Genomic DNA, 288358 nt, shown 5'->3' on the forward strand with positions numbered 1-288358 from the left:
TGAAAGCTTGTTTAATGTAACTCCTCCAAATGAGCAAACGCAGATTGAATTAGCTAAGTTACAACTAGCCCTGCAGGAGGCTCGTGTTAAGGAGGCTGAATTTCAGGCAAATGCTAAGGAGGCTGAGTTTCAGGCACATGCTAAGGAGGCTGAGTCTCAGGCTCGTATTCAGGAGACACAAATTGAAATTGCTAGGATTCAGGCAGACCATGAGTATCGCATGAAACAAGGTGGAACTGAATCATCTAGCTCTGATGATTTTGATGTGGCTAAAAATGTTAAACTTGTCCCTCCTTTTAATGAATCTGAATTAACAAAGTATTTTCAGTTGTTTGAGAGGGTAGCTACAGGTTTTAATTGGCCCAAAAAGTATTGGCCAGTACTCCTTCAAACTGTTCTCACCGGTAAAGCTCAAGTAACTTATGCATCTTTGCCTCAGGATCAATCTGATAATTATGATGTAGTTAAGAGCTTGATTCTTAAGGCCTATGAGCTCGTTCCTGAAGCCTATAGAGTAAAATTTAGGACAACTTATAAGCAAGATAAGCAATTACATGTTGTGTATGCAAAAATCAAAGAAGATCTTTTGGAGCAGTGGTTTAATTCTAAGAATGTGGATTCTGATTTTGACAAATTTAAGCAGATGATTTTGCTGGAGGACTTCAAAAGGTGTATTAGTAAAGATGTAAGCCTATATCTTGATGAGAGAAGAATAGATAATTTATCTGATGCTGCAGTTTTAGCTGATGAATATGTTTTCGCTCACAAGAGATATTCTAAAGAAAAAGGGAAAGCTGAGAGTAAGTACGTTGCCTCTACTCAGAGTACAGGTAACAGGAAAGAGAATAATGATGATGTTTCTCAGGAAGTAAATACCAGCTTCACCTCTAGATTTCAGAAAAGTAAATGTACTTATTGTAGTAAGCTTGGTCATACTACGGAGAAATGTTTCAGGAGACAGCGTGATGTGAACAAAAAGGAGTCTTTAAATATTCAGTCAATTGGTCTAGTGTCCACCCTTGAAAGTTCCCAGAATTCTTTAACTGAGTTAACTGAACCTGCTTTGAGGGGTAAATTAAATTCTCATGATTAAGCTCCTCTTTTGAGCAGTAACGTGGGTGACACTGTCAAGAGTTCATGTGCTAATTTCCTGTCTGATGGTTTTGTCAGTCCTCTGGATAGTAATGACAGGAAATCAGTTAAAATATATCGTGATACAGGTGCTTGCCAATCCCTTATGCTGACCAGTGTTCTAGGCTCTAATGTTAATTCCTCTGATGAAACTGTAATCTTACAAGGTGTAGGGAATAATTACTTCTCTGTCCCTCTGTGCAGAGTGAATTTAGAGTCTGGTTTTGTTAATGGTTCCGTTATGGTTGGGTTGGTTGAGACACTCCCAATGTCAGGTGTAACTTTCTTACTTGGAAATGATATTGGTGGAAGTCAAGTGTGTCCAGCTCCTCAGTTGTCCAGTGAGCCAGTGGCTGCGCTCCAGGATTGTGATGTCCCTGATGTGTTCCCTGCATGTGCTGTCACTAGGGCTAAGTCTAAAGTTACTGGTGACTTAGAGGATAATGATGATGATGATGTTATCCTAGCTGACACTTTTCTTGCTAATTTGGACCACTCACTAGATGAGGCAGTACCCCGTAGTGTTGATAATTTGTCTCGTCAAGAGTTGGTTGAGTTGCAGGTTGCTGACCCTGAGTTGAAAGGTCTAGCTAACTCTCCTTGCAGTGAGGAAGAGTCAGCTGGTGCTTCTACTTGTTATTATATAAAGTCAGGAGTACTTATGAGGAAGTGGAGACCCCCAACAGCATCAGCCGACTGTGAATGGGAGGTTGTACATCAAGTTGTCATCCCTCGTGTTTGTAGGCAGGATATCATTAGAGTGGCTCATGATTCCAGTTTGGCAGGACACCTTGGAGTGAGGAAGACTGTGGCACGCATTTTGAAACACTTCTACTGGCCAGGTATCTTCAGAGATGTTTCCTGGTATTGTAAATCTTGTCACACCTGTCAAGTTGTGGGGAAGTGTAATCAGACCGAAAAGGTTGCACCTCTAGTTCCCATTCCTCCTTTTGAGGCGCCTTTCACCCGTGTGTTCGTGGATATTGTGGGCCCTCTTCCTAAGACTTCTTCAGGATTTTCTTATGTGTTGACCCTGATTGATATGGCTACTCGTTATCCTGAAGCCATTCCACTTAGAAATATCTCAGCAAAGAACGTGGTTAAGGAAATGCTAGGGTTCTTCACAAAGTTTGGTCTACCCAAGGAGGTACAGTCAGACCGGGGAAGTAATTTCATGTCAAATGTTTTCAAGCAGTCTCTGAAAGAGTTGGGGATCACCCAGATCACGTCTTCAGCTTACCATCCCCAGACCCAAGGAGCTTTGGAGAGATATCATCAAACACTCAAATCGATGCTCAAGAAATACTTTTTGGAACATCAGAAAGACTGGGATAAAGGTCTTCCATTCTTTGTGTTTGCCGCAAGAGAATCTTCAAATGAATCACTGGGCTTCTCACCTTTTGAACTACTGTTTGGCCATGAAGTAAGAGGACCCCTTAAGCTACTCAAGGAATGCTGGCTGTCAGAGGAAGATGACGTCAACCTGCTGGAGAATGTGATGAAGTTCAAAGAACGGCTGTCCACTGCTTTACAGCTGGCGAGAGAGAATTTAGGAGCTGCTCAGGAGAAGATGAAGACTAGGTATGATAAGAAGTCCAGGTTACGCCACTTTCAGCCAGGAGATCAGGTTTTGATTGTGCTAACGATTCATGGGCAACCTCTTCAAGCCAAGTTTAGTGGTCCTTACTTCGTGGAGAAGAAACTCAGTGATGTCAACTATGTCATCGCCACACCAGATCGTAGAAAGAACAAGCAACTTTGTCACATCAACATGCTAAAGTTATATCACAGGCGGGACGAAAATAACCCAGTCTGCACTGTAGCTGTTCCACCCGAGTCTGCAAGTCAAGTTCTCCCATGCAGCATGAGCCTGAGTGATAGTTTGGGGAAGAATCCTGATATCATGAATGATCTCCAGACTAAGCTTTCTCATCAACCTCCCGAGGAAAGGCAGGAGTTTTCGGCATTACTGCAGGAGTACCTGCAAGTGTTCCGTGCTACTCCAGGAAGAACCACTGTGGTGATGCATGATGTCGATGTTGGAGACGCAAAGCCAATTAAACTGCCTCCTTACCGTGTGAACCCAGTGAAAGTTCCTCTCATCCAGAAGGAGCTTGGCTACCTGTTGGACCACAAGATGATTGAGCCCTGTCAGAGAGAGTGGAGTTCTCCTGTCACTCTAGTCCCTAAGCCAGGTGGGTCACAGCTGCTTTGCATTGACTACAGACGTGTTAATCGGATAACCAAAACAGACACTTACCCTCTCCCTCGTGTGGAAGATTGCATAGACAAGATCGGAAAGTCTAGGTACATAATTAAGTTTGATTTGTTAAAGGGATACTGGGAAGTACCTATGACTGAACGTGCTAGGGAGATATCATGTTATGTAACACTAGGAAAGACTTTTGCATGTTCTGTAATGCCATATGGTATGAAGAATGCACCAGCCACATTTCAGAAGCTCATGAATGTTGTAACAGATGATTTGGCAGGATGTGTTGTTTATATTGATGATGTATAAATCTTCAGTGACAACTGGAAAGATCACCTATGCCATGTCAGTAAATTTCTTGAGCGTTTGGTTCAGGCTAATCTTGTAGCTAATTTATCAAAGTGTGAGTTTGGTCAAGCTAAAGTTCAGTACCTTGGGTACGTAATTGGTGATGGACATGTTGCACCACCAGCAGCTAAGGTTCAGGTTATAAGTGATCTTCCCAGACCTAAAAGTAGGAAAGAGCTACAAAGATTTTTGGGAATGGTAGGTTATTACAGGAGATTTGTTCTTAACTTTTCAATTCTTGTATCACCACTTACAGACCTACTGAAAAAGGGAGTTAAATTTGTCTGGAACGATAACTGTGAATCCTTTTTCAGCAAACTTAAAGCTATCCTATTAAGTCAGCCAGTGCTCGCTATTCCAAATTTTGCTAAGCCTTTTAAGATGGCTGTTGACGCAAGTGATACAGGAGCTGGGGCTGTTTTGCTGCAAGAGGATGATCAGGGTATTGAACATCCTGTATCTTATTACAGTAAGAAGTTCACTCCACCTCAAAAGAACTACTCAACTATTGAGAAAGAGCTTTTGGCCTTGATTTTGGGTTTACAGCATTTTTCATTTTATTTGTGTTCTGGTTTTTACCCCATAGTCATTTATACCGATCATAACCCACCGAAATTCCTTAGTAAGTTTAAAGATAAAAATCAGAGATTGACAAGATGGGGTCTACTTCTTCAGGAGTATTCATTAGACATACAACATATCAAGGGGAAAGAAGATGTTATTGCAGATTGCTTATCTAGACTTTAGACAGATTGTTTTAGAGTAATAAGAAATTTCCTTTGTAAATTTCTTTTTTCTTTGTGGGGAGGTGTTACATAGCCTATGATTTCATCATCCTTTGTGTAATTCTAACGTACAGTATGCTGCATGTTTGATCACGAACGTGTTCTACCTCACTCCCCCCTTCTACCCTTATAGTCGAGTAAGTCGTTCTTTCTGTTGGTCAGAGCAAGATTGTCAACTCTTTGTCCCCTATAACTTCATTTGCGCGTCCCTCTTACAAGTTGTATCAAGCTCTGCCGGCCCCTATATAATAAGCTCAGTCTCTGCATTATTGCCACTTAGATCTACTCCTCATTTTGCTTACATCTCTGTCCTCCCCTGTACAGTTGTTATTATTGTGAGTGCTCGGGAAGTCTCCAGCCATCTAACTGTTGTGTAATTTGAGTATGAGTGTTATTACATTTTGTTCTTGTACTGTAAAGCATAAGGTGTTAATTTGTGGGCCTAGTGAGGTTTTTGTGATTAATGTGAAGTTTGGATATCAGTCATTATTTATAATATTTTGTATCTGTAATAATATATCTTGCATTCACTGAGTATTATCTGGTATTTTCATTTTATCAGGGCTGACTTAGATAAATTTACTCTTGCTAATTTCGTGTTAATAGAGGCTATTGCAGTTAACCATATATTTAACCTATTTTTTCCATTACATTATCCTTATGAGTCCTGAATGTTTTGTTGTTAGTTTGAGCATTAAACTTTAACTTGTAATTTTACCTAACTCTTTGTTTTGAACCTGGAACTTTGCGGGACAGTTTTCTCTGTTCCGTAACAATATCTATATCTATATCTATATATATATATATATATATATATATATATATATATATATATATATATATAATATGTGTGTGTGTGTGTATACGTAAATCTTTTAATTAACAGCCATAGTGTCCAGCCAAGCCAGCCCTTTCCCTCTCTTGGCTTAACAGTGTTCAGTACCGCCCGCCGGCCGGTACTGATCACATTGTGTCACGCAAACTATTCATGTATTATTTCTGAGTGCACTGACTAGTGGCAGGTGGGCTTGGTGGCTGCTCTAGCCACACTCCTTCCATCATGCACCACGAATAACTGCTTCCACGGGACCGGGAGCAGTTATTCGAGACAATGGCACTTAATCTAATATAGCAAGTTCTTGGTAAGATGACTACTTTTTTTTTCCATCTTTGTAAATTAGGTATTAGGTTGACTAAACATTTAAATCCCCTACTTAAAAGGCATCAGTATTTTGTGGGCACGTTTCTGAGCCTCTGATTCTCGCATGTATTAAAAAAAAAAAAATCATCCCTATACCATTTTTCTTCAATGTTACCACTTGTAATTTCATGGTATTTTTTTTAAATATTTGAAAATACGTCTATTGTTGAAAATAAGTAATGTAACTATTATTATTATTAATATTATTATTATTATATTACTACTACTACTACTCAGGCTATCTTAAGTCATTTTATACCATCCAGAGGCAGAGAAAATTTGTTGACTTAAAGTTTAACGGTTAAGATGTAGCATAACAGTTTAATGCCCGAAAGTTAGACCAACAATTTCACTTAACTTAAACTGTAAGCTAAAATATATATCTTTTTCTAAGCTCTAGAACATCAGTTTTGAACCTTTTTTGTGTAACTGACTCCTTTGACAAGTTCTCTCATCCAGATTTACGCCTTCCCTAAAATAGGTTAAGTGTTAACTCGGTTGAGCAAACGAACAGTCAATAACCAACTTTATTAACAAAATCAGCAAGCACTTAGTGTGATGGCTGAGTCCGTTTTTTGCAAACGAACTCATTAGTGTCAGGGGAAGTAGTAGAGAGCAGGCAACGAATTTTAGTTATCGGAATGTGTAGTTGCTACTTCATCCATGCCAAAATTTACCTCTTGGGGTAAATTTACCCCAGGTTAAGAAGTACTGTTCTAAAACCTCACCTCCTAAATTATCACCTATTAATTTATGCTGGTGCTAGTATTGGACATTTCCTTTGATTAAAATAGACCTGCAGATAGCGCTGTAATGCTAACTTTTTTCTTGGCCATATACGAATGTTCTCTCGCCTCTAGGCGGTGAATGAAGGGGATGGGGGGTGAGGGAGGGCCTTGCTTAATAGGATTATTAATTTTTGTACAGATCCATGTACACCACTTTTCAACAACAATATATATCCACGGTGCAATTCTGTGTCCAGTGTACTTAAATTCTAGACCATCTTCATTTTCTTCTTAATCCCAAGATACTCCTGTTTCTTGCATATTATTTTTTTACCGTTTATTATTCTTTTTCTACTTACTGCACTGGCCTTACTTTCATTTTTACTGTTATTTGTAACAGCTGATCGAGCTCTGGATGAAGCAACTTGATTTTATTTTATTTTTACGAACAGGCCACAGAACTTCTAGAATGTTATGTGACTTTGTGGTTGCGAAGGAAAAAAGTTTGATAAATGCCGCAGACTGACTGCAGTTTATCTTAAGAGACCGTTCCTTAACCACAGTAAAGTGTTGCCTAAGCTGAAAAATATCGTCTCCAATCAGCCAAAGTAAGTAGAGAAAATCGTCATTAGGCTGGGAAGATTAGGAGACAGTTTCTGAATTAGAACATTCTGTAATGTGCTCTTTTATACTATGATGTGCAGTTCTTCGGCATTTTGTAGAAAAAGGATATCTCATCCATATAGGAGATATATTTTCTTGGGCATACGGCATGCCTGGAACAAAAAAGTTAGCATACACCGAATGGCCGCGTCTACACCCCATTACAGCACTGCCTGAAGAGAGTAAGAAGTACTCTATTTACTGTACTATATGCATACTAACTACTGTAGGCCTACACTTGTGCACTGTATACATGTATACATGTGAGTGGCAGTGTTTATGTATGCACTATGCACACAATTACAGAATGTTTAATTAAAGGAGTTGCAATGAAGTGGAAGTCTGCAGGACAGCAATGGAGATTTATACACTACTCTACATGTGTTAAACGGGCATCACAGCGCACATGTTTCCATTGTCCTCAGGTGTACTGCTTGTCTGTTCTTGACTGTCTACCACCGTCAGCTAACTTGTGCCAAGTATGGTGAGGAAGTCTGAATATATAAGTTGCCATTTCTTCATTTTCACGAGAACTACTACAAAATGCTCACCATCATTATTCGTGTAAACCAAAAATAGGCTCTAATCTATGTAGTAAGCCCGTAATGGATCATCTGAAATGAATGCATAACGAGGAATATAAAAAAGTTAAGGAAGCAGAGCAGAGCACATCTCGAGGACGAAAGCGAGGGCAGATAACGAATTTCTTTAGTAATACCGATTCAGATTCTTCACGAAAAGTCCCTCGATTTCACAATATAACCTTTCATGCTAGCAAGGAGTATATTCAAGAGCTTGCAATAGAGGCTGTTACAGTGAATGCACTACCTCTGACGGTTTTTTAAAAATCTGCATTATCCAAGTTGATGGAACCTGTATTTTATAACCTTGGTATTTCACTTCATCGGAAGGCAACACGCTCACTACCTATACAAGCTGCTGAAAAGAAATAATCAGAATTTGAAGCATCATCTTCACTGTCGTACTGTATGCATCAAGACTGACTTTTGCACTCGTCAAGTACGACATTTCGTAAGGATAAATATTGAAACTGTGATTAATGGTGAACTAAAAATAATTACAGCTGCTGTAACTTAAATGGCAGAGAGAGCCATAGCTGCAGAGATACGTCAAGTCCTCCTTGGAAGTTTGCAGAAATTTGGAGTTAAGGAGACAAATGTGTACACACAGACCACTGATAATGGATCAAATGTTTTGAAAGCCGGTGAAATTGTGAGGCAACACTGATACAATAATTGACGATTCTGACGAAGCACAGGAAAACAGTGTGGATGAATTTCATGGGAAAAATGAAGAATCTGCTCGCACTGACATAGAACCGTTAGAAGAGGCTGTAAGTCATGTTACAACTGCAGCTGATGGCGTTGTTTCTGTTCGATGTGATGTTCATACATTACAACTGTGTATATGATATGAGGAACAAAAAACAAGACATAAAGTCTTTGTCAATTCAAATCCTGAAAATAGTCAACAGAATCCATACACAGAATATGAGACTAATATTTAGACAAAATAATAAGCCACTGCCAAAATTAGATCGCGAATTCGATGAGGTTCATCCTATGAAATGCAGCGGAGTGTCATGGCAAGACCTTTTTACGTCATATTGGATTTGCCAATGGATCTCTCTTTGCTACCTCAAGATGACTGAGAAACCATTGAAGACCTTTTATTGTGCCTCAAGCCTATATGTGACACCACAGTTACCATTCAGATCCGGAAACTGATATCTAGATTGTTCCTTGGCGAAAGGGTAAAAGGTAAAAATCTTCTGTCAAAATCCTCTGGGAAATTTTCATCAGAACTCTTTAATGCCATAGAGAAGCGAGAGTCTGCTCTACACAACAATGCAGCATTCTTGGCAGCCATTTATCTTTACTCTAGGTTTCACTGCCTTTTAACTGAACCACAAAAAGATCTTGCAAGCTACATCTCACTGAAAGGTAGAAAAGAATTATGGCATTGCAAAACTCTGATAATTTTCGGGATGATTCTCCAAACCAGGTTGAAGACAAAAACTTGGGCGATAGCCAGTATGAAGATGAAGACAGCTGAAAAGATACAACTGATCAAAGACTATCTGCTGATGTCAACAACTGAAACAGGGAAAGTGAGATAGTGGATAATGATGCTTTGCCACATACAAATAAAACAAACTCTTGCACATTTCTACAGCTGTGCTCGGACTGAAAGAAATGAAGAAATATTCAAGAGGTGGCACAAACATCCACACTAAGATATGAAGATCCTTGACGAGGTAGCCCTTGCACTTCCTGTCATGCAAATGAATGTGGAACACACATTTTCAAGGTTGAGGTACGTTTTGAGTGATAATTTTTAATGGACAATGAATGGAGGAAGGAAAAACAAAGAAAAAAAAAAAAAACAAGTCCATGTGCCTAAAGGCATCATCCATTCACAAAATATTTATAACACCTGGATTTAAATAAAAGTGGATTAAATGTATGTTGGAAACAATTCCCAGGAAGTGAATTCCAGAGAGTGGTAGTTCTAGAGATAAATGAATTTTGATAAGCAGAAGTTCTGCATTGTGCTCCTAGCTGCCTGAGTATTTCGGGAGAAAATGTGAAGGGGAGGCCTAATTGAAGCAAGTTCGTCAGAGCACTTACCATAAAAATATAGATAAAACAATGCTATGGATGTAACACCTCTATGTACTGATAATGGCTTTAATTTGAATTTTGTCCAACTGCCTCAATGCAACCACTCCACAGTGGCGAACAGTACTCAGTCTGAGAACGCACATTGCTTCTGTATTGGTAAGAAGCAAGATTTGCCAGTTAGATAGTCGAGGAGCATCTCGATGTTTCTCGATGTTTACCGTAGGTTTCGGTACGAGTCAGAGTTGCCAGTTTCCCTGCTGTTTGTGAGCGTAGTTATTTCGTAAGTTATGGATTAATTTTATGCTTTTTTTTCTCAATAATGTTTTATTTACGCGACTGCTTGTTAAATTATGTAATTGATATTAAGTTTGTATGGTAAATAATTTACAGTGTTACGTAATGTAAGAAAACTCTTGCATGTTTTGGTTGTCTCTAAGTTGGTAACTGTGCTTTCTCTCTAGAATACACAAGGACTGTGGAGAAGTAGATAATTCTAGTAATGCAAGCTTATATGAGGATGGATATGAGACTAGAACAAGTTCAGTAGGTTTTTGGTTCAGTTTGAGAGTAGTGCAGTGTCAGTGAAGATTGTTATATTTTCGGTACTTGTGAAAACATTGGCAAACAGTAACGTGTTACTGAAGTTTGTACATCATCGGTACTTGTGAAAAACTGTGAAGTGTTGTCAAGCACCAGGTGTAATTGTAGTTAGTAAAGTTTGTAGCACTCCAGTGCTTGTGAAAATAGCGAAGTTGGAAAGCATTAAGTGTAACTCTTTGGAAAATAAAGACATTGAGCTTTAAGAAGCCAGTGTTTATTTATGACGCCTCAGCTGATCCTGCGTACTGTACACCTAAAGGCTGACCATACGAATAACAACTCACTGGGCAACGTCCTTCCTGTACTGAACTACCACTGTTGGAGCCTGTGGCAGTGGGATGCAGACGTAACACTTGTGTCAGGAGTGGGATTATTATTTAGGGCTGCGGTGAGGCTAACCTTCGACATGGAAGCAGATGGTGTGCAGACAAGGCCTTAAGCTGGGCAGGAGGAGGAAATGTCCCTGGCAACAATTGTGAAGCTATTACAGGCACAGAGGAAAGAACTCAAAGAACAATTACAGGCAGAAATGAAAGAACTCAAAGAACAATTACAAGCACAAAGTGTCCAACTACAAGCACAGAATGAAGGACTACAGTCACAAAGTGACGAACAGAAAGGGCTCAGGAATGAAATAAAAGAACAATTGCAAGCACAGCGTGAACAACTTGAGAGACAACGTGAAGAACAAAAAAAACGATATGAACAACTTCCAGAGGCATTACAGGAGCAACTGAGGGATTTACAACTGAGGGTGCAAGAACAGCTAGATGCATTCATGGGAGAAATGAAAGACAAACAGCAACAGCTTAAGGAGGAAGTATATGCCAAGCTAGAGCTGCAGAAGTATGAGGTAAGCAACAGTGTGATGGAATGTAAACAACACGTAGACAACCAGGTGATGACAATGAGTGAGGAATAGTGATGGAGGGCAGACAGCATGTAGATAGCCAGTTGAAGCATGTAGTCGACCATGTGAAGATAATTAGTGATAAAATGGAGGCTGTAGAGAAATATTGCACTGCTGAGCCTCAGGTTTGTGTACAGGGAGCATATGAAAGAAAAGGACAGCATATGGTGAATCTTGAAGGAACCCAAGCATTTAAAGGTAGCATTACAGAGTTGAATAATCAGAATGTAGGAGACTTAAGCCCTGGCCTTAATTATGATGCCCCAGTTTTTAGGACCCAAACCAGTGAAGTGCATGGCTATAATGGGGGTCCAGTTAAAAAGAAATTTCAGGAATTTGATGGTAGAGTATATTGGGAAGTTTACCGTGCACAGTTTGAGTTACTTGAAAATCAGAATGGTTGGGATGATAGGCAGAGGTCAGTGCAGCTTGCTACTAGCCATAAGGGAGCCACAATGGAAATTCTGGGCCAGATGTCAGTGACAGAGAGGAACAGTTATCAGTCCCTAGTAGAAGTGCTGGAGTGCAGATATGGGACCATGTACCAGACTGAGGTTTACAAAGCAAGATTCTGGAGCTGTGTACGGGCTCGAGGAGAATCCCTACAACAGCTTGCTCATGACTTGGAGAGTATGGTATATAAGGCATACCCTGGAGCAGCACCTAACCTGTTGGCTATTCTTCTGAGGGATCAGTTCATCGATGCTCTTGACAGTGCAGAGTTGATAGTGCATGTGAAGCAGGCACAACCAAGAAGCACGCAAGAAGCACTAGCCAGGGCTTTAGAGTTTGAGTCGTATGTCAGGTCCAGTACGTCCACTTTTCAGACAGGTCGAAGTGCAGGATTCAAGGCAAGAATGGGGCAAGTATGCGAAACAAAAATTTGAGGGAAGTTGCTGGTACTGTGCAAAGCCAGAACACAGGAAAGAGGACTGCTACAAGTGGAAGAGGGAACAGGAGAAGACCAGTGGAGGTTGCTGGTTTTGCAGGAAGCCGGGACACAAGGAGGAGGATCGTCACAAATGGAAGAAGGAGCAAGAATGGAACAGCGCAAGGAAAATCACAATTGCAACAGACAGGTGTTGGACATGTGAAGAGATGGGACACTTCAGCCATAAGTGTCCATATGAGAGGGATGAGGGTAAATTTGCGAAGGCTGGTGATGAGATGCAACAACTAGCCAGTTTTTCCCAAGAAGACCCACCACTGAGGAAATGCAGGAGAACCTTGATGAATACTGTGCGAGAAGACGGAAGAACAGGCGACTGGCAGTGTAGTACTAGGGTGTGTCAACTTTGTAATTTATGGAAAAAGAAGAAGCTTGGGTGAAAAACTGGTGCGAATGGTTATACCATGAGGAAGGGTAGGAAAAAAAAACTGGTATCAAAATAATTTTAGCTAGTGGCCAGCCAAACTGAAAATTCTGGTATTGATTCCTTCATAAATATAGTGGTTTTACTGGCGTGGCAGCTTTGAGCAATATATCTTCATAAACCACGCAGAGCATTCATTGTGATCCGTGTTTACACAGTGCTGGAAGAGATTTTGAACATTTGACAGTATAGTTATTTTCTCAGATAACATCATCATATCTTAGAATTACATGAAAAAAGGTGTATGAAATAGGTTGTCATTAGTAAATGATACCTGGATGCTAATGAACCCTGTGATTCAGTAATCACGGCTTCCAATCTACTTCGAATCATCTGGATTTCACATAGTTTACTTAGTTTCAGAATGTTGTACTTGTGCTTATGTTATGTGCAGCTGTGTACTTTATATATGGTTGTTGTCTATTAGCTTGAGCACTCTATCCCAGGTCAGCTGTGTCCACATATCAGAAAAGTAATAATGTGACTGTGTGAGAGATTAGATGGTTACATAGGTTCTCTTTGGATAGCCTTTAATCGTGAAGTGCTTGCGTTATTTCATTGTCATTGTCTCATTTATCCATCATTATTCACACTGATATTGTTAAATTTGTAGTATGGTTTTATGTATGACTTGCTATCAATGTCCCCATGTTTTTGCATGGCATGGTGGTACTCCATTTTATGTTGATAATACAGATTTCAATAAGCCATCATTTCATTAATCGAGGTTATATGCACTTCATACATTACTGGCATATCAAGCTTTTGTATGTTAGTTCATGTTCAATTACTGTTTTTTAAATTATGGAAACATAGCACAAAACATATACTTTAGTGCTCATAGACATTGTGTCTATTCTTTACATAATTGTTCAGTGAATTGTTCAAGTGGATGGGTGGTGGTGCATGTGCATCCAGTATTTTGGCAATTGTTTGGTTATGGTTCCTTCATTGCTTTACCTTTCAGACTGACTTGTTGGCATGATCAACTAACTAGTCCTGCATATTGGTGGCTTTGCATTAACATGAGTCCAAAAGTTCTTAAAACTGGAGGTTCCGTTCACTGTCATCTGACTGATTTAGTGGGTGTTGGACGAGAACTGCCGCCTGCTGACCTTCCAACAGTAAGAGACATACTGTGGTATTGTCTGCTTCTGAAAGAAGTCAGACATGAAGATCCCAGGAACTACCCTGTTGGTCACCTTATCAGGAATGAATTGGTTCCTGCCTTGTTGGCTCAGTGGCAAAAGGAGAATGCTTTGTTCAAGCCACCTGTGATTATTTCTGAGGCCAGGGTTGTAGCATGGGTGAAAGATATTTGGGAAAATTCTCTCAAAGTGGCTCGTGGCAAGTGCGGGAAGTGTTTGTAACCATTTGTAATAATATGTAGTGTGTATGTATAGTATGTAAGTAGTTGTAAGGAGGATCCAAGCTCCACTGAGCGCTTACTAATGTCTGGCTTGATTCAAATTTTGCTTAACAATGAATTTGTAGTCACACCACCTCCTAGCCGGTGAGAGTCGAGCAGTTAGCAACGGTCTAGGTTTGGACACGGGTGGTTTCCACGGCTGCTGTGTGAAGATATAAGACAGTGCTTAATATATTATCAGAAAACTACTCGGAGACTTTGAATTCACCTACGACTGGCGTCAAGGGGGATTAACATACATTAACATTTGATGGAAAGCGAGTGGGATAATAGTGATTTCACGTATTCTGTGGGCAATCCTGGCTGTGTCTATTTTCCCACGCTGGTGTTCTTCCTACGACGACACAGTCTATCTCTGCTCCAGCCTCCAGCCCTTTTGGCAGTCATTGTATGGTTTTTCCGTGGTTATGGAATCATCCTTCCAGCTTTGGTGTGATTTTGGGACTTCCTCCACACCAACACCCCACCTACCACTACACCACCACAGCCACGTAAGCTTCCACCATTCCCCTCACTACCTACCTTTGCCTGCCAGTCCTGTGTTACCTGTTATATTATCACACTGCACGGGGTTAGTTTTAGCCCCACAAACTCCAACCCAGACCCCACTTCAGGAAGTAGCCCCCAACCGCCGCCCGACTCCGCTACGTCATCGTTCCCACACCTACCACACAGACCAACGTCACCCAGGGAGCGTGGCCACTCACACCCAGCTATGTCACAGTGTCCTACTCCTACCCAAGGATAAGAGAAAAAAAAGGATGGTCCGCGAAGCATTTGTTTTTCCCGCAATGACGTCACACCAGTAAACATTACTCATCTGGTGAGCAAGTACGTCGCCTCGAACTTTGTGCAGAACAATGGTGATTTGTGCTGTTTATGGCTGCTCAAGTGATGCTCAAAAACATACAGACCAACGCATTAAGTACTTCAGGTTTCCTAGAAATAAAGAAACATGTGAAAAGTGGATAAGAGCATGTAGACGGAAAGATAAGATAAACGTAAACTTTGCACGCATGTGCTCGCGCCATTTTAAGGACACTGATTACAGACTTGAGTATTTACTACGGAAAGAAGAGGCAAATGTTTCTTCAAAAAAATGCAGACCACTCCACCCATGGGCTGTTCCAAGTGTTGAACTTCCAACACAACGAAGTTCAGCTGAAGGTATGTAATATTTAACGTGCACTCGGGTAACACCTATAGGCTACTTAACTTAGCATTAACAGTAAAATGTAGGATATTGATTGGTTGCCTTTTCACCTAATGCAGTATTAACAGTAAAATGTGTTGAGTGATAAGAGACTGCTGAACAAAGCATTTAAAGTCTTTTACTGTACATGTTAGTACGAGAATTGAGTTGCATCATTTTAATGCAGTAAGTGCTGTTCACAGTTCAGTAGTTTTCTCCTTTCCTCCATAACCTACCTCTCTCCTCTCTTTCTCATCAACCTCACTCTCTCACCTGTCTCCTTCCCTCCCTAACCTATCACCACTCCACTTCCTCCCCTTTTCCTCCCAAGTGTTACTTCCCTCTTACCTTCATCTCTTTGTCTCCCATACCTCTCACCATTTCATTCCACACTCCACTTCGTCCCACACCTCCCTCCTTCCACTTTCTTCCTTACCTTTATCCTTCCCTCCCTCCCTCTACTTTCCTAATCCTTTTCCCCTGCTTCCCATCCCTTCATTTTCACTATCTATATTTTTTGTGTTTTTGTATCTCTCCCCCTTTCTCAACTTTATTCATGTCTTTTCCCATTCCTTTTGGCATGTCCCTGTTCTCTTCTTTCCTGCTTCCCTTCCTCTTCCCTCGCTTCCACCCTCCACCTTCTTATTGTCAGTTTTTTTTTTTTTTCCACTCCACACTCTCTCTCTCTCTCTCTCTCTCTCTCTCTCTCTCTCTCTCTCTCTCTCTCTCTCTCGTGAAGCAATAATCTAACCTATACAATGTTCATGTTCACTAATACTGTTCGGTGAGACTAATATGATATATGGAAAATTATAAATTAAATCATTAAATATTAATTTGATTGTCTGTGACCTACCTGGCTATGTTATAAAGCATAAAATATTAATTTGTCTTTAATCTCCTTGGTTATGTACTAACGTTTTCTGTATGTCTACTCGATAAGACTGAAAACGATCAGCATTTTAGTGGAAGTAGCATGCATGACTGGAAAGGAAATTGAACTAAGTTTTATGGATGAGAGTGATAAGGGAGAATATCTAGTGATGGATGAACAAAGGAGTGGTTGAGCGGAAATGCAGTGAGAAAATAAATGCAATTAGAGAGGCAAGGTACAATATATTATAGCAATGAGAATAGCTTTTGGAGTGATTCGTTAATGGCAAATAAAAGGGATATGATTGATAGGCCCATCTGGTGAGTGATGCGCGCCACTCACCAGATGACGAGAGCCTAGCTCGTGACGTCATGAATTTTGGGCGGAGCTTAATTTATGACGTTTCAGTGGACTATCCTTTTCTCTCTTATCCTTGCCCCTACCAGCTTCTCGCTCCGCCCACTGCTTAGCTGCCGCCCAGTGACGTCACGAACACCTCCGCCCAATCAACGCTGGTGGGGGGAGGAGACACTACGATACGAGAGCTTTATTCAACATCAAGCTATCACACGGAACACATCTTACTACAGGTATTTTTCTATCTGCATTTTCATGCATTTTCTCATTACATCACATTAATCAATTCCTTTCTACAGGGAAGCCAAGCTGTCTCTATAGATTGTGATATTTTCATCATTTACTCTTATCCATTCATTGCATTTTCGTCCCTCATTTTTCATTCAGAATATTTTTTTTTTTTTCACTCACTCCTGCTTCATCCCATTTTCTCCCAATTATACTCATACTCAGCTGTAAATAACGCATTCATTTTCACCCATATTCATTGTATATAAATCATTTCTTCATATATTATAAATATTTTCATTTATTCTATCATTTATTCATCAATTTGTTCTTTTATTTTCATTTACTTGCTTCCTATTCTGTTAAAGTCCTTTTTTAAAAGGGTAGATCTCTCCCCAGTTGAATCTGATAGTGAAACAGATGACCCTGTATGTAATGATAGTGTAACTCTTCGTAGTGGCAGATCTTATAGTAAACAAACCGTGAGTTCCCTACCTGTTTCTACTACGACCACTTTTGTTACTCCTTCCACACCTACAACCACCTGTATTAACCCTACTACCCCTACCCTAAATCCAGATATATCAACACCAGATACTCTATCATCTTCCCCAACTGATTCTCTTGAAGTCACTCTGCCTTCTCCACAGCCCTTGTCCTTACCTTCTACTACACATACCCCACCACTAACCATGACACACACCACTACCGCCACGACACTTCCTTCCCACACAGTCTCAGTTTACTACTGTGCCTACTTCCTCACCTTCGCAGTCTCACCCTCTTCCTACAATGTCGAATCAGAACCCTCCACCTCCCCAGTCCATATATTTGGTCGATGTTAACAAACCCAAATTTACAGGAGAGGATAGTACAGTTTCCATTTACGACTTCCTCAGAGAGGTCGAAAATGACATTTGTAATCGGCAAATCACAACTGAACCCTTGAAAGTTTCTTATCTAATGGGTCGACTCCTTCAGGGCAGGTCACTAATAGGAGCTGCTATTTGTGCGGGGCACTTCGAAGATTGCCAAACTTTTGACAAGTGTCGCCAACAGTTAATTCAACTTTGCTGCCAACATTCCAATGCTGCATCTCTTATGGGGTTGACCAATCTTCTCAGGCAAATGGAGGAGGACATGAAGGTACCTCCCAAATATGCAAAGGTAACTGAGGCAGCCACTACCATGAGGGCGATGAGGTCAGAGCTGCGCCAATTGCTCCGCGGTACTCAATGGGTAGCCGAAATTAATGGAGAGCTTATGGTTTCGCTAAATAATTTTTCAGATTTGTTCGGTTACTTTAGATTTCTTAACTGGCTTTCTGACAACCAAAAACAAATAGCACTACAACTTGGCTTTAACCCCAGAGACAAAATAGGTAACATCTCAAAGGTCATAATAGAAAGGTCAGGGTCAGACTTCACTTGCCAGGCCGGTTCTTACACCTCAGCCTCTCACTCTGCAGGTGGTACTGTGAGAATACTACACACCAGCATTACTTCATCTGATTCCTCTCTTTCACGGCCAACTACAAAAACCAAATCTAGTAATCAGTCTCACTCACATTATTGCTCACCATCTAGCAGTCATGACAAATCTACTGTGCGACGAAGCAAACAATCCTCGACTGTGTGCTGGCACTGCGGTACGTAGGTCATCGAGTGCATAGTTGTGCACGCAAACAAAGATGTTTCCGCTCATGGGAACGACAGCGCACACCCTCACGGCTCCGTCGTCTAACATGCAAATATCACAAGAATAGCACAACTCACTCCACTGACGAGTGTCGTTACCTTAAGAGCTGTCAGTCGGGGGAAGAGGAGCGCTCGGATCGGAAAACTGTAATCTAATAGCAGAAGATCCGCCGGTGTTTGAAAATAAGATAACAGAAAATCAACTCCCCATTCGCGAGGTAGGACATATAACATCTTTAGGCCTAGTCATTCTAGGATGGAGTGAAGGGGTACAAAGTTCTTTTTTTATGGACACCGGATCTATGGTAAACCTGATCTCAGATACCTCTTTAAACAACATTAGGGAAACAACTAAAAGAGTTGGGCTTCTCGAACCACCTGACATTCGCTTATGTGGCGTGGATGGCTCAGAATTTCAGGTCAAAGGAAAGATCACACTAGAAATACTACTTGATAAAGCCTTAAGACCTTTTGACGTGGAGTTTCATGTCACTGATGATCATAAATATCCAGCTGACACTCTCATTGGCTTTTCGACAATGGCTCAACAAGCTATTGCTCTCCTCCCTGCTTCTCGTACCATAGATATCAATGGATTCCCAATATCTAGCATGGAATATCCACATCCGGTACTTTCCCAAACAAACTCAGTTTTCACTCTCTCATGATTCCAACATTACTCGAGAGTAAACAGGTACACACACCGTTACCTGAACAGCCAAGTTCACTACCATCTAGTTTTACACCCTCTGAGCATTTACCGGTGGATACACCCTCTGAGCATTCAACTGTGGATCGTATCAACCCCTCTAACAGTGACACATTTGCCGACTCAAACACGTTTCATTTAACCCCTTTAGCGCGGGCATGTCGGAGGCGGTCCATGCACCTCACGCTGGGATATTTGCGCTCCGACTGACTTTTTAAAAATATTTGCCAAAAATCAGTTATTAGTCCTAGAATATTATGATTATATATGCATTTGGCACATACCTTCAGCTTTCTCCTGGGATGTTTGTTGAGCCTTTGTCGACTACGGTAGGACTTGTGGAGAGTTCTGAAGTCGGGTAATGAAGTCTCCACTTTACACTTCCTGACACCCCGCAATATGATTACCACAGCCTGATATTATCACTAGAAACACTATTCTATGATTTTCAAGTAGTTTGGAATGCATACACCAAAAAAAAAAAACACTGTGAAAGCAATGAAAATTATGAGTGCATACGAGCTTCCCACTTGCGCTCTTTCCCCGCTGGTATTCTGTCATTTACTATTCATAAACACACTCACACTTTATATTCCTATTACTTTATTACACTTATATATATATGCAGTATTTATGCTTAAGTTTCCTTCAGTAATTGTAGTTTATTTTTACTCCAGTCATTAACTTTCTCGTCCAGTAAACTAGCGCAGAGAGCAAAGCTTTCACTGTCATTACTCCAAGTATTTGTACTCATATTCTTGTATGAGTAATTATTTACATTTCTATTTTATTTAAACTATGTTATACAGTTACTTCCAGTAAGTAAGGGCTCCTTTCCCTTGGAGCCAGGATGAACTTAGGACATTGAAATACTCGTAGTTTATCACCATTTCCTCCAATGGCTCATCACACGATTCACTAGAAAGATATAGTCACTGTACATCATTATCATGGATAAATTAGCCAGTTCACGCTCCACAGCAGAGTCACTTAGTCATTTACCCCTTCCCACACGAGGTTTAGTAGGGGTAGAGGTCACAGAGACCTCTAGAATCGGTGGAAATAGAGGGGCGTGAGTGCTACTTGCTTTCATTTCAAGAGACAACACTAAACTGAATGACGAAGTGGATATGGGGCCGCCAAGGGTTGACAACGTCAGTGAGGTGACAGCTGCTAATTTATATGCTGTGAAATGATTGGCAGGAAATTAGGTAGTTCCAGGTGAATGTAAATATCACTTAGGCTTCTCCCTTCGTTTCTTATATATGTTTTTATTATGAGAACAGGTCATACAGCATATTTCAAGGGAAAATAAACAGGGCAAATTAGCGACCGAGTGCACATGGGGTGTTGCCAGATGATAATTATCCAATTCCAGGTGTATGGCACTATCAATTACCTTTTTTCTTTGTTAAATATATTATTATGTATGAGAATAAAGCATAGGGCTCATTCCAATGGATGACATGAGTGGAAAAATCCAGGCATGATTTGCCTAGTGCGATGCAGCTGGGGCAGGCAGGAGGAGATGGTAATGGAGGGGAGGTAGGGAGGGGAGTCAAGAACGGGGAGAAATGGCTAAATTGTCAACAATGGATGGGAGTACAGATGACAATAGCAGCACTGACTACTGTTAGACACTGGCAGTACTGACAGATGATACAAGCAACCACTTCAAAGCCCGGGCGAATTCAAAATAATACAGAATCGAAAAAGTGACGCCCCGTGGTATGATCCATTGCATCCGAGCATCACGAAAGTGACACCCCGTGGTTAAGGGGTTAACTACCTCACATACTGTGAATGATGTTTTACAACACACAGAGACAAGGCATGCAGTAAGAAATCAGTGCACAATTTTGTTGCCACATAAATTTACCAAAGTCTCTGTTCATGTTGTGGGTGCGCAAGCAGGAGTGGATGTACTAACCTTACCTGAGATGTGTTGTGTGAATGGCTTAGCTTATGAGTTGGCATTGTGTACGGTGCTGGAGGATGGTTTATGCTACTTGTACTTAGCCAACACGGCTAATGTCCCACTTAAATTATGAACGGGAACACAGATTGGTGACTTTTTGGTATACCCAGCGGCCTTACTTGTGTGCCAAGATTTCCCACTCTCTGTTGCAGATGTGTGCTCAGTTACTAAGTCCACCGACATTCCATCTGATCTTGAGTCTCATGTGAAACAGTGATTACCCAGAATACAGACTTCTGTATTCTGGGTAATCACTCTTGCGAGACTATTGTGAAGTTGTAGCCCTACCCAGTGAGAATATGGGCAAGACAGAATTAGTAAAGTGTCAATTTACATTACAGCCTGGAGCTCAGCCAGTATACTGTATATACCTGCTTACCGTTTACCTCAGCCAACGTCAACAAACTGATCGTCTTATTCAGGACATGTTGGATAACAAGATCATTGAACACTCTGATAGTCCGTGGAAGAACCCACTATGTCCCATTCCAAAGAAAAGCGGTGAGTTACGACCAGTGATAGATTACGGACGCGTGAATGCACTGACTGTCCCGGACAGATTTCCAATTCCTGTACTCGCTAATTTGCTTGAATCCCTAGGCGAAAACAATTGCGTTTTCTCCTCCCTAGATTTTTTGAGTGGCTACTGGCAAGTAGAAATGGAGGAATCATCTCATCCTATCACTGCCTTCAGTACTCCATCTAGGCATTACCAATTCCGTAGACTTCCATTCGGTTTGAGAAATGCACCATCGGCATTCATGCAGCTAATTCATGCAGTTTTTGCTGGCATGATAGGTCACTCAGTTTTTGCATATGTAGATGATGTCACAATTGCTAGTCACTCGGTAGAGGAACACTTAGAAAAATTGGCCAAAGTGTTCACTAGACTCAAACAAGCTGGACTTAAGATCAAACTATCAAAGTGTGACTTTTTACTCCAATTCCTAGGACGTGTTGTTGACATTCACGGAATTCATACATCAGATGACAAGGTCAAAGCCATGAAAAATTTTCCAGCTCCAACCAACACCGATGCTGTACACAGTTTCCTCGCTCTTGGTGGCTATTACCGCAGATTTATTAAAGGATACGCCCAGATAGCTGCGCCATTAACAACTGCTAAAGAAGGATGTGTGTTTTGTGTGGGCTGATGAACAGGAAACCGCACTGATGAACAGGAAACCGCATTTACAACACTGAAAAATGCCCTAGCACATTCACCGGTTTGGGCATTCCCTGATTATTCAAAACCATTTTTTCTCTGTACTGATGCTTCCGGAGTAGGCCTAGATGCCATTCTCATGCAAAATGACTCCGAAGGGAAGAAACGTGTCATTGCCTATGCCAGCCGTGTGTTAAACTCTGCAGAAGAGAATTACTGTGTAATTCACTGGGAAGCCCTTGCCATGGTCTGGTCTCTAAAACATTTCCGCAACATCATCTATGGTTATCCTGTTCACATCCAAACAGACCATCTTCCCTCATGTGACCTGTTTCGGGGACGTAACCTTACCAGTTGACTTGCACGTTGGGCAATCACTGTGAATGACTTCAATCCAACATTTGAATACGTTCCTGGGACGTCCAATGCCGTAGCCGATGCCCTCTCGCGTCATGTAGCCACAGTCTCAACCGGTTGCGATGTAAACTTGGCATTCAATTATGACACACTACATGGGTTCCAGTGTGTGGACCCCATATGGTCACAGGTTATATATTTTCTAGAGTCAGGCAATGATTCTTTCTTGGTAAAGTTACCATTCTCTATATCTGATTTCTTCCCTAACAATGAATTGCTCTATAAACACTCAGTACTAAAAAGTAACAACGTGCCTCATCGCGAAGTTAAGCAACTAGTCATTCCAACAGACTTATTTCCTGCTGCTCTTCATTTAATCCACGACTCCCCTCATGCATCACACTCTGGCAAAGACAGAAGCTTACGGCAAGCACGATTGTCATATTATTGGCCTACTATATGAAAGGATATAGAAGTGCACTGCGATGCATGTTTATCATGTGCCCATCATGAGGGGACAACCCGTCAACCTGCTCCTATACTGCAGTACCAAGTACCATCAAAACCTTGGCAAACTGTCTTTCTTGATCTTCTAAAGCTGCCTCAAACAGAATCTGGCTTCGTCTATCTATTAGTGGTAGTCGATCATTTCTCTAAATTTATTATCTTAGCTCCATTGCATGAAAAATCTACTAACGCAGTAGCATATGCCTTTATTAATTCAGTAATTTGCCCTTTCACAACACCAGAAGTAATTTTAACCGATAACAGGTCAGAGTTCAATAATTCAGTACTGGAAGAAATTTGTCTTCAATACGGAATTAAGAAATGCAATATAGTGGCCCATCATCCAGCCTCGAATGGCCTAATGGAGCGCCAGAATAGGAAGATATTGGAGTGTCTGCATCACATACTGGGAGATCAGACTTCTACTTGGGACGAGTGGATTCTGCAGGTAGCTGCTTCAATTAATTCATCCATCAATAAGTCAATTGGTGAAACACCATTCTTTGTCATCTATGGCTTTGACAAAAGACTGCCTTATTCATTGTTGCAGTCCAAACCTGGTCCGATCTACAACTACGATAACTACGTGCGAGTCCACTTATCCAACTTCCAGAAAATTCACAAATACCTTCAGGATACTCTGATCCATACAAATGCGGAGATGGTACGTAACCAACATGCTGCTGCCACAGATGTTACCATCCAAGTAGGTGACTTAGTTTTTGCCATAGATCATGACAGAGATTCAAAATTGAAGAGAAAATTCTTGGGTCCCATCCATTTCATATCTCGTAAAGGTAATAAATTCGAATTAAGAGATCCGTACAAGGCAGAGACGACATGGGTGCATGCAGATGGTCTCAGACATGCATCAAAATGCATAGTCTTGGAGGAGCCACTGAGAGCGACCACATCTTCTCCACAACAAACTCCTACTTAACCTTCTTCCTCTTCTCTAAGCTCTTCTTGTGACACTATTGCTCAACCTTCCCCTACTGTTAATAACTATCATGCCAAATTGCTTTCTGCCACTAAGTCTTGCATAATGCTATCATCTCACACTGCCGTTACCATCAGCATTAACATCACCTCTAACCTCAACTCATTTTATAGGAAAGATGCTATGGGTCTACGTGCTGCCAGTGCTGACTCTAGTCGGGTCTGGATCGGGTGTGGACGATGGTGTTGTACGGCCCGGGGTCTTGGTTGTTGCAGGAGGTGAGGTAATGGTGGTGAAGGATGTAGTCTTCTTGCGCTTCGACCTAGAGCCGATGGCCGCCGTGGTCATCGCCTTGCCTGACTTTGCACGTCAGCTAGAGGACCTGCAGGGACTCCTGTCAGATATTAAAAATCAACATCCCACAGACACATTTTGGTATCCACTCTACCTACCCATCTGCTGGAAGTTAGATTATATTCATTATCAGTTCAGCCATCTCCAAGATTCCTTCCCTAACCAAACGCCTGTGGGCCGCTCACGAGTGAAACGTGGACTCCTTGATCTTGGAGGAGAAATTCTGAGTGGATTATTTGGTGTAGCGACTACCCGTGACCTCTCTGGATTTAAGGAATTCTTATTTCAATTAGCAAATGCTGTAGAGTCCCAGGAAAAGGTGTTAAGTGTTCAATATTCTATGCTATAAGAGATCACACACCATTTAAATGATGTTACAAATACCTTAAATATTTTTACGTCAATTCTTACGTATGAAGTATCAAAGGTAATTATTGTATCAGAGTTGATGTATGTAAAATTACATGTAGATAATTTCCAGGTTTCTCTGGACTCTCTTGTCTCCCAAATTTCTAGCCTAATTCGTATTTTAGTCAATGCTGTTGATGGTCGTATCACCCTAGATTTAGTACCTCTCTCTGACCTTCGCTCTACCTTGGAATGGGCTCACTCAACCTTCGACTTGTCTCCTGTGATTTCATTTTCCTCTTTAGAACACTACTACCCAATCCTAGAGGCCACATGCCTTACTAAAGATATAACTGTTCATATCTCTCTTCTTTCTTCTATCACATTCGATCTCTTTCACATCATTCCTTTTCCCTTCTGGTACAATAACTCCCTGGTACAAGCCTCTGTCTTTTCAGAGTACTTTCTTCTCTCCCATGATCATCTCTATATTGCCTTCATCTCCTCATGTGAGCTCGACAGATGTGCCTTTCTCACACCTAACTCTCAAGTTTTTGCTGCGTATCTCCTAACAATCTTTCCTGGCAGCGTTGCTCCTTGCGAATCTGCCTTAGTCCGTAACTTCTCAGTATAACCTGTCTGTACCTTTCTTCCGGCCCCCAAAAGCCAAGTACACCATGCTCGTCTAAATCACATCCGCTATTTCTTTAGTGTCTCAACTCCTGTCAGTCTTATTTGTCCAGGAACCCCTGTCCGCTCACTATCCGCGGTTGGTTTATATAAGGCCCCTGATTACTGTACAGTAAAGTCTGAGTCTGTAATAGCCCATGCTACACATTATCACTTCGCACTTCGCTCCCACAAATATGACATCGTCAAACCTATTAATACTACCTTTCATCTACCAAGAGAAAAACTTTCCATCACATCAGACAACCTACGTATGTTGAACTTTCTGAATCAGTCTAATTTCATTATGAACCAGTTCTCTTCAGCTTTTAACCGCTCCTGGGTACATCCAGTCTTTGTATTTCCTCCAGTGGTCTTATGTCTTCTAGGTTTTATTGCAATAGTATGTATCCTGTACTGTTGTGTCGAGCGAATGGACAAAAGGTTGCATGAGATCCATGTAGCAACAAGGTTAGTGCGACAACCAAAAGACCTGGAAACTGGTAGTTCTAAGCAACACTCATTATGATTGGTGAAGATGTGAAGATCATACGGAAGAAAAAAGGAAAAAGGAAATCCCTGTCACAAAATTGAAAGTTAAACTACTTGAAAGTAATATCCCTATAAAATTACTACACAGTGAGTGAAGGACATGAAAGCTAGTGAAATAAAATTGAGATAAGGGAAGTGAATATCTGAGCACCCTTAGACAGTGCCTTCTATGTAAGATAAACTGGAATATATCAAGTGGTGCATTCCTTTACTATATTTCTCATATATATATATATTAAGACATCCATTTGTAAGTTGACCAAACCTATATGTATGCTATCACTACGCTTGTCATATACCTTGTGCCTAGTTAATTTGTAGCCTATACCACGATAGTGCATTATTTACATTCTACTTTTGCATTTATTATTACGTATAACTTCCCTAACTTTCCAACATGGCCATGTAATGTAAATATATTTCTCTCTCGTTACATTCAACTTCTTGAATTATATTATAATATCCCATTTATTATTATACTCCCATGTAGTCCCAGTTGACTATACTCTGTCAACTTGCATTCTTGCCACATTATGACTTAATGCCTCCACCATTGTGTCAGGAGACACACTTTTTGATGCGGGGGAAAATTGTTTGCAACCATTTATAATAATATGTAATGTGTAAGCATAGTATGTAAGTAGTTGTAAGTAGGATCCAAGTATGGCGCGACTGAGCTCTTACTAACGTCTGGCTTGTTTCAAATTTTGCTGAACCATGAGTTTGTGGCTGCACCACCTCCTGGCCGGTGAGAGTCGAGCAGTTAGCAACGGTCTGGGTTTGGACACGGGTGGTTTTCATGGCTGCTGTGTGAAGACGTAAGGCAGTGCTTAATATATTATCAGAAAACTACTCAGAGACTTTGAATTCACCTGCGACTGGCATCAAAGGGCATAAACATACATTAACTGAAGGCGTTCAAAGCGACATTCATCTCTAGGCTCGATACTCTTGTAGACCTTCTACAATGTCCAGTGACATCATGTAAAATGAGTGGTTGCTCCTCATCGTGTTCATCAGTGCATATTACTTGTACACATGTCCGAAAGACCACAAACTTCCGACTAACGAGCTCCTGTTCATTCAGAGCTAACGGAAAAAGGTTGGAAGCCATGGCTCCTAACAAATAGGCCTGAAAGATTCGGCTGAGACAAAAAAGCAGGTGAAGGTGGCAATGGGGCAAGCTTATGGGCGTCAGGAGCAGGAGAAGAGGAGACAGGCTTGGCAGCGTGAATATGATGCTTGCCAACGACAGGTGTCTGGTGCTGGAGCTTCTAGACTGTCAGAATTGGAGAGCGGTAGACATATGCAGTGAGAGCGTGAGCAGTGAGATGTTGGATGAGCAAGACGCCGACGTTCAGCCACACTTCCTGTGGTTTGTGCATCGTATCTGTTTCATATGCTTATGCTTTCACCTCGTCGTCAAACATTCAAGTCATTTTGAAACTTTTGCCTATCTTTCCATTTATTAAAAAAAATTTACTTCAATGTTTTGCTGCAGAATGATTAGAGTATTGACTACAAACACACTGATCACAATCATTTTCAAATCAATTTCAAGCTGTTGCTGTAGCAGTAGCTGTTCAATTTCCGCGCGTTCGGTGTCACTGGGCACAAGTAATTGATGACTTGACTTATCCAGATTTCCAAACCAGAGAGTGAAGTTAATCATGTATGGTGATGAGGTTCTGTGCTCACAATTCACCAGACACTTGGAATTTGGTGTGGAGGCTTGATGGAGCCTGCCACGGGACAATAATTTGCTCATAATAATATATAATTTTCCAAACATTATTATCAGTCTCTATAAGACTATTTGTCTTTTTATGTTCTCTTGAGTGAAACGTCATTCCATGCATTGAAAATTGCATTCCTTTAATTAATTTTGTCATGCAAGTGATTCCCATATAATTTCTGTGCTATGTATTCTTTCAGACTCACTTGCCGCTAGCTGAACATCATTTTATTCATATTTAAATGTCACAGTCAGAATCTGCACGTCAGTTAGCACCAATTTTCCACCCAAGCATTTTGATCTTTGGAATTTTTCTGTTTTGCCTAAGAAATTGACACATCCTAGTGTAGTAGGAATGGGAATCATAGGAAGAAATGCTGCTACACTGTAGTGACAGGGCCAACGTCAGATGAAGCAGACCTGAAGAAGATCCCTGCAAAATTGATGTTGGGCCATGAGTTCTTGCCTGTTGAACTGTGAATGGAAAGACCAACTGGTGAAGAGCTGCCCACAGACACAACTGGCTATGCGAAGCACCTTCAGGAAAGGCTGGCTGAGGTACATCGTCAAGTCCGAGGAGCCCTCAAGTTTTCAGATCTGATGAAGTGCAAGTATGATGCAAAAGCAAGTGAGGTGAGCTTCACGGATGGTGACCAAGTTTGGTTATACAATCCTCAGCAAAAGAAAGGACAGTCGCCGAAGCTGCAGACCCATGGGACAGGCCTTACACTGTGTTGGACCACCTATCAGACGTAACGTATCGGATTCGGGGAGGCAGGAAGTCTCACCCAAAGGTGGTACACATGAATCGTCTGTGGCAGTACCATGGACCAGGACAGTACAGCTGGGACGTCTCCTAAGAATCCTGCTTTCCTGCAGCCGAGCATGTTGAGCAGGACCAAGGAGCTGAAGTGCAAGAGGATGGTGACAGTTGCCCAAGAGAAGATGTGAATCATGAGGAGGACCAAGACCTTCCTGGAGGGGTGGACTGTTTGGAGGAGCAAGGATGTCGTTGGAAGTGACATAGAAAAAGACCTGATAAGTTGAAGGATTATTTTGAGTATAGTTAGATGTTCCATTAGGATTAAGGTTTATGTTTGTACGGTATATATTGTGTAGTTTTGTCAGGACAACAAAGGAATAGGGAGGGGGTAAAGTTAAGAATCGAGATTTACCAGTTATGTAGTCGAGGAGTATTTCGATGTTTCTCGATGTTTACCGTAGGTTTCGGTACGAGTCAGAGTTGCCAGTTTGCCTGCTGTTTGTGAGCGTAGTTATTTGGTAAGTTATGCATTAATTTTTATGTTTTTTTCTCAATAATTTTTTATTTATGTGATTGTCAAATTATATCATTGAATTTAAGTTTATATGGTAAATAATTTACAGTGTTATGTCTATCTATCTATATACCTAGGCTGCTTCCCCCAAGGAAAGGGAGGTAGCCGAGACAGGACGACACACTCCCCATTTACTCATCCATTCAAACACATTCATTCGCATCTTAGCCCCAATATAAGAAAACTCTTGCATGTTTTGGTTGTCTCCAAGTTCGTAACTGTGCTCTCTCTCTCTCTCTCTAAAATACACCAGGACTGTGGAGAAGTAGATAATTCTAGTAATGCAAGCTTGTATAGGGATGGATAAGAGACTAGAACAAGTTCAGTAGGTTTTTGGTTCAGTTTGAGTGTAGTGCAGTGTCAGTGAAGATTGCATATTTTCGGTACTTGTGAAAATATTGGTAAACAGTAATGTATTATTGAAGTTTGTACATCATCGGTACTTATGAATAACTGTGAAGTGTTGTCAAGCATTAAATGCAATTGCAGTTAGTAAAGTTTGTATAGTCCAGTGGTTGTGAAAATAGTGAAGTTGGAAAGCATTAAGTGTAACTATTTGGAATATAAAGACAGTGACCTTTAAGAAGCCAGTATTTATGATGCCCCAGCTGATCCTGTGTACTATACACCTAAAGGCTGACCATAGGAAGAACAACTCACTGGGCAACGTCCTTCCTGTACTGAGCTACTGCTGTCGGAGCCTGTGGCAGTGTGGGTTGCAGACGTAACAGTATATTGTGGCCAACTGCTCGTCGGTGAAGAGTTCACGAACTCTGTACAGAAATCTCAATTTTTAAAATGCATTTTTAGCAAGGGATTTAACATAAGCTGTCCGGCTTAGGTTGGTTTAGTGTGACACCTAGGATATCAGTTGTAGTGGATATGGGAATATTAACAATTATGTGGTAGGCTAAGGGATTCTTTCTGTTGGAGAAATTAATGTATTAAGTGTTCTGAGCACTGAATGAGACCAGATTTGTTTGTCCCCACTGATTAATTTTACAAAGGTCCTGGTTCAAAAAAGTTGCTATATTTATTTGGAAATTTATAATATCAGTCTGTGAAAGAACTATGAAGTGTCGAGTCATCAGCATAAGAGTGTATTGGGTTGTGAATGACAGATAGGAGGTCATTTACATGAATGAGAATGAGGGTTGGGGCCTAAACTGATCCCTGAGGTACCCCAGCATTTATGAAATGAAACTGGGAATAAATTCCATTTACCATGACTCATTTTTTTCTAATGTGAAGGTAAAAAGAAATCAGAGGAACCAGTGATGCATGGCCATAGTGTGACATTTTAGACAATATGGCCTGGTGCCATACTCTGTCAAATAATAAGTGCTATTGTAGGTTGGTGTTTAGTGTGACACCTAGGATATCAATTGTACTAGTGGATATGGGAATATTGACAATTATGTGGGACCCTAAGGGATTCTTTCTGTTGGAGAAATTAATGTATTTAGTTTTCTGAGCATTGAATGAAACCAGATTTGTTTGTCCCTGCTGATTGGTTTTAGAAAGGTGCTGGTTCAGAGAAATTGCTATGTTTATTTGGGAATTTATAATATCAGATTGTGTAAAGGAGGTACTAAATGTGAAAGAACTGCGAAGTGTCAAGCCATCAGCATAAGAGTGTACTGGGTTGTGAGTGACACATAAGAGGTCATTTATATGAGTGAGAGGGTTGGCGCCAAAATTGATCCCTGAGGTGCGCTAGCATTTATGGGATGAATTTGGGAATAAATTCCATCTACCATGACTCGTATTTTTCTATTATGAAGGTAAGAAGAAATTAGAGGAACCAGTGATGCAAGGCCATAGTGTGACATCTTAAACAATATGGCCTGGTACCCTACTCTGTCAAATGCTTTTGAAATATCAAGTGCTATTGTGTGTATTTCACCATGTTGGTCTTTTGTTTTGTTAATCTGATGGGTAAGAAGGCAAAGAATGTCTACAGTTGAACGTTCTTGTCTAAATTCATACTGCCGATCACTGATTAATTTATTGATTTCTAGGTGCTTGACTGTGTGGTTGTTTATTAATGTCTCAAAAACTTTACCAAGAATGGCAGTTATAGCGATAGGTCTGTAGTTTGCTGGATCAGAAGTGGTTCCCTTTTTAGGAACAGGATGGATATTTGCTTCTTTCCAAGAGGCTGGAAAACTTGAAGTACATCTCCATAAGCAGAAAAATTTTGCCAATACAAGGGCCAACACTAGGAAGCAATTTTTAAGTACTAATGAAGGAATTTCATCTGGACCAGGAGCTTTGTCTACTGAGAGATTCTGTAATAAAGCTTGTACGTATCTTGTGTGAATCTTGAAAGGGGGTATTTGAGGGAACTCAAAATCAATTACAGGAATACTGTGATTTTCTGTACTTAGGGTTGACTTCGTTGAAAAAATAAAACAAAAAGGTTGGCATTTCCACGTGGGTCACTTGCTAGATTTCCACTGGGGGACTGTTACGGTGGAATGGAGGAGGTGGTAGTGAAGTTAGTTTTGTATGAATTAAGGGTAGACCAGTATATTTTGTTATCATTTGGGTTGTTTAGTAGTTTGTTAGCTTGTCTATGAAGAAAGTTTTAGAAAGATTGATAATAGTTTTGGCACGGTTTCTGATATTTATATAATAGTTAAAGGCTTCTTTAGTTTTGGCCCTTGTATAAGTGTTATAGGCTATTGTTTTATGTTCTGTTACTCTAGCACAATTGTGGTCAAATAACTGAGGTGAATCACATCTTTTTCTGTAACTATGATGGGAAATGAATGTTTCCATGCCGACTTTAATGAAATCCTGTATGTGGCCCAATGTGGAGTTTGCATCTTGAGAGAAAAAGGAGGTCCAAGGAGCATCCATAAAAAATTTTTGAAGACCCTCCCATTCCGCCTGGTCGTAGAGCCATTTAGTCACCACGACAGGTTCAGAGCAGGAAGGTGTGGTAGGTGTTGAACTGGTGGCTTGTATCAGACAATGATCCGAGGATCCGAGGAGGGGACTTCACTTCGACATTATACGTATCTGAATTGGTTGTTAGAAACAAGTCCAATAGGTGGGGATTTTGATCGGGGTTGTCTGGTACATGGGCAGGTTGAATGACTAACTGGGTAAGATTAAATGAGTCTGCATGTAGCTCACATTCAAGACCAGAGTCACCAGTTCTGGCTGAATAAGTGAGCCGTTCAACATTATGGGCATTATAATCACCCAGGATAGTAATTTGTGATGCAGTATTAATGCTGAGGACATTCAGGTGTGAAGACAGAGAGTCAAATAAACTCGGCTCTGGAGGGGATTAGGGGAACAATAAACACAACAGAAATACTTAATTTTACCAAAAGATTTTAATTGGTATATAGAACAGTCGAAATGAAGACAATAAAAATTAGTAATCTCCTCCATGGCAATATCTGATTTAGCAAGGCAACATGCGCCTCCTTTGGGTCTGAAATTTTGAATCAAAATATAACCAGGAATATTAGTTAAATCAGAGGTGGAGCTTACTTGAGACTCTGTCAAAAATAGCAGATCTGGGGATTCAAACTGGAGGAAATTGTGAACTGAGTTGATGTTGGAGCGAAGTCCCCAAATATTGAAGAAGGAAATTTTACTGCACTGACGAGCAGTTTTTGGGCGCCGCAACACTGAAGGTGGCACAGTTGCTTGATGACGACAGGAAGGGCCCTGTGCAGATGACCCAGCCCTGCCGGTGGTGGTCATCCGAGAAACCACTGCACTACGTCTCAGTATAGCAGCAGCCATGTTTCTTTTTATTGGGGGAGGGGACCAGGGATATGTTGTGGAATGTGTATGGCATGTAATGGCAAGATTGGTGTTTTATGGAGAGAGGATAGCAGGTTTAAGGAAATGTGATATAATGTGGATGTGTGTGTTGTGTAAGGAGGGCAGCCTGATGCCCTCTAACGTGTGAGGCAGAAAGATGTGTAACCACTTACCAAAGCCAAGGAGAGAAAATGGAATCCAGGTTATTCCTTGAGTCTCCTGTTACCTTGGTGGTAGTACTTCCCTAGGCGGGGCTGCCTACCCCTACTACTAAAACTAGGTATGAATCATGATATAATAGAAGCAATTATGCATTAGATGTAATACGTAATTAACCTGTACTTGAAGGTTTGGACAGAAATAACTCATTAGAGGAAGGTTCACTTTTCCATACAAATAGTCATTAGAAATTCTGAGAATAGAGAAAGAGAATTTTTCATTTATAATATGAATTATATGGTAATGCAAGATATGGGGTTTAAGTATAGTGGATGGTTACACATGTATAATTTGTTTCTACTTACATAATATTTGCTTAAAACTGGAAGTCATATTCTACACAATTGCTAAGCATTATAATACTGGGAAGAATTGCTATATGATATTATTTATCTTTATATATAAATAGAATATTTCATTTTTAAGAAGCTATATTTGCAAATCACTACGATTGTATGATGGTCAGAATTAAATTTTTTACCTATTATTATTTAATCATTCATATATATCAAATTAATGTCCGTGTAATTTCAATGTAATGAGTTGAAATATGTATTGAGAGATTATTTTCCTGTATTGATAATAACAGTCAAAAGAGAATTGTTTCAAGTTTAATTTTCAAGTCCAGAACCAAACTCTATTGCTAGTAACATGGTATGAATATTTTTTTTCTTTATGGATAATAAGAAGTTTGTTCAATTAAAGTTTAAATATTTTTGCCCTTTTCTACGTAGAGAAATCGTCTTGCATGTGGCAAATTAATAAAATTCCCTGACAAAATATGTTTTATTAATCACAACAACTAACCATCTTAGCCCTATCGAGCAGAAAGAAAATAATAATAATTATTACTATGATTATATTTTAATAATTATGTTTATATTATTATTATTATTATTTTTATTAAAGCAACTGAAACATTTTCAGGTTATAAGCTAATTTTAATTATTTTTCCAGTTAACACTGCACGTTTACAGTACATCTACAGTCACTTCTAAAACCTTCCTTAGCAAATCCACTGATGTACTCTAATAAAATGTTCATACATAGAGGATTATACTATAAAGAGAGGAAGAATCAGGGAGAAAGACTGAAAGTCGAGAAGCTGAGGATCAAAGAAATGGCAGATGAATACAGGACACAAGTAGAGGAGGAGTTAGAATCAGTGAATTAGAATAAAATGGATCAGGACAGCCTGTGGAATGCATATAGAGACTGCTTAGTTAGGAATGCTAAAGGGGTGTGTGTGTATCGGTACACGGCTAGCACTAAATATCGTGCTACCGCTAGTACCAATAAAATGTATTGTCGCACTGCTGGCCAACAATTTAATGTAGCCGTTATGGAGTAGCAGTTGACTACTTATTAAGTGTTCTGCTGTTTTAGTATAACTAGACCACCGTGTTGGATCGACGACACTGTCTGTAGTACACGTCAGCTACTCGCCGTCACTGCCCGACACTTCCCACCAAAGGTCCTCTGCCACGAGAAGGTGGAAGCTGGTCTGTTATTAAGTGGTAGCGTAAGGTGACAGAAATGAGCAGATTAAATCTCTCTTTATTGGGTACAGAATAATATAACTGCGACCCGAGAGATATGCAAGAGCGATACAACCTCTCTTTATAACTGTAAAACGGCCTCTGACGCTGTACACTCACCAGCCAACTAGGGCGCGGTGCTGAGGTCAGCTAAAAAGTGAGGTGCCGAGCATTACATATACTCTGGGCTTATGCAAAAAGTAGAGATAAATGACAGCTCTACTAGCACATTATACACCTCTATAAAATGGTATTAAGTACATTCACATATACCAACATAATAAATGGTTCCCCAGGACTTTACACTTATGCACTATTCAGATATCTTTTCACTTCTCCTAACCTTCATTTTATAATTGAAACAGGGTGGCCCTTGTGGTCTGCCATCCACCTTCTTCCTATACCACAGCTAACAGCGAAATGATATTTGGTTGTTCATCATTCACACTTCATTACACACTGTTAATTATGACTAAACAGCTTTAAAAATTATTATGTAAAATGTGTGATACTACAACTTCATATGGAAAAAGATGTTGACACCAGAACATGTGGTGTGGCAAGAGTAACAACAAAGAAGAAAGGTATGGCATGGATGGATGAAAAGGTTAAAAGAACAGTGGAGAAAATAGGAAGTGGCTACAGTTATTACAGGACAAGGGTTCAACTTAAATAAGAAATGAATCTGCTTAGAGGTAGAGGAATGTAAAGAGACAAGAGAAGAGGAAAAGGAGGTAAATGATGATCTAAAAAGAAAAATGAATGCAAATGACTCTGAAAGTAAGAAGTTATTCTGTAAAGAGGTGCAGAAATGTATAAGTGACAGCAGAAATAAATGTGAAAGTGTGAAGAATGTAAGTGGTTGATTATTAGCCCATGGGGATGAAGTAAGGGCCAGATGGAAAAGTTATTTTGAAGGCCTGATGAATGGGAATAGTGAGAACAGAGCTGCTGTAAACATGATTGGTTTTGGGGGGGTGCAGAGAAGGAATGCGGTGCCAGGAAACGTGACACTCACACAGATAAAGAATGCTGTGAAGCGGCTGAAAAATGGGAAAGCAGCTGGGGTTGATGAGGTGTATGCAGAGATGGTTTAGTATAGAGAGTGGAATGAAGTACTTGTCGGAGATATGTAAGAGGGCATGGATGAAAGAAACTGTGCCAGCAGAGTAAAAAAAAAAAAAAAAACTATTTGTGCCATTGGAAAGAGGCATGCGGGCCTGGGTCTGGTCCTCCACCCAGACTCTCAACAGCCTCTCCATTTTCTCCATCACACAGTCATGGGCACGGGTCTTGGTAGTACTCAGAGACACACTGGGTAAAGCAGCCAAATCAATAAGTTTCTGCTTGTTCTTCAGGATGGTGCACACGGTCGAAGACGAGAGCTTGTAGGTAGAGCAAAGCTCCGCCACATGCACATCACTATTGTGCTTCCTAATTATCTCCAATTTCTGGGTGACAGAAATAGAAAACCTAGCACGCTTAGCCCTGGGAGCACTAGGGGTCACAATAGAATGCTTAGAATGTAGTGCCACACATTTGATATTCATGTATGTGTTTAGTAGTACTGTAATTTTAAGTTAGGGTGTAACCTGAATATTAGTTTATAAGTTCCTACCCTAAGTAGTAATTCATATATTAATAATTACTGTAGGGCTAACTCTATTTTTTATATGTATGTACCTCTGTATCTATGCAGTGGGTGATGTAATTGTAGATGTTGAGCTATGGGAATTCCCCGTCTCGTAGAGTAACGAATAACAGACAGATGCGCCAACTTTTCTTGTCGTTGTTGGGCGCCGAGTTTAAACGTTAAACAGAGTAATGATGAATATACAATTCTTTCCGTAACCTAGTTGTGAAATGCTTGCTAATGAAGCTGCTAGAACACAAGTATGTAAGATTAGCAGTCCAAAAGGGCCTAAATCATGTCATTTGTGAGGATTTAAAGTCCCGTTTACCTTGGCCGTCACTAGATGGCATGAGCTGTTCTCAGATTCAAATTGAAATAGTGATAGAATCAGTATCTAAATTAAGTAAGGAATAAATCCCCAAATTTTCCCCAATTCAATCAAAAGTCTTGTCGTCATGGGTGCGCTGCTGGGTAAATTGTAAAGAGGATTGAAACCCCCTATATTTCAAAAACACCACCTCGTTTGACTTGAGCAGTGGCGTCCTTAGTGCCCGACATACCCCACTTGCTGCCCAGACATCGTGTGTAACAGACGTTCGTTTAGGTGAGTCGTCCACATTTCTTCTTCCTCCCCCTCTTTTTCTTTGTTTAATCCATACTTATTATGAACTATGAGAAGTAATATTGTTGAGAGTTTAACGTAGTGACTTGCTGCCCAGACATCGTGTGTAACAGACGTTCGTTTAGTCCCCAGACACCGGCGGTGACGACCGTGGGAGCACGCCATTATTCCCAAGTATTGCCCATAGACTTTTACACTTACACTTGCACCACTCACGAGTTATTATTGCAAACCGAAGGTATTTGATGTGTTATTAATGATTCTATCAAGGGAATTCTTTTTTTTTGTAGATAAGGAATAGAAGTATAGAAGTGATATGTTCTGTAACGGAAAGGAGAATTCAAATTCATCAACTGTTCTCTTTCTTTAAAATTAGTTTATTAGAAAAAAAATTATAATCAGGAGCGTGGAAGGGAACTTACTGATTGTGAAAAATAATGTGATATTTAAGTTGTACCTCGAGGCTAAACAAGCCCGAGTGATTGAGGTGTTCCTAGTGATTGTATTTCTTTTTTTAATTATTCCTCGAGGCTAGACAGGCCCGAGAGATTATGTACTTCTAGTGATTATATAACATTGTCGATGGTGAAACGAGAAAAGCATTACTGATTTGATGTGAGAGCCGAGAAAATTATATGAGGAGAATAATTTTATATGGGTGAAAGATGAATACAAATAATCATTCTTATTGATACGAGGCTATGCCAGCCCGAACAGACAAATCATATCTGTAAAAGTGTCCCTGTCTTGAGGCCAATGTTGAGCCCAAGAGTAACGGCCAAAAAAAAAGAAAGTAAAGTACAACGACTCCATATCTCGAGTGTATCAAATTGTTTCGTCTGGTAATAATGTTAGAGGAATGATCACCCAAAAAGCCTTAGTAACATTTGCAATCTTCTCCCAAACTAAAAAGGGTCATGTAATAAAGAAATGATAGTTTTGTGGAAATTAACAGAATTATTAAAGTAGAGTAAAGTATATAGCATTTTCTTTTCTTTATTAGTATACCTAATCAAGGAAATTATGTCCTCAAGCCAAATTCACTCCCCTTCCAATTCAAGATTCCTTCGCTGAGGGAACGACAACCACCTGAGGTACCGACTAAAATCTAAACTCGGCCAAAAACTACAAACGCTACCACAATTCATTCTTTTCATAAATATTTACCATCCACTATACTAAGTCGAGTACCACTTGTATATCCATGGGTGAGTTGATCAATACCCACAACAGGTAAGAAAATACATTCAGGTATTACACTGGTGAATACCGGTGTTACAACACTTTTCAGTATTACAAGAAGACATGGTGATGCAGTTATCCTGGGCACAGAATAAAGTACGCTTCAAGATTGACCTTAACTGGGCAAGCTTGGCTGGAAGAATGTTTACGAAAAAAGGCGGGAAGAGGCTCGCAGAGCTAGCGTGTGACTCATTTCCTACCCGCTGAGGTAAACACAGTGGACAGCTGCAGCGCGACCCTCGTGGCCTCGTCTCGATACTCGTAATTGCGGATTTTTACTTGCTTGTTAAACAGACAGCAGTGCAACTTCCAAAACCTTGTATTAGCGAATTCTCGCTAAGCAATTGCTCGTTAACAGGGACTTGCCTGTACTATCACGATCCAAAGTTTCTTTACCCCCCCTGAGTGGAAGAAGGTCGAAGCCAAGGTTGTAGCAAGACCAGATGATCGGACACTGCCAGTATACAAGACTAATACTGGTTCATGGCACCGTGATTCATAAATAGGCTCGTGTGTTTCATCCGGGTGATTCTTATTATCCTAAGCTTCAGGTTAGTGAACCCCTCCATCATGAACTGGCCTGTGTTCGGTGGCCCGTCATTTCTTCAACCCTGGCTTCGACCTTCCTCCACTCAGGGGGGTAAAGAAACTTTGGATCGTGATACTACAATAATAAAGATTTAGCGTAGTGAGTGCAAGAATTAACGTGGCATAAGTCTATTGAGTGTTGGAGGTAAGGTATGTGGAAGAATTAGTATAAAGTAAGAGAGATATCAGGAGTCCTAGTGAGTGATGAAAAGGGTGGCTTTAGGAGTGGCAAAGGATGTGTAGATCAAATATTTACAGTGAGACAGATAGTGAAGACGGCTTGTAAGAATGACTGTTGGGTATTTATGGCATTAATGGATCTGGAAAAAGCATATGACAAAGTAGACAAAGAAGGATTGTGGAAGGTTTTTGCCCATGCACAGTGTAGATGGTAAGCTGCTAGGTGCCGTCATGTGTTTTTATGACGGTAGTGAGGCATGTGTAAGGGTTAATGGGTATCTAAGTGAATGATTCACGATCAATGTGGGTGTGTGACAAGGTTGTGTGATGTCACCATGGTTGTTCAATATATTTATGGATGGGGTGATGAGAGAAGTAAAAAACACGAGTAATGCAAACATGGATGGCGTTGATAATGAATGGCGATGGATAGAATATCTCAAGTTTGTTGTCCGGTGATGATGCAATACTACTTGCAAATACCTGACAAGAGCTTGACAGACTAACTCAGAGTTTTGTAGATATCTGTGGGCGTTGTACATTGAGTAAATATAGAAATGGGTAAAGTGATGGTAATCGAGATAAGGTGACTCCTTATGTGATGTTACAGTGAATGGAGAGAGACTGGAACTGGTGAGAGTTCAAATAAGTTGGCACAGTGATAGATAAAAGAGGAAAATGTGCAAAAGAAGTGGAAAGTAGAGTAACACGGGGAAGGAAAGTAGCTGATGCTATGAAGGCCTTGATAATAAACAGAGGCTTGAGTGTTGCAGCTGCACAAGGCTTACATGAAGCGTGTTAGAACCAACTTTAACATATGGGTGTGAGACTATGGTGTGGCATGAAAATGAAACGTCAAGAGTGAGAGAAGTGGAGATGTGACTGTTGAGGAACATACTCGTATGTAGAGTACAGAAAAATGGATAGGATACGAAATAATGTGATTCGTGAAAGGTGCAGAGTGAGGAAGTCTGTGGACACAAAGAGAGTGTACTTTCTTTGTGTCCACAGACTGTATGATCATGTGGAGAGAACAGATAATAAAATGATGAAAAAGGTATATCTAATAGAATTTGACGAAGGGAGGAGGTGTGGTAGGCCAAGGAGAAGGTGGAGGGATATGGTGGATGAGTGGAAGAGAGGTATGGAAGTAGGTGAGACTAGGGGACTGACGAGAGATCGAGCTAGCTAGATGAATATTGTGAGAAGAAACGTATGATCAGGGATTTGGCACCCTTTTTTAACATGACAGCATCATATGGACTGACTCTATCAAATATGTTTATGTGAAGCTACAGATTGTGGTGAAAATTTTTGGCGTATCAGATAAAGCCAGGATTCTGGGGTCTTGAATGATGAGTGAATGGAAGCGTGGCCCATTGGACTGGGCAAACTTGGGCTGTCTGGACGTTGCTACTCTTCACCCTGCCCTAGGGTGGAAAAAGAGGTCTGGATTATGATGACTATTATTATTAAAGTACGGCATTTCTTCCATACTGTCCTGTACCAAAAAATAATTGAGGGTACAGTACGAAATTATGGTACATTATTGCAGCCAGGTACGGAGTATTGAAAAACATTCCATACCACCAGCTTTCCTCATATGTGAGTCCTAAGATATGCTGTAAACATTGGATTTTAAATGACTCAAGCTGTTTGATGTGACGCTGATAAGTAGCCCAGGATTCAGCACCGTATACGAAGGTGGAGGGGCATACCGCTGTATATACTGATACGTTCATCTCTATTCTCAGGCTGATGTTTTCAAAGACTCTGGATCTGAGACACCTAAAAGAGGTAGGGCGCGATTGATTTGTGTAATTGCTTCTGTATCAATGTTATGTTTATCTGTGAGAAAACTTCCGAGGTAGGTAAAATTCTCCACTTGTTTTACATATTCGCCACTGATCTGAAATCCAAGAGGGTCTACTGAGATGTTTCTCTGAGATATTATATGTGTTTTATTGACATTTATTTGAAGCCCAATTGCATGATGTATGTTGAAAATTATGCTGAGAGATTGTAGTAGGGCTTTTGGCGTATGTTCAAGGACAGCATAGTCATCGGCATATTGTAGTTCTAGGGAATGAGCTATTTTGGTCTTTAGTTGTGTCTGCAGACGTCCGAGATTAAATAGGTTACTGTCTAGACAGAACTGGATTTTTTTTCCATCATCAGGGTTCAGTTGCTGGTGACATAAAAGGTTGACTGCAGTAGGATAGGTGTTGAGAATGGCAGGAGCAAGGACACATCCTTGTTTTATGCCCACATCCACATTGAAGGGTTAGGATTTGCATCCACCTGTGAACACATGAGCATTCATGCTGTCATGCAGGCTTATTAGGATGACAAGAAATTAGTTTGGAACTCCAAATTTTGAAAGATCATTCCATAAAAGTTCTCTGTTGAGAGTGTCAAAGGCATCTGCAAGATTGATGAATGCAATATATAAGTCACGGTTCTGGTCTTGGGATTTCTCTTGGATCTGTTGGGCAACAAAGATCGTATCATAGGTACTCCATTCCTTCTGAAATCCACATTGTGTTTCAGGAAATGTTGACTCAGTCAATTTTTTTTTTTTTTTTCAGTCTTGATAACATTATCTTGGCTAGTACTTTACTAGCATTCACAAGGAGGGAGATGCCTCTGAGGTTGTCACAATTTGAGCGGTCTCCTTTCTTCATGTAAATGGTCACAATATCAGAAGAAACCATTTGGATGGAATTTGTTCTTGATTCCAGATAGTCAGAATAAGATTATGGAGGCACTCATGTAATATCTGGCCACCCTCTTTGATCAGTTCAGATAGTATGTCATCAGGGCCCGGGTTCCATTATTTTTTAGAGATCGGATGGCCTGAACAGTATCTGAAAATGTAGGTGGGACATCGAGATCTGTCGCTTGAAGGGTATTTGAGACATTATGAAGGATATTGTTTCTTCAATTTAGTAAGGTAGTGAAGTATTGCTTCCATGTTTAAATTGCTTGCTTGTCTTTCAAAAGGTCCCCTTCAACTGATCAGACAGGGTTTATGCTGTAATTAGCTGGCCCATAGATGGCTTTAATGGACTTGTAGAACCCATGATAGTCGTTAATTTCAGCCATTCTTTGAAACTCTTTTGCTTGCTCAGTCCACCATTTGTTTTCCATGTCATGCAGTTTTCTCTGGGTTTTCACTTTTAAGATTCAGACCTTCAGTTTTAAGGGTTAATGAGCTAGGATGGGCCAACCAGTTGTATTATGCTCTATTCTTCATCACACCAGCCATTATGGCAGCAAATGGAGCAGCCTAGTGTTTCTTTTGCAGTGCTTTGGAGCAATGTCTTAATGCTCAACCACTCTGCATCTAGGTTTGTTACATTGTTGTTTGGATTAAGTGGTGAGCAATGAGAGAGCTTGTCTGTAATAGTGCTGCAGAAGGTTTTACAATTTGCCTCATCCTTTAAGCTACTACAGTGTTTTTTCTTGGTGGGTGGTCTGCAACGTATTTGTGGGTGAATGACTAACTGCAGTTTGGTGGCTATAATAAGGTTATGGTCTGTGGAGCACTCAGCACAATCCATAGATCGGGTTATAAGAAATCCTCCTCGATCTCAATGCCTTACAATGACATAGGCAATTTGGGACCAATGTGTAGATCGTGGGCACATCAGTGTGGGCTTTTGTATATTCTTAAGTTGAAAAGTGTTGCTGTTGATGACCCAACTGTGTTGTGAGCATAAGAAAAACAGTCTATGGCCTTTTTTGTTCATGTTACCAACATCATGGCAACCTATAATGCCTTACCAGAGGTGATTATCTTCTCCCACTCTGGCATTACAATCTCCATGCTAGATCAGTTTGTCAACAGGCAGTACTGAGTGATCGGTAGTATCCAGAGAGTCATAAAAGGAATATTTGATGGCGTCCTCAGAATCAAGCGCTGGCCATAGGCAATGATGAGTATTGCATATTGGACCTTAGAAACTGGGATGCACTAAGACATCAACCTCTCTGATATATCCAGAGGAGTTTCTTGGATATTCTATTGAAGGTTGCTTCAGATATCAAAGCCAATACCATGGTTTCTTCTTCCACTGTCTGGGTATCCCCTCCAGAAATAGGTACAGTATACCCTTCTCCTTTTGCCCATTCCTGAAAGGCAAGTCTCAGAGAAGGCAACAATGTCAATATTATATCTTTTCAGCCCATGGGCAATAAGGGCAGTCCTATGGCTTGGTCGTGTGTCACGGTCAGTACCAAGCAAGGTTCGTATATTCAAGGTAGGAAGAGTCAGAGGGATTATTTTGTTTTTTGACTGCAATGTAGGTTGCCTTGACAGATGCAGTTACCTGCCCAGGTGGTGCCCCCTCACCATCAGAGGCATGCAATTGGGCATCCGTTTCCAGCTGATTATTCACACTGGTTGCTGCCAAAGGCATGACCTGCTCCTATGTCATCAGACCAGCGACCACATGGCCAATGCTGCCAATATGCGGGACTTGAGCTAGTGACTTTTCAGCCGCATCCACGACCTGTCACTGTCACCCTACCCTTTTGCCGTAGGTCTTTTCCTTTGGTGAATGATGAGAAGGGAGGTGAGTATAGCAGTGGGAGGAGAGTATAGCAGGGAGGTGAGTATTGCAGTGGGAGGTGAGTATAGCAAGGAGGTGAGTATAGCAGTGGGAGGAGAGTATAGCAGGGAGGTGAGTATAGCAGTGGGGTGAGATGGTGAGGGTGCACATTTCTTATCACCACATGACGTAGTCCTTCACGGTCTCTAATGGTGACATGAAGATTTATGATGACCATCTACTGAGTAAGGTTGCAGGAGTCTGCTGGGACCTCTGTCTGTTGAACCCTACCTTCCGTTGGAATCCACTCGCGGATTTTATGGTCGAGGTTTACTTCCGTAGCCTTAACCCACCCAAGGCCAATCCACAAGGCAGTTGGTTTGGGAACACTTAGTCTGACCCCTCACTGATATCCCCTCCAGCATGGATAACTCTGTCTCCCTGCTCATCCAGGGAGAGTTCTTCCCCCAATGGTACGGCTCACCAGGTTTAGAGGGGCACACAAGCCCCCCACCACGACAAAGTGGTTGCCATGGACACGTACACACAAATGTTGAGCAAAACTACACGAACAGACTCCACATAGCTACTATATATTATCATATAAATCATAAAGACAAGAACGTTATTTAAAAATGCTGAAAGAAGCAGCGATATTATTACGCCATGCATAACTCTATATTGCATAAAATATACCATGATCCATAACAATTTTTGCACGTAACACATCACAACTTACTAGAAACATTAAACACCGCAAAATAGGGAAACCTTGCCCTCAAGCTTAACCTATGATATATCAGCTTACTTCATATGAGTCAATTTCACGGGAATGCGGCTTACCTAATAAGAGCGGGAATGCTACAAAGAGCCACGGTTTCTTAAAGGAGCAACGTCACACTGATTTTTATGGGATAAAAAGTTTTCAATCATCTCTCATCCCCACCCCGTATGATCAGCTCAGGAATAAAGTAAAAGTAGCTACTATAGCCCAAACGAAATCCATGCACTTTCTGATCCATTTACCGTGGCACTAGCACCCAAGGAAGGCTCAAAACTCTCTTTAAAAATTTATTTTTGTGATAAAATAAAATGCAAGACTGACAGTCGGTGAGGGAAGAAAGGGAAAGATAAATTATATTATCGAAAGCAACACGTCACGTCCAAGTTATGGGTCATTAGACTAATAGGCAACTCGCTGAGACTTTGACAAGAGTAATTCCAGCTTGTATTGTTCCCAGTTTTCTGATAACAGGAAAATTTCCGACCACACTAACTCTGTAACAATTCTGTGTTGTGCAGAAATATTTCATGAGTAGATGTGTCATACTAGTCCAGTAAAATAATCTAAGCCAGAAATATAGTCAACCCATAACAAATTGCAACATAAATAATTTTTTCATCATTGACACCATTCCTAAATAACTTATAAAATATCTAGTAATGTCTAAGTGCTGGAACACTGAAAAGTACTGTTCTTTGTAACCACCGTTTGGAGCTTGGTGTAGGCTTGTTGTAATGAGGTAAGGTAAATTATCTCAAGAACTCCTCTCTTCAGGAATGGAAAGTATTATAAAATATGTATCAGTGCAAATAATATGTGTTTCATGATTGAAATAGGGTATCTGTGATTATAAATAACTAGAAATCATTAAATAGGTTTATTTTTACATATATGATATGTAAGTAGAAAATTGTAAATCCTGTTAACAGACTCGCATATGAGATTGATCATACTTTTTTAATAATTAAATCTAACAGTATAAGTGACAGATATTTTTTTACGAGGAATCATCACGATACTAGTGCAGTCTTTACTGGGATACAATAATCAATGACCTCCATACTGCTGGCCTATGCTTTGCTGCTCTCGTAAGGTCAACAGTATCACTTTGGATAGGCACATTTCATACAGAGATGAAGAAGATAAAACTTTCCTTCCTGATAACAATGAGGATGATCATGACAGCCAATTCCACAAGTACGACGAAGTGTAGTCTAAAAGGGAATGTCATGAAGCAGCTCAGATATTTGATTCCTATGGAGAAAAAGATTACACTAAATGACATACAAGAGACTTAAGCAACAGAAAAAATAAAAGCTGATGTAGCAACGTGTAAGGAGAGAATAAATGAACAGAGGACATTGAGATTAAGGCTACAATATACAGATATGGTCACTGTTTTACAGCAGTTCATAAAGGCAGAATGAACAGAGTATTATTTACTGCACTTGCAATCTCTGTATGACCAGATGCCTTATCTTGCTGTTTCAGAACACACTTTATATCTTAAGTCCATTTAGCCATATTTGCAGTTCTTCAGTTTACAGTAAGATCACGCACATGTCTACTCAAGTTTTGCGCACAGAGGCCTCCAAGGCATCTGTCGTACTGATGCATATTGGGCAGGTCTGTCCCCTGATCTGTGACAGAACAAATTATGATGAGGAGCATGAAAGCAAGTGGGGGCGTTGACACTGGGAGATGTATCAGTATGACTGAAGCACAAAGGGCCCTGTGGTTACTTGGGATGCCAGCCTGCCCTGCTGTGAACTGTGTAGTACAAAATCTAACAAGTGCAGGAGATATCTCTAGTGAGCGGCACAAGCACCTCTCAGAATCATGTGTTCAATGAGACAAGCAGGATGTATACAAACCTCTAGGTTTCCTGACCAATCTTGATGTTTCCATCCAGACTGCAAGCTGTGCAACATTGCAACTGGAATGGTGGCAGCTAAAACTGCCGATGTAGACACTTCTAAGAAAATAGATTAGGATATTCATCAGCTGAGCTGCAAAAATGATGGAGAGTTCACCTTTAGGTGATGACACTGGCCTTCCACGAAAAGCAAATAAGCAAGTTCTTCGCTGAGACATTGTCGTCATTTGCAAAAGCAGAAGCACCTATGCCAGGTGGTAGCAACATGGAGAATGTCATTGATGGTGGATCACTAATAATGTGTAATCCATGTCCAAACAATGCTACTTATGACAAGATTGGAGATCTCTGTGTAGAAGTAGTGATGAAGAAGTATGGGAAAGCCATTGCTGTTTTTGATGGCTGTGAAGCTGAATTTGCTCTAAAAAACTGCGAACATCTGAGATACTGCAAAGGTGTCGCATCACCAACATTAAAGTTCACAGCAGACATGAAATGCAGTGTGTGAAAAAATGTTTCTTCTGATCACCTCCAACAAGCAGAGATTCATCATACTTCTGTCTGATAAATTAGATGATGGTATCCATACTTCCCAGTCCTAATATGCTATTACCTCATCGTGCAAAAAGCTATACAGACCTACTGACACTGGGGGCGGTACCTTACAGACAAAGGTCTGATGCCTAAAGATACCGACCTTCCACCAGCACCTTCAGCTCCTCTAAATGTGGTGAAATGTAACTTTAAAAGTAAAATACATCCCTGAGATGCTGCGGTCGAAAACATAACCTACAGAGTTCTCTTACATGTGGTGAATGTAAAAGTGTTAGTTATAGTAACTGCTCTCAGCCAGAATTGCCAGACATGTATGATGAAGATTAGTACAAAGAAAACCTTGTGAAACCTATGAACTCAATTTCAGTCCTAGAAATATACACAAGTGCATAAACATAACACTTGACCGAAAGTTATGTTTGTGACTGAAAATTAACATTGTCTCCGTGACTTGAATATTGTAAACTGTTGTCTTTTTTGTTGTAATATCCAATAAACATTTTTCAAAATATACAAATGCTTTCCTTTTATCCTTTGGCAGATTTAACATGACTTAGGTAGAAAAAGACATGCTTTTGGAATTACAGATTATTCATATTACGTTTAACTCACAAATACGTGGCTTCAGACCCTGCTGCAAGATGCAAAGTTTATCATGTTCAACCACATGGATTATTATTATTATATATATATATATATATATATATATATATATATATATATATATATATATATATATATATATATATATATATATTCGTAATGGTATCTGTATTTATGTAAAAATCTTTTCTGTTCCATTTTTTGGGGGGTAAAACCGTACGTCGATTGGACAGTGCTATTTCCAAGACGATAATGTACATTTAAAGTCATTTTGTAATATTGCTGCACTACACAGCCTGTTTTGCAACCCTGTCCTCCTCACCACAGTTCACACGTTAAGATAAATTCCACTTCAACTTCTCGATCAATAAACGTAGTGAACATTGAATTCTTTCCATTCATTGGAAGGAATATTAAAGTTCCATACGTACACACGATGTTATTTTTTGTGTGAATCTAACTGTGTAAACATGAATGTCCGATCCCTTAGATCTAGCACTCTCCGTACGTGTCACACACCTTCACATACGACTATCACCACCATGGTGCTAATATCCACCGTCTGTATTGGAAGAAAAGCTAAGTTTGGGTTGTTTCATTCAGTACTAGTTTAATTATATGAGTGTGATGTGTTTTTATGACTCTGTTCAGTCTTGCAAAAGGAGAGTCAGTCAGTTTCAGTGAAATATGGATACAAATTGTTCCCTATAAACAGCCTGGGATCAAAACCGCGATCATTCAGACTATACTTCTTTAATTCCTTGACTACCACGTCAATATCTGCTTCCAGTAATATTCTGTAACCAGGATCTGAGTAAAGAACAAAAATACTTGTGAGATGGTTGTTTTTACTAATGATCAACGCTTCACTTAATGAGCTTTATCGAGTGACCAAGCTCAACAGAGCGAAGACCTCTACCTCTTTTTTTTTTTTTTTTTTTTTGCCAGTTTTGTAGGCAATATTTCCCATATAATTCTGGCAAACAAGGTCTTCTTGAGTACCATGACAACAAATTTAAAAGGGTAATACAAGTTATGTAGGCTATCATTATTTCGTCTGGCATAAAAACTTATTTCTTTGGATAAACTATGTTACCAAGAGCAACATTGTCTTTTAGAAATATCACATTGGTGTCACTAAGTGCTTTAATGACGTTTGGACACAGACATGCAGGGTAGATTGCGTCTTTCAAAATAAAACGACCCGAGTATATTTTACCAGTATTTACCAGATTATCTCTTTTTATATTTTATTTCTGCTGCGGCTGACATACGATTATATCCAGTTTAAGAGAGAACCCTTGTAGTTAAGGAGTATCTGAAATTTGTAATTTAATTCCTCCTATACAAACAGGCTCTAAAGCTGAATAAAATTCTTTATCAGGAACAAAATTATAATTGAAAAGCACACACACACACACACACACAAACACACACACACACACACACACACACTAGCTGTTATCTAGAGCATGCCAAGTAATTACGTCCTTCTCATATGCTGACGTTAACATCGATACTTGTATTGACTTTTGCCTCACGTAAGTGGAGTCGACGGACAAGGCTTGTGGCTTCAGTTGTGTGATGTTCACCGTCCCACGAGGCTCACCAGCTGTTTCTCTTGACCTAAAATTCACAATTGACCCTGAGAACACCAAACAAAAGATGTGTTTAGTATATTATCTTGTGGCTCTACCAGTATATAACTTCAGAAACACTATTTGACAAGCACAAAAGGATTCTTAACCACCAACTTCTTCACTCCACGCACCATGCACAACTGGGCCTCTGGTCAACCTCTTGTGATTCTGCCACTAAAATGAAAAAGATGACGTCGTAGTAAGATGGTTAATTTGCAGTTAAGGAAAGATTGACTAGGATGAATTAATACTGTCTATTATCCAAGAAGTCGATATACAGAAAGTTGGGAGAGACCTCCCTCCTGCATAAACCAAGGAGAAGTGCCCCTGGAACAAGTATACTGACTTACCTGACAGATGCAAATTTCCTACACCCAATTCAAAACTCCATTCTCTGTTTACGATTTTCAGCATTCTGAGTTTGCAAGTTTCCTATGAATGATTATTGTTAAGATTTAACCTTAACCAAAAGCTTCCTTTGCTGAAATACTATACTCTGGTGGTAGCTACTGTTATCACCAATTGACATATCGTCCTTGTGTGGATGTATTAGCAGCAGCCTTTAGACAATGAGGTTTACAATGATGCGTTGCGTATATGTACTCATGTTCCTCGTGGGGGCTTTGAATGTTTTGGGATTATTTCCCTACCGTGTCGTCGTGGGCCAGAGTAATGCTGTACTCCACAAACCCCTTCTGCTGTACAGTCTGCTTCTAATAGCATCAGTATTGGTCATTGAAATCAACTTTTTCTCAAATTATCCCGGGTCTGAAATAGTGTCACCAGACATTTTTATCAATAAGATTGTGCGGGTGATCAACGCGACTTCTTTCTATATTTGTGTAATTATCATCGTGCTGTATTTATTCATCTTCGGAAAGAGGCTCGTTTGCATCCTTACTTCAGTGCTGGACGTCGCCTATAAGATGATAGATAGAGGAAACTTTGACTGGAAATCTTTGTGTTATCTTGTTTTGTTCCTGGTTTCAGATATTTACCTAATGACGAAGTCCTGATCGGCTGAATCCATAGTTGTTATAAGGATTCAATTTTTGATTGTCACACTATATATTTTTCCCATCATGTTCATCATGCCAGTCTTCTTTCATGGAACACTGCAGTTTCTTGAACAAGCACTAAATTCAAGTTTTGCTCTCTTCTTTGAAAACATTAAGGGAATGTGTTCCGGAAACTTAAATAATGGCAAACCGTACTCAGTATCCCCCAGAGGCCAGAAACAAATAACACCTCAGGATCAAGGAACATCCATACCCAAACCCTTCAGCCATCGTCAGACTGATAGCACTGGGGGAAACAAGCATAGGATGATCAGCCAAGTGTCTCCGGCTCCGTCTCCACTTTCCACCATGATGGATACCCTCCAATCTGTCCGTCAGCGCCTGTGCGTCATCGATCAGTTGACGGAGGACATCACCAGCCATTTGGGCCCCGTCATCTGTGTCCAGCTTGTCTGTGAGCTGCTGATGATTGTGACTTTCTTGGTTAGCATTAACCAGGTTACTGACATGTCTACAGACATCGCCATCCTCATCGCTTTTACGGCTTGTCTTAAAATCATCCTATTGCTCAATGCTCCTGAGGCTCTACGAATTAGGGTGAGATACTGGTCAGAAAATCAAATATTTTTTAATCATCAGCTCTAGGACTTTTTTTTTTCATTTTGTTTTAGTTAGCGATAGACCCTTCTCATCAGCTTCGAAGTTTCCCTCCTGCGATAATGAGAGAGAGTACATTGTGGAGGGGATGGGTTAGCCTGGAGACCAAACTTATTTGTTCTTTCCTAGCTAGCACCCCCACCTACCACAAATCCTTACTTAAACTAAATTTTAAAAAAAGACGCAGCTATTTTTACATGTTAGTAATTGCTATGACTCATGTTTCTATTTTTTGTCTTTTATGTCATTCTTCCAATCATTTCATTAAGAAGTTTTACCCATTGTGGATATTATATGACGAAAATTACAGGTAAATACTTAACCCGCCACATGCCAGAGCCATTTCAAAACTGTCTGACATAATTCCGCTGCCAGTGCCAGTGCCGTTTTAAAATTGTTTAAAATAAAAAAATTCACTGTGACCACAGTTTTCATGATTCGCAGGTAAAAATTGGCAGGCATGTATGGTAACTGTTCCTCCACCATACCCCAGGCTGTCAAGGCTATATGCTCACTTGCTCCCCCGCTCCTCACGCTGACTCTGCCTCACTCTGCCTGTGTGCCTCACCCAGTGCTTTACACAGTGAAGGCTTTTTTTTTTTTTTAACATTTTCGTGTAAGTGTAAGTTGTAAATATTTTCTTGTAACTGTAAGGACTATATAGTGAAGTCAAGTTGCAAATACCTTCTTGTAAGTGCCAGGACTGTACATAATGAAGTCAGGTTGTACCTATCTTCAGTTATGTGTAAGATAATGCATTCACAGTGAGAAAGACATGCAAATTTTGATAGATGCTGAAGTAATAAGTAATCAGAAAAGTGTACTGAACATTGCTATACCTTCCCAGCATAAATACCTGAGTATACCTTACATAGAAAACGACTTTCTCTCTCTACGTGGTGAGCATGAGAGACCGGCTATACATGTAAACGAGTATGCAGGACTCAATAAAACTCATTTCCGGGACTCGGTGAGCATTTTAATGGCGAAATTCGTTGTTTCCACATCACAATATATCATTTAAGCCAAAAAAAAAAAAAAAGTTGAAAAATGGCCGGCACTGGGGTAACCCATAGGGCTAAAAATAGCCAGCATGCGGCGGGTTAAATGTTGTCAGTGATGTCTCTACATAGTTTTAGTTTACTCGTATGTAATACATACAGTATCTAAGCGAGTGCCTTCATTGTTGAAAGTAATTAATGTGAGAGTTGGGAAAGTTTAGTACACTCTCATGTGGCCAGTGGAAAAGCAAAACTGAGACAGATTGAGTGAAAAACAAAACTGCACATTTGTCTGTCTAAACATGCCACATACCAATGGCCATCCCCACAAGTTCTTAAGGATTCAAACTTAGGCACGAAGCACTGATCAGTACACTGTTCTGATCTCAAGGCCCACTGGTAGACAACCAGGTTAGTATTTGTACAGATTCAAAAGATTCAGGGCTAATCTAGTGAAGCTCATAAAGTCATTGTACAATCTGGTGAAGGAAATATGACAGACTGGAATGTACAGTATTTACCATAGAAATTGCTGACAGAATGCAGGTATCTTTATGTTCAGTGTCAGAGGCACAGTGAAATTGTTATGTGCCTAACATAATGAAACTAATTTTTAACCTTTCCAGTTAGAAAACAAGTCTCTAAGTTGAATGAATTCTGTAAAGTATAGAAAAAAATCCCCAATGTAAAGCATTCATCGAAAATCTCATCCAGATATTGGTAAATACTCCGCTCTTATTATGGATGTTCTGGGAATACTTTCCGTCCAAACTGCCACCAAAACCAGATGTTACCTCAATTTTCATGACTATTTTGCACTTTACCTAGAAAATGTGTGACTGTTTCCTTCCCCTTTCCCAACTCCCTAAGATGGAAAAATGTCTACCTTTCAGAGATGCTTTAAATATTTCTAGATTATGGAGTTGTTCACCTCCATGTAATGTATCTTTTTGTATCTTTTTGCATCTAATGTCAAGAAGCCTACCGTATTATGGAGATTATTACAACGATTGGGAAAATTTTATAGCTTTTGTTGTCTTAAGAAGTATTATATTTATTTGGGGATCCAAGGACTGACCGTCCTCTTAAATAGCACAAATATCTAAAATTCATTAGACCAAAATTATATAAAATTTATAACCAATAACACTTCAGAAATGCTAAATTATGTCCTTATGTGTTTATTTCCCCCCCTGGAATGTCCACACTTCTCCCCAAGAATTTTTCTTCCTTTCCAGAACCCTTGGACTAAACAGACTATAGTGTAAGAAAATTAAAATATCTGTCTTATCCTACAATTATGAAGTGTGCACTGTATATAATTGTGGCATAATATAAGTATAGGTAATCCTTTAATAATTCCACAGAGAGGGGATATCCTACGACGCCTGCGGTGGTTCAGTTTGAATATGACGTCACCCATAGTCAAGGAGCAGGTTAGTTTCAACACGTCACGGACAAGTATCTGGATGGGAAACAGAGGCGTGTAGGCTATACTAGTATCGGTGTATGCTTTACATGAAATTATGTGATGCCACAAACGAGTGGTTTTGTAGAAGTCCTGCTGTATGTCATATGATTAAAGGCCTTCTTTCATGAAGATTTCATATAGTCATACAATGATATAAGTCAGCATTACATATTATATTCATATGCATACTCAGCCGATGATAAAATGTTTTTATGGGGGTATAATGAGGTATATTATAGATCATCTATTGCCACTGGATATTATTGAGCCTCTCATGCATGATACATTTTATTAAGTGTTTACTGCAATAGAACACGTTGTAGTGACAGAAAACTGACCCTAATGAATTATCCATTCATAACATCCAGTGGAAAGTTAGAGGGAAATTTCGTCCTGCAATGGACGTACACTTGGCCGCACCTGAATCTGGGACAGTGTTTGTGGTAAATGAAGGTCTAGCTACAATATTTCCAACGTCCATGCAACACAGTTACTAGGTCATTTCAACTAATATTGGACACATCCGTTCATTGATGTCGGTGCCATCAACAAAAGTGTGCTTAGGATAAGATTGTCAACTGTACGAAATGTTTGACCTCTGAGACACATTGATTCTGTCCCAGATTCATATGTTGTCAACAATTCAAAGGTTAATAGTAATAATAAGAGTAGTTACTTGTAAGTAATATTAGTTTATAATCGCAATTTGCACTGCTTTGCAAAATTTATTTTGGCATGCTTCAATTTTTGTGTGGTGAATATGCATATCAAGTAATCATGGGAAACTCTTCGACCATGATAAAGGTAGCATGCTTTACTTCTCAGTCATCAGAGGGTAATGCACTACATAGGGTAATCGTGATTGTGCTGCGGTGAAGAGAGCCTGAGGATTGAACAATTAAATATCATCATGGGAATAAAAGGGTCATGACTGCAGTTCGGCATGCATAACTTCACCGGTTCAGGTTAAGCTGAATGGACACTTTTGGTTTCTCTCTTCGTTTACCTCATACATGTAGGAATAAAAATCCTGTGATTACCTAATTCTTAAACAAAATCAGACAACAGGGAGCATACTTTGGTTGTATCACTGATTTTCACATTCTCTGGTATGTAAGAATTATATAATGTGTATGAAGGAATATGCTCGTAGATGATAAACGACTTTATCAACAGGTAACATTGCCAGAGAAGTGTTGTTGCTTGGAGAGTGAAGAAAGACGAAAATATGGGCACAGCTAAACTGCACTATAGATTCCCTTTTTTCGGTGCAGGTGATGGAGTTGATGGAGGAGTTGAGGGTGGGAGGACCTCAGTTTTCGGTGTTGGGTGCCTTCACACTGGGCCGCCATTGCATCATTTCGGTAAGTTTTAGGACTGTTAAAGTAATTTATTTTTGTACCGGGTGATATTGTTTTATATAATTTCCATTATGACCACTTCACTTTGATGATGTTCTTAACTTGTTTTTTTCCATTTTGAAAAGGACAGTTCAGCTTCGGGAAGACTTTACAAATTAGATGCTTTAGGTATAACCTTCAGGTACCCAGTCACTGTAGAGATCTACCTCGCACTGAATAATATCGTCTGGCGGTAGCAGTAACAAGCTAACGGTTAACGTCACTGGACTGAAGGGTTAAGGGATTACTGAAGTACTTAAAGGAATACTTCGGTCAATACGCTTGAACAGTATGTAGAAAAAAATGTCACTTCGTGTTCTTGTACATTAATATGAAAATAGCTTGTCATAATTTCATCTACTCTAAGTAATTATTCTCTCTTTATTTTCAGATGCTTAGTGCCATCCTTACCTACCTCGTGATCATCATTCAGTTCAGAATGCCGACCACCTCCACCTTATCCACATCTGCCGCCACACCTACCACCCCTGCACCTACCACCACATCTTAATCACATCTACCACTACAAAGGCTGCCACAGCCACCAGAATATCTGTTAGTACACCTGCCACCATAACTGCCACAAGAACTCTCGCTACACTTAACCACCAAATCTATCATAGCAGTTGCCGAGCGTTTCCAAAAATGTGTTAGATTGTAGGGATTACTTAGAAGGAGAGAATGTTCAAGTTGTTCTTGTCATGGATGGCATGAGAAAGATAAAGTTGAGTCTGGGGTTTATCTGCAGATTTATTCTCTAAAGTATCTCACAAGGCCAGTACTAAGGCGAGAGCGGTTTTATGTTTGCTAACTCCGTGCACTCTGTTCCTGCCTTTCCCTCCGTGCCTTTTCTCTCTCCTAACCCATTCTGCCCTGTCTCTCTCATTTCCCCAGAATATGACTGGTTGGGTCATTCGTGAGGGCACGTGTCAAGGGACTTTCCAAAACTGTGGGTTTCCCATCAGGCGTCATACTGTGCTGTGTGCGAAATTTCCACAGCTAGAATGTGCATCACTGTTTCGTCTAAATCTCTTGAGCCTAGGGATGACTTTCTTTCAGCTTCTATAATTATTACATATTAACAATATATATATATATATATATATATATATATATATATATATATATATATATATATATATATATATTTATGTGACCGACTCTGGGCATAGGCTTCACAGCCTGCTTTCAAGGCTCAGAAGTCCTACGTACCTCACACCTTTACATGTCACCATTTCGGCGCTAACACCCACCGTCCATACTGAGTTCATGCTAGGGCTGTCTCATACAGGACTGGTGTACTGGTATTAGCGTTTTTTTTTTTTTTTTTACGACATGTCGGCGGGTCTTCCGGTAGATCAGTAAAGTCTGATATTTATGAAATTCAAATAGTTAAACTGTTCCCTGCCCCAGCGGGATTTGAACCCGGGTCCTGGACTACAGGCCAACTCTCTACCGATTGAGCCACCGCCAGTATATATATGTTACTAGCTATTATGTAGTGTATTATGATAATACTGTCCTGACATTGTTCAGTCACGCCAAGCTGGTGTTCCTATGACAGCATGTAGTAAGCAATTACAATTTTTTTCATAACCTATTAATATATGGTATTCATTATAATATAGTATAGACAAAATAATACTGTAGAACCACATCACGTTGTATGGAGTAAGTACATGACAGGGCTACCACTACATCATCACTTGACTTACCACCACATCTACCATCACATCTACTAGTACACATCATTAAACATACCACAACACCTATGATTACACTTACGATTCTCTCAGTCACTACAGTTGCCACTACTTTCACAATGCCACCCAACCAAGCACACCCACAGAATACTTTCCGGAAACGACTGTTATTATTATTAATTTAAGCGCAGTTGAAGTATTGCTAAGGAAAATTTAAATCAGAACTAATGCGGAGACAAAAGAGGTGGGAAACCATACTGCAACATACCATGCATATATGTTCTGGTTCATGATTAAGTAATCCTGTCTAGATTAGAATCTCTTGAGATGTAGGGGACAATATTTATAAACTTGTGAATTAATGTCACACGAGATTTACTATTATCAATATTCAAATACACATGCAGCCTTGCACCAACGACTACTCTAGATTATTTTTCTTCTCTATATTATTAGAATCACTCTAACATGCTTTTAACACCTACTCACCAGTGGCAAGTGATATAAATGTTTAAATAAAATAGCCAATATGAGTGTTTTTTTTTTTTATATGATGATTCACCAGTGGGAAGTGTATTATATACATTATATATTTTTTCCTTCCGGTAACAGCCTTGAGTTTTTTATGATTACTCACCCGTGGCAAGTGTTAATCTAACTATAGCCACACGCCATAATCCTGTAAGGGATGGCCGTTTGTCTTTGAGTTAGTTGATTTACGGAGAGGGTCACTAAACCTCCACCAACCCACTTGTTGACACGTAGGGAAGTGTGGGTTGGTTATATGGTTGCCATCCTGCATTGTAAATGGTTTCTTGGCTTATAGGAAAGCATTAGGCTTGTCACTCAATGCAAACCCACCTGAAAAAGGAAATAAAAAGTGACAGGAAAATGGATGGAAGGCAGGCAATGGAAAGAGAACGAAAATGTTCAAGGAAGATGTAGGTAGCACAACGTCAAGTGACTAGAAGATGGTAGCCACCACTTTCTATCAAGTGTTATGCAGGTATATTTTATATATTATTTAGTATATTTCCTTTTTCCAATAAGAAACAGTCTGAATTATGTTATGGCTACTCAACAGTGGCAAGTATTATATATATATATATATATATATATATATATATATATATATATATATATATATATAGTTTATTTGTTCCATTTAATAATGGTGTCGCTTTGCTTTTTATGACTACACACTGGTACCACGTGTTATATATATTTCTTTCTTTCTACACTGATACAGTAAATCTGATTTTTTTTTTTCTTAATGGCAACTCACCACTGGGAAGTATTATAACCATCCAGAATTTGTCACTCGCCTCTCTCTCTCTCTCTCTCTCTCTCTCTCTCTCTCTCTCTCTCTCTCTCTCTCCTAAAACAGCCAACATCACCTCCTCACGATCACCATTATTTCTGCTCACCCGCTAATCTTCTTTCTGGCTGCCAGGAAGTCGTAGCTAAGGCTTCTCATCGTAAGAATAAATGTTGTCCAGCGTTAGGATCGTCGTTCTAAGCATTAACAGAGGACCTGAGGAACTGTTTGCGATGACACTGTTTACTGTTCTGTTTAACAAAGCTTACACACCCACCCACCCACACACACACACACAAAAGCATGGACACACGCGCCCGCGCAGTTGTTATCCAATGTGCAATCTTACTTATGTCTTTGCTCCATTCAGGGGTAGTTTTCATTAGACCTTGCGATCAGTTGGTGAACGAAAACTGGCTTGCGTGTGCAGTGTGACATTTGAAAAAGCCGAATCATACACTAATTAGGTGCAAGTCGTACAGTAGCTTACCAGTGGCAGGAAGACGTCCAATGAATCCATGACAATGTAGGTATTTGAGCTAGTGTACGTTTTTGAGGGTCAGGTGTAAACCTTTATTCACCTGTTTATGGCAAGTAACAATGTTACTCGTTGCCATACAGCTCCCGCAGCACCGGTGTTCCACCAACAAATAATCTGGGGTTTTGTGGCAATATGCTCTTACTCTCAACAACTATCCCGAGGGCCCATGTTTGAGACTTGTTAGTTTCACTTTTATGTCAACTGCTTACCATATGGATCTGAATGTAAATATGTTACGCCTAGCAGTATCGGCACAGATTGAAAACAGTGGGGTATCGTGACGTCACATGTAAGCCACGCCTTTCTGCACACAGACTGACTTGGTATATTTAGACTTTGGGCTGTAGAATTTAGCATTGTGTGTGTGATGAATGCTACAGCGTCGCGCTTTACACCAGCACTCGAGTACCATTGGAACCTATGTTTATCAAACGAACCCTGAGCTATAAGAAATTTGGTTTCCTTCGTTTCATAATACGTGCTCAACAAAACTCAGTGAGCGAATCTGAATTTAATCAGAAGCCAAAAATCATCCAGGAAAAAATCATCCAAGAGTACACTCTGTATCTTACTTTCATCCTGGATTGATAGCTGACAGTGTGCCATAGTTCGTTGAAATTACTTGGCCACTGTGGATAGTTCGTACGATGCGTTGCTATTATGATGCGGGAACAAAGCTGAAAACAGCACTTTTTTTTTTTTTTGTCGGGGGGGGGGGGGGGAAGTCGACGTGCCATTGAATATTCAAACCTCGTCGAAGTTACTATGGAAACGACATAACCAAAGTTCTTGACTCAACCTCGAGAAATAACAAACTTGACAATCCTCTCTCAGTATACCAAAGAGAAATTGTGATAACAGGGCGCTTTCTCACTGCCCTTGATCTTACCTGTTTCTCCGAATTTTACTCTTGCTTCCAACTAACGACTCATCTACGCAACCTTCCTGTACCAAACTCAAGAGGGTTGTTCTGGAGGTTTGATGTCTCTCTCGCTTTGACTAATTTCATTGTGAGAAAGCTACGTCAATGGGAAGGAGCAATGCATTAGGCCGGGTGAGAGTTACGGAAGAGAGACCTGGTTACCTCTCTCTCTGTCTGTCTGTCTGTCTGTCTGTCTGTCTGTCTCTCTCTCTCTCTCTCTCTCTCTCTCTCTCTCTCTCTCTCTCTCTCTCTCTTGTGTGAGAATTTTACTGCCAGGTTGAGGGCCAGGGCAACTTACAATTTCTGTTGTCTGTTTTCTGGACTACGTGTAATCTCCCCTAACTATTTGATTCCAAGAGTCCGACCTTTGTAAATGGTATGAAAAGTTAATTTGTACTGTACCTTGCTCTTTCTGTCACTCCTAGCGAGAAGTCAAAGTATGCTGCTCAGTTGGGTTTGCTCACGTGTGAGATCGTTCTGCCTGGAGTAGATGGTCAGTGTAACAGGCCAACGAGGGCAGGATTCTTAATAAAATGAAGACCACTGACAGCCAGGTGAATATGGATGGTGCAGGGAATAAAACGCCAACGCCCACCGTATGTTTTTTAAATGTTTATGCACTTGCTATTATATTGGTCACACAGGTTTTTAAATCTTTTGTAAACCTGTACTGTTATCTTGAAAAGTTTGAACTGAGTGAATTTTTCTCTTTGGAGGTTGGGTTGAAACAGGGATGTGTCATGTCTCCATGGTTGTTCAATCTGTACTTGGATGGGGTAATAAAAGAGGTACAAGGTAGGGCAGTGGATGTTGGAGAGGCCCTGCTGAGAGAGGGTAGTGTTTGGAAACTCCCTGTATTGTTGTTTGCAGATGATACTGTGTTGTTGAGTGAAGACGAAGGGGAGCTGCAAGGCTTGGTGGATGAGTTTGGGAGAGTGTGTAAGAAAAGGAATCTAAAGGTGAATGTAGGGAAGAGTAAAGTGATGGTCTTTGAGAGAGGTGAAGTCAGTGAATGTACAGCGAGGTTGGATGGTGAGGAATTGGAAAATGTGAGTACGTTTAAGTACTTGGGTAGTGTGATGAGTAAGGATGGAGGTTTGGAGGGTGGAGTGCTTGAAAGGGTACAGCAGGGAAGAAAGGTTGCTGGTTCCGTGAAAGCAGTGATAAGAAACAGGGAAGTGAGCATGGAAGTGAAAAAGATACTAGATGACAGTATTGTGATACCAACTCTAACGCATGGAAGTGAAGCTTGGACGTTGTTGGAAGGACACAAGTCAAGAGTGAGAGCAGTGGAAATGAGTTATTTAAGAGGAGCCTGTGGAGTCACATGGAGAGACAGGCAGACAAATGAAGATATAACGTTGTGGTGTGTATGTGGATGTGATAGGAAGCGTTAGGTGGAATACACTGAGGTAGTTTTACCATGTGGAGAGGATGGAGGGTGAATGACTGACGAAGAGAGTGTATGTGAGTGAGGTGGAGGGGCGGAAAGGGAGGGGGAGGCCGAGGATGAGATGGAGGGATGGGGTGGAGAGATATATGAGGGGGGTGTGAGTTGGGAGCAGGGCAGTGAAATGGCGAGGGACAGTGCGACGTGGAGGTGATTTGTTTGTGGCCACCTCGAACGGGATTGAGGCGTCTAGCAATAAATACATGGAGAGATAGTTATAACACACCCTTTATAGCTACTAAAATACCTAACAATGAGATTTAGCCCAATACAGAGATTACTCTGTTCAAACTGAAAAAAGGGAAATACAATATTCATAGAAAATCTAATCAGAGTCAGAGCTATTCTCAAAATCTTGGATGGTCTGAGTTCTGGAATAGCTCTCTGGAGATCCATGGCATCTGCAGGCAAGGTAACATGAAACATTCAGTTTGGCACATGAACAATTTCTTAAACATCCATCTCTGCAACCACAAGAACGGGATGTGGACATCCCTGATGGCTACGGATCTGCAGTCATCGGAACTGGCACAAGTGTTGCATTCTTTACTATCCATCTATATTCATCCAGTGAAGAAATGGAAGGTTTTTCAATGTGTGATGTCATGCCAATTATTATTGTCAAGGTAGAACGTTTCAGATGCTGCATAAAAGTATCCGCAGTAAGTGGAAGGATCTCGAGAACCGTGGTCTTATTGGTTAAAAGATTTTGAGTGCGAATCTCACTCAGAGACATCTGACATTTTTGACATTCTTAATTCAGACGATGCCAAGTAATTTCCTAGCCTGACTGATAACATACAGTATTCAGATATGATGGCATTGCCGTTACTGCTAAAGTCTTCCAAACCATCCACCTGAAATTTCTTACCTGCTGCTCACCATCCTTTTAGCTGGTAAAAAAGGGACTGCTGGTGGTATCCCTGCCACTTAGACGATGAAAAAAAGAAAGGTGAGAGGTATCTGCGTGGTTACAGTGCTTTGGCAATGTCATGTATGAGAAGGTAACTGTCAGTTGTTGTTGGACCCAATTTTCAGGAAGATCTTTCAACATGGTGAATGCTTAATATATACAGGCGACAATGACATCTGTATCACTTGAATGTGCAATAACCTGATGAACTCTGTCTACTTCAAAACCATACAAGGCATGCAAAAGAATGCGAGTGTCTGCCTCTTCATGTGTTGATTCAAATGAAGGGACTGCAGTTACCCTTGCACTTTGCAACGTAACTGACTTTGTTTCTTCACTGAGACCACCACCCAGATATATTTTGGTGCTACCAGGACTTGAGCCTGGAGATCATCTTGACATCATTTATCACACAAGTAGGAAAGTAACTGTGCTTTCTTTGTAGAACAGACAAAGAACGCTGAAGGATCTGGTGATTTTTACTGGGCTAACACATCAAATATATATATATATATATATATATATATATATATATATATATATATATATATATATATATATATATATATATATATATTTGCTTTTGGCTTACCAATCCTCATCTATCTCGCTTCCTTCATACTTTTTTTTTTATGCGAGGAAGAAGGAACCAAAGGCCATGAGCCCGCAGTAACAGTTCCCTCCAAGAGAAAAACAAAATACAATAGAGAGCCAAATTCAAGATCCGATCATTTTGAGATGCCTGGACACACTACGTTTGAAAGACTGGAAATCATAGGCAGCAGGAAATACAGACAGAGGGAGACAGTTCCAGAGCTGACCTGTTGCATAAATGAAAGACTGGGAGTAACGGTTAACTCTTGCATTAGAGAGTTGGACAGAAAAGGGATGAGAGTTTGCTGCCAGACGGGTGCTACGCGCCCGTCGTAGAGGTGGAGGAATGCAAGCAGACAGTTCAGAGGAGCAGTGACCATTAAAGTAGCGATAGAAAAGATATAAAGATGCAACAGTGCGGCGAAGAGACAGAGGTTGAAGGGAGTCAGTAAGAGGAGGAGAGTTAATGAGACGAAAAGCCTTTGACTCCACCCTATTGAGAAGAGCTGTATGTGGGAAGCTTCCCCACACATGAGAGTTTTACTCCACACAGGGGCGGATAAAACCCCTGTATAGAGTCAACAGTTGTGCAGGGGTAAAGAAAGAGCTGAGTCGGCTTAGCACACCCAATCTCTTTGAAGCAGATTTTACAAGAGAAGTAATATGATCTTTCCAAGATAAGTCCCGAGTAAATGAAACCCCAAGCATGTTCAAGGATGATGCAGGATTAAGCTGAATATTATTAAACATTAGTGGGTATACCTGTGGAAGATTTTGTCGGGTTGATAGGTGTAAGAACTGAGTCTTAGATGCATTAAAGACGATCATATTATTTTTACCCCAGTCAGAGATATGAGCCAAGTAAGACATTAGGTGTGCCATAGCCTCATCCCTTGTTTCTTGAAGTAACTGTTGAGATGGGCGTTGCGGGAACCGAATGGAAAGGTGAAGGGTGGAGTCATCAGCGTATGAGTGGATAGGGTTAGATGTACAGCTTAGCAGATCATTGATGAATAAAAGGAAGAGAGTTGGTGATAGGACAGAGCCCTGAGGAACACCACTGTTGATAGATCTAGGAGAAGAACGATGGCCGTCTACAACAGCGGCTATAGAACGACCAGAAAGGAAGCTAGCGATGAAGGCACAGATAGAAGGATAGAAACCGTAAAAGGGCAGTTTGGAAATTAAAGATTTATGCCAGACTCGATCGAAAGTCTTTGAGATGTCAAGTGCAATGGCAAAGCTTTCACCAAAGTTCCGAAAGGAGGATGACCAGGAGTCTGAAAGGTAGGTGAGAAGATCGCCAGTGGAGCGTCCCTGACGGAACCCATACTGACGATCGGAAAGAAGGCTGTGATAGGAAAGATGCCTTAAAATTTTTCTATTAAGAATTGACTCGAAAACTTTTGAAATACAGGACGTTAAAGCAATTGGACGATAGTTGGAGGGTTGGGAGTGGTCACCCTTCTTTGGGACTGGCTGAATGAGAGCAAAGTTCCAGCAAGAAGGAAAGGTACAAGTTGACAGACAAAGACGAAAGAGTTTGCCTAGGCAGGGTGTAAGCACAGAAGCACAGTTCTTGAGAACAACAGGAGGGACCCCATCAGGCTCATATGCCTTGTTAGTACTGAGGCCAGTGATGGCAGAAAATACATCAACTGAAGAAATTTTAATGTCAGCCATGAGGAAGTCAGAGGTGGGAAGTGATGGAGGAACAGCACCGGAATCGTCTAAGGTGGAATTGGAGGAGAAAGTCTGTGCGAAGAGATCTGCTTTATCAGTAGAAGAAATAGCTACAGAACCATCAGAGTAGAAAAGAGGAGGGAAGGATGATGAGGTAAAGTTGTTAGAAAGATTTTTGGCAAGGTGCCAGAAGGAGCGGGAAGAATTCGAGTTGGAAAGTTGAGAGCATTTAGTATGGATGAAATTATTTTTAGTAGAGCGAAGAACAGACTTAGCACGATTCCGGGCAGAAACGTAAAGATTATGTGATTCAGGGGTGGGTTGGCTCCGGTACCTTTTGTAGGCCTTCTCCTTGTTGCGGACAGCATTAGAACAAGCGTGATTAAACCAAGGTTTTCTTGTGTTAGTCAAAGGATATGAGAAAGGAATGTATGCTTCCATGCCCGAGAGAATAACCTCCGTAATGCGCAAGGCACACTCAGATGGCTCACGGCCATGGAAGCAATAATCATTCCAGGGAAAATCAAAGAAGTACTGCCTGAGGGCCACAAAGTCCGTGGCTCCAAAATGCCACAGACGACGTTTCCCTGGAGGGTCCACAGGCTGTACCGGAGTGATAGGACAGGTTAAGGTAATAAGGTTGTGATCGGAGGAGCCCAACGGAGAGAAAAGATTAACAGAGTAAGCAGAAGGATTAGTTGTAAGGAAGAGGTCAAGTATGTTGGAGCTTTCTCCAAGGCAGTCAGGGATATGGGTAGGGTGCTGTACAAGCTGCTCTAGGTCATTAAGGATAGAAAAGATGTAGGCTTGTTCACCAGGTGGATCCGTGAAAGGAGAGGAGAGCCAAAGGTGGTGGTGAACATTGAAATCTCCAAGAATGGAGATTTCAGAGAAAGGAGAAATGGCCAGAATGTGTTCCATCGTAGAAGTAAGATAGTCGAAGAATTTTTGATCATCAGTAGAATTAGGGAATAAGTTAACAGCACAGATATATTTAGTCAGAGAATGACAGGAAAGCCGAAGCCAGAGTGTGGAGAATTCAGAAGAATCAAGTTCAGGAACACGAGAGCAAGATAAGTCATTGCGTATGTATACACAACAGCCACCTTTGGCTTTGAAATGAGTATAGAGAAAGTAGGAGGATACAGAAAAGGGTTTGCTGTCAGTTGCCTCAGATAGCTGAGTCTCCGTTAGAAAAAGAAGGTGAGGTTTAGAGGAGGAGAGGTGGTGCTCAACAGAGCGAAAGTTAGATGAAAGGCCGCTAATGTTGCAGAAATGAAGAAGAAGAGAGTCAGACAGTGGTTCCAGGCACCACGAGTCGTCACCGGGAGAGGGGCAGATGGCGGGGGCATTTATGGTCCCCCCCCCTGGGGAGTCCGAGGCTGGGTGAATTTACGCAATTTTTGGTGAATTTTGAATAGGAAGTGTAATGTGTACTGTGCATGTAGTTTGGTGAAGATAGTTAGAGAAATTTGTACTGGAGAGCATGCTGGCCTACTCTCTGTGTAACTGAGACACTGAAAAAGTTCAGCAAAGGGGGATGGTCAGGAACTAGTCCTGAGGGCTGATGAAACGGGAGCTCCAGCACTCCCTGTCATCAGCTTTCCATCCACCTCGGGAGTACTGCCCTGCTTGACTGGTGCTACAGTCTACTCCTCCTGTAGCGATCAAAACACAGGTGAACAGCCACTGCATTAGATGGGAGTTCACTGAGAATTGCTTGTTTGTATCTAAGTGCAATGGCAGAGAGCTTCCCCTCTTTCACAACTGACAAACAATGAACCCGGTGCATGTCATCGATCACTGCATGAACTTCTTCTGTGATAATAATACTTTTAGATCATTATAGTAAAGTATAAATTATTCAGCAATAGTACTGATATGTAACATGCCAGCCACAAAAGAATGAGTTTATATGATATGACATCCGATAAAATCAGTTTCCATTTCAACTTCCATATGGAAATTACAGATAAAGGTGTGTCCAACTACTCTGAAATTATAAAATATGAATTCTTTGTCCCTGAAAGCCCCAGAAAACCTGTATTACGCTTGAATTGAAATTGCTGCAAATTATAACCAACTTTCGAACATTTATGGATACGGCAGCCATCTTGGACGCCATCTTGGATTCCTAGCTTATAATAGTTGGTTTCCAAAGTTGTACACCTGGATATTGTTCCTGGTGGTCCCAGGATTAAAATGATATGCCACAGCCTTTTATAACAACCCATGACTGCTGAACCCTACTTGCCGCCTGGATATTGTAGTTTATTCTTGTTACCCCATTTTCATTAGCCATATTATGGACCTTCTCTAACTGCAGGGTTGATATAGCATTCAGTAAGCCCCTTCAGAGTGATAAGATTTCCCGAAGCTGAATAAATTCGTCTGAAGGCGGCAGGAACTAGAATGGCACGCAGTAGAGTGCATACCTCCGCCAAGGCCCGACATGCAGTTCCTTTTAATTCAGTCAAGTCTAATCCAATATCAAACTCTTAACCCTATAAGTTGTAACACCATAATTTTAAACTACCCATAACTTTTAATCATAATTTTTTAACTCACTGTAACAGCCAACAAAACAGTGCATATCATTTCATAATCTGCATTATGGAAGAATAATAGGATGATTCAGTCTGTACACATTCGTAGATACCAACATCCTAAATATGCCTGATTTTTTTCAAGACCCATGCAATATTCACTGAAAAACTTACGAAAATGTCGAAAAACGCCCCATCTCGCAATGTTAAAGAAAGTGAAAAAATAAAAAATCCTGGATGTTTATCCGGATCCGCATCAAAATAAATGATGTCTTATTTTGGGCCAAGTCCCATTCTTCTACCAAGTTTCAGGGAAAACCGGCCAAACAAACAAACAAACGGACAGGGGTGAAAACATGACCTTGGCGGAGGTAATAACTAGGAATACACGTCGCAGGCTTGAAAGGGGTCAAGCGATAAATTCAGGTTATGAGAGACGTGTGTTAGGAGCGGGACTAACTCCAATGGCCCTCCTGTGAGTAGCCTATCCATATCAGGGAACTCAGTGAAGCTGCTGCTGGTGAGAGAGAGAATAAAATGAAATATAATCATCCAAAACAAAGAATATATTGGTAAACTCGACGGTTACGGAAATTACCAGCAGACTTTATTCTACGTCTCCGCGGAATTGCCGTTATTGGTAGTTCAACATCGTGTGTGTGTGTGTGTGTGTGTGTGTGTGTGTGTGTGTGTGTGTGTGTGTGTGTGAGAGAGAGAGAGAGAGAGAGAGAGAGAGAGTTAATGAATACTTCAAAGGAATGAGCAATGGAGTACGAAACCGAATAAGTGCAAATTATCTCACCCAATCCTATTTTCGGCCTTGGGGAAAGACAGACAGACATACACATACACATAGACAGACATACACTGAGACAGACAAGCATACAGACGGACAGTCAGACAGCTACACAGAAAAGAATGTGAAATGCCATGAAAAAGAGACAGCTACGAAGAGCAGAAACTTGTTAAAGTGAAATAAGGAGTAATGAATCGTCCCAACACCTACCCAAACAGATGCCAATTGGTCCAACAATAATCTGATTCGCCATATACAGCAACCCTAGCCATCCAGTGATCTAAATACTCCTTTGATCAGATGAACATAATGGAGAGAAAATTATGCAATGATTCCCGGCCCATCTCGGCACTACACTGGGACATTATGCAGATCAGAGCCATTTGTGTTTCCCAGGAGATGAGGGTGGTCTTATAATACACAGGCCTTGCCCATCTTCCTACCTGCCTCTTTACCCCTCCCGCCTACTCACAAACGCCTCGAGAAATTTCTGATTTATTCGTTTCTTTCTTCCTTACTCTTTTCAATTTACGTCCTTATTATTTTTTGTTTTTTCGTCGTTACTCTATTCTCTTTCTTCCTTACTTTTTTGTTTGTCCTTCTTACTTACCTTTTCTTATCTTTCTCCCTTGCCCTTTTGTTTTTCTGCCTAACTTTCTTCTATCTTGTTCTTTCTGTCCCTCATCATTATTATTCTGCATTACTTTCTTTTACCATCCTTCACACTTTTTTTTTTAATTTCTCCCTCCCTCACATCCTTCTAAAAATATTCTGATCTCTGTCTTTGGTCTGCCTTACAATCTCATGTGGTATTTTCTCACTCCTTTCTTCCCTGCCTTTTAAAGATTCTTTAATAATCTCTTCTCTTTCCTTCCCTCTTGAGTATCTCCCTCCCTCCTTAGTTTCTCCATATCTCTTGCCTCCCATCATCTTCATCTTCATTTCATCCCTTCTTTCCATCCCTTGTTCCATCCTCCTCTCTCCCTTCCCGCATTCTTTCTTGGTTCTGCACGCGCTTCTTATCTTAATTCTCCCTCACTGCCCACATTCTCCATCTCTTCCTTCCATTCCTATTCTTTATGTATTTTCCTCCCTCCCTTCCTCCTCCTCTCTTCCTCCCTTCTTACGTCATACTTCCTATAATACTCCCTACCCACATTCTCCCTCATTTTCACCGTAACTTCCTTATTTTCCTCTTTCTCTCCTTCCCTTCATTCTTTTCCTTCTTCTCTCCTTCCCGCCCACCTCCTCTATCCTATCTGGAGGTAGCATCGTTCGTCCTAGAAACAGTTAATGGCTTATTTCTTACAGTAACATGTAATTAGAGGGAGATATTTTTCACGCATTTGGCTGTAAAGTTTCTGTTTTGAGTCTTCTCCCGGGAAGAAAGAATGGGAACTTGTGTCTGAGTTTCACACACACACACACACACACACACACACACACACACACACACACACACACACACACACACACGCATACACACAAACAACCTGCATATGTAAAGAACACACTCCGATTACCCATATACAAAGACGAAAAAACATAGACACTCTAGCCAGCGAGAACGAGTAACACACACACACACACACACACACACACACACACACACACTGCGGTTCTCCCTCAAACACGGCACACACGAAAAGGCAAGCGAGGTGGGGGGGGGGGTAGAGGAAAGCGACCGGGGAGAGAGCCACAAAAGCATGCAAAGAAGCAACACATGTAAAGGAAAACACACAGGCTTTCTGATTCAAGCAGAGCACCGCGGGAAAACAGATGGCGAGACGTAAAGTTTGCCCGGACTTCTTGCCAGCCACGACGCACGGAAAAGAAGACGGTTTGTGAAGAGATAAAGAGGTGTTACTGAGAGAGAGAGAGAGAGAGAGAGAGAGAGAGAGTTTAACGAAGGGTTAAACGTAATGAATAAGGACGACCAAAGGTGAGCATAAACTGGGGAAAAATACCAAGACTTAGCGCTGTACCTGGTTATTACGAAAGAATCACGACTGGAAACACTGGGAATTAACTCCAGTATATAAGCCCTAGACTAAAAATTTCTGTGATACTTGCCTCTTCCTTCTTCCTTTCTCCTCATCCTCCTTGTTTCAGCTACCCTTCCCCTTCTTCCTGCATCCTTGTGTGTGTGTGTGTGTGTGTCTCGTACTAGACCACCATTTTATCTCTTCAGGTCAATGATGTGCTTCTTGTTCTTGCTGACTCCATGGGATCTTATTCAGACACTTTTTTAATACAGAAGAGAGAGAGAGAGAGAGAGAGAGAGAGAGAGAGAGAGAGAGAGAGAGAGAAACTGATGGAGAAGGAAGGAAACAGATAAGAGAAGAAAAGGGACAGGAAAAATGCGGATAAACGGTAACTCTGTAAATACTGAGGAGTAATAACTGAGTTTAATTTTGATAAAAAAGAATGATAAGTTACCCTCAAAACTTATGCCGTTTTTTTATTTATATTTACAGTCTATTTGTCGTCGCAATGTATATTTTTATCATCCTCTTAGGGCCCCCTGTGCCTCCTTCTCTTGACAGATAGCCCGGTCTCCTTCTCCTCCTCCCGCATCATCATCACCGCCTGTGTCTTCATCTTAATTAATAAATTACATTTTCTCTGTCTCCCTAAACTTACTTTCATTAAGCGTCTGCTGTCATTAGATCCCTTCAACAAAGGGTGTGGAAGCGGCTCTTTGTGTGCAGTACTCTTCCGCTGTGAGGAATTTAGATTATTTACATGTGGGTAGGAATGAGTACCCCGTTCCCTTCCTAATACATGCTTGCTACTGCATTTATTTATCAACTATGCATTATTAGCGTTATTTTTTTGCACATGATCATCAGTTTCCACATGCTTTCGAGTCCTAAATTAGAGTTCTTTCCTATGGTGATGAATCTGCGTATTTTTGCGTTTTTTTTATTTGAGTACTTTTGTGTGTTTGGTCATGAGTTTGCATGCGTTTTCATTCCTGAACTTAAATTCATTTTTGTGTATAGTCGTGAGATTGTGGATACTTTCGCGTCTTTTTTTTTTCTTTTCAGATGAGATAAGGAAGAGCAAATTAAATTAGAAAATGATCCATACACCAGATTACAGGCGTCCTATATGTATAAAAATGTAACAGTTGGACTTGAATTACTGTAGGTTGAAGTTTGGTGTCGTTTTTGTACACGTTTACGACCTGCGTATTTATTATTTTCGTGTGTGCAGAGTTCGTTTTTGTGAATGTTGTCGAGTTTGCCTAATTTTTCGTGTGTTCTGTGTGTGTTCATGAGTATGCGCTAACTACATAAGTACTGCACCGTTGATGTGACAAGTAGTTCCAGTACGTCAGTGGTTCCCAAACTGGGGGTAAATTACCCCCTGGGGGTAATTTAACGGTTTTCCGGGGGTAATGGAGAGGTGACAGAAAAAACGTTAAGAATCCTGAAAATCAGGCATTAGGATTAATGTTAACATAGTCTTAGTATGTAAAGTTGTAAAGTACACCAATTATAATTAATTAATAAAGTTAAACCGAATTACAATAAACATCAAACACTAATATACAGTACTAGGAAAGAAGAAATATGTATCTAAAAGTGTGGAAACTCAAAAGTATTTTGACAGGTATGCTTCAGGACACAAGTCACTCAGTAACCCTGATGACTCACCTACGTGTGCAGTACGCGTCACTCACTCCCTGAGGCTGCCTCTATTCAGCGTTGACAGACGTGCAGTAATTATCGCAAATACAATAATTTGGCCTCTCGTGCTTCAGGCGATAGCATGCATGCGATAATGCAATAATATTCGTAAGTACGTGACAGGTTCATCAAAAATAAGATTATTTCAAATTATGGTAAAAATGCGATAATTTGGGTTTGAGAATCTGGCACCACTGCATCTATTTCACAGTCAGTTTCTCTGTGAGCATCAGCTGGGGTAGACGTAAGCTGGTATGTAGCCTATATGTTTTGCCCTGTGCAGTATAGCTACCATTACCCACTGTTACATCATTCCTATGCTGAATAAACTCTTCTGATACTATCTAGAATGCCATGAAATGATAAATAATTAATTCTCAATGTTCACACTTTTTTTTTTTTATGCAGTTTTCTTCCTCTTTTGCAGATCAAACAATAAAACCCCGCTGAAGGGGGTCACCTTGACGTGGTGGCGGGGCTTGAAGCGTGGCTGGCAGTGCCACCTACTTTGGAGGCATGCCTACCTTTGTAGGGTTCGGCATTTGTCAGTGTCGTGGACCAAGCACCCCCTACATCACTGGTAGAGGAGGCCTACTGGTGATGTTAGTCCCTGCCCATTTGCCATCTAGGGCGGGACTGTTGCCTCCCCACGTGTTTGCCGCGCGTGGCGTCCCGTAATGCTGGGAGACGAGAGTCCTGGAGGTTGAGTGATGCTGCATGGTGCGCCCTGCAGCTAGCAATACACCTCTTTGGTCCCTTATTCTGGCAAGACGGGTGGCCTGGTTGGGCCCGACCAGGTCAATCGGCTGGTCATGCGTTGGCTAGGGTCAAGTGGGCACTGGGGGGCCTGGTGGCTCCTACCGTCCTGGAGTCACCCTTGTTCGGGTTCCCCGGTGGTTACCCGCGTATACTTCCCTGCTACCTCTGGGGTCGCCAGTGGCATTGTCCCTGGCATAAGACCTCCCCTTGTTGGGCTCCGTGGTGGGTGGAGGAGTGGGGGAATGAAGTTATTAAATTTTAATGGCAACTAAAACAAAAAATAAATATGAGGAACATCTGGGCCACTTAAAGTCTGGCCCAATTACATCCCTGCGTGAGGTCTTGCCAGGCTTTTATGAACAAGCCCACTTTGCTTGGTATTTGGTGATCCGGGCAGTAGAGGGTGTCAAAGTGGCAGAACTGGACATTTTTGAAGTCCATAGAAAAATCGTTAAGACATGTGGCAGGGAGCCAAAAATTTTGCCACAGCACGATGGGAGCCTGCTTGTGGAGGTTACCTCCCCAGAGGAGAAAGACAGACTCTGTTCTCTATCTGAGGTATCTGGGGCTCCAGTTACATGCTTGCCGCATCCCACATTCAACCAATCTCGTGGGGTAATCTACTCTAGAGAGCTGCTTAGGTACTCAGAAGCAAAGCTTCTTGAGGAAATGAAGGTACATGGAGTCACCAAAGTGGAAAGATTTCATAAGAAAATTGATGGTGTCCTTCTGCCCACGCCCTCCATTTTGTTAACGTTTGAGGTCACTCAGCTTCCCTCTTCCATTAAGGTTGCCTGGTTGTCCTTAAAGGTGAAGCTGTATATACCCAGTCAAGACGCTGTTTTCATTGTCAAAAGTTTGGCCACGTTAGCAAATATTGTCGACGATTGTTGCAGGGCCTTCCTGCGATATGTGCTACATGTGGAATTTCCCATGAAGATATAGATTGTTCTGGTACAGAGACCTGTGTCAATTGTGAAGGTGGCCATGCAGCTACCTCCAAAGTTTGTGACAAATACAAATTTGAGTGTGAGGTTTTGTCTTTGCGGGCTCGTGAAAGGATTACCTTTAAGGAAGCTAAACACCGAGTTATGTCTATGTATATACGACCTGGAGTTTTTTTTGCTTCAGTTCTATCACGGTCCGTCCAGTCAGGCCGCAATTCTGGTGGTGATGAACAGAATTCTCAACGACGTGAGAGTCTGGGTACTCGGTCAACCTCCAACACGTCTGATAGGATGCAGATTCTCTCGGTGCCTGTCAGCAATAAATTTGCAACTTTGGTGGAAACTACTGATGGAGAAGACACCTCAGTTAGTACCTCCAAGAATATGCCCAAAGAATACTTCTGTGATTCCATCCGAACTTGTACAGGCTGAGGTACATAGCCTAAACGGTCCTCCAACAAACGCATTCGTGAGTCTACTGAGTCATTGACAGATGTTCCCCCAACTAAAGCCTCCCATGCTGATCAGGGTGGCCACTCTGACGGTGCTATTGTATCGGGCATAGATCCTGATGTCCCGGTCATTGATACCGAGTTGGATGGTTTCGCTGTGGCCTCAGACATGAAGGTACCCTCTCTAAAGCCAGGGGATAAGCCCTCCCCTGCTTGTCAGGACCCAGCCCTGAGGGATGCACGAGTGGTTGCAGTCCCTCTGATGACACAGCATGCTCTGATCTGACTGAGGCAGCTTGCGGTCCCTCCAACAAGTCAGGTGAGTCGGTCACTTCTTCCTCTGTGGTACCGGTTGTTTCTCCCCCAGTTAACTCTGACAATTCTGCCCCCTCCCCTCCACATTCGGGGGCCAGGACCCTAATCCCTCCTGCTCGACCTCTCAGCTCACTGGGGGCCCCGGGCAGGGTCCAGAGTAGCACCTCCCCTCCTGTTGGGCTCCATGCTGCTGCCCGTGACAAACCCATTAGTGGACGTACCTGCATACCAAAGAAGACTGTCCCCCTTTCAGCACGAGTGCCAGTCTCCCTCTCTGGAGGCTCGTCAGGGCCCCCACATTCCCGCAAAAATTTTGACACTGGGAAGTCCAATTCTCGGATTATTCCACCTCAAAGGAAGAGTGTTGTAAAACTTTCCTCTTCCACGACCTCACGTTTGCCTGCGGATGTTCGACATAAAGCGCGGGTTCCTGGTGCTGGACAGTCTCTTACCAAGGGCCTTCCTAAGCATCATTCCAAACCCGCTCGCATGTCAGGAGGTGTACAGTCACGCACTTAATCATTTTCCCCTCCACTATGGGTTCTATCATCCAGTGGAATTGTCGGGGTTTACGTGCTAACTATGAGGAACTGTGTCATCTAGTTTCTCAATTTACTCCCGCTTATGCATGTGTATCCAGGAGACCATGGTTGGTGATACTGCTCCTGCTGGTCCTTCTGGCTACAATGCTTTTTATTCTGATCCTGTGCTGGGCCATGGTCGTCATGGAGGTGCTGCTATCTTCCTTCGCCAGGATATTCCATTTAGTCATCTGGATATTTCCAGTCCCTTGCAGGCAGTTGCTGTCCGGATGTTTTACGTCGGCAGTATACAGTTTGCAGTCTTTATCTACCTCCTAGTGCAACTGTTGAAAGGGCGGATCTGGAACGCCTTATTCATGGCCTTCCTTCTCCCTTTCTGTTACTAGGTGATATGAATGGTCACCATCCACTATGGGGAAATAGTAAGGCCAACCCTCGGGGAGTTATGCTGGCCTCTTTAGTGGAAGATAAGGAGTTAGGCATTTTAAACTCCAATAAAATGACTTATTTCCATAGCCAGACAGGAACTTTTACTGCCATTGATTTGTCCTTATGTTCAGCTGATGCTCTTTTAGATTTTAACTGGGATGTGTTGCCAGACCTATATGGCAGCGACCATTTTCCGTTACTCTTAACTGCTAGTGCAGGTGGACCTCAGCCATGTCTTCCTCGCTGGCTTCTGGATAAGGCTGACTGGCCATATTTCAGGGAATTAAGTTCCATTTCCCTTTCTGTCAATGAGTTTGGCTGTCTTACGGAGGCTGTGTCATATTTCAATACCGTGCTGCACTCAGCAGCCCTATTATCTATTCCAAAAACAAAGGGTCAGTTTCCTAAACGTCCAGTTCCTTGGTGGAACTCGGAGTGTAAGTTCACAGTGAGAGCCAAACGGTGCCTTCTCACGACTTCGTCGTCACCGTGGGGATCCTCAGTATTTGGTGGCGTATCAGAGGGCACGAGCTCATATGAGGCGGGTCTTAAAGGAGGCTAGGCGTTCATCCTGGAAGGGTTATGTTTCCTCCATCAATTTGAGGACTTCCATCACCCAGGTGTGGAACCGGGTAAAGAAAATTTCAGGTAAATTTACTGTTCCATCCCCTCCTGTTTTATCTGCACCAGGTGGAACTGTGGCTGATCCATTTGCTGTTGCAGAATTGCTTGCTGACCATTTTGCCAGTGTGTCAAAGAAGGATGCAGATACACCTTTGGCTTGCCGCCGTCGGCGCCTAGAATCTCGAGGTCTCAGTTTTGCCTCTGTTGGGGGAGAGCCTTACAATGTTCCATTTTCAATTTCTGAACTCCAGGCAGCTCTGTCGCAATGCCATGATTCCTCTCCTGGTTTTGATGATATTCCTTATGCCTTTTTACGCCACCTGTCTGATGAGTCCCTGTTGTTTTTGCTTTCACTGTTTAATAAGATCTGGTGTTCTGGGGAGTTTCCGGCTTGTTGGGGTGTTGCTGTAGTTATCCCCATCCCCAAACCAGGTAAGGATCACCTACAGGCGACGAATTATCGGCCTATTTCTTTGACGTCTTGTATATGTAAAGTTTTGGAAAAGATGGTCAATGCTAGGCTTGTGTGGTTTTTAGAGAGAGGTGACTTCTTATCCCCTACCCAGTATGGTTTTCGAAAAATGCGATCTACCTCTGATGCATTACTGTCCTTGGAATCTTCTGTCTGTGAGGCTTTTTCCACTAACCAACACCAGGTCACGGTCTTCTTTGATCTGGAAAAGGCATATGACACTGCATGGCGTCATGGTATTTTACTCTCTCTTCATGAGTTTGGTCTTCGTGGGCGCTTACCTGTTTTTATTCAACAGTTTTTATCTAACCTAATTTTAAGGGTGCGAGTGGGAGGAATGCTTTCTAATGCCCGTGCACTAGAAGATGGAGTACCACAGGGGAGTATCCTTAGTGTTACTCTGTTCGCTGTAGCCATTAACAGCGTCATCAGTGTACTTCCTGATGGTGTACGAGGATCACTATATGTTGATGACCTCTCGATTTCCTTCACTGCATCTAGAATGTCTCTGATAGAGAGGAAGTTGCAGCTGGCTCTCAATAGAATTTCTGACTGGGCAGAAGCACGCGGTTTCCATTTTTCTGCAGCAAAGACAGTGGCTATACATTTTTGTCGTCTTCGAGGAGTCCACCCAGACCCTGACTTGTATCGCTATGGTAGAAGAGTATCCTGTGTGGAAGAGACACGGTTTCTGGGTCTTCTGTTTGATAGAAGATTAACCTGGGTTCCTCATATTCGTTCTGTTAAGGTGGCTTGTCTTAAAGCTTTGAGTCTTTTGAGGGTTTTAGCTCATACCTCTTGGGGTGCTGACCGTCAGACCCTCCTCCTCTTGCATAGGTCTCTTATTCTTCCTAAAGTTGAATATGGGTGTGAGATCTACTCCTCTGCAACAGATGCCCGCCTCCGGTTGTTAAATTCTGTGCATCATGCTGGTGTTCGTCTGGCAACCGGGGCATTCAGATCATCCCCAATTCCAAGTTTGTTGGTAGATGCTGGTGTACTCCCCTTGGACTTGCGGCGCCAGTTGCTAATGATGAGGTGTTGGTATCGTCTTCACCGCATTCCAGACTCAATTTCTTGTGCCATTGTCTCACAGGATTCCCGATCTTCTGTTTTTGAGACCCGTCCCAATTTCCCAAAGCCATTTGGTTACAGGGTCCGGTCTGTTATGCTAGCCCTCTCTCTACCGAGACTGGCAATTTGTCCACATCGGATCCCAAGGGTGGGTCCTTGGCTACTCCCTCGTGTGACATTCTGTAGGTCTGTTGTTGAAAAAAAGGGCTCGCTTCCCTCTCAGGTGTCCCTCTCTCTCTTTTTAGAACATGCCTCCATTCATGAGGGTTCTGTCCCCGTCTATACTGACGGGTCTAAGACTGATTCTGGAGTAGGATTTGGTGTTGTCTTCCCTTCCTTTAGTAGGGGCGGTAGCCTTCCTGGCGTTACTTCAGTGTATACAGCAGAACTGACTGCAATTTTGTATGCTCTTAAAATCATTTTTACTCTCTGCCAATCCGTTTTTGTGATTTATAGTGACTCACGTAGTGCTTTGTCTGCACTGGAGTCTTTTAATGCATCCCATCCATTGGTTTTATCAATTTTAGAGTGGCTTTTTCTTCTTGGCCGCCGTGGCCGCCGTGTAGACTTCTGTTGGGTTCCTGCACATGTTGGTGTGGTGGGCAATGAGAGGGCAGATACTTTAGCTAAAGCTGCGTCTTCTCAACAACCCCCAGCTGACTACTCACTACCTGTTTCTGATGTAACACCTTACTTGCGGTATGCAATTCGTACGTGTTGGCAGAGACACTGGGATGGTGTGTCTCAAAATAAACTAAAAGAAATCTTCCAGAGAGTGGTTGTGCCAAGGGTTCTTCCCTCTATGTCTCGGCGACTGGAGGTGGCTCTTGCTAGGCTTCGCATTGGGCATTCTCGGCTTACACATGGGTTCCTCATGTGTGGTGAAACTCAACCGTACTGTGATGACTGCCTCGTTCCCCTTACTGTCCGTCACTTGCTGGTCGAGTGTCCGAGTCTGGGGGGCCTGCGTCAGAGGTTCCTTCATAGGCATAGGGGAGCAGATGGTGCCTACTGTTTGTGTTCGATGCTTGGTGAGGCCTCTAACGATTTTACTGATGTTTTTAGTTTTCTTCAGGAGGCGGGCCTCCTTCCACTTTTATAAGTAATTATTTTATAAATTATTCTTTTATTATTTTTAGTGTTTTATTCCTACTAACAGATATTAACTTTATTTTGAATAGACACTTTTTATTTTGCAGTGCCTTCTACTTTGTCATCCGGCGGCATATGACCCTGGCAGTTGCGCCGCCAGATTGTAATTATTTTCAATCAATCAATCAATCAATCAAACAATAAAATGTCCAAAAAGCGCACCTACTCTGACGCCTTTCTTCGCCATGGCTTTGTGAATTTACCTTGTGGTGGAGAGGATCGGCCACAATGTGTGATATGTCACAAAGTGTTGACAAATGAAAGCCTCAAGCCATCAAAACTCTCAGCTCACCTCCAGAAGTGCCATCCAAATCTTCAGAATGAGGATCAGGCTTATTTTCAGCGCCGGGCTGTAGCACTGAAGAACATCCAGTTTGGTTCATCTGGAATTCAAGCCCAAAAGCTTCAAGCTGCGGTCGAAGCATCCTACTTTGTTGCATATAAAGTTGCAGAACAACAGAAATGCCACACCATTGCAGAGAATCTGATTATGCCTTGTGCGTACGAGATGGTAAGCAAGGTATGTGGGGAGGATCAAGCGAAGAAACTGAGTGCCATATCTCTATCAAACAACACAATCCTCCGACGAGTCGATGACATGGCATCAGATATCCTGTCTCAAGTTATAGCAGAGATCAAGCAAAGCTCATATAGCAAATTCTCCTTGCAATTTGATGAATCGTGTGACATAGCTAGTTGTGCTGTTCTCCTTGGGTTCGTCCGTTACGTGCACCAGGACAAGATCAAAGAAGAGTTCCTATTATGCGAGGATCTGCTGACAACCACGAAGGGAGAAGATGTCTTCAATATCATCAAGAGTTTCTTTACCAAGAATGGATTGGATTGGAACAGCGTTCAACAGGTAGGGAAAGATTTTTTATATGAAGTCTTAATTAGTATAATTACATTGAATTACATGGCATTTAGTCATATACAGTTTTATGTTTGGTATAAGTAGCTGTAGTGTAGCTAATATTTTGTACATGATTCACAAATAATATAGTGCCTGTCACACTGAAGTACTAAAGTACCAAAATAAATAAAATTAATTAAAACCATATAATTATAATGCAAAAGATATGTAAGAATGACTAAATGAAACAATCTATAATTCTATAATAATTTTTCTTCTTAATCCAGGTCTCCGTCGATGGAGCACCGTCGATGATGGGTGGTCATCGTGGATTACGGGGCCTCATACAAGCTGTGAATCCAGAAATTTCTGTAGATCATTGCATCATTCATCTGTACTCTCTTGGATCGAAAAGCCTGCCTGGTAATCTGAAGTTAGTGTTTGAAGATGTGTTGAAAATCGTCAACTTTATCAAGTCCAGGGATGTGAATTCGCGCATATTCAAGGAGCTGTGCAAGGAAATGGGAGAGCAGTATCAAGTTCTGCTGTACCAAACCGATGTTCGCTGGTTGTCACGAGGCAAGGTTTTACGTCGAGTCATTGAGCTCCAAAAGGCTATTCAGGAATTCCTGGAACAAAAAGGATCTCCTTTTGCTACCAAGTTCACTGATAAGGTGTGGCTTGCTCGACTTTGTTACTTGGCTGACATATTTGCAGAGCTGAACAGTGGTAATCTGCAACTACAGGGCTGAAACACGACTGTCATTGGTGCCCATCAAACTGTGACTGCATTTCTGGGGAAACTGAGACTCTGGTTTCGGCGCTTGGAGAAAGGAGTGATAGCCCAGTTCCCCATCCTAGACCAGTTTGTTGAGGAGAATAGTCATGATATTGGATCACTTCTGCAGACCATCAACGAAGAGATGAGCGACCATTTGAAGGGGCTTGAAACAAGCATGCATCACTACTTTCCAGAGAGTGACCAAGAAACAGTCAGTCTTCAGTGGATCATTCATCCCTTCTCTGTACCTGATGAAGCCATTCATGATAATGATTTTCCTGCAAAGGAGGAGTGGATCACAATGCGAGCCAATGAAGCCTTGAAAATCGAATTCCAAAACCAAAGTGCAGATTCCTTTTGGATTTCACGACTAGCTGACTCACCAACTCTGTCCAAGAGAGCCTTGAAGTTGTTGGTATCATTCTCAACAACGTATCTTTGTGAGAAGGGGTTCTCAACTGTGCTGGGGATGAAAACAAAAAAGAGGACTCGCCTGAATGTTGCAAACGATACCAGGCTGGCACTTTCAACCACAAAGCCAAGAATTCCTCAACTAGCTTCAAGCCTGCAACTCCATCCATCCCACTGATATTCTTGACATCTTTGGCAATAGTCATTAGAGATGCACAATGTTAAATTACAATAAACAAAAGAAAATAACACTAGTGTTTTAATTTAGCCATATATATCATTGTTGACAACAATTTGTGAAAGGGGTAACATGCTTAGTGTGGCATGTTAAATTGGGTAACAAGCTGAAAAATTTGGGAACCACTGCAGTACGTGGACGTGCTTTTTATAATTTTAATTGTTTTACTATCACACTACTTCAGTATGCTGTTCTTGCTACCATCAACTAATTTTATGCAGCTCAGGAGGACATTATCGGTGAGAAAAGACTGGAAATAATCACATAATAATGATCTTATTCGTTTTAGGGAGGATCTTATTGAAGTTAAAAGGTTTTCAACAGTCTCTCTTCCCATGGCCTCATTCGTCTCAGAAAGGACTTGGTCTTTGAAAAGGATGGGAATAATATCCCTGATGACCGTCTTATCTCAGGAGTACTTTGTCCTTGTGAAAAGGTTGGGAATAATCTCCTTTAATCACGATATCATTTATCTCAGGGGGATCTTAAGGGTGTGAAGAGGTTTCATTTATTCTCGCTAATCATGCATGATGTTATTTGTTCCAAGAGGAGCTAATTGCTGACGAGGCTGCAAATAATTTTCCATATCGTGATCTTCCTTATTTCAGGAAGATCTTATCTTTGTGAAGAGACTGAAAATAATCTTGTAGTGAAGGGTTTGGGAATAATCTCCCCTATCATGATCTGCCGTATTTCACGAAGATCTTATCGTAGTGAAAGGTCTGGGAATAGTCTCCTTTAGCATGGTATTACTCATTTCAGGAATATCTTATCACAGTGAAGTGGTTGGAAATAATCTCCGTTATCATGGTCTTAATCGTCTCCAGAACATCCTATCGTTGTGAAGGGTTTAACAATGAGATCCTTTACCCATTCCAGTGTCGTGATCATTATAAGATAATGTTTTTACCACCAACAGCCAATATTATTCGGTTTAGGAAGCTCTCAAGTATTTTCTTCCTCCTCTCCCTCATCTTTTTCTGCTCCTAACCATGCTGCATCTGTCTGTCTGTCTGTCTGTCTGTCTGTCTCTCTTACTTTATTAGATAACAATATCCAATTTTTCTTTTTTCAGATTCCCAGATTTTTCATTCCGGCACGAATTACTCTTTCTCCTTTCCTTCTAAATTATGAAATATTTTTTCACTTCTTTCCACTTTATATTAAATTTCCTCTGATAATCGTCCTTTTCCCATTTCGTCCTTTTTTTTTTGGGGGGGGGAGATTTCTTGCAGTATTTTCCTTTTTTTTAAACGCTGATTAATTTTCTCGCTGCTTTTGTTTATCTCTGCTACTGCTAACGATACTTCATTCTCGATTTTTTTGCCTCATTTTCCTTTTCCTTTTACATATATATTGCTATCTATCTATTATCTATCTATCTATCTATCTATCTATATATATATATATATATATATATATATATATATATATATATATATATATATATATATATATTGTTACACCGAGGTGTGGCTGAAGGTCTAACTGACTGCCTGAAGATTAAAGAAGTAAAATGCGCAACAAAAATTTCAGTGTACAAAAGGAGTGGCTAGCCGCACTAAGTCGTAAGCTCAAAAGAGGGGAAGCAGCAATAAAGTCTAAAACAAATAGCAATGACTAAAAACGGGGAAATAGGTATTAAAAAGATTTAACACTGCTTTACATAACATTTAACTTAACCCTTTAACCATGAGGCGTCACTTTCGTGATGCTCAGGTACAATGGATCATACTGCGGGGAATCACTTTTGTCATTCTGTGTTATTTTGAATTCGCCCGGGCTTTCAAGTGGTGACTTGTATCATCTATCAGTACAGCCAGTGTCCAAGAATAGTCAGCGCTGCTAATGTCATCTGTAATCCCATCCATTGTTGACAATTTAGCCATTTTTCCCCATTCTTGACTCCTCTCCCTACCTCCCATCCATTACCCTCTCCTTTCGCCTGCCCGGCCACGCCGCACTAAGCAAATTTTCCCCAGATTTTTCCACTGAGTTCATCCATTGAAATGAGCTCTATGCCCTATTCTTATACAAAATAATATACATAAAAAAGAAATGAGGTAATTGATAGTGCCATACACCTGGAATTGGCTAATTATCACCTGGCAACACCCCACGTGCACTCGTTCGCTAATTTTCCTTGCTAATTTCCCCTTGAAATATGCCGTATGACCTATTCTTGTAACAAAAATATATATAAGAAAGGAAGGGAGACGCCTAAGTGATATTTACATTCACCTGGAACTACCTAATTTATTATGTATTTTCTAGATTTCCTACCAATCATTTCATAGCATCTAAATTAGCAGCTGTCACCACACTGACATTGTCAACCCTTGGCTGCCCATATACGCCGTGTCATTCAGTTCAGTGTCGTCCTTTTAGGTGAAACCATGTCGCACTCATGCCCCTCCATTTCTGCCGCTTCTGTGCCCATTGCAAAGGGCTCTGTGACCTCTACCCCTACTAAACCTCGTGTGGGAAGCGGTAAAGGACTAAGTGACTCTGTTGTGGAATGCGAACTGGCTGAATTATCGGTGATAATGATGGATAGTTACCTTGATCTTTCAGGTGAATCGTTTGATGAGCCTGAGGAAGAAATCGTGACAGACTTTAATAAATCGTGACAGAAACTGCCAGTACGAGTGCTTCAGTGTCCCAAGTTCGTCCTAGCTCCAAGGGAAAGGAGTCCTTAGTGCAACAAGAGAAGGAATTTGGGAAGGTAGTGAAGAGGAGGCGGGTTAGCCCCGGAACAATGGCCCTGCATGACCCAGCCCACCATGAGTCCCTAGATGAATCATCTCCCCACTCCCCCAGCCCCACTTTACTAATTTCTTCCTCTTCTTCAGCGGAAATTTCTCCTGAGTCTTCGTTGTCGGAGTCTCCACCAGCACCTACAGTGAAGGCAGACCATAGGGGACGAGGTAAATCACTGAGTCGTCGTCAAAATAGAGTAGCAACTAGAGTAAGGGCTGCTAGTGCTACACGGCAACCTAGGGTCAGTCAGAGTGACCTTGAAACAGCCCAGTCTGCCTCACAGCCACCCTCATCCACCCTCACCCAGCCTACACCACCACGAGAGGGAACCCTGGCTGCCTTTGTGTGGACGGAAGGTTCCGATTTCGTCCCTGAACAACTCCACTTTGAAGAGAGTTCCTCAGGGATACAGCCTGCTTTCACTCTTGACGAGGATGCTGAGTGTGTAGACTACCTTTTGGCCTTCCTTGATGACAAAGTCATGCAGCACATATGTGATGAGACGAAAAGGTATGAGTCACAACATGCTGCAAGTGGTGCACGTGCAGCGAAAATGCAACAGTGGACCGTGCTTGGAGTGCAGGAACTGTATGTGTTCTTCGCCCTCATGCTTCTCATACCCCATTCAAAGAAACATGAGTTGGAAGATTACTGGCCCATGGACCCCTTACTACCCCCACCTACCCTCAATAAGTACATGGACAGAGATCACTTCCATAACATCATGGGAAATCTGTACTTCATCAACAATGATGTACCTTCCCAGACTGACCCACTCTGGAAGATCCAGGAGATTCTAAACAAAATGAAGGATAAATTTATGTCATTCTTCCACCCATTTCAGAAGGTTGTCAAGGACGAATCCTTGGTTCTGTTCAGAGGACGTCTGAGGGTCGTACAGTACATTCCAAGCAAACGCCATCGCTTTGGAATCAAGTTCTTTGTACTGTGCGACTGTAAGACGGGGTACATCCTTGACTTCGTCATCTATTCAGCCAGCCCTGTCGATCTGGACAAAACACACCCCCTTGGCTTCTCAGACTGTGTAAAGTGCTGCTTGAAAGGTATTTTGGTGAAAATCATGTGCTGTATACTGACAACCACTATACAGCACCGAAACTTGCTAAATACCTTTAAGAGCACGGGATCGGCTCCTGCGGCACTGTCAAGAGCAATCATGCCCACTTCCCCAAATTCCCCGAGGCAGGAAACTCACAGCGAGGAGACGTGCACCTACGCAAGTCTGAGAAGATGCTGGCAATACAGTGGCATGACAAAAGGGTCGTGCACATGCTCACCACCGTGCACAAGGGGGAACTGAAAGACAATGGGAAGGTCGACTGTAGGACAGGCGAACCTGTGAGGAAACCTGATGCTGTCATAGGCTATAATATCAACATGTGGCTGGTGGACAAGTCCAACATGATGATTGGAGAGATTAACTGCCTCAAGAAGACTACTAGGAGGTACAGGAAAGTTTTTCTACATCTCATTGACATGACGATGCTGAACGATTTCATCCTGTACAAGATGAAGGTAAAGCCACCCAAGTCCTTCTCCCTGAGGTTGTTCGCCAGGACTTGTGTTCAGCAGCTGCTTGAGAGGTATGGTAGGGTGACAGCAACAACTCCAAGGTGCCATTCTGTTAGACTTCCTGACAGACTTGAGCAGAGGGCGTACATGGATCGGCACAGACTGGTGCAAATGCCTGCCACAACGAAGAGGATGGCTGTGATCCGCAGGTGCCAGGTGTGTGCACATACCACCAGACGCACACCTGAGCACAAACGCACCTCTTGGCAGTGTGCTGAGTGCCAGGTTCCCCTCAGTGTAACATGCTTCTTTGATTACCACAGCCTGAAGCAGTTCTAAAACAGTGCAAGTAGAAATGTAAATAACGTGTAAATAGCAAGTGAAAGGAATGAATGTAAATATGACTGAACAGTGGAATATAGTTTTATAAGTTACTGCAAGTGACAGTGCATAACATAGTGTAATAAAATAGAAGTGTAAATAATGTAAATACAATAAAAAATGTAAATGGAACTGTAAATAATTAGTAATATAAGAATATGGGTACAAATACTTGAAGTAATGACAGTGAAAGTGAAAGCTTCGCTCTCTATGTAGTTTACTGACAGAGAAAGTGAATGCCTGGAGTGAAAATAAACTACTATTACTGAAGGAAACTTATGGATAAATGCTGTAGATGTATATAAGTGCAATAAAGTAATAGGAATATAAAGTGTGAGTGTGTTTATGAATATTAAATGACAGAATACCAGCGGGAACGAGCGCGGGTGGGAAGCTCGTATGCACTCGTAATTTACATTGCTCTTAGTGTTTTTTTTTTTATTAGTATGGATTCCAAACTACTTGAAAATCATAGAACAGTGTTTCTAGTGATAATATCAGGCTGTGGTAATCATAGTAAGGGGTGTCGGGAAGTGTAAAGTGGAGACTTAGGTACCCAACTTCAGTAGTCTCCACAAGTCCTACGGTTGTCGACGAAGGCTCAACACACATCCCAGGAGAAAGCTATAGGTATATGCCATAAGCATATTTAATTATATTATTCTAGGACTAATAACTGATTTTTAGCAAATATTTTTAAAAAATCAGTCGGAGCACGAATATCCCCACGGGACGTGCAAGGACTGCCTCCGACATCCCCGTGGTGTAGGGGTTAATTAGGGCATTACTCTTCATTATAAAGAAACTGACAGAAAAACCTGGGGATATAAGGTCTGCATGAGAGCTTGCAAAGCAAGCGCACTGCTTGCTTCCATGCTTGTGTTGCCGTTGTTTCTTTTATTGCTGAGAAAGGTATTGTTTGCTGTTTATTTTAGTGTCTGTTATTAATGACAGCTTTTACTATTTTTTTTTTTCTAGTTTTCACCACCACAATCGGTATCCAAGCTTTACACTGTCATACTTTCCCATCCTCCTTATCCCCATTGCTCCGGTGACGCTTTTTTTTTTTTTTTTTTGGCTTAGGAGAGGCTCTTCAAACTGGAATGTTTGGGTGTTGCCTTCATTTATCCTTTCGCTAAAAGAGGTCCTTCCTAAGTTTAACAGAGATATGGTAGAAGCAGGATTAAAAAATACGTCATCGGCTGAAGAGGGTTACTTTTCACTGTCTCACCATCATCTGTGGCCGCTTCCCAAATTTTCTTTATCGTTTTCCATGTTAAGGTTTTCCCACACTTCCCCCACGTTCACCATCATCATCAGTACTCCCAAGTTTCCCCCAGCTGTGCTGCTCCATCCACGCATATATTAGTTTAGTTTTACTCTACCTTCCATCTACCTTTTTTCTTCTAGTAGTCCCTTCTGTCTCATAGTTGACCATTATCACCAACTTCTCCAAGCGTATCTCATCCCTCCTCACTTTTTCCATTGACCCTGTTAGTCTGACGACATATTTTTTCATTTCATTCCTGCTGCTAACAAGCTATTCTATTCACCATTAGGGAGCTCTCGAGTAGAAAAGATTGTCAATTTCGGTTAGAAAAGTCTTCTTAAGCTGAATGAAATCGTCCGAAGATAGAAAGAACACACACACACACACACACACACACACACACACACACACACACACACACACACACACACACACACACACACACACACACACACACACACACACACACACACACACACACACACACACACACACACACACACACACACACACACACAAAACACTGTTGGACTCAACTGGTTGTTATCACGTCACCTCTATATGTCTATTAAATTTTCAAATCTTAGCCGTCCATCTTCCTCTCGTGGGCTGTCCTAGACTTCTACCATTTCCGCCATTATCTCCAGTGGGCATTGTGTATTCCAGCTCCTTTCCCCCGTCTTTCATTATCATCACCTCATTAGACACGGTAAATATCAATATGGATGTTAATATTGTGTTTATTATGCAACCCCAAGCTGCCCTGCTCTAGCCGCCCGCGTCCCATACTCATTAAGAGCAATTAACGCAATCACCTCAGCAGTATATCTTTGCTTTATGGTACTGTGATCGTTGTTAATTGTTGCGTGGTGTTTATTATGCAGTTCCGTGGTGCCTTTCATTACTATCGCAGATTATAGCGGTTTGTACTTTAGGTTCCTGTACATGTCGTTCATCGTTCGGTTATGTGTACTGAACTTATTGTTATGAAGATTTTTTTCGAACTGAAAATGATCATACAACATATAGTATTATTGCTGCAAGGAATTATTGTTTTTGTTCATTTGTTTCACAGGCGGTCGTATTTTCTGATTTCTTCATTCTTCATATTCCTTCAAACCCTAATTCACTGTTTTAAAGCATTACTTTTCTCCTAATGCTCTGACTTTTCAGGTTTCTTGTGGCCCACTTTCAGGTGAACAATATCATCGTCACCCGGAATATAATAATGTATACTGTCGTTCTCACCAAGAGAAAGTTAATGGTGTCAGCATTAAGTCATTCAGCATATAGCAATTTACTTCCAGTCGGATAAAATCGCGTGTCCTTATTTGGAAAAGAACACTAATGTTATTCTGACCATATGAGGGTTAATTCAGTGCATTCCGTAATTTCCACCACTCCGTATCACTGATCCCCTTCAATAGTCAAACACTTGACTCCGCGTACTCTAAGCTCCCCCCCTCCCCTCCCCTCCCGTGATATTACTCCCGTCTTTGCTGAAATCCTCTTCAATCTCTGTTTTAGTTACCTATTTTAGTTGCAAAAGGAGAATGGGTAATGAGAAGGTAGAGAGGTAAAGGGTAGAGTGTACATATTGTATAATGTGGGAAGAGAGAGAGATGCATGAGTTGTAAGGAAGCCTGTTGATCAAAGAGAGTATGAATAGATGCTATGGTGACTGAAAAAGAAAGTAATTTGAAAGAGATGGTAAAAAAAGGAAAGCCTGTTTGATTGAATTTGATGGCAGCAGGAGACAGGAAACACGAAAAGAAGGACTTATAAATAATTTATGGCGAAAACAACGGATAAAATATGGTAAAAGTGATTGGATATGAGGTTATTTAAATGAGTTACTCCAGTGAAAAGGAAATGAAAGTTGAAAGGAAAGAAATACATAAAAAAAAAACGATGAACAGAAGAAGACAGTAACACTGCCGACAGGTAAGCACAAAGAAATAAAAAATGAAAAGACTACCGAGGAGAAGATAGTGGATACAAATGATGACATCAATTTCCAGAAAATAATGAATGCAAAAGTTTTACGAGAACTACAAATGGCAGAATGGATGGGTGGAAGACAGAAAGTAATCCGGCCGATAAAATGGTTAATGTCAAATGTAATATCAAAAGAAGCTGGAGGAGAAAGTAAAGGAAAACAGTATGGAAAAGGTTATGGCACGGTGAAAGAACACAGTACATAAAAGGTCAGGAGACAGATATGTAAATGACCAGAAATATAGTCTTCATAAGTAGAAGGCAAAGCAGTAACTAAAAAAAAAAAAAATGAAAGAGTGGTGTTGAAAAGTCAGAAAAAATCGAGAGAACAGGACTACAGAAAATGTGTTCGTGGAGTGAAACTGCAAAATATAAGAAAGGAAAAGTCTGTGAAAAAAATGACTACAAAGTATATAAAAAAAAAAAGCACAATGAGGTGCCTGACAAGAACACACACACACACACACACACACACACACACACACACACACACACACACACACACACACACTCACACACAAGCCACAAATTAATTTTCAAAAATTCGGCAAACTTGTAGTGGAAAATTTCTATAAAAATAGCCAAAATAACAATTCTAAAAAATATCGGAGGAGAGGGGAACAAAGTGTAGGAAAAGAAGTTTGACGAAAACCAAAATAATGTATTTGGGATGTGAATATAAGAAATTGCTTAGAAAAAAGAATAAATAATGCGACGTTATTAGAAAGAAGGGGAGTTGAGGTCAAAGAAATATTAAAATCAGTAGGCACTTACTGAAGGGAGAAAATATTAGCAGTAAGACAAAATAACCACAAAATAAGCCCTAAGATTAAGGAGACAAGGAGCGGGTTGGCTGACAAGGGTGCGAGCGTGTAGAAGTTGTGGTTAAATATAAGAATTATGTTTATATGAAAGACAGCGTGGGCGATGAGTTAGGAAGGGAAGCAGCAGGAGAAGTAAGAAAGAGAAAAGACATGCTCGGGAGAACGAGGACATGAGAATGAATTGAAGAGGGGCGGGGCATAAAGGGTAAAGAAGGAGGACATGAGAAGGATTAAAATGAGGACTTCAGAGAGACAAAAAGAACATGAGAATAAGAAAAAAGTCATGAGACGAATAATATAGGTAACTCGTGAATGGCAAGGACATAATACGGATAAGTAGGAGGACATGGCAGGGATAATAAGGAGAAACAGGGAAAGAAGGTTAGGAAAGCATGACATCAGGGCCGTAATTTCTGAAGGGAGCTAGGGGGGCTATAGCCCCCCCAGTGCTTTCCGTAACTTCTGCTAAGACTGAAGGTTCAGTAACCTGAATCCTACGGCAGGCATGTAGGAACAATCTTGATAAGGATGCAGGATGGTGCATCAAAAATGTTAAATGGTCAAATTGTTAGTCACAGTCTGGGTTGAATATTCGGACTGGCAGAAAGTGAAGCCTTTTATTTAAACACCCAACTTCATCACTAAACATACATGCCTTATTAAACATCAACATTTAGATAAAATCAAACTGAAAGATAACGGATGGCCTGTAAACTTGAGCGTTTCGATTTAATTTTAAGTTTGTAGCACGGAGGTATAAACATTTTGTCTAGCCCCACAGAAATCTGTTGAAAATTAAGGGACTGGACATGGATAACAGGGACATGAAAAGATAGGGAAGGACATGAAAGGGATGTGAAGGAGGTTATAAAAGGGATAAAAAGAAGGGAATGACAAGGCTGGAAAGGAGATGGAGGAGTGTTGATGGACATGAGAGGGATACGAAGTGGAAAATTAAAGGAGTATTATGGAAAGAAAGAGGACTGGCAACGAGAAGGGACACACACACACACACACACACACACACACACACACAGTGGTAGGCGAGAGATACAGATACAAAGACGAAAGAATTCAGGGATAATAAAAAGCAAATAATATGGAGACAGAGGCAGACAGGCAGAGCAAAGTCGGCAAAAGGTGAAGGAACGAAACAAACAGACAGACAGCGTAAGTAGAAGAAAATTCTTACTTGTAGATGTAACCCAAAATTCGAATGAGGGATAGAAGCAGAGGTTGAGAGAGAGATAGAGATAGATCGATGTAGATATAGATTGACTGATGGACTGAGATAGATAGGGAGTGGACTGTAGCACCAGTCGAGCAGGGCAGGACTCCCAAGATGGATGGAGAGCTGATGATGGAAAGCTGGAGCTCCCGTTTCATCAGCCCTCGGGACTAGTTCCTGACCGTCCCACTTTGCTGTACTTTTTCAGTGTTTCAGTAACTCAGAGAGTAGGCCAGGATGCTCTCCAATACAAGTTTCTCCGTCAACACCAAAGTACATGCACATTACACACTACACTTCCTGTTCAAAATTTAAACCAAAATGGCGTCTAATAATCTAGCTTCGGAGTCCGGGGGGGGGGGGACATAAATGCCCTCACCATCCGCCCCTCTTCCGACGACGACTCAACAAGTTGCCTGGAACCGCTGTCTGACTCGCTTCTTCATTTCTGCAACACGGCCTTTCCTCTAACTTTCTCTCTGTTGAGCACCACTTCTTCTCCAAACCTAACGTTCTCTTCTTGACTGTGACTCAACTGTCTGAGGAAACTGATAGCAAACCCTTTTCTGTATCCTCCTATTTTCTCTATACTTATTTAAAAGCAAAGGGTGGCTGTTGTCTACTGTATATGTACACAACGACTTATCTTGCTCTCCTGTTCCTGAACTTGATTCTTCTGAATTCTCTACTCTCTGGCTTCAGCTTTCCTGTCATTCTCTGACTAAATATATCTGCGCTGTTTACTTATCCCCTAATTCTATTGACTATCAAAAATTCTTCGACTATCTAACTTCTACGATGGAACACATCCTACCCATTTCTTCTCTCTGTGAAATATCCATTCTAGGAGATTTCAATGTTCATCACCACCTTTGGCTCTCCTCTCTTTTCGCTGAACCACCTAGCGAACAAGCCTACATATTTTCCATCCTTAATGACCTAAAGCGCTTGTACAGCACCCAAACTGTATCCCTGACTGCCTTGGAGAGAGCTCCAACATACTTGACCTCTTCCTTACAACTAACCCTTCTGCATACGCTCTTAATCTTTCTTCTCCGTTTGGCTCCTCCGATCACAACCTTATTACCTTAACCCGTCCTATCACTCCAGTACGGCCTGTGGACCCCCCAAAGAAACATCGGTTGTGGCATTTTGGAGCTGCTGATTGGGATGCCCTCAGGCAGTACTTCTTTGATTTTCCCTGGAATCATTATTGCTTCCATAGCCTGGAGCCATCTGAGCGTGCCTTGAGTATCACGGAGGTTATTCTCTCGGGCATGAAGCATACATTCCTTTCTCGTATTCTAATGGAAAAAAGCCTTGGTTTAATCACACTTGTTCTAATGCTGTCCACAACAAGGAGAGGGCCCATAAAAGGTACTGGAGACAACACACCCCTGATTTTCATATTTTTTATGTTTCTGGCCAGAATCATGAAAAGACTGTTCTTCGTTCTGCTAAAAATTATTTCATCCATACTAAATGCTCTCAACTTTCCTACTTGAGTTCTTCATGTCCCTTCTGGCTCCCTGCAAAAACCTTTCTAACAACTTTACCTCATCATCCTTCCCTCTGTAGCTATTTCTTCTACTGATAAAGCAGATCTCTTTGCTCAGACTGTCTCCTCCAGTTCCACCTTAGATGATTCCGGAGCTGTTCCTTCCTCCCTCTGACTTCCTCATGACTGACATTAAAATTTCCTCATCTGATGTATTTTCTGTGCTCACTGGCCTCATTACTAACAGGGCATGTGGGCCTGATGGGGTCCCTCCTGTTGTCCTCAAGAAATGTGCTTCTGTGCTTATGCCCTGGCTACGTAAAGTCTTTCGCCTTTCTCCATCAACTTGTACCTTTCCTCCTTGCTGGAAGTTTGCTGTCATTCAGCCTGTCCCAAAGAAGGGTGACCATTCCCAACCCTCTAACTATCGTCAAGTTGCTTTAACATTTTGTGTCTCAAAAGTTTTCGAGCCTATTCTTAACAGAAAAAATTTTAATGTTTCTCTCCTATCACAACGTTCTTTCTGATCGCCAGTATGGGTTTTGTCAGGGATACTCCAGTGGCAACCTTCTCACCTACCTTTCAGACTTCTGGTCATTCTCCTTTCTGGACTTTGGCGAAAGCTTTGCCATTGCACTTGACATTTCAAAGACTTTTGATAGAGTCTGTCATAAATCTTTAATTTCTAAACTGCCCTCTTACAGTTTCTATCCTTCTATCTGTGCCTTCATCTATATTTTCCTTTCTGTTCGTTCTATAGCTGCTGTTGTAGACGGCCACCGTTCTTCTCCTAGATCTATCAATAGTGGTGTTCCTGAGGGCTCTGTCCTATCAACAACTCTCTTTCTTTTAATCCTCCTAAACTGTACATCTATCCCTATTTACTCATATGCTGATGATTCCACCCTTCACTTTTTCATTCGGTTCCCGCAGCGTCCATCTCAGCAGTTACTTCAACAAGCAAGAGATGAGGCTATGGCATACCTAATGCCTGACTTGGCTCGTATATCTGACTTGGGTAAAAATAAGCTTGTGTTATTAACGCATCAAAGACTCATTTCTTTTTATACAAGAAAGAAGGAACCAAAGGCCAAGAGCCCGCACCTATCAACTGAACAAAATCTTCCACATGAGTACCCACTAATATTTAATAACACCCAATACCCAGCTCAATCCTGTATCACCCTTAAACTTACTTGGGGTTACATTTTCTCTGGATTATTCATGGAAAGATCATATTACATCCCTTGAAAAATCTGATTCCAAGAGATTGGGTGTGCTAAGCCGACTGCTTACCTTCTTTACCCCTGCACAGTTTTTTACCTTATACACGGGTTTATTCGCCCCTGTGTAGAGTACAACTCTCATGTGTGGGAAGACTCCTCACATACAGCTCTTCTCAACAATGTGGAGTTAAAGTCTTTTCGTCTCCTTAACTTTCCTCCTCTTACTGGCTCCCTTCAACCTCTGTCTCTTCGCCGCACTGTTGCATCTTTATTCAATCGCTACTTCAATTCTCACTACTCCTCTGAACTGTCTGTTTGCATTCCCCCACCTCTACGACGGACGCGCAGCACCCTTCTAGCAACAAACTCTCATCCCTTTTCTGTGCAAGTCTCTAATGCAAGAGTTAACCTTTACGCCCAGTCCTTCATTTATGCAACAGGTCAGCTCTAGAACTGTCTCCCTCTGTCTGCATTTCCTACTTCGTACGATATCCAATCTTTGAAACGCAGTGTGCCCAGGCATCTCGAAATGAATGGATCTTGAATTTGGCTCTTTGTTGTATTGTTTTTGTTTTTTTCTTGGAAGGAACGGTTTGCGAACTCGTGGCCTTGGCTCCTTCTTCCTTGCATAAAAAAAATGAAAGATGGGTAAATAGAGACAGGTAGGTAGATAGGCAGATAGATAAGTATGGAAATAAAGAGAAGACAAGGGAAACAAAGAGATGAGAGAGAAGTAAAAGGAAGTCAAGGAGAAGGAGGAAAGATGAATGAAAGGAATAAAGAAAAAAAAAACAAGATCCATGAAACGCGTAAGGAATAATGTAGAGGAAGAAACGGGGAGAAGGCCTAAGAGAACGAGAAAAAAGGGAAAAGTAAAGAAAAGAAAGGAAAGTAAACGGAAGGGAGTAGAGGAGGAAGGGGAGGAAGGGGCATGCATATGAGGCAACAGTAAACTAACAGGCAAAAAGAAAGAAGAAAATGAAACAGAGAACAGAAGAGAGTGAATCAGAGAAGAAGGAAACGAAAAGACAGACATAATGGGGAATGCGAAGGAAAGTCAAGAAAAGAGGAATTGTGAGGGACAAGAAACAAAGACCTAAAGAAGAGAAACATGGCTAGAAGGAGATGGAGAAACTGGAGGAAAAGAACTACGAAGGGACAGAAACGAAGTGGAGTTGCATACACCTTCCTGTTTCTACTTCTGTTACCTTCTGTGCACTACCCACACACATACAGCACAGTACACAGTCTCCACACAGTCCCACTTCAATTATGATCTTTTTCTTCCCACAAAATACACGAACATCCACTCTCTTTCTTTACGATGTCGCCACAAAATCCTCTACGCCTAAACACTTTCTATGCATAGACACTACCTCGCTCCGACCAAACTTACTCATCACAGATCCTCTCATCCATCACTCACAAACACAATATCACTAACCTTGGCGCAATAGATCAGTCCCGTTACTAGCCCTGTTTTTAAAAAATACATGAACACTCATCAAACAGGTTTTCACCCCCTCAAAACACACACACACACACACACACACACACACACACACACACACACGAGCCTTAAATTAATCGAGAAAAGTGACCGCAGACTGGTAGGGGGAAATTGCTATATAATGTATCAAGAATAAAATATTTTTGGAAAAAATAGAAAGGGAGAGGTGAACAAAATTTATTAAAATGATTGTAGCAAGACTCCAAAATAATTCATGAGAAATGAGTATGAGAAGTTGCGAAGAAAAATCGAAAAAAAAAAAAATCGTTTGAAGAGACAAGGGCAGAAGGTGACAAAAATATTTTTAAAAATTCGGCACTTTTAGAAGGGATAAAAAAAGTAGTAATATTGTATACACACACACACACACACACACACACACACACACACACACACACGCGCACACGCACGCGCGCGCGCGCGCGCGCGCAAAGAAGTCCATAAGATTAGCAAGAGAGGGGGGGAGAAGGTTGGCCAATGGGGATGCGTGGGTGTAGGAGTTGTATTTAAGATGAGAATTATGGTTGGAAGGAAGACAGCGTGGGTGGTGAGTTAACAGGGGAACCCCAGCAAGGGTAAGAAAGAGGAAAGACAGGAGTGGGACAACATCAACATGAGAAGGAACAGAAGAGGGGGTGGCATGAGAGGTAAGGTATATACGGGGGGACGGCATAAGAGTTAAGGAACAGAAGACGGGTGCCATGAGAGTTAAGGAATAGAAGACGGGGTGGCATGAGAGTTAAGGAATAGAAGACGGGGTGGCATGAGAGTTAAGGAATAGAAGACGGGGTGGCATGAGAGTTAAGGAATAGAAGACGGGGTGGCATGAGAGTTAAGGAATAGAAGACGGGGTGGCATGAGAGTTAAGGAATAGAAGACGGGGTGGCATGAGAGTTAAGGAATAGAAGAGGGGGTGGCATGAGAGCTAAGTAATAGAAGACGGGGTGGCATGAGAGTTAAGGAATAGAAGACGGGGTGGCATGATAGTTAGGGAATAGAAGAGGGGGCGGCATGAGAGTTAAGGAACAGAAGAGGGGGTGGTATGAGAGTTAAGGAATAGAAGAGGGGGTGGCATGAGAGTTAGGGAATAGAAGAGGGTGTGGCATGAGAGTTAAGGAATAGAAGAGGGGGTGGCATGAGAGTTAAGGAATAGAAGAGGGGGTGGTACGAGAGTTAAATATATTAGGATATTAGAGGGAGAGAATGAGGGAATGAGAGGACTGGAAAGGAGGAGGATGAAGGAACTATAAAGGACATGACAAGGTTTGGAAGAATGAATTGAGAAGGATATTAAGGAAAAAAAGATACTGCTAATAAGACGTATACAACACACACACACACAGTTGTAGGCGAGAGATCCAGAAATTAGACTGAATAACAAACAAATAATATGGAGTTAGAGGCAGGGAGGCAGAGTGCGACAGGCAAAATGAGATAGAGGAAAACAAACAGACAACGTAAGAGGGAGAAGAAAACTCTTAAAAGTAGGTGGAACTCAAAACGCTAGAGAGAGAGAGAGAGAGAGAGAGAGAATGTGTGTTAATCCCTTTCAACTCGAAGATGTTGAAGGAGGATGGAGAGTGAGGGAAAGACTGGAAAAAAAATAAAAATGATCATTTAAAATTCAACTTGAGGTATGGGAAGGAGATGAAGGGTTGACTGAAAAAATGGGATTGAGAAGGAATGACTGAACTGAGGTCGAGGGTAGGACTGAAATGAGAGAGTAAGAATGTGTGTTGAGCCCTACAATCGAAAGGCATTTATTAACCAAGAATGAAAGCAGTAGAAATGGGAATGTGAAGGAATGTATGTTGAGGGTGTATGTTGGATAGAATAAGAGTCGAGATGCATGACAGTTGCGTTGTAAGGCAGCCTGTTGATCAAAGAGGGTATGGCTAGATGCTATGGTCACATGGAGAGAAAGGAATGTGAAAAACATGGTGAAAATTGTAAAGTCTATGTAAGTGAATTTGAAGTATAAAGTGATTGGAAAGAGGGAGAAAGGGATTTGCGAATAATTTCAGGCGAAAACAACCGCTAAAAGATTGAGAAAATTATAGAGCGTGAAGTTACGTAAATAATTTACCCGATGAAAGAGCAAAAGAATGTTGGGTGACAAAAAAATACAATAAAAAGAGTGGCAGGAGCAAAACAATAACATTACTAAGAAATGAGCAAAAGAAAAAAAAAAAACTGCCGAAGAATGGATGGTTGATGGAAATGATGAAATAAGTGACCAGAAAAAAAGGGATATAGGAGTATTTTATGAGAATTAGAATGAACAAAATAGATGGGTGGAAGACAGAAAGTAACTCGGTCGATACAGTTAAGTAAACAAGCAGAAAAAGAATATAATGTCAAAAATTCTCTGGTGGAGAAAGTAAGGAAAAAATTATGGGAAAGAATATTGGACACTGAACAACAAAAATACATGAAAAATCGGAAGGAGGTGGATATTTAACTGATCAGAAAAATGGTCTCCAAAGCAGGGGGCAAAAAAGAACCTTAAAATAAAAAAATGTTCGTTGCGAAAAGGCAGAAAATATCAGGTGGGAATAGGATTATAGAAAATGCGTTTGAGGAGTCAAATGGTAAAATTTAATGACCGAGAAAAGCCTTATAATAAAAATCTATATAGAAAAAAAGCAAAGCTAAATGAGGTAGCAGGAACACACACACACACATACACACATGATTAAAATTCATTAAGAAAGGTGACCGCAGCCTCATGGTAAGGTAACTGTCTAAATAAATGACCAGGATTAAAATATCCCTTTAAAAAATGTTAGAGGGAAATAAATTTAGGTGAGAAGAGCATGACAAGAAGCCAAAATCAATTACATAAAGTAGCTATACGAAATTTTTGGAAAAAAAAAAGAATTAGAAAAGTAACATTAGAAGTGAAAAGGGGAAAAAAGAGAACACAAAAATATTAGAAGCCTTCGGCATTTTGAGAGGGGATGAAAGAGAAAGTTGGAGAGTAAGACAGAAATTTACCGCACAGAAGTCCATCACATTAGCCAGAGAAGCAGCGGATTGGTCGACGAGGATGCGTGAGTGTAGGAGTTGAGTTCAAATATTTGAACTGTGTGTGGAAGAAGGACGGGGTGGGTGGTGAGTTAGGAGGGCAGGCAGCAGGAAGGGTAATAAATGAGGATTGACATGTACTGGATAAGGATAAGAGAAGTAGCAGATGGTGGTGGTGGTGGTGGGGGGGGGGAGTGAGAGATAAGGAATGAGGACACGAAATGGATAAGACTGAGAACTTAAAATGGATGGAGAGAACATGACGAGGCAAACACAGAGGCCATGATAAGGATAATATGGACGCCTCCCAAATCTCAAGTGAGGACATGAGACGGACAAATAGGAGGAAATGGAGGAATAAAAAGAAAGAACAGGGAAACGCTAGAGTTAGGAAGTAAAACATGCCAGGGATGAGAAGGACATGAGAAAGATTGGAAAAGGACATATAAAGGAGGATATGAGAGGGATAAAAAGAAGGGAATGGGAGGGCTGGACAGGAAGAGATGCCGGAGATATGAAGGACGTGACAGGGTTAGAAAGATGGAAATGTGAGGAATATTGTGGAATAAAAAAAAGGACTGGGAACAAGATAGGGACACACACACACACACACACACACACACACACGAACAGACAGAGGCAGTGGTAGGTGAGAGATACATACAGACGTAAGCATACAGACAGAATAACAGACAAATAATGTACTGATAGAGGCAGACAGGCTGAGTGAGATAGACAAAAAAAGAAAGAAGGAAACAAATAGACAGACAGCTCAAGAAGAAGAAAATTCTTTAATGTAGGTGGAAAGCAAAACGCAAGAAAGCTTAGAGACAGAGGTTGAGAGAGAAATAGATTGATAGATGTAGAGATAGACAGTTAGGCCGGTAGATAGACACATAGGTAGGTAGACAGATAGATAGATTGATGGATACATAAATTAAAAGGCAGATAAAAAGATAGACAAATATAGGTAGATAGTAGGCAGATAGAAAAGGATAGAAGACAAGGAAGATATAGAAGTAAAGGAGGTCACGGAAAAGGAGGAAACAAAGAAAGAAGGAAGAGAGCAAGAGTCATAAAGCGCGTGAGCAATAGTGTCGAGAAAGGAACAGGAGAGAAGGCATAAGAAAATGAGAAAAAAATGAGAAAAGAACAGAAGAAAGAAAAGTAAATGGAAGGAAGTGTAGGAGGAAGGGGAAGGAAGGTAACAAGTACTCGTATATAAGGCAACATAAAGGAGTAACTAAAGGCAGAAACAAAGAACAGATTGAAAAGCAGAACAAAAAATGTGAAACAGAGAAATAGGGAACAAAATGACAGACATAAGGGGAAATGTTAATGAAAGTCAAGAAGAAAGGAATAGTGAGGGACAAGAAGTAATGAACTAAATAAGGAAAGTATAGTGATGAGGAGATGTTGGAAAAATAGGCGGAAAGAACTAAGAAGGCCGAAAACAAAGCTGAGATGCATACACTGTCTCGTTGCCTGCTTTGTGTTTACCTACTATATACCACCCACACATAAACAGTGTACAGTCTCACATATTTCTACAACAATCATCATTACTTCTTCCCACAAAATTTACAAACATACACTCTGTTTCTCTACCTCATCACCACAAAACCCTCAACAATCAAATACTTTCTCTGCGTAGACCCTGCCACCCTTCATTCAAACAACTCGTCACAAATCCTCATACACATTGCACACAAACAGTGTACAATCTCGCATATTTCTACAACAGTCATCATTACTTCTCCCCACAAAATTTACAAACATACACTCTGTTTCTCAACCTTATCACCAGAAAACCCTTAACGTTCAAATACTTTCTCAGCATAGACCCTGCCACCTTTCATTCAAACACACTCGTCACAAATCCTCACATACATCACACAGAATCACTTTACCACTAACCTTGACGCACTGGCGCAGTGCCATTACTAACCCTCTTAAACCAGTAAATTGCGCTTTGTGAGCACATAACGAGCGAGCAAGACCCATATCATCACAATTTCCCTCTGATTTAAAATTATAGGAGGAATTTCCGATGTTTAAATGCTAGAGTTGATGCCAAAAAATCAGTGTTATGACGTTTTTAAAATTTGATTTCGTTGTTGTGGCGTTCACAGATTAAAGCCGAACACTCAGTTGGGAAACTCGAGATTCCAAGGGGTTCCTACTCAGTTATTGATGAGCTTTTAGTTCACAACAAAATTGTTTGAATGAATGTATCACATGCAGAAAGAATTTCAACTCAACTTCATACAGGAGTAAAGTTATTAGTTTCTGCTTATTGTGCCGGTCGGGCCGGGTCGGGTCGGGCCAGGCTGTTCATTTCCAGACGTAAATGAGAGTAAACATCGCTGGCTCACTTCGCTCGCTCTCTCGTAATAATATATCAACACTCTTTATACAGACTCTCCTCTCTCTCTCTCTCTCTCTCTCGTAATACTCAGGGTGATGAATAAGGCAGGCTGGCCGCCCAGATTAGGTGGAGAGAGAGAGAGAGAGAGAGAGAGAGAGAGAGAGAGAGAGAGAAGGAAATGAGTAAGATTGGAGATGGAGGGAATTTGGATGGAATCAAATTGGACAGAGAGGAGATGTCTAGAGGGAAAAGGAGAGAATAGATTGAGACTAAAGAAACGAGGAATGTGGAGGAAGAGGAGGAGGAGGAGGAGGAGTAAAGAGAGGGTTGGATGGGGAAGGAGAAAGAGGAGGGAGTGGGTGAGGTTGGCGGAGGGGAGAGATACTGGTGCGGATGGAGAGACGGGAGTACGCAAAGCTGGAGGAGGGAGAGGTTTGTGTACGGAAGGAGGGGCAAGGAAGGTGGGGTTTGGATGAAGAAGGAAAAAAGCCGAATACGACTGAAGAGTGGGAGATGGAGGAGGGAGATAAAGGAATGAAGAAGTTATGAAGAAGAACTTGGAGGGAGAATGAAAGGAGTGGTATTCCTTGGTGGGGAGGATGTGGGTAATGGTTGGGATTGAAAAAGAGACAGGTGTGTGAGGAGACAGGGAAAGTGGGTGAGAGAGGAGAGGAGAACAATATGCGCGCGCGCGCACACACACACACACACACACACACACACACACACACACACACACACACACACACACACACACACACACACACACAAAACTGCATATCAAAACACGTACATAAATACATATTCTTGCATAGTCTGTTGTTACACATTTTCATGAGAATATACACAAACAATTGCACTGCTGAGAAGATTATATACATCACATAAAATGAAAGCATCGTCAGTGCCTAATCACTAGCACTGATCACTAATCACCAATACTAGTGATTAGTCCCAAATCGCTAGTAGTAGGTGCGTAATGCACGTGTGTATTGAATTATTCCATTTCGGTGACGAGTTGCTTTGATTAAATCCTGCTTTCTCTAGACGAGGTTATTGAACTTATGAAATGACTGTCGCACTGAAGGTATTAATGAAAAATTTACCTCATTCATCCAGTTCGAAAACTCCTCCTAACAAGAATCAGATAATCTAAGAGTAACAATAGAACAACGTACCAGTATTCTGTAACCACTGAAAATGGGGAGAGGTAAAAAGTATAAATGCTATACAGGCGAAGAAAAATATGAAAGACAGAAAGATTACCGGTATTTTATATAACTAACAAATTTCATTAACAAGAGCAGAGAAGTGGTAAACATCACTGGATATAAGTGCACAGAGAGTAAAACATTGACAAAGTAACAAATGGTGTACAAAGATTGAAAAAACTACCGAAAATACGGCAGACAATATTAGGATACAATTAGTACTCTTCCTTCTTGGCCGAGCTATGGTACTAAGTTGTCTTTTTAGTCACCTTCCACTCTTCCTTAGCTTCTCCTCCCCTTCCGTGTCCACGTCTTCCTAATATATATATATATATATATATATATATATATATATATATATATATATATATATATATATATATATATATATATATATATATATATATATATATATATTACAGTTCTCTCTTCCACCCACATACTTCCTCTCCTTCATTATCTCCTGTCCCTTCCCTCATCGCCACCCTCTTCCGTCTCTCCTTTTCTCTTCTCTCCTCTCTCATTTCATGTTTCTCCTTTTCATCCTCATCCTCTCCCTCTTCCAGTGCCATTTTTCTTTTCCATTCTCCCCTGCTTCCATTAGCATCTCTCGTCTTTCTTATTTTTCTTTTCTCCTATCCCTTCTTCCTTTTCAACCTTCTTGTTTCACGCGCTTTTCCCTTACTCCTCCCCCTTTTTTTTCTTTTTCTTTTCTTACCTTGTCTCTCCGTCTTCATATCCAGACCTCCCTTTTTCCATTCTCTCCTCCCTCCTTATTTCCTTTTTTCCCCCTTCTTTCCTGCTTTATGTTCCTCTTTTTGTTCTCTCTAGCCTTCTTCCTTTCTCTTTCTCTCCCCCTTCTTTCCTTGTCTTCCCTTCTTTCATCCCATACACCTTCTTCCCTTTCTTCTTCCTCTTTTTTTCATCTCGTCTTCACCCCTTACCTCCTCTCTTCGTATTCGTATCCCGACGTCCCTCCTTCCCCCATTGCCACTTCCGCGTTTCCTTCATCCAATTTCATCATTATTTTTTTCTTCTGACACCCACACTTATTTCTTCCCGTCGTCTTGCATCCTTTCCTCCCTGCACTCTCTCTCTCTCTCTCTCTCTCTCTCTCTCTCTCGTTTGATACACCGTTTCTCTCTTTCTCTCTCTCTCTCTTTCTTTTCTCTCTCTCTCTCTCTCTCTCTCTCTCTCTCTCTCTCTCTCTCTCTCTCTCTCTCTCAGGTGAATGTAACTGTCTGGTGTTAAATGACATTCAATGGCAGTCTTTCTTCTCCAGTGATGCCAATTCTACCCAGTCCCACATTTACGACTTAATACTAGCTGGTATGGATTTATTCATACAAAGTCAATAGTTCACTAAAAGATCGAACTCTCCAAAATGGTTTGATAGCAACTGTGCCAGAGTAACAGCCCAAAAGTCATTAGTATATAACCCTTACTTAAAATCAAAAACATCTGAATCACTCTCTTAATTAAAAATTCCTAGAAACCATGCAAAAGCTGTAATAAATCTCGCAATACCAAACTTTCTTCAAAATCAAGCATCAAAAGTACTTAACAACCCTAATGACAATAGAGTATTCTGGTCAACTCTCAATTCTTTCAATAATAACTTTAACAAGTCATCATCCATTCCCCCACTAAAATCTTCAGATGGCAGCATTACAAATGACCCACGTGCGAAAGCAGATATCTTTGCCAGTACACTTGCCAGAAATTCTACCATAGAGGAAGCCAGCCAGAACGTCCCAGTACTAGAACTTGACTCTCCCGAAACTGTTCCACTAATAATACAGACATGATACGTAAAATCCACACATGGAGAACACATGCAGTAGCCCTTGATATTTCTAAAGCTTTCGACAGAGTATGGTACTGTTCCCTGTTGTCTAAACTCTCTTGCTATGGACTAAAGTCTTTCATACATTTGATTTCCTCATATCACAATGACAGATAAATAAGAGTAAAAGTAGATGATGTATATTTCAATTTCCACTCAATGAACGCTGGCGTGCAGCAGCGATCAGTTCTGGCGCCAGCCCTGTTCCTGGTTCATATTAATGATCTATCTATCACCCACAATCCCATCCATCCACATGCAGATGACTCAACACTTCATAGTTCATTCACACTCAGACACCCATTTACAAAGTCTGATATCTCTAACTCTCATCTTAGTACAGCCATCTCCATAAATCAAGACTTATCTATAATCAGTGAATGGGGACAAAACAACCTTGTCTCATTTAATGCTAGTAAAACTAAATATATACAATTTACTAATAGACAGGTATTGCCAGATTCGTATGTGACCTTCAATAGTACAAAAATTCCCATCTCCAAAAGTATTGAAATTCTCGGTGTCTCACTTAACAATGCCCTCAGCTGGACCTCTCATGTCAGATCACTTGCTAAAACCACCTCAAAGAAACTTGGATTATTGTACAAAGTCCGCAACTTCTTCACTGACGAGCAGTTAGCTATAACTTACAAGAGTCATGTGCGCTCTCAGCTTGAATATTGCTCACCCTTGTGGAATGGATGTGGAGAGGTTGCATTAAAACAACTAGACAAAATTCAGAACAAAGCTGTTAGACTTATTAATAATCCTGCTATTACTAATAAACTACCTCCCCTACAAATAAGAAGGAATTTTGCCTTTTGCATATATTTTTATAGCAAATGCTCAGACGAAGTTGCGTCCATTGTGCCACCTCTCCATGCCTTCCCTCGTGCTACACGGACATCTGGTAGCGCTCATGACTGGAATGTCACTCAGCCATAATGCAGAACTTCTGCCTATCAAAAGTCTTTCATTCCCCGAACTGCATCTCTCTGGAACTCGCTTCCCCAGAGTTGTTTCCCTCAAAACTTCAACATAAAGCTGATCAAGTCTGTTACAGATACTTTACGAACAGAGGACACCAGTTATCTGGTGTATGGATTAGTTGTTTTTATTAATTTGTTTTTCCTTCCTCTTTTCTGTTATTAAAAATAAATAAATAAAGCGCCAGAGAAAAACACAGGCGATGAGACCAAGAGAGGATTTATTACAAGTAAAAAAATGACTGACAGTTTGCATTGCTTTTCGCTACGGACTATGGGATGAAGAATTTTGCAATGTTTTAGCCCCTTTGAATCATGTGATGTCCTCTGTTGTGTATTCTCACTAACTTTTGATTATAATAATTTTAGAAAGACTTTTTGTTGTGAAAAGATCAGTGAAAAGTATATCTAACCCTCTCTCTCTTACACCAGTTTCAACTGCCTTTCTTAATGCCTAATAAAATCCTGAAGAAGAAAGATGAATTATAGAAAACTTCACGGAATAAGATGGATAACTGCATTCACTGCAGAAGAGTCTCCATTTTGTTTTTTCAGAAGGTGAACGGAAGAAGGAAAAACATTAAAAAATCCACATTCCAGATAACAGGTGTCCTCCATTCCAGACTTATTACACTTTTTGCATCACCCATTCTGGGTTGTTCGTCAGGACTGTAGACTCGGCATTAACTCACTTTTTTTTTTCTTTTTTTATGATACCTACGCGTGCGTTAAGAGCAGTGTTAATATTCTTTCACCAGGTGTGTGTGTGTGTGTGTGTGTGTGTGTGTGTGTGTGTGTGTGTGTGTGTGTGTGTGTGTGTGTGTGTTTTAACAATGTAACTCATTCAGTTTTGATCAAATTTAAAACTAACTTGATGGAAAGCTTGAGGGTGAGCAAAGGAGATTGGCGCACTGTTTTTCAGAAAAATAGTTCAAAAGTCAAGGTTCCAGTGTTAGGCCAACCTGAACAGTTTTGATCCGATTTAGACGTAGCTTTTTGCAAAGGGTTGAAGGTACTGCAGCTAAAGCAGGATTCAATTTCTGGAACAATCACTCTAAGATCATGGTCAAAATGTGAAGTCAAATTTCATCCTGGATGCTTACTCCTGTGTGAATACAATGACTAAAACACCTTTGATCTAAACTGAACGAAGCCTGGTGCAGTGCTTGAGGATCAGTTATTTTTTTTTTCTTTAAGAGAGAGAGAGAGAGAGAGAGAGAGAGAGAGAGAGAGAGAGTGCAGTTGAGCTATGCCACCTTAAACACATTTTATTCGACTCAGAACAAATTTGCTGGAATGGTAGATGCTGTAGTAAAGATAAAAAGTTCCCAGTTTTGGGAATAATCAGTCAAAAATCAAACCACAGGAAATGGTCATTGCTGAATGCCACGACACTAATAGCATTAATCTGATCTGAACAAAACCGGTGTAAATACTGAAGGTCAGTCAGGGATGACGATATTTAATATAGAGAATAGTACGTCACACGGCAAGGACGATTCACATCTTTGATCATGTATGGACCAAACTTGCGCTGAAAGGGTTGAAAGTCAGACAGGGATGCACTAAATCGATTTGAAAAACTATCGAACTAATGTCAAGGGCAGAGGGCAAAGTCAAATGTCAGGCCCTTTGATCAGCTACAGGGAACGAATATTTTAATCTCAGTTCTCCATCTTGTAATTACCAAATTTCAACTGTATTTTCTTTAGTGAACTCCGCCTGTATTGTGTTTATGTAGAGTTGCAGGATTCTATACACATCCAGTCAAAGAATGAACAATACCAATGATTTTTTGGAGAGCTTAATCAGCAGACAAGTAGCAGAGGAATATCTCAAAAGTCTACTATGTTCTTCCTTACCTAATTTAAGTAATAATAGTGTATTGGTTACTAAAATGCCGCATTAAGCCCGCAGTTGTACATTAAGAAGATATAGGAAAATCCGTTTTAAGCATATTATTAATACGTAAAATAATGAGAATAACGGATTTTATCAAACAAGCGCACTAATCGGCCGTGTGACCTGTAACCCATCATGAAACCGTCAAAGGTTCGATAAAGATACGGACGTGGTGAGCCAAAGAATGAGTAGGATTGGCTGGGACATTTGTGGGCAGCGAGACTTGGGTAGGAAAATATATTTCCTAAAAATGGGTGTTGTAGGTTTAGTGGTTTGAGTGAAATGAAGGATTTATTCAAACTATCTTCAAATTTCGATTTCCTTAACCCCTTCCAGACGACATTCCTTTCTTAGGCTGATTAAAATTGTCTGAAAGGAGAATAATACTTCGTCGGAATAAATGGGTTATGAGACAGGGGATAGGATGCTCACATTGTGTGGATATCCGGCCACCTGCTGCATTTCATTTACTTTTAACCTGCCAGAGATTTTCGTTCTTTTGCAGTCCGTCTCCCGTGGCTCACTGTTAGAACAGATCAGTAGTACAATCCTGCATCCTTTTCACAGGACTTTTCCGTGACTAGCACCATATCTAGTGTTAATTTTTCATAACTCTGCACTGAAGTTGGAGATATGTCAGCTTTACTATCCTTCTGTTAATCTATAGCCTGTAAGGGATGGTCACAAAAAAATCGCCTTTATGTCACCCTGCCCTCTGTCTTCAGGCTACCCTTTCTGCAACTCAAATTCCTCTCTCATATAGTATCTCTTCACCTTATCTCTCCATCTTATCCTCGTCCTTCCTCTCCTTCTTCCCTTATCCACCTTACTCGCATGAACTCTTCCAGTCAATCTCTCATTCTGCATCTTCTCCACAATTTAACCCGTAGTTATTCATGCTAAAATAAATTTTAAAATATCAGAAAGACCATGTCGTACCGTCAAACATCACATATTCATAATGCTGACATCGCACAATCAAGAGAAAAACAAATATATGCCTCTTTATTTTCCACGTTCCTCTGCTGGCTTATATTCCAACGTCGAGAGAGGCTTGCTGTTTTTCCCGCCCATAAATGATTCTCTCTGATGTCAGAGTAACAAGTCGCAGATATTCTCTCAACATGCAACAGTCACAGTGGATCAGTAAGCGAAAATTTATCCCTGACTGTATGTATGTTTTTCATCTGCGAAAGTTATCAGGAGGTGAATGCGGCACACTGTTGACCCTGACTGAGCACTTGGGCAGATACCTGTCTCACTGAGCCAACTCTTGCACACCAAGACTCGGGATGTCACAGAGCCGAATTTAAACACAAACATTCTTTATCGCTTTCAGTGTCAGGCATGTCTGCAAGCCTATTGCTACAGTAAATAGTTTTTTTTTTTTCTAATACAATTTCCTATTGCAAGTGGACTGCATTCACACCAGGAAAAACCTAACATTGAAATGATAGAATTAGTCTCCATTAATTCTTGGAAAACGGTGACATGTTTTATATGTGGAAAGGGTACCCCCAGACGATATTGTCAAAGGAAAGACCACATGTATTGAAGGAGTAAAACGGAGTCCTAATTTATTCCCTTTAAAACATACTTTTTAATTGGCTTTACCTAAAACGGAGGGATTTCACACAGCTTAAAAAAGACTTCCTTTATTGAAATATTAAAAACTGTCTGCATTCACTATCCCATTACAAAGATGTCTGTTGATCTGCTCTCTTTTCCTTCTGGCATATATATTCATCTTTGGATATCGAACGTCCCATACTGAACTTCATATTATTTTTCATATACACTTTCAGTGCCAGTGACATTGTTTTTCCTTTTGATAGGCTTTTATTTTCCAGTATGACTGACCTGAATGCTCCCAAAAGAACAAATATTTTCCGACCAACATGAGAAGTTGGCAATCAAAGAGAGACAACAAAAGGCTCACCTAGTATTCATGGAGATTACACACAGGGACACACGGACAATGTGTGTGTTTGGATGGGTGGGGGTGGGAGGGGGGTCAGTGGGAAGTCATCAGTGGGCATGAATACGAAAGAATGCTTTTTGTTTACACAGTGTGATACAGATAAGAGATCTTGTCCGACTTCTGTTAGCAAGAGAAGGTCGCCTTCTATTGAGCCCATGAACGGCATTTTTATTTCAGCGTTACCAGGTGGAGTCTGGATTCCGGTGACCTGAATGCTGAATGAATGAGTGTGTGGCCTGTTTCACTGGCTGTTGTGCTGATCAGGTCCTCTAATGTCATGTTTACACTGAGTCGGGTGGAGCGAGAATGGGTGATATATTTAGAGGTGTGCAGGCACTCCAGTGTGTGTGTGTGTGTGTGTGTGTGTGTGTGTGTGTGTGTGTGTGTGTGTGTGTGTGTGTGTGTGTGTGTGTTTTACCAGGACAGTTTCTAATCAATTTTAACTTGGAAGGGTTAAGAGATATTACTAAGAGAAACTTTTTTTTTTTTAATATTAAATCAAATATCAAGGTCACAAGGCTGGTTAAACTGTAACTTAGCATAATCAACGTAGGGTTTTTATCCATTTTCAAACATAAAAAATAATTGAGGGTAAGATATGAATGAAGTGACTGAATTCTGAGAACAGTCAGTCAACGGTCAAAGTCACATTACAAGGTCAAAGTTCAACCCGTGTGAATGTTTGTCAACAAACTAACTCAAATATTTTTCATTTGATTTTAGCCAAACATAATGGGAAGGATGAAGGTCGGTCAGCGAGTACATTAAATTGTTTTTAGAACAAATGGTCATCGGCCAAGGTCAGTTTAATAGCTTCAACCGATTACACCAAATTTTGGGAAAGAGTTAAGGGTCAGGTAAGAATAAAGGGATCCATTTTTAGAACAATCATTCAGAGGCAAAGGTCAGTGTTCAAGGTCGGATCTCGAACCACGTGATTGTGAATGAAAAATAATACTAAAGCAGTTTTCATGCTACTCACATCAAACATGGATGATAAGCTTAGGATCATTTATGACCAAGGGTCATAGTCCCAAGGGAAGATCCGATTGAACAGATTTATGTCATATACACTGAAGTTTGTAGGAAGGTTTGAGTAAAAAAAAAAAAAGATAAAAAAAAAGAACTTCGATTTTAAGGACAGTCAAAACCTACCGTAGGCCTTAGCAAAAATGCACAAGCTCAGGATCACTGCACAAAATCAACTCAGACAATCCTGATCTGATTTGAACCAGAGTTAGTTAAAGGACGAAGAGATATGCATGGAGGAAATAATTTGATTTTCAAAGTAGTCTGTCGAAGATCAAAATCACAGGGTAAAGTCAAATGTTTGGCTTTTAGATTAGTTGGTAAACGCAAGTGTTGCACCCGAGTGCCCCTTTCTCTTTACTTTACCTCACTCTACCTATGGATGGGAAAAGAAGAGGCTGGATGGTGATGATGATGATGATGATGATGATACGAGATGAATTCTTTCATTTACCAACAGATGTTACGAATTGGAAAAGTTAGATACAGCATTTCTTACTCCCTTAATTTTTAACTAATGAGATTCTTTTCGAAATGGAGAGGTCAGATGCAGCATTCATTAACTCTTTCATTACCAAAGGTACTGGTGAGTGGTGGCGACCATCATTCACTTACTTGATGTCGTGTTGCCTACTTCATCTTCAGGTGATTTTACACAGAATAACAAGCCAGATGGTATTCTGTGCGAGTAAAACAGGACACTATTTATATCGCAGGGTGGAAACATATAAGCTAATGACAGGGTGATGTTGAGCTTACTGTGGTGCACGTTAAATATGAGACATGCAAGTGCAGCGTCCATCCAGGAAACAAAGGCTCCACACCCTTCCCCGAGCCTCGCTGTTGGGAGGCGCTGTCTACTATGAATGGGAACACAGATTCATAACAACTGACAGTCCAGCAGGGGCGGTTGCTTGCGTGCGGTTGATGGATTTGTTTGGCCAGACAGTCTGGGGTTACTCTGCTGGTACTACTACAACTACTACTGCTACTGCTACTACTACTACTTCTACTACTACTAGTACTGCCACCACCATCATCACTACTACTACTACTGTTACTATACCACCACCACTGCTATGACTACTACTACTACTACTACTACTACTACTACTGCTACTTCTACTACTACTACTACTATTCATAATAATAAAAAGTAATAATAATAATAGTTATACTACTACTACTACTACTACTACTACTACTAATAATAATAATAATAATAATAATAATAACAATATCAAGGAACTCTCCTGCACTGAGCAATATTGCCTGCAAGGCTGAGCTTCAGAAAGACGCCATCTTTAGTGAAGTGGCTAATACTGTATTTTCTTTTGAGCTAATGTTGTCTTAGAAAATGAAGACAATGTTTTGTTGTTCTCTTTTAATTGTTTAAGCACTTTACTTTAAAGACATCCATTAAACTTAGCAAACGATATTTTAATATTATACTGTGTGCATTTATGCCAGAACCACTCACCTGACTTAGAATTTTGTGGAGAACGTGAGATCCACTTCCCCCTCGATCCGCTGTTCCAAACACACACACACACACACACACACACACACACACACACACACACACACACACACACACACACACACACACACACACACGCCAAACACGCAGTCGCCAGTACACAACTCCCAACCCACTTGCCCAGTTTGAGATGGCGTTTGCGGGGAGGGACTAATGTTGGTAAACAGTTTATCCACGCGGGACCTTAACTTTACCCATTACCTGCCTCAGCCACCACAACAAATCGAACGCATTTATTGTAAACCTTACAATCTACCTATGATTATTTTTTTTTGAAGTGGGCACATCGCTTGGAGCAGTCCTGTCCGTCTATCGCTCACAAATGTTTTTCAGACGCGAGGTTTTGCACTCCCATAAACTTAACTGACGCCCCATTTCACAAGTCTAACAGTTTTGTACTTGTGTTCTTATTTCCCACCAGAGATATTAGGTGTGCAAAGCTGAAATTCACTTAACACAGCCTACAGTAGTTCAATACATCCCGATCCATTTCACAACAAGATCCAACACACTCCCTGTCTGACCTTACACAACAGGTATGCTTACATTTTTTCTCTTTAAACATGCTGAAGAGGGATACCTTCGGGCGGTGTCAACAATGTAACCAGGCGGCGCAACTGCCTGGTATCTCTTAGCTTCTTCCTTATCCCATGGAAAGAGAATGGTGGGCTGGAGAAGAAGGGCAGCCTGTAGTCCACTGAGGTCATTTTTCAAATGAACCTTGGGTTGGAACAGCTACAACTACGGTCACTAATATGGAGTAAGTACGCATAGTTACGGTAAAAATATCTCGACATTTTATCTAATCTGTAATGAAATTTTCACATAATATTCTGAAAAATCTTCCTCAAGAATAAGAACAGTAGCCTAGTAGTAAGCTTACGTCCAGGTCCCTAAGCGTATTGACTGGTGAACGGAGACATGGAGGGAAGCAAACTTTGTCCAAGAGTCATAGAAGTTTGAGAATCGAACTCGTGTTCTTCCAGTTTCGAAACGAATCTAAGCCTATTAACCTATGCAACCCGGATTCCCTAGTGATACTAGTTGCCTTCGGAACTTACATAGCCCTTCTACTTACGAGATTTATTTTGTCTATAACACCTTCATTATCCTCTTGTATATTGCTAATACAAACTAAGCACAATGTGAAAAGGCATAAATAGAATACAAAAGGCCTGTAAGGGTAAAGACCTAATACGCAAAAGGAAGAGGAGTGACGAACTCTCCAAAGCCACTTCGAATGTAACCCTTGGAGTTGTATTCGCCTTGGTAATGGAAGCTTCGTAGCACCTTCATCTCTGCGCATTATTATACAGATTGCAAGCTGGTATTCCCATTACTGCCATATATTTCTTGTTACCTCGGAGTTTGCCTCGGCAACGAACAAAAATATTTAAATACATAACATGGAAAATATGTAGTTGAAGAAGAGGTACTACGAAACCCCTTATGAAACCTAGAATTATGGGTTACAGATAAAAGATCATTAATATGAATTAAGAATAAGGCTGGAGCCTGAACTGATCCTTGAGGCACGCGTGCAATTAATCGACTGGAAACTGGAATATACTTCATCTACTTTTTTTTTTTTTTTTTTTTTTTTTTTTTTGTCGCTGAGATATGTGGAAATCAGAGGAACGAAAGATGATATAGCAAGGGAGTTTGGGCAGCAGGGAAAGGTTCCATTCTCTTTCAAAAGCTTTAGAAATATGAACGGCTACTGCATGAGTTTCTCCATGTTGGTGACTTGACTGATGGATGGTATGAGTCAGGAGATTAAGTATATCAACAGTGGATCTTTCGTGACGACAACCATACTGTCTGCCACTACTAATTAAGTTGTTGGATTGAAGATGTTCAACCATGTGCTTATTGATTACAGTCTCAAATACCAAGAGAAGATGTGACTGCATTTGGTCTGTAGTCAGAGGAGTCAGATGAACATCCATTCTTCGGAACTGGGTGGATAATGTCTTCCTTCCAAGAGTTAGGGAATGAAGAAATATGTATGCATAATATGAATAATTTAGGTAGAGAAGGAGCAAGTTCTGAGGAACACTTTCAAAACGATTGGAGGAATTCCATCAGGACCTGGAGCTTTGTTGGTTGGTAAATTGTCTAGAGTAGATTTTACGTATCTAGTCAGTATATTAAATGGAGAATTTTCGGGTGAGTCAGGTTCTAAAGAAAATGCTATAGAAAGTGCTATAGAAAGGCTGCAAAACCGTAGCATTGCCTCCTGTACCTAAACTACGGGAAATTATTTAAAAAAAGAAAGAGATCAAGACCGAGCTAGGGCGTTGAAAATATACTAAGAAGCTCCCACAAATTAAAATTAAAATGTGTAGCAAAGTTAAGCCTAAATTTAAAACTAAACTAAAATATAATAAACAATAGTGAAGTACTGATGACAATCAACGAGATTACTATCGCGGAATGGGAGCAGCAGGAAAAACCAATGAATGAAGAAAAAAAGAGTACGAGTAGGCGAGGAGGAAGAAAAACAGTAAGCGAGAATACCTTATCAGAAAGGAGATAGACAAGGAAGCTAACTTACAGAGACGAAGTAAATAGTAGGAAAGAGGTAATGAATGAAAAGAGGAGATGAAGGGTTAGATAAGATGGATAACATGATGAAAGAAGAAAGGCGATAAATAAAGATAAGAGACAGAACACAGAATATAGATAAAGAATGATGCCAAAGAACATTGTTCTTGTCCGTTTGATCGAGCTGATCCCTCGACTGCAGGTAAAAAACTATATAAGATTGTCCCATCATTTCCCTACACCGTTGACATTGTGTCTGCCTTAGTGGGGTATGTGTTGCGCTGTGCTTTATTATGTGTGTTTCGTTGTGTGGGCCTATTCCACATGCAGGTCATATGTCATCTGTGATTCCACCAAATGCAAATCTAAGCTGATAGATGAGGAGAGCTGAGTGATGTCCTGTTCAAAGCTTAGCTAGATGAACACAATCCTATTTATTTAAAGACACCCCTGATGGGTGAATGTCCGGTGGTAGGTGGTGCTTGTATTATAGTTGTTGTGATCGGTGAATTTTATTGTACTGACAGTGAAGTGTGTATGTGTTTCCTCATTGCTAGTGTTGGAATGTGTGGCGGTGGAATATTATTACAGAGAGTTTGATAATAGTTGTGAGGTGATTGTTTATTGTGCGCAGATGTGCTGTGTGTCTCTGTCATGTAATGGCAAAGGTGATGAGTACTGGCCCAGGCTGCTACATAGAATTGTGTGACTCTACATCAAAGTAGTAATGGAAAAAACTTTAGTTTCAGAACTCAAGTGAGCTATGGGAGTGGTTTTGGTGTAGCTAGTGGTGATGTGTGGGGTGTTGTTCTATACAGCTTCGAATATGTTACAGTTCCAATGAATATTAAACTGGAATGGAGCTCATACCGGGAAGGCATAGGACTTTAGTGATCTAATATATTTTTTGCACAGTAGGTAGAGTGTTTCTTTTTGATGTCCAATATTTGGCCTTGTAGTTGCCCTGAGTGAAATAAGTTTGTGGCGCACTATCTCTTGCTGTCGTGTATGAGGTCCATGAAGGTGATTCCAGTGTCATATATCACTCCAAGAATCTTAATTGAGGGTGCGTATGTGTGTGTGGCACATGAACGATGTTAAATGTGATGTGAGGGGAATATCTGTGTTCATGTTTACTGTTGGTGATGAGTGTGGTGGTGATTTGGCAGGGGTGATCGTTAGCCTGGAGTCCTCGTGCCAAGTCCGCAGTGTGTTAATAAAGTCCTGTTGCAGTGAACAGTCCGTGTCTACAGTGTGATGTATGGTTGTCGTGGTCATGCCATCTGCATTTGACGAGATGTACATGGCCGGTTGCGGTATAGGAAGATTGTGTGTATAGGAAGATTGTGTGTGTAGGATGAAGAGTGTGAATGAGAGAACGAAGCCATGTGTAACTCTATTGGAGAACTTTTACGCTCGTGATGTACTTGTCTGTCAGAATAATTGTTGGTACGCCAACGTTTGTTTTGTTGACCGTGTGTGTATTGTATATCTTGGTGATCGAGGAATTTCATCGAAGGCGTTACAAATATCTATTGCTGTGAGAAGTGTGCTTTGTGCAAGTTTCATGTACATGTAAACAAACACTGACGCAGTGAATGGGTTAAACACCTGGTACCGTGTTCTCTGCAGCCGCACTGCCGGTGTTGCATTTTCTATGGTAGTGGTAAACCACTCAGAATAGGCAGATATTTGTTCATTTGGTACAAATATATATGTAGTACAAGAATATACTGGTTTTCACACAATGGAATAGGCATTATTTCATCCACTGAACACATCAACATACCACACCTTCCTTGGCAGCATTACCCCCTCATCACTTCTGTTCATTTCTTCCTCTGGCACCACATAATCTTGGTCCTCCTCATCGTCATTGATTGGGAAATCACTCTCACCTTGAATTTCGTACCGTGGCACGTGTTTACTGGCCAGGTCACTGGTAACAGGTGAGCTACCAGGACAATGGCATGCAGGCGGGGTGGCCTGTAGGGCATGGCGGCGGGTAGAGGAAGGTGTCCCGCGTATACGTACCAAAAATCACTTGTCGTTTGAAAAATGTCCAAGTGACGGATCTCGCAATTGCAAAACGTAAGGATACGTTATCAGGACTCAGCGTGACAAAATGTTGCAACATATCCAAACGTTATCGGGATGCAGTGGGTTAAATTAATGGCACCCTATAGAATATTGACATACATAGATTATGCATTTTTACGAGGAGGAGAGCTCAGCTTAGTTGCCTACAAAACGCCGAAGGTAGGGGTACGAATTCTCCTTCAGGCCACCGCTAGCAGTAGCCCAAGCAAATATTGGATGAAATCTCTGGATGAGTGTAGTGATGATAGTGATATGTTGTTAGATGATGACAGTGATGGTTCATATACTGATTTACACCTTATCTGATCGCAAGATTGACACTGACGACACAGTGCAACCATAACACATCATTTGCCTGGCACCACCACACAAGGAATATTTATTACTTCATGGACCTGTTTCATTTTTATTTTTTTTTTGCTATATTGTGTTATATACCATTGAACTTGGGATTTTTTTCTGTATCTTTTGACAATATTATTTTTTTCTAATATTCTCTCTAAAAACTTGAAAACTGCCACACACGGGATGTACATGTAAACAAACACTGACGCAGTGAATGGGTTAAACACCTGGTACCGTGTTCTCTGGAGCCACACTACGGGTGTTGCATTTTCTATGGTAGTGGTAAACCACTCAGAATAGGCAGATATTTGTTCATTTGGTACAAATATATATGTAGTACAAGAATATACTGGTTTTCACACAATGGAATAGGCATTATTTCATTCACTGAACACATCAACATACCACACCTTCCTTGGCAGCATTACCCCCTCATCACTTCTGTTCGTTTCTTCCTCTGGCACCACATAATCTTCGTCCTCCACATCGTCATTGATTAGGGAATCACTCTCACCTTGAATTTCGTACCGTGGCACATGTGTTTACTGGCCAGGTCACCGGTAACAGGTGAGCTGCCAGGACAATGGCATGCGGAGGGGGGGTCCTGCAGGGTATGGCAGGAGGGTAGAGGAAGGTGTCCCGCATATACGTACCAAAAATCACATGTCAAGTTTGAAAAATGTCCAAATGACGGATCTTGCAATTGCAAAATGTATGGATACGTTATTGGGACTGACCGTGACAAAATGTTGCAACGTATCCATACGTTATCGGGATGCGGTGGGTTAAATTAATGGTTCCTTTCCTGCAGAGGGCTTGGCATTGTTAGAGGCATTGGTTTCAAGATCATTTGGTATGATGCTGTTGTTACATAGCCTATGATTTCATCACCCTTTGTATATTTCTAACGTACAGTATGCTGCATGTTTGATCATGATTCGCCTCGTGGCTTCCATAGTGACCAGGCTTGTGTGTTCTACCTCACTCCGCCCTTCTCCCCCTTATAGTAGAGTAAGTCGTTCTTTCTGTTGTTCAGAGCAGGACTGTCAACTCTTCCTCCCCTGTGCCTTCATTTCCGTGTCCTTCTTGCAAGTTGTATCAAGTTCTGCCGGCCCCCTATATAATAAGCTCAGTCTCTGCATTAATTGCCACTTAGATATACGCCTCATTTTGTTCACATCTCTGTCTTCCCCTGTATAGTGTATTTTTGTGAGTGCTCAGGAAGTCACCAATCATCTAGCTGCTGTATAATTTGAGTATAAGTGTTATTACCATTTTTCTTGTATTGTATGGCCTAAGGCGTTAATTCGTAGGCCTGGTAAGGTTTTTGAGATTCATGTAAAGTTTTTAATGTCAGCCATTATTAATAATATTTTGTATCTGTAATAATATATCTTACTTTAACTGAGCATTATTCGGTTCTCTCATTTATCAGGCCTGACTTAGATAAATTTGTTCTTGCTAAATTCGTGTTAATAGAGGCTATTCCTGTTAACCATATATGTAACCTGTTTTGCCATTACATTATCCTTATGAGTCCTGAATGTTTAGTTGTTAGTTTGTGCATTAAACTTTAACTTGTAATTTTACCTAACTCTTTTGTTTTGAACCTGGAACTTTGCGGGACAGTAGTGATTTTAGTATTCTCACTTGAAGTGTTCATTATCTCTCTCTGTTCTGTAACATAAATTTGGCGACCTCTTATCAGGATATTCAGGATATTATCATAAGGATGTTGTTTGATATTTTGTGACTGTGATTTATTCATGATGTCTACTATTACTATTCTTGATGAAGCCAAAGATTTTTTGTCAAATGTGCAAACAGTGTGTGATGTAGAAAACAGAACAAAGAATGAACTTAAGCTTGTTGCTCAACAATTGGGAATTGCTGTTCGCTCTCATCATTCTAAAGATCAAATTGTTGACATGATTAATAAAAGCTTGTTTAATGTAACTCCTCCAGATGAGCAAACAGAGATTGAAATAGGTAAGTTACAGCTAGCCCTGCAGGAGGCTTGTGCTAAGGAGGCTGAGTTTCAGGCTCGTGCTAAGGAGGCTGAGGCTAAGGAGGCTGAGTCTCAGGCTCGTATTCAGGAGGCACAGGCACAGGCTCAGGCACAAATTGAACTTGCTAGGATTCAGGCAGACCATGAGTATCGCATGAAACAAGGTGGAACTGGATCATCTGGCTCTGATGATTTTGATGTGGCTAAAAAATTTAAATTTGTCCCTCCTTTTAATGAATCTGATTTAACAAAGTATTTTCAGTTGTTTGAGAGGGTAGCTACAGGCTATAATTGGCCCAAAAAGTATTGGCCAGTACTCCTACAGAGTGGTCTCACCGGTAAAGCTCAAGTAACTTATGCATCTTTGCCTCAGGATGAATCTGATAATTATGATGTAGTTAAGAGCTTCACTCTTAAGGCCTATGAGCTTGTTCCTGAAGCCTATAGAGTAAAATTTAGGACAACTTATAAGCAAGATAAGCAATCCCATGTTGAGTATGCAAAAATCAAAGAAGATCTGTTAGAGTAGTGGTCAAATTCTAAGAATGTAAATTCTGATTTTGATAAATTTAAGCAGATGATTTTGCTGGAGGACTTCAAAAGGTGTATTAATAAAGATGTAAGCCTATATCTTGATGAGAAAAGAATAGATAATTTGTCTGATGCTGCAGTTTTAGCTGATGAATATGCTCTCACTCACAAGAGATATTCTAAACAAAAAAGGAAAGCTGAGAGTAAGTACGTTGCCTCTACTCAGAGTACAGGTAACAGGAAAGAGAATAAAGATGATGTTTCTCAGGAAGTAAATACCAGCTCCACCTCTAGATTTCAGAAAAGTAAATGTACTTATTGTTGTAAGCTTGGTCATACTACGGAGAAATGTTTCAGGAGACAGCGTGATGTGAACAAAAAGGAGTCTTTAAATATTCAGTCAATTGGTCTAGTGTCCACCCTTGAGAGTTCCCAGAATTCTTTAACTGAGTTAACTGAACCTGCTTTGAGGGGTAAATTAAATTCTCATGATGAAGCTCCTCTTTTGAGCAGTAATGTGGGTGACACTCTCAAGAGTTAATGTGCTAATTTCCTGTCTGATGGTTTTGTCAGTCCTCTGGACAGCAATGACAGGAAATCAGTTAAGATATATCGTGATACAGGTGCTTGCCAATCCCTTATGCTGAACAGTGTTCTAGGCTCTAATGTTAATTCCTCTGATGAAACTGTAATCTTACAAGATGTAAGGAATAATTACTTCTCTGTTCCTCTGTGCAGAGTGAATTTAGAGTCTGGTTTTGTTAATGGTTCCGTTATGGTTGGGTTGGTTGAGACACTCCCAATGTCAGGTGTAACTTTCTTACTTGGAAATGATATTGATGGAAGTCAAGTGTGTCCAGCTCCTCAGTTGTCTAGTGAGGCAGTGACTGCGGCCCAGGATTGTGATGTCCCTGATGTATTCTCTGCATGTGCTGTCACTAGGGCTAAGTCTAAAGTTACTGGTGACTTAGAGGATAATGGTGATGATGATGTTATCCTAGCTGACACTTTTCTTCCTAATTTGGACCACTCACCAGATAAGTCAGTACCCCATAGTGTTGATAATTTGTCTCGTCAAGAGTTGGTTGAGTTGCAGATTGCTGACCCTGAATTGAAAGGTCTAGCTAACTCTGCTTGCAGTGAGGAAGAGTCAGCTGGTGCTTCTACTTCTTATTATATTAAGTCAGGAGTACTTATGAGAAAGTGGAGACCCCCAACAGCATCAGCCGACTGTGAATGGGAGGTTGTACATCAAGTTGTCATCCCTCGTGTTTGTAGGCAGGATATCATTAGAGTGGCCCATGATTCCAGTTTGGCAGGACACTTTGGAGTGAGGAAGACTGTGGCACGCATTTTGAAACACTTCTACTGGCCAGGTATCTTCAGAGATGTTTCCTGGTATTGTAAGTCTTGTCACACCTGCCAAGTTGTGGGGAAGTGTAATCAGACCGAACAGGTTGCACCTTTAGTTCCCATTCCTCCTTTTGAGGCGCCATTCACCCGTGTGTTGGTGGATATTGTGGGCCCTATTCCTAAGACTTCTTCAGGATTTTCTTATGTGTTGACCCTGATTGATATGGCTACTCGTTATCCTGAAGCCATTCCACTTAGAAATATCTCTGCAAAGAACGCGGTTAAGGAAATGCCAGGGTTCTTCACCAAGTTTGGTCTGCCCAAGGAGGTACAGTCAGACCGGGGAAGTAATTTCATGCCAAATGTTTTCAAGCAGTCTCTGAAAGAGTTGGGCATCACCCAGATCACGTCTTCAGCTTACCATCCCCAGACCCAAGGAGCGTTGGAGAGATATCATCAAACACTCAAATCGATGCTCAGGAAATACTGTTTGGAACATCAGAAAGACTGGGATAAAGGTCTTCCATTCGTTGTATTTGCTGCAAGAGAATCTCCAAATGAATCACTGGGCTTCTCATCCTTTGAACTACTGTTTGGCCATGAAGTAAGAGGACCCCTTAAGCCACTCAAGGAATGCTGGCTGTCAGAGGAAGATGACATCAACCTGCTGGAGTAAGTGATGAAGTTCAAAGAACGACTGTCCACTGCTTTACAGCTGGCGAGAGAGAATTTAGGAGCTGCTCAGGAGAAGATGAAGACTTGGTATGATAAGAAGTCCAGGTTACGCCACTTTCAGCCAGGAGATTAGGTTTTGATTCTGCTACCAGTGCATGGGCAACCTCTTCAAGCCAAGTTTAGTGGTCCTTATTTCGTGGAGAAGAAACTCAGTGATGTCAACTATGTCATCGCCACACCAGATCGTAGAAAGAACAAGCAACTTCGTCACATCAATATGCTAAAGTTATATCACAGGCGGGACGAAAATAACCCAGTCTGCACTGTAGCTGTTCCACCCGAGTCTGCAGGTGAAGTTCTCCCATGCAGTGTGAGCCTGAGTGATAGTTTGGGGAAGAATCCTGATATCATGAATGATCTCTAGACTAAGGTTTCTCATCTAGCTCCCAAGGAAAGGCAGGAGTTTTCGGCATTACTGCAGGAGTACCTGCAAGTGTTCCGTGCCACTCCAGGAAGAACCACTGTGTTGATGCATGATGTCGATGTTGGAGACGCAAAGCCAATTAAACTGCCTCCTTACCGTTTGAACCCAGTGAAAGTTCCTCTCATCCAGTAGGAGCTTGGCTACCTGTTGGACCACAAGATGATTGAATCCTGTCAGAGCGAGTGGATTTCTCCTGTCACTCTAGTCCCTAAGCCAGGTGGGTCACAGGGGCTTTGCATCGACTACAGATGTGTTAATCAGATAACCAAAACAGACACTTACCCTCTCCCTCGCGTGGAAGATTGCATAGACAAGATCGGAAAGGCTAGGTACATAAGTAAGTTTGATTTGTTAAAGGGATACTGGCAAGTACCTATGACTGAACGTGCTGGGGAGATCTCATGTTTTGTAACACTAGGAAAGACTTTTGCATGTTCTGTAATGCCATATGGTATGAAGAATGCACCAGCCACTTTTCAGAAGCTCATCAATGTTGTAACAGAGGGTTTGGCAGGGTGTATTGGTTATATTGATGATGTATTAATCTTCAGTGACAACTGGAAAGACCACCTATGCCATGTCAGTAAATTTCTTGAGCGTTTGGTTCAGGCTAATCTTGTAGCTAATTTATCAAAGTGTGAGTTTGGTCAAGCTAAAGTTCAGTACCTTGGGTACGTAATTGGTGATGGACATGTTGCACCACCAGGAGCTAAGGTTCAGGTTATAAGTGATCTTCCCAGATCTAAAAGTAGGAAAGTGCTACAAAGATTTTTGGGAATGGTAGGTTATTACAGGAGATTTGTTCTTAACTTTTCTATTCTTGTATCACCACTTACAGACCTACTGAAAAAGGGAGTTAAATTTGTCTGGACCGATAACTGTGAATTCTCTTTCAGTAAACTTAAAGCTATCCTATTAAGTCAGCCAGTGCTTGCTACTCCAAATTTTGCTAAGCCTTTTAAGATGGCTGTTGATGCAAGTGATACAGGAGCTGGGGCTGTTTTGCTGCAAGAAGATGATCAGGGTATTGAACACCGTGTATCTTATTACAGTAAGAAGTTCACTCCACCTCAAAAGAACTACTCAACTATTGAGAAAGAGCTTTTGGCCTTGATTTTGGGTTTACAGCATTTTTCATTTTATTTGTGTTCTGGTTTTGACCCCATAGTCATTTATACCGATCATAACCCACTGAAATTCCTTAGTAAGTTTAAAGATAAAAATCAGAGATTGACAAGATGGAGTCTACTTCTTCAGGAGTATTCATTAGATATACAACATGTCAAGGGGAAAGAAAATGTTATTGCAGATTGCTTATCTAGACTTTAGACAGATTGTTTTAGAGTAATAAGAAATTTCCTTTGTAAATTTCTTTTTCTTTGTGGGTAGGTGCTACATAGCCTATGATTTCATCACCCTTTGTATAATTCTAACGTACAGTATGCTGCATGTTTGATCACGATTCGCCTCGTGGCTTCCATAGTGACCAGGCTTGTGTGTTCTACCTCACTCCCTCCTTCTCCCCCTTATAGTAGAGTAAGTCGTTCTTTCTGTTGTTCAGAGCAGGACTGTCAACCCTTCCTCCCCTGTGCCTTCATTTCCGCGTCCTTCTTGCAAGTTGTATCAAGCTCTGCCGGCCCCCTATATAATAAGCTGTCTCTGCATTAATTGCCACTTAGATATACTCATTTTGTTCACATCTCTGTCCTCCCCTGTATAGTGTATTTTTGTGAGTGCTCAGGAAGTCTCCAATCATGTAGCTGCTGTATAATTTGAGTATAAGTGTTATTACCATTTTTCTTGTATTGTATGGCCTAAGGCGTTAATTTGTAGGCCTGGTAAGGTTTTTGTGATTCATGTAGAGTTTTTAATGTCAGCCATTATTAATAATATTTTGTATCTGTAATAATATATCTTACTTCAACTGAGCATTATTCGGTTTTCTCATTTATCAGGGCTGACTTAGATAAATTTGTTCTTGCTAAATTCGTGTTAATAGAGGCTATTGCAGTTAACCATATATGTAACCTGTTTTGCCATTACATTATCCTTATGAGTCCTGAATGTTTAGTTGTTAGTTTGTGCATTAAACTTTAACTTATAATTTTACCTAACTCTTTTGTTTTGAACCTGGAACTTTGCGGGACAGTAGTGATTTTAGTATTCTCACTTGAAATGTTCATTATCTCTCTCTGTTCCGTAACACTGTATGTTTTCAAGGTTGTTTTGATATGATCTTAACCCTTTGAGATTCTGAAGACGCAATTTCGAGTCATCGTAAATCCAACCGTTGAGATTCTGATGACTCGAATTCGAGTCATATGAAACAACATTTGTCTTTTTGGATGTTTTCCATATCCTATTTGGGCTTGTTCTATGTTACTCCAGGGTGAAACTTTGTAAATAAATGTTGGAACTGCTCTTTTGCTTCCTGCTGAACGTAATGATAATGGTGCACAGTCCCTATCACTGCATGACTTATTCTTTATCAGCCAGTAATGGTGGCACGAAGATTCATGATGACCATCTACTGAGCAGGGTTGCAGGAGTCTAAAGAGATCTCTGTCTCTCAACCCCCACCTTCCATGGGACTTCACTCACTGATTTTTCGTTTGGGGTTTACTCCTGTAGCCTTAACCCACCCAGGGGCAATCAACAAGGCAATGGATCTGGGAACACTTAGTCCGACCCCTCACTGATGACCCCTTCAGCATGGGTAACCCTGTCTGCCTGCTTAGTCCAGAGGGGTATCTCCTCTCTGCTGGTATGGCCCACCAGGTTTACAGTGGCAAGCAAGTCCACACTACGAAAAGGTGGTTCCCATGGACATCTGGACACACAAACCAAGCAAAATATAGCACTCAACCTTCTTTCATTAGAGCTCGGTTAAAATTTGCTAATTCAAAAAGATACACAAACAACACAAAGATATATTATTATGGGTCATAAGAAACAGAAACATTATTCAATGATGCTGAAAGAAGCATCGATATTATTACACCAAGCAAACTCTATATTGAACAAAATACTGTATACCAAGATCCTTAACCCGCCCTGTATCCACAACGGATGATGCATGTTGCAACTTTTTTTCATGCTCAGTCCCCACAACGTTCGATGAACACTTTGCTATTGGAAGGTCCATCGTTTGCACATTTTTCAATTTCGTGTGTCATTTTTGGTACATATACAAGGGACATCTTCCTCTGCCTTACCCTGCATGACCTCCCTCGCTCACATGCCAATGTCTTGGCAACTCACCTGTTACCAGTGTCCTGGCCAGTAAAGACATGTTGTGCCACGGTATGAAATTCAAGGCCAAAGTGATTCCCTAATCGATGACAAATGTGGAGGACAAAGTTTATGCAGTGTTAGAGGAAGAAACAGTCAGAAATGATGATCAGGTAATGTCGCCAAAAAAGGTGTGGTATGTTGATGTGTTTGGTGAGTGAAACAACACTTACATTGCCTATTTTACTGTGTGAAAACCAATATACTCTTGTATTACATAGAAATTCGTACCAAATAAAAAAAAATAAATGTCCATTATGAGTGGTTTGGAATAGTTACCCCTCCCATTGAACACATTTTCCCTGGTGCCAGACCTCATTGAAAACAGAGCCAGGTGAGGGTGTTGTAACCTGTAGCGATATTTTAAACCTCAGGTGAGCGATTTCTCTATGAATTTTCAATATTTCTTATAAAAAGCAGAGGTTTGAACCAAAAAAAAAAAAGTGAAAATTTGTCGGGTTTTGGGGGTGGATTTTATAATAAATTAGTTGGTACAGGGTAGGTTAAAATATTTTACATATAAATGAGTAACATATCACAACTTACCAGAAACATCCAACACCACGAAATAGGGACACCTTGCCCTCAAGCTTAACCCGTCACGTCCCGAGGTATTTCGCACCTTCGACACCCCCTAATCCCGAGCTATTTTGTTTTGTTTTTGTTTTTTTGGCTAAAACTTCTGCTTTTGTTGAGAAACAAAGGAAAATCACCAAGAAAGGGCTTACCGTGGTCCATACGTGGTCGGAACAGGTGAGGTCCCCCGCGCCAGGTATCGAATTCTATCATTGATGTGTGAGTCACTCACGTTTTCTATGGTAGGTAATTTTAGGAGAAACCACAAACAACACCTCTACATTTATTGAATTTGAACTAAGAAACAATAAGAATAACAATAATTGATATATATATGAAAAATAAGCGTTGTACCTTCGCATGAGCATAGCGAGTTGGATCAGAGTGGTAATACTCTGTGTGCTAAGTTTCTTGTTTCAGTCAAAATATCATTTTTTCAACTTCTGTACTACTGTTTCAATGCCATTTTACCATTTTGTACTGTAAGTAAATGTTTTCAGCTGTTTTCATTCATTACGATGACATGTAGCATAACTATAGCGCACATCTGCTTAATCAGCGCACTCGCTATGACTCGTATCTCAACATACCATAGTGTTTTATCACTTTCATAATCTTATTTTCTTTACATAAAACATTTCCTCCAGCACTGTAAATCTTTTCAATTATTTTCATTCATTACGAGGGCATTTAGCGACATGCTAGCGCATATTCACGTAGCAAGCACAATCTCTACGACTCGTGTTTCAACTTCTACTTTATTGTTACACTCCCAGTATACTTTCCCACTTACATTACACCTGTTTTCACCCTATACTGCACTGTACATATTTGCTGGCATTATTTATTCAACTGAGTGTCGGAATATCATACCAAAATACCCTAGCGGTGAATGTTTCGACTAAGATAATACTCACACACCTACATACTAATTTTTCACATATATTACACCCGTTTCCACTTGTAGACTCCTATTTACATATTTACGGGCCTTATTTATTCCACTGAGCGTCAGGAAATCGCATCTATAAACACTTGCTAGGAATATTTTGACTTAGAAAAAATTGCAGCACTTACAAAACTTTCAACCTATATTACACCCGTTTGCATTTTCCATACAAATATTTACATACTTACTGGCCTTACTCATTTCACTGAGCATCTGAATATCGCATCAAAATACCCTTGCTAGGTATGTTTCCACTTAGATCATATTTAATCATTTACATACTAATTTTCAACTTATATTACACCCGTTTCCACTTTACACAACTATTTACAGATCTACGGGCCTTATAGTTACACTGAGGGTCTGTTTGTCGCTTTTATTTCTGAGTATCAGCATCCTATCGCATTCACACCATATTAAAATTGCATCAAGGTGTGATACTCGCTGAAACATGGGTAAATACAGAGACCCACGTCACACTCGAAGCACTCATAGCGGGTGTCTTTCCTCTGAGTGGTGGGTCTCACCCGGGAATTGCTACACACGTGACACCTGCGTTGGGGCCTAGGTCTATTTGGCTGGGGAGGGATAGGAGTGGGGAAATGGTGGGAGGATATTCTCAGGGCAGTTTGGGCGACAGGGGCAGTGCGGGTGCGGTGTTGGGGTCTTTCAACCGCATATCGGGAAAAAATCTCTCTTGTTAGCTCCCTCACAAACCCTTCAAAGGTCTCCTGAACTCTTGTTGTCATGGCGTGCAGGTGGTGGCAATTCAGAGCAGTTATATCTAGCAAGTGAAAGAAAACCTTCTTATACCACTTCATCGTGGTCCTGGCACACTCGACCGTGGATATCATGGAGTCTGACTGGTCCACCAGGCGCATGTTGATGTTATAATCTAGGACACACTCAGGTTTCCACATATGTGGTGCCTGTTCTCGCTCCGGTAATGCACAGAATCAGTATGGTGCATCAAGGGGCGGTGAACCATGGACAAGAGGCTTACTTCTCTATTATGGTTCCACACAGTTGCAAGTATGTTGTTTGCTTGGAAGAAGAGAACCTCATTTCTGTCAAGTTTCTGCCCCACCTTGACCATGTGATGCCGGTTCACCTTGACGGTACCACAGATTTCCGTGTCATGCCTGTGTACCTGTGTAAATAATGAGCGAGAAGAGGGCTAGTGTACCAATTGTCCAGGTAAAGGATGTGACCACGATGAAGGTAGTCTTCTATCATTGTCTTTACCACTGCTCCCGACAGACCAATACTCCGATCTTCTATTATGTCTGTCTGTGCACCGGTGTACAAGTCTATGTCTTACACATAACCAGTCCTAAAGTCACACATAACAAAAATTTTGAACCCAAAACGGTGCCTTTTGCTGGGTACGTACTGCCGAAATGAAATATTGCCTCACCACAACACGAGACTCCCTTCTATGACGAGGTCTCTATAGGGATAAAATGACGAACGAAATGTTTGCCTCAGGTGATCAAAGACCAACCTAATTCGCCTCATCTTAACTGTGTCATTCACATTTGCAGGATCATCAGCATTGTAAAAGTGGAGGCGACTTAGAATTTGTTGGAAGCGATTACGGCTCATGACTTGGCTAAATATTGGTGTCAGCATTACAGGGTCCCTTGTCCAGTATGCCGGAATTCTGTTCTTTCGTATAATGCCCATCATAAGGACCAGGGCAAAAAATAAAAACATTTCTGAAAGGGAGACTGGGTAATCATATATGACAGAATGCCTGCTCCTTGTGCCCAATCTTTCATTCTCACGGCGCTGGCTGCTTGCAAAACGGTTTGTTTGGGCAACTATCTGCTCCACAAAACCCTCACTGAAAAAAAAGATGGAAAAAATCCAGCCTGGTGGAATTAGGGTGAATTCCGGGAGCAATGCAACCAGCGCACCCCTGCTCAGTGAAGGGGTGAATGATGGGAGAAAAATCACTCCCATCCTCCCAATTCCATGAAACAAATCCCTTGTCCCCATTGTCACCTTCGTCTGGGTGGGGAGGAGATGCTGGTGGGGGAGGTTGGGGAGGAGGAGTGCGGAGGGCTTCCCCACTCGTACTCCTCTTCCCTCGGCCTTTACCCTTTCCCTTACCCTTACGGCCTTGTGGAACATTAGGGGGCTGTGGGGATGAAGTCTGGGAATATTGAGCATAAGACGTGCTGGGGAGTGGTTCCTCCCCACCTTCCCCCTGCATGACAACACCACGTGATTCATCACGCACCCTGAGTTGCCCACGTGCTAGGGAATATTGGGGAGCATAAGACGTGCTGGAGAGTGGTTCCTCCCCACCTTCCCCGTCCATCACAACCCCACGTGATTCAAGACACACCCTCACATGCCCACGTGATACAACCAGCTGCCTCACACCACCATGGGAGAGCGATGACTCACTCCCACCACTTTCACTTTCAATACTCCTCCCTGCACTTTCCCTTTCACTCCCCACTCCCTCCATGGCACTTCCTACCTCCCCAAACAAAAGACTAGGCCCATACCTGCTCATACGACGTGGTGTGCACTCAGGGCCACGATGAGTGATAACTTCACGGCCGTACCACATGGCAGCATGTCCCACGGATCCGTCCTCATCCTTGTCCTCATCATCAAAATCGGGTTCAACATCACATTGGGGCTGGCTAGAGGATGTTGCACGTTGTTTTTGTGCCTGCTGCCCCTCTCTAGCAGCACGATAAGTCAAGTACTGCCGCTTCCTGGGGGACGGGACCTCCTTGTCACTGCTGGTGGTTTCCTCCTCCTCTGGCTGGACATAATCTTTGTCAACAACCTTGTCGTCAAGTGGGGAATCACTATCGCCTGTAAAGGCATCCAGGGTGGCTTGGATTTCCTCCTTAGAGAGACCTCTATGCGCCATGTCTGAGCAGGACCGTTGCTAACAGGTGAGTGACCAAGCCGTGGGTCGCGCAGGGTCACCGAGTGTCACCTCCTGATGGCAGGTAGGGGAAAGTCGAGCGACGATACGTACTGAAAATCAAGCATGAAATTTGAAAATTGTGCAAATTATGCACCTTGCAATTGCGCGACGTACCAGTACGTCATCAGGATGGGCAAATGCAAAATGTTGCAACGTATCCATACGTCGACGGGACGCCTCGGGTTAAGCCATGACATGTGACGTACCCCATTTGAGTACATTACAGGGACATGCCACTTACTTAATAAGAATGTGAATTTTATGAAAAGCCACAAAGTTTCTTGTAACAGCAACATCACACAGATTATTAAGGGATAATAGGTTTTCTATATTTTTTCATGCCCACTCTGTATGTTGTGCCAAGGAGTAAAGTAAAAGTACCGGTAGCTACTATAAACGAAATCCATGCCCTTCCTGATCCATTTACCATGGCATTAGTAAAAATGCCATGTAAGGCTAAAAATTGTCCTTTAAAAAATTGTGATAAAATATATTGCAAGGCAAACAGTTGCTGAGGGAAGAAGGGGGAAAAATTAATTAATTTATCAAAAGTAGCACATCATGCTCAAGTTATAGGTTATTGGTCTGATGGGCAACTCCCTGAGGCTTTTACAGGAATGTTTTCTGCTCATATTGTTGCCAGTTTTCAAATACCTGGAAAATTTCCAACCAAAATAACTCTGTAACAATACTACGTTGTGCAGAAATATTTCTTGGGTAGATATGTCATACTAGTCTGGTAAATCTAAGCCAAAAATGTGGTCAATCTATAGCAAATTGCCACAGAAATTATTTTTGCGGTACTGGTAGCAGAAATTATTTCTTAACCCCTATGTGCTGGGGGTTTTCTGATGTCGCCCACTCCTCATTATTGGGGATTTCCATGATTTGGGCAAAAATACTCTTACTTCAAACTCTAATATCTCTCAAACTAAACTAGCTAGAAAAAAAATTAAAATTACATAAGATTCACCAACTCTTCGTCTTTCAAATAAAAGCATCCCCAAGTCTCAAGGTGGTCCCTTTGATGAGTAAGGATAAGTTAAAGATGACTGGTTTTCTGTGTTTTGATGGGCTGTTTCCGAGTGCACGCCACCGCCTGTGACTCGCTGGCTAGTGTTGGCAGCACTGACCGGAGTGGTGATTGTAACACTGCCCGGCCTTCATTCAGAAAACATTTTTCACTCAGTCTTCGACTTTTCCATACTCATCGTTGTAAGGGTGAGTCATCACCCGGTTTATGTGGCTCCTCATAGGGCTTTCTGCCCGCTTCATAGTGCCACTATGCCCCATAAGTGTGTGGGAAAAGAAAAGCTCTTCGATTTTCTATAGTCTTTTCTTGCATCAATTACAATAACTTCCCTCTCTTATGACACTTATGTTTGCACTTGACATCACGATTACTGGTAACTGCGCTTTGAGAAGTAAATGCTCTGGCTGTTTCACGCAGTATGGATGAGTGTGAGGCCATTAGGCTACTTGTACTAAAACTGTGACTAATTTGTACTAATCAGGAGCATCGTGAAATTATTACTAATGTTATACATAACTTACATTTTTTGTACTTCACATCACAACTATGCTTATTCTCACATATGCACCATTATTTTCTGAGTATCGAGGAAAAAAATTCAGTTATAGCCAACCAGGTCATTTTCTTTCTCAGCCACACACTCGTGGTTTTCTTTCATGTAGCAGGTAGGGTTACTCAAGGTATGTCCAATCATTGTTTCACAAATAACCATAAACAGTAACATTTGTTGCATTGCACTTGTAAAACTTATTATAAAACACATGTCATAACATATACTAGATATAACTTATATCTTACATTTTACTTATGTATAAAAAAAAAAAAAACTTGTGCATACTGTTTACTATTTACAATTTCCCACACATCTGCTCAGTCCCTGAGCCCTTTTCCCCAGCGGTAACGACAGAACTTTAGCAGGATTCGATGATGCAATCAGCCAGGTGCATGGGGGAGCGGAATCAGTCGAGGAGGATGAGGAGGACATCATTACACTCTATCAGAGCCATGTACAGACTGAGCCACACATCGGTTGGGTACGTTGGATACCTACCTACCCTGTGGTTGTCACATAAAATGGTCATGGGTTCAGTGGGTGGCATGAAGATGCTTACGGCTAATCACATCAACCGGCTTTGCTCTGTGTCCAAAATCTTGATGGCTATATGTGTCAACCAGCTGATAGGGTTAATAATATAAAAAAAATATATGAATATCTGAGTGTTGGAACACTGTGAAAAGCATTGCTCTTTGTAACCACCGTCTAGAGCTTGGTGTGGGCGTGTTGTAATGAGGTATGACAAATTATCTCAAGACTGCATCTCTTCAGGAATGGGAAACATTATAAGATATGTATCATATGCAAATAACAAGTGTTTGATGTGTATTGTAATACATTATCTGTATTGATTAATAATTATAAATGATTATGTTTATTTTTACATATATAATGATTTTTAATATGAATGTGTAAATCCTGTCAACCCCTCAGGTACTATGACTGACGATTGTCGGTTTGCAAGTTTGCCACGTAGAGTCCAATGACTGACAACTGTAGAAGGTCTGTCAAAAACTGCCAAGCACTAAGCCAGCCACTTTTATGATGTAAATGATTCCTACCCAATCAGAACTAGGGGATGAGGTGGTGGGAAGGAAGATCCTGCCCCCTTACAAGGTCTGCTGGGGGGACCCCCCCCCCCAGCCTCTTCTCCACCTCCCTCTGGCTGATTGGATACAGCCTGCTCTGTTTCCTCCCATCCAAACTACTCACCAAAAACCACATCTACATCGTGTGTGTGTGTGGAGGGGTGTCTCATGCCAGCTCATTCCCCCCAAGCAACCCCCCTCCTCGACCTCCCTCTATATCCAATGAAGCCGCTATTTCCCTGCTGGGATCATTTTGTGTGTGTTTCCTCCAGCCATAATATCCCCCACACCACCTCCCCTGCATTGGGGTGTTTCATGCCCCCTCATCACCAGAGATCCAACTTCTTCACTCCCTATCCTTTGTCCCTAAATTGACATGGAAACTTCCCTGCCTTGATCGGCCTGTGTCTACTTTTTTTTTTTTTTTTTTTTTTTTTTACTCTCATGCTGACTCCTGCACCTAGTTTCATTAACCCGTGAATTGCACAATTACCCTTTTTTCTATCCCATGGTGTGCAAAAAATGAAGAAAAAAGATTCTTTTTTTAGTTTATATTTATTATAAACTTGAAGATAAACATCCAGGACATCATCTGGTGAAAAGAAATAATCTCTCTCTCCGTCTTTGCATAGCGCCATGCATAAGTTTGCGTAGGGGTGGAGTACTTACCGGTGATGCATGGCCAGCACAGCCTGAGCTGTGGCTCGCAACATGACGCTACCCAGCCTGAGCTGTGGCTCACAGTCCACGGATTAATAGATTCTTATTTTACATTGATTTCATTGATTTTGGTAAGGTTTTCTAGCAAAAACTATTGTTATTTTTTGCCAAATTTTTCGTTTGGCAAAATATTTGCCCTTTTTTTTTTTTCTTTCTTTTTTTCTTTTTTTTTTTAACTCATGCTCATCCCTACACCTAGTTTCATCAATGGCAACATATTTTGCATTGATTTAATTGATTCTGGTAAGGTTCTCTAGGGAAAATTGGGTTTCTGACGATTTTCATTTTTTCACTTACCGTGAGGGGGAATTTTATAATATTTGACGGGCACAGTTGCGATAACCATTAGGTCTAGGGGACTGAGACTGGCATTTTCAGGTGCGTTAATTCAAACTCTTCAAATATGTATGAAAACATTTTTACTTCGGTAAGAGTTGAAAACTAGACCCCAAATTGCAGCTGTGGTGGTCCATTACTTCAGAAAAATGCAGTCTTTAGGAGTTAACAGACCTGCATATGAGTTTGATTATTAGTTTTTTTTTTTTTTTTTTTAATCTAACAGCGTATTCGACATATATTTTTTAAAAAGAATCATCATGGTTCTATGCTACTGCAATTTTTACTAGGATTCAAGAATCGGCAACCTCCAATCTGCTGCTCTTCATACTTTGCTGCTCACATAAGGCTAACAATATCTCTTTGGATAGTCACACTTTATACAAAGTGAGAGATGAGGAAGATAAAGCTTCCCTTCCAAATAACAATGAGGATGATCACGAAAGCCAAGTCCATTGAGCATGACGAAGTGGCATCTAAAGAATTGCATGAAGCCACTCAGATATTTGATTCCTTGATGGAGAACAAGATTACACCAAATGAGATACTGAAGTCTCCAGCAATAGAAGTCTGATGTAGCGATGAGTAAGAAGAGAATGGCTGAAGAGAGGACATTGAGATTATGGCTACAATATCTGGACATGATCACTGTCTTACAGCAGTTCATTAAGGCTGAACGAACAGGGTATTAGTTATTGCACTTGCAATCTTTGTATGGCATGATGCCTTATGTTGCTGCTTCAGGACACAGTTTATATCTCAAGTCTTTTTGGCTATATTTGGCAGATGTCCATTTTACAATAAGATCACCTACATGTCTACCCAAATTTATGCAAAGAGGCCTCCACGGCATTCGTTGTACTGATGCATATTGAGCAGTTCTGTCCTCTGATCTGGGGTTCAGTATAAGTTTTGATAAGGAGCTTAAAAGCAAGTGGAAGGTTGACACTGGGAGATGTATGACTGAGGCACAAAGGGCACTATGGTTACTTGGTATGCCATCCTGTGCTGGTGTGAACTGTGCAATACAAAACCTAACATGTGTTAGAGATATCTATAGTGAGCAACACAAGGACCTCTCAGAATCACTCGTTCAATGAGCCAAGAAAGATATAGACAGAACCCAGACTTTCCTGACCACTCATGATGTTTTCTATGCAAACCACAGCCTGCATAACATTGCAACTGGCATGGTGGCAGCTAAAACTGTCAATGCAGACACAGCAAAGAACACAGGCGAGGATATTTATCAGTGAATGAGTGGCAAAAGTGTTGGAGAGTTCACCTTCAGAAGTTCCCAGCTTATCACAGCCGGCAAACCAACATCAAAATCATATAAGCCTGATCCTTTAGATTCTCATTTACTATTTCACCGGTTTGTGGTAGCAAAGCAAACTACTGAGACTCACCAAGACGTTTTCAGTTATGAGCTTTGCACATATCCTGCAGCATTGTTTGATGACACTGGGCTTACAAGAATAGCTGACAAGCCAGTTCTTGCTAAGACATTGTGGTCATTTGCAAAAACAGAAGCAACTGTGCCAGATGGTAGGAACATGCAGAAATGTCATTGATGGTGGATCATTAATTATGTGTATTCCATGGCCACACAATTCTACTGATGTCAAGATGGAAGATATATATGTAGAATATGTGAAGAAATATGGGAAAGCCATTGTTGTTTTTGCTGGCTATGAAACTGGACCTGCTATAAAGGACTTTGAATATCGGAGATGTTCCAAAGAAATCACATCTCCAACAATAAAGTTCACATCAGACACGAAATGCAGTGTGTGAAAAGATATGTTTCTTCTGAATACTTATAACAAGCTGAGATTCATCGCATTTCCGTCTGATGAATTAGAAGCTGATGGTGTACATACTTGCCAGGCCAGAGATGCTATATACCTTATTGCACAGGAATCTATACAATTCACTAATGATATCACAATTTTAGTTGGTGAAGACATTGATTTATTGGATTTTCCACTGCACCATGCAAGTATTTCTAGTTATAACCTCTTTCTTTGAGCACAACCAACCCAGAATACCAATCAAAAGGTAGAGATGTGGAATAAAAAAAAATAAAAAAAAAAATGGGTTCAGACCTATGTTGCAATATATTTCTTTTACATGCACTGCTGGGTTATGGGGTTGTGATTCAACATCTGTACTCCATGGACTTTGAAAGGGAACTGTCGCCAAATAATTTCAGAGAAACAAGTTTTTCCAAAAGCAAGCAGACATTTTCAACCAGCAAGGTGCTTGCCAAGAAGTTGTAAAAGCAGGTGAAGCAGCACATGTGTGCCTTCTTAATGGAAATGAAACTGAAAGTCTGAATCACTACCGGTTTGAGAAATTCTGTCAGAACTTGGAATTAAGAACAATTGTTCTGAATCCACAGACTCTACCTTCAGCTTCTGCAGCTTCTAAATCTCAGTCCATGAGAGTGTTCTTCCAGGTTCAGCAGTGGTGGCAGGCAGGTAACATGAATCCTACTGACTGGGGTTCTGACAAAGGTCAGATACCTAAAGATACAGACTTTGCACCAGCACCTTCAGCTCTTTTAAATATGATCAAATGTAACTGTGAAAATGAAAGTACATCCTTGAAATGCTGCTGCCGTACACTACGACCAACTATGTTCTCTTACATGTGATGAGTGCAAAAGGATTAGTTGTAGCAACTGCTCTCAGCCAGAGTTACCAAACATGTATGATGAAAATACCTTTTTTTTTCTTTCTTTTTTATGTCCGACTCAGGGCAAAGGCTTCAGGGCCTATTTCTCGGGGGCAGTGACCTGTCCCAAGGCCAAGTAGTCCTTCTACACCTCCACATGTCACCACTTCTGTGTAACACCCATTGTCCATACTGAACACATGTTAGGGCTGTTTCATACAGGACTGTGTAACGGAAATACAAAAAAAAAAAACATATGAAACTTATGAACTCAACCCATCAGTTGTAGAAATATACAAAGGTGCATAAACACAACTTTCTGGAACTCATGTCCCAGTTGCTTCTCCTCAAACTTCAACCAACAGCCGGTCAAGTCCAACTGTTACAGATTTTTTTACAAATGAAGGACGCCAGTAATATAATGTATGGATTATTTTTTTATTCATTTGTTTTTCCTTCCTGTATTCGTTTACTAAAAAAAAATAAAAAAAATGACTGAAAATTGTATTTATTGTTACGTCCCCATCCCACACTACCACAGACTCCAACAACAGTAGATTAGTATAGGAAGGGCATTGCCCAGTGAGCTGTCCTTCCTATGGTCAGCCTTTCGGTGTACAGTACACAAGATCAGCTCAGGCGTGGTGAATAAACACTGGCTTCCTAAGTTAACTGTCTATATTTTCCAAATGATTACACTTAATGTTTACCAACTTCACGATTTTCACAAATGGCAACGATATACAAACTTACTAACTGCAGTTACACTTCACTGTTTTCCAACAACACTTTACTATTTTAACAAGCACCGAAAATATACAAACTGCACTGACACTGAACTACATTTTGAACTGCACTGAAAACTGGCTGAAATAGCTCTAGTCTCTTCCCCATCCTTATATAACCTTGCATTGTTCTAAAGTGTTCTTTTACTACAAAGTTCTCGTGTGTTCCCGAGGGAACACAGTTACAACAGTTGCCAACTTGGAGACATCCAAAACATGCCAGGTTTTCTTACATTACATAACACCGTAAAGTATTTAGCATACAGACTTATATAAACTGAATTTCGAAATTTAACAATCACATAAATATAACATTATTGAGAACATGAGCACAAATATTAATGTACAACCTACAAAATAACTACAGTCACAAACAGCAGGCAAATTGGTAACTCTGACTTGTACCGGAACGACTGTAAACAAAGGGAATCAGTGAGAAATTTCTAACTACCAAATCCCACTTCTCAACACTATCCCCTCCCTAGTTCTTTGTTGTCCCGACAAAACTACACAATATACGAGTGTACAAACAAAAACCTTAATCCTAATGAAACATCAAACTATACACAAAATAATCCTTCAACTTATCAATCATCTCCTATGCCCCTTCCGACGATATCCCTGCCTCTCCATACAGTCTGCTCCTCCTGTAATGTCTTGGTCCTCTTCCTGATGCACTTCTTCTCTTGGGAAACTGTCACCATCCTCATGTACTTCAGCTCCCTGGTCCTCCTCAACATCCTTGGCTGCAATAGAGCACTATTCCATGGAGACGTCCTAGCTGTACTGTCCCGGCCCATGGTACTGCCACAGTCGATTCATGTGCACCACCTTTGGGCGAGATTTCCTACCTCCCCGAGTCTGGTACGTTACATCTGATAGGCGGTCCAACACAGTGTAAGGCCCATCCCATGGGTTTTGCAGCTTCGATGATTGTCCCTTCTTTCGCTGACGATTGTATAACCAAACTCTGTCACCATACTTGAAGGTCCCCTCACTTTCCTTGGCATCTTACTTGCACTTCATCACTTATGAAAACTTAAGGGCTCCTCGCATTTGATGGTGTACCTCAGCCAGCCTTTCCTGAAGATGCTTCGCATAGCTGCAGGTGTCTGTAGGCAGCTCTTCACCAGGTGGTCTTCCCATTAACAAGTCAATGGGTAAGCACAACTCATGGTCCAACATCAGCTTTGCAGGTGTGTAACCAGAAGACTTACAGGATGCAGACCGATATACCATCAGCAACGCAAATAATTTCTGGCCCCATTCTGTTTGTCCCTCTATGCCATATTTGGCCAGTTCTCTCCCAGGGCCTAGTTGAATTTCACCACCATCCCATCTGACTGTGGCCTTAGTGGGGTCGTCCTCATCTTCTTGATCCCCAGTATCTTGCAGGATTCATGGAAAACAGCAGATTCGAAGTTTCAACACTGGTCTGAATGTAGCTCTTGTGGCATCACAGAATGACAGAAAAACTGGTCATCCAACACCTGAGGAACAGTCACAGCCTCTTGAACAGGGATGGCATAGGCTTCTGGCCACTTTGTAAATTAGTCTATGGTGACACATTTATACCAGTTTCCTCTTTCAGTGAGTGGCAGAGGTCCAGCAATATCCATCACAACTCTTCCCATCGGTGCACCCACTTGGTACAGCTGAAGAGGGATGCAACAATGTTTCTTGGGTCCCTTCTTGGCACAGCATACATCACAAGCCCATCACCACTCTTCAGCATCCTGGTGCATGCCAGTCCAGTAGAACCTCTGTTGCAGCCGACTTAGAGTTTTCTTCACTCCCAGGTGCCCACTAGTGATCTGGTTATGAGACTCATCCAAGATCCCAGATCTCATTTTCTTCGGAACCGCCAGTTACCAGTACTTGCGAAGGCCATCGGGTGTCTCCCACTGACATTCCAGAAGTCCGTTGTTCAAACGAAGAAGGTCCCACAGAGTCCAGTAGCTCTTGGTCACACGGCTTAATCTGGAAACTTTTTCCCAAGATGGTCACACTGCAGCCACTCTAGCACTAGTTGCAAATCTGCATCCTCTTCAGGTCTTCTTCATTTCACATTGGCCCTGCCACTACACTATGGTGGCATTTCTTGCTAATATTCCCATTCTTGCTAAGCTCTGTACCATCTGTTCTATCTTCTCGCACACTATTCCTCAAGGTTCTCCTACATTTCCTCAGTGGTGGGGCTTCTTGGGAAAAGCTGGCTTGTGGTTGACCCTTAACACCAGCCTCTACTAGTTTTCTGCTTCTTTCTGGTCTTCTGCAGCTTTCTTCTTATCATCTTTTTTTCTTCTTTGGACACTCAGAACTGAAGTATCTCACCTCACTACATGTCCAACACGATCTTTTTACAATTGAAGATTTCCTTGCACTGCTCTGTTCTTGCTCCTTCTTCCATTTGTAACAATCCTCTTTCTTGTGTCCCGGCTTCCCGTAGAACAAGCAATCTCCTATGGTCTTCTCCTATTCCATCTTCCACTTGTGGCAGTCCTCCTTTCTCTGTTCTGGCTTTTCACAGTACCAGCAACTTCCTACAAATTTTTCCACTCCACATACCTGCCCCTTTCTTGCCTTGAATCCTGCACTATGACCTTCCTGAAAAGTAGATGTACTGGACCTGATGTAGGACTCAATTTCTTGAGCTCTGGCTAGCGCTTCTTGCGTGCTTCTGGGTTGTGCCTGCTTCACATGCACTTTCACCTCTTCGGTGTCAAGAGCTTCGATGAACTGGTTCCTCAGAAGAATAGCCAACAGGTTAGGTGCTGCTCCAGGTTATGCCTTGTATGCCATACTCTCCAGGTCATGAGCAAGCTGCTGTTGAGACTTGCCTTGAGCCCGTACATGGCTCTGGAATCTTGCTCTTTAAACAGTAGTCTGGTACATGGTCTCATATCTGTGTTCCAGCACTTCTGCTAGGGACTGATAACTGTTCCTTTCCATCACTGACATCTGACCCAGAATTTCCATTGCGGCACCCTTAACATGCCGAGTGCTGGAGCCGCACAGGTACGGCCGTGCCTATGTCTACGGACCTGTATGGTCTGCAATTGGAACCGGCATCAACACGCGAATTTTAAAATTTGGTGGGAGATGACTGGCATGGACACGCACGCACCATTCCCGCATCTGCATCCACTTCATATATCATCTATATACCCAACAAGAGGGTCTTTGACTCGAATGGCATAGTCAACGATGAAGAAAATGAAGATATCCTACCTCAACTCAAAGGGGCCGATAAAGTCTATTGGTGTTACTCCGAAGTTTTCAGCTGCCTCCTCAGGAAGAATTGACCTCAAAATCGACCTAAATGGCTTCTGTGAGTACTTTTATGGTTGTTCTCCATATTTTCTCATCATTTCTAACCTATCTAGCAAAAAAAAAAAAAAAGTTGAACATTGGCCAGCACCATGGCTCCATGAGGGTCCAAAGTCTGCTGGCACACAGCAGCAGATTAAGGCTAGTAGCAAGCTGCACTGCCCTCTACCTATCATCCCAACCATTCTGATCAGCAAGTAACTCAAACTGTGCACAGTAAGCTCCCCAAGATACTCTACCATCGAATTCCTTTTTTTTTTTTTTTTTTTTTTTTTGGACCCCCATTATAGCCATGCACTTCACTGGTTTGGGGCCTAAAAACTGGGGCATCATAGTTAAGTCCAGGACTCAAAACTTCTGCATTCTGATTATTCAGCCCTGTAATGCTACCTTTAGATGCTTGGGATCCATCAAGATTCACCATACACTGTCTATTCCTTTCATATGCTTCATGTACACCTACCTGAGGCTCAGCAGTGCAATATTTCTCTACAGCCTCAATATTCTCAGTAAGTATCTTCACCTGGTTGACTACCGTACATGCTTCAACTGGTTATCTACATGCTGTGTGTGCTTCATCACTCTTCCTTCACTAATCTTCTGATGGTTGTCCACATGCTGTTAGCACTTCGTCACTATTCCTTACTAATTGACTTCAACTGGTCACCTACATGTTGTTTGCACTCTGTCACATTATTGCTTACCTCATACTTCTGCTGCCGTAGCTCAGCATATACCTCCTCCTTCAACTGTTCCTGTTCTTCCTTCATTTTTCCCACGAAAGCATCTAGTTGTCCTTGTATCCTCAGTTGTAATTCTCTCTGTTGCTCCTGTAATGCCTCTTGAAGCTGTTCCCTCTGTGCTTGCAATTGTTCTTTGATTTCTTCATTTTGTGCCTGTAGTTGCCTTTTGAGTTCTTTCTGTCCTTCATTCTGTGCCTGTAATTGTTTTTTGAGTTCTTTCTGTCCATCATTCTGTGCTTGTAGTTGTACACTTTGTCTTTGTTCCTTGAGTTCTTTCTGTCCTTCATTCTGTGCATGTCATTGTTCTGTGAGTTCTTTCTGTCCTTCATTCTGTGCATGTAAGTGTTCTGTGAGTTTTTTCTGTCCTTCATTCTGTGCATGTAATTGTTCTGTGAGTTCTTTCTGTCCTTCATTCTGTGCTTGTAGTTATGCTTGTAATAGCTTCATAATTGTACCCAGCAATGCATCCTCTTGCTCAGCTTGACCTATTGTCTGTACACCTGCTGCCTCCATGTCAAAGATTAGACTCACTGCAACCCTAAATAATCCACACTTCTCACATCAGTGTTATGTCCCCGTCCCACACTGCCACAGGCTTCAACAGCACTAGATCAGTATAGGAAGGACATCATCCAGTAAGTTGTTCTTCCTATGGTCAGCCTTTTTTTGTACAGTACACAAGATCAGCTCAGGCGTGGTGAATAAACACTGGTTTCTTATGTTCACTGTCTTTATTTTCCAAATAATTACACTTAATGTTTGCCAACTTCACTTCACTATTTTCACAAATACCGACGATGTACAAACTTACTAACTACAACTACACTTCACTGTTTTCCAACAAGAGTTCACTATTTTCACAAGCATCGAAAATATACAAACTGCACTGACACTGAACTACACTCAAACTGCACTGAAAGCTGACTGAACTAGCTCTAGTTGCTTCCCCATCCTTATATAACGTTGCATTGTTCTAGAGAGTTCTTTTACTACAAAGCTCTCGTGTATTCCTGAGGGAACATGATTACAACAGTTACCAACCCTTAGACATCCAAAACATGCCAGAGTTTTCTTACATTACATAACACTGTGCATACAAACTTAAATTGAATTACATAATTTAACAATCACATAAATAAAACATTATTGAGAAAAAGAGCACAAAAATTAATGTACAGCTTACAGAATAACAACGATCCCAAACAGCTGGCAAACTGGCAACTCTGACTCGTACTGGAACTACTGTAAACATTAGGAATCAGTGAGAAACTTCTAGACTACCTATCTACCACATCTCCCTTCTCAACATTATGACTGAAAATTAACATTGTCTTCATGTCTTGAAAATTGTATATTGATTTGTATTTTTAATTGTAACTGATTAATGTACAGAGTCTGTAACTTCTCCACTGACGAGCAGTTAGCTATAGTTTATAAGTCATGTGCGCTCTCAGCTTGAATATTGCTCACCCTTGTGAAATGGATGTGGAGAGGTTGCATTAAAAGAACTAGACAAAATTCAGAACAAAACAGTTGGAATTATTAATAACCCTGCTATTAGAAGTAAACTACCTCCCCTAAAAGTAAGAAGGAGTATAGCCTCCCTTGCACTATTTTACAGATATTTTTATGGCAAATGCTCAGACGAAGTTGCGTCCATTGTGCTACCTCTCCATGCCTTCCCTATTGCTACACAGGTACCTGGTAGTGCTCATGACTGGAATGTTACTCAGTCATATTGCTGAACTTCTGCCTATCAAAATTCTTTTATTCCCCGAACTGCATCTCTCTGGAACTCGCTTCCCCAGAGTTGTTTCCCCCCAAACTTCAACCTACAGCTATTCAAGTCCAACTACTACAGATATTTTATGAATGGAGGACACCAGTAAGCTGGTGTATGGATTCTTTTTTATTCATTTGTTTTTCCTTCCTCTGGTCTGTTATTTAAAAAAATATCTATTAAACATTTTCAATATATACAAATGGTTTCTTTTTGTTTGTATTTTGGTAGATTTAACTGTACTTGGGTAACAAAAGACATCCTTTTGAAACTGCAGATTTTCAATGTTATGTTTTCCTCACAAACACGCTGCTACCAACGCTGCTGGAAGATGTTAATTTTACCACACTGAACCACGTGGATTTTTCTACACAGTTTATATATATATATATATATATATATATATATATATATATATATATATATATATATATATATATATATATATATATTGTTACATAGCCTATGATTTTATCATCCTTTGTATAATTCTAACGTACAGTATGCTGCATGTTTGATCACGATTCGCCTCGTGGCTTCCATAGTGACCAGGCTAGCGTGTTTTACCTCACTCCCCCCTTCTCCTCCCTTATAGTAGAGTAAGTCGTTCTTTCTGTTGTTCAGAGCAGGAGTGTCAACTCTTTGTATGGCTTCATTTGCGCGTCCTTCTTACAAGTTATATCAAGCTCTGCCGGCCCCTATATAATGAGCTCAGTCTCTGCATTAATTGCCACTTAGATCTACTCCTCATTTTGTTCACATCTCTGTCCTCCCCTGTACAGTTGTTATTATTTTTGTGAGTGCTCAGGAAGTCTCCAACCATCTAGCTGCTGTGTAATTTGAGTATAAGTGTTATTACATTTTTTCTTGTACTGTATAGCATGAGGTGTTAAATCGTAGGCCTGGTGAGGTTTTTGTGATTCATGTGGAGTTTTTGATGTCAGCCATTGTTAATAATATTTTGTATCTGTAATAATATATCTTGCATTAACTGAGCATTATCCGGTTTTCTCATTTTATCAGGGCTGACTTAGATAAATTTACTCTTGCTAATTTCGTATTAATAGAGGCTATTGCAGTTAACCATATATTTAACCTGTTTTTTGCTATTACATTATCCTTATGAGTCCTGAATGTTTAGTTGTTAGTTTGAGCATTAAACTTTAACTTGTAATTTTACCTAACTCTTTTGTTTTGAACCTGGAACTTTGCGGGACAGTAGTGATTTTAGTATTCTCACTTGAAGTGTTCATTACCTCTCTCTGTTCCATAACATAAATTTAGCGACCTCTTATCAGGATATTCAGGATATTATCATAAGGATATTGCTTGATATTTTGTGACTGTGATTTATTCATGATGTCTACTATTACTACGCTTGATGAAGCCAAAGATTTTTTGTCAAATGTGCAAACAGTGTGTGGTGTAGAAAACAGAACAAAGAATGAACTTAAGCTTGTTGCTCAACAACTGGGAATTGCTGTTCACTCTCATCATTCTAAAGATCAAATTGTTGACATGATTAATGAAAGCTTGTTTGTTGTAACTTCTCCAGATGAGCAAACGCAGATTGAAATAGCTAAGTTACAGCTAGCCCTGCAGGAGGCTCGTGCTAAGGAGGCTGAGTTTCAGGCACGTTCTAAGGAGGCTGAGTCTCAGGCCCGTATTCAGGAGGCACAGGCACAGGCTCAGGCACAAATTGAACTTGCTAGGATTCAGGCAGACCATGAGTATCGCATGAAACAAGGTAGAACTGGATCATCTAGCTCTAATGATTTTGATGTGGCTAAAAATGTTAAACTTGTCCCTCCTTTTAATGAATCTGATTTAAAGTATTTTCAGTTGTTTGAGAGAGTAGCTACAGGTTTTAATTGGCCCAAAAAGTATTGGCCAGTACTCCTTCAAACTGTTCTCACCGATAAACCTCAAGTAACTTATGCATCTTTGCCTCAGGATCAATCTGATAATTATGATGTAGTATTAAGAGCTTGATTCTTAAGGCCTATGAAATTTAGGACAACTTATAAGCAAGATAAGCAATCCCATGTTGAGTATATAAAAATCAAAGAAGATCTGTTAGAGCAGTGGTTAAATTCTAAGAATGTGGATTCTGATTTTGATAAATTTAAGCAGATGATTTTGCTGGAGGACTTCAAAAGGTGTATTAATAATGATGTAAGCCTCTATCTTGATGAGAAAAGAATAGATAATTTGACTGATGCTGCAGTTTTAGCTGATGAATATGTTCGCACTCACAAGAGATATTCTAAAGAAAAAAGGAAAGCTGAGAGTAAGTACGTTGCCTCTACTCAGAGTACAGGTAACAGGAAAGAGAAAAAAGATGATGTTTCTCAGGAAGTAAATACCAGCTTCACCTCTAGATTTCAGAAAAGTAAATGTACTTATTGTAGTAAGCTTGGTCATACTACGGAGAAATGTTTCAGGAGACAGCGTGATGTGAACAAAAAGGAGTCTTTAAATATTCAGTCAATTGGTCTAGTGTCCACCCTTGAGAGTTCCCAGAATTCTTTAACCGAGTTAACTGAACCTGCTTTGAGGGGTAAATTAAATTCTCATGATGAAGCTCCTCTTTTGAGCAGTAATGTGGGTGACACTCTCAAGAGTTCATGTGCTAATTTCCTGTCTGATGGTTTTGTCAGTCCTCTGGACAGTAATGACAGGAAATCAGTTAAAATATATCGTGATACAGGTGCTTGCCAATCCCTTATGCTGACCAGTGTTCTAGGCTCGAATGTTAATTCCTCTGATGAAACTGTAATCTTACAAGGTGTAGGGAATAATTACTTCTCTGTCCCTCTGTGCAGAGTGAATTTAGAGTCTGGTTTTGTTAATGGTTCCGTTATGGTTGGGTTGGTTGAGACACTCCCAATGTCAGGTGTAACTTTCTTACTTGGAAATGATATTAGTGGAAGTCAAGTGTGTCCAGCTCCTCAGTTGTCTAGTGAGCCAGTGACTGCGACCCAGGATTGTGATGTCCCTGATGTGTTCTCTGCATGTGCTGTCACTAGGGCTAAGTCTAAAGTTACTGGTGACTTAGAGGATAATGATGATGATGATGTTATCCTAGCTGACACTTTTCTTGCTAATTTGGACCACTCACCAGATGAGGCAGTACCCCGTAGTGTTGATAATTTGTCTCGTCAAGAGTTGGTTGAGTTGCAGGTTGCTGACCCTGAGTTGAAAGGTCTAGCTAACTCTGCTTGCAGTGAGGAAGAGTCAGCTGGTGCTTCTACTTGTTATTATATAAAGTCAGGAGTACTTATGAGGAAGTGGAGACCCCCAACAGCATCAGCCGACTGTGAATGGGAGGTTGTATATCAAGTTGTCATCCCTCGTGTTTGTAGGCAGGATATCATTAGAGTGGCTCAGGATTCCAGTTTGGCAGGACACTTTGGAGTGAGGAAGACTGTGGCACGCATTTTGAAACACTTCTACTGGCCAGGTATCTTCAGAGATGTTTCCTGGTATTGTAAATATTGTCACACCTGTCAAGTTGTGGGGAAGTGTAGTCAGACTGAAAAGGTTGCACCTCTAGTTCCCATTCCTCCTTTTGAGGTGCCATTCACCCGTGTGTTGGTGGATATTGTGGGCCCTATTCCTAAGACTTCTTCAGGATTTTCTTATGTGTTGACCCTGATTGATATGGCTACTCGTTATCCTGAAGCCATTCCACTTAGAAATATATCTGCAAAGAACGTGGTTAAGGAAATGCTAGGGTTCTTCACAAAGTTTGGTCTGCCCAAGGAGGTACAGTCAGACCGGGGATGTAATTTCATGTCAAATGTTTTCAAGCAGTCTCTGAAAGAGTTGGGCATCACCCAGATCACGTCTTCAGCTTACCATCCCCAGACCCAAGGAGCGTTGGAGAGATATCATCAAACACTCAAATCGATGCTCAGGAAATACTGTTTGGAACATCAGAAAGACTGGGATAAAGGTCTTCCATTCGTTGTATTTGCCGCAAGAGAATCTCCAAATGAATCACTGGGCTTCTCACCCTTTGAACTACTGTTTGGCCATGAAGTAAGAGGACCCCTTAAGCTACTCAAGGAATCCTGGCTGTCGGAGGAAGATGACGTCAACCTGCTGGAGTATGTGATGAAGTTCAAAGAACGGCTGTCCACTGCTTTACAGCTGGTGAGAGAGAATTTAGGAGCTGCTCAGAAGATGAAGACTTGGTATGATAAGAAGTCCAGGTTACGCCACTTTCAGCCAGGAGATCAGGTTTTGATTCTGCTACCAGTTCATGGGCAACCTCTTCAAGCCAAGTTTAGTGGTCCTTATCTCGTGGAGAAGAAACTCAGTGATGTCAACTATGTCATCGCCACACCAGATCGTAGAAAGAACAAGCAACTTTGTCACATCAACATGATAAAGTTATATCACAGGCGGGACGAAAATAACCCAGTCTGCACTGTAGCTGTTCCACACGAGTCTGCAAGTGAAGTTCGCCCGTGCAGTATGAGCCTGAGTGATAGTTTGGGGAAGAATCCTGATATCATGAATGATCTCCAGACTAAGCTTTCTCATCTAGCTCCCAAGGAAAGGCAGGAGTTTTCGGCATTACTGCAGGAGTACCCGCAAGTGTTCCGTGCCACTCCAGGAAGAACCACTGTGTTGATGCATGATGTCGATGTTGGAGACGCAAAACCAATTAAACTGCCTCCTTACCGTGTGAACCCAGTGAAAGTTCCTCTCATCCAGAAGGAGCTTGGCTACCTGTTGGACCACAAGATGATTGAGTCCTGTCAGAGAGAGTGGAGTTCTCCTGTCACTCTAGTCCCTAAGGCAGGTGGGTCACAGCGGCTTTGCATCGACTACAGACGTGTTAATCAGATAACCAAAACAGACACTTACCCTCTCCCTCGCGTGGAAGATTGCATAGACAAGATCGGAAAGTCTAGGTATATAAGTAAGTTTGATTTGTTGAAGGGATACTGGCAAGTACCTATGACTGAGCGTGCTAGGGAGATCTCATGTTTTGTAACACTAGGAAAGACTTTTGCATGTTCTGTAATGCCATATGGTATGAAGAATGCACCAGCCACATTTCAGAAGCTCATCAATGTTGTAACAGAGGGTTTGGCAGGGTGTGTTGATTATATTGATGATGTATTGATCTTCAGTGACAACTGGAAAGATCACCTATGCCATGTCAGTAAATTTCTTGAGTGTTTGGTTCAGGCTAATCTTGTAGCTAATTTATCAAAGTGTGAATTTGGTCAAGCTAAAGTTCAGTACCTTGGGTACGTAATTGGTGATGGACATGTTGCACCACCAGCAGCTAAGGTTCAGGTTATAAGTGATCTTCCCAGACCTAAAAGTAGGAAAGCGCTACAAAGATTTTTGGGAATGGTAGGTTATTACAGGAGATTTGTTCTTAACTTTTCAATTCTTGTATCACCACTTACAGACCTACTGAAAAAGGGAGTTAAATTTGTCTGGACCGATAACTGTGAATCCTCTTTCAGCAAACTTAAAGCTATCCTATTAAGTCAGCCAGTGCTCGCTACTCCAAACTTTGCTAAGCCTTTTAAGATGGCTGTTGACGCAAGTGATACAGGAGCTGGGGCTGTTTTGCTGCAAGAGGATGATCAGGGTATTGAACACCCTGTATCTTATTAAAGTAAGAAGTTCACTCCACCTCAAAAAAACTACTCAACTATTGAGAAAGAGCTTTTGGCCTTGATTTTGGGTTTACAGCATTTTTCATTTTATTTGTGTTCTGGTTTTGACACCATAGTCATTTATATCGATCATAACCCACTGAAATTCCTTAGTAAGTTTAAAGATAAAAATCAGAGATTGAGAAGATGGAGTCTACTTCTTCAGGAGTATTCATTAGACATACAACATGTCAAGGGGAAAGAAAATGTTATTGCAGATTGCTTATCTAGACTTTAGACAGATTGTTTTAGAGTAATAAGAAATTTCCTTTGTAAATTTCTTTTTTTTTGTGGGGAGGTGTTACATAGCCTATGATTTCATCATCCTTTGTATAATTCTAACGTACAGTATGCTGCATGTTTGATCACGATTCGCCTCGTGGCTTCCATAGTGACCAGGCTAGCGTGTTTTACCTCACTCCCCCCTTCTCCTCCCTTATAGTAGAGTAAGTCGTTTTTTCTATTGTTCAGAGCAGGAGTGTCAACTCTTTGTCCCCTATGGCTTCATTTGCGCGTCCTTCTTACAAGTTATATCAAGCTCTGCCGGCCCCTATATAATGAGCTCAGTCTCTGCATTAATTGCCACTTAGATCTACTCCTCATTTTGTTCACATCTCTGTCCTCCCCTGTACAGTTGTTATTATTTTTGTGAGTGCTCAGGAAGTCTCCAACCATCTAGCTGCTGTGTAATTTGAGTATAAGTGTTATTATATTTTTTCTTGTACTGTATAGCATGAGGTGTTAATTCGTAGGCTTGGTGAGGTTTTTGTGATTCATGTGGAGTTTTTTATGTCAGCCATTGTTAATAATATTTTGTATCTGTAATAATATATCTTGCATTAACTGAGCATTATCCGGTTTTCTCATTTTATCAGGGCTGACTTAGATAAATTTACTCTTGCTAATTTCGTGTTAATAGAGGCTATTGCAGTTAACCATATATTTAACCTGTTATTTGCTATTACATTATCCTTATGAGTCCTGAATTTTTAGTTGTTAGTTTGAGCATTAAACTTTAACTTGTAATTTTACCTAACTCTTTTGTTTTGAACCTGGAACTTTGCGGGACAGTAGTGATTTTAGTATTCTCACTTGAAGTGTTCATTATCTCTCTCTGTTCCGTAACAATATATATATATATATATATATATATATATATATAGATATATATATATATATATATATATATATATATATATATATATGATTAGTGATGCTATCTGATATTAATGTAACAAAATAATTTCTGTTGCAGTTTTTTATGGGTCAAACCATACTATTTCCAAGATGATAATGTACATATAAAGTCATTCTGTGATACTGCTGCACCACACAGCCTCTTTTGCAACTCCCCTTCTCACCACCGCAGTTCACAGGTTAAGATAAATTCCACCTCAACCTCTCGGTCAATAATTCTGGTGAGCTTTGAATTCTTCCTCATCAGTGGAGGGAATATTAATGTCACATAGATGCACACCTTTTTTTTTTTTTTTGTCTGAATATACCTGTAACGTTCAAAGTCCATTCCTAAAGATCTAGCACTCCCCCTACATGACATACACCTTCCCATATGGCCACTACGGTGCTACTATTCACTGTCTGTACTGAAAAAATGCTAAATGTGAGTTGTTTCATTCAGTATTGTTTAATGACATGAGCGTGGGGTGTTTTTATATCACGAAGGCCATTCATGCAGAAGAGTAAGTCAATTTTAGCGAAATATAGATACCAATTGTTCCTTATACCAACTTGGGATCAAAACCGTGTCAGTTCCGGCTATACTTTTCAAATCCCCTGACTACCACGTCAGTATCTGCTTCCAGTAATATCCAATAAACAAAATCTTAGTTAACAACAACAACAACAACAACAAACTGAGATGACTACTTTTAATGAGGAACAATGCTTCACTTTATGAGCTTTGTCTAGTGACAGAGCAACGAAGCTAAATGTTTCTCAGTGAAGACCTCTGTTTCCATTTTTTGCTAATTTTGTAGACAATATTTGCCATATAATTCTGGCAAACAAGATCTTGTTGAGTGCCATGACAGGAAATATAAAAATGTATTACAAGTTATATATCATCGTCTCATCTGGCACGAAAACTTAATTCCATGGATTAACTATGTATTCAAGAGCAATGTGTCTTTAGAAATATCATATAACTTGACTAAGTGCTTTATCGACATTTGGATAAAGACATGCAGGGTTAACTGGGTCTTTCATAATAAAACAACCCAATTGTATTTTACTAGTATAAACCTCTGTAACCAGATTACCTATTCTTATATTTAATTTCTGTTGCTGCTGCTTTACGATTTTATCCAGCTTAGGAGAGAACCCTTTTAATTAAGGGGTACCTGAAACTTGTAATTTAACTCCTCCTCTACAAAAAGGTTCTAAAGCTGAATAAAATTCTTTGCCATTAGCAAAGTTATAATTGAAAAGCACACACACACACACACACACACACACACACACACACACACACACACACACACACACACACACACACTGCCTGCAATCGAAGCTGAGCACGCCAAGTATTTACATTCTTCTCTTGTGCTGACGTTAACATCGATACGTGTATTGACTCTTGCCTCACCCGAGTGGAGCCGATGGCCATAGCTAGTGGCTTCAGTTGTGTGACGTTCACCATCCCAAGTGGCTCACCAGCTGTTTCTCCTCGCCTAACATTAACTCGGCCCCGAGAACACCAGACAAAGGATGTGTTTGTGTCTCTAGCAGTATATAACTTCGAAAACACTATTTAGTATGTGGAATCTCAACCACCAGCTTTTTCACTCCAACCACCAAGCACAACTGGGCCTCTGATTACCATCTTATGATTTTGCCACAAAAATGAAAGAGACGACGTCGTAGTAAGAGTGTTAATTCGTAGTTAAGAAAAGGTTGAATATGATGAATTAATGTTGTCTATCAACCAATAAGTCGAAGTGGAGAAAGTAGGGAGAGGCCTCCCTCTTGCACTTCCGGGGAGACTGCCCCTCGAGTGTACTGACTTACCTGACAGCTGCAGATTTCCCACACCCAACTCAAAGTTCTATTCTCTGTTTACGATTTTCAACACTGAGTTTGCAGGTCTCCTACGAATGATTATTGTTAAGATTAGTCTTGAAACAAAGGCTTTCTCAGCTGGAAAAATATACTCTAGTTAAGATAATCACCAATTTACATATGTCCCTTGTGTCGACGTGTCAGCAGCAGCCTTTAGACAGTAAGGTTACCAATGATGCGTTGCGTACATGTACTCATGTTCCTCGTGGGGACTCTGCGTGTTTTGGGATTATTTCCCTACCGTGTCGTCGTGGGCCGGAGTAATGCTGTATTCCACAAGCCCTTTCTGGTGTACAGTCTGCTTCTACTAGCGTCAGTATTGGTCATTGAAATCAACATCTTCTTGAAACATCCCGAGACTGAGTTTAGATATGTTGACTATTTTATCGATAGGATTGTTCAGGTGATCAGCGTGACTTCCTTTTATGTTTGTGTAATTATCATTGTATTGCATTCATTCATCTCTGGAAAGGACCTTGTTCGCATTCTTACTTCATTATTGGACATCTCCTATAAGATGATAGATAAAGGAAACCTTGACTGGAAATCTTTGTGTTATCTTATTTTGTTCGTGGTTTCAGATATTTATTTGATTGTGCAATGTTGGTTGGCAGAATATCTAGTTGTTATGAAGCTTCAACTTTCAGTCATGGTACTATACTTTTCCCCCATCATGTTCATCATGGCTCTCTTCTTTCATGCAACACTCCAGCTTCTTCAACAAATACTGAACTCGAGTTTTGCTCTCTTCTTTGAAAACACTGAGGGAATGTGTTCCGCCAACTTAAATAATGGCAAATCGTACTCAGTATCCCCCAAAGACCAGAAACAAATAACATCTCAGGATCAAGGAACATTCTTACCCAAACCCTTCAGCCATCGCCAGACTGATAGCACTGTGGGAAACAAGCATAGGATGATCAGCCAAGTGTCTCCGGCCCCGTCTCCACTTCCCACCGTGATAGATGCCCTCCAATCTGTCCGTCAATGCTTGTGCACCATCGATCAGTTGACAGAGGACCTCACCAGCCACCTGGGCCCCGTCATCTGCGTCCAGCTTATCTGTGAGCTGTTGATGATCGTGACTTTCTTGGTTAACATTAACCTGGGTACTGACATGTCAACAGACATCCCCATCCTCTTCGCTTTTATGGCTTGTCTTAAAATCATCCTATTGCTCAATGCTCCTGAGGCTCTACGAATTAGGGTGAGATACTGGTCAGAAAATTAAATATTTTTTAATCATCAGCTCTAGGACATTTTTTTTTTTTTTCATTTTTTTTTTTTTAGTTAACGATAGACCCTTCTCATCAGCTTCGAAGTGCCCCTCCCAAGATAATGAGAGAGAGTACATTGTGGAGGGGGTGGGTTCATCTGGAGGCCAAACTTATTTCTTTCCCAGCTAGCATTCTCCTCCTTTTATCCTGGATGAAAAAATGAAAAATAGAGATGTGGAACAATGAGTAAGTCATAGTTTCCAGTGCACGTTTAAGACACATCACACTGTGAGAACTCGTTAACTGACTTGACCCACAGGTAGGCATCCAGATTAGTATTTGTACTGATTCGAAAGATTAAGGGCTAATCTAGTAAACTCATGAAGTCATTGTACAATCAGATGAAGGAAATAAGACTGACTGGAATGTATATACCATAGAAATTGCTAACAGAATGCAGGTATAGTTCTTTATCTTCAGTGTCACAGGAACAGTGGAATTGTTATGTGATTAAAATAATGAAACTATGTTTAACTTTCCCCCCCCCCAAAAAAAAAAAAAAGTATATAAGCTGAATGAATTCAGTGTATAGAAACATCCTCAAATGAAAGCATTCATCAAAAATAGTAAACTCACTTAGATATATCAGTATATAATCCTCCCTTATACTTGATGTTCTGGGAATACTTTCCGTCCAAACTGGTATGTCCCATACCACCTAAACCAAATATTACCTCAATTTTCATTACCATTTCTTACTTTAGCAAGATTATTCCCTCCCCTCCCCCAACTTACTCAGGTGGATATTCCTCCCCCTTTCGTAGATAATTTAAAAATTCCAAAAGTATAGAGTCCATTCACCTCCATTAAGTGTATATTTCTTTACTTTTGATGACAAGAAATCTAGCGTATTATGGAGATTATTACAAAGATTGGGAAAATTTTATAGCTTTTGTTGTCGTATGAAACATGATGTTTATCTGGGGACCCAAAGCCTGACCATCCTCTTAAATAGCACAGATTAAAAACCAAAAAGCATTATACTAAATTTTTTTAAAATTTATGACCAGTAACTGATCAAAAAGGCTACTTTATGTCCATATGTGTTTATTTCCCCCCTGGAATGTCCACATTTCTCCCCAGGGAGAATTTCTCCCCTTTTTGAGAACCCCTGGACTACACAGACTATAATGTGAAAAAAAGATGATATCTGTCTTATCCTAAAATTATGAAGTGTACAGTATGTATAATTCTGGCATAATATAAGAATAGGTAATCCTTTAATAATTCCACAGAGAGGGGATATTCTACGACGCCTGCGGTGGTTGAGTTTGAATGTGACGTCACCCACAGTCAAGGAGCAGGTTAGTCTCACCACGTCACGGACAAGCATCTGGATGGGAAACAGAGGCATGTAGGCTATACTAGTATCAGTGCTCGCTTTACGTGAAGTAATGTGATTCCACAGACTTGTGATTTTGTAAAAGTCCTGATGTCTCTGTCACATGATTAAAGGCCTGCTTTGATGAAGATTTCATATAGTAATACTATGATACAAGTCAGCATTATGTATTATGTTTATATGCATACTCAGCCGATGATAAATTGATTATATGGGGGCATCACGAGGTATATTATTGATCATCTATGTCCACTGGATATCATCGAGCCCCTCGTGCATGATACATTTTAATAAGTGTGCACTTCAATAGAGCACGTTATAATGAGGGAAAACTGACTATAATGAATTATCCATTCATAACACCCAATGGAAAGTTAGAGGCCATCTTCGTCCTGTTGTGGATGTACAGTTGGCCACATATGACGCTGGGACAGTGTCTGTGGTAACTGAAAGTCTAGTTACAATATTTTCAAAGTTTATGCAACACCGTTACTAGGTCATTTCAATTAATATTTGAAACATACCTTAATTACTGCCTGTGCCATCAACAAACATGTGATTAGGTCAAGGTTTTTAAGTGTACCAAATATTAGACTTCTGTGACACATTGCTGCTGTCCCAGGTTCATATGTTGCCAATTCTTCATAGGTTAATAGTCGTAATGAAGGTAATTACTTGTGAGTAGTATTAGGCTTTGATCTGAATTTGTGCTGGTTTACAAAATTTATTTTTGCGTGTTTCAGGTTTTGTGTGGTGAATATGCATATTAAGTAATCACTGAAAACTCTTTGAGCATGATAAAGGTAGCATGCTTTACTTCTGAGTCATCAAAGGGGGATTATTGCACTAGATGAGGTAATCGTGAGTGTACTGCGGCGAAGAGGATCTGAGAATTGATCAATTAATTATCATCATGGGAATGACTGCAGTTCAGTATACATAACTTTACCGGTTCAGGTTAAGCTTAATGGAGTCTTTTGATTTCTTTCTTCGTTCACTTCAAATTTGTAGGAAATAAAATCCTGTGTTTACCTAGTCCTTAAACGAAGTCTGGCAACAGGGAGCAGATTTTGGTTCCATCAATGATCTTCATGTTCTCTGGTATGTAAGAATTATAATTATAATTTGTATGAGGGAATATAGATAATAATCGACTTTATCAATAGGTACCATTACAAGAGAAGTGTTGTTACGTCGCGAGTGGAGGAAGAGGAAAATATGGGCAAAGCTGAACTGCACAAACTACTAGATTCTTTTGTTTCGGTGCAGGTGATGGAGTTTATGGAGGAGGTGAGGGTGGGAGGACCTCAGTTTTCAGTGATGGGTGCCTTCTCTCTGGGCCGCCATTGCATCATTTCGGTAAGTTTAAGGATTGTTGAAGTAATTTATTTTTTCTACCGGGTGAGATTACCTTTTTCCTTTATGACCACTTCACGTTGATGACTTATTGTTAACCCTCGGTTAGTCTTCCTCCAATTTCAAGTCAAGTCACTCTTCTGGGGTAATTTTTGACACCCCCCAAAATTAACTTCAAAATCTTTTAACTGAATTTAACTTTTTTGTAATTCCTGGTCTATGTAGCATAGCCATATTGGAAGGGATTCCATGAGTGCCCTCACATTTTGATTTAAAACAGCAGTTTTTTTGAGTGAACGAGAAAAGTAGTTAGAAAATCACTCATTTTTCTTAATTAGTTCGAAAATTAACATTTCTAAGATTTTTATGCTGAATAACTCTGCTGATAGAATACAAATGCACAAATAATATATACAATATCACTATTTCGTTTGATTTTTTTTTTTTTTGTAGTTCTAGAGGATATAAGGAGTTGCCTGTAGTTTTTACAGGCGAGAACAGCAACGAAAAACGTGTCTGACCTCAGTCACACCTGGTGAGCATATGGGCAGTCCCTTGGTAACAATGAGTCAGGAGGCTAGTCGAAGAGCTAACAGGTTGCTGCATGTCACCTGCACATACCAAAGTTTTTAAAATTGGGGGGGTCAGAAAATACCCCAGAGGACTAACCCACGCCCGTATTTTTGCCATTTTGAAAGGGCTATTCAACTTCGGCAAGACTTTACAAATTAGACGTTTTAGATAACCTTCCAAGAGATTGGGTGTGCTAAGCCGACTCCGCTCTTTCTTTACCCCTGCACAATTGTTGACTATACAGGGGTTTTATCCGCCCATGTGTGGAGTACAACTCTCATGTGTGGGGAGGCTCCCCACATACAGCTCTTCTCAATAGGGTGGAGTCAAAGGCTTTTCGTCTCATTAACTCTCCTCCTCTTACTGACTCCCTTCAACCTCTGTCTCTTCGCCGCACTGTTGCATCTTTATCTCTTTTCTATCGCTACTTTAATGGTCACTGCTCCTCTGAACTGTCTGCTTGCATTCCTCCACCTCTACGACGGGCGCATAGCACCCGTCTGGCAGCAAACTCTCATCCTTTTTCTGTCCAGCTCTCTAATGCAAGAGTTAACCGTTACTCTCAGTCTTTCTTTCATGCAACAGGTCAGCTCTGGAACTGTCTCCCTCTGTCTGTATTTCCTGCTGCCTATGATCTCCAGTCTTTCAAACGCAGTGTGTCCAGGCATCTCAAAATGATCGAATCTTGAATTTGGCTCTCTCTTGTATTTTGTTTTTCTCTTGGAGGAAACTGTTACTGCGGGCTCATGGCCTTTGGTTCCTTCTTCCTCGCATAAAAAAAAAAAAAAAAAAGGTACCTGATCACTATGGAGATCTTCCCCACACTGAATAATATCATCTGGAGGTTGCAATAAGAAGCTAACTGTTAACGTCACCGGACTGAAGGGTGAAGAGATTACGGAAGTACTGAAAGAAATTCCTCGGCGTGACCAGTATCTAGAAGCAAATATGTCACTTCGTGTTCTTATCCATTTATTTGAAAATAGATTGTCATAATTTTATCTGCTATTGTAAATAATTATTCTGTCTTTATTTTCAGATGCTTAGTGCCATCCTGACCTACCTCGTGATTATCATTCAGTTCAGAATGCCGACCACCACCTTAACCACATCTGCCACCTTACCTGCCACTACCGGTACAACTACCGCCGCTGGACTCACCACCACACCCTAATCACACTTAAAACCACTACAAAGGCTGCCACAACTACCAGAACATCTGTTAGTACACCTGGCACCACCATATCTGCCGTAACAACTGTCACTTCACTTAACCACCAAAGCTACCACTACACCACCACTATATACTTACCACCACACTTGCCATCTCATCTACCATTACATCCGTCAGTACACGTACCTCAACAACTACCACCACACCTACTACTCCCCCAGTCGCTACAGTTGCCACCACCTTTATAACGCCAATTTACACGCAGTTGCAGTACGGCTAACGTAAAATTAAAATCATAACAACCAATGCGGAGACAAAAAAGAGATGGGAAACCATACTGCCACACACGATGCATATATGTTCTGGTTCATGATTAAGTAATCCTGTCAACATTAGAATCTCCCGAGAAGTAGATTATATATATATATATATATATATTTATAAATATATATATATATATATATATACATAAATATATATATAAATAAATATATATATATATATATATATATATATATATATTCTATATATATCTGTCTCTCTCTCTCTCTCTCTCTCTCTCTCTCTCTCTCTCTCTCTCTCTCTCTCTATCTATCTATCTATATATATATATCTATATATATATATATATATATATATATATATATATATATATATATATCTATATATATATATATATATATATATATATATATATATATATATTCCAGCAGGGGTTCTCGGCTTTCCCCCTCCCCTTGCTTATTTATTTTCTGTCCCATCCCCCCATCTCTCTCTCTCTCTCTCTCTCTCTCCTTCCTTATCTATCTGACTTACTACTCTGCCCTCCTCCCTCAAAGCATCGGTCTTTTTGGTTTTAAAATAGGATTAAACACTCCAATCCTATTTGTCCTAGTTCAATCTTTCTTTCTACTCCAGAAAGACCATGTACCTCTTGTGTTTTTTAAGAGGGTTTATAAGAGGTCCAGGAACTTTCTATTTCGGTTTTCACAGACTAACACAGTATTTGTGTGTACTTGTTTACTATCACGGGTGGCCTAATGACCTCCGACCGGTGACCTAAAATGACCTCGAAGTCAACCTCACATAGTCTATGTCCGAGCAGGAGGACATGTGAGTCTCCATGCCAAAAATTGTACTGCAAGGGTATCCGGCGTTGCCCGGGCCAAAAAGGGGAACACTCAACCGGTGACCTTAAATGACCCAGATCTGAATTTTGACCCTCCCCCCCTGCAACCTTCTTTGGATCATAAGTATTCCAGATATGTAGGTTAAGGCCAGGTTAAATGAAAATTGAGGGAGTAGTTCGTGAACAAACAGAAAGACAGACAGAAAATGCCTTTCATATAGTTTTTTTTTTTTTTTTTTTTTCATGTGTCCGACTCTGGGCATAGGCTTCACAGCCTGCTATCAAGGCCCAGCAGTCCTCCTACATACCATACACCTCTACATGTCACCACTTCGGCGCTAACACCCACCGTCCATATTGAATACATGCTAGGGCTGTCTCATACAGGACTGGTGTATTGGTATTAGCGGGGGTATTTTTACGACATGTCGGCGGGTCTTCTGGTAGATTAGTAAAGCCTGATTTAATGAAATTCAAATCCTTAAACTGTTCCCTGCCCCAGCCGGGATTTGAACCTGGGTCCGTTAGGACCGCACGCCACCTCTCTACCGGTTGAGCCACTTATGTACACACACACACACACACACACACACACACATATAACATATATATATATATATATATATATATATATATATATATATATATATATATACACACACACACCGGGAGAGAGAGAGAGAGAGAGAGAGAGAGAGAGAGAGAGAGAGAGAGAGAGAGAATTATCCTTTTTAATGGAAGGAAGAAGGAACCAAAGGCCAGGAATCCGTAAACTGTTCCTCCAAGAAAAAAAAAAAAACAATACAAAAGAGAACCAAATTCCAGATCCAATCATTTTGAGATGCCTGGACACACTGCTTATGAAAGACTGGAGATCATAGGAAGCAGGAAATACAGACAGGAGGAGACAGTTCCAGAGTTGACTTGTTGCATAAATGAAGGACTGGGAGTAACGGTTAACTATTGCATTAGAGAGTTGAACGGAAAAGATATGAGAGTCTTTTCCTAGAGACAGTTCAGAGGAGCAGTGACCATTGAAGTAGTGATAGAAAAGAGATAAAGATGTAACAGTGCGGCGAAGAGACAGAGGTTGAAGGGAGCCAGTAAGAGGAGGAGAGTTAATGAGACGAAAAGCCTTTGACTCCACCCTACACAGAAGAGCTGTATGTGGGGAGCCTCCCCACACATGCGAGTTGCACTCTAAACAGGGGCGAATTAAACCCGTGTATAAAGTCAATAACTGTGCACGGGGTAAAGAAGGTACAGAGTCGGCTTAGCACACCTAATCTCTTGGAAGCAGATTATACAAGAGATGCAATTTGATCTTTCCAAGATAAGTCCTGAGTAAATGAAACCCCAAGCATGTTCAAGGATGATGCAGGATTAAGCTGGATGTTATTAAACATTAGTGGGTACTCCTGTGGAGGAGTTTGTCGGGTTGATAGGTGTAAGAACTGAGTCTTTGAGATATTAAAAAAAGCAAGATTATTTTTACTCCAGTCAGAGATAAGAGCCAAGTCAGACATTAGGTGTGCCATAGCCTCATCCCTTGTTTGTTGAAGTAACTGCTGATGTGGACGTTCTGGGAACCGAATGGAAAGGTGAAGGGTGGTATCATCAGTGTACGAGTGGATAAGGTTAGATGTACAGCTTAGAAGGTCATTGATGAATAAAAGGAAGAGAGTTGGTGATAGGACAGAGCCCTGAGGAACACCACTGTTGATAGATCTAGGAGAAGAACGATGGCAGTCTACAACAGCGGCTATAGAACGACCAGAAAGGAAGCTATGGATGATGGCACAGATAGAAGGATAAAAACTATAAGAGGGCAGTTTGGAAATTAAAGGTTTATGCCAGACTCGATCAAAAGCCATTGAGATGTCAAGTGCAATGGTAAAGCACTCGCCAAAGTCCCGAAATGAGGATGACCAGGAGTCTGAAAGGTAGGTGAGAAGGTCGCCAGTGGAGAGTCCCTAATGGAACCCATACTGACGATCAGAAAGAAGGTTGTGATAGGAAAGATGCTTTATAATTTTTCTGTTAAGAATTGACTCAAAAACTTGTGAGACACAGGATGTTAAAGCAACTGGGCGATAGTTAGAGGGTTGGGAATGGTCACCCGTCTTTGGGATTGGCTGAACGAGAGCAAATTTCCAGCAAGAAGGAAAGGTACAAGGTGATAGACAAAGGCGAAAGAGCCTACCCAGGCAGGGTGTAAGCACAGTAGCACAGTTATTGAGGACAGCAGGAAAGACTCCATCAGGCCCATATGCCGTGTTAGTACTGAGGCCAGTGAGGGTAGAAAATACATCATTTGAAGAAAATTTAATGTCAGCCATGAGGAAGTTAGAGGTGGGAAGTGATGAAGGAACAGCACCGGAATCATCTAATGTGGAACTGGAGAAAGTCTGAGCTAAGAGATCTGCTTTACCAGTAGAAGAAATAGCTACAAAACGATCAGAGTAGAAAGGAGGAGGGAAGGATAATGAGGTAAAATTGTTAGAAAGGTTTTTGGCATGGTGCCAGAGGAAGCAGGAAGATTTCGGGTTGGAGAGTTGAGAGCATTTAGTACAGATGAAAGTATTTTTAGCAGAGCGAAGAGCAGACTTAGCACGATTCCGGGCAGAAACATAAAAAAGATGTGATTCAGGGATGGTTTGGCTCTGGTACCTTTTATAGGCCCTCTCCTTGTTGTGGTCAGCATGAACAAGCGTGATTAAATCAAGGCTTTCTTGCATTAGTCAAAGGATATGAGAAGGGACTGTATGCTTCCATGCCCGAGAGAATAACCTGTGTAATGCGCAAGGCACACTCAGATGGCTCCCTGCCATGGAAGCAATAATCACTCCAGGAAAAATCAAAGAAGTACTGCCTGAGGGCCTCCCAATCCACAGCTCCAAAGTGCCACAGTCGACATTAATTTGGAGGGTCCACGGGCCATACCAGAGTGGTAAGAGAGATTAAGGAAATAAGGTTGTGATCGGAGGAGCCCAGCGGAGAGGAAAGATTAACAGTGTAAGCAGAAGAATTAGTTGTAAGGAAGAGGTCAAGTATGTTAGAGCTCTCTCCAATTCGTTCAAGGATACGGGTAGGGTAAATATATATACTGTATATATATATATATATATATATATATATATATATATATATATATATATATATATAGATGGATAGATAGATAGATAGATAGATAGATAGACAGATAGATAGATAGATAGATATGAGGGAATGTTTTATTTCTTCCATTTAATAACCCAGTCTCTTTGCTGTATATGACACGTGTTATATACTCGTATAATATATATTTTCTTTTTTTTACACTGAACCAGCAACTTTGACTTTCTTTAGACTACTCACCACTGACAAGTATTATAACCATCCTGCATTTGCCACTTGCCCCCCTCCTCTCTCTCTCTCTCTCTCTCTCTCTCTCTCTCACCATTGTTTCTCACTAGGATGATGTGTTTCTATTCACTCACTAACCCTGTTTCTGGCTGCAGGGAAATCGTAACCAAGCTTCTCATCGTAAGAATAAATGTTGTCCAGCATTACGGTGGTCGTTCTAAGCTGTAACAGAGGACCTAAGGAACTGTTTGCGATGACACTGTTTATTGTGCTGTTTAACAAAGCTTATACACACACACACACACACACACACGCTTAAAGCAAATGAAGACAATAGCAACCATACTCACTAGGATGATGTGTTTCTCATTGGTTTTAGTGCCAGCGTATTTGACTGTGCTAACAATTCCTGGATCAGCAACCTTTGCCACACAATCGGAATGTCAAGTCTGGATATGCTGTGAGAACTGTCTTGCTTGTGCCTTTATCGTCTTTGTTCTTCTCTGGCCAAGTTTCGACCTTCTATGAGATAAATTGTTAATTTGCTGCGAAGAGCACACCATTGTTCTGTTCGAGGCATTGGTTTCAAGATCATTTGGTATGATGTTGCATTTCTTCAGAGTTGTTCTATATGATCTTAATATATCTTCTGTCCTCCTGGGCTGTGAAATGCTGGATGGAGTTTGCCATACAGAACCTGGCGGGGGAGACGGTGCTCAGCCACGTGGAACACCTGTCCGATCCATCTTAGCTGTGTTTTATCCAACATAGTTTCTAAGCTGGTTGACTTTTGCCACTGGAGAATTTGTGACTAAGGGACTTAATCCTCCAATGTATAAATCCAGGATGAACTGTAAAAGCCAGATGTCAAACGACTTAACCTGTTTGATTAGCAGCTGTTAAGTTGTCCAGGATTCTGCACCGTATCAGAGGGTTGAGAGGCATACAGCCTAGGCTATACTGATACCCTCATCTGGATTCTTAAGTTGGTGTTGTCAAAGACTTTAGATTTGACACCTCCAAAAAAAGATGAGGCGAGGTTGATTCGTGCAAGGACTTCTGCATCAATGTTATGTTTCTCAGTAAGGACACTTCCGAGTTAGGTAAAAATTCTTCACCTATTATACACTTTTGCCATTTATATGATATGAAAAAGGTTCTGCTTGGTTGTTTCTCTGATATATTATTTTTATTGACAATTATTCGGAACCCAATTGGACTGTTTATTTTGGAAATGAAGGTGTGACTCTGTTGTTGGGCTTGTAGGGTACGTGAAAGGACAGCACAGTAATCAGTATATTGTAGCTGTGGGAAATGAGCCATTTAAGTATTTGATTGTGCGGTGATACGTCTAAGAATATTATTAATAAGTGACCATCTAGTCAGAACTGGATGTTTATTCCATCATCATGGATCAATTTATTGGTGACTAGGGTGGCTGCAGTGAGACAGATGCTGAATATGACAGGAGCCAGGATACATCTTTCTAATGCTTATGTCAACTTTGCAGGACTCGGATTTGCTCGCGTCTGTGAACACACGAGCATTCATACTGTCATGCAGGCTGTTCATGATGGTAAAAAATTTGTTTGGAACTCCAGACTTTGAAAGAACAATCCATTCTGCTGAGTGTGTCAAATGCTTCTGCAAGATCGATCAATGCACCATGGAAGTCACTGTTTTCTTCAAGGCATTTCTCTTGTATCTGCCGGGTAAAAAAAGACTACTGGTATATATCATGTAACTCGTTCCTTCCATAATCCACATTGTCAGTATCAAAGTCCATCTATTCCACGCTGAAGAGAAGGAGGCATTTTTCTGTTTTTTCAACTGTAATGTGGGATGCCTTGGCAGATGCGTTTATCTGCCCAGGTGGTGTGGAGCGGCAGTGTTTAGGTTACCTTTTCTTAACCCCTCCCCATCAGGGGTGAGCATTTGGGCATCCGTTTCCAGATGCATAGCCACACTGGTTGCTGCCGAAAGCATGAGATGCACCTATGCCATCGTTCCAGCAACTACTAGTCCTTTGCCGCTTAAGTGCAGGGTTCGAGCGAGTGATTTCCGACCACATCAATGACCTGTCACCGTAAACGAATCCTGTCACCATAGGTCTTTTGATTTTGATGAAAAGATGAAAAGGGAGGTGAGTATAGCAGTGGGCTTGCTAAATTAATGGATCTGGTGTGATTGTTATGGGGCACAGTCCTCATCACTACGTGACTTGGCCCTTCTCAGCCGTGATGGAAGCATGAGGATTTACAACGCCCATCTACTGAGAATGATTTCAGGTGTTTGCCGGGAGCTCTGTCTGTTGAGCCCTGCCTTCCGTGGACTCCACTCAAGAATTTTCACCCTCCACCTGACAAAGTCAGAGGAGGGTGTTTTTATCACTGGGATCAATAGGTGTCCGTCCGTAGAATTGGGCAGCAGGGCCGCCGGCTGGGCGTAGAGATTTTGTTTCTGGGCCAGAACTCAAAGTATTTGCTATAGAGTTATGAAATTTCACATACTTATGTGTCTTATACTGAAATGGTGCCTTTGGTAGGTAGAATGCTGTGTCTTTAGTAGTGTTTTTTTTTTTTTTTAACCCCTAAAGACCGCAGTTATTTCAGGCAGGGTATCTCCCACAACCACAATTCAGGGGTGTTTTGGCAACTTTCACCAAGGGCAAATTGATTGTGTTCTGGCTAAAGTGGAAGAATTTACACACCTGGCAAGGCAATCCGCTCCCCCATAGGCCAAGTGGTTACTGTACAATCGTGCGTTAAAGTTTGAAAAAGTTTATAATAGTTACCCCTCGAAAACACTCGAAAACGTGAAACTTTTGATAACTACACATTTTTCTTATTGAAACAGGTAATTTAAAAGTGTTTTGTCACACCAACCATGAAAACAGGTGTATGTAGGTGTGCGGAGATTACTAGGCTGTGGGGAGATAAAGTAAGCTGTAGGGAGTAAGCCTATAGGTACAGAGGTTGGAAAAAAAATCAACTTTTCACAAGAAAAGAAAGCATTTTAGTGTGTTCTGTAACATCTTGGTGGTCTGATACCTTTCAGGGGTCTGTAGGGGGTGGAAGGGTAGTGATGGACAAGGAGGAAGCGATGGGGTGGGGTTCAGGGGGGACACAACGCTAGCAGGGTGGGATGAGGAGTAAGAGTGGGTGGAAAGGGACACAGATGGTGGTGGGAGGAGAGATTTAGGTGTGTGGAGGGGTGGGAGGGTGATGGGGGACAAGGAGGGAGTGAGGGAGAGGGGTAGAGGGTAGCGTGGAGGCAGCCCAGATGGGGGTGCCCCCCCACCGCCCGGGTTGGTCTGATCTCCCCTCACGCACTCAGGGATGAGTTCTCATTGGCCTGAAGCCATGTATGTCATAATCGGGGCGGAGGAAGCCCTCTCAATCGATGCAATTAAGCATTTTGGCATAAAACTTAAATCACATTAATTAATGCGATTAGGACTTTAGAGGTTAATACTAAAAAAGTAAAAAAAAAAAATCCAGACTTTCATGCGACCTGCACAAGGAATCTGAAGGGCTCAGGTTGTGTCCTCAAGGAGTTCTCCTTACGCCCACCTTTAAAAGAAAGATTGGGGAGGGGGATGAGGGATGTTGTGCTCTTAGTTAAGTGTGCATGGATGGGGAAGGTATGTGCTTGGTCAGATGGAGTGTTGCAACAACGTAGCATTACCTATGTTTTGTTTTGTGTTTACTCCCGTAACCATAACCCATCCAGTGGTAACCCACAAGGCAGTGGACATGGAAACAGTCTGACCCCTCACTCATGGCCTCTTGAGCATGGGTAACCCTGTACTTCTACTGAATCTGAGAATGATCCCCCCCCATTAGTATGGCCTACCAAATTTATGGAGTACGCAAGCCCCTCACCATTAAAAGGAGACTCCCATGGCCAGAATTATGAGTATAGCACATTAGACTCTGTACCTTCTTTGCCACTGTACAGCTGTCGACTTTATACGTGGGTTTTATTCGCCCCTGTGTAGAGTACAACTCTCACGTGTGGGGAGGCTCCCCTTATACAGCTCTTCTCTATAGGGTGGAGTCAAAGGATTTTCGGCTCATTAACTCTCCTTCTCTTACTGGCTTCCTTCAACCTCTGTCTCTTCGCCCCACTGTTGCATCTTTATCTCTTTTCTATCGCTACTTCAATGGTCAATGCTCTTCTGACCTGTCTGCTTGCATCCCTCCACCTCTAAGATGGGCACGTAGCACCTGTCTTACTGTCTAGCAACAAACTCTCATCCCTTTTCTGTCCAACTCTCTAGTGCAAGAGTTAACCGTTACATCCAGTCCTTCATTTATGCAACAGGTCAACTCTGGAACTGTCTCCCTCTGTCTGTAAATCCTACTTCCTATGATCTCTAGTCTTTCAAACGCAGTGTGTCCAGGCATCTCAAAAGAATCGGATCTTGAATTTGGCTCTCCCTTGTAGTGTTTTTGTTTTTTTCTTGGAAGGAATGGAATTTGGGCCATTGGTCTTTTGTTCCTTCCTCCTTGCATAAAGATACCTACCTGTTTTCCTTCCGAAAGAGCGTTTGGCACACCCCAGTTTCTCTCTCTCTCTCTCTCTCTCTCTCTGCCTGCTCATGTATTTGAGTTTGTATTTACATGAGGCAAAATGGTAGACCAGTAGACTGTCGACCGAAAAAACAGAATGTCATTCCATTACTGAAGCAGAATATAGGTTCATTATTTGTAACACACACACACACACACACACACACTAGAAGCGCGAGTGAGAGGACATGCCTGCGCATCGTTCCGCATTGGGTCAATCTCGGCCCTCAAATGGCTATACCTAAAAAGTATCATTATATGAGTTAAGCACAGTACTAGGTCCAAATAATAGTGTTCTAATATAAAAGAGGAAACTTAAGTAAAAGTGTTGTTCCAGTAACACAACACAACGAAGTAGGAAGCAGTGCCGAAGAAGCAAATCAGCTGTTCCAGTGTTGACTGTTTAGTCCGCGATGTAGAGGAATACCAGAAGATGAACACCATCTTCAGCAAATCAACTTGAAAGGAGTTAAGAAAAGGGACAAAGGTAGAAAGCAGGATGATGATTTCTACTAGGAACTGGTGGAAATGGAGACGCATAATAAGCTGGTAGAATGAGTGTACAGATTAGAGAAGGCATTTCAGAGTGAAATAGATGAAATTAAAAAGCAGTTGCACATCCAGAATGAAGAAAATGAAAATGTAGTAATGGAGATTAAAAAGAAAGACACAACAACAGATGACTCTTCAGTTGAGGTGGGTACACTTAGAAGGAAGATCAGTGAAATGACAAGCACAGTCGTCAACCATGAGAGTATTATGGAAGGGTTCAGAAATGATACAGAGACAATAAGGCAGGCAAGCACTCTGATAGATCATAGCAGTGATACTGAGGAAAAGATAAACCAGGTAAATGAAGCAATGCAAAGCTACAAAAATGTTGTAGAAACCACATATGCTGAAATGGTGAAAGTAAAGAAAGACTCAGAAACAAGAGTTGAAGAAAAGAGCATTAAAAAGGAAGTGATAAAAAAATTATCCAAAACAATCCAAAACTGGTCAAATATTCAGCAGACATCAACAAATCTATAGTAATCACTGGTATAGAGGAGGAAGAAATAAAAAATAAGATTTCGAGAGACAAAAAGGAGATGGCAAATGTAATGAACATATTGCAGGAAGTGTCAGAGGAAATCTGTAGTAAAGATGTAGAGGAACACAAGAGGCTAGGGAAATATGAGAGAAATAAATCAAGGCCCTTGAAAGTAACCTTCCAGAGTGTAAACACTGTGGAGGAAATACTGAAAAATGCAAACAAACTTATGGAAAAAGAGGACATCAAAAATGTATGGCTAAAAAGATGCCTAATTCAAGGGGAACTTGGATTACTAAAAGAGAAGAGAGACAACGCAAGAGCAAGGAATGAGGGAAGATCAGAGGAAGAGCAGAACACATTTTTTTTACAAAGTAATTGCATTTCAGGTTCGAAAGTGGTACGTAAACAGGAGGGAATAAAAAGGAGAAAGGTAGTAGACCCAAGTCATGACAAGTATGTAAACAAGATTATTAAGTTGATGTGCTCTAATGTAGATGGAATGGTATCTAAATTACTAGAGATGAATGATTACATCAAAGAAAAGGAACCACATATTTTTCGCCTAACAGAAACAAAATTTACACCAAGGATACCAAACGATACACTAAACCTAGAGGAATACAATATATGGATAAGAGATAGGAACTTAAAAAAAAAGGAAGAGGAATTATAATATTAACAAAGAAAAATCTGCAAGTCAAATAGAACTAGATGTGTCGTCACAGGTACTAATGATTGCAGTAGAGATTAGTACGTCTGAAGGGAAAGTAATTGTGGCAAATTTATACATGCCACCCAGATCAAACATTTGGGAAAGAGGCGAATATGAAGACCTGGCAGAGAAAACAATTCAAAGTTTAAGAGCATTACTACATAGAATGGAGGAGAAATCTGAATGAATTATACTAATTGGAGATTTCAATACAAATACAAATAGGATTACTCTAGATATAAAAAGCCAGGAAAGCTGTTGGGACCAAAAGCTCCTAGACCTTGTGCAGGAGTTTTTCCTAACAACATGTAAAAGAAAGCGCCAGAAAGAGAGGACTGGACATACCATCACTACTAGATCTTATCTTTACTAGGCAAGACAATGATATTGACAATACAATGTATCACCATCCATTCGGCAAAAGTGACAACGCAGTATTAAATTACAACTTCAGGATTGCATATAACATAGTTAATAGTAATGAAAGTTACAAAAAGGGCCTTAACTACAAAAAGTGCAACTATCATGACCTAAGGAAATACTCCTTAGTAACACATTGGGAAAAAGAACTTAGAGGACAAGATTTAAATGTTATACCGGTACCGGTATATAGAAAATTCTATGAACTTTATGGAATAGGAGTCCAGAAGTACATCCCACAGCACAAAGAAGCAGAAGAGAAAAGAAAGAAATGGTTTAATACAGAATGTAAAAAAGAAAAAGAAAAAGAGATTTGTTGTGGAACAGATACAGAAGACACAATAGTGAAAGGGCATATAACAACCATAAACAGGCAAGAAACGATTATTCAAGAATAAGGCGGGAAGCCCGAAAACAGTTTGAGGAAGACATCGTAAATAAAAGCAGTGATCAACCGAAGCTATTTTACAGCTACATTCGAAGCAAAACCAAAGCAAAAGATAAAATACAATCCATTACAGAGAGGGGATCACCTACACACAAGAGAAGCACTAAATAAGATTTTCCAATCAATTTTTACAGAAGAAAATAATATTGAGAGGGATTATATGGAACATGCATGGCCACACATATTACCATATATACAAATATCAGAGAAAGAAATACAGGAGGAGTTAAGTAAATTAGACAAAGGAAAAGCAAATGGTCCAGATGAAATTTCATGTTAGGTGCTACGTGAATGTACAAAAGAGTTAAGTAAACCATTATCTTTAATTTTCAAGGAATCCTTAGATCAAGGTAAACTACCTGATATTTGGAAGAAAGCAAACATTGTTCCCCTCTTCAAGAAAGTGAATAGACAAAATCGACTCAGCTACCGACCAGTATCACTAACCAGTGTTGTAAGCAAGGTATTAGAAAAGCTGTTAAGAAAAGTTTGGGTAAAACATCTAGAAGAACACATCATGATAACAGAAAGACACTTTGGTTTCAGAAAGGGAAAATCATGTGTTACTAATTTGTTGAGCTACTATGATAGAGTAACAGAAACATTACAGAAAACAGAAGGATGGGTGGACAGTACCTATTAAGATTTCAAGAAAGCATTTGACAGAGTCCCGGATCAAAGACTTTTATAGAAACTGTACCATCATGGAGGACATCCGAAGCAAAATGTATTGTTGGATGCAAGATTTTCTCCAAAAAAGAGAAATGAGAACAGCACTAAGGGGAAATTATTCATCATGGAGGGAAGTGACTAGCGGAGTTCCACAGGGCTCAGTGCTGGCACCAATCATGTTTTTAGTGTATATAAATGATACACACAGTAACATTGGAAATGAAAGCTATCTAAATATGTTTCCTGTTGATGCAAAAATACAAAGGAGAATTACTAACACAGACTCTTGTAAAGACCTACAAGAATAATTAAATAAACTTCATGAATGGAGCAATACATGGCAAATGGAATTCAATGTGGACAAGTGTCATGTAATCAAGTTTGGTAGACCTGATTGGGATTATAAGTTAGCAAGTAAAACCCTACACACATCAGAAAAAGAGATGAACCTAGGTGTGATTATCAATAACAGACTATCTCCAGCTGACCACATCAGTGAGAAGGTACAGAACATGTATACACTGAATGCAAATATGAGAATAACATTCACATACATAAATGAAGATATGCTAAGAAAGATAAAAACATCATTCATCAAACCAACCCTTGAGTATGCATCAGTAGTCTAGAGTCCTCATCTCAAAAAACACATAGATAAGATTGAAAAAGTTCAAAGGGCCGCTACAAGATGGATACCAGGCTTAAGGGATCTAAGCTATGAAGAAAGACTAGAAAAACTGAATCTAGCTACACTACAGGAGAGAAGGAAAAGAGGAGACATGATTATGCTATATAAATGCATATCAAGGAAGGAGAAAATAGACATAAATGATTACATAACCTATGGGGATGCATCAGCAAGAGGACATTGCAAAAAATTGCATAAAAAGAGAGACGATAAAGACGTAAGGAAATTTAGTTTCCCAAATAGGGCAATTGATCAGTGGAATGCACTATCGAATGAAATAGTGTGTGCCAAAGCAATTCATAAATTTAAGGATATGTACGATAAAAACGGGTTAAGACACGGGACAGTACGAGCTTGACTCATTCCTGTAAAGATACAATTAGGTAAGAAATAGGTAAGAACACACACACACACACACACACACACACACACACACACACACACACACACACAGTTACAAGAAAAATTTTATATCTTGATGACCATAATATAATGTATACCAAAGAGATAATTCGCTTTTGTCTTGGAAAGCATATGCAGTGAAGACAGTCAATACATATTTATTTTGCATTGGTCTCCTTATCACTTCTAACATCATCCATGAGGAATCTATTCCGTTGCAGGAATCTTGTACGATCGTCCAATTTTTTTTGTTTAATTGTTTAATTGTGGCTTAATGGCCATTACCTCCAATGTGGGGCATTAGGCCAACTAGGGTATACTGTATAGACAATATGTAGCCACTCCCTCACTGCACAACATCGACGGTCTAAGGGGCCAAACGAGGTGGGTGCATATGGAAGAATGCTCTCTCGGCTAGACGCACCTCCTACCCCCTGACAATAAGCACATGTCTTATGTTCTCACTCCGGTCAGCAGCTCGGAGCAGATCGTAAAGGGTGGCATAAGTCATTGCTCCGAGCTGGTACGACCGGTGTGAGCACTGAGAGCCAGGAGGTGTCTATAGGAGGCTACGTCTAGCCGATCCTTTAGGTCGATGATGGGAGGACGAGATGGGTGCCCTCCTCTGTTTGAGGAGGGGGGACTTGCCAACTTCCTCCTCGGTCGAGGAGCCGGTCGACACATCTTCGACCATGGAGGCGGTGTCAGTTGAGTCCCGCTCCTCCTCAGACATTGCTTGCGGATGGTGGACTTCCACCATGGCCACGGTAGTCGTAGCCTTGGTCAGGTCCGGGGCTGGGTTGGGATTCTCAGAGACAGTCCGTCGGTTGAGGGGGGCCTCCAGCCTAAGCCTCTTCCTCGGTCTTTTTTTTTTTTTTCTTATGTGAGAAAGAAGGAACCAAAGGCAATAAGCCCGCAAAACTATTCCTTCCAAGAGAAAAACAAAATATAAGAGAGAGCCAAATTCAAGATCCGATCATTTCCAGATGCCTGGACACACTGCGTTTGAAAAACTGGAGATCATAGGAAGTAGGAAATACAGACATAGGGAGACAGTTCCAGAGCTGACCTGTTGCATAAATGAAGGACTGGGAGTAACGGTTAACTCTTGCATTAGAGAGTTGGACAGAAAAGAGATGAGAGTTTGCTGCTAGACAGGTGCTACGCGCCCGTCGTAGGGGTGGAGGAATGCATGCAGACAGTTCAGAGGAGCAGTGACCATTGAAGTAGCGATAGAAAAGAGATAAAGATCCAACAGTGCGGTGAAGAGACAAAGGTTGAAGGGAGTCGGTAAGAGGAGGAGAGTTAATGAGGCGAAAAGCCTTTGACTCCACTCTATTGAGAAGAGCTGTATGTGGGGAGCCTCCCCACACATGAGAGTTGTACTCTACACAGGGGCAGATAAAACCCTTGTATAGAGTCAACAATTGTGCAGGGGTAAAGAAGGAACGGAGTCGGCTTAGCACACCCAATCTCTTGGAAGCAGATTTTACAAGAGATGTAATATGATCTTTCCAAGACACATCCCGAGTAAATGAAACCCCAAGCATGTTCAAGGATGATGCAGGATTAAGCTGAATATTATGAAACATTAGTGGGTATACCTGTGGAAGATTTTGCCGGGTTGATAGGCGCAAAAACTGAGTCTTTGATGCATTAAAAACAACAAGATTATTTTTACCCCAGTTAGAGATATGAGCCAAGTCAGACATCAGGTGTGCCATAGCCTCATCCCTTGTTTGTTGAAGTAACTGCTGAGATGGATGTTGCGGGAATCGAATGGAAAGGTGAAGGGTGCAGTCATCAGCGAATGAGTGGATAGGGTTAGATGTACAGCTTAGAAGATCATTGATGAATAAAAGGAAGAGAGTTGGTGACAGGACAGAGCCCTAAGGAACACCACTGTTGATAGATCTAGGAGAAGAACGATGGTCGTCTACAACAGTGGCTATAGAACGACCAGAAAGGAAGCTAGAGATGAAGGCACAGATAGAAGGATAGAAACTGTAAAAGGGCAGTTTGGAAATTAAAGATTTATGCCAGACTCAATCGAAAGCCTTAGAGATGTCAAGTGCAATGGCAAGGCTTTCGCCATAGTCCCGAAAGGAGGATGACCAGGAGTCTGAAAGGTAGGTGAGAAGATCGCCAGTGGAGAGTCCCTGACTGAACCCATACTGACGATCAGAATGAAGGTTGTGATAGGAAAGATGCTTTAAAATTTTTCTATTAAGAACAGACTCGAAAACTTTTGAGATACAGGATGTTAAAGCAATTGGACGATAGTTAGAGGGTTGTGAATGGTCACCCTTCTTTGGGACTGGCTGAATGAGAGCAAACTTCCAGCAAGAAGGAAAGGTACAATTTGACAGACAAAGGCGAAAGAGTTTGCCTAGGCAGGGTGTAAGCACAGAAGCACAGTTCTTGAGAACAACAGGAGGGACTCCATCAGGCCCATATGCCTTATTAGTATTGGGGCCTGTGATGGCAGAAAATACATCAGCTGAAGAAATTTTAATGTCAGCCAGGAAGAAGTCAGAGGGGGGAAGTGACGGAGGAACAGCACCGGAATCGTCTAAGGTGGAATTGGAGGAGAAAGTCTGAGCGAAGAGATCTGCTTTATCAGTAGAAGAAATAGCTACAGAGCCATCAGAGTAGAAAAGAGGAGGGAAGGATGATGAGGTAAAGTTGTTAGAAAGGTTTTTGGCAAGGTGCCAGAAGGAGCGGGAAGAATTCGAGTTAGAGAGTTGAGAGCACTTAGTACGGATGAAATTATTTTTAGCAGAGCGAAGAACAGACTTAGCATGATTCCGGGCAGAAACGTATAAAAGACGTGATTCAGGGGTGGGTTGGCTCCGGTACCTTTTATAGGCCCTCTCCTTGTTGCTGACAGCATTAGAACAAGCGTGATTAAACCAAGGCTTTCGTGCATTAGTCAGTGGATATGAGAAAGGAAAGTATGCTTCCATGCCCGAAAGAATAACCTCTGTAATGCGCAAGGCACACCCAGATGGCTCCCAGCCACGGAAGCAATAACTATTCCAGGGAAAATCAAAGAAGTACTGCCTGAGGGCCTCCCAGTCCGCAGCTCCAAAGTGCCACAGACGACGTTTCTTTGGAGGGTCCGCAGGCCGTAATGGAACGATAGGACAGGTAAAAGTTTATAAGGTTGTGATCGGAGGAGCCCAACGGAGAGAAAAGATTAACAGTGTAAGCAGAAGGATTAGTTGTAAGGAAGAGGTCAAGTATGTTGGAACTCTCTCCAAGGCGATCAGGGATACGGGTAGGGTGCTGTACAAGCTGCTCTAGGTCATTAAGGATAGAAAAGGTGTAGGCTTGTTCACCAGGTGGATCAGTGAAAGGAGAGGAAAGCCAAAGGTGGTGGTGAACATTGAAATCTCCTAGAATGGAGATTTCAGAGAAAAGAGAAATGGATAGAATGTGTTCCATCGTAGAAGTAAGATAGTCAAAGATTTTTGATAGTCAGTAGAATTAGGAGATAAGTAAACAGCACAGATATATTTAGTCAGAGAATGACAGGAAAGCCGAAGCCAGAGTGTAGAGAATTCGGAAGAATCAAGTTCAGGAACACGAGAGCAAGATAAGTTGTTCCGTATATATACACAACAGCCACCTTTGGCTTTGAAATTAGTATAGAGAAAGTAGGAGGATACAGAAAAGGGTCTGCTGTCAGTTGCCTCAGACAGCTGAGTCTCAGAAAAAGAAGGTGAGGTTTAGAGAAGGAGAGGTGGTGCTCAACAGAGCGAAAGTTAGAGGAAAGGCCACGAATGTTGCAGAAATGAAGAAGAAGAGAGTCAGACAGTGGTTTCAGGCATCTTGAGTCATCACCGGGAGAGGGGCAGAAGGTGGGGGCATTTATGGTCCCCTCCCTGGGGACTCCAAGGCTATGTTATTTGATGCCATTTTTTCTTTTTAAATTTTGAAAAGGAAGTGTGGTGTGTAATGTGCATGTAGTTTGGTGTTGATAGTTAGAGAAACTTGTACTGGAGAGCATGCCAGTATCCTGGCGTTTGATGAATCCGTACCCCGCCCGTACGTTAAACCAAACCACAGTCCCCCAGCTCTTCTGGGTTACAGGCGACTGTGGCTAGTTGGTTGCCCCCCTCAATGGGTCGCAGGCAATGTCAGCACGTCCGTCTTTCATGGCTGCTCTGATCGAACTCCCGATCATCCAATGAAGTGTGACTGGATTTAAGTTTTTGGGAAAATATCGATCTGGCAAGCTTTCACTTGATTGGGAGTCCGAGACCGCAAGATTCATTTTCCCATTTTTAAGAAATAGGACTTGGATTACTTGCTTGCCCTGCAAACATATTTTACAGTACTACAGAAAGAAGAGAATGGTAATCTTGCTGAAATATAAGTAAGGTTTGGCATGTATATTCTTTTTTAAATCAATAGGAATAATTGAACAGTAAGCGATATCTGGCACGTTTCCATCCGTTATCACGCTGCTGTCGCCAGGCACCCTCGCGTTGCAAACTTGCTTTAGTCGTTGTCAAGCTATAGTGTGAGTACTGAATAGCTTTTATTTTTATTTTCTTTTTATTTTTTTTACTACCATCAATTTCTTCTTTAGTTCCTATCGTTACTGTTGCTTTTAGGTATCGCCCTTTCCGTCTCTAGTTCTTTCGTGAGACTGTTTCATTGTTTCGACTGAGTTGTTCCCCCCAAATTGTACTTTCCACAAACTTCAGGGGGTACTCTTCTTTGTTGCTTTCAATTTCTTCTCTGTTTGCAACTTTGTATTAATTCTTTCAGCGATTATTCACTAAGAATCACAAGCTCCATACCCCTTTGATTTTTTTTTTTTTGGGGGGGGTATGGGGGAGGCGTATTGACGTTATTACACCTAATCTATAATCTGTAGTATTTACAAGTAGAACAAAATAATTTGAGACAATTCACTGCTAACTGATAAACATATAAGAATAACAGGTTGCTCAGCAGCATTTCTAGGCTAATTACCCGTTGTGAGTCTATTCACTTACTAGAAATTAACATGTGAAACCTTTTCTTCTATTAATATCTGTTTTGCTGGGATATTTGCTAAATAACGAGATAATAATCTGCTCGCACTGATAGGCTGTAGTTTCGTATCGACAATCCATCTTGCTCGCAGTGCTCACGGCTTTATTTTCCCACCTGAAGGCCATCCCTTATAGATTTTAATGTGAATAAGAAAATTCTTGTAGATGTTAATTTTCGTGATCAGACGACACTCTTCAACCTCTTGCTCTTCGCCTCACTGTTGGATCTTTATCACTCTCCTGTCGCCACTTCATTAGTCACTGCTCCTCGGAACTGTACGCTTGCATCCCTCCACCTATACGACGGGCGTGTAGCACCCGTCTGGCAACAAACTCTCATCCCTTTTCTGTCCACCTCTCTAATACAAGAGTTAACCCTTAGCCCCAGTCCTTCATGTATACGACAGGTCAACTCTGGAACTGTCTTCCTCTATCGGTATTTCCTACTGCCTATATATATCATCATCATCATCCGGATCTCCTTTCCCACCCTAGGGCAGAGTGAGGAGTAGCAGTGTCCAGACAACCCAGATTTGCCCAATCCAATAGGCCACGCATCCATTCACTCACCATTCAAGTCCCCAGAATCCTGGCTGTATCAGATACGTCAAAAACATTTACCACGTTCTGTAGCTTCACATAAACGTATCCGACTGAGTCAGTCTGAACGCTACCACGTTAAAAAGGGGTGCCAAATTCCTGATCATGCACATCTCCTCACAACATTCAACTAGCCAGCTCGACCTCTTGTCAGTTTCCTAGCCTTACTGACTTCCAAACCTCTCTTCCTCGCACACTCATCCACCATATCTCTCCACCTTCTCCTTGGCCTACCGCACCTCCTCCCTCTTTCAAATTCGCTCTGCTATTCCTTTTTCAACACTCTATTGTTATCCATTCTCTACACATGACCATACCATCTCAGTACACTCTTTTTGATTCTGGTGTCCACAGGCTTTCTCACTCCACATCTTTCACGAATCACATTATTTCATATCCAATCCACCCTCTGTACTCTATATACACTCCTCAACAGTCCCATCTCCACTGCTCTTACTCTTGAAATTTCATTTTCATGCCATACCATAGTCTCACATCCATATGTTAAAGTTGGCACTAACACTCCATATAAGCCTCGTGCAGCTGCAACACTCAAGCCTCTGTTTCTTATCAAGGCCTTCATTGCACCAGCTACTCTTCTTCCTTGTGTCACTCTGCTTTCAACTTCTTTTGCACATTTTTTTTTCTCTTTTCTATCACTGTACCCAGGTATTTGAACTTTCTCGCCAATTCCAGACTGTCTCCATTCACTGTAACATCGCACTGGGAGTCACCTTCTCTCTCAATAACCATCACATTACTCTTTTCTACATTTACTCTCAAGGCATGATTCTCACAGACCTCAGCAAAACCCTGCACTAGCCTACCAAGTTCTTGTCCAGTGCTTGCAAATAGTACTGCATCATCAGCATACAACAAATTTGAGATATTCCATCCATCACCATTCATTTCCAATGCCATTCCTCTCTCCAGTACTCGTGTTTTTACTTCTCTCATCACCCCATCCATATATATATTGAACAGCCATGGGGGCATCACACAACCTTGTCGCACGCCCACACCGATCGTGAACCATTCACTTAGATGCCCATTAACCCTCACACATGCATCACTACCATCATAAAAACTCTTCACGGCACCTAGCAGATTATCATCTACACCGTACATGCGCAAAACTTTCCCCAATCCTTCTCTGTCCACTTTGTCATATGCTTTTTCCAGATTGATGAATGCCTTAAACACCTTACGGTCCTTCTCACAAGCCTTCTCGGCTATGTCTCACTGCAGATATTTGATCCACACGTCCTCTGCCACTCCTAAAGCCACTCTGTTCATCATTCACTGGGACTTCTGATATCTCTCTTGCTCTGTCTACAATAATTCTTTGATATACCTACCCTACCACACTCAATAAACTTGCCACGAAATTCTTGCACTCACTTCGCTCATCTTTATTTTTGTTCAGGAGTACAATCACAGCCTTTTTCCACTCTGCAGGGACAATTTCACTCACCCATGCCTTCTTACATATCTGCAACAAGCACTTCATATATAGATAGATAGATAGATAGATAGATAGATATGGTGGGCCATGGACATTTACTAGTAAAAAATAAATATATAATGTATACAGTATATTAATATTTTTTCCTTTATTTTTTTTTTATATTCTCTTTTTAATTTTACCTACTTAGTATATGTCCGTGGCCCACAGGTTGAAGGCCACTGGCCTATGACCTTCAGTCTTTAAAACACAGTGTTTCCAGGCATACTGAAATCAACAAATCTTGAATCTTGGTCTCTGTTACCTTGTTTTTGTTTTTTCTTGGAGGAACAGTCTTACGTGCTGGTGGCCTTTAGCTTCTTTTTCCTCGCTAATATATATATATATATATATATATATATATATATATATATATATATATATATATATATATATATATATATATATATAATATTAATTGTAGTTGTACATTGTATGCAGCAATTCCCCTGCAGTATTTTTGGTTGGGGAGGTAAAAGAAATAGTAAGAGAGTGTCGCCGCATTTTAACTAAATGATAGGGTGTGAGTTTTACATTCCTACAGCTAAACCTAATTTTGTACAATAAAATTTTGTTTCCTCACGTAATGCGAAACGTAATTGGTAACAACACATTTTTTTGGAGAGGCGTTGTTATCTAAATACCCTTCTCTCCTGTGTGTAATAAAGGAAAAAATAAATAAGCCATGGTGGTTGTAAGATAATACCGGTACTTTCTGGGTGAAAAAGTACTGAGAATTTGGTCATCATGTATTTATTTATTTATTTATTTTTTTTATTTGTCCGACTCTGCGCAAAGGCTTCAGGGCCTATCCCCAAGTCCCAATAGTCCCCCTTGTGGCCCAGTAATCCTCCTACATCTCCACATGTCAGCACTTCGGCGCTAACACCCACCATCCATACTGAATACATGCTAGTGCTGTCTCATACAGGACCGGTTAACTGGTATTAGCGGGGGTACTTTTGTGACATGTCAGCGGGTCATCTGGTAGATCAAAAAGGTCTGCTTTTATGTGAAATTCAAATCCTTAAACTGTTCCCTGCCCGAACCAGGATTTGAACCTGCGTCCGTCAGGACTGCAGGCCGCCTCTCTACCGATTCATGTATGTAGGCACCACCTATGGTTGGATGATGAATTCATGTTCGGACTAAGGATCTCTTTCTTTGGTTACTTCTTTTGGATCTATTTAGTGTTTTAAAGACCACTGAGCTAAACGTGTAGTCTTTGAGCCCCAGAGCCCTTGGGCGATTAAGACAACTCAAAAGGAGCTTAAACTCTGTCATCTCTATATAAGTGTGTCTTGAACATAAATGACCAGAGCTGCCAACAAATTAAAGGAGGAACTATATTTAGGAACTGTAGACTGTAAGAACAGTCTCTTTATTCCTATAACGAAACTCCCTTTGGGTGTGATCTAGTAGTTTCAAGACTTTTCTTCGATGCATTGTTTGGAAAATTTTTAATCACTACTGATCAGTACACATAAGTTCTTTTCTAAATCTGTTATTCTCCCTTCAAGACTGGTCACATTTACTCCTAGTTTGATTTCATCTGCAGACTTTGAGATATTTCTTTAGAAACCAACATTTATATCATAGATGCAAATAATGAAAGAGAGGGGACAAAGGACCAATTCGTGTGGACCTCCACGTGACTGAAGCCCAATAAGAACTTTTGTTGTCCACTACTCGTTTCATATCTTTTAGCCACTTTTCAATCCAGACTGTAACATCCTTGTTAATACCGCGTCCATGCGCTGTTGAGAATGGTCTGAAGTGCACCACTTTGTCGAATGTGTTTTGAAAGTCTATTTAAAGGATGTCTACTAGCATATACTCTTGTACTTATTCAACACTGTGTGAAAAAAACAACAATTTGTGGAAAAACTCTAGTAAATTAGGCATGATCTGTGACGCCTGAACCCATGCTGGGTGCCATAGTCAGGTTGTGATTTTCCAGGTGTTCGATTATCCTTTCTACAAGTATTTCTTCTAGCAGCTTTACTATAATAGAGGTCAGGCTAATGGGACGGTAATTGTCAGAACATGGCTGATCCTCTCGCTTAAAGACTGGGACCACATCTGCTAGCTTTCAGTCTTCTGGAACTTCAGTTGACTCCAGAAAATTACTGAAGATTTCTGGAAGTAAATGGGCTACCTGGTTACGTAGTTATTTAAGAACCAAGGAAGGATTTTTTTTTTTCTTGGTAAGATGACTTGTAAATGTTGAGCTTTTTGCATCTTGTTGCCACCTCCTCATGTGTATATGGAAGGATGCCAGAATCTTCACTCTTTAGGACCAGTACAAGTCTTGCCATGCCATGATTATTTTTTAATATAAAGACCGACGGAAAATAGTTAAGAGTGTTGGCCATATCCAAATCTGAGACGTGCATTACACATTATTGATTCTTAACTGGCAGAATGCTACGTATGAGGGGTTCCCTACTGCTTACATGGTTGAAGAACTATTATAGGCTTTCTTTGCATCAGAATGGCACCCTGCTTTCCTTATTGCTTATAGCCAACTTTATTAGTGGTTTCACTCTCATACTTTGATGAAGTCCAAATCATTCTGGTTTTGGCACCATTTGGCCCTCTTCTATGCAGCTTTTGTCAATTATTGCTGAGGCTATTTTATTACTAAACCATTTTAGCTGAAATTAGTTTGTCATTGTGGACATGAGTGCAGCCTGCTCTTATGTAAACTATTCTTTAATTGAGCGGAACAGTGCATTTACAATACTTCTGTGTGTATAAAAAAAATAAAATAAAATAAAACCTGCAAATTGGCATGAAAAAAGTCTAGTTTTCTTTTCTGAGATACAGACGAATATAGGGCCGTTTCAGATTATGCTCACTACCTCTTCCATCTTCTGTCTTCCATAGTGAACACAACCTCTAGAATGCTATTACCTAAAGCTGGTTCGTTTATCCATAAAAAAAGAAAAAAAAAATCTGCAAGAAGCCTATCTTTAGCCTAAGCTGTTCTGTACTCTCAGTTTTCATATGACAGTTGAAGTAACCAAGAATTGCAGATGTTTTACCAGTAATTACGTTGCTCACAGTGATCAGTCTTTTGTACAGATCTTCATCCACGTCATCGAGCTGATGTGGAGGCCTGTATGCAAGACGTAACTTGTATGTAGTGCTGGTTAGATGAAGGTCCACACCAAACACATTGTGATCTGACCCAGTTTTACATTCAACTGGATTTGTCACTGACATGCATTATAAACCTGCCCACATATGAAACATTTTGTTACTAGGCACCAGCCGAACAGGGCGAGACTCTCCAGGTGGATGGAAAGCTGGTGACGGGGAAAGCTGGAGCTTCTGTTTCACCAGCTTTCGGGACTAGCTTCTAACCATGCTGCATTGCTAAATATTTTCAGTGTTTCACTAACAGGCAGAGTGGACCAGCATACCCTACAATACAATTTCCTCTAATTCTCAGCACCAAAGTACATGCATATTACACACTACGCTTCGTATTCAACATTCAGAATAAATGGTGTTTAAATACTCATCCTCGGAGTCGCTGTGTGTGTGTGGCGGAGGAAGAGGTATAAAATCCCCACCATCCTCCTCTCCCCTGTTGACGGCAAAGAGAGATGCATGGAATCACTGCCTGAATTTTTATTCTTTTCTGGAACATTCTTGATCATTCATCTAACTTTCTCTCTGTTGAACATCACCACTCTCCCTCTATTTCTCACCTTCTCTTCCTCAATGGGACTTAGCTGTCTGAGACAACTGATAACAAGCCCTTCTCTTTTTTCTCCTACTCTCTCGATATTCACTTCAAAGCCAAAAGTGGTTGTTGTGTGTAGGTATCCAACACCATACCTTGTCCTCGTGTTCCTGAACATGAATCCTCTGAATTATCTACGCATTGATTTTGGCTGTCTTGTCATTCTCTGACAATATATATCTGTGCTGTGTACTTATCCTCTAATGCTACTGAATATTGAAACTTCACTGACTATCTAATTTCCAAGAAGGAACTCATCATATCAGAATTTCTCCTGTGTCTGAAATCTCCATCCTATGTATTTTCACGGTTCATTACCACCTCTGGCTCTCCTCTCCATTCACTGATCAACCTCATTAGCAGGCATAAATCTTTTCTATCTTAATGACCTACAGCAGCTGGTACAGCACCCCACCCGTATCCCTGACCGCCTTGATGAAAATTCAAACATACTTTACCTCTTCGTGACAAGTTATTATTTTGTTCAATTTGTTAATCTTTTCTCTCCATTGGGATCCTCTCATAACAACCTTATCACCATAACCATTCCCATCGCTCCTGAATTACCTGTGGATCCTCTTAAGAAGAGATGGGTGTGGCTCTTTGGGGCTGCTGATTGGGAGGCCCTCAGGCTGTGCTACTTTGATTTTCCCTGGAATGATTATATGTTGTTTGTATGGCTCAGAGCCATCAGAGTGTCCCTCCCACATTATGAAGGTTATTCTTTCGGGCATGGAAAAATAAATTCCTTTCACATATGCTGTGACTTATGCAAAATGTCCCTTGTTTAATCACACTTGCTCCAATGCTGTCCAGAACAAGGAGAAGGCCTACAAAAGGTACCAGAGCCAACCCACCCCTAATATCATCTCTGTGCCTCTGCCCAGAACCATGCTAAGTCTGTTCTCCGTTTGCTAAGAATAATTTCATTTGTACTAAATGATGTGAACTCTCTGACTCATATTCTTCCTGCTGCTTCTGATACCTTATTAAAAAAAACTCTCTAATATCTTTAACAACTTTACTTCACTATCATTCCCATCCCTTTTCCGCTGTGATGATTATGTAGATGTTTCGTCTACTGAAGAAACAGAACACTCTGCTCCGATTTTTCTCCTCCAGTTCTACCTGAGACAGATCTACTGCTGTTCCTCCATCACTTCCCCTCTCTGACTTCCTCATGGCTGACATTAAAATTTCTTCAACTGATGTACTTTCTGCCCTCTCTGATCTCATTATTAACTGGGCGTATGAGCCTAATCGGGACCCTCCTGTTGTCCTGAAGAACTGTGATTCTGAGGTTACACCCTGCATAGGCAAACTATTTCGCCTTTGTCTGTCGAAATGTACCTTCCGTTCTTGCTGGAAGATTGCTCTCATTCCTTCTGTCCCAAACAAAGGTAACTGTTCCCAGACCTCTAACTATCGCCCAGTTGCTTTAACATCTTGCACTTCTGAAGTTCTTGAATCTATTCTTTAAAGAAATAAATAAAAGCACCTTTCCTATTTGAACCTTCTTTCCGATTGCAAGTATGGTTCAGCCAGGGGCCCTCCAATGGAGATCCTCTCACCTTCCTTTCAAATTCCAGGTCATCCTCCTTTCTGGAGTTTGGCGATAACTTTGCCATTGCACTTGACCTCGTTAAGGTTTTCATCGAGTCTGACATAAATCTTTAATTTCCAAACTGACCATGTACATTTTCTGTCTTGCTGTCTGTACCTTCATCTCCAGCTTCCTTTCTGGTCGTTCCATAGCTACTATTGTAGATGGCCACGGTTCTTCTCATAGAGCTGCCAACAGTGGTCCTCCTCAGGGTTCTGTGCTGTCACCAACTATTTCCCTTCTATTCATTAATGACTTAAGCTGTACATCTGTTGTAATCCAATCCGCTCATATGCTGATGACTCCACCCTTTACCTTTCCATTCGCTTCTCATAGTGTTCATATCAGCATTTACTTCATCAAACAAGGCATGGGGCTACGGCACAACTAATGTCGGACTTGCCTTGTATCTCTGACAGGGTTAGAAAAAAATTGTTTTTAATGCATCAAAAACTCAGCCGTTACCTCTTTCGAAGGTCAAAATCTTACACAGAAATATCGTTTAATTTTTTACCAATATCCAACCCCAACCTCCATAATCTCTGAACATAGTCGGGGTGTCATTCTTTCTGGATTAATCTCTGAAAGACCATAATACCTCTCTAGTAAAATCTGCTTTCAAGAGATTATGTGTGCTAAGCCGACTTCGTACCTCCTTTATCCCTGGATTGTTGCTGATATTATGCAGGGGGTTTTATTCACCCCTGTGAAGAGTACAACTCTCAAGTGTGGGGAGGTTCCCAACATACAGCGCTTCTCAGAAAAGTGGATTCATGGGATTTTTGTCTCTAGCTGTCTTCCTTTTACCAGCTGCTTTCATTCTCTGTCTCTTCGCCATGCTGTTGTATTTTTATCTTTTTTGTTGCTACCTCATTGATCACTGCTTCTCTAACTTGTCTGCTTGCATCCCTCCACCACGATGGCGGGCATGCAGTACTTGTCTAGTATCAAAATCTCATCATTTTTCTGTCCAACTCTCTAATGCAAGAGTAAACCATTACCTGCAGTCCTTCATGTAAACGAGAGGGAATCTGAAACTGTATTCCTCTGTGTGTATTTCCTACGGCCTGTGACTTCCAGTCCTTTAAGCGAAATGAGTCCAGGCATCTCGAATTTGTTGGAGATTGAATTTGGTTCTGTGTTATTCTTATAATTCCCACTACGAGAAAACAATCTTGCGGTCTTCTGACCTTTGGTTTCTTTCTTGCATTAAAAAAAATTGATAAATTAATCTCTCCCATCACCACGAATCCACGATTCTGTGATGACTACGGTAACAAATTGTTCAGTAGCCATGAAGCCATGATTGCCTTCAGTTTTAGGTAATTTATTTCTAACTGAGCTAGCACTGAAGAAAACCATCTGAAGGGGGTCCTTTCCCAAAAACCCTTAAATTGTCCCTGCTTCTTAGAGGCACTGGTGTTTATGATGGTACTTCTTGCCCTTTGGGCCAAGATCTTGATTGCCAATAAAGGACAAATTCGTTAACTCTCGATATCCATCTACAGGAGTATGACTCTTTTTTGGGCTCCACGTTCTGTCAGCTTCCATGAGACGGCATCCTCCTCTGAAGCAGATTCCTCCAGTGACAGAGTCACCTCTCTAGGGAAATCTTCTGACAACGGAGAAGAGCCTCCAGTATTTTCTGAGGAATGCTGTTATCATTCTTAGGGCTTTTTTTTTTTTTTTTTTTTTTTTTTTTTTTTACTTGGGAAGATAATCTGTGGAAGTTTGCTGCCTCTAAGGTGAACAGCTTGTCAGTACATCACGATTTGTCATCAACAAGCTAAGGAGATACTGATTGAGGAAATAAACAAAGAGATCCTACCAACTTTCAAAAGTACACCGTCATGAAGGTATAACTTTTGTCACCCATAGGAGTTGTCAAATGGGTCAATGAATTTCACCCCTACTTGGGTGCACACATCGAATAACCTGGAAGTTATGCTTGTTGCCTTACTGGTGGCATAATTTCCAGCAGACACCCATGGCAAAATGCCAGTTATCATACCTCGGTCTGTCTTGACCTTCATCTTATCAGCTAGAGCGATGACATCGCCTATAATCTTCTGTGTAGCATCAACCTTGTCGACCCTATGGTACGGCTTGTTGCCACTAACGTGGGCATTTAGTTTGGTTCTGTTTTGTTTTACCCAGATATTTCCTACCTCTGAGGCAATTATTACTGTTCGGCCACCAAGAAAGGTCGTGGCCTTCCTATTACCACTGTGGAACTTTTCAAAGTGCGACTTCTGTCTTTGGACCAGAGCATCTCTAGGCATGAGTATTTGGGTTTCCTTGACATCCACAACATAGAATCTTCCTAAGTTTCACTTGTCACTTTTCGTGGCCTTCACTGCCTGTTGCATCTGAGGATTTTTTTTTTTTTTCATTCTATCATTCTGGTTTTCTTCCATCTCCTGTGGTGTCTCGAGAGGAGTGCATTCATTCCATGGTGATGCAAGGCACTGAATCTACCTGAGATGCCCTTTGTGTTATAAGAGGTCTTGAACTGGGTGTTTCCCCTCCCGTTTACTGCTTCCCTGCCTTCGAAACCTTTATTGTCTTCAGCTGCAACCAGTATCGCACGTTCGCTGATATATATATTTGTTCCTTGCTGAGGAGTTACTGCCTCGTCTCCTGGTGGGTGGCGATTTGACATTCTAGGTCAGGTTATAGCCCTCAGATTCCTTGTTTCTTTCTCAAGTTTGTTTATCTTCATACCTTCAGCAACTTTCTTCTGCTTGAGTTCGTTATCATATTTTTAGCATCTCTCATGCCTCTCTTGTAAGCTTATTCTCATTCATATATAAGAGGCAGATGCTGTCGTGGTGGCTCTTGGCGTATGCTCCTTTTCTGAAATTAATGCACCACTTTTTAGTGTGTTTTTGCTTCTTGAACTAGTTGCCTTTTATTATGAACAGCAATAATTTAGCTGTTGCTAACATATACTATTTAGTTCAAACTTTTCAAGATAACAGTACAGGTTTACAAAAGTTTTAAAAACTTGTGTGACCAAATAGCAAATGCATAAAAAAAAAAAAAAAAAACATAAGGTGGGAGTGGCGTTTTATTCCCTGCACCATTCATATTCACCTGGCTGTCAGTGGTCTTCATTTTATTAAGAATCCTGCCCTCGGCCTGTCACGCTGACCATAAGTCTACTTCAGGCAGAACGATCTCACACGTGCAGCAAATCCCAGCTGAGCAGCATAATCTGACTTCTCGCTAGGAGTGACAGAAAGAGCAAGGTACAGTACAAATTAACTTTTTCGTACCATTCACAAAGGTCGGACTCTTGGAATCAAATAGTTAGGGGAGATTACACGTAGTCTAGAAGACAAGTCACAGAAATTGTAAGTTGGCCTGGCCCTCAACATGGCAGTAAAATTCTCACACGAGAGAGAGAGAGAGAGAGAGAGAGAGAGAGAGAGAGAGAGAGAGGTAACCAGGTCTCTCTTCCATAACTCTCACCCGGCCTAATGCATTGCTCCTTCCCCTTGACGCAGCTTTCTCACAATTAAATTAGTCAAAGCGAGAAAGACATCAAACCTCCAAAACAACCCTCTTGAGTTTGGTACAGGAAGGTTGCGTCAATGAGTCGGTAGTTGGAAGCAAGAGTAAAATTCGGAGAAACAGGTAAGATCAAGGGCAGTGAGAAAGCGCCATGTTATCACAATTTCTCTTTGGTATACTGAGAGAGGATTGTCAAGTTTGTTATTTCTCGAGGTTGAGTCAAGAACTTTGGTTAGGTCGTTTCCATAGTAACATCGACGAGGTTTGAATATTCATCGGTACATCGACTTAAAAAAAAAAAAGAAAAGAAAAAAAAACACACTTGCTGTTGTCAGCTTTGTTCCTGCATCATAATAGCATCGCATCGTGGGAACTATGCTGAATAGCCTATCCACAGTGGCCAAATAATTTCAACGAATTACGGCACACTGTCAGCTATCAATCCAGGATGAAAGTAAGATACTGGGTGTACTCTTGGATGATTTCTTCCTGGATGATTTTTGGCTACTGATTAAATTCAGATTCGCTCACTGAGTTTTGTTGGGCACGTATTATGAAGTGAAGGAAACCAAATTTCTTATTATAGCTCAGGGTTCGTTTGATAAACATAGGTTCCAATGGTACAGTCATAAGAAAAAGTATCGTTACCCCCAGGACTGCTCGATGCTAAACGAACGTTAGTTGGGCTATGTGGGTGGGTCCTTGCTGTTCGCCCCTCCCCTATCTAGTGTTGCCATATTACAATCACATTACAAGAGTTAGAAAAATTAGCAAGAATGAGCCTCCTGGCTGGGAAATATGTCGGAAGTGTTTCCGTTACCCTGAGCGCCCCGCCGGGGAATGAAACTCTGCAGGTTTATTCTTTTCCTACCGTTCAACACTTATTATCTATAGAATACAACAAATAAATTATTTTGAATGATATTAAATCAATAGGCATCGACTCTGTGTGTGTGTGTGTGTGTGTGTGTGTGTGTGTGTGTGTGTGTGTGTTTAATAATAGTCTAGCAGGGGTGCACGAGTTCATTTGTTTGCTTTAGATGGGTGGTTAAATGCTCCTGATGGATGCTTCAGACTTCTAGAGGCTGTTTTCGAAGCAGGTGGTGGGTATACAAAATATTAAAGCAATGAGACTGAACATGTATTATAATTTTCCTACTACTCAACATTTATTATATGTAGAAAGTAATACACATCATTAATATACTGAAATTTACTTAGTTGTCTTGTATCGGCTGAAGTACTATCATACATTTGGCATGGGTGGCACATACTCATTGCCCGTCTGCATGTGTGTTGCCGACTTCAGACCATTCGGTTATATTTTTATTTAATGACTTCGGTGCCGGATAATAAAAGGTATTGTCTCTATGCACAGAGGCCAAACGATCTAATTAGCTTTTATTTTCCACTAGCACAAATTCTAATATCTGTGTCTCACATATCCGACATGGACGGGTTTGAGGTACAAACTTTCCTGTCCCGTCATTCCACAACACTTCGTCGGTGTGTCATAGTGCATAGCTCTGAAGGGTAACGATAGTTTGTCTTACGATTGTACGTGAGTGCTAGTGTAAAGCGAGACGCTGTAGCATTCATCACACACACAATGCAAAATTCTACAACCCAAAGTCTAAATATACCAAATCAGTCTGTGTGCAGAAAAGCGAGGCTTACATGTGAAGTCACGATACCCCACTGTTTTCAATCTGTGCCGAGACTGCTAGGCATAACATATTTACATTCAGATCCATATGGTAGGAAGTTGACCTAAAAGTGAACCTAACCAGTCTCAAACATGGGCCCTCGGGATAGTTGTTGAGAGTAACAGCATCTTGCCACAAAGCCCCAGATTATTTGTTGGTGGTACACCGGTGTTGAGGGAGCTGTATGGCAACGAGTAACATAGTTACTTGCCATCAACAGGTGAATAAAGGTTTACACCTGACTCCTCTCAAAAACGTAAATACCTACATTGTCATGTGTTAATTGGACATCTTCCTGCCACTGGTAAGCTACGACTTGCACGTAATTAGTGTATGATACGGCTTTTTAAAATGTCACACTGCACACGCAAGCAAGTTTTCGTTCACCCACTGATCGCAAGGGCTTATGAAAACTACCCCTGAATAGAGCGAAGTCATAAGTAAGATTGCACACTGGACAACTGCGTGCGCGCGCGTGCTTGCGTGTGCGTGCGTGCGTGTGTGCGTGTGTGTGTGTGTGTGTGTGTAAGCTTTGTTAAACAGCACAGTAAACAGTGTCATCGCAAACAGTTCCTCAGGTCCTCTGTTAATGATTAGAACGACGACGATCCTAATGCTGGACAACATTTATTCTTATGATGAGAAGCCTTAGCTACGACTTCCTGGCAGCCAGAAAGAAGATTAGCGGGTGAGCAGAAATAATGGTGATCGTGAGGAGGTATGTTGGCTGTTTTAGGAGAGAGAGAGAGAGAGAGAGAGAGACAGACAGACAGACAGACAAGTGCCAAATCCAGGATGGTTATAATACTTGCAAGTGGTGAGTTGCCATTAAAAAAAAAAAATCAAAATTACTGTATCAGTGTAGAAAGAAATATTATAAATAACACGTGGTACTAGTGTGTAGTCATAAAAAGCAAAGCGACACCATTATTAAATGGAACAAATAAACTGTATATATATATATATATATATATATATATATATATATATATATATATATATATATATATATATATATATATATATATATTGTTACGGAACAGAGAAAGATAATGCACACTTTAAGTGAGAATACTAATAATCACTTCTGTCCCATAAAGGTCCAGGTTCAAAACAAAAGAGTTAGGTAAAATTACAAGTTGAAGTTTAATGCTCAAACTAACAAAAAAAACATTCAGGACTCAAGGATAATGTAATGGCAAAAACAGGTTAAATATATGGTTAACTGCAATAGCCTCTATTAACACGAAATTAGCAAGAGTAAATTTATCTAAGTCAGCCCTGATAAAATGAGATACCAGATAATACTCACTGAATGCCAGATAAATTATTAGAGATACAAACTATTATCAAAAATGACTGACATAAAACCCAACATTAATCAAAAACCTCACTAGGCCTAAGACTTAACCTTATGCTACACAGTACAAGAAAAAATGCAATAACACTTATACTCAAATTACACACAGCTGCTAGATGTTTGGAGATTTCTTGAGCACTCACAATAATAATATCTGTACAGGGGAGGACAGAGATGTGAACAAAATGAGGAGCAGATCTAAGTGGCAATGATGCAGAGACTGAGCTCATTATATAGGGGCCAGGAGAGCTTGATACAACTTGTAAGAAGGACGCGCAAATGAAGCCATGGGGACAAAGAGCTGAAAATCCCGCTCTGAATAACAGAGAGAACGACTTACTCTACTATAACGGTAGAAGGGGGGGACTGAGGCAGAACACGCTCGTGATCAAACATGCAGCAACTGTGCGTTAAAATTACACAAAGGATGATGAAATCATAGGCTATGTAACACCTCCCCACAAAGAAAAAGAAATTTACAAAGGAAATTTCTTATTACTCTAAAACAATCTGTCTAAAGTCTAGATAAGCAATCTGCAATAACATTTTCTTTCCCCTTGACATGTTGTATGTCTAATGAATACTCCTGAAGAAGTAGACTCCATCTTGTCAATCTCTGATTTTTATCTTTAAACTTACTAAGGAATTTCAGTGGGTTGTGATCGGTATAAATGACTATGGGGTCAAAACCAGAACACAAATAAAATGAAAAATGCTGTAAACCCAAAATCAAGGCCAAAAGCTCTTTCTCAATAGTGGAGTAGTTCTTTTGAGGTGGAGTGAACTTCTTACTGTAATAAGATACAGGATGTTCAATACCCTGATCATCCTCTTGCAGCAAAACAGCCCCAGCTCCTGTATCACTTGCATCAACAGCCATCTTAAAAGGCTTAGCAAAATTTGGAGTAGCGAGCACTGGCTGACTTAATAGAATAGCTTTAAGTTTGTTGAAAGAGGATTCACAGTTATCGGTCCAGACAAATTTAACTCCCTTTTTCAGTAGGTCTGTAAGTGATGATACAAGAATAGAAAAGTTAAGAACAAATCTCCTGTAATAACCTACCATTCCCAAAAATCTTTGTAGCTCTTTCCTACTTTTAGGACTGGGAAGATCACTTATAACCTGAACCTTAGCTCCTGGTGGTGCAACATGTCCATCACCAATTACATACCCAAGGTACTGAACTTTAGCTTGACCAAACTCACACTTTGATAAATTAGCTACAAGATTAGCCTGAACTAAACGGTCAAGAAATTTACTGACATGGCATAGATGATCTTTCCAGTTGTCACTGAAGATTAATACATCATCAATATAAACAACACACCCTGCCAAACCCTCTGTTACAACATTCATGAGCTTCTGAAATGTGGCTGGTGCATTCTTCATACCATATGGCATTACTGAACATGCAAAAGTCTTTCCTAGTGTTACAAAACATGAGATCTCCCTAGCACGTTCAGTCATAGGTACTTGCCAGTATCCCTTTAACAAATCAAACTTACTTATGTACCTAGCCTTTCCGATCTTGTCTATGCAATCTTCCACACGAGGGAGAGGGTAAGTGTCTGTTTTGGTTATCTGATTAACACGTCTGTAGTCAATGCAAAGCCGCTGTGACCCACCTGGCTTAGGGACCAGAGTGACAGGAGAACTCCACTCGCTCTGACAGGGCTCAATCATCTTGTGGTCCAACAGGTAGCCAAGCTCCTTCTGGATGAGAGGAACTTTCACTGGGTTCACACGGTAAGGAGGCAGTTTAATTGGCTTTGCGTCTCCAACCTCGACATCATGCATCAACACAGTAGTTCTTCCTGGAGTGGCACGGAACACTTGCGGGTACTCCTGCAGTAATGCCGAAAACTCCTGCCTTTCCTCGGGAGGTAGATGAGAAAGCTTAGTCTGGAGATCATTCATGATATCAGGATTCTTCCCCAAACTATCACTCAGGCTCATACTGCATGGGAGAGCTTCACTTGCAGACTCGGGTGGAACTGCTACAGTGCAGACTGGATTATTTTCGTCCCGCCTGTGATATAACTTTAGCATGTTGATGTGACATAGTTGCTTGCTCTTTCTACGATCTGGTGTGGCAATGACATAGTTGACATCACTGAGTTTCTTCTCCACGAAATAAGGACCACTAAACTTGGCTTGAAGAGGTTGCCCATGAACTGGTAGCAGAATCAAAACCTGATCTCCTGGCTGAAAGTGGCGTAACCTGGACTTCTTATCATACCAAGTCTTCATCTTCTCCTGAGCAGCTCCTAAATTCTCTCTCACCAGCTGTAAAGCAGTGGACAGCCGTTCTTTGAACTTCATCACATACTCTAGCAGGTTGACGTCATCTTCCTCCGACAGCCAGCATTCCTTGAGTAACTTAAGGGGTCCTCTTACTTCATGGCCAAACAGTAGTTCAAAAGGTGAGAAGCCCAGTGATTCATTTGGAGATTCTCTTGCGGCAAATACAACAAATGGAAGACCTTTGTCCCAGTCTTTCCGATGTTCCAAACAGTATTTCTTGAGCATCGATTTGAGTGTTTGATGATATCTCTCCAACGCTCCTTGGGTCTGGGGATGGTAAGCTGAAGACGTGATCTGGGTGATGCCCAACTCTTTCAGAGACTGCTTGAAAACATTTGACATGAAATTACTTCCCCGGTCTGACTGTACCTCCTTGGGCAGACCAAACTTTGTGAAGAACCCTAGCATTTCCTTAACCACGTTCTTTGCTGAGATATTTCTAAGTGGAATGGCTTCAGGATAACGAGTAGCCATATCAATCAGGGTCAACACATAAGAAAATCCTGAAGAAGTCTTAGGAAGAGGGCCCACAATATCCACCAACACACGGGTGAAAGGCGCCTCAAAAGGAGGAATGGGAACTAGAGGTGCAACCTTTTCGGTCTGATTACACTTCCCCACAACTTGACAGGTGTGACAAGACTTACAATACCAGGAAACATCCCTGAAGATACCTGGCCAGTAGAAGTGTTTCAAAATGCGTGCCACAGTCTTCCTCACTCCAAGGTGTCCTGCCAAACTGGAATCATGAGCCACTCTAATGATATCCTGCCTACAAACACGAGGGATGACAACTTGATGTACAACCTCCCATTCACAGTCGGCTGATGCTGTTGGGGGTCTCCACTTCCTCATAAGTACTCCTGACTTTACATAATAACAAGTAGAAGCACCGGCTGACTCTTCTTCACTGTAAGCAGAGTTAGCTAGACCTTTCAACTCAGGGTCAGCAACCTGCAACTCAACCAACTCTTGACGAGACAAATTATCAACACTACGGGGTACTGCCTCATCTGGTGAGTGGTCCAAATTAGCAAGAAAAGTGTCAGCTAGGATAACATCATCATCATCATTATCCTCTAAATCACCAGTAACTTTAGACTTACCCCTAGTGACAGCACACGCAGGGAACACATCAGGGACATCACAATCCTGGGACGCAGCAACTGGCTCACTAGACAACTGAGGAGCTGGACACACTTGACTTCCACCAATATCATTTCCAAGTAAGAAAGTTACACCTGACATTGGGAGTGTCTCAATCAACCCAACCATAACGGAACCATTAACAAAACCAGACTCTAAATTCACTCTGCACAGAGGGACAGAGAAGTAATTATTCCCTACACCTTGTAAGATTACAGTTTCATCAGACGAATTAACATTAGAGCCTAGAACACTGGTCAGCATAAGGGATTGGCAGGCACCTGTATCACGATATATTTTAACTGATTTCCTGTCATTACTGTCCAGAGGACTGACAAAACCATCAGACAGGAAATTAGCACATGAACTCTTGAGAGTGTCACCCACGTTACTGCTCAAAAGAGGAGCTCCATCATGAGAATTTAAGTTACCCCTCAAAGCAGGTTCAGTTAACTCAGTTAAAGAATTCTGGGAACTCTCAAGAGTGGACAGTAGACCAATTGACTGAATATTTAAAGACTCCTTTTTGTTCACATCACGCTGTCTCCTGAAACATCTCTCCGTAGTATGACCAAGCTTACTACAATAAGTACATTTACTTTTCTGAAATCTAGAGGTGAAGCTGGTATTTACTTCCTGAGAAACATCATCTTTATTCTCTTTCCTGTTACCTGTACTCTGAGTAGAGGCAACGTACTTACTCTCAGCTTTCCCTTTTTCTCTAGAATATCTCTTGTGAGTGAGAACATACTCATCAGCTAAAACTGCAGCATCAGACAAATTATCTATCCTTTTCTCATCAAGATATAGGCTTACATCTTTACTAATACACCTTTTGAAGTCCTCCAGCAAAATCATCTGCTTAAATTTGTCAAAATCAGAATCCACATTCTTAGAATTTAACCACTGCTCTAACAGATCTTCTTTGATTTTTGCATACTCAACATGGGATTCCTTATCTTGCTTGTAAGTTGTCCTAAATTTTACTCTATAAGCTTCAGGAACAAGCTCATAGGCCTTAAGAATCAAGCTCTTAACTACATCATAATTATCAGACTGATCCTGAGGCAAAGATGCATAAGTTACTTGAGCTTTACCGGTGAGAACAGTTTGAAGGAGTACTGGCCAATACTCCTTAGGCCAATTAAAACCTGTAGCTACCCTCTCAAACAACTGAAAATACTTTGTTAAATCAGATTCATTAAAAGGAGGGACAAGTTTAACATTTTTAGCCACATCAAAATCATCAGAGCTAGATGATCCAGTTCCACCTTGTTTCATGCGATACTCATGGTCTGCCTGAATCCTGGCAAGTTCAACTTGTGCCTGAGCCTGTATCTGTGCCTCCTGAATCCGAACCTGAGATTCCGCCTCCTTAGCCTGAGACTCAGCCTCCTTAACACGAGACTCCGCCTCCTTAGCACGAGCCTCCTGCAGGGGTAGCTGTAACTTAGCTATTTCAATCTGCGTTTGCTCATTTGGAGGAGTTACATTAAACAAGCTCTTATTAATCATGCCAACAATTTGATCTTTAGAATGATGAGAGTGAACTGCAATTCCCAATTGTTGAGCAACAAGCTTAAGTTCATTCTTTGTTCTGTTTTCTACATCACACACTGTTTGCACATTTGACAAAAAATCGTTGGCTTCATCAAGTGTAGTAATAGTAGACATAATTAATAAGTAACAGTCACAAAATATCAAGCAATATCCTTATGATAATATCCTGAATATCCTGATATGAGGTCGCCAAATTTATGTTACGGAACAGAGAAAGATAATGTACACTTTAAGTGAGAATACTAATAATCACTACTGTCCCATAAAGGTCCAGGTTCAAAACAAAAGAGTTAGGTAAAATTACAAGTTGAAGTTTAATGCTCAAACTAACAAAAAAAACATTCAGGACTCATAAGGATAATGTAATGGCAAAAACAGGTTAAATATATGGTTAACTGCAATAGCCTCTATTAACACGAAATTAGCAAGAGTAAATTTATCTAAGTCAGCCCTGATAAAATGAGATACCAGATAATACTCAGTGAATGCCAGATAAATTATTAGAGATACAAACTATTATCAAAAATGACTGACATAAAACCCAACATTAATCAAAAACCTCACTAGGCCTAAGACTTAACCTTATGCTACACAGTACAAGAAAAAATGCATTAACACTTATACTCAAATTACACACAGCTGCTAGATGTTTGGAGATTTCTTGAGCACTCACAATAATAATATCTGTACAGGGGAGGACAGAGATGTGAACAAAATGAGGAGCAGATCTAAGTGGCAATGATGCAGAGACTGAGCTCATTATATAGGGGCCAGGAGAGCTTGATACAACTTGTAAGAAGGACGCGCAAATGAAGCCATGGGGACAAAGAGCTGAAAATCCCGCTCTGAATAACAGAGAGAACGACTTACTCTACTATAACGGTAGAAGGGGGGACTGAGGCAGAACACGCTCGTGATCAAACATGCAGCAACTGTGCGTTAAAATTACACAAAGGATGATGAAATCATAGGCTATGTAACAATATATATATATATATATATATATATATATATATATATATATATGTATATATATATATATATATATATATATATATATATATATATATATATAATACTTGCCACTGTTGAATAGCCATAACACAATTTAGACTGACTCTTATTGGAAAGAGGAAATATACTAAATAATATATAAAATATACCTGTATAACACTTGATAGAAAGTGGTGGCTACCATCTTCTAGTTACTTGACGTTGTGCTGCCTACATCTTCCTTGAACATTTTCGTTCTTTTTCCATTGTCTGCCTTCCATCGATTTTCCTGTCACTTTTTATTTCCTTTTTCAGGTGGGTTTGCATTGAGTGACAAGCCTAACGCTTTCCTATAAGCCAAGAAACCATTTACAATGCAGAATGGCAACCATATAACCTACCCACACTTCCCTACGTGTCAACAAGTGGGTTGGTGGAGGTTTAGTGCCCCTCCCCGTAAATCAACTAACTCAAAGACAAACGGCCATCCCTTACAGGATTATGGCGTGTGGCTATAGTTAGATTAACACTTGCCACGGGTGAGTAATCATAAAAAAAACTCAAGGCTGTTACCGGAAGGAAGAAATATATATTGTATATATTACACTTCCCACTGGTGAATCATAAAAAAAAAAAAAACACTCATATTGGCTGGTTTATTTGAACATTTATATCACTTGCCACTGGTGAGTAGGTGTTAAAAGCATGTTAGAGTGATTCTAATAATGTAGAGAAGAAAATTAATCTAGAGTAGTCATTGGTGCAAGGCTGCATGCGTATTTGAATATTGATAATAGTAAATCTTGTGTGACATTAATTCACAAGTTTATAAATATTGTCTCCTACTTCTCAAGAGATTCTAATCTAGACAGGATTACTTAATCATGAACCAGAACATATATGCATGGTATGTTGCAGTACGGTTTCCCAACTCTTTTGTCTCCGCATTAGTTCTGTTATGATTTAAATTTTCCTTAGCAATACTTCAACTGCGCTTAAATTAATAATAATAACAGTCGTTTCCGGAAAGTATTCTGTGGGTGTGCTTGGTTGGGTGGCATTGTGAAAGCGGTGGCAACTGTAGTGACTGGGAAAATCGTAAGTGTAATCATAGGTGTTGTGGTATGTTTAATGATGTGTACTGGTAGATGTGATGGTAGATGTGGTGGTAAGTGAAGTGATGATGTAATGGTAGCCTTGTCATGTGCTTACTCCATACAATGTGTTATGGTTCTACAGTATTATTTTGTCTATACTATATTATAATGAATACCATTTATTAATAGGTTATGAAAAAAATTGTAATTTGTTACTACATGCCATCACAGGAACACCAGCTTGGCGTGACCGAGCAATGTTAGGACTATAAATTATCATAATACACTACATAATAGCTAGTAACATATATATTGTTAATATGCAATATAGAAGCTGGAAGAAAGTCATGCCTATGCTCCAGAGATCTAGACGAAACAGTGATGCACATTCTAGCTGTGGAATTTTCGCACACAGCACAGTATGACGCCTGATGGGAAACCCACACAGTTTTGGAAAGTCCCTTGACACGTGCCCTCACGAATGACCCAACCAGTCATATTCTGGGGAAATGAAAGAGACAGGGCAGAATGGGTTAGGAGAAAGAAAAGGCATGGTGGGAAAGGCAGGAACAGAGCGCACGGAGTTAGCAAGCATAAAACCGCTCTCGCCTTAGTACTGCCCTTGTGAGATACTTTAGAGAATAAATCTGCAGATAAACCCCAGACTCATCTTTATCTTTCTCATGCCATCCATGACAAGAACAACTTGAACATTCTCTCCTTCTAAATAATGCCTACAATCTAACACATTTTTGGAAATGCTCGGCAACTGCTACGATAGATTTGGTGGTTAAGTGTAGTGAGAGTTCTTGTGGCAGTTATGGTGCCAGGTGTACTAACATATTCTGGTGGCTGTGGCAGCCTTTGTAGTGGTGTTAGATGTGATTAAGATATGGTGGTAGGTGCAGCGGTGGTAGATGTGGTGGCAGATGTGGTTAAGGTGGAGGTGGTCGGCATTCTGAACTGAATGATGATCACGAGGTAGGTAAGGATGGCACTAAGCATCTGAAAATACAGAGAGAATAATTACGTATAGTAGCAGATGAAATTATGACAGTCTATTTTCATATAAATGTACAAGAACACGGTGATATTTTTTTCTACATACTCTTCAAGCGTATTGACCGAGGTATTTCTTTCAGTACTTCAGTAATCCCTTAACCCTTCAGTCCAGTGACGTTAACCGTTAGCTTGTTACTGCTACCGCCAGACTATTATTCAGTGTGGGGTAGATCTCTACAGTGGGAAGGGCGGGGCCGCAGGAGAAAATCATCTAAACTGCGCATGCCCCAGAGTCTCGTCGCTGATTGACCCCTGTTTTCTCCCAGCTGGCATGTGTAAACAACAGAATTTTAAGCGAATACGATAGTAGAAACTAACAAAATTTTGCACCTTTTGCTTGTCACAGCTTTAGATGGGTAGTCTATTATAATATTATTGTATTGTCTGTCACTCACACACAGCTTTGGAAGCTTGAAAATATATTTCCTTTAGTAATCGCCTATTTATGGACGAATTTGATAATCATGTTGCAAATGACAGGTTTGGACTTGAGTTGTCAGATTGGCTTAGAAGTAAATATATATTTTTTTCTTGGCGACAAAAATTGTCTTAGGCTAAATACCTTATGCATGTTTCTCTTAGCCTAGCTAATTTTACAGGAACTGGGGCTTGTTTTTGTTATTCTTGTCTTAGTCTCTAATCTGCAGAATATGAGGTTTTACCCTATAGGCCTATACTGATATATTATTAAAGTCATTCTATGATATTTTCTTGTGTATTTGGATGTTTCCTACAATGGGTTACATAAGGTTAGGTTAGGTTAGTATAAGAGTAATATTTTTATCATTTCTGACAGAAATGATTGTCAGCTTTGAACTAATCACATTATAAAACATTAAAAAAAGATAAAGCAAAGTTTCAAAGTGAGTTGGGCGTAGTTCTAGAAATTTACCCATTAAGTACTCGATGATTTATGAACGAATGTGATAATCGTGTTGCAAAAGACAGGTTTGGACTTGAGTTTCTCTTAGCCTATTCTACAGGAGCTGTGACTTGTTTTTGTATTCTGGTTTTAGTGTCTAATCTTCGGAATATGAGGTTTTACCCTATATACTGATATATTCACACCTACAATAACGACTTGCCTTTGCAGCAGGCTAGGTGGGTAGGCCTTGATGCAGTGGTAAAGGCATAAGAACTGGGCATCATTTAGAAATTTCGATATTAGTGGAAATATGAAAATTTTTGTTTGTATTGTAACATGATATTAACTTGTGTATTTAGCCCTCAGTCTGCCTCCCTCTGAAGAGGGGCCAATCAGCGACGAGACTCTCTGGTGCATGCACAATATAAATGATATTCGCCTGCGGCCAGGCTCTTCCCTACTGTGACTGCGTACCTGAAGGTTATACCTAAACCATCTAATTTGTAAAGTCTTGCCAAAGATGAACCGTCCTTTTCAAAATGGAAAAAAAAAAATTAAGAACATCATGAAAGTGAAGTGGTCATAATGAAAATTATATAAAACAATATCACCCGGTACAAAAACAAATTACTTTAACAGTCCTAAAACTTACCGAAATGATGCAATGGCGGCCCAGTGTGAAGGCACCCAACACCGAAAACTGAGGTCCTCCCACCCTCAACTCCTCCATCAACTCCATCACCTGCACCGAAAAAAGGGAATCTATAGTGCAGTTTAGCTGTGCCCATATTTTCGTCTTTCTTCACTCTCCAAGCAACAACACTTCTCTGGCAATGTTACCTGTTGATAAAGTCGTTTATCATCTACGAATATATTCCTTCATACACATTATATAATTCTTACATACCAGAGAATGTGAAAATCAGTGATACAACCAAAGTACTGTATGCTCCCTGTTGTCTGACTCTGTCTAAGAATTAGGTAATCGCAGGATTTTTATTCCTACATGTATAAGGTAAACGAAGAAACCAAAAGAGTCCATTCAGCTTAACCTGAACCGGTGAAGTTATGCATGCCGAACTGCAGTCATGACCTTTTCATTCCCATGATGATATTTAATTGTTCAATCCTCAGGCTCTCTTCACCGCAGCACAATCACGATTACCCTATCTAGTGCATTAGTTCCCCTCTGATGACTGAGAAGTAAAGCATGCTACCTTCATCATTGTCGAAGAGTTTTCCATGATTACTTGATATGCCTATTCACCACACAGAAACTGAAGCACGCCAAAATAAATTTTGCAAAGCAGTGCAAATTGCGATTATAAACTAAGATTACTTACAAGTAACTACCCTTATTATTACTATTAACCTATGAATTGTTGACAACATATGAACCTGGGACAGAATCAATGTGTCTCAGAGGTCAAACATTTCGTACAGTTGACAACCTTAACCTAATCACACGTTTTGTTGATGGCAGTGACATCAATGAACGGATGTGTCAAATATTAGTTGAAATGACCTAGTAACTGTGTTGCATGGACGTTAGAAATACTGTAGCTAGACCTTCATTTACCACGAACACTGTCCCAGGTTCAGGTGTGGCCAAGTGTACATCCATTGCAGGACGAAATTTCCCTCTAACTTTCCACTGGGTGTTAGGAATGGATAATTCATTAGGGTCAGTTTTCTGTCACTATAACATGTTCTATTGCAGTAAACACTTAATAAAATGTATCATGCATGAGAGGCTCAATAATATCCAGTGGCAATAGATGATCTATAATATACCTCATCATACCCCCAGAAATCATTTTATCTTCGGCTGAGTATGCATATGAATATAATATGTAATGCTGATTTATAGTATGACTATATGAAATCTTCATGAAAGAAGGCCTTTAATCATATGACATACAGGAGGACTTCTACAAAACCACTCGTTTGTGGCATCACATAATTTCATGTAAAGGATACACCGATACTAGTATAGCCTACACGCCTCTGTTTCCCATCCAGATATACTTGTCCGTGACGTGGTGAAACTAACCTGCTCCTTGACTATGGGTGACGTCACATTCAAACTGAACCACCGCAGGCGTCGTAGGATATCCCCTCTCTGTGGAATTATTAAAGGATTACATATATTATGCCACAATCATATACAATGCACACTTCATAATTGTAGGATAAGACAGATATTTTAATTTTCTTACTTATTAGCCTGTTTAGTCCAGGGGTTCTGGAAAGGAAGAAAAATTCTCCTTGGGGAGAAATGTGGACATTCCAGGGGGAAAATAAACATATAAGGACATAAGTTAGCATTTCTGAAGTGTTATTGGTTATAAATTTTTATATAATTTTGGTCTAATGAATTTTAGATATTTGTGCTATTTAAGAGGACGGTCAGACCTTGGGTCCCCAAATAAATATAATGCTGCATAAGACAACAAAAACTATAAAATTTTCCCAATCGTTGTAATAATCTCCATAATACGGTAGGCTTCTTGACATTAGATGCAAAAAGATACAAAAAGATGTATTACATGTAGGTGAACAACTCCATAATCTAGAAATATTTAAAGCATCTCTGAAAGGTAGACATTTTTCCATCTTAGGGAGTTGGGAAAGGGGAAGGAAATAGTCAAACATTTTCTAGGTAAAGTGCAAAATAGTCATGAAAATTGAGGTAACATCTGGTTTTGGTGGCAGTTTGGACGGAAAGTATTTCCAGAACATCCATAATAACAGCGGAGTATTTACCGATATCTGGATGAGATTTTCGATGAATACTTTACATTGGGGATTTTTTTCTATACTTTACAGAATTCATTCAGTTAAGAGACTTGTTTTCTAACTGGAAAGGTTAAAAATTAGTTTCACTATGTTAGGCACACAACAGTTTCACTATACCTCTGACACTGAACATAGAGATACCCGCATTATATAAGCAAGTTCTATGGTAAATACTGCACATTCCAGCCTGTCTCATTTCCTTCACCAGATTGTACAATGACTTCATTAACTTAACTAGATTAGCCATTAATCTTTTGAATCTGTACAAATACTAACCTGGTTGTCTACCAGTGGGCCTTGGGATCAGAACAGTGTACTGATCAGTGCTTCGTGCCTAAGTTTGAATCGTTAAGACGTTGTGGGGATGGCCATTGGTATGTGGCATGTTCAGACAGACAAATGTGCAGTTTTTTTTTTTTTTTTCACTCAATCTGTCTCAGTTTTGCTTTTCCACTGGCCACATGAGAGTGTACTAAACTTTCCCAACTCTCACATTAATTTCTTTCAAGAATAAAGGCACTCAGTTAGATACTGTATGTATAACATACGAGCAACCTAAAACTATGTAGAGACATCACTGACAACATTTAACCCACCATGTGCTGGCCATTTTTAGCCCTATGGGTTACCCCAGTGCCGGCCATTTTTCCTTTTTTTTTTTTTTTTGGCTAAAATGATAGATTGCAATATGAAAACAACGAATTTCACCATGAAAATGCTCATTGAGACTCAGAAATGAGTTTTATTGAGTCCTGCATACTCGTTTTCATGTATAGCCGCTCTCTCACGCTCACCATGTACGTGAGAGAAAGCCGTTTTCTGTGTAAGGTATACTCAGGTATTTATGCTCGGAAGGTATAGCAATGTTCAGTGCACTTTTCTGATTACTTGTTACTTCAGCATCTATCAAAATTTGCATGTCTTTCTCACTGTGAATTCATTATCTTACACTTAAATTGAAGATAGGTACAACCTAACTTCATTACATACAGTCCTGGCACTTACAAGAAGGTATTTACAACTTGGCTTCACTCTATAGTCCTTACAGTTACAAGAAAATATTTACAACTTACACTTACATGAAAATATTTACAAAATGGCTTCACTATGTACAGCACTGGGTGAGGCACACAGGCAGAGTAAAGCAGAGGGAGCATGGGGGGGGAGCGAGTGAGGCTATAGCCTTGACAGCCTGGGGGATGGTGGAGGAACAGTTACCATACATACCTGCCAATTTTTGCCCATGAATCTTGAAAAATGCGGTCACAGTGAATTTTTTTTATTCTAAACCGTTTTAAAACGGCACTGGCACTGGCCGCGGAATTAGGTTAGACCATTTTAAAACAGCATTGGCACACGGCGGGTTAAGTATTTACCTGTAATTTTCGTCATATTATATACACAATGGGTACAACTTCTTAACGAAATGATTGGAAGTATGACATAAAAGACAAAACAAAGAAACATGAGTTATAGGAATTACTAACATACAAAAATATCTGTGTCCTTTTTTCTTTTTTTTTAGTTTAAGTAATGATTACTGTATTGCTTTGCAGCAGCCAAGTGGTTACTGGTTATTGTTGTTAGTCTTGAAGCTGTTCGCTCATTAGCATTAGGCAATGATAGTGTTCATATCCTGCTGTGGACTGCAGGAACAATTTATGGATTGCAAAATAGTATGAGCACTTAGGGTAACACCTTGAAGAGGTAAGTCTCACAACCTGGATGATTTTATGTTCTTGTGTCTCAGGATGGTGAGTGAATAATCCACTACATGCTCAAATGCCTAAGTTACACAGATGAGCACCACGGCAAAATGGCTCCAGACAGATGTCCCCACTTTTATCTTTTCATGAAGTATTACTGACTATATGACTCCAGTGTATAATGCTTAACTCAGCAGTTTTATTTAGCTCTGCAGGATATGGTAAATGTGACCTCAGAGAAGTTATGAATCTTCACTTCCTTAATCATTTTGATGTATTGCCCATTCCCATGTGAATTTCTTTTTTTTTTTTTTTCAAAAATATACAAACTTTACGCATTTGATTTGTTAGACAAATACTGATTCGAATATTATAAATTCCTTTGCAAAGCAGAGAAGATTCTCATAACATGAAACATGGACCAGGGATAAAAGGTGCCATGTGCTAGAAACAGTTGTCATTCACAGTAATTCACCTTGTCACTGGGGAGAGGAAATCAAATTCAACACTAGGTAATGGAATGAAAATAAGTTCCGAGGACAGTAAATTGCTTAATAAAGTCCTTATACACTCTTATAATGATTAACAATCATGGTAGGCTATACTCGTGGGTGCAGTAAGTACCGCTTTGCTTTACAAGCCTGAATGACAAGTTCCTAGACATATAAACAAATTATCACATTACTTTATGTCAATTATCCAAGTCAATGAATTCTGACAGTGTGATGTTTTAAATTGCTTTGGAAACCGTGACTTACAGATAGTTACACATCTCTATTTTTGTTCTATCCAGGATAAAAATAGGAGACTTCCAACTAGAAAAGCGCAAATAAGTTTCATCTCCAAGCAAACCCTCTCCCTCAACAATCCACTCTTTCTTATAGTGGGAGGGGATCTTCTAAGCTGAAAGAAAGATTCTAATGTTAACTAAAACAAAATGAAAAAAAAGATGGCCTAAAGCTAATGAGGAAAATATATATTTACTTATCTTTCCAGTATCTCACCCGAATTCTCAGAACCTCAGGAGCGTTGAGCAAAATTATGATTTTAAGACAAGCCACAAGCACGAAGAGGATGAGGATGTCTGTAGACATGTCAGTAACTTGGTTAATGCTAACCAAGAAAGTCACAATCATCAGCAGCTCACAGACAAGCTGGACACAGATGACGGGGCCCAAATGGCTGGTGAGGTCCTCTGTCAACTGATCGATGGTGCACAGGCGCTGACGGACAGATTGGAGGGTATCCATCACGGTGGGAAGTGGAGACGGGGCCGGAGACACTTGGCTGATCATCCCGTGCTTGTTTCCCATAGTGCTATCGGTCTGACGATGGCCGAAGGGTTTGGGTATGGATGTTCCTTGATCCTGAGGTGTTATTTGTTTCTGGTCTCTGGGGGATACTGAGTAAGGTTTGCCATTATTTAAGTTTGTGGAACACATCCCCTTAGTGTTTTCAAAGAAGAGAGCAAAACTCGAATTTAGTGCTTGTTCAAGAAGCCGCAGTGTTCCATGAAAGAAGACTGGCATGATGAACGTGATGGGGAAAATATATAGTGCAACGATCAATAATTGAATCCTTATAACACCTATGTATTCAGCCGACCAGGACTGCATCATTAGGTAAATATCTAATACCAAGAACAAAACAAGATAATACAAAGATTTCCAGTCAAAGTTTCCTCTATCTATCATCTTATAGGCGACGTCCAGTACTGAAGTAAGGATACAAACGAGCTTCTTTCCGAAGATGAATAAATGCAGCACAATGATAATTACACAAATATGGAAGGCAATCACGTTGATCACCTGCACAATCTTATTGATAAAAATGTCTGGTGATACTATTTGACACCCGGGATAATTCGAGAAAATGTTGATTTCAATGACCAATACTGACGCTAGTAGAAGCAGGCTGTACAGCAGAAGGGGTTTGTGGAGTACAGCATTACTCTGGCCCATGACGACACGGTAGGGAAATAATCCCAAAACATTCAAAGCCCCTACGAGGAACATGAGTACATATACGCAACGCATCATTGTAAACCTCATTGTCTAAAGGCTGCTGCTAATACATCCACACAAGGACGATATGTCAATTGGTGATTACAGTAGCTACCACCAGAGTATAGTATTTCAGCAAAGAAAGCCTTTGGCTAAGATTAAATCTTAACAGTAATCATTGATAGGAAACTTGCAAACTCAGAATGCTGAAAATCGTAAACAGAGAATGGAGGTTTGAATTGGGTGTAGGAAATTTACAGCTGTCAGGTAAGTCAGTATACTTGTTCCAGGGGCACTTCTCCTCGGAGATGCAGGAGGGAGGTCTCTCCCAACTTTCTGTATATCGACTTCTGGGATAATAGACAGTATTAATTCATCCTAATCAATCTTTTCTTAACTGCAAATTAACCATCTTACTACGACGTCGTCTTTTTCATTTTAGTAGCAGAATCACAAGACGTTGACCAGAGGCCCAGTTGTGCATGGTGCGTGGAGTGAACAAGTTGGTGGTTAAGAATCCTTTTGTGCTTGTCAAATAGTGTTTCTGAAGTTTTATACTGGTAGAGCCACAAGGTAATATGTTAAACCCATCTTTTGTTTGGTGTTCTGAGGGCCAATTGTGAATTTTAGGTCAAGAGAAACAGCCGGTGAGCCACGTGGGACGGTGAACATCACACAACTGAAGCCACAAGCCTTGTCCGTCGACTCCACTTACGTGAGGCAAAAGTCAATACAAGTATCGATGTTAACGTCAGCATATGAGAAGGACGTAATTACTTGGCATGCTCTACATAACAGCTTCGATTGCAGGCAGTGTGTGTGTGTGTGTGTGTGTGTGTGTGTGTGTGTGCTTTTCAATTATAATTTTGTTACTGGTAAAGAATTTTATTCAGCTTTAGAGCCTGTTTGTATAGGAGGAGTTAAATTACAAATTTCAGGTACTCCTTAACTACAAGGGTTCTCTCTTAAACTGGATATAATCGTATGTCAGCCGCAGCAAAAATAAAATATAAGAAGATATAATCTGGTAAATACTGGTAAAATATACTGGGGTCGTTTTATTTTGAAAGACATACAATCAACCCTGCATGTCTGTATCCAAACGTCAGTAAAGCAATTAGTGACACCAATGTGATATTTCTAAAGACAATGTTGCTCTTGGTAACATAGTTTATCCAAGGAAATAAGTTTTTATGCCAGACGAAATAATGATAGCCTACATAATTTGTATTAATTTTTTAAATTTGTTGTCATGGTACTCAAGAAGACCTTGTTTGCCAGAATTATATGGGAAATATTGCCTACCAAACTGGCAAAAAAAAAAAAAAAGAGGTAGAGGTCTTCGCTCTGTTGAGCTTTGTCACTCGATAAAGTTCATTAAGTGAAGCATTGATCATTAGTAAAGACAACCACCTCATAAGTATTTTTGTTCTTTACTCAGATCCTGGTTACAGAATATTACTGGAAGCAGATATTGACTTGGTAGTCAAGGAATTAAAGAAGTATAGCCTGAGTGATCGCGGTTTTGATCTCAGGCTGTTTATAGGGAACAATTTGTATCCATATTTCACTGAAACTGACTGACTCTCCTTTTGCAAGACTGAACAATCATAAAAACACATCACACTCATATAATTAAACTAGTACTGAATGAAACAACCGAAACTTAGCTTTTCTTCCAATACAGACTGTGGATATTAGCACCATGGTGGTGATAGTCGTATGTTAAGGTGTGTGACATGTACAGAGAGTGCTAGATCTTAGGGAACGGACTTTCATGTTTACAGTTAGATTCACACATAAAAAAAAACATCGTGTGTACTTATGGAACTTTAATATTCCCTCCAACGAAAGGAAAGAATTTAATGTTCACCAGGCTTATTGATCGACAAGTTGAAGTGAAATTTATCTTAACGTGTGAACTGTGGCGGGAAGGATAGGGTTGCAAAACAGGCTGTGTAGTGCAGCAATATTACAAAATAACTTAAATGTACATTATCGTCTTGGAAATAGTATTGTCCAATCAATGTATAGTTTTACCCCCAAAAAAATGGAACATAAAATATTTTTACATAAATATCAGATACCATTACGAATCACTATATATATATATATATATATATATATATATATATATATATATGGAAAAATCCATGTGGTTGAACATGATAAACTTTACATCTTGCAGCAGGGTCGGAAGCCACGTATTTGTGAGTTAAACGTAATATGAATAATCTGTAATTCCAAAGGCATGTCTTTTTCTACCAAAGTCATGTTAAATCTACCAAAGGATAAAAAGAAAGCATTTGTATATTTTGAAAAATGTTTATTGGATATTTCAACAATAAAGACAACAGTTTACAATATTTAAGTCACGGAGACAATGTTAATTTTCAGTCATAAACAACTTTAGGTCAAGTGTTGTGTTTATGCACTTGTGTATATTTCAAGAACTGAAACGTTGAGTTCATAAGTTTCACAAGGTTTTCATTGTACTAATCTTCATCATCATACATGTCTGGCAACTCTGGCTGAGAGCAGTTACTATAACTAATACTTTTACATTCACCACATGTAAGAGAACTCTGTAGGTCATGTTTTCGACAGCAACTTCTCAGGGATGTATTTTACTTCTAAAGTTACATTTGACCACATTTAGAGGAGCTGAAGGTGCTGGTGGAAGGTCTGTATCTTTAGGCATCAGACCTTTGTCAGTAAGGTACCGCCCCCAGTGTCAGTAGGTCTGTATAGCATTTTGCACGATGAGGTAATAGCATATTAGGACTGGGAAGTATGGATACCATCATCTAATTTATCAGACAGAAATATGATGAATCTCTGCTTGTTGGAGGTGTTCAGAAGAAACATTTTTTCACACACTGCATTTCATGTCTGCTGTGAACTTTAATGTTGGTGATGTGACACCTTTGCAGTATCTCAGATGTTCGCAGTCTTTTATATCAAATTCAGCTTCACAGCTATCAAAAACAACAAATGCTTTCCCATACTTCTTCATCACTTATTCTACACAGAGATCTCCAATCTTGTCATAAATAGCATTGTTTGGACATGAATTACACATTATTAGTGATCCACCATCAATGACATTCTCCACCTGGCATAGCTACTTCTGCTTTTGCAAATGACGACAATGTCTCATCGAAGAACTGGCTTATTAGCTTTTCTTGGACGGCAAGTGTCATCACCTAAAGGTGAACTCTCCATCATTTTTGCAGCTCAGCTGATGAATATCCTCATCTATTTTCTTAGAAGTGATACATATGCTGTTTTATCTGCCACCATTCCAGTTGCAATGTTGCACAGGTTGCAGTCTGGATGGAAACATCAAGACTGGTCAGGAAACCTAGAGGTTCGTACACATCTTTCTTGTCTCGTTGAACACATGATCCTGAGAGATGCTTGTGCTGCTCACTAGAGATATCTCCTGCACTTGTTAGATTTTGTACTATACAGATCACAGCAGGGCAGGCTGGCATCCCAAGTAACCACAGGGCCCTTTGTGCTTCAGGCAGACTCATACATCTCCCAATGTCAACCCCCCCACTTGCTTTCATGCTCCTCATCATAATTTGTTCTGTCACAGATCAGAGGACAGATCTGCCCATTATGCATCAGTACGACAGATGCCTTGGAGGCCTCTTTGCGCAAAACTTGAGTAGACATGTGCGTGATCTTACTGTAAACCGAACATCTGCAAATATGACTAAATGAACTTAAGATATAAAGTGTGTTCTGAAGCAGCAAGATAAGGCATCTGGTCATACAGAGATTGCAAGTGCAGTAAATAATACTCTGTTCATTCTGCCTTTATGAACTGCTGTAAAACAGTGATCATATCCGTATATTGTAGTCTTAATCTCGATGTCCTCTGTTCAGTCATACTTTACTTACACGTTGCTACATCAGCTTTTATTTTTTCTGTTGCTGAAGTCTCCTGTATGTCATTTAGTGTAATCTTTTTCTCCATAGGAATCAAATATCTAAGCTGTTTCATGACATTCCCTTTTAGACTACACTTCGTCATACTTATGGACTTGGCTTTCATGATCATCCTCATTGTTATCAGGAAGGAAAGTTTTATCTTCCTCATTTCTGTATGAAATATGTCTATCCAAAGTGATACTGTTGACCTTACGAGAGCAGCAAAGTATAGGCCAGCAGTACGGAGATCATTGATTACTGTATCCCAGTATAAAATGAACTAGTATCGTGATGATTCCTCGTAAAAATTACCTGTCACTTAATTATCAAAAAAAGTATGGTCAAACTCATATGCGAATCTGTTAACAGGATTTGCAATTTTCTACTTACATATTATATATGTAAAAATAAGCATACTTAATGATTTATAGTTATTTATAATCACAGATACCCTATTTCAATCACGAAACACATGTTATTTGCACTGATAAATATTTTATAATACTTTCCATTCCTGAAGAGAGGAGTTCTTGAGATAATTTACCTTACCTCATTACAACAAGCCTACGCCAAGCTCCAAATGGTGGTTACAAAGAACAGTACTTTTCACAGTGTTCCAGCACTTGGATATTACTAGATTTTTTATAAGTTATTCAGGGATGATATCAATGCAGAAAAAATTATTTATGTTGCAGTTTGATATGGGTTGACTATATTTCTGGCTTAGATTATTTTACTGGACTAGTACGACACATCTACTCATGAAATATTTCTGCACAACACAGAATTGTTACAGAGTTATTGTGGTCGGAAATTTTCCAGTTATCAGAAAACTGGGAACAATACGAGCTGGAATTACTCTTGTCAAAGCCTCAGTGGGTTGCCTGCTAGTCTAATGAGCCATAACTTGGGCGTGACGTGCTGCTTTCGATAATATAATTTATCTTTCCCTCTCTTCCCTCACCGACTGTCAATCTTGCATTTGATGTTAGCACAAAAATATATTTTTAAAGAGAGTTTTGAGCCTTCCTTGGGTGCTAGTGCCGTGGCAAATGGATCAGAAAGTGCATGGATTTCGTTTGGGCTATAGTAGCTACTTTTACTTTATTCCTGAGCTGATCATACGGGATGGGGATGAGAAACCTTTTATCCCATAATATTCAGTGTGACGTTGCTCCTTTAAGAAACCGTGGCTCTTTGTATCATTCCCGCTCTTATTGGGTAAGCCGCATTCCCGTGAAATTGACTTATATGAAGTAAGCTGGTATATCATAGGTTAAGCTTGAGGGCAAGGTTTCCCTATTTTGCGGTGTTTAATGTTTCTAGTAAGTTGTGATGTGTTACGTGCAAAAAATTTTAAGGATCATGGTATATTTTATGCAATATAGAGTTATGCATGACGTAATAATATCGCTGTTTCTTTCAGCATTTTTAAATAACGTTCTTTTCTTTATGATTTATATGATAATATATAGTAGCTTTGTGGAGTCTGTTCGTGTAGTTTTGCTCAACATTTGTGTGTACGTGTCCATGGTAACCACTTTGTCCTGGTGGGGGGCTTGTGTGCCCCTCTAAACCTGGTGAGCCGTACCATTGGGAGGAGAACTCTCCCTGCATGAACAGGGAGACAGAGTTATCCATGCTGGAGGGGTCAGACTAAGTGTTCCCAAACCAACTGCCTTGTGGATTGGCCTTGGGTGGGTTAAGGCTACGGAAGTAAACCTCGAACAAAAAATCCGCGAGTGGAGTCCTACAGAAGGTAGGGTTCAACAGACAGAGGTCCCAGCAGACTCCTGCAACCCTACTCAGTAGATGGTCATCATAAATCTTCATGTCACCATCTGAGACTATGAAGGACTACGTCATGTGGTGATAAGGAATGTGCACCGTCACCATTTCACCCCATTGTTATACTCACCTCCCTGCTATACTCACCTCCCACTGCTTTACTCACCTCCTTTCTCACCATTCACCAAAGGAAAAGACCTATGGCAAAAGGGTAGGGTGACAGTGACAGGTCGTGGATGCGGCTGAAAAGTCACTAGCTCAAGTCCCGCACATTGGCAGCATTGGCCATGTGGTCGCTGGTCTGATGGCATAGGAGCAGGTCATGGCAGCATCCAGTGTGACTAATCAGCTGAAACCGGATGCCCAACTGCTTGCCCCTGATTGTGAGGGGACACCACCTAGGCAGGTAACTGCATCTGTCAAGGCAACCTACATTGCAGTCAAAAAACAAAATAATCCTTCTGACTCTTCCTACTTGGAATATACGAACCTTCCTTGGTACTGACTATAACACACGACCATGCCATCGGACTGCCCTTATTGCCCATGGGCTGAAAAGATATAATATTGACACTGTTGCCTTCTCTGAGACTTGCCTCTCAGGAGAGGGCAACAGGAGAAGGATATAACTATTTTTGGAGGGGATACCCAGACAGTGGAAGAAGAAACCATAATAATGGCTTTGCTATCTGTAGCAACCTTCAATAGAATATCCAAGAAACTCCTCTGGATATATCAGAGAGGCTGATGTCTTAGTGCATCCCAGTCTCTAAGGTCCAATATGCAATACTCATCAGTGCCTATGCCCAGTGCTCAAGTCTGAGGACATCATCAAATATTCCTTTTATGACTCTCTGGATACTACCAATCACTTAGTACTGCCTATTGACAAACTGATCTAGCTTGGAGATTGTAATGCCAGAGTGGGAGAAGATAATCACCTCTAGTAAGGCATTAAAGGTTGCCATGATGTTGGTAACATGAACAAAAAAGGCCTTGGACTGTTTTTCTTATGCTCACAACACAGTCGAGTCATCAACGGCACTAGTTTTCAACTTAAGAATAAACCTAAGCCCACGATCTACACATTGGTAACAAATTGACTATGTCATTGTAAGGCATCGAGATCGAAGAGGAGTTCTTATAACCCGAGCTATGGATCATGCTGAGTGCTCCACAGACCATAACCTTATTATAGTCACCAAACTGCAGTTAGTCATTCATCCACAAATGCGCTGCAGACCACCCATCAAGAAAAAACACTGTAGTAGCTTAAAGGATGAGGCAAATTGTAATACCTTCTCCAGGACTATTACAGACAAGCTCTCTCATTGCTCACCACTTAATCCAAACAACAATGTAACAAACCTAGATGCAGAGTGGTTGAGCATTAAGACTTGCTCCAAAGCACTGCAAAAGAAACACTAACATGCTCCACTTGCTGCCATAATGACTGGTGTGATGAAGAATAGAACACAAAGCAACTGGTTGGCCCTTCCTAGCGCCTTAACCCTTAAAAGTGAAGATCTGAATCTTAAAAGTGAGACTCAGAGAAAACTGCATGAATGGAGAAGAAATGGTGGACTGAGCAAGCAAAAGAGTTTCAAAGAATGGCTGAAATTAACGACTATCACGGGTTCTACAAGTCCATTAAAGCCATCTATGGGCCAGCTAATTACAACATAAACCCTGTCTGATCAGTTGAAGGGGACCTTTTGAAAGACAAGCAAGCATTTTTAAAAACATGGATGCAACACTTCACCACCTTACTAAATTGAAGAAACAATATTCCTTCATAATATCCCAAATACCATTCAGGCGACAGATCTCGATGTCCCAACTACACTTTCAGAAACTGTTCAGGCCATCCAATCTCTAAAAAATAACAGAAGCCGGGCCCTGATGACATACTATCTGAACTGATCAAAGAGGGTGGCCAGATATTACACGAATGCCTCCATAATCTTATTCTAACTATCTGGAATCAAGAACAAATTCCATCCAAATGTTTTCTTCTCATATTGTAACCACTTACATGAAGAAGGCCGCTCAAATTGTGACAACCTCAGAGGCATCTCCCTCCTTGTGAATGCTAGGAAAGTACTAGCCAAGATAATGTTATCAAGATTGAAAGAAAAAAAAAATTGACTGAGTCAACATTTCCTGAGACACAATGTGGATTTCAGAAGGAATGGAGTACCTGTGATACTATCTTTGTTGCCCAGCAGATCCAAGAGAAATGCCAAGACCAGAACCGCGACTTATATATTGCATTCATCAATCTTGCAGATGCCTTTGACATTCTCAATAGAGAACTTTTATGGAATGATCTTTCAAAATTTGAAGTTCCAAACTAATTTCATGTCATCCTAATAAGCCACCATGAGAGCATGAATGATCTTTTTTTTTTTTTTGCGAGGAAGAAGGAACCAAAGGCCATGAGCCCGCAATAACAGTTCCCTCCAAGAGAAAAATAAAATACAAGAGAGGGCCAAATTCAAGATCCATTACTTTAGAGATGCCTGGACACACTGCATTTGAAAGATTGGAGATCATAGGCAGCAGGAAATACAGACAGAGGGTGACAGTTCCAGAGGTGACCTGTTGCATAAATGAAGGACTGAGGGTATCGGTTAACTCTTGCTTTAGAGACCTGGACAGAAAAGATATGAGAGTTTGTTGGTAAACGGGTGCTACGCGCCCGTCGTAGAGGTGGAGGAATGCATGCAGACAGTTCAGAGGAGCAGGGACCATTAAAATACCGATAGAAAAGAGATAAAGATGCAACAGTGCGGCGAAGAGACAGAGGTTGAAGGGAGTCAGTAAGAGGAGGAGAGTTAAAGAGATGAAAAGCCTTTGACTCCACCCTATTGAGGAGAGCTGTATGTGGGGAGCCTCCTCACACGTGGAAGTTGTACTCCACACAGGGGCAGATAAAATCCCAGTATAGAGTCAACAATTGTGCAGGGGTAAAGAAAGAATGGAGACGGCTTAGCACACCCAATCTCTTGGAGCAGATTTTACAAGAGATGTAATATGATCTTTCCAAGATAAGTCCCGAGTAAATGAAACCCCAAGCATGTTCAAGGATGATGCAGGATTAAGCTGAATATTATTAAACATTAGTGGGTATACCTGTGGAAGATTTTGACGGGTTGATACGTGTAAGAACTGAGTCTTAGATGCATTAAAAACAACAAGATTATTTTTACCCCAGCAGAAATATGAGCCAAGTCAGACATTAGGTGTGCCATAGCCTCATCCCTTGTTTGTTGAAGTAACTGCTGAGATGGGCGTTGCTGAAACCGAATGGAAAAGTGAAGGGTGGAGTCATCAGCGTATGAGTGGATAGGGTTAGATGTACAGCTTAGAAGGTCATTGACGAATAAAAGGAAGACAGTTGGTGATAGGACAGAGCCCTGACGAACACCACTGTTGATACATCTAGGAGAAGAACGATGGCCGTCTAAAACAGCGACTATAGAACGACCAGAAAGGAAGCTAGCAATGAAGGCACAGATAGAAGGATAGAAACCGTAAGAGGCCAGTTTGGAAATTAAAGATTTATGCCAGACTCGATCGAAAGCGTTTGAGATGACAAATGCAATGGCAAAGCTTTCGCCAAAGTCCCAAAAGGAGGATGACCAGGAGTCTGAAAGGTAGGTGAGAAGATGACGGAACCCGTACTGACGATTAGAAAGAAGGTTGTGATAGGAAAAATGCCTTAAAATTTTTTTATTCAGAATTGACTCGAAAACTTTTGAAATACACGACGTTAAAGCAATTGGACGATAGTTGGAGGGTTGGGAGTGGTCACCCTTCTTTGGGACTGGCTGAATGAGAGCAAACTTACAGCAAGAAGGAAAGGTACAAGATGACAAAGGCAAAAGAGTTTGCCTAGGCAGGGTGTAAGCACAGAAGCACAGTTCCTGAGAACAACAGGAGGGACTCCATCAGGCCCATATGCCTTGTTAGTATCGAGGTCAGTGATGGCAGAAAATACATCAGGTGAAGAAATTTTAATGTCAGCCATGAGGAAGTCAGAGGTGGGAAGTGATGGAGGAACAGCACCGGAATCGTCTAAGGTGGAATTGGAGGAGAAAGTCTGTGTGAAGAGATCTGCTTTATCAGTAGAAGAAATAGCTACAGAACCATCAGAGTAGAAAAGAGGAGGGAAGGATGATGAGGTAAAGTTGTCAGAAAGGTTTTTGGCAAGGTGCCAGAACGAGCGAGAAGAATTCGAGTTGGAGAGTTGAGAGCATTTAGTACGGATGAAATTGTTTTTAGCAGAGCGAAGAACAGACTTAGCACGATTCCGGGCAGAAACGTAAAGATTATGTGATTCAGGGGTGGGATGGCTCCGGTGCCTTTTGTAGGCCTTCTCCTTGTTGCAGACAGCATTAGAACAAGCGTGATTAAACCAAGGCTTTCTTGCGTTAGTCAGAGGATATGAGAAAGGAATGTATGCTACCATGCCCGAGAGAATAACCTCCTTAATGCACAAGGCAGATCATGATAGGGGAGATTATTCCCAAACCCTTCACTACAAGATTTTTATTAGTCTCTTCATAAAGATAAGATCTTCCTGAAATAAGGAAGATCACGATATGGAAAATTATTTGCAACCTCATCAGCAATAAGCTCCTCTTGGAACAAATAAGGTCATGCATGATAAGCGAGAGGAAATGAAACCTCTTCACACCATTAAGGTCCCCCTGAGATAAATGATATCGTGATTAAAGGAGATTATTCCCAACCATTTCACAAAGTACTCCTGAGATAAGACTGTCATAAGGGATATTATTCCCATCTTTTTCAAGGATCAAGTCCTTTCTGAGACGAATGAGGCCATGGGATGAGAGACTGTTGAACACCTTTTAACTTCAATAAGATCATCCCTAAAACGAATAAGATTATGATTAGGGTAATTATTTCCAGTCTTTTCTCACCGATAATGTCCTCCTGAGCTGCATAAAATTAGTTGATGGTAGCAAGAAGAGCATCCTGAAGTAGTGTGATAGTAAAACGCTTAAAATTATAAAAAGCACGTCCACGTACTAAAACTACTTGTCACATCAACGGTGCAATACTTATGTAGTTAGCGCATACTCATGAACACACACAGAACACACGAAAAATTAGGCAAACTCGACAGCATTCACAAAAACGAACTCTACACACACGAAAATAATAAATACGCAGGTCGTAAACGTGTACAGAAACGACCCCAAACTTCAACCTACAGTAATTCAAGTCCAGTTGTTACATTTTTATAAATATAGGACACCTGTAATCTGGTGTATGGATTATTTTCTAATTTAATTTGCTCTTCCTTCCTTAGCTCATCTGAAAAAAAAAAAAAAAGGGAAGAAGACGCGAAAGTATGCACAATCTCATGACTATACACAAAAATGAATTTAAGTTCAGGAATGAAAACGTATGCAAATTCAGGGCCACACACACACAATAAAACTCAAATAAAAAAAACGAAAAAATACGTAAATTCACCACCACAGGAAAAAACTCTAAGTTAGGACTCAAAAGCATTTAGAAACTGATGATCATGTGCAAAAAATAACGCTAATTAAGCCTAGTTGATAAATAAATGCAGTAGCAAGCATTTAATAGGAAGGGAACGGGGTACTCATTCCTACCCAAATGTAAATAATCTAAATTCCTCACAGCAGAAGAGTACTGCACACAAAGAGCCGCTTCCACAGCCTTTGTTGAAGGGATCTAATGACACCCCACGCGTAATGAAAGTAAGTTTAGGGAGACAGAGAAAATGTAATTTATTAATTAAGATGAAGACACAGGCGGTGATGATGATGCGGGAGAAGGAGAAGGAGACCGGGCTATCTGTCAAGAGAAGGGGGCCCTAAGAGGATGATAAAAATATACGTTGCGACGACAAATAGACTGTAAATATAAATAAAAAAACGGCATAAGTTTTGAGGGTAATTTATCATTCTTTTTTATCAAAATTAAACTCAGTTATTACTCCTCAGTGTTTACAGAGTTATCATTTATCCGCATTTTCCTGTCTCTTTTCTTCTCTTATCTGTTTCCTTCTTTCTCCATCAGTTTTCTCTCTTATACATCGTCTCTCTCTCTCTCTCTCTCTCTCTCTCTCTCTCTCTCTCTCTCTCTCTCTCTCCTATATTAAAAAAGTGTCTGAATAAGATCCCATAGAGTCAGCAAGAACAAGAAGCACGTCAATGAACTGAAGAGGTAAATTGGTGCTTTAGCACGAGAGAGAGAGAGAGACACACACACACACACACACACACAAGGATGCAGGAAGAAGGGGAAGGGTAGCTGAAACGAGGAGGATGAGAAGATAGGAAGAAGGAAGAGGCAAGTATCACAGAAATTTTTAGTCTTGGGCTTAAGTACTGGAGTTAATTCCCAGTGTTTCCAGTCGTAATTCTTTCGTAATAACCAGGTACAGCGCTAAGTCTTGGTATTTTTCCCCAGTTTATGCTCATCTTTGTTCGTCCTTATTCATTACGTTTAACCCTTCATTAACCCAAGACGTCCCATCGACATATGGATACGTTGCAACATTTTGCATTTGCCAGTCCCTACAACGTACTGGTACTTCGTGCAATTGCAAGGTCCCTAATTTGCACAGTCTTCAATTTTCGCATGTGATTTTTCGTACGTATACACGGGACACCTTCCTCTATTCCTCTGCAAGATGCCAAGTAGGGACAATGCATTACACCGCATAACCTCCCCCCCCAACCCTGCATGCCATTGTCTCAGCAATTCTCCTGTTACCAGTGACCTGGCCAATAAGCACATTCAGGGCCAGAGTGATTCCCCAATCGATGACAATGTGGAGGACAAAGTTTACATAGCATTAGAGGAAGAAACAGTCAGAAATGATGATCAGGTAATGTGGCAAAAGAAGGTCAGGTATGGTGATGAGTTAGTGAGTGAAACAACGCTTATAATGCCTATATTACTGTTTGAAAACCAATATACTCTCGTACTACATATAAATTCGTACCAAGTAAATAAACAAATATCGTTTATGAGTGCTGTGAAATAGTTACCCTCCCATAGAACTCGTTTTCTTTGGTGCCAGCCTATTAGAAAAACCCAGTCAGGTAAGGACGTACTGCTACCTGGATCAAGTATTTTAAACCTCAGGTGAGCGATTTCTCTATGAAATTTCGATGTTTCTCACCAAAAGTGGAGGTTTTAGCCAAAAAAAAAATTTCGAAAATACCTCGGGATTGGGGGATGTCGGAGGTGCGAAATAGCTCCGGATGTGACGGGTTAAACTCTCTCTCTCTCTCTCTCTCTCTCTCTCTCAGTAACACCTCTTTATCTTTTCACAAACCGTCTTCTTTTCTGTGCTTCGTGGCTGGCAAGAAGTCCGGGCAAACTTTATGTCTCGCCATCTGTTTTCCCGCGGTGCTCTGCTTGAATCAGAAAGCCTGTGTGTTTTCCTTTACATGTGTTGCTTCTTGGCATGCTTTTGTGGCTCTCTCCCCGGTCGCTTTCCTCTACCCCCCCCCCCACCTCGCTTGCCTTTTCGTGTGTGCCGTGTTTGAGGGAGAACCGCAGTGTGTGTGTGTGTGTGTGTGTGTGTGTGTGTGTGTGTGTGTGTGTGTGTTACTCGTTCTTGCTGGCTGTATGGGAAAATTGGAGTGTCTATGTTTTTTCGTCTTTGTATATGGGTAATCGGAGTGTGTTCCTTACATATGCAGGTTGTTTGTGTGTATGCGTGTGTGTGTGTGTGTGTGTGTGTGTGTGTGTGTGTGTGAAACTCAGACACAAGTTCCCATTCTTTCTTCCCGGGAGAAGACTCAAAACAGAAACTCTACAGCCAAATGCGTGAAAAATATCTCCCCCTAATTACATGTTACTGTAAAAAATAAGCCATTAACTGTTTCTAGGACGAACGATGCTACCTCCAGATAGGATAGAGGAGGTGGGCGGGAAGGAGAGAAGAAGGAAAAGAATGAAGGGAAGGAGAGAAAGAGGAAAATAAGGAAGTGACGGTGAAAATGAGGGAGAATGTGGGTAGGGAGTATTATAGGAAGTATAACGTGAGAAGGGAGGAAGAAAGGAGGAGGAAGGGAGGGAGGAAAATACATAAAGAATAGGAATGGAAGAAAGGGATGGAGAATGTGGGGAGTGAGGGAGAATTAAGATAAGAAGCGCGTGCAGAACCAAGAAAGAATGCGGGAAGGGGGAGAGAAGGATGGAACAAGGGATGGAAAGAAGGGATGAAAGGAAGATGAAGATGATGGGAGGCAAGAGATATAGAGAAACTAAGAAGGGAGGGAGATACTCAAGAGGGAAGGAAAGAAAAGAGATTATAAAAGAATTTTTTAAAGTCAGGGAAGAAAGGAGTGAGAAAATACCACATGAGATGGCAAGGCACACCAAAGACAGAGATCAGAATATTTTAAGAAGGATGTGAGAGAGGGAGAAATCAAAGAAAATAAAGTGTGTAGGATTGTAAAAGAAAGTAATGCAGAATAGTAATGATGAGGGACAGAAAAAACAAGATAGAAGAGAGTAAGGCAGAAAAACAAAAGGGCAAGGGAGAAAGATAAGAAAGGGTAAGTAAGAAGGAACAACAAAAAAGTAAGGAAGAAAGATAGAATAGAGTAACGACGAAAAAACAAAAAATAATAAGGACGTAAATTGAAAAGAGTAAGGAAGAAAGAAACGAATAAATCAGAAATTTCTCGAGGCGTTTGTGAGTAGGCGGGAGGGGTAAAGAGGCAGGTAGGAAGATGGGCAAGGCCTGTGTATTATAAGACCACCCTCATCTCCTGGGAAACACAAATGGCTCTGATCTGCATAATGTCCCAGTGTAGTGCTGAGATGGGCCGGGAATCATTGCATAATTTTCTCTCCATTATGTTTATCTGATCAAAGGAGTATTTAGATCACTGGATGGCTAGGGTTGCTGTATATGGCGAATCAGATTATTGTTGGACCAATTGGCATCTGTTTGGGTAGGTGTTGGGACGATTCATTACTCCTTATTTCACTTTAACAAGTTTCTGCTCTTCGTAGCTGTCTCGTTTTCATGGCATTTCACATTCTTTTCTGTGTAGCTGTCTGACTGTCCGTCTGTATGCTTGTCTGTCTCAGTGTATGTCTGTCTATGTGTATATGAATGTCTGTCTGTCTTTCCCCAAGGCCGAAAATAGGATTGGGTGAGATAATTTGCACTTATTCGGTTTCGTACTCCATTGCTCATTCCTCTCTCTCTCTCTCTCTCTCTCTCTCTCTCTCTCTCTCTCTCTCTCACACACACACACACACACACACACACACACACACACACACACACAAAATGTTGAACTACCAATAACGGCAATTCCGCAGAGACGTCGAATAAAGTCTGCTGGTAATTTCCGCAACCGTCGATTTTACCAATATATTCTTTGTTTTGGATGATTTTATTTCATTTTATTCTCTCACTCTCACCAGCAGCAGCTTCACTTAGTTCCCTGATATGGATAGGCTACTCACAGGAGGGCCATTGGAGTTAGTCCCGCTCCTAACACACGTCTCTCATAACCTGAATTTATCGCTTGACCCCTTTCAAGCCTGCGACGTGTATTCCTAGTTATTACCTCCGCCAAGATCATGTTTTCACCCCTGTCCGTTTGTTTGTTTGTTTGGTCGGATTTCCATGAAACTTGGTAGAAGAATGGGACTTGGCCCAAAATAAGACTCCATTTATTTTGATGCGGATCCGGATAAAGATCCAGGATTTTTTATTTTTTCACTTTCTTTAACATTGCGAGATGGGGCGTTTTTCGACATTTTCGTAAGTTTTTCAGTGAATATTGCATGGGTCTTGAAAAAAAAATCAGGCATATTTAGGATGTTGGTATCTACGAATGTGTACAGACGGTATCATCCTATTATTCCTCCATAATGCAGATTATGAAATGATATGCACTGTTTTGTTGGCTGTTACAGTGAGTTAAAAAATTATGATTAAAAGTTATGGGTAGTTTAAAATTATGGTGTTACAACTTATAGGGTTAAGAGTTTGATATTGGATTAGACTTGACTGAATTAAAAGGAACTGCATGTCGGGCCTTGGTGGAGGTATGCACTCTACTGCGTGCCATTCTAGTTCCTGCTGCCTTCAGATGGCTTATTTAGCTTAGGGAAATCTTATCACCCTGAAGGGGCTTACTGAATGCTATATCAACCCTCCGGTTAGAGAAGGTCCATAATATAACTAATGAAAATGGGGTAACAAGAATAAACTACAATATCCAGGCGGCAAGTAGGGTTCAGCAGTCATGGGTTGTTATAAAAGGCTGTGGCATATCATTTTAATCCTGGGACCACCAGGAACAATATCCGGGTGTACAACCTTGGAAACCAACTATTATAAGCTAGGAATCCAAGAAGGCGTCCAAGATGGCTGCCGTATCCATAAAAGTTCGAAAGTTGGTTATAATTTGCAGCAATTTCAATTCAAGCGTAATACAGGTTTTCTGGGACTTTCAGGGACAAAGAATTCATATTTTATAATTTCAGAGTAATTGGACACACCTTTACCTGTAATTTCCATATGGAAGTTGAAATGGAAACTGATTTTATCGGATGTCATATCATATAAACTCATTCTTTTTTGGTTGGCATGTTACATATCAGTACTATTGCTGAATAATTTATACTTTACTATAATGATCTAAAAGTATTATTATCACAGAAGAAGTTCATGCAGTGATCGATGCCATGCACCGGGTTCATTGTTTGTCAATCGTGAAAGAGGGGAAGTTCTCTGCCATTGCACTTAGATACAAACAAGCAATTCTCAGTGAACTCCCATTTAATGCAGTGGCTGTTCACCGGTGTTTTGATCGCTACAGGATTCCAAGTATGAAGGAAGCGAGATAGATGAAGATTGGTAAGCCAAAAGCAGGAAAAAATATTTTATGTGTTAGCCCAGTAAAAAGCACCAGATCCTTCAGAGTTCTTTGCCTGTTCTACAAAGAAAGCACAGTTACTTGCCTACTTGTGTGATAAATGATGTCAAGATGAACTCCAGGCTCAAGTCCTGGTAGCACCAAAATATATCTGGGTGGTGGTCTCAGTGAAGAAACAAAGTCAGTTACGTTGCAAAGTGCAAGGGTAACTGCAGTCCCTTCATTTGAATCAACACATGAAGAGGCAGACACTCGCATTCTTTTGCATGCCTTGTATGGTTTTCAAGTAGACAGAGTTCATCAGGTTATTGCACATTCAAGTGATACAGATGTCATTGTCGCCTGTATATATTAAGCATTCACCATGTTGAAAGATCTTCCTGAAAATTGGGTCCAACAGCAACTAACAATTACCTTCTCATACATGACATTGCCAAAGCACTGTAACCACGCAGATACCTCTCACCTTTCTTTTTTTCATCGTCTAAGTGGCAGGGATACCACCAGCAGTCCCTTTTTTACCAGCTTAAAGGATGGTTAGGAGCAGGTAAGAAATTTCAGGTGGATGGTTTGGAAGACTTTAGCAGTAACGGCAATGCCATCATATCTGAATACTGTATGTTATCAGTCAGGCTAGGAAATTACTTGGCATCGTCTGAATTAAGAATGTCAAAAATGTCAGATGTCTCTGAGTGAGATTCGCGCTCAAAATCTTTTAACCAATAAGACCACGGTTCTCGAGATCCTTCCACTTACTGCGGATACTTTTATGCAGCATCTGAAACGTTCTACCTTGACAATAATAATTGGCATGACAGCACACATTGCAAAGCCTTGCATTCCTTCGCTGGATGAATATGGATGGATAGTAAAGAATGTAACACTTGTGCCAGTTCCGATGACTGCAGATCCGTGGCCATCAGGGATGTCCACATCCCGTTCTTGTGGTTGCAGAGAAGGATGTTTAAGAAATTGTTCATGTGCCAAACTGAATGTTTCATGTTACCTTGCCTGCAGATGCCATGGATCTCCAGAGAGCTATTCCAAAATTCAGATCATCCAAGAAATTGAGAATAGCTCTGACTCTGATTAGATTTTCTATGAATATTGTATTTCCCTTTTTTCAGTTTGAACAGAGTAATCTCTGTATTGGCCTAAATCTCATTGTTAGTTATTTTAGTAGCTATAAAGGCTGTGTTATAACTATCTATCCATGTATTTATTGCCAGACACCTCAATCCCGTTCGAGGTGGACGCAAACAAATCGCCTCCACGTCGCACTGTCCCTCGCCATTTCACTGCCCTGCTCCCAACTCACACCCCCCTCATATACCTCTCCACCCTATCCCTCCATCTCATCCTCGGCCTCCCCCTCCCTTTCCCCCCCTCCACCTCACTCACATACACTCTCTTCGTCAGTCATTCACTCTCCATCCTCTCCACATGGCCAAACCACCTCAGTGTATTCCACCTAACGCTTCCTGTCACATCCACATACACACCACAACGTTATATCTTCATTTGTCTGCCTGTCTCTCCATGTGACTCCACAGGCTCCTCTTAAATAACTCATTTCCACTGCTCTCACTCTTGACTTGTGTCCTTCCAACAACGTCCAAGCTTCACTTCCATACGTTAGAGTTGGTATCATAATACTGTCATGTAGTATCTTTTTCACATCCATGCTCACTTCCCTGTTTCTTATCACTGCTTTCACGGAACCAGCAACCTTTCTTCCCTGCTGTACCCTTTCAAGCACTTCACCCTCCAAACCTCCATTCTTACTCATCACACTACCCAAGTACTTAAACGTACTCACATTTTCCAATTCCTCACCATCCAACCTCGCTGTACATTCACTGACTTCACCTCTCTCAAAGACCATCACTTTACTCTTCCCTACATTCACCTTTAGATTCCTTTTCTTACACACTCTCCCAAACTCATCCACCAAGCACTGCAGCTCCCCTTCGTCTTCACTCAATAACACAGTATCATTTGCAAACAACAATACAGGGAGTTTCCAAACACTACCCTCTCTCAGCAAGGCCACTCCAACATCCACTGCCCTACATTGTACCTCTTTTATTACCCCATCCAAGTACAGATTGAACAACCATGGACATATGACACATCCCTGTTTCAATCCAACCTCCAAAGAGAAAAATTCACTCAGTTCAAACTTTTCAAGATAACAGTACAGGTTTACAAAAGATTTAAAAACCTGTGTGACCAATATAATAGCAAGTGCATAAAAATTTAAAAAAAACATAAGGTGGGCGTTGGCGTTTTATTCCCTGCACCATTCATATTCACCTGGCTGTCAGTGGTCTTCATTTTATTAAGAATCCTGCCCTCATTGGCCTGTTATACTGACCATCTACTCCAGGCAGGACGATCTCACACGTGAGCAAACCCAACTGAGCAGCATACTCTGACTTCTCGCTAGGAGTGACTGAAAGAGCAAGGTACAGTACAAATTAACTTTTCATACCATTTACAAAGGTCGGACTCTTGGAATCAAATAGTTAGGGGAGATTACACGTAGTCCAGAAAACAGGCAACAGAAATTGTAAGTTGGCCTAGCCCTCAACATGGCAGTAAAATTCTCACACCAGAGAGAGAGAGAGACAGAGAGGTAACCAGGTCTCTCTTCCATAACTCTCACCCGGTCTAATGCATTGCTCCTTCCCATTGATGTAGCTTTCTCACAATGAAATTAGTCAAAGCGAGAGAGACATCAAACCTCCAAAACAACCCTCTTGAGTTTGGTACAGGAAGGTTGCGTCAATGAGTCGTTAGTTGGAAGAAGGAGTAAAATTCGGAGAAACAGGTAAGATCAAGGGCAGTGAGAAAGCGCCATGTTATCACAATTTCTCTTTGGTATACTGAGAGAGGATTGTCAAGTTTGTTATTTCTCGAGGTTGAGTCAAGAACTTTGGTTAGGTCGTTTCCATAGTAACTTCGACGAGGTTTGAATATTCAATGACACATCGACTTCCCCCCCCCCACAAAAAAAAAAAACGTGCTGTTTTCAGCTTTGTTCCCGCATCATAATAGCATCGCATCGTACGAACTATCCACAGTGGCCAAGTAATTTCAACGAACTATGGCACACTGTCAGCTATCAATCCAGGATGAAAGTAAGATACAGAGTGTTCTCTTGGATGATTTCTTCCTGGATGATTTTTGGCTACTGATTAAATTCAGATTCGCTCACTGAGTTTTGTTGAGCACGTATTATGAAACGAAGGAAACCAAATTTCTTATTATAGTTCAGGGTTCGTTTGATAAACATAGGTTCCAATGGTATGCGAGTGCTGGTGTAAAGCGCGACGCTGTTGCATTCATCACACACACAATGCTAAATTCTACAACCCAAAGTCTAAATATACCAAGTCAGTCTGTGTGCAGAAATGCGTGGCTTACATGTGACGTCACAATACCCCACTGTTTTCAATCTGTGCCGATACTGCTAGGCGTAACATATTTACATTCAGATCCATATGGTAGGCAGTTGACCTAAAAGTGAAACTAACCAGTCTCAAACATGGGCCCTCGGGATAGTTGTTGAGAGTAACAGCATATTGCCACAAAGCCCCAGATTATTTGTTGGTGGAACACCGGTGCTGCGGGAGCTGTATGGCAACGAGTAACATTGTTACTTGCCATCAACAGGTGAATAAAGGTTTACACCTGACCCTCAAAAACGTACACTAGCTCAAATACCTACATTGTCATGGGTTCATTGGACGTCTTCCTGCCACTGGTAAGCTACTGTACGACTTGCACCTAATTAGTGTATGATTCGGCTTTTTCAAATGTCACACTGCACATGCAAGCCAGTTTTCGTTCACCAACCGATCGCAAGGTCTAATGAAAACTACCCCTGAATGGAGCAAAGTCATAAGTAAGATTGCACACTGGACAACTGCGCGCGTGCGTGCTTGCGTGTGTGCGTGTGTGTGTGTGTGTGTAAGCTTTGTTAAACAGCACAGTAAACAGTGTCATCGCAAACAGTTCCTCAGGTCTTCTGTTAACCCCAACACCGCGGGTATGTTTACCGATGTTTTGCGTGTGCCGCGGGGTTATTCGGGCTCCAACAGACTCTCAAAAAATATTTGCCAAAAATCAGTTATTAGTCCTAGATTATTAAAATTAAATATGCTTATGGCACATACCTTCAGCTTTCTCCTGGAATGTTTGTTGAGCCTTCGTCAGTTACCATAGGACTTGTGGAGACCTCTGAAGTTGGATAATGAAGTCTCCACTTTACACTTCCCGACAACCCGTATTATGATTACCACAGCTAGATATTAACGCTATAAACACTGCTCTATGATTTTCAAGTAGTTTGGGATCCATACTCCCAAAAAAAAACCACTGTGAAAGCAATGAAAATTACGAGCACGTCTGACCATCGCACTGGCACTAGTTCGCTCTTGGTACTCTGTCATTTATTATTCATAAAACCCCTCACACTTTATATTTCTATTACTATATAACACTTATATATATCTACAGTCTTTATCCATAAGTTTCCTTCAGTAGTATTAGTTTATTGTCACTGTAGGGATTCAATTTCTTTCAGTAAAATACGTAGCATTCACTTTCTCGTCCTGTATACTAGCATTGAGAGTGAATGTCACTTTCATCTTCACTCTCATAACTCATACCATTCAGGCATGCTAGAGTGAAACTTTCACTTTCATTACTCCTAGGGTATATACTCGTATTCTTATAATACTACTCATTTACATTTCTATTTACGTTCTCTATTTTATTTACGTTATTTACATTTCTATTTTATTTACACTGTGTTATGCACTGTCACTTGAAGTAACTTATAAAACTATTTTCCATTGTTCACGTATATTTACATTCATTACCTTCACTTTCTGTTTACACATTATTTACACATTATTTACAGTTCCACTTGCACTGTTTTACTCAATAGAAATATCGTAGTCACTCTTTTATCAATTGTCAGCCCTTTACCTCTTTCCACACGAGGATTAGTAGGGGGTAAAGGTCACAGGGCCCTTTGCATGGGGGTGAAAAAGTCCCTGAAGTCAGCAAGAAGAAACATACGTACCCCCACTTCGGAAAATGAGAGTAAACTTATAACGGAGGGCCGGGGTAGAGGCCTACTTAGGGGATATTCAGCGCTACCAATGTTAGCTCTTGAAACAGCTATGTCTAGCACTGAAATGATTGGCAGGAAATCTAGACAATACATTATAAATTAGGTAGTTCCAGGTGAATGTAAATATCACTTAGGCTTCTCCCTTCCCTCCTTACATGTATGTTTATTACGAAAATAGATTATACGGCATATTTCAAGGGGAAAAAAACAGCGAAAATTAGCGAACGAGTGCATGTGAGGTGTTGTCAGGTGATAATTAGCCAATTCCAGGTGTATGGCACTCTCACTTACCTTATTTCTTTCTTGTATATATTATTTGGTATAAGAATAGGACATAGGGCTTATTTCAATGGATGAAATCAGCGAAAAATTACAGGGAAGATTTACTTAGCGTAGCACGGCCGGGCAGGCGAGAGGATAGGGTAATGGAGGGGGGGTAGGGAGGGGAGTCAAGAACGGGGAGAAATGGCTAAATTGTCAACAATGGATGGGAGCACAGATGAGATTAGGAGTGCTGACTAGTGTTGGACATTGGCAGTACTGATAGATGATAGAAGCCCCCACTTGGAAGCCCGGGTGAATTCAAAATAACACAGAATCACAAAAGCGACGCCCCGCGGTATGATCCCTTGCTCCCAAGCATCACGAAAGTGACGCCCCGCGGTTAAGGGGTTAATGCTTAGAACGATGACAATCCTAATGCTGGACAACATTTATTCTTACGATGAGAAGCCTTAGCTACGACTTCCTGGCAGCCAGAAAGAAGATTAGCGGGTGAGCAGAAATAATGATCGTGAGGAGGTATGTTGGCTGTTTTAGGGGAGAGAGAGAGAGAGAGAGAGAGAGAGGGGCAAGTGCCAAATCCAGGATGGTTATAATACTTGCAAGTGGTGAGTTGCCATTAAAAAAAAAAAAAAATCAAATTTACTGTATCAGTGTAGAAAGAAATATTATAAATAACACGTGGTACTAGTGTGTAGTCATAAAAAGCAAAGCGACACCATTACTAAATGGAACAAATAAACTGTATATATATATATATATATATATATATATATATATATATATATAAATATATATATATATATATATACATATATATATATATATATATATATATATATATATATATATATATAATACTTCCCACTGTTGAATAGCCATAACACAATTTAGACTGACTCTTATTGGAAAGAGGAAGTATACTAAAAAATATACAAAATATACCTGCATAACACTTGATAGAAAGTGGTGGCTACCATCTTCTAGTCACTTGACACTGTGCTGCCTACATCTTCCTTCAACATTTTCGTTCCTTTTCCATTGTCTGCCTTCCATCCATTTTCCTGTCACTTTTTATTTCCTTTTTCAGGTGGGTTTGCATTGAGTGACAAGCCTAACGCTTTCCTATAAGCCAAGAAACCATTTACAATGCAGGATGGCAACCATATAATCAACCCACACTTCCCTACGTGTCAACAAGTGGGTTGGTGAAGGTTTAGTGCCCCTCCCCGTAAATCAACTAACTCAAAGACAAACGGCCATCCCATACAGGATTATGGCGTGTGGCTATAGTTAGATTAACACTTGCCACGGGTGAGTAATCATAAAAAAACTTAAGGCTTTTACCGGAAGGAAGAAATATGTAATGTATATAATACACTTCCCACTGATGAATCATTAAAAAAAAAAAAAAACACACATATTGGCTGGTTTATTTAAACATTTATATCACTTGCCACTGGTGAGTAGGTGTTAAAAGCATGTTAGAGTGATTCTAATAATGTAGAGAAGAAAATTAATCTAGAGTAGTCATTGGTGCAAGGCTGCATGCGTATTTGAATATTGATAATAGTAAATCTCGTGTGACATTAATTCACAAGTTTATAAATATTGTCTCCTACTTCTCAAGAGATTCTAATCTAGACAGGATTACTTAATCATGAACCATAACATATATGCATGGTATGTTGCAGTATGGTTTCCCACCTCTTTTGTCTCCGCATTAGTTCTGTTATGATTTAAATTTTCCTTAGCAATACTTCAACTGCGCTTAAATTAATAATAATAAGTCGTTTCCGGAAAGTATACTGTGGGTGTGCTTGGTTGGGTGGCATTGTGAAAGTGGTGGCAGCTGTAGTGACTGGGAGAATCGTAAGTGTAATCATAGGTGTTTTGGTATGTGTTGTGATGTGTACTGGTAGATGTGATGGTAGATGTGGTGGTAAGTGACGTGATGATGTAGTGGTAGCCTTGTCATGTACTTACTCCATACAATGTGATATGGTTCTACAGTATTATTTTGTCTATACTATATTATAATGAATACCATTTATTAATAGGTTATGAAAAAAATTGTAATTTGTTACTACATGCCGTCACAAGAACACCAGCTTGGCGTGACCGAACAATGTCAGGACTATAAATTATCATAATACACTACATAATAGCTAGTAACATATATATTGTTAATATGTAATATAGAAGCTGGAAAAAAGTCATGCCTATGCTCGAGAGATCTAGACGAAACAGTGATGCACATTCTAGCTGTGGAATTTTCGCACACAGCACAGTATGACGCCTGATGGGAAACCCACACAGTTTTGGAAAGTCCTTTGACACGAGCCCTCACGAATGACCCAACCAGTCATATTCTGGGGAAATGAAAGAGACAGGGCAGAATGGGTTAGGAGAGAGAAAAGGCACGGAGGGAAAGGCAGGAACAGAGCGCACGGAGTTAGCAAACATAAAACCGCTCTCGCCTTAGTACTGGCCTTGTGAGATACTTTAGAGAATAAATCTGCAGATAAACCCCAGACTCATCTTTATCTTTCTCAGGCCATCCATGACAAGAACAACTTGAACACTCTCTCCTTCTAAATAATCCCTACAATCTAACACATTTTTGGAAATGCTCGGCAACTGCTACGATAGATTTGGTGGTTACGTGTAGTGAGAGTTCTTGTGGCAGTTATGGTGCCAGGTGTACTAACATATTCTGGTGGCTGTGGCAGCCTTTGTAGTGGTGTTAGATGTGATTAAGATATGGTGGCAGGTGTACTAACATATTCTGGTGGCTGTGGCAGCCTTTGTAGTGGTGTTAGATGTGATTAAGATATGGTGGCAGGTGTACTAACATATTCTGGTGGCTGTGGCAGCCTTTGTAGTGGTGTTAGATGTGATTAAGATATGGTGGTAGGTGCAGCGGTGGTAGATGTGGCGGCAGATGTGGTTAAGGTGGAGGTGGTCGGCATTCTGAACTGAATGATGATCACGAGGTAGGTAAGGATGGCACTAAGCATCTGAAAATACAGAGAGAATAATTACGTATAGTAGCAGATGAAATTATGACAATCTATTTTCATATAAATGTACAAGAACACGAAGTGATATTTTTTTCTACATACTGTTCAAGCGTATTGACCAAGGTATTTCTTTCAGTACTTCAGTAATCCCTTAACCCTTCAGTCCAGTGACGTTAACCGTTAGCTTGTTACTGCTACCGCCAGACTATTATTCAGTGTGGGGTAGATCTCTACAGTGAGAATGGCGGGGCCGCAGGCGAAAATCATCTAAACCGTGCATGCGCCAGAGTCTCGTCGCTGATTGGCCCCTGTTTTCTCTCAGCTGGTATGTGTAAACAACAGAATTTTAAGCGAATACAATAGTAGAAACTAACAAAATTTTGCACCTTTTGCTTGTCACAGCTTTAGATGCGTAGTCTATTATAATATTATTGTACTGTCTGTCACTCACACACAGCTTTGAAAGCTTGATAATATATTTCCTTTAATAATCGTCTATTTATGGACGAATTTGATAATCATGTTGCAAATGACAGGTTTGGACTTGAGTTGTCAGATTGGCTTAGAAGTAAATATATATTTTTTTCTTGGCGATAAAAATTGTCTTAGGCTAAATACCTTATGCATGTTTCTCTTAGCCTAGCTAATTTTACAGGAACTGGGGCTTGTTTTTGTTATTCTTGTTTTAGTCTCTAATCTGCAGAATATGAGGTTTTACCCTATAGGCCTATACTGATATATTATTAAAGTCATTCTATGATATTTTCTTGTGTATTTGGATGTTTCCTACAATGGGTTACATAAGGTTAGGTTAGGTTAGTATAAGAGTAATATTTTTATCATTTCTGACAAAAATGATTGTCAGCTCTGAACTAATCACATTATAAAACATTAAAAAAAGATAAAGTAAAGTTTCAAAGTGAGTTGGGTGTAGTTCTAGAAATTTACCCATTAAGTACTCGATGATTTATGAACGAATTTGATAATCGGGTTGCAATAGACAGGTTTGGACTTGAGTTTCTCTTAGCCTATTCTACAGGAGCTGTGACTTGTTTTTGTATTCTGGTTTTAGTGTCTAATCTTCGGAATATGAGGTTTTACCCTATATACTGATATATTCACACCTACAATAACGACTTGCCTTTGCAGCAGGCTAGGTGGGTAGGCCTTGATGCAGGGATAAAGGCATAAGAACTGGGCATCATTTAGAAATTTCTACATCAGTGGAAATATGAAAATTTTTGTTTGATTTGTAACATGATATTAAATTGTGTATTTAGCCCTCAGTCTGCCTCTCCCTGAAGAGGGGCCAATCAGCGACGAGACTCTCTGGTGCATGCATAGTTTAGATGATTTTCGCCTGCGGCCAGGCCCTTCCCTACTGTGACTGCGTACCTGAAGGTTATACCTAAACCATCTAATTTGTAAAGTCTTGCCAAAGCTGAACCGTCCTTTTCAAAATGGAAAAAAAAAAATTAAGAACATCATCAAAGTGAACTGGTCATAATGAAAATTATATAAAACAATATCACCCGGTACAAAAATAAATTACTTTAACAGTCCTAAAACTTACCGAAATGATGCAATGGCGGCCCAGTGTGAAGGCACCCAACACCGAAAACTGAGGTCCTCCCACCCTCAACTCCTCCATCAACTCCATCACCTGCACCGAAAAAAGGGAATCTATAGTGCAGTTTAGCTGTGCCCATATTTTCGTCTTTCTTCACTCTCCAAGCAACAACACCTCTCTGGCAATGTTACCTGTTGATAAAGTCGTTTATCATCTACGAATATATTCCTTCATACACATTATATAATTCTTACATACCAGAGAATGTGAAAATCAGTGATACAACCAAAGTACTGTATGCTCCCTGTTGTCTGACTTTGTCTAAGAATTAGGTAATCGCAGGATTTTTATTCCTACATGTATAAGGTAAACGAAGAAACCAAAAGAGTCCATTCAGCTTAACCTGAACCGGTGAAATTATGCATGCCGAACTGCAGTCATGACCTTTTTATTCCCATGATGATATTTAATTGTTCAATCCTCAGGCTCTCTTCACCGCAGCACAATCACGATTACCCTATCTAGTGCATTAGTTCCCCTTTGATGACTGAGAAGTAAAGCATGCTACCTTTATCATGGTCGAAGAGTTTTCCATGATTACTTGATAGGCCTATTCACCACACAAAAACTGAAGCACGCCAAAATACATTTTGCAACGCAGTGCAAATTGCGATTATAAACTAATATTACTTACAAGTAACTACTCTTATTATTACTATTAACCTATGAACTGTTGACAACATATGAACCTGGGACAGAATCAATGTGTCTCAGAGGTCAAACATTTCTTACAGTTGACAACCTAAACCTAATCACACGTTGATGGCAGTGACATCAATGAACGGATGTGTCAAATATTAGTTGAAATGACCTAGTACCTGTGTTGCATGGACGTTAGAAATATTGTAGTTAGACCTTCATTTACCACGAACACTGTTCCAGGTTCAGGTGTGGCCAAGTGTACGTCCATTGCAGGACGAAATTTCCCTCTAACTTTCTACTGGGTGTTAGGAATGGATAATTCATTAGGGTCAGTTTTCTGTCACTACAACGTGTTCTATTGCAGTAAACACTTAATAAAATGTATCATGCATGAGAGGCTCAATAATATCCAGTGGCAATAGATGATCTATAATATACCTCATCATACCCCCATAAATCATTTTATCTTCGGCTGAGTATGCATATGATTATAATATGTAATGCTGACTTATATCATAGTATGACTATATGAAATCTTCATGATAGAAGGCCTTTAATCATATGACATACAGGAGGACTTCTACAAAACCACTCGTTTGTGGCATCACATAATTTCATGTAAAGCATACACCAATACTAGTATAGCCTACACGCCTCTGTTTCCCATCCAGATACTTGTCCGTGACGTGGTGGAACTAACCTGCTCCTTGACTATGGGTGACGTCATATTCAAACTGAACCACCGCAGGCGTCGTAGGATATCCCCTCTCTGTGGAATTATTAAAGGATTACATATATTATGCCACAATTATATACAGTGCACACTTCATAATTGTAGGATAAGACAGATATTTTAATTTTCTTACTTTATAGCCTGTTTAGTCCAGGGGTTCTGGAAAGGAAGAAAAATTCTCCTTGGGAGAAATGTGGACATTCCAGGGGGGGAAATAAACATATAAGGACATAAGTTAGCATTTCTGAAGTGTTATTGGTTATAAATTTTATATAATTTTGGTCTAATGAATTTTAGATATTTGTGCTATTTAAGAGGACGGTCAGACCTTGGGTCCCCAAATAAATATAATGCTGCATAAGTCAACAAAAACTATGAAATTTTCCCAATCGTTGTAACAATCTCCATCATACGGTAGGCTTCTTGACATTAGATGCAAAAAGATACATTACATGGAGGTGAACAACTCCATAATCTAGAAATATTTAAAGCATCTCTGAAAGGTAGACATTTTTCCATCTTAGGGAGTTGGGAAAGGGGAAGGAAATAGTCAAACATTTTCTAGGTAAAGTGCAAAATAGTCATGAAAATTGAGGTAACATCTGGTTTTGGTGGCAGTTTGGACCGAAAGTATTTCCAGAACATCCATAATAACAGCGGAGTATTTACCGATATCTGGATGAGATTTTCGATGAATACTTTACACTGGGGATTTTTTTCTATACTTTACAGAATTCATTCAGTTAAGAGACTTGTTTTCTAATTGGAAAGGTTAAAAATTAGTTTCACTATGTTAGGCACATAACAGTTTCACTATACCTCTGACACTGAACATAAAGATACCCGCATTATATAAGCAATTTCTATGGTAAATACTGCACATTCCAGCCTGTCTCATTTCCTTCACCAGATTGTACAATGACTTCATTAGCTTAACTAGATTAGCCTTTAATCTTTTGAATCTGTACAAATACTAACCTGGTTGTCTACCAGTGGGCCTTGGGATCAGAACAGTGTACTGATTAGTGCTTCGTGCCTAAGTTTGAATCGTAAAGACGTTGTGGGGATGGCCATTGGTATGTGGCATGTTTAGACAGACAAATGTGCAGTTTTTTTTTTTTTTTTCACTCAATCTGTCTCAGTTTTGCTTTTCCACTGGCCACATGAGAGTGTACTAAACTTTCCCAACTCTCACATTAATTTCTTTCAAGAATGAAGGCACTCAGTTAGATACTGTATGTATAACATACGAGCAAACTAAAACTATGTAGAGACATCACTGACAACATTTAACCCACCATGTGCTGGCCATTTTTAGCCCTATGGGTTACCCCAGTGCCGGCCATTTTTCCTTTTTTTTTATTTTTTGGCTAAAATGATAGATTGCAATATGAAAACAACGAACTTCGCCATTAAAATGCTCATCGAGACTCGGAAATGAGTTTTATTGAGTCCTGCATACTCGTTTACATGTATAGCCGCTCTCTCACGCTCACCATGTACGTGAGAGAAAGCCGTTTTCTGTGTGAGGTATACTCAGGTATTTATGCTGGGAAGGTATAGCAATGTTCAGTGCACTTTTCTGATTACTTATTACTTCAGCATCTATCAAAATTTGCATGTCTTTCTCACTGTTAATTCATTATCTTACACTTAAATTGAAGATAGGTACAACCTGACTTCATTACATACAGTCCTGGCACTTACAAGAAGGTATTTACAACTTGACTTCATTATATAGTCCTTACAGTTACGAGAAAATATTTACCACTTACACTTACATGAAAATATTTACAAAATGGCTTCACTATGTACAGCACTGGGTGAGGCACACAGGCAGAGTAAGGTAGAGCTAGCTTGGGGGGGGGGAGCGAGTGAGGGTATAGCCTTGACAGCCTGGGGGATGGTGGAGGAACAGTTACCATACATGCCTGCCAATTTTTGCCCATGAATCTTGAAAAATGCGGTCACAGTGAATTTTTTTTATTCTAAACCGTTTTAAAACGGCACTGGCACTGGCCGCGGAATTAGGTTAGACCATTTTAAAACAGCACTGGCACACGGCGGGTTAAGTATTTACCTGTAATTTTCGTCATATTATATACACAATGGGTACACCTTCTTAACGAAATGATTGGAAGTATGACATAAAAGACAAAACAAAGAAACATGAGTTATAGGAATTACTAACATACAAAAATATGTCCTTTTTTTTTTTTTTTTTTTACTTTAAGTAATGATTACTGTATTGCTTTGCAGCATCCAAGTGGTTACTGGTTATTGTTGTTAGTCTTGAAGCTGTTGGCTCATTAGCATTAGGCAATGATAGTGTTCATATCCTGCTCTGGACTGCAGGAACAATTTATGAATTGCAAAATAGTATGAGCACTTGGGGTAACACCTTGAAGAGGTAAGTGTCACAACCTGGATGATTTTATGTTCTTGTGTCTCAGGATGGTGAGTGAAAAATCCACTACATGCTCAAATGCTTAAGTTACACAGATGAGCACTACGGCAAAATGGCTCCAGACAGATGTCCCCACTTTTATCTTTTCATGAAGTATTACTGACTATATGACTCCAGTGTATAATGCTTAACTTAGCAGTTTTATTTAGCTCTGCAGGATATGGTAAATGTGACCTCAGAGAAATTATGAATCTTCACTTCCTTAATCATTTTGATGTATTGCCCATTCCCATGTGAATTTTTTTTTTTTTTTTAAATATACAAACTTTACGCATTTCATTTGTTAGACAAATACTGATTCAAATATTATAAATTCCTTTGCAAAGCAGAGAAGATTCTCATAACATGAAACATGCACCAGGGATGAAAGGTGCCATGTGCTAGAAACAGTTGTCATTCACAGTAATTCACCTTGTCACTGGGGAGAGGAAATCAAATTCAACACTAGGTAGTGGAATGAAAATAAGTTCCGAGGACAGTAAATTGCTTAGTAAAGTCCTTATACACTCTTATAATGATTAACAATCATGGTAGGCTATATTCGTGGGTGCAGTAAGTGCCGCTTTGCTTTACAAGCCTGAATGACAAGTTCCTAGACATAATAAACAAATTCACACATTACTTTACGTCAATCATCCAAGTCAATTAATGAATTCTGACAGTGTGATGTTTTAAATTGCTTTGGAAACCATGACTTACAGATAGTTACACATCTCTATTTTTGTTCTATCCGGGATAAAAATAGGAGACTTCCAACTAGAAAAGCGCAAATAAGTTTCATCTCCAAGCAAACCCTCTCCCTCAACAATCCACTCTTTCTTATAGTGGGAGGGGATCTTCTAAGCTGAAAGGAAGATTCTAACGTTAACTAAAACAAAATGAAAAAAAAGATGCCCTAAAGCTAATGAGGAAAATATATATTTACTTATCTTTCCAGTATCTCACCCTAATTCTCAGAACCTCAGGAGCGTTGAGCAAAATTATGATTTTAAGACAAGCCACAAGCACGAAGAGGATGAGGATGTCTGTAGACATGTCAGTAACCTGGTTAATGTTAACCAAGAAAGTCACAATCATCAGCAGCTCACAGACAAGCTGGACACAGATGACGGGGCCCAAATGGCTGGTGAGGTCCTCTGTCAACTGATCGATGGTGCACAGGCACTGACGGACAGATTGGAGGGTATCCATCATGGTGGGAAGTGGAGACGGGGCCGGAGACACTTGGCTGATCATCCTGTGCTTGTTTCCCATACTGCTATCGGTCTGACGATGGCCGAAGGATTTGGGTATGGATGTTCCTTGATCCTGAGGTGTTATTTGTTTCTGGTCTCTGGGGGATACTGGGTACGGTTTGCCATTATTTAAGTTTGTGGAAGACATCCCCTTAGTGTTTTCAAAGAAGAGAGCAAAACTCGAATTTAGTGCTTGTTCAAGAAGCCGCAGTGTTCCATGAAAGAAGACTGGCATGATGAACGTGATGGGGAAAATATATAGTGCAACGATCAATAATTGAATCCTTATAACAACTATGTATTCAGCCGACCAGGACTGCATCATTAGGTAAATATCTAATACCAAGAACAAAACAAGATAATACAAAGATTTCCAGTCAAAGTTTCCTCTATCTATCATCTTATAGGCGACGTCCAGTACTGAAGTAAGGATGCAAACGAGCTTCTTTCCGAAGATGAATAAATGCAGCACAATGATAATTACACAAATATGGAAGGCAATCACGTTGATCACCTGCACAATCTTATTGATAAAAATGTCTGGTGATACTATTTGACACCCGGGATAATTCGAGAAAATGTTGATTTCAATGACCAATACTGACGCTAGTAGAAGCAGGCTGTACAGCAGAAGGGGTTTGTGGAGTACAGCATTACTCTGGCCCATGACGACACGGTAGGGAAATAATCCCAAAACATTCAAAGCCCCCACGAGAAACATGAGTACATATAGGCAACGCATCATTGTAAACCTCATTGTCTAAAGGCTGCTGCTAATACATCCACACAAGGACGATATGTCAATTGGTGATTACAGTAGCTACCACCAGAGTATAGTATTTCAGCAAAGAAAGCCTTTGGTTAAGGTTAAATCTTAACAATAATCATTGATAGGAAACTTGCAAACTCAGAATGCTGAAAATCGTAAACAGAGAATGGAGTTTTGAATTGGGTGTAGGAAATTTACAGCTGTCAGGTAAGTCAGTATACTTGTTACAGGGGCACTTCTCCTTGGAGATGCAGGAGGGAGGTCTCTCCCAACTTTCTGTATATCGACTTCTGGGATAATAGACAGTATTAATTCATCCTAATCAATCTTTTCTTAACTGCAAATTAACCATCTTACTACGACGTCGTCTTTTTCATTTTAGTGGCAGAATCACAAGACGTTGACCAGAGGCCCAGTTGTGCATGGTGCATGGAGTGAACAAGTTGGTGGTTAAGAATCCTTTTGTACTTGTCAAATAGTGTTTCTGAAGTTTTATACTGGTAGAGCCACAAGGTAATATATTAAACCCATCTTTTGTTTGGTGTTCTGAGGGCCAATTGTGAATTATAGGTCAAGAGAAACAGCTGGTGAGCCTCGTGGGACGGTGAACATCACACAACTGAAGCCACAAGCCTTGTCCGTCGACTCCACTTACGTGAGGCAAAAGTCAATACAAGTATCGATGTTAACGTCAGCATATGAGAAGGACGTAATTACTTGGCATGCTCTATATAACAGCTTCGATTGCAGGCAGTGTGTGTGTGTGTGTGTGTGTGTGTGTGTGTGTCTGCTTTTCAATTATAATTTTGTTACTGGTAAAGAATTTTATTCAGCTTTAGAGCCTCTTTGTATAAGAGGAGTTAAATTACAAATTTGAGGTACTCCTTAACTACAAGGGTTCTCTCTTAAACTGGATATAATCGTATGTCAGCCGCAGCAAAAATAAAATATAAGAAGATATAATCTGGTACGTACTGGTATAATATACTGGGGTCGTTTTATTTTGAAAGACATACAATCAACCCTGCATGTCTGTATCCAAACGTCAGTAAAGCACTTAGTGACACCAATGTGATATTTCGAAAGACAATGTTGCTCTTGGTAACATAGTTTATCCAAGGAAATAAGTTTTTATGCCAGACGAAATAATGATAGCCTACATAATTTGTATTACCTTTTTAAATTTGTTGTGATGGTACTCAAGAAGACCTTGTTTGCCAGAATTATATGGGAAATATTGCCTACAAAACTGGCAAAAAAAAAAAAAAAAAAAGAGGTAGAGGTCTTCGCTCTGTTGAGCTTTGTCACTCGATAAAGCTCATTAAGTGAAGCATTGATCATTAGTAAAGACAACCACCTCATAAGTATTTTTGTTCTTTACTCAGATCCTGGTTACAGAATATTACTGGAAGCAGATATTGACGTGGTAGTCAAGGAATTAAAGAAGTATAGCCTGAATGATCGCGGTTTTGATCTCAGGCTGTTTATGGGGAACAATTTGTATCCATATTTCACTGAAACTGACTGACTCTCCTTTTGCAAGACTGAACAGTCATAAAAACACATCACACTCATATAATTAAACTAGTACTGAATGAAACAACCGAAACTTAGCTTTTCTTCCAATACAGACCGTGGATTTTAGCACCATGGTGGTGATTGTCGCATGTTAAGGTGTGTGACATGTACAGAAGTGCTAGATCTAGGGAACGGTCTTTGATGTTTACAGTTAGATTCACACATAAAAAATAACATCGTGTGTATGTATGGAACTTTAATATTCCCTCCACTGAAAGGAAAGAATTTAATGTTCACCAGGCTTATTGATCGACAAGTTGAAGTGAAATTTTTCTTAACGTGTGAACTGCGGCGGGAAGGATAGGGTTGCAAAACAGGCTGTGTAGTGCAGTCATATTACAAAATAACTTAAATGTACATTATCGTCTTGGAAATAGTATTGTCCAATCAATGTATGGTTTTACCCCTCAAAAAATGGAACACAAAATATTTTTACATAAATATCAGATACCATTACGAATCACTATATATATATATATATATATATATATATATATATATATATATATATATATATATATATATATATATGGAAAAATCCATGTGGTTGAACATGATAAACTTTACATCTTGCAGCAGGGTCGGAAGCCACGTATTTGTGAGTTAAACGTAATATGAATAATCTGTAATTCCAAAAGCATGTCTTTTTCTACCAAAGTCATGTTAAATCTACCAAAGGATAAAAAGAAAGCATTTGTATATTTTGAAAAATGTTTATTGGATATTTCAACAATAAAGACAACAGTTTACAATATTCAAGCCACGGAGACAATGTTAATTTTCAGTCACAAACAACTTTCGGTCAAGTGTTGTGTTTATGCACTTGTGTATATTTCAAGGACTGAAACATTGAGTTCATAAGTTTCACAAGGTTTTCATTGTACTAATCTTCATCATCATACATGTCTGGCAACTCTGGCTGAGAGCAGTTACTATAACTAATACTTTTACATTCACCACATGTAAGAGAACTCTGTAGGTCATGTTTTCGACAGCAACATCTCAGGGATGTATTTTACTTTTAAAGTTACATTTGACCACATTTAGAGGAGCTGAAGGTGCTGGTGGAAGGTCTGTATCTTTAGGCATCAGACCTTTGTCAGTAAGGTACCGCCCCCAGTGTCAGTAGGTCTGTATAGCTTTTTGCACGATGAGGTAATAGCATATTAGGACTGGGAAGTATGGATACCATCATCTAATTTATCAGACAGAAGTATGATGAATCTCTGCTTGTTGGAGGTGTTCAGAAGAAACATTTTTTCACACACTGCATTTCATGTCTGCTGTGAACTTTAATGTTGGTGATGTGACACCTTTGCAGGATCTCAGATGTTCGCAGTCTTTTATATCAAATTCAGCTTCACAGCCATCAAAAACAACAATGGCTTTCCCATACTTCTTCATCACTAATTCTACACAGAGATCTCCAATCTTGTCATAAATAGCATTGTTTGGACATGGATTACACATTATTAGTGATCCACCATCAATGACATTCTCCATGTTGCTACCACCTGGCATAGCTACTTCTGCTTTTGCAATTGACGACAATGTCTCAGCGAAGAACTGGCTTATTAGCTTTTCTTGGACGGCAAGTGTCATCACCTAAAGGTGAACTCTCCATCATTTTTGCATTCAGCTGATGAATATCCTCATCTATTTTCTTAGAAGTGATACATATGCTGTTTTAGCTGCCACCATTCCAGTTGCAATGTTGCACAGGTTGCAGTCTGGATGGAAACATCAAGACTGGTCAGGAAACCTAGAGGTTTGTACACATCTTTCTTGCCTCGTTGAACACATGATCCTGAGAGATGCTTGTGCTGCTCACTAGAGATATCTCCTGCACTTGTTAGATTTTGTACTACACAGATCACAGCAGGGCAGGCTGGCATCCCAAGTAACCACAGGGCCCTTTGTGCTTCAGGCAGACTCATACATCTCCCAGTGTCAACGCCCCCACTTGCTTTCATGCTCCTCATCATAATTTGTTCTGTCACAGATCAGAGGACAAGACCTGCCCAATACGCATCAGTACGACAGATGCCTTGGAGGCCTCTTTGCACAAAACTTGAGTAGACATGTGCGTGATGTTACAGTAAACTGAACATCTGCAAATATGGCTAAATGGACTTAAGATATAAAGTGTGTTCTGAAGCAGCAAGATAAGGCATCTGGTCATACAGAGATTGCAAGTTCAGTGTCACGGGGTTTTCAAAATATCACGGGGTTTTTAAAATAAATGCTATTATTATTTAATTGATAATAATATTTAATAATATTAAAGAGCAGGGACAATGATTGTCTTGCTAAATCAAGCAACGATTCTCTAAGAACGAGAATTTATAAACTTTCTCGACAGTACACAGCAGAGACTAATCACTCAGTTGCTGTTTATTAGTACTGTAGCCTCTGGAGAAAGTTACTTCACCCCTGACAATAAATAACTAATACTAACATCAGGTTCTTGCTGATGCTTAACTCCTAGAAGGCACAACGGATTTTAAGTTTAATACAAGACTGGCATAAGTACCAATTATGAATGCAAACGTTTATGCAAGCTAGGAGCTATAAGAGAAATAAGCTTAACTGCGGAGAAATGAAACAAGAGTTTACATTACATTAAGCTCAAGCAAAAGAACTGTTAAATTTATTGATTACAAAATAAATTTAACGTTACAATTCAAAATCAAATTAATGAGATCGCACTCACTCACTCACTCACGAGCTAAATTCTTACGCCTAGGAAAAACACCTTAATTAAACTCTTAAGACTAGGGAAATACAAAAAGGAAATACTGAACGATGAATGCTTTGTATCACGAAGGGTGGGAGCACTGGAGATTCCTGTGGTCTAGTGGAGTCTGGGTACTAGCGACCTCTCACACTGCTGGAGCACAGATCCTTCCTCCGTCAAAGCAAACACTCGACTCAGTAAGTCGTGGGAAAGAAAAGGGGAGCAGTAGGCCGCAATTTTTAACGGTCGAGTGAGCAAAACGCGCCCAAAACAAATTGCTCAGCGGAAGCGCTAATGTCTCACACAAAGACGATAACATATGACACTGAAAAATTGATTTGACAAAGCTTCCGTCTGAATGTGCGGTTAACTGAACGATAAACAGTGAGTTTTCCACCAGTAGTTCGTGGCTTCTCACAAAAGGGAAATGTCGCGAATTTGATTCGTGACATTACGCCCCTACAAAATTAAATTTTTTCCTTATGCGAAAAAATTTGTGGATATATATATATATATATATATATGTACACATCCTAACTCAGTCACACAAGATTCACACTGTGGTGTGTGTGCTATCCTGCTACAGGAGAAAGTCGCAGTCGCCAGTGAGCGAAAAAACCTCGTATTTACGTTAATAGAAGCAAGCTTGAGAGAAAAACTCCGTGACAACGGTGAAAATCCTGTACTCAGGTCAAACTGAGCGAAAATTCGCTACATTTACACTGACAACTAATTGTTGTGTAGCATGGTGTATGTAATACACAGTGTAGGTGTGACAGTTGTAGTGTAACTGTACCTATCTGTAAAATGACATAGTAAATAATAATATGACGACGACGAAGGCAGAGGAGAAGAGGCGGCAGCGTGCGGCAGACGATCAGCTGGGCCGCACAGCAAAACTGCTACACCCATTGCTGTACCTGCAAAACCAATTAAGGTGGAGCATCAAAAGTGTCAATTAGACAAAATTCTTATTAAGTTACAATTACTCTCTCTGCCTAGCAATCAGTACATGCTACGAAAAGTACGCTCTGGCTGAAAAATACAAGTGACAGCCTAAGCTTCGTACATTCGAGGTCGTCATTAATTACAGCACACGATTAGTGTCGACAAGTTGAGAATCCCTGCGCAAACTCAGGTCTTCCATAGCCTCGAACTGCACACGGGTCCTCAACCTGTGTCTTAACCTACGGTACTTATATTAATATTGGGGAGCTGAGAATCCTTGTGCAAACTCGGGTCTTCCATAGCCTCGAGTCGCCTGCGGAGTTCTCACTTCCACCTTAACCTACAATACTTATATTAGTATCGGGGAGCAGAGAATCCTTGTGCAAACTTGGATCTTCCATAGCCTCGAGTCGCCTCTGCGGAGTTCTCTCTCGAACTTCCCCCTTAACTTACGGTACATAATATGTATGTACAGGCCCTGGACATACTATGTCCTGTGGGGCCAATGGGTGAGACGTCAGGTCTGCACCCACTTCACCACTACCCTGTCTCTCAACTGTCTCAGAGATTACAGGTGTGGTTATGAACGGCACAGGAAGGACATATCCCTGATTAGTGGTGTTACTTTGACACACACTGCAGGAACGGACAAAACTATCTATGTCCCGTCCCATCCCTGGCCAGAAAAAGTTAGCTCGGATACGGCCCTGGGTCTTCCTTTTGCCCATGTGACCTCCTGAGGCTGAATAATGACCCCATTCGAACACTGCTTGGCGGGACTTGGCAGGGACGACAAACTGCAGTCGAACCTCGCCCTCAGGTGTTCGTGACTCACGGTAGAGCCGTCCTTGTCTGCGAAGGAACTTGGCTCGACCTCCCCATGAATACTTAGTCACTCGACCCTTTTGTTTGTTCTGCACGGCAGCAAGTGTCGGGTCAGAATGTTGTTCTTGCACAACAAGTTGACTACACATCAGATCTTGCGGCGATTCAATGATCACTGGGGTGACACAGTCTGGAGCCTCAGTCATGGCTCGTGTTACCGCAGCAGCCGAAGTCTGAGTAGCGCCATCATCAGAGCAACTCCTTGACTCCTTGAATATTGCCTACTATAAGGTCAAATAGAGGCTCTGGCATGACAACTGCGAGTGTCGTACCAGTATAAAATGGAGATGCCACCTGGATACATGCCTCAGGGAACAATCTCACTGATCCATCAATAAGGTTTGCATGGATCTGTCGACCTGTGTACTGCTCAGGCCGAACTAAACTCTGTTTGACAGAGCAACCTGAGGAACCGTTGTCTCTCAGGACCTTCACAGGAATGTCTCTCACAAACCCTTGCTGAACAAGGAAGGTACTGTCACCTGTGGGAAGGCCTGTGGAGGAAGCAGCTAGCCACTCATGAGGCTGCTGAATTGATGCGGCAAACATTGTGCCTTGACAATTATATTGGGAAGATGAAACATTGGCCATCTGTGGAGGGGGGTTCACTGTCACTGTGGGACTAGTGAACTGTGGGGGAGTACCCATACTAGTAGGGACGTGACCACCGTGCTGCTGCTGAGGAATAAAGGCTGCATTCGCTTCCTGCCTCTTTTGAGCTGGTGGTGAAAAAGTTTGTCCCGAAGGTCGGTTGCGTGGCTGATACTGCTGCTGGCTAGGGTACTTGTTGTACCTCTTCCACTCAGGTTTCTGAGTGTTTTGCCCCTGGTCCTTCCACTGCGGTTTTGGACCTTGGCCATTATTCTGAGAATGGCCTTGTTGGTGGGATTCAATCTGAGACGGCTTCCCAGACTTCTCAGGTTTTCTGTTCCAGGTGTTTTGCTTACGAGTTTGATACCCGTATGCAGTAAAGAATGCGTCAGCCTTTTCTGCCATTTGGCTGGCATCTTTCACCTGGCAGATCTTAAGCTGTGCTATGAGCTAATCAGGCCACGACCTCTCTAGCTGTGTACGCAGCATAAGGTCAATTATCCCCTCACGCGTGGAAGGAGTTTCATCTTTCTCCATCCACTCATTTAACCCGCCCAGTCCCGGCCACTTTTTGACCACTGGTACCCCCCAATCCCGGGCAATTTTTGACCTTTTTTTTTTTTGCTAAAACTTTCGCTTTTGGTGAGAAACATCGAAAATTCATAGAGAAATCGCTCACCTGAGGTTTAAAATACTCATTACAGGTAGGAGAGCCTCCTTACCTTACTGGGTTTTCTATCAGGCTAGCGCCAAAGAAAACGAGTTCTATGGGAGGATAACTATTTCACACCACTCATAAACGGTATTTATTTATTTACTGTTACGAATTTATATGTAGTACAAAAGTATATTGGTTTTCAAGCAGTAATATAGGCATTATAAGCATTGTTTCACTCGCTAATACCTGACCTTTTTTGCCACATTACCTGATCATCATTTCTAACTGTTTCTTCCTCTAATGCTATGTAAAGTTTGTCCTCCACATTGTCATTGATTGGGGAATCACTCTGGCCCTGAATTTCGTACCGTGGCATGACATGGCTATACTGGCCAGGTCACTGATAACAGGTGAATTGCTGAGAAAAGGGCATGCAGGGGGGGGGAGGAGGTCATGCTGGGTAAGGCATTGTCTCTGCCTGGCATCTTGTTGAGGCAGGTGTCCCGTGTATACGTACCAAAAATGACTCGCGAAAATTGAAAATTGTGGAAATTATGAACCTTGCAATTGCAGGACGTTGAAGTACGTCCTCGGGATTAGCTGTGACAAAACGTGAGGACGTGGAAGTACGTCCTCGGGACGGCACGGGTTAAGTAAGCAGTGAGACGATTGAGGAACTGAACAGCTGTCTCCTTGTCTTGGAGACGAGCTCGCATGAACTGAACTTTGGCGTCGTCTACTGTGAGACCATACGCCTTAATGAATGCAGCTTTCATCATCTCATACGTGAGATTGTCTCCACGAATTCTGTGGAGAATATCGAGGGCAGGGCCCTCAAATAAACTAAGAAATTGGATCCGCTTAGCTGCCTCATCCAGTTGATACATGTCTGCCATGTCCTCAAAACGAGCTCTGTACGGCTCAATTCGCTCGCTTTCCTTGTATGAAGGAAGCTTGATGCGTGGGGTCGCCAGGACATGTGCATGGAGAACGCTCGTGGAGCTTTGACCAACTGCACCAGATGTGTCTGAAGCCAAGGAATCTCGCTTGAGCTTCAGCACTTCAAGTTCATGTTTTTTGTGTGCTTCTCCCTCGGCACGTTCGTGTTTTCGTTCTCTCTCTCGTTCCTCATGCTGTTCTCGCTCATGTTCCAAGTCAAATTCGCGCTGTTTTTGCTCGTGTTCACGCTGTTCTCGCTCGTACTCGCGCTCATTTTCGCGTTCCTCACGCTGTTCTCGCTCGTATTCACGCTGAATCTTACGCTCTTCACGGGCATCATTCTCACGCTGCTGCTCCTAATTATGCCGTGAGAGTATATACTCTTTAATTTCGGTTGGGTCTCTAAGGCCCATATCTTTGGCTTCCTGTAAAAATATGGTGGTAGCCATGTCGCTAATTTACTAAGTAACCGAAACTGAGTACTGACTGCTTAGCAACGAATACTAATAAACACAAGTAAAGAATACAGACACAAGCTAGTGGTGACCAGTCTTATCTAGTTAACTCGAAAAGAATAAAGCAAAAATGCAAATAACTGGGAAGACTCAATAATTAACACAATGGGTATGGCGGGTACCCAGGAGCGAATAAAATCGTCTGGCGTTACCAAGAATAAACTAGAGTTAAGTACTCTATTGATTAATAAAGAAAAAATTCACTTGCTAAATTAACGGTAACCACCAGTAAACTTGTGCCTATAAACTTTAATGATAAAATCCTAAATATGAACGAGTGAGCACTATCTCGTGAATAGCTCTAGAGCTAGGAGTTAATATCCTGGCGAGGTCGCCAATTGTCACGGGGTTTTTAAAATATCACGGTTTTTTTTAAAATAAATGCTATTATTATTTAATTGATAATAATATTCAATAATATTAAAGAGCAGGGACAATGATTGTCTTGCTAAATCAAGCAACGATTCTCTAAGAACGAGAATTTATAAACTTTCTCGACAGTACACAGCAGAGACTAATCACTCAATTGCTGTTTATTAGTACTGTAGCCTCTGGAGAAAGTTACTTCACCCCTGACAATAAATAACTAATACTAACATCAGGTTCTTGCTGATGCTTAACTCCTAGAAGGCACAACGGATTTTAAGTTTAATACAAGACTGGCATAAGTACCAATTATGAATGTAAACGTTTATGCAAGCTAGGAGCTATAAGAGAAATAAGCTTAACTGCGGAGAAATGAAACAAGAGTTTACATTACATTAAGCTCAAGCAAAAGAACTGTTAAATTTATTGATTACAAAATAAATTTAACGTTACAATTCAAAATCAAATTAATGAGATCGCACTCACTCACTCACTCACGAGCTAAATTCTTACGCCTAGGAAAAACACCTTAATTAAACTCTTAAGACTAGGGAAATACAAAAAGGAAATACTGAACGATGAATGCTTTGTATCACGAAGGGTGGGAGCACTGGAGATTCCTGTGGTCTAGTGGAGTCTGGGTACTAGCGACCTCTCACACTGCTGGAGCACAGATCCTTCCTCCGTCAAAGCAAACACTCAACTCAGTAAGTCGTGGGAAAGAAAAGGGGAGCAGTAGGCCGCAATTTTTAACGGTCGAGTGAGCGAAATGCGCCCAAAACAAATCGCTCAGCGGAAGCGCTAATGTCTCACGCAAAGACGATAACGTATGACACTGAAAAATTTATTTGACAAAGCTTCCGTCCGAATGAGCGGTTAACTGAACGATAAACAGTGAGTTTTCCACCAATAGTTCGTGGCTTCTCACAAAAGGGAAATGTCGCGAATTTGATTCGTGACATGCAGTAAATAATACTCTGTTCATTCTGCCTTTATGAACTGCTGTAAAACAGTGATCATATCCGTATATTGTAGCCTTAATCTCGATGTCCTCTGTTCAGTCATACTTTCCTTACACGTTGCTACATCAGATTTTATTTTTTCTGTTGCTGAAGTCTCCTGTATGTCATTTAGTGTAATCTTTTTCTCCATAGGAATCAAATATTTGAGCTGCTTCATGATATTCCCTTTTAGACTACACTTCGTCATACTTATGGACTTGGCTTTCATGATCATCCTCATTGTTATCAGGAAGGAAAGTTTTATCTTCCTCATCTCTGTATGAAATGTGCCTATCCAAAGTGATACTGTTGACCTTACGAGAGCAGCAAAGTATAGGCCAGCAGTATGGAGATCATTGTTTACTGTATCTCAGTAAAAAATGAACTAGTATCATGATGATTCCTCGTAAAAAATACCTGTCACTTAATTATCAAAAAAAGTATGGTCAAACTCATATGCGAATCTGTTAACAGGATTTGCAATTTTCTACTTACATATTATATATGTAAAAATAAGCATATTTAATGATTTATAGTTATTTATAATCACAGATACCCTATTTCAACCACGAAACACATGTTATTTGCACTGATAAATATTTTATAATACTTTCCATTCCTGAAGAGAGGAGAAGAGAGGAGTTCTTGAGATAATTTACCTTACCTCATTACAACAAGCCTACGCCAAGCTCCAAACGGTGGTTACAAACAACAGTACTTTTCACAGTGTTCCAGCACTTGGATATTACTAGATTTTTTATAAGTTATTCAGGGATGGTATCAATGCAGAAAAATTATTTATGTTGCAGTTTGTTATGAGTTGACTATATTTCTGGCTTAGATTATTTTACTGGACTAGTACGACACATCTACTCATGAAATATTTCTGCACAACACAGGAATGTTACAGAGTTATTGTGGTCGGAAATTTTCCAGTTATCAGAAAACTGGGAACAATACGAGCTGGAATTACTCTTGTCAAAGCCTCAGCGAGTTGCCTGCTAGTCTAATGACCCATAACTTGGACGTGACGTGCTGCTTTCGATAATATAATTTATCTTTCCCTCTCTTCCCTCACTGACTGTCAATCTTGCATTTGATGTTATCAAAAAAATATATTTTTAAAGAGAGTTTTGAGCCTTCCTTGGGTGCTAGTGCCATGGTAAATGGATCAGAAAGTGCATGGATTTCGTTTGGGCTATAGTAGCTACTTTTACTTTATTCCTGAGCTGATCATACGGGATGGGGATGAGAAACCTTTTATCCCATAATAATCAGTGTGACGTTGCTCCTTTAAGAAACCGTGGCTCTTTGTAGCATTCCCGCTCTTATTGGGTTAGCCGCATTCCCGTGAAATTGACTTATATGAAGTAAGCTGGTATATCATAGGTTAAGCTTGAGGGCAAGGTTTCCCTATTTTGCGGTGTTTAATGTTTCTAGTAAGTTGTGATGTGTTACGTGCAAAAAATTTTAAGGATCATGGTATATTTTACGCAATATAGAGCTATGAGTGGCGTAATAATATCGCTGTTTCTTTCAGCATTTTTAAATAACGTTCTTGTCTTTATGATTTATATGATAATATATAGTAACTATGTGGAGTTTGTTCGTGTAGTTTTGCTCAACATTTGTGTGTACGTGTCCATGGCAACCACTTTGTCGTGGTGGGGGGCTTGTGTGCCCCTCTAAACCTGGTGAGCCGTACCATTGGGGGGAGAACTCTCCGTGCATGAACAGGGAGACAGAGTTATCCATGCTGGAGGGGCCATCAGTGAGGGGTCAGACTAAGTGTTCCCAAACCAACTGCCTTGCGGATTGGCCTTGGGTGGGTTAAGGCTACGGAAGTAAACCTCGAACAAAAAATCCGCGAGTGGAGTCCTACGGAAGGTAGGGTTCAACAGACAGAGGTCCTAGCAGACTCCTGCAACCCTACTCAGTAGATGGTCATCATACAACTTCATGTCACCATCTGAGACTATGAAGGACTACGTCATGTGGTGATAAGGAATGTGCACCGTCACCATTTCACCCCATTGCTATACTCACCTCCCTGCTATACTCACCTCCCACTGCTTTACTCACCTCCTTTCTCACCATTCACCAAAGGAAAAGACCTATGGCAAAAGGGTAGGGTGACAGTGACAGGTCGTGGATGCGGCTGAAAAGTCACTAGCTCAAGTCCCGCACATTGGCAGCATTGGCCATGTGGTCGCTGGTCTGATGGCATAGGAGCAGGTCATGGCAGCATCCAGTGTGACTAATCAGCTGGAACCGGATGCCCAACTGCTTGCCCCTGATTGTGAGGGGACACCACCTAGGCAGGTAACTGCATCTGTCAAGGCAACCTACACTGCGGTCAAAAAACAAAATAATCCTTCTGACTCTTCCTACTTGGAATATACGAACATTGCTTGGTACTGACTATGACACACGGCCATGCCATCGGACTGCCCTTATTGCCCATGGGCTGAAAAGATATAATATTGACACTGTTGCCTTCTCTGAGACTTGCCTCTCAGGAGAGGGCAACAGGAGAAGGGTATAACTATTTCTGGAGGGGATACCCAGACAGTGGAAGAAGAAACCATAGTAATGGCTTTGCTATCTGTAGCAACCTTCAATAGAATATCCAAGAAACTCCTCTGGATATATCAGAGAGGCTGATGTCTTAGTGCATCCCAGTCTCTAAGGTCCAATATGCAATACTCATCAGTGCCTATGCCCAGTGCTCGAGTCTGAGGACATCATCAAATATTCCTTTTATGACTCTCTGGATACTACCAATCACTTAGTACTGCCTATTGACAAACTAATCTAGCTTGGAGATTGTAATGCCAGAGTGGGAGAAGATAATCACCTCTGGTAAGGCATTATAGGTTGCCATGATGTTGGTAACATGAACAAAAAAGGCCTTGGACTGTTTTTCTTATGCTCACAACACAGTCCAGTCATCAACGGCACCAGTTCTCAACTTAAGAATAAACTTAAGTCCACGATCTACACATTGGTACCAAACTGACTATGTCATTGTAAGGCATCGAGATCGAAGAGGAGTTCTTATAACCCGAGCTATGGATCGATGTTGAGTGCTCCACAGACCATAACCTTATTATAGTCACCAAACTGCCGTTAGTCATTCACCCACAAATGCGCTGCAGACCACCCACCAAGAAAAAACACTGTAGTAGCTTAAAGGATGAGGCAAATTGTAATATCTTCTGCAGCACTATTACAGACAAGCTCTCTCATTCCTCACCACTTAATCCAAACAACAATGTAATAAACCTAGATGCAGAGTGGTTGAGCATTAAGACATTGCTCCAAAGCACTGCAAAAGAAACACTAACATGCTCCTCTTGCTGCCATAATGACTGGTGTGATGAAGAATAGAACACAAAGCAACTGGTTGGCCCATCCTAGCACATTAACCCTTAAAATTGAAGGTCTGAATCTTAAAAGTGAGACTCAGAGAAAACTGCATGAATGGAGAAGAAATGGTGGACTGAGCAAGCAAAAGAGTTTCAAAGAATGGCTGAAATTAACGACTATCACGGGTTCTACAAGTCCATTAAAGCCATCTATGAGCCAGCTAATTACAACATAAACCCTGTCTGATCAGTTGAAGGGGACCTTTTGAAAGACAAGCAAGCATTTTTAAAAACATGGATGCAACACTTCACCACCTTACTAAATTGAAGAAACAATATTCCTTCATAATATCCCAAATACCATTCAGGCGACAGATCTCGATGTCCCAACTACACTTTCAGAAACTGTTCAGACCATCCAATCTCTAAAAAGTAACAGAAGCCGAGCCCTGATGACATACTATCTGAACTGATCAAAGAGGGTGGCCAGATATTACACGAATGCCTCCATAATCTTATTCTAACTATCTGGAATCAAGAACAAATTCCATCCAAATGTTTTCTTCTGATATTGTAACCACTTACATGAAGAAGGCCGCTCAAATTGTGACAACCTCAGAGGCATCTCCCTCCTTGTGAATGCTAGTAAATTACTAGCCAAGATAATGTTATCAAGATTGAAAAAAAAAAAAAAAAAATTGACTGAGTCAACATTTCCTGAAACACAATGTGGATTTCAGAAGGAATGGAGTACCTGTGATACGATCTTTGTTGCCCAGCAGATCCAAGAGAAATGCCAAGACCAGAACCGCGACTTATATATTGCATTCATCAATCTTGCAGATGCCTTTCACACTCTCAACAGAGATCTTTTATGGAATGATCTTTCAAAATTTGGAGTTCCAAACTAATTTGATGTCATCCTAATAAGCCACCATGAGAGCATGAATGATCTTTTTTTTTATGTGAGGAAGAAGGAACCAAAGGCCATGAGCCTGCAATAACAGTTCCCTCCAAGAGAAAAATAAAATACAAGAGAGAGCCAAATTCAAGATCCATTACTTTAGAGATGCCTGGACACACTGCGTTTGAAAGACTGGAAATCATAGGCAGCAGGAAATACAGACAGAGGGAGACAGTTCCAGAGGTGACCTGTTGCATAAATGAAGGACTGAGGGTAACGGTTAACTCTTGCTTTAGAGAGTTGGACAGAAAAGATATGAGAGTTTGTTGGTAAACGGGTGCTACGCGCCCGTCGTAGAGGTGGAGGAATGCATGCAGACAGTTCAGAGGAGCAGGGACCATTAAAATACCGATAAAAAAGAGATAAAGATGCAACAGTGCGACGAAGAGACAGAGGTTGAAGGGAGTCAGTAAGAGGAGGAGAGTTAAAGAGATGAAAAGCCTTTGACTCCACCCTATTGAGAAGAGCTGTATGTGTGGAGCCTCCTCACACATGAAAGTTGTACTCCACACAGGGGCAGATAAAATCCCTGTATAGAGTCAACAATTGTGCAGGGGTAAAGAAAGAATGGAGACGGCTTAGCACACCCAATCTCTTGGAGCAAATTTTACAAGAGATGTAATATGATCTTTCCAAGATAAGTCCCGAGTAAATGAAACCCCAAGCATGTTCAAGGATGATGCAGGATTAAGCTGAATATTATTAAACATTAGTGGGTATACCTGTGGAAGATTTTGACAGGTTGATACGTGTAAGAACTGAGTCTTAGATGCATTAAAAACGACAAGATTATTTTTACCCCAGCAGAAATATGAGCCAAGTCAGACATTAGGTGTGCCATAGCCTCATCCCTTGTTTGTTGAAGTAACTGCTGAGATGGGCGTTGCTGAAACCGAATGGAAAGGTGAAGGGTGGAGTCATCAGCGTATGAGTGGATAGGGTTAGATGTACAGCTTAGAAGGTCATTGACGAATAAAAGGAAGACAGTTGGTGATAGGACAGAGCCCTGAGGAACAGCACTGTTGATACATCTAGGAGAAGAACGATGGCCGTCTAAAACAGCGACTATAGAACGACCAGAAAGGAAGCTAGCGATGAAGGCACAGATAGAAGGATAGAAACCGTAAAAGGGCAGTTTGGAAATTAAAGATTTATGCCAGACTCGATCGAAAGCGTTTGAGATGACAAATGCAATGGCAAAGCTTTCGCCAAAGTCCCAAAAGGAGGATGACCAGGAGTCTGAAAGGTAGGTGAGAAGATCGCCAGAGGAGCGTCCCTGACGGAACCCGTACTGACGATTAGAAAGAAGGTTGTGATAGGAAAAATGCCTTAAATTTTTTTTATTGAGAATTGACTCGAAAACTTTTGAAATACACGACGTTAAAGCAATTGGACGATAGTTGGAGCGTTGGGAGTGGTCACCCTTCTTTGGGACTGGCTGAATGAGAGCAAACTTCCAGCAAGAAGGAAAGGTACAAGATGAAAGACAAAGGCAAAAGAGTTTGCCTAGGCAGGGTGTAAGCACAGAAGCACAGTTCTTGAGAATAACAGGAGGGACTCCATCAAGCCCATATGCCTTGTTAGTATTCAGGCCAGTGATGGCAGAAAATACATCAGCTGAAGAAATTTTAATGTCAGCCATGAGGAAGTCAGAGGTGGGAAGTGATGGAGGAACAGCACCGGAATCGTCTAAGGTGGAATTGGAGGAGAAAGTCTGTGTGAAGAGATCTGCTTTATCAGTAGAAGAAATAGCTACAGAACCATCAGAGTAGAAATGAGGAGGGAAGGATGATGAGGTAAAGTTGTCAGAAAGGTTTTTGGCAAGGTGCCAGAACGAGCGAGAAGAATTCGAGTTGGAGAGTTGAGAGCATTTAGTACGGATGAAATTGTTTTTAGCAGAGCGAAGAACAGACTTAGCACGATTCCGGGCAGAAACGTAAAGATGATGTGATTCAGGGGTGGGATGGCTCCGGTGCCTTTTGTAGGCCCTCTCCTTGTTGCAGACAGCATTAGAACAAACGTGATTAAACCAAGGCTTTCTTGCGTTAGTCAGGGGATATGAGAAAGGAATGTATGCTTCCATGCCCGAGAGAATAACCTCCTTAATGCGCAAGGCAGATCATGATAGGGGAGTTTATTCCCAAACCCTTCACTACAAGATTTATTTTAGTCTCTTCATAAAGATAAGATCTTTCTGAAATAAGGAAGATCACGATATGCAAAATTATTTGCAACCTTATCAGCAATAAGCTCCTCTTGGAACAAATAAGATCATCCATGATAAGCGAGAATAAATGAAACCTCTTCACACCATTAAGGTCCCCCTGAGATAAATGATATCGTGATTAAAGGAGATTATTCCCAACCTTTTCACAAAGTTCTCCTGAGATAAGACCGTCATAAGGGATATTATTCCCATCCTTTTCAAGGATCAAGTCCTTTCTGAGACGAATGAGGCCATGGGATGAGAGACTGTTGAACACCTTTTAACTTCAATAAGATCATCCCTAAAACGAATAAGATTATGATTAGGGTAATTATTTTCAGTCTTTTCTCACCGACAATGTCCTCCTGAGCTGCATAAAATTAGTTGATGGTAGCAAGAAGAGCATCCTGAAGTAGTGTGAAAATAAAACGATTAAAATTATAAAAAGCACGTCCACGTACTGAAACTACTTGTCACATCAACGGTGCAATACTTATGTAGTTAGCGCATACTCATGAACACACACAGAACACACGAAAAATTAGGCAAACTCGACAACATTCACAAAAACGAACTCTGCACACACGAAAATAATAAATACGCAGGTCGTAAACGTGTACAAAAACGACCCCAAACTTCAACCTACAGTAATTCAAGTCCAATTGTTACATTTTTATACATATAGGACACCTGTAATCTGGTGTATGGATTATTTTCTAATTTAATTTGCTCTTCTTTCCTTAGCTCATCTAAAAAAAAAAAAAAAAAAAGGGAAGAAGACGCGAAAGTATCCACAATCTCATGACTATACACAAAAATGAATTTAAGTTCAGGAATGAAAACGTATGCAAATTCATGGCCACACACACACACAAGAAAACTCAAATAAAAAAAAAAACGAAAAAATACGTAAATTCACCACCATAGGAAAAAACTCTAACTTAGGACTCAAAAGCATTTAGAAACTGATGATCATGTGCAAAAAATAACGCTAATTAAGCCTAGTTGATAAATAAATGCAGTAGCAAGCATTTAATAGGAAGGGAACGGGGTACTCATTCCTACCCAAATGTAAATAATCTAAATTCCTCACAGCAGAAGAGTACTGCACACAAAGAGCCGCTTCCACAGCCTTTGTTGAAGGGATCTAATGACAGCCCACGCTTAATGAAAGTAAGTTTAGGGAGACAGAGAAAATGTAATTTATTAATTAAGATGAAGACACAGGCGGTGATGATGATGCGGGAGGAGGAGAAGGAGACCGGGCTATCTGTCAAGAGAAGGAGGCACAGGGGGCCCTAAGAGGATGATGAAAATATACATTGCGACGACAAATAGACTGTAAATATAAATAAAAAAACGGCATAAGTTTTGAGGGTAACTTATCATTCTTTTTTATCAAAATTAAACTCAGTTATTACTCCTCAGTATTTACAGAGTTACCGTTTATCCGCATTTTTCCTGTCCCTTTTCTTCTCTTATCTGTTTCCTTCCTTCTCCATCAGTTTTCTCTCTTGTACATCGTTTCTCTCTCTCTCTCTCTCTCTCTCTCTCTCTCTCTCTCTCTCTCTCTCTCTCTCTCTCTCTCTCTCTCTCTCTCTCTCTCTCTCTCCTATATTAAAAAAGTGTTTGAATAAGATCCCATAGAGTCAGCAAGAACAAGAAGCACGTCAATGAACTGAAGAGGTAAAATGGTGCTCTAGTACGAGACACACACACACACACACACACACACACACACACAAGGATGCAGGAAGAATGGGAAGGGTAGCTGAAACGAGGAGGATGAGAAGATAGGAAGAAGGAAGAGGCAAGTATCACAGAAATTTTTAGTCTTGGGCTTAAGTACTGGAGTTAATTCCCAGTGTTTCCAGTCGTAATTCTTTCGTAATAACCAGGTACAGCGCTAAGTCTTGGTATTTTTCCCCAGTTTATGCTCACCTTTGTTCGTCCTTATTCATTACGTTTAACCCTTCATTAAACTCTCTCTCTCTCTCTCTCTCTCTCTCTCTCTCTCAGTAACACCTCTTTATCTCTTCACAAACCGTCTTCTTTTCCGTGCTTCGTGGCTGGCAAGAAGTCCGGGCAAACTTTATGTCTCGCCATCTGTTTTCCCGCGGTGCTCTGCTTGAATCAGAAAGCCTATGTGTTTTCCTTTACATGTGTTGCTTCTTGGCATGCTTTTGTGGCTCTCTCCCCGGTCGCTTTCCCCTACCCCCCCTCCTACCTCGCTTGCCTTTTCGTGTGTGCCGTGTTTGAGGGAGAACTGCAGTGTGTGTGTGTGTGTGTGTGTGTGTGTGTGTGTGTGTGTTACTCGTTCTTGCTGGCTGTATGGGAAAATTGGAGTGTCTATGTTTTTTCGTCTTTGTATATGGGTAATCGGAGTGTGTTCTTTACATATGCAGGTTGTTTGTGTGTATGCGTGTGTGTGTGTGTGTGTGAAACTCAGACCCAAGTTCCCATTTTTTCTTCCCGGGAGAAGACTCAAAATGGAAACTCTACAGCCAAATTCGTGAAAAATATCTCCCCCTAATTACATGTTCCCGAAAGAAATAAGCCATTAACTGTTTCTAGGACGAACGATGCTACCTCCAGATAGGATAGAGGAGGTGGGCGGGAAGGACAGAAGAAGGAAAAGAATGAAGGGAAGGAGAGAAAGAGGAAAATAAGGAAGTTACGGTGAAAATGCGGGAGAATGTGGGTAGGGAGTATTATAGGAAGTATGACGTGAGGAGGGATGAAGAGAGGAGGAGGAAGGGAGGGAGGAAAATACATAAAGAAGAGGAATGGAAGGAAGGGATGGAGAATGTGGGGAGTGAGGAAGAATTAAGATAAGAAGCGCGTGCAGAACCAAGAAAGAATGCGGGAAGGGAGAGAGGAGGATGGAACAAGGGATGGAAAGAAGGGATAAAAGAAAGGCGAAGAAGATGGGAGACAAGAGATATGGAGAAACTAAGGAGGGAGGGAGATACTCAAGAGGGAAGGAAAGAGAAGAGATTATTAAAGAATCTTTAAAAGGCAGGGAAGAAAGGAGTGAGAAAATACCACATGAGATGGTAAGGCAGACCAAAGACAGAGATCAGAATATTTTTAGAAGGATGTGAGGGAGGGAGAAATCAAAGAAAAAAAGTGTGAAGGGTTGTAAAAGAAAGTAATGCAGAATAATAATGATGAGGGACAGAAAGAACAAGATAGAAGAGAGTAAAGCAGAAAAACAAAAGGGCAAGGGAGAAAGATAAGAAAGGGTAAGTAAGAAGGAACAACAAAAAAGTAAGGAAGAAAGATAGAATAGAGTAACGACGAAAAAACAAAAAATAATAAGGACGTAAATTGAAAAGAGTAAGGAAGAAAGAAACGAATAAATCAGAAATTTCTCGAGGCGTTTGTGAGTAGGCGGGAGGGGTAAAGAGGCAGGTAGGAAGATGGGCAAGGCCTGTGTATTATAAGACCACCCTCATCTCCTGGGAAACACAAATGGCTCTGATCTGCATAATGTCCCAGTGCAGTGCTGAGATGGGCCGGGAATCATTACATAATTTTCTCTCCATTATGTTTATCTGATCAAAGGAGTATTTAGATCACTGGATGGCTAGGGTTGCTGTATATGGCGAATCAGATTATTGTTGGACCAATTGGCATCTGTTTGGGTGGGTGTTGGGACGATTCATTACTCCTTATTTCACTTTAACAAGTTTCTGCTCTTCGTAGCTGTCTCGTTTTCATGGCATTTCACATTCTTTTCTGTGTAGCTGTCTGACTGTCCGTCTGTATGCTTGTCTGTCTCAGTGTATGTCTGTCTATGTGTAAGTGTATGTCTGTCTGTCTTTCCCCAAGGCCGAAAATAGGATTGGTCTCTCTCTCTCTCTCTCTCTCTCTCTCTCTCTCTCTCTCTCTCTCTCTCTCTCACACACACACACACACACACACACACACACACACACACATACAAAATGTTGAACTACCAATAACGGCAATTCCGCAGAGACGAAGAATAAAGTCTGCTGGTAGTTGCCGCAACCGTCGAGTTTACCATCATATTCTTTGTTTTGGATGATTTTATTTCATTTATTCTCTCACTCTCACCAGCAGCAGCTTCACTTAGTTCCCTGATATGGATAGGCTACTCACAGGAGGGCCATTGGAGTTAGTTAGGGGGGAGGCGGTGTCTCAACCGGTAGAGAGGTGGCGTGCGATCCTAACGGACCCAGGTTCGAATCCCGGCTGGGGCAGGGAACAGTTTAAGGATTTGAATTTCATAAATCAGGCTTTACTGATCTACCAGAAGACCCGCCGACATGTCGTAAAAATACCCCCGCTAATACCAATGCACCAGTCCTGTATGAGACAGCCCTAGCATGTATTCAATATGGACGGTGGGTGTTAGCGCCGAAGTGGTGACATGTAGAGGTGTATGGTATGTAGGAGGACAGCTGGGCCTTGATAGCAGGCTGTGAAGCCTATGCCCAGAGTCGGACACATAAAAAAAAAAAAAAAAAAAAAAAAAAAGTTCCGCTCCTAACACACGTCTCTCATAACCTGAATTTATCGCTTGACCCCTCTCAAGCCTGCGACGTGTATTCCTAGTTATTACCTCCCCCAAGATCATGTTTTCACCCCAGTCCGTTTGTTTGTTTGTTTGGTCGGATTTCCATGAAACTTGGTAGAAGAATGGGACTTGGCCCAAAATAAGACTTCATTTATTTTGATGCGGATCCGGATAAAGATCCAGGATTTTTTATTTTTTCACTTTCTTTAACATTGCGAAATGGAGCGTTTTTCGACATTTTCGTAAGTTTTTCAGTGAATATTGCATGGGTCTTGAAAAAAAATCAGGCATATTTAGGATGTTGGTATCTACGAATGTGTACAGACGGTATCATCCTATTATTCTTCCATAATGCAGATTATGAAATGATATGCACTGTTTTGTTGGCTGTTACAGTGAGTTAAAAAATTAATTGAAAGTTATGGGTAGTTTAAAATTATGGTGTTACAACTTACAGGGTTAAGAGTTTGATATTGGATTAGACTTGACTGAATTAAAAGGAACTGCATGTCGGGCCTTGGTGGAGGTATGCACTCTACTGCGTGCCATTCTAGTTCCTGCTGCCTTCAGACGGCTTATTCAGCTTAGGGAAATCTTATCACCCTGAAGGGGCTTACTGAATGCTATATCAACCCTCCGGTTAGAGAAGGTCCATAATATAACTAATGAAAATGGGGTAACAAGAATAAACTACAATATCCAGGCGGCAAGTAGGGTTCAGCAGTCATGGCTTGTTATAAAAGGCTGTGGCATATCATTTTAATCATGGGACCACCAGGAACAATATCCAGGTGTACAATCTTGGAAACCAACTATTATAAGCTAGGAATCCAAGATGGCTGCCGTATCCATAAAAGTTCGAAAGTTGGTTATAATTTGCAGCAATTTCAATTCAAGCGTAATACAGGTTTTCTGGGACTTTCAGGGACAAAGAATTCATATTTTATAATTTCAGAGTAATTGGACACAGCTTTACCTGTAATTTCCATATGGAAGTTGAAATGGAAACTGATTTTATCGGATGTCATATCATATAAACTCATTCTTTTTTGGTTGGCATGTTACATATCAGTACTATTGCTGAATAATTTATACTTTACTATAATGATCTAAAAGTATTATTATCACAGAAGAAGTTCATGCAGTGATCGATGCCATGCACCGGGTTCATTGTTTGTCAATCGTGAAAGAGGGGACGTTCTCTGCCATTGCACTTAGATACAAACAAGCAATTCTCAGTTAACTCCCATCTAATGCAGTGGCTGTTCACCGGTGTTTTGATCGCTAAAGGATTCCAAGTATGAAGGAAGCGAGATAGATGAAGATTGGTAAGCCAAAAGCAGAAAAAAATATTTGATGTGTTAGCCCAGTAAAAAGCACCAGATCCTTCAGAGTTCTTTGCCTGTTCTACAAAGAAAGCACAGTTACTTGCCTACTTGTGTGATAAATGATGTCAAGATGAACTCCAGGCTCAAGTCCTGGTAGCACCAAAATATATCTGGGTGGTGGTCTCAGTGAAGAAACAAAGTCAGTAACGTTGCAAAGTGCAAAGGTAACTGCAGTCCCTTCATTTGAATCAACACATGAAGAGGCAGACACTCGCATTCTTTTGCATGCCTTGTATGGTTTTCAAGTAGACAGAGTTCATCAGGTTACTGCACATTCAAGTGATACAGATGTCATTGTCCCCTGTATATATTATGCATTCACCATGTTGAAAGATCTTCCTGAAAATTGGGTCCAACAGCAACTGACAATTACTCGTACCTTCTCATACATGACATTGCCAAAGCACTGTAACCACGCAGATACCTCTCACCTTTCTTTTTTTCATCGTCTAAGTGGCAGGGATACCACGAGCAGTCCCTTTTTTACCAGCTAAATGGATGGTTAGCAGCAGGTAAGAAATTTCAGGTGGATGGTTTGGAAGACTTTAGCAGTAACGGCAATGCCATCATATCTGAATACTGTATGTTGTCAGTCAGGCTAGGAAATTACTTGGCATCGTCTGAATTAAGAATGTCAAAAATGTCAGATGTCTCTGAGTGAGATTCGCACTCAAAATCTTTTAACCAATAAGACCACGGTTCTCGAGATCCTTCCACTTACTGCGGATACTTTTATGCAGCATCTGAAATGTTCTACCTTGACAATAATAACTGGCATGACAGCACACATTGCAAAGCCTTGCATTCCTTCGCTGGATGAATATGGATGGATAGTAAAGAATGCAACACTTGTGCCAGTTCCGATGACTGCAGATACCTGTCCATCAGGGATGTCCACATCCCGTTCTTGTGGTTGCAGAGAAGGATGTTTAAGAAATTGTTCATGTGCCAAACTGAATGTTCCATGTTACCTTGCCTGAAGATGCCATGGATCTCCAGAGAGCTATTCCAGAACTCAGATCATCCAAGAAATTGGGAATAGCTCTGACTCTGATTAGATTTTCTATGAATATTGTATTTCCCTTTTTTCAGTTTGAACAGGGTAATCTCTGTATTAGCCTAAATCTCATTGTTAATTATTTTAGTAGCTATAAAGGCTGTGTTATAACTATCTATCCATGTATTTATTGCCAGACGCCTCAATCCAGTTCGGGGTGGCCACAAACAAATCACCTCCACGTCGCCCTGTCCCTCGCCATTTCACTGCCCTGCTCCCAACTCATACCCCCCTCATATACCTCTCCACCCCATCCCTCCATCTCATCCTCGGCCTCCCCCTCCCTTTTCTCCCCTCCACTTCACTCACATACACTCTCTTCGTCAGTCATTCACCCTCCATCCTCTCCACATGGCCAAACCACCTCAGTGTATTCCACCTAACGCTTCCTATCACATCCACATACACACAACAACGTTGTATCCTCAATTGTCAGCCTGTCTCTCCATGTGACTCCACAGGCTCCTCTTAAATAACTCATTTCCACTGCTCTCACTCTTGACTTGTGTCCTTCCAACAACGTCCAAGCTTCACTTCCATACGTTAGAGTTGGTATCACAATACTGTCATCTAGTAACTTTTTCACTTCCATGCTCACTTCCCTGTTTCTTATCACTGCTTTCACAGAACCAGCAACCTTTCTTCCCTGCTGTACCCTTTCAAGCACTCCACCCTCCAAACCTCCATCCTTACTCATCACACTACCCAAGTACTTAAACGTACTCACATTTTCCAATTCCTCACCATCCAACCTCCCTGCACATTCACTGACTTCACCTCTCTCAAAGACAATCACTTTACTCTTCCCTACATTCACCTTTAGATTCCTTTTCTTACACACTCTCCCAAACTCATCCACCAAGCACTGCAGCTCCACTTCGTCTTCACTCAACAACACAGTATCATCTGCAAACAACAATACAGGGAGTTTCCAAACACTACCCTCTCTCAGCAGGGCCACTCCAACATCCACTGCCCTACCTTGTACCTCTTTTATTACCCCATCTAAGTACAGATTTAACAACCATGGAGACATGACAAATCCCTGTTTCAACCCAACCTTCAAAGAGAAAAATTCACTCAGTTCAAAATTTTCAAGATAACTGCAGGTTTACAAAAGTTTTAAAAACCTGTGTGACCAATATAACAGCAAGTGCATAAAAATTATAAAAAACATAAGGTGGGCGTTGGCGTTTTATTCCCTACACCATTCATATTCACCTGGCTGTCAGCGGTCTTCATTTTATTAAGAATCCTGCCCTCGTTGGCCTGTCACACTGACCATCTACTCCAGGCAGAACGATCTCACACGTGCAGCAAAACCCAGCTGAGCAGCGTACTCTGACTTCTCGCTAGGAGTGACAGAAAGAGCAAGGTACAGTACAAATTAACTCTTCATACCATTTACAAATGTCGAACTCTTGGAATCAAATAGTTAGGAGAGATTACACGTAGTCTAGAAAACAGGTAACAGAAATTGTAAGTTGGCCTGGCCCTCAACATGGCAGTAAAATTCTCACACCAGAGAGAGAGAGAGAGAGAGAGAGAGAGGTAACCAGGTCTCTCTTCCATAACTCTCACCCGGCCTAATGCATTGCTCCTTCCCCTTGACGCAGCTTTCTCACAACGAAATTAGTCAAAGCGAGAGAGACATCAAACCTCCAAAACAACCCTCTTGAGTTTAGTACAGGAAGGTTGCGTCGATGAGTCGTTAGTTGGAAGCAAGAGTAAAATTCGGAGAAACAGGTAAGATCAAGGGCAGTGAGAAAGCGACATGTTATCACAATTTCCCTTTGGTATACTGAGAGAGGATTGTCAGGTTTGTTATTTCTCGAGGTTGAGTCAAGAACTTTGGTTATGTCGTTTCCATAGTAACTTCGACGAGGTTTGAATATTCAACGGCACATCGACTTCCCACAAAAAAAAAAAATGTGCTGTTTTCAGCTTTGTTCCCGCATCATAATAGCATCGCATCGTACGAACTATCCACAGTGGCCAAGTAATTTCAACAAACTACGGCACACTGTCAGCTATCAATCCAGGATGAAAGTAAGATACAGGATGTACTCTTGGATGATTTCTTCCTGGATGATTTTTGGCTACAGATTAAATTCAGATTCGCTCACTGAGTTTTGTTGAGCACGTATTATGAAACGAAGGAAACCAAATTTCTTATTATAGCTCAGGGTTCGTTTGATAAACATAGGTTCCAATGGTACTCGAGTGCTGGTGTAAAGCGCGACGCTGTAGCATTCATCACACACACAATGCTAAATTCTACAACCCAAAGTCTAAATATACCACGTCAGTCTGTGTGCAGAAAGGCGTGGCTTACATGTGACGACACGATACCCCACTGTTTTCAATCTGTGCCGATACTGCTAGGCGTAACATATTTACATTCAGATCCATATGGTAAGCAGTTGGCATAAAAGTGAAACTAACCAGTCTCAAACATGGGCCCTCGGGATAGTTGTTGAGAGTAACAGCATATTGTCACAAAGCACCAGGTTATTTGTTGGTGGAACACCGGTGTTGCGGGAGCTGTAAGGCAACGAGTAACATTATTACTTGCCATCAACAGGTGAATAAAGGTTTACACCTGACCCTCAAAAACGTACACTAGCTCAAATACCTACATTGTCATGTGTTCATTGGACGTCTTCCTGCCACTGGTAAGCTACGACTTGCACGTAATTAGTGTATGATGCGACATTTTAAAATGTCACACTGCACACGCAAGCCAGTTTTCGTTCACCCACTGATCGCAAGGTCTAATGAAAATTACTCCTGAATGGAGCAAAGTCATAAGTAAGATTGCACACTGGACAATTGCTCGCGCGCGCGCGTGCTTGCGAGCGTGCGTGTGTGTGTGTGTGTGTGTGTGTGTGTGTGTGTGTGTGTGTGTGTGTGTGTGTAAGCTTTGTTAAACAGCACAGTAAACAGTGTCATCGCAAACAGTTCCTCAGGTCCTCTGTTAATGCTTAGAACGACGATCCTAATGCTGGACAACATTTATTCTTACGATGAGAAGCCTTAGCTACGACTTCCTGGCAGCCAGAAAGAAGATTAGCGGGTGAGCAGAAATAATGGTGATCGTAAGGAGGTGATGTTGGCTGTTTTAGGGGAGATAGATAGAGAGAGAGAGAGAGAGAGAGAGACAAGTGGGAAATCCAGGGCCCGGATTCACAAACGGTCGCACGCTCTTGGTGCCTCCCTTACCGGTCGCGCCGCTCCCTTTCGGCGTTACACCGGCATGCACGAACTGTGTCGGCCGCCATTTTTTGTCGTAGCGTCTCCCTTTCGCTAAGGGTCCTCCAGACCACCCTTACAGGATCGTGATTCGGAAATAGAGGCACATTGTATCGATTACATGACCCCCGACCAAAACAACTGTGAGATGTGCGACATGGAGGGAATTTACACGTACCTATGTACGTACTTACTTAGGCTCCTGTGTACATACGTCTGGATCTACGTACGTACTTACGAACACATCCACGTACGTAATTACGTACACATGTATTTATGTGTGAATGTACGTGGCTACCTATGAACCCGTATACGTACCTACGTACCCGCCCCATGCACGTATTTACATGCGCACCTATGTACGTACTAACGCATATATGTACTTACCCGTATGTACGTGCTTACGGAAGTACGTACATACGTACATCGTTGCGTATGTATTCACGTACGTAAGTACGTACGCATGTATTTAGGTATGAACGTGTGTACACGCCTACGTATGCACCCATGTACGTACGTACGTACATGTATACGTACTTATGTACACAACTATGCACGTATTAATGTACGGGCCAATGTATGTACTAACGCATTCATGTACGTACTCATGAACGCACGCATGTATGTACTTACGGAAGTATGTACATACGTAAGTACTTGCGTAAGCATTCACGTAGGTATTGGTGTACGTACTTACATGAGTTTGCATACGTACATAAGTACGTACTTATGTAAGTATTCACGTACGTACGTATGTAGGTGAATACCTATATTCATATGTATCTAAATACCTTAGTCCGCCTTGGGATACATTTGTCCTTAAGTACGTACGTGATTACGTGCGTAAATGCATATGTACGTATTTGTGTACAGTATGTACTTGTTCTGGAGGAAGAGGGAGGGAGAGAAGGAGGGGGAAAGGAGGAGAAAAGGGGAGGGTGTGGTCTGTTTAAATTCAGTCACGTGATAGATCAGTGGCTGCTGATTGGTCGAGTAAATTTTCCCCAGAAAAATCCCTGCTCGCTACGGAAGAGACTTGGAAGGGAGCCAAATACAGCGTTTGTGAATCGCCCTTGAGGGGTGATCGTTGCCTTTTGTACGACGTCGTGCGGCGCTGTCGCCCAGCAGGCGTTTGTGAATCCCGGGCCAGGATGGTTATAATACTTGCCAGTGGTGAGTTGCCATTAAAAAAAAAAAATCAAATTTACTGTATCAGTGTAGAAAGAAAGAAATATTATATATAACTTGTGGTACTAGTGTGTAGTCATAAAAAGCAAAGCGACACCATTATTAAATGGAACAAATAAACTGTATATATATATATATATATATATATATATATATATATATATATATATATATATATATATATATATATATATATAATACTTGCCGCTGTTGAGTAGCCATAAAATAATTCAGACTGTCTCTTATTGGAAAGAGGAAATATACTAAATAATATATAAAATATACCTGCATAACACTTGATAGAAAGTGGTGGCTACCATCTTCTAGTCACTTGACGTTGTGCTACCTACATCTTCCTTGAACATTTTCGTTCTTTTTCCATTGTCTGCCTTCCATCCATTTTCCTGTCAATTTTTATTTCCTTTTTCAGGTGGGTTTGCATTGAGTGACAAGCCTAACGCTTTCCTATAAGCCAAGAAACCATTTACAATGCAGGATGGCAACCATATAATCAACCCACACTTCCCTACGTGTCAACAAGTGGGTTGGTAGAGGTTTAGTGCCCCTCCCCGTAAATCAACTAACTCAAAGACAAACGGCCATCCCTTACAGGATTATGGCGTGTGGCTATAGCTAGATTAACACTTGCCACGAGTGAGTAATCATAAAAAAAACTCAAGGCTGTTACCGGAAGGAAGAAATATATAATGAATATGATACACTTCCCACTGGTGAATCATCATAAAAGAAAAAAACACTCATATTGGCTATTTTATTTGAACATTTACGAGTATATCACTTGCCACTGGTGAGTAGGTGTTAAAAGCATCTTAGAGTGATTCTAATAATGCAGAGAAGAAAAATAATCTAGAGTAGTCGTTGGTGCAAGGCTGCATGTGTATTTGAATATTGATAATAGTAAATCTCGTGTGACATTAATTCACAAGTTTATAAATATTGTCTCCTACTTCTCAAGAAATTCTAATCTAGACAGGATTACTTAATCATGAACCAGAACATATATGCATGGTATGTTGCAGTATGATTTCCCACCTCTTTTGTCTCCGCGTTAGTTCTGTTATGATTTAAATTTTCCTTAGCCGTATTTCAACTGCACTTAAATTAATAATAATAACAGTCGTTTCCAGAAAGTATTCTGTGGGTGTGCTTGATTGGGTGGCATTGTGAAAGTGGTGGCAACTGTAGTGACTGGGAGAATCGTTACTGTAATCATAGGTGTTGTGATATGTTTAATGATGTGTACTGGTAGATGTGATGGTAGATGTGGTGGTAAGTGACGTGATGATGTAGTGGTAGCCCTGTCATGTACTTACTCCATACAATGTGTTATGGTTCTACGGTATTATTTTGTCTATACTATATTATAATGAATACCAGTTATTAATAGGTTATGAAAAAAAAATTGTAATTTGTTACTACATGCTGTCACAGGAACACCAGCTTGGCGTGACCGAGCAATGTCAGGACTGTAAATTATCATAATACACTACATAATAGCTAGTAACATATATATTGTTAATATGTAATATAGAAGCTGGAAGAAAGTCATGCCTATGCTCGAGAGATCTAGACGAAACAGTGATGCACATTCTAGCTGTGGAAATTTCGCACACAGCACAGTATGACGCCTGATGGGAAACCCACACAGTTTTGGAAAGTCCCTTGACATGTGCCTTCACGAATAACCCAACCAGTCATATTCTTGGGAAATGAGAGAGACAGGGCAGAATGGGTTAGGAGAGAGAAAAGGCATGGTGGGAAAGGCAGGAACAGAGTGCACAAGAGTTAGCAAGCATAGAACCGCTCTCGCCTTAGTACTGCCCTCGTGAGATACTTTGGAGAATAAATCTGCAGATAAACCCCAGACTCATCTTTATCTTTCTCATGCCATCCATGACAAGAACAACTTGAACACTCTCTCCTTCTAAATAATCCCTACAATCTAACACATTTTTGGAAACGCTCGGCAACTGCTATGATAGATTTGGTGGTTAAGTGTAGCGAGAGTTCATGTGGCAGTTATGGTGGCAGGTGTACTAACAGATATTCTGGTGACTGTGGCAGCCTTTGTAGTGGTGTAAGATGTGATTAAGATATGGTGGTAGGTGCACCGGTGGTAGATGTGGCGGCAGATGCGGTTAAGGTGGAGGTGGTCGGCATTCTGAACTGAATGATGATCACGAGGTAGGTAAGGATGGCACTAAGCATCTGAAAATAGAGAGAGAATAGTTACTTATAGTAGCAGATGAAATTATGACAATCTATTTTCATATAAATGTACAAGAACACGAAGTGATATTTTTTTCTACATACTGTTCAAGCGTATTGACCGAGGTATTTCTTTCAGTACTTCAGTAATTCCTTAACCCTTCAGTCCTGTGACTTTAACCGTTAGCTTGTTACTGCTACCGCCAGACGATATTATTCAGTGTGGGGTGGGTCTCTACAGTGGGAAGCAAGGATAAGAGATTTCTCTTATCCTTGGTGGGAAGGGCCTGGCCGCAGGCGAAAATCATCTAAACTGCGCATGCGCCAGAGTCTCATCGTTGATTGGCCCCTGTTTTCTCTCAGCTGGCATGTGTAAACAACAGAATTTTAAGCAAATACAATAGTAGAAACTAACAAAATTTTGCACCTTTTGCTTGTCACAGCTTTAGATGGGTAGTTTATTATAATATTATTGTACTGTCTGTCACTCACACACAGCTTTGGAAGCTTGAAAATATATTTCCTTTAGTAATCGCCTATTTATGGACGAATTTGATAATCATGTTGCAAATGACAGGTTTGGACTTGAGTTGTCAGATTGGCTTAGAAGTAAATATATATTTTTTTCTTGGCGACAAAAATTGTCTTAGGCTAAATACCTTATGCATGTTTCTCTTAGCCTAGCTTATTTTACAGGAGCTGAGGCTTGTTTTTGTTATTCTGGTTTTAGTCTCTGATCTGCGGAATATGAGGATTTACCCTATAGGCCTATACTGATATATTATTAAAGTCATTCTATGATATTATCTTGTGTATTTGGATGTTTCCTACAGTGGTGTCACGAATCAATTCGCAACATTTCCCTTTTGTGAGAAGCCACGAACTATTAGTGGAAAACTCACTGTGTATCGCTCAGCTAACCGTTTCTCCCTCCATTTCGGAGTATACTTTTCAAAACATTCGTCACTTTCAAAAGTGACCGATTTAATGCACGTCACTAAGTGCTCTAATGAGCGATACAATTGTTTCTTTATCATTCGCCTCTGCTTGCCTAAACCGTTAGCCACGCCCTCTTCCGGTGGCTTGTGCGTCCTGCCCATACAATGCATTTGAATTCAGTCTAGTGTTTGCTGTGACGGAGAGAGGTCCTGTGCCAGCAGTGTGAGAGGTCAGCTAGTACCCAAACTCCACTTCACAGTTAATCCAGTCCTCCCACCCCCCGGGTGATAAATAGCATTCATCGACTGGTATTTCCTTTTGTATAATCCTAGTTTTAAGAGCTTAGTTAAGGTGTTTTTCCTAGGCGTAAGTATTTAGCTTTTGTGTGAGTGAGTGAGTGCGTCTCATTAATTTGATTTGAATTGTAACGTTAAATTTATTTTTTGTAATCAATAAATTTAATAGTTCTTTTTCTTGAGCTTAATGTAAAGTAAAATCTTGTTTCATTTCTCCAAATTAAGCTTATTTTCCATATAGCTCCTAGCTTGCATAAACGCTTGCCTTCATAACTGGTACTTAGACCAGTCTTGTTGTATTAACTTAAAATCCGTTGTGCCAGATAGGAGTTAATGCATCAGCAAGGACCTGATATTATTATTAGTATTATTTATTTATTGTCAGGGGTGAAGTAACTTTCTCCAGAGGCTAACAGTACAGTAATTCAGCAATTGTGAGTAATTAGTCTCTGCTGTGTACTGTTGAGAAAGTTTATAAATTCTCGTTCTCAGAGAATCGTGCACAAACCAGCGTAAAGTAATCGTTGCTTGATGTAGCAAGACAATCATTGTCTCTGCTTTTTAATATTATTGAATATTAATATCAATTTAAATAAATATTTAAGCAGCAATTATTTTAAAAACTCAGTGATTTTATAAAAACCCCGTGACAATTGGCGACCTCATTCCAGGATATTAACTCCTAGCTATAAAGCTATTCACAAGATAGTGCTCACTCATTCATATTTAGGTATTTATCATTAAAGTTTATAGGCACAAGTTTACTGGTGGTTACCGTTGATTTAGCAAGTGAAATTTTGCTTTATTAATCAATAGAGTACCTAACTCGTTTATTCTTCGTAACGCCAGACGATTTTATTTGCTCCTGGGTAGTCGCTACCCATTGTGTCTATTATTGAGTCTTCCCAGCCATTTACATTTTTTATTTATTCTTTGCCAGTTAACTAGATAAGACTGGTCACCACTAGCTTGTGCCTATATTCTTTACTTGTGTTTATTAGTATTCGTCGCTAAGCAGTCAGTACTCAGTTTCGGTTTGCTTAATAAATTAGCACTATGGCTACCACCATATTTTTACAGGAAGCCAAAGATATGGGTCTTTCGGACCCAACCGAAATTAAAGAGTATATACTCTCACGGCATAATCAGGAGCAGCAGCGCGAGAATGATGCCCGTGAAGAGCGTAAGATTCAGCGTGAATACGAGCGAGAACAGCGTGAGGAACGTGAAAGAGAGAGTGCATATGAACAAGAGCAGCGTGAGAAGGAGCGTGAACACGAGCAAAAACAGCGCGAACTCGACTTGGAACGCGAGCGAGAACAACGTGAATATGAACGTGCCGAACGAGAGGCACGAGAAAAACATGAACTTGAAGTGCTGAAGCTCCAGCGATATTCCTTGGCTTCAGACACGTCTGGTGCAGTTGGTCCAAGCTCCACGAGCGTTCTCCCTGCACATGTCCTGGCGACCCCATGCATCAAGCTTCCTTCATACAAGGAAAGCGAGCAAATCGAGCCGTACATAGCTCGTTTTGAGGACATGGCAGACTTATATCAACTGGATGAGGCAGCTAAGCGGCTTCAGTTTCTTAGCCTATTTGAGGGCCCTGCCCTCGATATTCTCCACAGAATTCGTGGAGACAATCTCACATATGAGATGATGAAAGCTGCACTCATTAAGGCGTATGGTCTCACAGTAGACGACGCCAAAGTTCAGTTCATGCGAGCTCGTCTCCAAGACAAGGAGACAGCTGTTCAGTTCCTTGATCGTCTCACAGCTTACTTAAATGAGTGGATGGAGAAAGATGAAACTCCTTCCACGCGTGAGGGGATAATTGACCTTATGCTGCATACACAGCTAGAAAGGTCGTGGCCTGCTGAGCTCATAGCACAGCTTAAGATCTGCCAGGTGAAAGATGCCAGCCAAATGGCAGAGAAGGCTGACGCATTCTTTACTGCATACAGGTATCAAACTCGTAAGCAAAACACCTGGAGCAGAAAAGATACTGCCAAGTCTGGGAAGCCGTCTCAGACTGAATCCCAGCACCAAGGCCGTTCTCAGAGTAATGGTCAAGGTCCAAGCAAACCGCAGTGGAAGGACCAGGGGCAAAACACTCAGAAACCAGAGTGGAAGAGGTACAACAAGTACCCTAACCAGCAGCAGTATCAGCCACGCAATCGACCGTCGGGACAAACTTTTTCACCACCAGCTCAAAAGAGGCAGGAAGCGAATGCAGCCTTCATTCCTCAGCAGCAGCACGGTGGTCACGTCCCTACCAGTATGGGTACTTCCCCACAGTTCACTAGTTCTCCAGTGACAGTGAACCCCCCTCCACAGATGGCCAATGTTCCATCTTCCCAAGTATATAATTCTCAAGGCACAATGTTTGCCGCATCAATTCAGCAGCCTCATGAGTGGCTAGCTGCTTCCTCCACAGGCCCTCCCACAGGTGACAGTACCTTCCTTGTTCAGCCAGGGTTTGTGGGAGACATTCCTGTGAAGGTCCTGAGAGACAATGGTTCCTCAGGTTGCTCTGTCAAGCAGAGTTTAGTTCGGGCTGAGCAGTATACAGGTCGACAGATCCATGCAAGCCTTATTGATGGATCAGTGAGATTGTTCCCTGAGGCATGTATCCAGGTGGCATCTCCATTTTATACTGGTACGACACTTGCAGTTGTCATGCCAGAACCTTTATTTGAACTCATCATTGGAAATATTAATGGAGTCAAGGATAGTTGCTCCGATGACGCTACTCAGACTTCGGCTGCTGAGGTAACACGAGCCATGGCTGAGGCTCCAGACTGTGTCACCCCAGTGATCATTGAATCGCCGCAAGATCTGATGTGTAGTCAACTTATTGTTCAAGAACAACATTCTGACCCGACGCTTGCTGCCGTGCGGAACAAACAAAAGGGTCGAGTGATTAAGTATTCACGGGGAGGTCGAGCCAAGTTCCTTCGTAAACAAGGACGGCTCTACCGTGAGTCACGAACACCCGAGGGAGAGGTTCGACTGCAGTTTGTCGTTCCCGCCAAGTACCGCCTACCAGTGTTACAATGGAGTCATTGTTCAGCCTCAGAAGGTCACATGGGCAAAAGGAAGACCCAGGGCCATATCCGAGCTGACTTTTTCTGGCCAGGGATGGGACGAGACATAGATAGTTTTGTCTGTTCCTGCAGTGTGTGCCAAAGTATCACCACTAATCAGGGACATGCCCTTCCTGTGCCATTTGTAACCACACCCGTAATCTCTGAGACAGTTGAGAGACAGGGTAGTGGTGAAGTGGGTGCAGACCTGACGTCTCGCCCATTGGCCCCACAGGACACATTATGTCCAGGGCCTGTACATACATATTATGTACCGTAAGTTAAGGGGGAAGTTGAGAGGTGACTTGAGGCTACGGAAGACCCAAGTTTGCAAAAGGATTCTCAGCTCCCCGATACTAATATAAGTACTGTAGGTTAAGGGGGAAGTTCGAGAGAGAACTCCGCAGAGGCGACTTGAGGCTATGGAAGACCCAAGTTTGCACAAGGATTCTCAGCTCCCCGATACTAATATAAGTACTGTAGGTTAAGGGGGAAGTTCGAGAGAGAACTCCGAAGAGGCGACTTCAGGCTATGGAAGACCCAAGTTTGCACAAGGATTCTCAGCTCCCCGATACTAATATAGTACTGTAGGCTAAGGGGGAAGTTCGAGAGAGAACTCCGCAGAGGCGACTCGAGGCTATGGAAGACCCGAGTTTGCACAAGGATTCTCAGCTTCCCGGTACTAATATAAGTACCGTAGGTTAAGGGGGAAGTGAGAATTCCGCAGAGGTGACTGGAGGCTATGGAAGACCCGAGTTTGCACAAGGATTCTCAGCTCCCCGATACTAATATAAGTACTGTAGGTTAAGGGGGAAGTGAGAACTCCACAGAGGTGACTTGAGGCTATGGAAGACCTGAGTTTGCACAAGGATTCTCAGCTTCCCGATATTAATATAAGAACTGTAGGTTAAGGCACAGGTTGAGGACCCGTGTGCAGTTCGAGGCTATGGAAGACCCGAGTTTGCACAGGGATTCTCAACTTGCTGACACTAATCGTGTGCTAAAATTAATGGCGACCTCGAGTGTATTTTTCGTAGCATGTACTGATTGCTAGGCAGAGAGAGTAATTGTAACGTAATAAGAATTTTGTCTCATTGACACTTTTGATGCTCCACCTTAATTGGTTTTGCAGGTTCAGCAATGGGTGTAGCAGTTTTGCTGTGCGGCCCAGCTGATCGTCTGCCGCACGCTGCCGCCTCTTCTCCTCTGCCTTCGTCGTCGCCATGTTATTATTTACTATGTCATTTTACACATAGGTACAGTTACACTACAACTGTCACACCTACACCATGTATTACATACACCACGCTACACAACAATTAGTTGTCAGTGTAAATGTAGCGAATTTTCGCTCAGTTTGACCTGAGTACAGGATTTTCACTGTCGTCACAGAGTTTTTCCCTCAAGCTTGCTACTATTAACGTAAATACGAGGTTTTTTCGCTCACTGGCGACCGTGACTTTCTCCTGTAGCAGGATAGCACACACACCACAGTGTGAATCTTGTGTGACTGAGTTAGGATGTGTACATATATATATATATATATATATATCCACAAATTTTTTCCCATAAGGAAAAAATTTAATTTTGTAGGGGCGTAATGTCACGAATCAATTCGCGACATTTCCCTTTTGTGAGAAGCCACGAACTATTAGTGGAAAACTCACTGTGTATCGCTCAGCTAACCGTTTTTCCCTCCATTTCGGAGTATACTTTTCAAAACATTCGTCACTTTCAAAAGTGACCGATTTAATGCACGTCACTAAGTGCTCTACTGAGCGATACAATTGTTTCTTTATCATTCGCCTCTGCTTGCCTAAACCGTTAGCCACGCCCTCTTCCAGTGGCTTGTGCGTCCTGCCCATACAATGCATTTGAATTCAGTCTAGTGTTTGCTGTGACGGAGAGAGGTCCTGTGCCAGCAGTGTGAGAGGTCAGCTAGTACCCAAACTCCACTTCACAGTTAATCCAGTCCTCCCACCCCCCGGGTGATACATAGCATTCATCGACTGGTATTTCCTTTTGTATAATCCTAGTTTTAAGAGCTTAGTTAAGGTGTTTTTCCTAGGCGTAAGTATTTAGCTTTTGTGTGAGTGAGTGAGTGCGTCTCATTAATTTGATTTGAATTGTAACGTTAAATTTATTTTTTGTAATCAATAAATTTAATAGTTCTTTTTCTTGAGCTTAATGTAAAGTAAAATCTTGTTTCATTTCTCCAAATTAAGCTTATTTTCCATATAGCTCCTAGCTTGCATAAACGCTTGCCTTCATAACTGGTACTTAGACCAGTCTTGTTGTATTAACTTAAAATTCGTTGTGCCAGATAGGAGTTAATGCATCAGCAAGGACCTGATATTATTATTAGTATTAGTTATTTATTGTCAGGGGTGAAGTAACTTTCTCCAGAGGCTAACAGTACAGTAATTCAGCAATTGTGAGTAATTAGTCTCTGCTGTGTACTGTTGAGAAAGTTTATAAATTCTCGTTCTCAGAGAATCGTGCACAAACCAGCGTAAAGTAATCGTTGCTTGATGTAGCAAGACAATCATTGTCTCTGCTTTTTAATATTATTGAATATTAATATCAATTTAAATAATATTTAACCATTTATATTTTTGAAAACTCCGCGATATTATAAAAACCCCGTGACAAGTTGGTTACATAAGGTTAGGTTAGGTTAATATAAGAGTAATATTTTTATCATTTCTGACAGAAATGATTGTCAGCTTTGAAGTAATCACATTATAAAACATTAAAAAAAGAGAAAGTAAAGCTTCAAAGTGAGTTGGGTGTAGTTCTAGAAATTTACCCATTAAGTATTCGATGATTTATGAACGAATTTGATAATCGTGTTGCAAAAGACAGGGTTGGATTTGAGTTTCTCTTAGCCTATTCTACAGGAGCTATGACTTGTTTTTGTATTCTGGGTTTAGTGTCTAATCTTCGGAATATGAGGTTTTACCCAATGCACTGATATATTCACACCTACAATAACGATTTGCCTTTGCAGCAGGCTAGGTGGGTAGGCCTTGATGCAGGGGTAAAGGCATAAGAACTGGGCATCATTTAGAAATTTCGTTATTAGTGGAAATATGAAATTTTTTGTTTGTTTTGCAATATGATACTAACTTGTGTATTTAGCCCTCAGTCTGCCTTCCCCTGAAGAGGGGCCAATCAGCGACGAGACTCTCTGGTGCATGCGCAATTTAGATGATTTTCGCCTGCGGCCAGGCCCTTCCCTACTGTGACTGCGTACCTGAAGGTTATACCTAAAACACCTAATTTGTAAAGTCTTGCCAAAGCTGAACCGTCCTTTTCAAAATGGAAAAAAAAAAGTTAGGAACATCATCAAAGTGAAGTGGTCATAATGAAAATTATGTAAAACAATATCACCCGGTACAAAAATAAATTACTTTAACAGTCCTAAAACTTACCGAAATGATGCAATGGTGGCCCAGTGTGAAGGCACCCAACACCGAAAACTGAGGTCCTCCCACCCTCAACTCCTCCATCAACTCCATCACCTGCACCGAAAAAGGGAATCTATAGTGCAGTTTAGCTGTGCCCATATTTTCGTCTTTCTTCACTCTCCAGGTAACAACACTTCTCTGGCAATGTTACCTGTTGATAAAGTCGTTTATCATTTACGAGTATATTCCTTCATACACATTATATAATTCTTACATACCAGAGAATGTGAAAATCAGTGATACAACCAAAGTACTGTATGCTCCCTATTGTCTGACTTTGTCTAAGAATGAGGTAATCGCAAGATTTTTATTCGTACACGTATAAGGTAAACAAAGAGAGAAACCAAAACAGTCCATTCAGCTTAACCTGAACCAGTGAAGTTATGCATGCCGAACTGCAGTCATTACCCTTTTATTCCCATGATGATATTTAATTGTTCAGTTCGTAGGCTCTCTTCACCGCAGCACAATCACGATTACCCCATCTAGTGCATTAGTTCCCCTCTGATGACTGAGAAGTAAAGCATGCTACCTTTATCATGGTCGAAGAGTTTCCCATGATTACTTGATATGCATATTCACCACACAAAAACTGAAGCATGCCAAAATACATTTTGCAAAGCAGTGGAAATTGCGATTATAAACTAATATTACTTACAAGTAACTACCCTTATTATTACTATTAACCTTTGAATTGTTGACAACATATGAACCTGGGACAGAATCAATGTGTCTCAGAGGTCAAACATTTCGTACAGTTGACAACCTTAACCTAATCACACGTTTTGTTGATGGCACTGACATCAATGAACAGATGTGTCAAATATTAGTTGAAATGACCTAGTAACTGTGTTGCATGGACGAACACTGTCCCAAGTTCAGGTGTGGCCAAGTGTACATCCATTGCAGGACGAAATTTTCCTCTAACTTTCCACTGGGTGTTAGGAATGGATAATTCATTAGGGTCAGTTTTCTGTCACTACAACGTGTTCTATTGCAGTAAACACTTAATAAAATGTATCATGCATGAGAGGCTCAATAATATCCAGTGGCAATAGATGATCTATAATATACCTCATCATACCCCCATAAATCATTTTATCTTCGGCTGAGTATGCATATGAATATAATATGTAATGCTGACTTATATCATAGCATGACTATATGAAATCTTCATGAAAGAAGGCCTTTAAACATATGACATACAGGAGGACTTCTACAAAACCACTCGTTTGTGGCATCACATAATTTCATGTAAAGCATACACCGATACTAGTAAACCCTACACGCCTCTGTTTCCCATCCAGATACTTGTCCGTGACGTGGTGAAACTAACCTGCTCCTTGACTATGGGTGACGTCACATTCAAACTGAACCACCGTAGGCGTCGTAGGATATCCCCTCTCTGTGGAATTATTAAAGGATTACATATATTATGCCACAATTATATACAGTGCACACTTCATAATTGTAGGATAAGACAGATATTTTAATTTTCTTACTTTATAGTCTGTTTAGTCCAAGGGTTCTGGAAAGGAAGAAAAATTCTCCTTGGGGAGAAATGTGGACATTCCAGGGGGGGGGGAAATAAACATAAAAGGACATAAGTTAGCATTTCTGAAGTGTTACTGGTTATAAATTTTATATAATTTTGGTCTAATGAACTTTAGATTTTTGTGCTATTTAAGAGGACGGTCAGACCTTGGGTCCCCAAATAAATATAATGCTGCATAAGACAACAAAAGCTATAAAATTTTCCCAATCGTTGTAACAATCTCCATAATACGGTAGGCTTCTTGACATTAGATGCAAAAAGATACAAAAAGATACATTACATGGAGGTGAACAACTCTATAATCTAAAATATTTAAAGCATCTCTGAAAGGTAGACATTTTCTATCTTAGGGAGTTGGGAAAGGGGAAGGAAACAGTCAAACATTTTCTAGGTAAAGTGCAAAATAGTCATGAAAACTGAGGTAACATCTGGTTTTGGTGGCAGTTTGGACGGAAAGTATTTCCAGAACATCCACAATAAGAGCGGAGTATTTACCGATATCTGGATGAGATTTTCGATGAATACTTTACATTGGGGATTTTTTTCTATACTTTACAGAATTCATTCAGCTTAGAGACCTGTTTTCTAACTGGAAAGGTTAAAAATTAGTTTCACTATGTTAGGCACATACCAGTTTCACTGTACCTCTGACACTGAACATAAAGATACCTGCATTATATAAGCAATTTCTATGGTAAATACTGCACATTCCAGCCCGTCTCATTTCCTTCACCAGATTGTACAATGACTTCATGAGCTTCACTAGATTAGCCCTGAATCTTTTGAATCTGTACAAATACTAACCTGGTTGTCTACCAGTGGGCCTTGGGATCAGAACAGTGTACTGATCAGTGCTTCGTGCCTAAGTTTGAATCGTTAAGAAGTTGTGGGGATGGCCATTGGTATGTGGCATGTTTAGACAAACACATGTGGTTTTTCTTTTTTTTCACTCAATCTGTCTCAGTTTTGCTTTTCCACTGGCCACATGAGAGTGTACTAAACTTTCCCAACTCTCACATTAATTTCTTTCAACAATGAAAGCACTGCTTAGATACTGTATTACATACGAGCAAACTAAAACTATGTAGAGATATCACTGACAACATTTAACCCGCCGCGTGCCAGCTATTTTTAGCCCTATGGGTTACCCCAGTGCCGGCCATTTTTCCTTTTTTTTTTTTTTTTTTGGCTAAAATGATAGATTGCAATGTGGAAACAACAAATTTCGTCATTAAAATGCTCATCGAGACTCGGAAATGAGTTTTATTGAGTCCTGCATACTCGTTTACATGTATAGCCTCTCTCTCATGCTCACCACGTACATGAGAGAAAGCCGTTTTCTGTGTAAGTTATACTCAGGTATTTATGCTGGGCAGGTATAGCAATGTTCAGTGCACTTTTCTGATTACTTATTACTTCAGCAACTATCAAAATTTGCATGTCTTTCTCACTGTGAATTCATTATCTTACACTTAAATTGAAGATAGGTACAACCTGACCTCATTACATACAGTCCTGGCACTTACAAGAAGATATTTACAACTTGACTTCACTATATAGTCCTTACAGTTACAAGAAAATATTTACAACTTACATGAAAATATTTACAAAATGCCTTCACTATGTACAGCACTGGGTGAGGACACAGGCAGAGTGAGGCAGAGCAAGCATGGGGGGGGGGAGCGAGTGAGAGTATACCCTTGACAGCCTGGGGTATGGTGGAGGAACAGTTACCATACATGCCTGCCAATTTTTACTTGCGAATCTTGAAAAATGTGGTCACAGTGAATTTTTTTTATTTTAAATCGTTTTAAAACGGCACTGGCACTGGCCACGGAATTAGGTTAGACCATTTTAAAATGGCACTGGCACACGGCGGGTTAAGTATTTACCTGTAATTTACGTCATATAATATACACAATGGGTACAGCTTCTTAACGAAATGATTGGAAGTATGACATAAAAGAAAAAAAAAAGAAACATGAGTTATAGGAATTACTAACATACAAAAATATCTGCGTCCTTTTTTTTTTTTTTAGTTTAAGTAATGATTACTGTATTGCTTAGCAGCAGCCAAGTGGTTACTGGCTATTGTTGTTAGTCTTGAAGCTGTCGGCTCATTAGCATTAGGCAGTGATAGTGTTCATATCCTGCTGTGGACTGCAGGAAGAATTTATGGGTTGCAAAATAATATGAGCACTTGGGGTAACACCTTGAAGAGGTAAGTGTCACAACCTGGATGATTTTATGTTCTTGTGTCTCAGGATGGTGAGTGAATAATCCACTACATGCTCAAATGCTTAAGTTACACAGATGAGCACCACGGCAAAATGGCTCCAGACAGATGTCCCCACTTTTATCTTTTCATGAAGTATTACTGACTATATGACTCCAGTGTATAATGCTTAACTCAGCAGTTTTATTTAGCTCTGCAGGATATGGTAAATGTGACCTCAGAGATGTTATGAATCTTCACTTCCTTAATCATTTTGATGTATTGCCCATTCCCATGTGAATTTCTATTTTTTTTTTTTTTTTTCAAAAATATACAAACTTTATGCATTTGATTCGTTAGAAAATACTGATTCGAATATTATAAATTCCTTTGCAAAGCAGAGAAGATTCTCATAACATGAAACATGCACCAGGGATGAAAGGTGCCATATGCTAAAAAACAGTTGTCATTCACAGTAATTCACCTTGTCACTGGGGAGAGGAAATCCTGTAATTCAACACTAGGTAGTGGAATGAAAATAAGTTCCGAGGACAGTAAAATGCTTAGTAAAGTCCTTATACACTCTTATAATGATTAACAATCATGGTAGGCTATACTCGTGAGTGCAGTAAGTGCCGCTTTGCTTTACAAGCCTGAATGACAAGTTCCCAGACATGTGAACAAATTCACATATTACGTCAATCATCCAAGTCAGTTAATGAATTCCGACAGTGTGATGTGTTTTAAATTGCTTTGGAAACCGTGACTTACAGATACTTACACATCTCTATTTTTTTTCTATCCAGGATAAAAAGAGGAGACTTCCAACTAGAAAAGCGCAAATAAGTTTCATCTCCAAGCAAACCCTCTCCCTCAACAATCCACTCTTTCTTATAGTGGGAGGGGATCTTCTAAGCTGAAAGAAAGATTCTAACATTAACTAAAACAAAACGAAAAAAAATATGCTCTAAAGCTAATGAGGAAAATATATATTTACTTATCTTTCCAGTATCTCACCCTAATTCTCAGAACCTCAGGAGCGTTGAGCAAAATTATGATTTTAAGACAAGCCACAAGCACGAAGAGGATGAGGATGTCTGTAGACATGTCAGTAACCTGGTTAATGTTAACCAAGAAAGTCACAATCATCAGCAGCTCATAGACAAGCTGGACACAGATGACGGGGCCCAAATGGCTGGTGAGGTCCTCTGTCAACTGATCGATGATGCACAGGCGCTGACGGACAGATTGGAGGGTATCCATCAGGGTGGGAAGTGGAGACGAAGCCGGAGACACTTGGCTGATCATCCTATGCTTGTTTCCCCCAGTGCTATCAGTCTGACGATGGCTGAAGGGTTTGGGTATGGATGTTCCTTGATCCTGAGGTGTTATTTGTTTCTGGTCTCTGGGGGATACTGGGTACGGTTTGCCATTATTTAAGTTTGCGGAACACATCCCCTTAGTGTTTTCAAAGAAGAGAGCAAAACTCGAATTTAGTGCTTGTTCAAGAAGCCGCAGTGTTCCATGAAAGAAGACTGGCATGATGAACATGATGGGAAAAATATATAGTGCGACAGTCAAAAATTGAATCCTTATAGCAACTATGTATTCAGCCGACCAGGACTTCGTCATTAGGTAAATATCTGAAACCAGGAACAAAACAAGATAACACAAAGATTTCCAGTCAAAGTTTCCTCTATCTATCATCTTATTGGCGACGTCCAGCACTGAAGTAAGGATGCAAACGAGTTTCTTTCCGAAGATGAATAAATACAGCACGATGATAATTACACAAATATAGAAGGCAATCACGTTGATCACCTGCACAATCTTATTGATAAAAATGTCTGGTGATACTATTTCAGACCCAGGATGATTTGAGAAAAAGTTGATTTCAATGACCAATACTGACGTTATTAGAAGCAGACTGTACAGCAGAAGGGGTTTGTGGAGTACAGCATTACTCTGGCCCACGACGACACGGTAGGGAAATAATCCCAAAACATGCAAAGCCCACACGAGAAACATGAGTACATGTATGCAACGCATCATTGTAAACCTCTTTGTCTAAAGGCTGCTGCTAATACATCCACACAAGAACCATATGTCAATTGGTGATTAGCTACCACCAGATTATAGTATTTCAGCAAAGGAAGCTTTTGGTTAAGGTTAAATCTTAACAATAATCATTGATAGGAAACTTGCAAACTCAGAATGCTGAAAATCGTAAACAGAGAATGGAGTTTTGAATTGGGCGTAGGAAATTTGCAGCTGTCAGGTAAGTCAGTATACTTGTTCCAGGGGCACTTCTCCTCGGAGATGCAGGAGGAAGGTCTCTCCCAACTTTCTGTATATCGACTTCTTGGATAATAGACAGTATTAATTCATGTTAGTCAATATTTTCTTAACTGCAAATTAACCATCTTACTACGACGTCCTCTTTTTCATTTTAGTGGCAGAATCACAAGAGGTTGAACAGAGGCCCAGTTGTGCATGGTGCGTGGAGTGAACAAGTTGGTGGTTAAGAATCCTTTTGTACTTGTCAAATAGTGTTTCTGAAGTTATATACTGGTAGAGCCACAAGATAATATACTAAACACATCTTTTGTTTGGTGTTCTGAGGGCCAATGGTGAATTTTAGGTCAAGAGAAACAGCTGGTGAGCCACGTTGGACGGTGAACATCACACAACTGAAGCCACAAGCCTTGTCCATCGATTCCACTTACGTGAGGCAAAAGTCAATACAAGTATTGATGTTAACGTCAGCATATGAGAAGGACGTAATTACTTGGCATGCTCTAGATAACAGCTAGTGTGTGTGTGTGTGTGTGTGTGTGTGTGTGTGTGTGCTTTTCAATTATAATTTTGTTCCTGATAAAGAATTTTATTCAGCTTTAGAGCCTGTTTGTATAGGAGGAATTAAATTACAAATTTCAGGTACTCCTTAACTACAAGGGTTCTCTCTTAAACTGGATATAATCGTATGTCAGCCGCAGCAGAAATAAAATATACGAAGAGATAATCTGGTAAATAGTGGTAAAATATACTGGGGTCGTTTTATTTTGAAAGACATACAATCTACCCTGCATGTCTGTGTCCAAACGTCAGTAAAGCACTTTTTTTTTTTTTTTTTTTTTTTATGCAAGGAAGAAGGAACCAAAGGCATGAGCCTGCAGTAATAGTTCCCTCCAAGAGAAAAACAAAATACAATACAGAGCCAAATTCAAGATCCGATCATTTTGAGATGCCTGGACACACTACGTTTGAAAGACTGGAGATCATAGGCAGAAGGAAATACAGACAGAGGGAGACAGTTCCAGAGCTGACCTGTTGCATAAATGAAAGACTGGGAGTAACGGTTAACTCTTGCATTAGAGAGTTGGACAGAAAAGGGATGAGAGTTTGCTGCTAGACGGGTGCTACGCGCCCGTCGTAGAGGTGGAGGAATGCAAGCAGACAGTTCAGAGGAGCAGTGACCATTAAAGTAGCGATAGAAAAGAGATAAAGATGCAACAGTGCGGCGAAGAGACAGATATTTCGAAAGACAATGTTGCTCTTGGTAACAGTTTATCCAAAGAAATAAGTTTTTATGCCAGATGAAATAATGATAGCCTACATAACTTGTATTATCTTTTTTAATTTGTTGTCATGGTACTCAAGAAGACCTTGTTTGCCAGAATTATATGGGAAATACTGCCTACAAAACTGGCAAAAAAAAAAAAAAAAAAAGAGGTATAGGTCTTCGCTCTGTTGAGCTTCGTCATTCGATATAGCTCATTAAGTGAAGCGTTGATCATTAGTAAAAACAATCACCTCACAAGTATTTTTGTTCTTTACTCAGATCTTGTTTACTGAATATTACTGGAAGCAGATACAGACGTGGTAGGCAAGGAATTAAAGAAGTATAGTCTGAATGGTCGCGGTTTTGATCCCAGGCTGTTTATAAGGAACAATTTGTATCCATATTTCACTGAAACTGACTGACTCTTCTTTTGCAAGACTGAACAGTCATAAAAACACATCACACTCATATAATTAAACTAGTACTGAATGAAACAACCCAAACTTAGCTTTTCTTCCAATACAGACGGTGGATATTAGCACCATGGTGGTGATAGTCGTATGTGAAGGTGTGTGACACGTACGGAGAGTGCTAGATCTAAGGAAACTGACTTTCATGTTTACACAGATTCACTCAAAAAATAACATCGTGTGTACGTATGGAACTTTAATATTCCTTCCACTGAAAGGAAAAAATTCAGTGTTCACTAGGTTTATTGATCGAGAAGTTGAAGTGGAATTTATCTTAACGTGTGAACTACGATGGGGAGGATAGGGTTGCAAAACAGGTTGTGTAGTGCAGCAATATTACAAAATAACTTTAAATGTACATTATCGTCTTGGAAATAGTATTGTCCAATCAATGTACGGTTTTACCCCCAAAAAAATGAAACAGAAAAGATTTTTACATAAATATCAGATACCATTACGAATCAATATACATATATCTATATCTATCTATCTATCTATCTATATATATATATATATATATATATATATATATATATATATATATATATATATATATGGAAAAATCCATGTGGTTGAACATGATAAACTTTACATCTTGCAGCAGGGTCGGAAGCCAAGTATTTGTGAGTTAAACGTAATATGAATAATCTGTTATTCCAAAAGCATATCTTTTTCTACCAAAGTCATGTTAAATCTACCAAAGGAAAAAAGGAAAGCATTTGTATATTTTGAAAAATGTTTATTGGATATTACAACAATAAAAACAACAGTTTACAATATTCAAGTCACGGAGACAATGTTAATTTCAGTCATAAACATAACTTTCGGTCAAGTGTTGTGTTTATGCACTTGTGTATATTTCAAGGACTGAAACGTTGAGTTCATAATTTTCACAAGGTTTTCATTGTACTAATCTTCATCATCATACATGTCTGGCAACTCTGGCTGAGAGCAGTTACTATAACTAACACTCTTACATTCACCACATGTAAGAGAACTCTGTAGGTTATGTTTTCGACCGCAGCATCTCAGGGATGTATTTTACTTTTAAAGTTACATTTGACCACATTTAGAGGAGCTGAAGGTGCTGGTGGAAGGTCTGTATCTTTAGGCATCAGACCTTTGTCAGTAAGGTACCGCCCCCAGTGTCAGTAGGTCTGTATAGCTTTTTGCACGATGAGGTAATAGCATATTAGGACTGGGAAGTATGGATACCATCATCTAATTTATCAGACAGAAATATGATGAATCTCTGCTTGTTGGAGGTGTTCAGAAGAAACATTTTTTCACACACTGCATTTCATGTCTGCTGTGAACTTTAATGTTGGTGATGTGACATCTTTGCAGTATCTCAGATGTTCGCAGTCTTTTATATCAAATTCAGCTTCACAACCATCAAAAACAACAATGGCTTTCCCATACTTCTTCATCACTAATTCTACACAGAGATCTCCAATCTTGTCATAAATAGCATTGTTTGGACATGGATTACACATTATTAGTGATCCACCATCAATGACATTCTCCATGTTGCTACCACCTGGCATAGCTGCTTCTGCTTTTGCAAATGACGACAATGTCTCAGCGAAGAACTGGCTTATTAGCTTTTCTTGGATGGCAAGTGTCATCACCTAAAGGTGAACTCTCCATCATTTTTGCATTCAGCTGATGAATATCCTCATTTATTTTCTTAGAAGTGATACATATGCTGTTTTAGCTGCCACCATTCCAGTTCCAATGTTGCACAGGTTGCAGTCTGGATGGAAACATCAAGACTGGTCAGGAAACCTAGAGGTTTGTACACATCTTTCTTGTCTCGTTGAACACATGATCCTGAGAGATGCTTGTGCTGCTCACTAGAGCTATCTCCTGCACTTGTTAAATTTTGTGCTACACAGATCACAGCAGGGCAGGCTGGCATCCCAAGTAACCACAGGGCCCTTTGTGCTTCAGGCAGACACATACATCTCCCAATGTCAACCCCCCCACTTGCTTTCATGCTCCTCATCATAATTTGTTCTGTCACAGATCAGAGGACAGACCTGCCCAATATGCATCAGTACGATAGATGCCTTGGAGGCCTCTTTGCGCAAAACTTGAGTAGACATGTGCGTGATCTTACTGTAAACTGAACATCTGCAAATATGGCTAAATGGACTTGAGATATAAAGTGTGTTCTGAAGCAGCAAGATAAGGCATCTGGTCATACAGAGATTGCAAGGGCAGTAAATAATACTCTGTTCATTCTGCCTTTATGAACTGCTGTAAAACAGTGATCATATCCGTATATTGTAGTCTTAATCTCGATGTCCTCTGTTCAGTCATACTTTCCTTACACGTTGCTACATCAGCTTTTATTTTTTCTGTTGCTGAAGTCTCCTGTATGTCATTTAGTGTAATCTTTTTCTCCAGAGGAATCAAATATCTGAGCTGCTTCATGGCATTCCCTTTTAGACTACGCTTCCTCATACTTATGGACTTGGCTTTCATGATCATCCTCATTGTTATCAGGAAGGAAAGTTTTATCTTCCTCATCTCTGTATGAAATGTGCCTATCCAAAGTGATACTGTTGACCTTACGAGAGCAGCAAAGTATAGGCCAGCAGTATGGAGGTCATTGATTACTGTATCCCAGTAAAAACTGCACTAATATCGTGATGATTCCTCGTAAAAAATATCTGTCACTTATACTGTTAGATTTAATTATCAAAAAAGTATGATCAAACTCATATGCGAATCTGTTAACAGGATTTGCAATTTTCTACTTACATATTATATATGTAAAAATAAGCATATTTAATGATTTATAGTTATTTATAATCACAGATACCCTATTTCAATCATGAAACACATGTTATTTGCACTGATAAATATTTTATAATACTTTCCATTCCTGAAGAGAGGAGTTCTTGAGATAATTTACCTTACCTCATTACAACAAGCCTACGCCAAGCTCCAAACGGTGGTTACAAAGAACAGTACTTTTCACAGTGTTCCAGCACTTGGATATTACCAGATTTTTTATAAGTTATTAAGGGATGGTATCAATGCAGAAAAAATTATTTATGTTGCAGTTTGTAATGGGTTGACTATATTTCTGGCTTAGATTATTTTACTGGACTGGTATGACACATCTACTCATGAAATATTTCTGCACAACACAGAACTGTTACAGAGTTATTGTGGTCGGAAAATTTTCCAGTTATCAGAAAACTGGGAACAATACGAGCTGGAATTACTCTTGTCAAAGCCTCAGCGAGTTGCCTGCTAGTCTAATGACCCATAACTTGGACGTAACGTGCTGCTTTCGATAATATAATTTATCTTTCCCTCTCTTCCCTCACCGACTGTCAGTCTTGCATTTGATGTTATCAAAAAAATATATTTTTAAAGAGAGTTTTGAGCCTTCCTTGGGTGCTAGTGCCGTGGTAAATGGATCAGAAAGTGCATGGATTTCGTTTGGGCTATAGTAGCTACTTTTACTTTATTCCTGAGCTGATCATATGGGGTGGGGATGAGAAACCTTTTATCCCATAATAATAAGTGTGACGTTGCTCCTTTAAGAAACCTTGGCTCTTTGTAGCACTCCCGCTCTTATTGGGTAAGCCGCATTCCCGTGAAACTGACTTATGTGAAGTAAGCTGGTATATCATTGGTTAAGCTTGAGGGCAAGGTTTCCCTATTTTGCGGTGTTTAATGTTTCTAGTAAGGTGTGATGTGTTACTTACGTGCAAAATTTTTAAGGATCATGGTATATTTTATGCAATATAGAGTTATGCATGGCTTAATAATATCGCTGCTTCTTTCAGCATTTTTTAATAACGTTCTTGTCTTTATGATTTATATGATAATATATAGTAGCTATGTGGAGTTTGTTCGTGTAGTTTTGCTCAACATTTGTGTGAATGTGTCCATGGCAACCACTTTGTCGTGGTGGGGGATTGTGTGCCCCTCTAAACCTGGTGAGCCGTACCATTGGGGGGGGAACTCTCCGTGCATGAACAGGGAGACAGAGTTATCCATGCTGGAGGGGCCATCAGTGAGGGGTCAGACTAAGTGTTCCCAAACCAACTGCCTTGTGGATTGGCCTTGGGTGGGTTAAGGCTACGGAAGTAAACCTCGAACAAAAAATCCGCGAGTGGAGTCCTACGGAAGGTAGGGTTCAACAGACAGAGGTCCCAGCAGACTCCTGCAACCCTACTCAGTAGATGGTCATCATAAATCTTCATGTCACCATCTGAGACTATGAAGGACTACGTCATGTGGTGATAAGGAATGTGCACCGTCACCATTTCACCCCATTGCTATACTCACCTCCCTGCTATACTCACCTCCCACTGCTTTACTCACCTCCTTTCTCACCATTCACCAAAGGAAAAGACCTATGGCAAAAGGGTAGGGTGACAGTGACAGGTCGTGGATGCGGCTGAAAAGTCACTAGCTCAAGTCCCGCACATTGGCAGCATTGGCCATGTGGTCGCTGGTCTGATGGCATAGGAGCAGGTCATGGCAGCAACCAGTGTGACTAATCAGCTGGAAACGGATGCCCAACTGCTTGCCCCTGATTGTGAGGGGACACCACCTAGGCAGGTAACTGCATCTGTCAAGGCAACCTACAATTCAGTCAAAAAACAAAATAATCCTTCTGACTCTTCCTACCTGGAATATGCGAACCTTGCTTGGTACTGACTATGACACACGACCATGCCATCGGACTGCCCTTATTGCCCATGGGCTGAAAAGATATAATATTGACATTGTTGCCTTCTCTGAGACTTGCCTTTCAGGAATGGGCAACAGGAGAAGGGTATACTGTACCTATTTCTGGAGGGGATACCCAGACAGTGGAAGAAACCATGGTATTGGCTTTGATATCTGAAGCAACCTTCAATAGAATATCCAAGAAACTTCTCTGGATATATCAGAGAGGCTGATGTCTTAGTGCATCCCAGTCTCTAAGGTCCAATATGCAATACTCGTCAGTGCCTATGCCCAGCGCTCGATTCTGAGGACACCATCAAATATTCCTTTTATGACTCTCTGGATACTACCAATCACTCAGTACTGCCTATTGACAAACTGATCTAGCTTGGAGATTGTAATGCCAGAGTGGGAGAAGATAATCACCTCTGGTAAGGCATTATAGGCTGCCATGATGTTGGTAACATGAACAAAAAAGGCCTTGGACTGTTTTTCTTATGCTCACAACACAGTCGAGTCATCAACAGCACCACTTTTCAACTTAAGAATAAACTTAAGCCCACGCTCTACACATTGGTACCAAATTGACTATGTCATTGTAAGGCATCGAGATCGAAGAGGAGTTCTTATAACCCGAGCTATGGATCATGCTGAGTGCTCCACAGACCATAACCTTATTATAGTCACCAAACTGCAGTTAGTCATTCACCCACAAATGCGCTCCAAACCACCCACCAAGAAAAAACAAGCTGTAGTAGCTTAAAGGATGAGGCAAATTGTAATACCTTCTGCAGCACTATTACAGACAAGCTCTCTCATTGCTCACCACTTAATCCAAACAACAATGTAACAAACCTAGATGCAGAGTGGTTGAGCATTAAGACATTGCTCCAAAGCACTGCAAAAGAAACACTAACATGCTCCACTTGCTGCCATAATGACTGGTGTGATGAAGAATAGAACACAAAGCAACTGGTTGGCCCATCCTAGCGCTTTAACCCTTAAAATTGAAGGTCTGAATCTTAAAAGTAAGACTCAGCGAAAACTGCATGAATGGAGAACAAATGGTGGACTGAGCAAGCAAAAGAGTTTCAGAGAATGGCTGAAATTAACGACTATCATGGGTTCTACAAGTCCATTAAAGCTATCTGTGGGCCATCTAATTACAACATAAACCCTGTCTGATCAGTTGAAGGGGACCTTTTGAAAGACAAGCAAGCAATTTAAACATGGAAGCAATACTTCACTACCTTACTAAATTGAAGAAACAATATTCCTTCATAATATCCCAAATACCATTCAGGCGACAGATCTCGATGTCCCAACTACACTTTCAGAAACTGTTCAGGCCATCCAATCTCTAAAAAATAACAGAAGCCGGGCCCTGATGACATACTATCTGAACTGATCAAAGAGGGTGGCCAGATATTACACGAATGCTTCCATAATCTTATTCTGACTATCTGGAATCAAGAACAAATTCCATCCAAATGGTTTCTTCTGATATTGCAACCATTTACATGAAGAAAGACCGCACAAATTGTGACAACCTCAGAGGCATCTCCCTCCTTGTGAATGCTAGTAAATTACTAGCCAAGATGATGTTATCAAGATTGAAAAAAAAAAAAAAAAAATTGACTGAGTCAGCATTTCCTGAAACACAATGTGGATTTCAGAAGGAATGGAGCACCTGTGATACGATCTTTGTTGTCCAACAGATCCAAGAGAAATGCCAAGACCAGAACCCTGATTTACATATTGCATTCATCAGTCTTGAAGATGCCTTTGACACTCTCAACAGACAACTTTTATGAAATGATCTTTCAAAACTTGGAGTTTCAAACTAATTTGATGTCATCCTAATAAGCCACCATGAAAGCATGAATGATCTTTTTTTTTTTTATGCGAGGAAGAGGGAACCAAAGGCCATGAGCCC

This window comes from Coenobita brevimanus, chromosome 5 (genome assembly GCF_032717465.1).
Source record: "Coenobita brevimanus isolate Jiangsu-jjx chromosome 5, ASM3271746v2, whole genome shotgun sequence".
In the NCBI taxonomy this organism is placed as follows: Eukaryota; Metazoa; Arthropoda; class Malacostraca; order Decapoda; family Coenobitidae; genus Coenobita; species Coenobita brevimanus.